This window comes from Ochlerotatus camptorhynchus, unplaced genomic scaffold (genome assembly GCF_037179485.1).
Source record: "Ochlerotatus camptorhynchus isolate MF236.1 unplaced genomic scaffold, CSIRO-AGI_Acam_v1.1 ptg000313l, whole genome shotgun sequence".
In the NCBI taxonomy this organism is placed as follows: domain Eukaryota; kingdom Metazoa; phylum Arthropoda; class Insecta; order Diptera; family Culicidae; genus Ochlerotatus; species Ochlerotatus camptorhynchus.
In genome coordinates, this window is record NW_027040801.1 from 2,527,675 (window position 1) to 2,771,467 (window position 243,793).

The 243,793-nt window shown below is 41.2% G+C and overlaps 2 protein-coding genes across 2 annotated transcripts; both read left to right on the forward strand.

Annotated features, from left to right (window-relative positions):
* The first annotated feature begins 2,942 nt into the window (after window positions 1-2,942).
* LOC135707523 (uncharacterized) lies at window positions 2,943-4,756 on the forward strand. Its single transcript, XM_065229367.1, has 3 exons — window positions 2,943-3,777; window positions 3,835-4,403; window positions 4,451-4,756. The coding sequence occupies exons 1-3, from the start codon at window positions 2,943-2,945 to the stop codon at window positions 4,754-4,756; spliced, it is 1,710 nt and encodes a 569-aa protein (XP_065085439.1).
* Window positions 4,757-102,631: 97,875 nt separating this feature from the next.
* LOC135707468 (mucin-2-like) lies at window positions 102,632-236,898 on the forward strand. Its single transcript, XM_065229288.1, is given in 8 exon segments — window positions 102,632-103,029; window positions 211,092-211,535; window positions 211,538-211,662; window positions 211,732-211,936; window positions 227,173-227,624; window positions 227,688-227,959; window positions 228,021-229,104; window positions 229,168-236,898. Coding segments are annotated over 8 exon segments (8,832 nt in total). The 5' UTR covers window positions 102,632-103,020; the 3' UTR covers window positions 235,409-236,898.
* Window positions 236,899-243,793: the final 6,895 nt, after the last annotated feature.

Genomic DNA, 243,793 nt, shown 5'->3' on the forward strand with positions numbered 1-243,793 from the left:
CAGCTGCTGGGAGAACCAGCCATTGTCCACACTGAAAAAAATTGGGCTGAGCACGTCGTTAGAATGCCGGACGACGTCCCAGTGAGAATGGATAGCAGAGGACATTAAGGCCTTAGTCTGATTTATAAGGTAAGTACAGTATATCCACAGACAAACAGACATAACACTCGCAAGTTTTTCATCGGTCAAGCATTTAACGGTCAATTTAAAAGTATCGTAGTTGGTAGTACAGCCACCTGTGGCGCGCATAGTCAATTCCCTTGCGTTTGACGTTTACACACTATCGCCATCTGTTCAGCGTAGTGCCCACCACAGTGTACTCAACAGATGGCGGTAATGTTTTACCGACGATGTTTTACAGTGAGAAATATTCATGTGTTATGTCTGTTTGTCTGTGGTATATCTTATACATACATACATACAGTGACTTTAACATTGATAGTCAATGCTGAGATCAAAACAAATTCAAATTTGTTAGCTGTGCCTCGGCAATTTTTTTTACTAACTCCCAGAAAAACAAAAAAAAAATAAGTGTGCAACTCATGGGAGCATTCCTCTCCCATCTCCACCAGATGCTAGGATGTAGCCAGGAAACTATCGATTTGAAATTGGCTTACTACTTGAGTAGCCTATTGGTCCCAAGCAAATCGATTAACGTACGCCATTCTAGTCAAAATTCTAGTACTACACAATGTTTGTTTTGATTCGCTATGAAAGTTTGACAGATAAAATGAGGGGTTAGTGGAATTTCCTATGTTTCGAGGGGTGAATCGATTAGCTTGGGACCGAAGATAGTACCAGAGCTGAGCCAAAAAGTAGAGCTCGTTTCTTCGGGACCTACTAGTCTTAGATTTACCTCTATGGCTCTAGTCTGTTGGAGGGAGACTCATCCTGTATCTACGAGGTAGTGATTAACATCAAATTACTACCTAACAGCAACGGATGAAGGTGGCTCTCCTCCTCAACAACATTTTGGAGCTTACATACGACTCCACCTGCTCCTGGTGGTGATCCGTCTCATTCGGCACAAAGTTCTGCCGCAGCAAGTCCGACTGGAACACCCCCAAATTCCAGTTACTACGCAATGAGCCATCACCACTCAATCGAACGACCTTCAACCAGCGGATCGGAGCGGGGGTTTCCTACCCCCGCCCTACCGGTTCCGATGAATCTTATGCTCCAATGGAATATCAGCGGCTACTTTCTCCACTTGGCGGAGTTGGAACTCCTCTGCAGCGGTGCGTCCCCCCTGGTGATTGCCCTGCAAGAGGTCAACAACGTCACGGTGGACCGGATGAATAAGACACTTGGCGGCGATTACTTATGGTCCATTAAACAAGGATCTAACCTTCGGAGATCTGTGGCCATAGGAGTCCGTAAAAATGTCCCCCATCAAATGGTTGATCTCGATACCGACCTCCCTATTGTCGGCATTCGGATCCAAGACCCAACTAGTATCTACATCGCCTGCGCCTATCTGCCCTGCGGAAGACTACCCAATCTAGGAACCGAGATTCGCAGAAAACTTCGGCAGTTACCAGAACCCAAAATGTTCATTGGGGACCTGAACGGCCATCACCCGGCCTGGGGTTGTCCAAGAGCGGACCTACGAGGGGTCACCATCTGCGATATTTTTGAGGAGGAAGATTTAGTCATCCTAAATGACGGGGGCCCGACGTTCTTTAACGGACGGCACACCACCGCCATCGACGTGTCCGCAGTTAGCCGCTCCTTAGCGGGCAAAATGCTATGGGGCATCAACCCGGATCTGCACGGCAGCGACCACTATCCGGTACAGATCCAGTTATCCGCCGCAATGGCACCGGAGAACACCAGAAGACCACGGTGGCGGTATGGAGAAGCCGACTGGGAGGGCTATCAGCTCTCTTACCGAACTCTCGCGCAGACTGAAGAACCTACGGACATCCCAAGTATCACGAGAGTCATCCACAAAGCAGCCAGCACCAACATCCCAAGAACAGGCAGTATTCCCGGGCGGAGGGCACTCCGATGGTGGAATGAAGACACGAAAAGTGCTGTAAAAGCCAGGCGGAAGGCACTCCGTAAGCTCAAGCGAACCTCTGCGAACGACCCTGCGAGAGAGGAAATCCTCGCAAACTACCGCCAGCAGCACAACAAATGCCGACAGGAAATCCGGACGGCGAAGCAAAATAGCTGGTCGGATTTTCTGGAAAGCATCAACGCCGAACAATCGTCAGCAGAACTGCATCAATGCCCTCAGCGGCAAGCGGCGATCATCGCCGCTACAAGTGCAAGCCGACACCGTTACCATCACCGAACCAAACGCCGTAGCAGATGAACTGGGAAAATACTTCGCCAAACTATCAGGAATCGCGGAGTACAGCGAAAGTTTCCAACGACGAGTCGGTCCTTCGCTGTCCTCGGTGCCCACTTTCGGAAGTCCCACAGACAACGACGACCTACCGATCAACCAACCATTCTCCTGGGAAGAATTCTCGTTCGCTCTTAGCCGGAGCAATGGAAACTCGGCCGGACCGGATGAAATCGGATACCCACTGCTGAAGCATCTACCGCTCGAAGGGAAAACACAATTGCTCGAACTCTACAACCAGCTATGGACCAACGAAGAATACCCGGACGAATGGAGGGAAAGTCTCGTGATCCCGATCCCCAAAACAAATATAGGGACCAAGGACGTCACAGGATTTCGCCCCATCGCGCTGACCTGCTGCATGGCCAAAGTCTTGGAGCGGATGGTCAACAGAAGGCTCAAGCAATACCTGGAGTCTAAGGGACTGCTTGACCATCGACAGCACGCCTTCAGGCAAGGGTACGGTACCTCCACCTACTTCGCCACTCTTTGAGAAGTCCTGAAGGAGGCACAGGACCAAGGCCATCATACGGAGATCGTCTCGCTGGACATCTCCAAAGCATTCAACAGAACGTGGACACCAGCAGTAATGAAGAAGTTAGCCGAATGGGGACTAAAAGGACGCATCCTACACTTCGTCCGAAACTTTCTGACCGACCGATCTTTTCGGGTGTCGGTCGGAAACGTCAAATCCAGAAGGTTCAGCGAAGAAACCGGAGTACCACAGGGTTCGGTCATCGCGGTCACCCTCTTCCTGGTGGCCATGAACGGGGTCTTCGACAAGCTACCCAGGAACATATATATTTTCGTCTACGCGGATGACGTCCTCATTGTAATGGTGGGCCCCACCCTGCAGAGGACGAAATTAAGGGCGCAAGCGGCAGTCTCCTCGGTGGTCAGATGGGCTGACTCCGTTGGGTTCCAGCTTTCCGCCGGCAAGAGCGTGCGCTGCCATATATGCACCACCCGGCATCGGAACAACGGACAGCCCATCATGATCAAACAGCAAGCGATACCGACCAAAAACACAATAAGGGTCCTGGGAGTGCTCCTCGATCGGAACCTATCCCTCGAGCCGCACTTCCAACAGGTGAAGAAGGATTGTCGTAGTCGATCCAACCTGATGAAGACCATCTCCCGCCCCCACCGATCCAACAACCGTGAAATCCGCTTCCGAGTAGCCCGAGCCATCATCGACAGTCGCCTATTGTACGGCGTAGAACTAACGTGCCTTGCCGCCGAGAAAGCCATCCAAATCTTGGAACCGGTCTACAACGGATACGTAAGAACAGTCTCCGGTCTCCTGCCCTCCACCCCGGCCGACGCCGCGTGCGTGGAAGCCGGTATTCTGCCTTTTCGGCTCGTCTACACCGCAGCTACCGCTACCAAAGCCGCTGCCTTCCTCGCTAAAACGTCGGGAAACAGCAGGATCTTTCTCCTCGACGAGGCGAACCGACTCCTCCGCACGGTCGCCGACGTAGATCTCCCACCAGTGGCCAGGGTCCACTGGCACGGAGACAAAAGTTGGCAATCACATCAGATCAGAATCGACAGCCGAATAAAGGACCGCTTCAGGGCAGGAGACAACACACTGGCTTTGCGCCGGACAGTCGTCGAAACTCTCGGGGCGCACTATCAAGATCACGAAATCAGGTACACTGATGGCTCGCTCTCCAGCAGCGGAGTGGGAATGGGGGTTTCAGGAGATAGTTTGGTCGTCAGCAATTCACTTCCGGCCCAGTGCTCGGTGTTTTCCGCTGAGGCAGCGGCCGTCTTTCACGCAACCACCCTTCCGGCCAATCGGCCGATCCTCATCGTTACCGACTCACAAAGCGCAATAATGGCCCTAACCGATGAAGCACCAAAGCATCCGTGGATACAAGGGACGGTAACGCATGCGCCGCCCAACACCGTATACATGTGGGTACCCGGGCACTGTGGCATCCAGGGGAACGTGATCGCCGACCACCTCGCCGGCTCAGGCCCCATCGGACCCAGGTTCTCTGACAATGTTCCGTTCCAGGACATCAAAAAATGGATCAAGCGGACGGTTCGGAGAGCGTGGGACAACGAACTCACCAACTACGAAAAATCAAGGCGACCACCGATCCCTGGAAGGATCGACCGAGCCTCAAGGAGCAGCAAGTGGTGTCCAGGCTGCGCACCGGACACAGCAGGGCCTCCCATAATTTCGGAGGAACACCGTTCCGGAGAACCTGCGAAACCTGCGGAGTGCCAGCCTCCGTAGAACACATCCTCATCAACTGTGTGGAGCTCGAGGACCTTCGGGTTGCCTTCGGTCTGGAGGGAACCAGCATACGAAGTCTGCTTGGCGACGAGTCCCCGGCAGCAGACGCCCTCATCGCCTTCCTGAAGGAGGCGAATCTTTTTTACAACATTTGAGTGTTTTCTGTTTGTGCTTTTGAATTCGTTGGCCCTTTTGGTAGTGTTTTACAATATTTTATATAATTAAGCTAAATGCCCACTTGCCAAGATTGGAATCCTCCTTTTGAGGTCCCAATTCTTTTTTGTAATTTTTAAAAGAGATGAACTAGCCTTAGGCTAAAAATCTCTCTAATAAAGAAAAAAAAAAAAATCATTTTGGAGCTAAGCTAAGCATTCCTTGGGTCATTCGTGACTTCTGCGGAGGTGAGATTTGAACTCGTGACTTTGGCGTGAGAGGTATGGATGTCAACCACTGCGCCGGGGTCGCCCCCCAACAAACAACTATTGTCATGGCTAACTTGATAGCAAAAAGGTTTATTAAGGATGACCTGAGCTTATTTTGACACATCTCAGGTTACAATGATTGTAACCTGAGATGTGGCAAAACTAGAGTTGGGACTTCAACTATCCGGATACTTCAGATTTTTTTTAAATACAATTACTTTCAGGCTAATAGAATATCGTTGAATTGATATTCAGTATATAGAATATCATGCTTTCTAGTGCCCAATATTGGAATAAAATAAATTGAGAAAACTTTGAGATGGTTATCAGGCGAATAGTAACTATCGGATAGTGAAATTTCAAATTTATTCTCCTTTTCACAGTTTTCTTTTTTACTGCTCTAAATATTTGTCAAAAAGTTGGGTTTAAGGTACCCATGTGACCTGAAGTGGAATGGTAGATCTGCTAATTGCCAAAATTTAATAAAATTGAAAATTAAAAAAATCCGGATAATCTAGTCAAAATCTAGTCAAAACACGGTCAGAGTAGGTTTGCAGTCACCACCATCAAGTAGAAAATGATGTGTTCCATTCTTTGCTGCACACAGCGTTTTCTTTTATAAAACTCAGGTAATCATCGCATATAGAGACGCATTTATGCGCGTTGTTTTCATAGATCAAAAAGTCATGATTATTCAAGGGGTTGGTCACTCCACCCCGAGACGGGACTTGACAATCGAGCTTCTCACGCTTCTTAATGTTTTTGAAGCCCTTCGGAAAGTTGTGCTTGGTGTTTGACGGAGTTAACCAATGATGCCAGGAATGTATAATATTGTTTATGTTTTTGTTTCTATTTTAATCGGAGTTTCTACCTCAGTTTAGCAGCTTGTACATCATTTTTACTCAACAAAAATAAAAACAACCCCAAACAAACCACAATATCCATCGCTTAAAACACGCAGTGCACTCAATTTTTCAACTTTCCTTTCGCAAATATAAACAATTAACAACGCCATTGAGGTCAACATTGATTCCTCTGTCCTTTTTATTCCACGATTGCTACTGTCAAATCGACCAATCAGAAACTGGCTCGGATTTGACAGCAAAATTGCTTGAAATCGCTACCCGATTGTCAAGTCCCGTCCCAGACTCCACCCAGTGTTTTAAAAATGCAGATACATATTTGCACTTTTATTGGCACCTAAGTAGAGACAACTGACTTCTTACTCTTCAATCTCTATCTCTATCTATCTCAATTTATATCTTACGCACTTCAAATCGACCAATCACGAGCTGGTTCGCGTTTGACAGAAAAGTGGTTCGTTTTCTCCCCCGTATAGTCTACTCTTCTCTTATAGCGAATTCGTTTATTATCGGGGTTGGAACCAGTTCCAACCCAGTGCGAAACCGAACTTTTTGTCAGTGCGAACCTCAACCTGAGCTAGGTTCTAAAAACAAACGAGCAAACTGACGTTTGTCAGCAAACAAGCAGACTCAATCTTGATACCCGATCCAGGTTGGAACTGAATAATAAACGAATTCGCTATTAGATTGGCACCCATGATTGGAAATTTCCATGATATTTAAAGTTACTGGCAAGACTGTACTATATCTGCTCCTGCTCTGTGCATGTGTCAAAATGTTAATCATTTTTGTTGATACAATCCAATTTTTGGGTTCATAAATTCAACCGTGAATTTTCGGTGAAGCTATGCCATGGATTTCTCACAGCGTACATAATTTTCAAAACATTAGCTAATGTGATGAGCGAGATCATCAAGGCGATTGCCAAGTACAACTGTAATCTGGGGGTGATACTGGAATTCTTCCGGATGGTCGCTATCGGAAGACTTCGAGATCGGTGAACCTCCACTCAAGACAATTGAATTGTTCAAGGATCTGGTGCGGACGGTTTTGGTGTTTCAGAACAGTATGATCGAAATTGGGTAGCATCGTTCCGGAAGCTGATTGAAAAGATGACCATGAATCGACTCCCTAATCAAAATAACCATAAAAGAGAGCTTAACGGCGTGTTCGGGTATAGTTTACACATCCGGGATACAGTTCGTTTATGGTATTTGTTTGTTATGGCAGCTACTGGTCATAATGCCGATTCGGAATGTGATTAGTGAGTTGGTTAGTGGGGAGAGCGAGACCCTGAAGGAGGAAGTGAAGGGATCGCTTAAGCTGTTGGTAGATCGATTCGGGGCGGGGAAATTCGTGACGGAGCTGAAATCACAGCCGAAGCAGGTTAAGTGGAATTGTAAGATGTTGATTGGTTAGTTGTTGGGATTGAAGGTGAGCTCCTGAAAGTCAATATCGGTGAGTTGGTTGAAGGATAGGTTTAGCTCTCGGACACGACCCTGGTAGCCCAGCGCTTGAAATAGAATATTTATAGGCTTGGCGGAGAAGAAGTCCCGGCGAAGTGTAAAGTAACCGGTGTTTTCCATGGTGCCCAGCGATTGGAGCAATTCGGTTAGCATTTCAACATCGCGATGTTTGCAATAATCCGAACACAGCTTTTCGAACTCTATGAGGTACGAATTGAGTATGGAATCCGAGCCGCACAGAAGGTTTAATTCGCCTTCGATGATCACTCGGACCATGTTCGGAGGTAGAATCTTTACCGGTGTTTGCTTTCCTACCATCGACAGCGCCCCAGCTTTGTTACTGTTGAGATTACTTAACCTAGATTTTGTAACATATTAATTAAATGTTTTTTTGTTAGAAGGTTAGTAAAGTAAATAATTATAAATGTTAGGAAATGTTAATGCTAAAAATTGATAAATACTTCGGAGTAGCTAATAATAAAGCAGAGATAAAGTTAGAGATAGAGAAGTTGATTTGAAATCACCGTTACCAAATTAGATTTGGAAGTGAAATAAGAATCAGGACCCATTATTAACCGCCTGAATTGTCCAGCAAGTTATCCGCCATTCTGGCGTGCGATTGGACTTCTAGCGCCGACGTCTGAAGGAGTGTGATCCACCAATCCGGCGTACGATCCGTCCCTCTTGGATTCGGCGTAGGCATTACCCCGAGCGTCACGGCAAAGGCGACATTCCAGCATTTTGAACTTGCATCTGGCCACATCGTGAGACACTACCCACATACACACACACAGTAAGTCGAAATAAAAAGCTAATTAACAAGAGAGAAAGTGCTTTCAATTCCTTGATCGAACAATCTGTATATACCTACAGCCAACCCTGAAGGATCCTCTTTCATGCTCGAGCTAAAGCCACCACAAAAGAGGTTGTTGTAGAACCCACCCTCAGTGATCCCTGTTGGCTAGACCAGGGATCGAGGGCTTAGCAAAGTGGTCCGTCTGGCCGCTTTTAACATCTTTTACAGGTTTTCTCTGACCGGCACTGCTTTTCGCCAGAGACATCTTACTTCTCTCCATTTGTCCGATCGTTGGACTGTCTGACCGTGTGGACATATTAAACTCCACCTCCACCAGGGAAGTCTGATTCCGGTTGAAACTCCCACTAGAACGCTGGCGACGCAACTTTGACTGAGTCGCTGGATTTCGGGAGGAACTCCACCCGGAAACGTTCATCAGAATCTGAAGAGCATCTGGACTAGTTTCCTCTGATGATGCGCGCTCGCTTCGTCTACTTACCACCATCACCTGTTATTCACCCGAGTCCTCATCATACTCCAATGCAGTAGAAGTTATTGTCCTGTCGAAAATTGGAAGTGCCTCCCCCGGAGAACGTTCTCGCTCTAAGCTTCGATTCGGTGGCCGAGGCCGTTGCTTATTAGGTTCAGTGTAGTCCTTCTCCGAGATAATTAGGATAGGATTCCACTGCTGGTTGTTTTGTTTCTTCAAAACAAAACATGTGAACTGTCAAATTAACCGGGTTGCCAAACAAACCATTATACAAATAAAAATTCAGTCTGATGACACTCTCGGGACTGCCGGCACAGCTGCGGCACACGTGAGGCACACTGAGAAAAAAGTTGTCGCAAAATAAGTGTGTGAGATTTGTCAATGAAGTAAATATTAACACGTCGTGCTTTGAAGGATTGGATTATCTCAGCAGCTCTCATCTCACGAATGCGATATTTTCAAACTTCTGCCCAGTGTTTTATGTTTGAAAATCATGCGTGTAAAAGCTTGGAAACCGTGGAAAGTATTCAGCAACATCTACAGCCGATAACAGGGTTGTTTTGAAAACGGTAAAATGGTTCACATACGGGTTCAAATTTTAGATTCATTTCATCTCATCAATAGAAGCTCACACACTTTTATTTATTTCCAAAAACTGAATATCTTCCAAAACGAAAAAATCCATCATCTCTGGATCAAAATCAGACAACTTTCATGCCACGAACGTCTTTGGTTTTTGAAATTGCACCCCCAATGTTGCCAGTTTTTAACACATCTAGATAGGGCTGGAATTAGGCGTAACAGCTTTTGTAAACAATGACTTCTCTCGATGCTTTTTAGGAATTCAAGGTACGCCCACGCAAACCAACATTACCGTCAGGTAGGGGAAGTTTTACTCTACCTGATGGTATTACTGATTTGCGTGGGCGAGCATTGACTTTCAAGACATCATCGAAAGAAGTCATTATTTACAAAAGCTGTTACGTCCTAATTCCAGCTCTATCTTGATATGGGTACTGACATCCGATTGATGACCTTGACAAATGTCCAAAAAATACTCTTTCGCAAATTTATGGTGGTCCTGAAAAGGACCGTTTTGTCGTGATGGTTGAGTAATGCTGAGCTAATAGGATGAAGCTGTTGAGCTGTAAGTTGTTTGGAATGAGGGTGATGCACTTGGCATAGATGGCCCACAGGCCACAGCGAATCACGAAGAGTTACTGATTCCGATCAATAGCGGTGCGGCTTCTTCCTCCTTCTATGGATGCTCATGTGGGCTGCAGCTCGCTGATTGCAGGCAGTCTTTCGTTGTGTACTGGAGAACACCACCGGTGACATTATGAAAAAATGAAAATGTCTTAAATTCATCGGATGCGTAGAAATATTTCTGATCGATTGGTGATAAAATTTTTGAAATTGGTCCATTGGCAGCTGAGTTATTAACGTTCAAAATCATTCATAATTGTGTTACATGTTCCACTTTTCACAAAGTGTACCTCCATATAGAAATCACAGACGTAGTCCTACGCCAAAAGATTACAAATGTTTTTTCATAATGTTCGATATCCCCAAATTTGAGTATATTATATACGTCGAATCGAAATCGTAATCTAATTATCATCATGTATTACACAAGTTTTTCAGCCATTTTGAAATCTCTGAGTAATATTCTGAGTTCTTCAGAGATTTGTTTACAAACATTTCTAGGAAGTGAATTAAAAAAAAAAAACATTATGTTGGTTGGATGCAGATTATGATTAACGTAGGCGGACTGACCAGTACACATTCACTCGGTAAGATTGTGAGTAACAAAAACTAGGTAGGCAGCCCGATACGAACAAAAGATGTAAACTGCCGATCAATCTTCGGTTTCTGAAAAAAAAAATGAAAGCCTTGTTTCGAGTGAATGGAGCGATGAAATATTATCATAATCAATCACATAATCAACCACGGGGAACCATCGCAAAGCGACAGAGATTTCAAAACACATTAACCAACCCCCGATTTGAGCTAGCAATCCTCCTCGACGCTATGAATTTGGTCCCCATGATGCCATATGACTGCTGCTGAAACCTCTTTCTCCGCCTAAATCAGTCCTCACGACCTCCCACCATCCCTGTACACTACAGACGGTCGTGATCTACGGAGAAATTTACTCTCTGTCACCATCGTGTACACTGTGAGAAAAATGTCACCTGTTACGGCAGATGGCAGCACTGAGCTCACGATGCATTAACCCTAATCTTAAAAGTTATGGAATTATATGGTTTTAAAGGTGTCTGTCACGACAAATTTATGATAGGTTCAGTTGGTGTTTTACTCCCTGTCCTGTTCGCTATTTTTACTAGTGCCTGACGATGACATTCCTCACGATTTTACCGTGCACCGCCTGTGATGACCATGGTAGAAATGCAAATTACTCTCACTTCGAAAAAAAAAAACATTTCACTGTTCATCGCACGCCACCCTCGTTTCGTTGATGCACAAACACAATATGCTGAGGAGGCAAGCAGGGCCAACAAATTTTGGCCAGGAAAGAAACGGGGAAGGAGATTGGAACTTGGAACAAACCCACACGAAATCCCTTGCCGGCGGACGAATGAGAGAGTTCCGATCGGTTGCGTCAATTACGTAAAGGCCGCGTCAGTCAGTCGATCGAAAGGCACCCCGGTTACATACGCAAAACGGACGAACGGTGAAGGCAAAGGCTCAACATCCCATGATTGTTCATCTCATCATATAGTAGGCGACGACCACACCACAACGACCGTAGTGAAGGAATCGAAAAACAGTTGCGGAACTTTCTTCGTGTGCTGTTTTTTGGGGACACTTTCGTTTGACAACACAGAGCAGGAATGCCAATTTGAATTTTGAAGCACACGGCATTTTCTTGATTTTTCAATACACGAAACCGAGCACTAAACGTTCGCTAACTGACTATGCTAGGGACTATTTGATTTTTGTAAAAAAAACCGAAACTGCCTGTAGCCCTTTTGTGGCTGTCAAAAATAAGTAGCGGGCTGACCAATTTTTGACAGTGGTTATTTCAATAGTCCCTTTCAGTTAGCGAACGTTCAGTGTACAGTTTTTTTTTCTAATGAATTTGTATAATCAACAAGCAAAACAATGACAGCTGTCATTCATTAGCTTGTCAAAATCCTGAGTTTCATGTTAACATTGCAAAAATCTGTCAATTCCGGTCCAGTGACATAAGCTGATCCCCGGAGCAAAAAAAAATCGGAAACCAGTCCCCGATTGCCCCGATGAATCCACCGAAAAATTGCGGTCGGGCACTGCCAGTCCCCCCTGCGGTTGCTCCTGCTATCATTTCCCTTCGTCACTTGTTTTTTTTTTTCGAGGCGCGGTGTGCCAACTAAAACTTGCAATGTGACGATCACGACAACCGGTTTTCACTTTCGATTTCGTTGACGACGACGGCGGCGGCGGCGGCTGCGGCGAAGATGTGTGATAATGTGGCTTAAATGGCCACCACAACGCAGTCCGTTCTCCCGTCTCTGATGCTGCGCAGATCTGAAATTATGTGAGATGGACCTGAACGCACCTCTTTTCTTTTCTCATTTCTCTTCTCGTTATGTTCACTCGCTCGCGACCGATTTCATAATCGCTGCTTCGATCTTACATCAACGGGGGAGAAGGCACAAAAACCGATCTGTTTGTTTATATTTTTAAAATATGTGCCAGCCAGATTGGAGGGTTTGGGAAAATAAAGGGCTGTAGGTCTTGGGAAAGTGCGTATGGGATCCGCCACCGTTGTCTTCTTCCTCGATCGAGAAGAGATGATGCTGAGAGGCAGCTAATTTTAATGAGGAAACGATAATATTATGGCATAGATAAGCCGTTTGTTTATGTTACAATTTTATGACGCACTGGCGTGCAGGCCCAATCGATGCGTGTTGTTACGGCATTCCATCTCGTAGGTTCGTTGGTTGCTGTTATATGAGAACGACCTAAATTTGAGTTTAGCTTACTCATAAATCACATAAAGTGCAGGAACTCACCGATGAGTGAATTTGCCTCATGTTTTTCCAGGTTTTTCTATGGTTTTCCTAGAAGAATTTCCCGAATATGAGAGAAGTAAACATTGGAATCACTCAGTCTAATGGTACTAAAGACTGTACTCGAAAAAAATGCAACAGAAAAAAATGATTACCAAAAATTCATGTTAAGTCGGATATTTTTGAAACTCTCAGGTAATAAATAAACACACATTAGCTATGTTTTTGCAATGTTGATTTATTCAACCTTTTCTCCTAGGCTAAATGACCGCACCTTGGACTTACCCATAAAATCCTGTGCAGCACTTGCGCCATCTTTCTTACACACTTTCTGTTTTACTTTCGTATCAGAGAACAAGGAAACGCAGTCTAGTTAGTTCCATGTCCTTAATTGGACTGTCCGTACTTTTACTCTCTGGGTACAAGCAACCTCTATGGTACAAGGTTGTTATAAACTCGGGGAAAGCAAGATCAATATATACAAGGTGATACAAAAGTAATAATAACTCAACTCAAAGAATCTTCTTGCTTAATAATATAACATCCCTTTTTCATTATAAAAACAAAACAAAACAAATACTATATTTCTCTACAACAAAGTCATCGAATTTCCTCGGTATTTTTCTTTCACGCTTTGGTCGTCAATTTTGTTTTGGAGTCGTCGACTTGTCCATACCGAGGTTCATACGAACCACCTCTGTTGCTGATAAAATCGTTAACTGCTGCTCACCTTGATATGGTTCATCTTGAACCTCACGCATTTCGACCTCAGGATCTTTCGACGAAGCAGGCGAAGACTTCTCTGGCGTGTCTCTCAAACCATTTTGCACTGCTGTTGCAGTTGTCGGTTTGTTGTTGTTTGCTGTTGTTTTGGTTCCAGGATACAAACTTTTGTTCGAAGAAGTTGGGCGAGAAATTGGTTCATTATGCGGCTTGATATGTACCAAATCACGGCGATAGCAGGATCCACCAACATCCACAACGTACGAGCAACCATTTAGCTTCCGATTTACGGTTGCTGGAGTCCAAACTTTACTTGTATCCGGCTGGAGCTGCACATAGACTGGTGAACTTGTTTCCACAGCAGGCAGAGCTCGTGATTTCCGATCGTAGTAGTACTTCATACTCTTTTTATTTTCCAGGATATCCTCCGGCACGTTTTTTACCACATTGGGGCAGTATTTGGGGCCTCCCTTAGCTCAGTCGGTAAAGGCGCAGCTACAAAGCAAGACCATGCTGAAGGTGACTGGATTCGATTCCCGGTCCGGTCTAGGAATTTTTCGGGTTGGAAAATTTCTCGACTTCCCTGGGTATAGAAGTATGATTGGACTTGCCACACAATCATACCAATGCAAAAATGGTAGCATGCATCGAAAGTTCTCAATTAATAACTGTGGAAGTGCATCTAGAACACTAAGTTGAGAGCACGCAATAAGCAATAAGCTTGAAATACGAAGAAGAAGAAGAAGAAGAAGAAGAAGAAGAAGAAGAAGGCAGTATTTTTCTGCTGCAGCTGGGACACCGCATCTGGTGCTCCGAGAGAAAAGTCTGCTTGCCGGACTGCTGCCGATTTTGTTCGGTATATTTCTCCAATGTAGAAGAACATACCAAAAGATTTGACCAGCTTCATCTGCTTTCTGGATCAGATGCTTTACTATCTTCACGGTGGCCTCAGCCTTGCCGTTGGCTTGCTGGTGATTCGGAGCGGTAGTAGAGTGCTGGAAGTTCCATGATTTGGCCATTGCCTTCATTTCCTGATTAACAAAATTGGTTCCGTTGTCTGATATGATTAGCTGGGGAACTCCATGGCTTGCGAAGTTATCCTGACAGGTTTTCACAAGGCAGCGGGCTGACAAGCCCTGCAGTATGTCAACCTCGATGTAGTCGGAATAATGATCAACCGTAACAAGAAAGTTGCTGCGTTTGCCTGCGTACTCCGCGAAAAATACGTCCATCGACACGATCTGGAATGGATACACGGGAACTGCAGTACTCTGCATAGGAGGCTTTGCTTGGCTGCTGGCGAACTTAGCACACACGGCGCATTCTTTAACCACATCCACTATCTGTGAGCTCATACTCGGCCAAAATAAATTCTCCCTTGCTAGTCTCAATGTCGATTCAATCCCGTTGTGACTAGTGTGCACCTTATCTACCATGGATCGATAGAGAGAACTAGGAATAACTATCCTATCGTTCCTGAACTCTAGACCATCTTGGGTTGAAAGCTCGCTCCTGTACTTAAAGTACGTTTTCACAACTGCCGAAACACGTTGGACTGAGTTTGGTCCGAGGGGGGTGACACATCTAAATCTCAAGTTTAAATGCTCAACAAATCTCACACTAGCGAATCAATCTTCGAAAAATCTTCTTTCATTTGTCGCATCTCCTTGCATCGTGCATCATCTTTTTGCAGGAAATCTTCAGAATCGTCATCAATCTTCTTTCTATCTACTCAGCGTGCGTGTAGCTAGCCACAGCAAAACACAATCTTTTTGCATCGTAGATAGAGTTGCCCCCCTCGGTTTGGCCAGCCATTACAAATATAATCGATGACCTTCACAAGAGCAGGGTCTTCAGCAGTCGCTTCGATGATGGTGTTCAAACAGTTCAAGACCCACAATTGAAATGGCCTTAACTCCATTTTGTAAACAAACCTTGTAAGGGCATTTTCTCGCGAACCGAAGTCCGTAAAGGCAAACCAGCATAATGAACAGGTAGGGGAAATTCTCCTCTACCCGATTGTGCCGAATGAAGGTTTCGGTTCGCGAGAAAATGGCCTTACAAGGTTTGTTTACAAAATGGAGTTAGGGCCATTTCAATTGTTGGTCTTGAGTTGTCCGACACTCTCAAATAACTGCTTGGATTCCAATCTTCCAATTCACGGAACACCTTTATATATTCACCTTCCGAAACTCCACCGAGGCGCTTGCATCGTCGTATGGTGCTCGGGAAATAGCATCCGCTACGATGTTCTCCTTGCCAGTGACGAATTGAATTTCCAAACTGTATCGTTGTAAGTTCAACAACATGTGCTGCAGTCTTTTAGGTGCGGTAAGTAGAGGCTTTTTGAAGATGTTAATCAACGGTTTGTGATCCGTTCTGATGATCGTTTTAGGATTTCCGACCACCAGCTGATCGAACCTAGTGCAGGCGAACAAAATTGCCAGGGGCTCTTTTTCAATTTGAGCGTAGTTCCGCTCAGTTTTGGTAAGCGTTCGCGAAGCGTATCCGATTATGCCATCCTGCTGAAACACTGCTACACCTAAACCAAAGGAACTCGCGTCGCATTCGATCATCAACGGCTGACGAACGTCATAGTATCGAAGCGTTTCAATCTTTCAAACTCCTTGTCATGAACGTCACTCCACACCCACGGTTCCTTCTCGGATATCAGCTTCCTCAGATTAGTACAACTTGCGCTCAAATTTGGAATGAACCGACTCAAATAAGTGGTCATGCCAATGAAGCGGTGAAGCTCGGCTCGATTCGAAGGGACAGGATAGTGCTTGATTGAAGCATTTTTTGACTCATCTGCTAGGTGTCCTGATTTGACAGGACATGACCATAAAATTTAACGGAGGTCTCGCAAAGGGTTAGTTTCGAACGATTTAATTGTACATTATTCTCCCTCAATTGAACGAGTAGGCTCTCGAGATTACGGTTGTGATTTTCTAGTGCCTCTCGAAACGTTCTACCTCGACCATAAATCAACAAGTCGTCAGCCAAGCATTCCACACCGTCTAGGCCCTGGATGATCTCCCGCAGCTTGGTTTGAAAAATGTCGGGAGCCGGAGAGATGCCAAAGGGCAATCTCAGCCACCGATACCGCTCGAATGGGGTCCAGTATGACGTCAAATTACTACTGCGTTCGTCCAACACCACGTGCCAAAATCCCTTCCGAGCGTCGACAGTAGAAAATACTTGCGCCTGGTCCAACTCAGGCAAAATTTCGTCCAGCGTCACAAACTGAAGGTTCGGGCGCTTTAAAGCCTTATTCAGTGGAATTGGATCCAAGCAGATTCGAAGAGACTCAGAGCCTTTTGGTCCACGTTTAACAAGTAGTAAATTACTCACCCATTCGGTGTGGTTGTACTCCCTGATTATGATGTTATCTTTCTCGAGGTTATCCAGCTCCACCTTCAAGGGGGCTCGAAGTGCTATAGGCACACGCCGGGGTTGCTGGATTACGGGTGGAACGGTGGTATCGATTTCCAGGCTGACCTTGCCAGGCATTTTCCCGTAGCCGTTGAAAATGTCGCTGTTTCGCTCGACGATCACCTCGGCCCTGATACGGTACACTTTCAGCATGTCTTGTTCGGTTTCCGACTGCGGTGGTTGGGCAGGAACTACAGCAACCGTGTTGCAAAACTTCACCAATCCCAGCGTAGTGCATACCTTCAACGACAAAAGTGATCTGTGATCTACTCCGACTACCAGCAGATACTTTTTCTCCTTGTGCTTGCAGAGTAGTTTCACCTGCCCTAGTACGGGAATGGTACTTCCACCAAAAGCTTGGAGCTTGAAAGGCGATGGAAGAAGCTTGGGGTTGGGGTTGCCTGAAAGCTTGCACAACCAGTCGTAACCAATGAGACTGGTATTAGCTCCTGTATCTAGTTAGCAACTTGATCTTCATCCACTTATCGTCGACCTTCAGCTGAATCTCCGCTAGCACATTTCCGCCTTGCTTGGAGCTGTCGAAATTTTTTTCCAATTTCACCTTCGATCTCCGACTCATCTGACCGCTCACTGCATCCATCGTCCGAAGAACTGTCTTCATCCGTACTCCACTCAGCGTTCTTTACTTCCTTGATCCTTCGTGAGCTTCGCCTCGATGATTTTTCCTTCCCAGCACGGCATACTCGTTCGAAGTGGTTCTTTCCACTGCACTTCATGCATCTCTTGCCGTAAGCTGGACAGGATTCCTTCTTGAAAACGTGCCAGTCACCACAAAATTTACACTTGCGTGACTTGGATACCTTGAGCTTGTTTACTTCCGCTCGTGGCTCCAACGACAGTGCCTGAGAGTGCTTCGCCGTAATTTCCTCCATTCTGCATAAATCCACTGCCTTCGTCGTCGTGATGTCAGTTATCGTAGGCATTTTTATCTTGAGGTCGGCCACTTGTTCGATGTCACGATCTTGAAAGTTAGCATTTCCGTCTTCAACACACCGAACCGGCATGGTTTTGCCAACACCTTCAGGTGAGACACAAAGTCGTCGATGCTCTCCGTCGACAGCTGTGCGGAGGTGAAAAATTCTAATCGATCATCGATAACGTTTCGGGTACACACCACTTTTCTCTTGATGGCTTCGAGAACGGTGTCCGAAGTTCGTTTATCCTCCACAGTGAGTTCAAAGTTGAGTTCCAATGATTGATAATAGGAAACTCACTTTCTTGGGATTGTCGGCGTCGGGCCAGTTGTTCGTCCCAATCGCTGTCGCATAATTTCGCCAGTTGCTTTCGAAAAAACAAAAATTCTATTCCATGTCCCCGTCAATGGCAAGAGGAGGAGGAAGTGGAACGTTGAGTGATAGTGCTACTGCGGCAACTTTCTCACCGGGTTGCACTCGCTTTTCCAACAGCATTTCTATTTGATCCATTTTGCTTGGATAACCTCACTTGAACGGGGGAACCGACAAAAAACAAAATGGCGTCGTGGGGCTTCCGCGTACACTCGTAACGCGCCGCGAGAGGGAAAGTTCTATTCGCTTTAGGTATTCTCCGGTCGGCCTCCACGTAACTCGATTTGTTCCCCGGTCAACTTAAACGATTTCGCGATCCGAAACTGTTTTACGAATTTAATTCGCGAGAACTTCTGACACTATGTTTTACTTTCGTATCAGAGAACAAGGAAACGCACGTCTAGTTAGTTCCATGTGCTTTATTGGACTGTCCGTACTTTTACTCTCTGGGTACAAGGTTTTTATAAACTCGGGGAAAACAAGATCAATATATACAAGGTGATACAAAAGTAATAAGTTTCATTCACTATTTCTTCAAATCCTTGTCATTTTTGAAGACCTTCCCTGTTTTCCGGAGCTTACCCTTCATAATCGCCCAGAATTTTTCAATTGAGCGAAGTTCTGGCGAGTTTGCTGGATGTGCCTCCTTCGTCACAAAAACAACATCGTTGACTTCGTACCACTCCATTTCGCGTAATGACACGATGCCAGATCCGACCAAAATAGAGTGTCACCTTCGTGGTACCGGAGGAAGGACAGTAGGCGCTTATGGAGGCATTCTTCTTTATATATTTGGCAGTTGATGGTGCCGGTCGTTATGTACGGCTTGATGAATTTGCCGCACCCACATATCGCCTGCCACACTAAGTACTTTGTGACTATGGCTTGACCAAACACTCCCGGGTAACTAGCTCAGTAGCATTAGACCCCTGAGCTGTGTCGCAGGGCCGGCATGTTACTGGGTATTCGGTGGGGCTACGCGGACAAAGTATGCAAGCACAGGAATATTCACATTTTCTTAAACCTTAATTGCCCTTTTCTGTGGCGTGTGGGTGTGGATTTCCACATATATGTGACGTGTATGCGATGGTTTAAAACTGGCACTGTGCTCACTGCTGCATCGGGATCTCCTACGGCGTCGCGACACTGGCGTTGGCCCATAACTTGCGGTGCGGGCTGCAAATAGTGTTGTTGCTGTTATGGGAAAATGACGACATCGGCTGACCGTGGCATGGCCACCTTGGTCGAGCCAAGACGGGACCTTCCTTGGCAATTAACGCCACCGGCCTGAGGGAATCGTCCCTGACGGACGATCGAGCATCCTTAGCGATCCGAGCCGAGCCGTGACTAATTTTCCATATCTAAGATGGCTCTCTTGAATCAATTTTGTCAATCCTCTTTTCAGCATACACGATAATTAAACATCATGTTCATGTAAAATGATTTACTGTTGAATTCGTACTACTTACCAAACATAGCAAATCTATGTGCAAATCCCTTGGAAGAGTTCATATCGAAGCACGATGAAATCAATAGCAAATCACTTCATTGTAGATTGTATTGCACATCGTTGTTGATGTGCCGTGATTTGAACTCGAAATGTCAAGTATTCTGATATTGAAAATCCATCACTTTAAATTTAACTAATTTATCCTTGGATTTCATGTTTGCTGAATATGGATTTAAATTATATTGTGCCTTGTTCATACTGCAAGCCTTGTTATATGTTATTCAGAATATGACCGTAGAACATATATCATATTACCAACAATCAATACGAAACTAACGATTTTAAATTGGCTAGCCTACTGGTCCCAAGCAAATCGACTAACGTAGCCCATTCTTGTATAAATTCCAGTACTTCACTATGTTTGTTTTGATTCGCTATGAAAGTTTGACAGATAAAATGAGGGGTTAGTGGATTTTCCTATGTTTCGAGGGGTGAATCGATTAGCTTGGGACCGAAGATGGTACCAGAGCTGAGCCAACAAGTTGAGCTCGTTTCTTCGGGACCTTCTGGTCTTAGAGTTACCTCTATGATATTACTACCCAGATCACATGTGTCCAAGTGATATTGAACAACATTACAAGGCTTGTAGTTGAAGTAATATTGAGCAATCAATTTGATAAGTTTGACAATGTTTTGTTATATCACTTATCGGAATAATACACTATTATTGAATACAGCAACAATTTCGTGGAAATGGAGAATTATCGCTTTCTTGCTCCTTAATTAGTTTGTTGTTGACTAGCCATCCTCGCGAGTAATGTTTGGCATGTGCGTTTTTGACATTTGCTTCCAAAAGCAAAACTAATCAAATTCAATGGATGAAAACAGTGGTGCCAATTCAAATGATAATCATTTTGATTTAAAGGTGTTATACATTACCTATTTTTCAACGACAAATCACTTTGTTTCAAAACGCAAATCACTTGAAAATCAATGATAAATCACTTCGATTCGTCGACTCGTAGACAGACTGAGTCAAGTGCAAGAGTATTTCGATTAGATATGACAACTTTTTACCGTGTAGCTTAAGGCTACTATTTTCCTCACTTCAGTATATTTTAAGTGTTTTGGCAGCGGTGCTAACACGCTTATTCTGGTCAACTCAAAATTGAGTCGGATGTACTCATCTCAGCGGCAAGTATGGCTACTCAAAATTGAGTAGCCTTATGTTGACTCACTTTTGAGTAAACTACGTTCTCACGTAGACTGAGTCAAATCCACTCGCCGGTATTTTCAGTCGCGGGGAGGGTTTTTGTTTTGATTTTTTGAGCAAAAAACGGTTCAACACCGTTTCCCTAAGCAATTCGTACTTACCTGAAGGCATTTCAGCCGGTTTTGAGTAACATTTTCTATGAGGTTTCCTCCGACATGAATGGCATTTTTTTCCAAGTCCAGGATTTTGCTGACTGAGTGGCTTTTACTCAGTTTGACATTTCTCGTTTACTCAATTTTTGACAACTCGATACATCGGACGAAAGTGAGTACGATCGACTCACCTGGTGAGTAAGCAGAAGTTAGCGTGAACCCTCTCGCTGCTGTCGCTGTGTGTTGCCTTCTGTCATTATTATTAAAATACGTGAATTTTCCACCAACAACTCATACAGACGAAAATCCACGGATTGTAACCAACTGGTTACAACTTCTTGGCAAATTTGTCGACCTTCTTCTTCTGGAACTTCTCCGGAATATCCAGGCGGGACTTGCCGACGAAAAACTCCAGGCTGGGGATCTGCTTGGCGTCCGCTTTAATGTACGTCTCGTCGTCCATTACGATGGATTTTGGCTGCACCAACCACTCGCGGTACAGCTGCCTGGCGCGGGATTTAGCCACCGTATTCTGTTTATCGGTTCGATTAGGCACCTTCCTTACCTTGAAGACATGAAGCTTCTTGGCCACGTCGCGGATCGAAAGGTTCGGATTGCGCTTGAAGTAACCGCTCACCATCCTTGCGTTCACGGGGTCGGTCGTCTTCGCTTTTCTTCCGCTGCCAGCTCGCCGCTGGGTCATCTGGGTCTCCTTGAACGATTTTACAACACGAATTGTCGATTCCAAACTGTTTCGCGATCCACCTGTGGAGCTCCCATATTATTTTGTCGAAGCACTTTTTTTTCCTTGATTTGTTTTCCGTCGATCTTGTTTTCCGTGCTGCGCACCAATGCTACCGACGCCAGGGAGGCAGCTCCCACACCTGGACCCTACCTATCGACTCATCAACTCATGAACCGGGGACCACCGGCTTTACTTCCCTTGTAAAGAAAGGCGTGATCAGAGATGTAATGCCTACGAAAATCCCGGCGGCGCCGACTGCGATTGAACCCAGGCCTGCTGGGGTGAGAGGCAATCACGCTTACCACTACACCACCAGCGCCGCTGTCGAAGCACTTTTTGCTTGGAAGCCATCTCGATAACCACTTGACAGATTGCGACGAGATTTTGCACATGTAAACATTACACTCTAAACTAGTTTTACTCAAAATGTCATCAATTTTTACCCATGAAGTAAAAAGTTTACACCAAAGAAAGTGTTAAATTTTTTTCGAGTACATTCTTTAATCCTAGACTGAGTAAAATGTTCGTCAAATTTCCTCATTGTCCAGCAGATTTTTGAAGCTTTCCACAGAAAAACATGAGGCAAATTTACTCATCGCAGCATTCCTGCACTTTTAGCGATTATGAGTGAACTAAACTTAAATTTAGGTCGTTCTAATTCGCCGTGTAGTCTTGATTGTAGAAGTTGTATAGTTGGGTTCATCCTGGGAAGACAATTTAATTTTATTTTATTTGAACACTCTTAAAATAAATCCCATAATCAGTGGAAAATATCCACACTGAGGTTCGGTTCTAGTCTGCTGCATTTTATTATTTTTTGTCAACATTATTTTTGATAAAGCAGATCAGTGAAATTCATACTGATTTCTTATTGATTAAATTAATAAGTGAATCTTATTGAATTCTTATCTCAGTGCATGTGAATATCACATAACTTTCATGTGATCCCATAGTTGGAAAATGCACCACTAAATCACATGAGCTTATGTGAAATCACATGAGCTTATGTGCCCAATGAAGGCTATACGATTATTCAAATAGAATTTATTATGTTACGTGATATTCAGATAAAAATCATTAATTTTGTTATTGGACAAATATTATGTGTGTTCCTAATAGAAAGTAAATGGAAACTTTTTCAAAGAAGCGAGATAGGGAGCTACAGCGTCGAGTTAACCTCACTTTTTTGACTTCTTTCAGTGGTTTGTTTACAATAACTTAGATAATAATTTTGAATTTTTTTTTAAATTTTTTAGACAGGAAGAATTTTTAATGAAACATCTTCGGATCTTATAGTTTTAAAATTTTAAAATTTGAATCCTTTTGAATTGACTAACAGATAAAAGTAAACAAACCACTGCTGTCTGGCAAACCAATGAATGGGAGTTCATGGCATTCATTCGTGAAGTCAGCTGACAGCTCCATATAGGGAGCTGCACCTTCGGGTTAACCCTGGGTACTGCGGACTCACTCAATGTGCTTGTCACTTGGGAGCCAGTCAGAACTGTCAAACGGGAGCCAAACATTCAGAAGCAACAAACTCAGTTACTGTTCTTACCTCTCGTCATGCATTGCAATCTCATAAAAATGATTCATACTTTTTCATAACACATTCCTAATTGTAAGCTCAAAAACAAAAACCAACAGGCTCAATGATGAAAGTATAAAAACCAGCATAGTTTTTATGACTCAGCTGAGTTTTCAGTTGCAGTAAAACATACTTTGACGAAACATGCATGTAAACAAACTTTGATAGAGTCATGGGGGCTCGAGCACTCCTGGCTCAGAGCTTTTGGTGGTAATCAACTGAGAAAGAACAAAACAATTTTAAACTCGAACAAATTTTCAAGCAGTTTTCCATTGGCTTGCAAAATGAAATCGATTTACTCCGCAGTACTCATGGTTAACCTCACTTTTTCGACATCTGGCAGTAGTTTGTTTACATGGACTTAGAAGAAAAAAATTAAAAAAATTAGTGAATGTTTTGTGAAGAGGAATATTTTTCAAACGAACATAGTCTGATATAATATCTTTTAATTCTTTTTATTTAAAACCTCAATTCCACTTGAACCGATTAGTAGTGTTGGCTGATGTGTAGAAAGAGCTTTTGGAGCTAACTATTGTGTCTGAAGTGGAAAGATTTCGTGTGTTTAAGTTTCGATTTCACTATCGTGATTGTGTTTGGTCATGTTTGATAGTTTATTGTAGCTTAGAATCGACCCAAGAAATGCAACGGTGGAAGTGGGACTTGACCGCGTGGATCTATTATTAGGTTTTTGCAAAATGCATTACTTTGTGCACAGAGTGGACAGATATTTAGTTGTGGTTGTTTAGAGATGACTAGAGAAAGATAAGCATCAGGAATGCGCTCCCGGATGTATTGATTTGGTGAGTGTGTTCCAGTTGAAGAATGTTCTTACACATTTCTCGATTGCATTTTCGAGGGGACGTGTCTGCTTTTGTAGGCAGTGCGTTTGATTGTCGGTTTGGTGTGGTTGGTGGCTCGCCCGCGCGTTGTGGCGCCGCCATTAGGTAGGGGAAAGTTTCTCCTATCTGATGGTGGTGTTGGCATGCGTGGGCGGAATGCTGGTTGCGCCGGATTGGCGATGGGATGCATTGTTTGCGGGAGTGGATGCGTCCCTTCGGGGGAGTATTCGAGATTTATGTATGTTCATCGTTCATCGTTTCATTTGTCAGAGTGATGACCACGGTCGCATGATGCATGTTCCTCGGATTTTTACGGTTAGGTGTATACGAATAATTCACTATGATTTTATTTTCATCTTGATATAGTTTGAGTTTGAATACATCCTAGGTCATATTATATTATTATTAAATATTCATTGATAAATATTTATAACAGGGTCAAAACACAACTGGAAGAAGCAACGTAACATCATTTGATTTTCTCTAATGTATGTTTAACGTTCATATGACAGTGAAATGAACCATTTTATTTTTCCTTTCCAGGATAGAAAGTTGCATAACTTATTGATATATTTATTTGTATAATTGTAAATACTTATTTAATCAAATTCTGAATCTGAGTGATGAGGAAGCTTATTGTGTTCGCGAGCCCTCCGTTTAGGCTGGACGCATTGATTTAAATCTTTAAGTTTATTTTCAGATCTTCGAAGTTTTTAGATTAATAAACAAAAAACATTGGAATGCATGATTACAATTGCATGAAAACTGTTAACTGTCCAAATAACCTCGATTTTTCTGACTATTGATTATTTGTATTTTGTAGTACTTGTTTATTTAACATTATTTTATATATTGCATGGCTAGTAAATTAGTTTTATTTCACATATTTAAAATCTTATTATATCACTATATAACTATCATTATATATCTATAATTTTCATTTCTAGAAAATAGTTGTCCTGTAGATCCTGAAGGACCAGAAGGTGTATCAAATAGCTTATCATTGTTATTTACTTTTTATTTTATTATAATATAGTATGAATTTGACCGGTTGCTTTTGGTGCAGCTCCACTTGGTTATTTGGCTGAGATCATTCCTTTTTATTTATTTATACAGTAACCCCTCCCTATCTTTTAAACATCAATTCAGCTTATCGTTTACCAAAACGAACCTTGCTGCAAACCCTACCCTCTTACCCAACATCCCAGTGACTCCTCGTGGAAGTGCAGAGGATTTCTCGGCTTCCATCAAAGCGAGTGTCACGTCAACACATTCCTACCCATTCCTTTCTTGACCTGCGTTCAGGCGCGGCTGGCGCTGGTATTGCCTAATTTGAGATCACCAGTTTTTACACATTGAGGATGATTGCTAGTCCCAAGCAGGGTTCCTTCCATTCATTTTGGCTAAAAAAATGTTTTATAAAATTATGGAATAATAAGATATTATAATAATATTTTGTTTGTGTAAGCAACAAGAAAAGATTGTGGAGTTTGTGTTTGACACATAATACCAGCCAATGTTGCTGCATGAGAGTCGCAATAAGCGATTTTGTCATTTATCTCACCCACTCTTCACTCTTCACTCTTCGCGAAGAGGCGATCAGAAAATCGCTCATTGTGGCTCTGTCAAAGCTAAATTTGCAGGTTTTATGTGTCAAACACAAACTTTAAAAATTTGTCTTGTTCCTTACACATACAAAATACCATCATGATATCGTATTATTCCATAATTTCCTAAAACATTTTTTTAGTCAAAATGAATGGAAGGCACCCTGGTCCCAAGCATCGTCTATTGGTTCTCTGTGTAATTACAGCTGATCTGGCAATAACAGAGTAGCAACCGTGGGCGGTCAATCATGCTCATGCTCATGCTCAAAACCTCAATTCCACTTGAACCGACTAACCCCTGGATGTCAAACTGATGAATGCGGGTTCATCGCGTTCATTCGTGACGTCAGCGTGCAGCATCCTATAGACGACTGCACGGGTGAACTTTTGTTTAACTACTGAAAAAAATGACACAACAGTGGGGCCCTGTTTACTCAAAATGAGCACATGAATAATGCTCGTGTAACATTTGAAATGGGCCTTGTAAACAAATTGCTAGGTTCTTTTCACGAGAACCGAAGCACGCCCAAGTAGATGAACAAAAGTTCTGCCGTGCACACGTCTATGTATAAAAATTCATTTCTTTTGTTGGCAGAACCCACTCAAGTCTTCTGGATATTTTGTCATGACATCAGGTTGATCAGGAATTATTACAAAGAACTTCAGTTAATCATCGATCTCCTAAAAGATCTTTGGATATTTTTTCAGGACTTCTCGTTGATCTGGTACTATTCTGTGGATCTCCAATAGGATAGAATGACGAATAGGAAATATTCCAAAATCTTCAGTGGATCAAAGTTCTCCATATTGTTTTCTGGATCATTTCTTAAGACTGCAAGTTGATAAGGAATTATTCTGAATATCTCCAGTTGTTAAATAGATCAAATAATGTCTCTGAGACATTCAGAAATTATTCCTAAAACCGTCAATTTCAAAAGTAATTTGGATAATTTGTCAAGACTGGTTACTGGTCAATAATTCAAACCATGTTTCTCAGACAATTTCTCAGGATTGCAGGTTCATCAGTAAACTTTTCACATACTTTTAGTTGATCAAAGACCTGCATACATTCCTATGGATATTTTGTGAAGACTTATGGTTGATTATGTTTTATTCTGAAGATCTTGAATTATCCTTAGATAGCATCGCAAGATAGCAGGTTAATCAGAAATTATTTCTAAAACCTTCAATTGTTCAAAGATCTACAAAAACTACAAGAGCGGGGGGGGGGGGGGCAATGGTGACGTAGGACTACGTGGTCTTAAATAATAAATGTTATAAATGTCAACTGCAGCAGGAGCTTGTGTTTTGTGTAGGAATAGGAATTTGAGCGGGGTTCTCTTTGTGTATACTTTTTAGTATGACGTGCTTGACATAGATGGCCCACAGCTACTCACGAAGAGCTACTGATTCCGATCAATAGCGGTACGGCTTCTTCCTCCTTGTAATGATGCTCATGTGGGCTGCAGCTAGCTGCTTGCAGGCAGCCTTTCGTTGTGTACTGGAGAACACCACCACTCATCAGGCGGTGATTGAATAAACACTGTTTGGTGAGACCGGATGGAATTCAACTTTGAAATCTGTGTTAGGGAAATCGCTTTTCGCAGGCAATCGATGATGATTTTAATTATTATAGCAACAGAGGCACATGCGTGCAATTTAAAATACTGACATTTTGAAAAACGATAATGTCTTAAATTTTACAGATGCGTAGAAATCTGATCAATTGGTGATAAAATTATTGAAATTGGTCCATTGACAGCTGAGTTACTAGCGTTCAAAATCTTTCATAATTTTGTTACATGTTCCATTTTCGGTTTTCACAAAGTGTACCCCCATATAGAAATCACAGACGTAGTCCTACGTCAAAAGTTCTTTGGATATTTTGTCATGACATCCGGTTGATCAGGAATTATTCTTAAGATCTCCAACTGTACAGATTCTCAAATCAATTTTTCTGATATTCTTCCAATATGACAGGCTGATTAGGGAGGGGGATTAGGGAAAAAAAATTATCTGATCGAAGATTTCAGTAAAATCCGTAGGGAAACATTTAAATTCTTCATGTTGAACTAGTACTTTTCTGAAGACCTTCAATTGATCAAAATAAAATTAAAGACTTTTGGATATTCTTTCACACTTTGCTTGTTGATTAGGATTTATTCAAAGGTTTGGCAGCTGATCGATGATTTCAGAAAAGACTATTAGATATGTTTTCAACATTTCGTAGAAATTTTTGAAGTTCGTAGAACTTTTTCGATTATCGTAGAACTTTCTCGAAGTCCTCTGAAGTACGAATGATTAGAAGGAACGATATGGAACTTTTCTGAAGTTAACAAAACTTTTCTGAAGTGCTTTGAACTTCCCCGAAAAACGCAGAAGTTCTCTTCTTCCATGTATAATTTAATAAATCACTGATCTGCAAAGCAAAGCACTCACATAACAGGTACCACGCTTTTTCGGCAATGCAAATCATCAAAACATCAGAACGGATACCGCACTTCTTCGGCGGCAAAAACTAACGAAAAACGTCGTAAGTTTGAGTACTCCCATGCAACTAAAACGCGGTGAATTTTCCGCCGCGAATAAATCGCGCCAGTGTGGGGGAGCCTTTACACGGTACGTTTGTAACGATTTCTCGATAACGTTACAATCTATCGACTTGATTCGAATCACATTATCCGTTTGAAGCCATAGGTAATTGAATGACATACTTAAAAAAAAAACTCATTTTTTGGTAGAAGATTGATGACGATTCTGAAGATTTCCTGCAAAAAGATGCAAGTAGATGCGAGAAATGAAAGAAGATTTTTCGAGCATCTAGAATTGATTTTTAGATGTGTCGCCTTCCTCGGTCTGGCCAGTGTTTAAGTGAATGCACGAAACAGTGTGTATTCCAAGCCAAGAATTTATCCACACTGTTGAGTTTACTAAATTGCCAATAAGTCATAAGTAGGGGAAAGCCCACACTTGTAAGTGCGCATATTCATATCTATTACAGCATCATTTTCCCGAGCAATAAAGCTTATCTCTATTGATTTTCCCTAACAACAACACTTCTCTCTCTCTCTGTCTCTGTCTCTTTCTCTATCTGCTGACGAACTCGCCTTTTACACATTATTACATATTATGCCATTGTACCGCGATTGTGACGGAAAAGGCAGTTTCTTTCCGTACCTTTCTTCTCGTGAATGCACCGGGTGCAGGTATGTATTGTTGTTATATGATCTAGCTGGAGTCGATCATGGGGGGCGCCTCCTCTGCCTGCTGCCGGTGGCAAGAATTAAAACCTTTCCACCACATCTTCAATTTGCAGTTTAGGGGCGGCCACCGGTTGTTCAGCGGCATTTGGAAATCGAATGAACTCGCCAGCAATTGGAAGTTGGAAGCGCGTACAAATTGAAGAAGCGTGAGCATTTGCGCATATTTTCGATCACAAACAACGCACGCCCGCGAGCGAGCGAAGAAAGAAAGGAAGCTTCCATCGTTCGTGATTTGCACTTCTGCCTGCATTTGCGTGTGAACGATTTAGGGGAGAAGGGGGTACGGTCGGGATCTTTTCGTTATGAATTAACATTTTAATGAACATGATGACCATCATCATGGTTAGCCGATGAGATCCAACCATCCTAGTATGTCCAATCGATAGCACAGTCATTGACTCTTGAAGCCTTCGGGAATTCACTTTCATGAACTTCTTTCTTATAAATGCATAAAACGATAGAAATAAACACTGAAATACACCGAAACACAATGCCTTTAAAAAATGTTCACCGCAACGTTACCATGGTCGTTTAAACAAACGCATAAACGAAGCTGAAACTCGTAATGATTACATCAGCTGTCAATAACTGACGTATAATCCAACCAAAGCTAAGAAGAGATCTGGCATCTTCTGACAGTGGCATTTGTTTTTTTGTCAGGAAGTGCCCTTTACGAGGAGATGAGGGGATCAGACAATTCTAGGAGCCGATTTAACAGGTCTGTGTTTGTTGCTGTCCGTGAAAATTTTCGTGTGTGGTCCAATCGATATCGCTTAATGTCCTTATTCCGACATTCTTGGGCCTATTCCGATAATTGCCCAATTGGCACAAGAAAATGGCTTATGATCTGGGATCCATGCACAAGAACTTTGTGTACAGTCACCGGGAGATAAAACCAGGGGTAATTCTTGATTAATTCTCTTGCCGTTTCAAAACAATACTCTTCAAACTTTTGAGAATCAATTTCCAATCCCGAAGCCAGAACTTCTAGTATTATTTTGCATCTATATATTCTTCCCGTTTATCGTCAGCTTCAATGGTTGCAAATCCGAGATCTGTTGTTCAATGTAGTCGTTTTCTTTAACCAATACCTCGATTGTTTCAGTTAGGAACTGAATATGAACTGGAAGACAGTAGCGTGTTGAAGACGGTCGAGGGTTCTGAAAAAGGCTTTTCTCGCCGCTTCGAGCAATAATGGGAACAATAGATGTAATGAGCATGTTGGAATCCGATTTAGCTGCATCATCGCAGTCAAATCGTTGCTTATACTCGGCGTGACCGGAACTACCATCATACCCCCATTTAACGGTAAGCACGACGTCGAGCAGTTCAGTTTCTGAAAATTAATCACTTCACTCGAGCAGTTGAAATGACGTTTACTACCACTCGAACTTTGAACTAAAACATTATTTTGAGATTTTTCTTCTAGAACCACGAGAAAAGTAGCCATCATTTGTGCGTTTCATAAAAAAATAGAAATTAGATGGTCCAGTTTTGTGGAATCGCTGGTAGAAAGTCACGCCAAAACTGCTTGACAAAGTGGTCAATTCATCAAGCTTTGAAGTATTCGCTTCGATAATTCTTGCTACAGTATGGTCCAACAATTCTTGAAGTTTCACTTCGACAACGTCTTCGGTAATGGTGATGGCATCGCTATCTGGGTAGCAAGCTTTTTTAGCAGACAATATTTCGTGGTAGTTCGGATACAACTTAGCATTTCTCGTGTTTGCGCCATGTCTCATTTTAAGGTATTGAGATTTTGTCAAATTAGCATCCAAAATCAATGCCAGCCAACGCCTCATTATTTGAGTACGGCATGATCTTGGGCTGGCATGAGCCTTGCAGAGTTGAAAGCATCCGTTTGGCCCGAGTAGGTGTCGTACACGTGGCATTCCGGACAACAGTAGCTTCGTTACTTCTCCCGCACGATCGTAATTTCATCTGAGCTGCGTAGCATAGCTCACTTGCTGCATAATTTTTGCGACGGTCAGCTGTCTTTTGCCTTTTAACGCTATCGGTACAGTCATCAAAAGACAATGGCTTCCGGTAATCGAAACGGTTGTTTAAAGTATTCAACGTTCTGCTCGAAAACATTGCTCAAGGTTCGGTTGTGCTTATCCTCCAGCCTCTTAAAGTATTTGCACAGTTTCTCTGCGATTTCAAATACCTTTGAATGAACCTCTGGCATGAGGTCGGCATCGATGTCGAATTTGCTCAAAATATGTTGAGCCACAGAAAGACACTTAGTTTTAGGTGCTCCATTGGATTTCCATAAGTGAAACAACTCATGTTTGTCGATACATTCTATATAAAATAAATTATCTTGTAGCATCTAATCATGTTCAAGCAGCCATCAATACAAGGCATTAAAAATAAAAATACGAACGTACCTGACGAAGTCAAACGTTTTTCGGACTCCATTTTCAATAAATCGTTTTCCATCAGCGGTCTTGTTATACTGAATTAAATTTGACAAATCTCGAGTAACATTTGAAATGGGCCTATGTCCAAAACGTAAACAAATCGGGTTTTGATACCATTCCTTAGCACTGCTTGATAGCTACTAATCGTGTAGGAAAGTTCCGCATAATCGAGAAAAATCATTAAAAATAACTCGATTTTCGAAACGGCCGATCAACGAAATTTTTCGATTCATCAATAGGCCCGCACGCTAAAACGGCCAACCATTCATTTATTTCATTTCATTGATAAGCCTAGTGACGTAGAAGGGCCGATGATTGAAAAATTTCAAACCAAAGCTAGGCCCTACTGCTTGAGGCAGGGCCGATGATTTGTTTTGAATTTATTTGACGTTGCGAAAAGGCTTAGCAAAGGGCCTACCATTTCTGATGACAAGCACAACGGCTTAACAAAAAGGGCCTATCCATTGAAAGATCACAAAAAAAGGCTTATTAATTTATGAAATTATATTGTTATCGATTTTCATATAATTTTGAAAGCTTTTCGCATATTTTGGATGTTGTATACTGAGATACAGTAACTATTGTTATTGCGAACAATATAAATGCCTAAAATACTTCAATTTTCTTAAATATGAATTGAATAATGGTGGTCAAAATTTAAAATTCATTTTCTGGTTTGTTTACGTTTTGGACATCGGCCCATTTCAAATGTTACTCTAGAAATCTCAACCGAACTGAGCTGCAAGCTGCACTTCACAATTCACTTTCTTCTAAGCACCTCACGTAAAGCCAATTTCATAAGCACATTGTTGTGTTGATGCGCCAGCTAAACGTTTTTGTCATGGCTTGCTAGGATCATGATGTGAAGCCGAAAAAGCTATACAGTGTTGTTTGAATGAGAGATGACGTGTTGTAGAGGTTGGATGTTGTTGGTAGTATGGCAAATGTATTTCTAACATGCCAAGCGTAGAACCTATCAGAACCTAATGAAACCACTTGTATTTTGTAGTTCAAAGGCATACTTTTTGAATGAAGATGGTGTGACAGGTCACTACATTCGTTCACTCAGTCCATAGTCTTCTTACCACAAATGGGGATTTATATATGTGTATAGAGGAAAAATCACAAATAAAACCTTAGCTAGCTAGATAGGGACTTAATTCAAACTATTTTTTATCTAGTTCGTTTATTTGGAAGGCTCAATCGCGTTAGCTTTACGGAGCCGATAATTCATTGTTCACTGTGTGTAACAAAATTCACTTAATTCTATGTCTAGTAGGAGTTGGGCCGATTACTCGCGGCTTACTCGAGGTTAGAAGGGTACATTTTCGAAGGATAGGATCAGGGGAGGAGCTTGGGGTAGGGTTTCGTTGTCTCATCAGAGCGTTGTCGCCAGTATGAACGGTAGTGCTGTTCTAGCTTCGTCCGGAGTTCGACCGGCTATGGTGGGTGACCAGTGGGCGACGATGAGACTCATCGAGACGGGGGGACAAGACAAACAAAAACTAATAAAGAGAGACAAAAGACAAAAGGAATTAAATTCTTATACTAGACATTTGAAGAAAAACATAAACGGACTGCATATAGCAGAGATCACGGGTTGCCAACACGTCTCTGATAGGAACATAGGGTTGTCTTCCTTGGGCCTCGAGGGTATTCAAAAGTCGCTCTCTGGCGGCGTCATTATCCGTACATTGCCAAACTGCGTGTTCGATGTCATCGTAACCGTTTCCACACCGACAGATGTTGCTGTCCACGAGGTTTATTCTATTGAGATGAGCATCTAGCGAGTAGTGGTTGGACATAAGTCTACTCATCACGCGAATGAAGTCACGACTTAAGCCCAAGCCTTTAAACCACGCTCTCGAAGAAACATTAGGAATAATTGAATGTAACCACCGTCCAAGATTTCCAGTGTCCCAATCGGTTTGCCAACTCGAAAGGGTACTCTGACGCACTAAATGGTAAAATTCATCGTGTGAAATTTGCCTGTCATACAATTCGCCTTCCTGCGCGCCCACCTTTGCGAGAGAGTCCGCCTTCTCATTGCCTGGGATTGAGCAATGTGAGGGGACCCATACAAAGGTAATCATATATGATCTTTCGACCAGCACACACATCTGCTCCCTTACCTTTGAAAGGAAATAAGATGAGTGCCTACCTTGTTTCATCGACCGAATAGCCTCAATCGAACTGAGACTATCCGAGAAGATGAAGTAATGGTCTGCGGGCATGTTGGAAATCATCCCCAATGCGAAGTTGATTGCTGCCAGCTCAGCAACAAAAACGGAACAAGGTTCCTGAAGTTTGCGGAAGGCGCTAGAGTTTTCATTGAAGACACCGAAGCCAGTGGATCCATTGAGACGGGACCCGTCTGTAAAATATCTTTTCATGCAATTGACTTGTTGGTACTTTTCAGTAAAAATACGCGGAATAATAATAGGTCGAAGTTGATCGGGAATCCCATGAGTTGCTTGTTTCATGGTCAGATCATATTCAATTGAGGAACTGCGATTGGTGAAGTGAACACGGTCTGGAGTATAACAAGGAAGACACATATCTGATGATATGTAGTGGTGGTAGATTCTCATAAATCGAGATTGTGTGTTCAGCCCAAGAATTTCTTCAAAATTAGCAATTATAAGTGTGTTCGTCACTCCGCATTTGATTAGTATTCTGAGAGAGAGCTCCCAGAAACGGTTCTGGAGGGGTGTTACTCCTGCCAGAACCTCGAGACTCATGTTATGCGTTGAGTGCATACAGCCTAGAGCAATACGCAGACAACGATATTGAATTCGTTCCAATTTTATTAGGTGACATTTTCTTGCCGAGAGAAAGCAGAAAGAGCCGTACTCTAGAACAGAGAGAATAGTTGTTTTATAAAGCGTTATGAGGTCTCCCGGATGAGCACCCCACCATGTGCCGCAAATTGAACGGAGAAAGTTGATCCTCTGCTGACATTTTTGCTTCAAATACGTAATATGGGTATTCCAAGTGCACTTTGAATCAAACCAGACCCCAAGGTACTTGAAAGACAATGATTGAGTAATGTTTCTGCCCAAAAGATTAAGTTGCATTTGGGCTGGGTACCGCTTTCGAGTAAACACTACCAGTTCAGTTTTCTGCGGCGAGAATTCGATCCCTAGATTCCTAGCCCAAGAAGACAAGTTATCTAAGGAACTTTGCAATGGTCCTTGCAAGTCCACGGCATGTGGACCTCTTACGGAAACCACACCGTCATCTGCAAGTTGTCTAAGCGTGCATTGTTCTGCCAAACAGTTGTCGATATCTTTGACATAAAAGTTATAAAGAAGAGGGCTGAGACATGAGCCTTGGGGCAGGCCCATGTAACTAATTCTGGAAGTTGTCAGTTTTCCAAGAGAAAAGTTCATTTGCTTTTCTGACAACAAATTGTACAAGAAATTATTTAAAATTCCAGAAAGTCCACATCTGTGCAGATTGTCTGACAGAATTTCAATGGAAACTGAATCAAAAGCCCCCTTAATGTCCAAGAATACTGAAGCCAATTGCTCCTTGTGCGCAAAGGCCAGTTGAATATCTGTGGAAAGCAGCGCTAGACAATCGTTTGTTCCTTTGCTCTTGCGGAACCCAAACTGTGTATTTGATAGCAAGTTATTTGATTCGACCCAGTGATCGAGTCTCCGAAGGATCATTTTCTCCAACAATTTTCTAATGCACGAAAGCATCGCAATCGGACGGTATGAATTATGGTCAGACGCTGATTTGCCAAGTTTTTTAATGGCTATTACTTTGACCTGTCTCCATTCAGGCGGTACAATGTTGTTTTCTAGCAAGGAATTGAATAAATCTAGCAAGCGTCTTTTAGCGATATCTGGGAGATTTTTCAGAAGATTGAATTTAATCATATCGCTTCCCGGTGAGGAGTTGTTCGATGAAAGAAGAGCCATAGAGAAATCCAGCATTGAGAATGGTCTATCCAGAGAGCCGCCGCTAGGAGACGCTTCTCGAAGAATATTTTGTGCTGGAACTGAGTCCGGACAGACCTTTTTAGCGAAATCGAATATCCATCGGTTGGAGTATTCTTCACTCTCATTGAAAGATGAGCGGTTACGCATGTTGCGAGCCACCCTCCACAAGGTGTTCATGGAGGTTTCTCGTGAGAGTCCCTCGACGAAATTGCGCCAATAACCGCGTTTTTTTGCTTTGATTAATTGTTTCAGCTTTGTCTCAAGCTTTGAATATTCCTCGAAGTAAGTGGAGGTTTTGTGTCTACGAAAAGCTTTGAAAGCATCAGATTTTTCTACATACAATTTTGTGCATTCTTCGTCCCAACCAGGTGTGGCTGGTCTCCTTTTAAAGGGTGCACTTGGAACTTTTCTTTTTTGTGCTTCCAGTGAGCTTTTGTAAATCAAATCGGCTAGGAATCGATATTCTTCCAATGGTGGAAGCGCATCTATTGATTCGACACCGATTGTCACCGCCGTTGCATATTTCTGCCAGTCGATGTTCCTTGTAAGATCAAATGGAACCCGAGATGGTTCTGCAGAGTGAGGGCCACACTTTATTGAAATGATGATTGGCAAATGATCGCTACCATGGGGATCATTGATAACCTTCCACTGACAATCCAATGATAGCGATCTTGAACACAAAGATAGGTCGAGTCGGCTTTCTCGAGCCGGAGGTTTTGCTATACGTGTCGCTTCACCAGTGTTCAAAATAGTCAAATTGAAATCGTCACATAAATCGTAAAAAATAGCCGCTCTATTGTCGTCATATAGATCGCCCCACCCAGTACTATGGGAGTTCATATCACCCAGAATTAATACTGGGGATGGAAGAATCGAAACTAGATTCCAGAGTTGACTACGGCTAATGGAGGTTCTTGGTGGAACGTATACTGAAGCTATGCAAAGATCTTTGTTCTTCACATTTATTTGGCAAGCGACGATTTCGACGCCTGATAGAGCAGGAAGGGAAATTTTGTAGAAAGGGTAGCACTTTTTGATCCCTAAAAGTACTCCTCCATAAGAATCGTCTCTATCCAGGCGAATAATGTTAAAATCGTGGAAGTTGAGTTCTTTATCGGAAGAAAGCCATGTTTCACAGAGAGCAAATATATCACAATCAGAATTGTGAAGTAAAAATTTGAACGAGTCTAGTTTAGGCACTAGACTACGGCAGTTCCACTGTAGCACCGTGATCATATCTTCAACCTCGTTCGACGAATTATCCATCGAAAGATATGATTGATGCAAGGAGGGGCCATGAAACAGTCAATTGCTTAAGATATGATTCTAACGTTGGAAGCAAGGCAGAAACTAAGCTTCTTAGAGGGTCTTGTATGTTGAACATGTTTAATATGAATTCCACAATGTCCGAAAAAGCTAGCAAACCTCGTTCGGACTTGGATTTCTTTTGAGAAGATTGAGGAGCAGCTTTTTTATTTTTTTTTATCTTTGTTGGGCAATGGCGGAAAATTCTTGCTGCATCCAGGGATTGGATCAACAGGAGCCTTCGGTTTTGTTTTTTCATCCCCATTACCCTGGGAATTTGGCAATCGTCTGGAGGTGACTTTAGTTTTCTTACGGCGCACTTTCGGGGAGGGGCATTTTCTTTTTGAGGAACCGTCTATTTTTGAAGGTGCGTGTACCACCGTAGAATCACCTTCATCGGATGAGTCAGAGTCCGATTCTTCAACTGACAAAACCGAAAATTGGTTTGCATCTTGGACGGCTGATGCAGCCTTCAACATTTGAGCATATGTCTGCTTGGAGCGTCCAGAGATTGAACGCTGCACTTTATCGGAGTGCTGTTTGTACATCGGGCACTCCTGCAAGGGGTGAGGATTCTCGCCACAGTAAGCGCATTTTAATTAATTCAAACTAAAATAATAAATATAAAAGCTATATAAATAATAAAATTCATGCAAATAAATAAATTAAACTAAGTATCATACTAAATTAATCTAGGAGGCAAAAGACGGCTAACGACTAAATTAAAAAAAAAACACAACACACTGTGAAGGTTTTGTACGCAGCCTCAACAACACGACACACCCACAATACACCCATAAACGCTGGTATTTTTGGTAGCAGTACTGCCTGATGGGTGGATGCTACCTACAACAACCACAGAAAAAGGCCTATTCGCCCGTTCCTGAGGATTGCAAATATATTGGCTCGGTCACTTGCTTGAGCACCAGAAAAGCACCCACACGTTAGCTCACGAAGAAAAAGTTGGTGAAGAAATTTATTCTCCATAAAGCGGTGGAAAGGTTCTACGAAACCGCCAGAGTCGTCACTGCCATACAAACAACGGTAAGCTGACATAAGTGGACGAAGCGAGACTTGAAACCTGCGAATCCAAGAGAACGAGACCAGTGTGATCCGTACAATCAGCGTAATCGACGCACACGGTGGAATCGGGGCAGTCGGCACGATTGTCACGAACGATCATCACCAGATATCGGGGTGGCCAGATCGGCGCAATCGGGGCAATCGGCACGATTGGCGCGAACGGCAAGGAAGGATACCAAGGATACGACTAGGCACGGAGACATCGTGCAATCCGTTGCGGAACCAACCAGCGAGCGTTCATCGACGGGCCCGACACTGACACCATACACAAACAGAAACTGTGAGTATTTATTGATAGGAAGAGATAGGGCTGTTAGGGACCCTTAGGGCAAAATTTCAATAAATCGCCGTCAGTAGTCAAATTAATTGTCTTGTGGTTTTTCCTCTAATTTCGCAAACCTTGGCGAAAAGAAGCCGACCCAGAGTGTGGTTAGAGTCACTTGTGGGCTGAGCGGGCGTAACAAAAGGGATTGTTACAATGGTTTGGTTTGCCCGTATTTGCCCGTTCTCCAGATATTTTGCGTAGAAAATGACCTATTTTTATGTTAAAATATTGAATAACTTTTGATAGGTTCATTATAACAACCTAATGTTTTCTAGTAAAATGCGTGTTTTGATGATATATACAACTTTTTAGAACAAATCATACTGCTAAAATAAAATTTTGAACATTTTTTCTAACAAAAAATGATTTTTGAGGGAGTTCATCATACATCGAGTATACGATATTGACATCTTCAGCAAAGTTGCTAGTATTTGCATTATCTACAACTTTGCTGAAGATGCCAACCACTTTTGAGCATGTTTACAAAATTTGAATTTTCTATTGCCCTTCTACCCATCCTAATTTTACTTACTTCAAAGCAAAGTATCTAACAATTTCTCTGAAGACACTACCCTTCCAAAATGACGTTTACATACCCAAAATAAAAAACGCACGTTTTCGGTAGGTTTGAACCACTGTGCATCGGAGTGATTGCAGCACGATAAGAAGTATTTATTATTTCTCTAGTCCGTCCAAGTCACGACAATGGCGCAAGAGCTCTCAGAAAAAGATAGAAAGGAAGATAAGAAGCTGAAGCGTTTCTTATTTGTTTAAACTTTATTTAGGAGATTTTTTAGCCACGGGCTAGCTAATCTCCCAACGTTTCTGTTTGAAATTTTTTTAGAAGCTACTAAAATTTTATTATAGTTATCATGGATTCTGATAATTGGAAAGTGTTAAAGCAAAACAAAAATGATGCCTTTTGAAAACCCTAAAGAAGCAACGGGAAATGAATAGCGAGTATTTTTTTTATCCAGTTTGGAACCAATTCTAATCCGTGTGAACCCGAGCTTATTGTCAGTGTGAACCTCAACCCGAGCCACGTTCCAAAAACAAACGTACACACTGACGTGCAGAACCAATCTTGATACCAGAGCAAATTCTACTAGATAGTTGTGTTGAAAAGGTTGAAAAAAGCGGATTGCAAGGACTTTCTGTTTTCTTGTGGTTGTCAAGTAATCGACGTCGAAATTTATGGTGAGCTTTGAGAGCTGGCTTGGAAATGCTCATTACAGCTAAAATGCTACTTTTCGAAATTATGATACTATGAGATATTATAGTAAAAAAAATTATATGTAAGATATGTAAGAAGAGAAGGTAAAGTTTATGTATGACACATGGGTCATTCCAGCTCAAGTGGTTACACCACCTGTGGTCGATGTCACCGATTTGAGCCAAACTTGGCCAAAACGCTTATTTTGGTATTCTGAACAAACGCCTTTTTTGATTTTGCTCTGAAGTGCCTAGATCCCTCTCGGCTACAACCCTGGATTTTCGAGATTTAAAAAAATTTTAAACATTCAGAAGAGATTACTCCACAACCAAATAAGCTATTCGTGATCTTAGAACGTCAATTGAAAGGTTTTTAACGTAGATTCATATAGGTGTACTCACATTTTGTTTTTGTTATAGTAACTACAGTAAACAGACTCATTACCGGCAGGTATCAAAATGGTCAAAAAATGGGCTATTTTCACCATGGGCGGGATTTTTTATTTCTTAATATTTTGGTCTCAAATTTTCACCACACTTTGAAAAACTCTTCTACTTGATGTGTTTCCAAGGGAAAATGATTTGGACAAATAATTTTTGAGATATGACCAGATGAGTGAGTGGTAGTTTTAAGCTTTTCTGGTGGAAAATCAATGCTACTATTTAATATTTTTATATTTTTCTTGAATTCCTTCACTTGTTATGTTTCACTTGTTCTGGGCAGGATTCTCAATATATGAAATCATAACTAGCTCATTTATTTACAGCTGTCCATAATTTAGTTGTGGTTCTAAAAGTTAAAAATACGTTCCAATGGGATACAGCCAAAACGTTGTGCTTTAAAAGTACGAGGAAATCAGATAGATTAGCAGGTACATATATAAAATTTCAGTTGTGGATGACAGCTGCTGCTTGAATAATACCCTTTAATTTATGTTATTAGATACAATCTCACGAGCAAGAATGCTTTTTTTTATTAGTAGTACGCACTTGCATTTAATTGGAAAATACCATTGTTACCGTCGGATTGCACAGGTTTTCCGTTTGGATATCCTTTCCCTTTCGGAGAGCAGCGTTACTGCCATTGTCCGTGTCGGATGTCTAAAGCGTACCTGCGAAACCCCGGAAGAAACAATTGGACAGCTAATCACCTGCTGCCCGTTAGATCGAGCCTTGTATGTATTCAATCCGCCGCCAGCAGTATGGCGGGAGCAAAATGGCAGCGCCCAGTAGATCGTCCCACGTGCTTCGACGGATGCTGGATCCGGGACGGTGTCGACGATCCTGGTCACGGCACCAAATTTATGTAGGCGCTTACCAGGTTTTCCTACGTTGTATTTGATGTTTGTGTTCGTTTTTCCTCTGTGCGGTAGCAGCACAGGTAAGGTGGGAGAAGTTTCTCTTTACTTTCAGGTACAGCGGTCGCACGAGCACCAGAAACCGGGACATTCCAGTGGGACAGGTAAGCGATGAAAAATCACTATAACTTTTATACACTCCACTTTATTTCTTCTTTAACGCACTACTGTACAGAAAAAGGATAACTCCTCACTCAAGACTTTTATTTTGGATCTTAATTATCACACTACAAAAACGAGACTTACTGATCGATGGCGAGTATGGGAAAGTTAACACCTCAATTCGTTGCCTTCGGGTTTATTCGTGCCTGTGTTGCTAGTTTCATCCGGCGAAATTCTAATTATGTCAACCTAACTGCAGTGAGCATCACAAATGAGAAAAGTTGCATGCAAGTGATACTCAAAACTAGTTCATGTTGATGAGTGTTTCAACAATCCAAAATCGCCCAATCCTATTTATTTTGTAAAGTCGCCGGGAAATATTAGCTGGCAATTTGTTTTTTTTTGATAACTTCTTACTTGAAAACAGACAAAAACTCACAAACAGACTGCTTTTTCAATAATCAATGAATTGTCTTCACATTTAGTGGCAGACCATTTATAAATTTAGGTAACATACATAAATTCTATAATCCATATTAAACTTCCTATAAGCGCTGATCGAAACAAACGTTATGACGTCACTGCAAGGGTGATTGAGTGAGCGAAAGAAATGAATGAAACAGAGTTAAAACCAAAGTGCACCAATACATTCAGGCCTACAATGATCAGGTTGCCTTCCAGAGCTATCCAACGATAGTTCTTTATTTTAACAGACATATTGCAGTACGATAAAAAGTGTTTATTATTTCTTGTACTTCAAGTCACGACAACACCCAGTCTCCTCTATTGTACCGAAAACAATACATAATCACATGCCTACTATAGACGGCACACGATTGTGTGCATTTCGAAGCGCTGGGGCAGAGTGAAATGAGTAATGATAGGTAAAAAATCACCAATCAAGTAATAGTAATGGTAAAATTTCTCTAACAAGCCGCGGTCCAGCAGTGTGCGGTGAAGAGCGAAAAAAAAAAATGCTCCATACAAAAACAACAACGGAAAAATTAGGTTATTGTTACAAATGCCACGCACCCCAACGATGGGGGAAACTGCAGGTGGCGCAGTCTGATAGCAAAAATAAATAATCACCATGCGGTAATGATCCCGTCATATTATTTTGAGAATTCTCGTGAGACCATTTATTGTTAACTGTTTTCCTCCTGCGGAGAGTGGCAGAAAACAAGTGTTGAATAATCCAATTTGCACCGTCGCATTGTACGGCAAACAACAAATCCAATTAGCAGCGCTGAATGGTCGACAATGCACCGAAATCGGAAAAGAAAAGTTCGTCGCTTGGTTTGGATTTGATTTGGATAGGTCTTTGTGTCATCATCACCATCATCGATTAGGAGCGCGTCACACAGAGCGAAGCAGTTCGATCTCGCAATAATGTTGGGATCCAAATGTGTCATCGGAATTCCTAAGCGCTTGGCATACCGATGTGATGCATGGTGCTGATTAGGGGTTTATTTTCTACAACCCTGTGCACCATGAAGGCATTGAAGGCGGTTGTCTGGTGCAGGTCGACCGAGGACGACACAGGCTTTCGGAGCCATAGTGGATAGTTAAGTTATGGGTTTTCTCTTGGGCAGTTGGGTCTAACAGACTATGTGTGAGGATGAGAAATGGTCACGAATTATGTAACTACTAAACTACCCATAGTCGCATTACTGTCCTATATGAATGGGAAATCAAGCAAAGATGGGACTGATATGCGATTGTGGGCAGTAAAGGGCTTATGAAAGCAATCGGTTTCTCAGGTGTATAAAATCAAATTAGATAACACGAGCTGACATTAATTCTGATTAGGCTGCATATTATGTTGAGTGTTGTTAAAATTTCAACTCACATTTGATTTCTTCTGCCAGCGGTTTCAAGTGACTAGGACCCAGAGAGAACACATGCTTCCTAGAAAGGGTCTAGGACATAGAAAATAATTATAAAGTAGCGACTTCTGTTAAGGGGTTGTCCATGAAAAACGTTCCATATTTCAATGAGATAAAGAAAAACCTAGTATCTTCAGCAGCCCCGTATCGTGGGTAGATCACCTTTTCGTGGTACGTTACGGGATGTAAGATCTACCACCGATTCCTAGTCTTGAGTACTTCAAACTAGGGGAACAGGATTTTTCAATAATCCAAGCAACACATCTTAGTCCTTGTTACTTTTTATGCCTTGTTGATAGTGACAAGACTCAGCTTTGTCCACCGAGGATGATCTTGAAACAAGGAAAAAAAGAGTTAGTCAGTCTTCATCTATGTGACTCCTAATCTTCTATTTGTTGCTCCCTTGTTTGAGGTGGTTAAGACTAGGGTTCTGATGCATGGCCATTATCGGTGTCTAACCCTTAATTTTTATATGCTTATTGCACATTTATACATTTTCGAATGTCCAAAAATGCCAGTACCTACCGCATTCAATTATCTCACTGAATTGTTCGTAGAGAAGTGCTCTAATAAAATACAGCTGACCCATCAAGCCTAAAGTTTACGCAGGCGCCATTTTTACAACACTCGTGATGCACTTCTTGCGCATGTTAAACGAGCAAATCTTTCCATGAAGTGGTTTCAACTTAATCACCATCACTTACCATCGCCATCATGGTACAAGTCGCTGAGTGGCGATTCGGTGGAACGAATCTGCAATAACTGTGTCACCCGGTCATAATCATTTCTCAGCGCACGTTAGACCAGGTGCGACCAGATCAGATCTTAGCCGATCAAACCAACTAACATCTGCCGCACACACCGGGATCCCACAGAGATGTCTCAATCCTCACTCCAACGGCGCTCGATCCGTAAACAATGGACCACTCTTAAGTCTTAATGGGTTCAAATTTATTTGCAACTGTTTTGCGTCAATTAGATCCAGAGCTCCCTTGTCAACTTCATCGAGCGCAGGTTTTTTTTTCTCTCTATGCATCGCCGTTATTTTATTGGTAATCACATACACACAAACACTTGGCTTGCAGGCGACGTTGGTCGCGTAAATGAATGACGGAAATTGACAGCTGGGCTCGTTGGGAAACGTTCACATTTGCAGCAACAAAATTGCACCTTTCTGCCCGTTTGGGGGGCTTCACAACGGGCCCATCTAATTTTTCACATGTAGTAGATTAGTTAAATGAAAACACGATAAAATACTTTAATCGTTACTTTTCAGTTTTACCAATTTCTGCTGGATTTGGGTGTTTGTTCGCATGCACGCATTTCAAATTCGGTGCAAACACTTCAGCCTAGCACCTACACAGAGGTTTGCATTTAAATAATTAAATCGAATGTGAACCTCGTTGCCATCGATCGTCGTCGTCTCGAGGCTTTACTTACATTCGGAACGAAGAGAAAAAATTGCACACACCAGAGTGAAAGTAGTTTGGCCGGTCCAGCGTGCAGAGAGCACTCCAACCATACACACCTCTCCCCCTAAGTCACCACTACCGCTGTTGTTGTCGTTGAATGCTGATTTTTTTTGGTGTCGTTTCAGGATGCTCTTTAAATAGCCTAATCAGCTGCTAAGTGCGATTGTGGTTTAGCTAGTTCGATTTTTGAAAACATTGGTTATGATCTGTTATGATGATTAGTTATGATCCCATGTGGGTAGTCCGGTAGTACAGTTCCAGCTAGTATTCTTCGGCTCAGTGTATTGAAAAATGCATTATCTATAGTTTTGAGTGGTGAGTGAGATTAAATATGTAACCTTCAAAACCAACATGGAAAATGTTAGTATTTGAAACAAGGGCGATAATGTGGACAAAATAACCGAATACGGAAAAGTAGGCCAAAGTGAGGTAAGACAGCTACCCTAAAGTACAATACAAGCAAATATAAACAAAATTTCAGCTACGTTTTTTCACATTTTTAAACTAGTTTACATAATACCCCTTTGGGGTTCATTTTGGTTGAATTTAAAAGCAGCGTAATGTCAGTTCATGCACTGTATTAATGATAATTTTGTCCTTTTTGGCAAGTAATATTACACCATATTTTCGACACGATTGAAGTGCATCCACTTTGATGTGATATTCAAATTAATTTTTTACTGTGTACCTAACGACGAATAATTTAACCTAATTTGTAAGATCACGTATGATCTCGTGATTTGATCTTAGACAGGCTACTCTGAACCTTTCGAGGGTGAGTGTACTCCGCTCCTCCAGTGATTGAAGACCAACCAGGCGGTGGATCTCAGAATTTGGAGTCCTCGGGGGACTGTGTAAACGGCTGGACAATGCGTACCATTGATACTTCGCGTATCTGCAGGTATAAAATAGACCCCACTTGCGGTCCTTAGCCTCTTGTCGAGTAACTTCTATCCCTACCTCCACGCGGTGCCGGCTGGGGTACGAGTAACCATAGGGTCGATCGGGTAACCAAGGGGGGGGGGACTCCTCTCTCCGGAGAGTGCAGTCTGAGGATCAAAGGCCGTTTCTTTAATGTCAGCATAATCAACGTGCACAGCCCTCACTTAGCAAGTGACGATGACGATAAAGACGCTTTTCACGCGCAGCTGGAACGGTAATACGACAGCTGCCCAAGCTATGACGTCAGTCGGCCAGGAGGAGGAATTCGGACCGGTTATAGGAAAGTTCAGCGCTCATCAGCTAACGAACGCCAACGGCCTTAGACTCATCGATTTCGCCACCTCTTAGAACATGGCCATACGTAGTACCTACTTCCAGCATAGCCTCCCATTTCGGTACACCTGGAGATCACCGCAGCAGACAGAATCGCAAATCGACCACGTTTTGATCGACGGAAGACACTTCTCGGACATTATCGACGTCAGGACCTATCGCGGCGCAAATATCGATTCGGACCACTACCTTCTAATGATCAAGGTGCGCCAAAAACATTCGGTACCGACGCCCGCCACGGTACAATCTGGAGCGACTGAAGCTGCCCGAAGTCGCAGCTGAATACGTGCAATGCCTCGACGCAGCGTTGCCGGATGAGGGAGAGCTCACCGAAGCCCCTTTTTAGGACTGCTGGAGCAACGTGAAAGCAGCCATTAACAGCGCTTCTAAAGGCGTCGTTGGGTTCGTGGAGCGGAATCGACGCAACGATTGGTTCGACGAAGAGCGATGGCGGCGATGCTGCAGCAAGGAACCCCTCATAATGTGGAGCGATATAAACAGAAGCGAAGACAGCAAACCCATCTTTTCCGGGATAAGAAGCGCCGGCTGGAAGAGCTGGAGTGCGAAGAAATGGAGCAGTTGTATCGTTCTCAAGAAACACTCAAGTTCTACAAGAAACTTAACGCATCCCGCCAAGGCTTTGTGCCGCGAGTCGAAATGTGTCGGGATAAGGAAGGGGGTATCTTAACGGATGAACCTGAGGTGATTGAAAGATGGAAGCAGCACTACGATGAACATCTGAACGGTGCAGAGGTGGAAGACCAAGGTGGCAGGAGGAATGGCTTCCTCGGTACAGCGGATGTAGCGGGACATGCCAGCTCCCACGATAGGTGAAGTTAAGGATGCTATCCGACAGCTTAAGAACAACAAAGCAGCTGGGAAAGATGGTATCGGAGCGGAATTATCAAAATGGGCCCGGATAAGTTGGCCACCTGTCTGCACCGACTGATAGTCAGGATCTATCACTATTATGCCCAGTATATAAAAAGGCGACAAACTAGAATGTGAGAACTATCGAGCGATCACTATTCTTAACGCGGCCTACAAAGTGCTTTCCCAGATCATCTTTCACCGTTTATCGCCGCTAGCAAGCAGATTTGTGGGAAGTTATCAAGCCGGGTTTGTGGACGGGCGATCGACAACGGACCAAATCTTTACGTTGCGGCAGGTCCTCCAAAAGTGTCGTGAATATCAAGTCCCTACGCACCACCTATTCATCGATTTCAAGGCCGCTTATGATACTATTGACCGTGAAGAGCTATGGAAGATTATGGACGAGAACGGTTTTCCCGGGAAGCTGACCAGGCTGATCAGGGCTTCGATGGATGGTGTACATTGCTGCGTGAAGATATCGGGTGCATTATCGGACTCGTTTAAAACTCGCAAAGGACTTCGACAGGGCGATGGTCTTTCCTGCCTCGTGTTCAACATTGCGCTAGGAGCTGTTATGAAACGTGCGGGCTTTAACATACGGGGCATGATCTTCAATAAGTCCAGCCAGTTCATTTGCTTCGCTGACGACGTGGACATTGTCGGAAGAACGTTTCAGGCCGTGGCGGAGCAGTACACCAGGCTGAAACGTGAAGCAGAGAAGGTTGGATTAAAGGTGAATACGTCCAAGACAAAGTATCTGTTAGCTGGAGGAACCGAGCGGGATAGGGCTCGTATAGGCAGAAGCGTGACAATTGACGGAGATGAGTTCGAGGTGGTGGATGAATTTGTGTACCTCGGGTCATTGGTAACGTCGGATAACAATTGCAGCAGAGAAATTCGCCGGCGTATTATTGCCGGAAGACCCTGAGGTCGGGTAAACTTTACCTCCGTACCAAATGTACCATCTACAAGACGCTGATAAGACCGGTAGTTCTCTACGGGCACGAGACGTGGACGATGCTCAAGGAGGAACGCTGTATGAAGGCGAAGGATGAACCACGAGCTGGCGCAACTCTATGGCGAACCCTGTATCAAGAAAGTTGCGAAAGCTGGACGGGTACGATAGGCGGGACACGTTTTAAGAATGCCGGACAACAATCCCGCAAAAATGGTGTTTGCCTCGAATCCGGCCGGTACAAGACGAAGAGGAGCACAGCGAGCAAGGTGGATAGACCAAGTGGAGCAGGACCTTGAAAGTGTGAGACGGTCAAGAAATTAGATACAAGCAGCCACGGACCGAGTGAATTGGCGTAACATTGTGATGCAGGTGCAATCCTGAGGGATGTCGGATGAGGATAAGTAAGGGGGACTGTTGAAGATCATCTCGTTCTGGATCCTTTGGAGTTTGAAGTGGATAGGGAGACCTAATCAAGATGTTGTACTTGGTGGATGTTTTTTCCACATGGGAGCGGAATAGCAACTTGCTATCAAGGGTGAGTCAAAGGTAGACGACTTCACTCGACGACTCGGAGTAAATACAAGGTGAACTTTTAAGTTACCAGGCGGGATAAGTCAAGATGAATTGGAATGTGGAAATAGTATGATCTGTGTTTTAGCTGTATAGATACAAATTTTCCAACTTTTGAAGTAGTTGAACAGAACATCCAGGCCTGATTGAAGTTTTCTCGTCAGAGCACGGATCACTCGACCCTTATATGTAGATGATGACAGTGTCATCAGCAAACATTGACAAAATACCACCACCCGGAAGGGGAGGAACATCTGACATGAAGGTTGACGAGGATAGGGCCAAAGAGGCTACCCTGGGGAACCCCAGCGTCAACGTTGAACGCATTAGAAGGTGAATTGTTCAAGAAGACCTGGAATGATCTGCCCGATACGTAGTTTTTGATGATCTTAACAAGGAAGTTGTATCTATGTAGCTTGTACCATAGAGGTATCTCTAAGGCTAGAAGGTCCCGAAGAAACGAACTCAACTTTTTGGCTCAGCTTTAGTACTGGTCCCACGCTAATCGATGCACCCCTCGAAACAAAGGAAAATCCACGAACCCCTCATTTTATTTGTCAAACTTTCATAGCAAATCAAAACAAACATAGTGTAGTACTGAAATTTATACTAGAATGGGGTACTAGAGTGATGCAAAATTTGAAATTTTCGCTCCACAATACTTAAACGATTCCAAATCGGATCCTGACTAACCTCTCAAAATTTGAACCCATTTGGTGAGAAACTGAGATGGCACAAACCATTTGAAGTTTTTTTGGGAATTACTTTGGTAAAACCAAGATTTTTGTTCATGTTTATCTAATAATTCACCATATTGGTCTTTGTCAAAAACTTTCAACTGTATTTGTAGAAAATTTTCCCAGCTACAACTTTGCTGAAGATCACTTCTTGATTAAATGCAAGGATCAAAAGTTATCAATAGTTCAATGCGCTGATGTCTTATGATCATGCTCAATCAACTGCTCAGCAGGCAACATTGGTGTTTCTGTGGCGTTGAATAGGACACAAAAATCATGGCTACTATGTTACACTGCAAAAAAAAGTGTTGCCTACAGAGCAGCTGCTTGATCATGTCATAAGTTTACCAATCTCTTAAATAATTAATAATTTTTTCCTGTCTCATTTTACATAGAAACGATCTTCAGCAAAGTTGTAGCTTAGAAAATTTTCTATAAGAATGGCTATCGAACTATTTCACAGCTCAATATGGAAAAACACTAGAAGACAATGAACAAAAAATTGAGATTTCCCATAGTAATTTACATGTAATCTTCAAATGGCTTGTGCGAAGTCTGTTTCTAACCAAATGAGTTGTAACTTTGGGAGGCTTATCAGGACCCGATTTGAAACCATTTAAGCACTGTGGAGCGAAAAAGTCAAATTTTGCATCAGTCTAATGGGGCACGTTAGTCGATTTCCTTGGGACCAATAGGCTAGTCAAGTGGTGAGCTAATTTAAAATCGTTAGTTTCGTATTGTTTGTAGCTTGCACACTAGGCCATCATGCCAGACGTAGTCGAAAGCCTTCTCAACGCCCAACAATGCCATGGTAGATGTATTGTAAACGAACTTGTTTCGCTTGATGATGTTAGTTAGTTGGTGGATGGTAGAGTATCTTTTCCTAAACCCGAATTGCTCTTTGAAAATGGAGGCGAACCAGCCTAAGGCTGAAAGCCTCCTAAATAAAGCTAAATAATAATAATAATGCTCTTTGAAAAATATGTTATTATCATCTGAAAACACCAGCTGAGACTGAGCATCAACTTTTCGCGTAGCTTCGAGATGGATGACAAGAGGCTGATGGGGCGAAAGCTTTTGGCACTGGTAGGGTCTTTGTGAGGCTTGTGGATTGGAATAACTTTCCAACATGCAGGGAAGTAGCCAAGCATCAAACACTCATTGAAGACCGCTGCAAGGTGCTCGATGAAGTCAACACTCAAGTTTTTCAACTCGAGGTTGACCACTCCATCGACATCAGCGGCCTTTATGTTCTTGGTTGATTTAATGGCTGCTATTACCTCATCAGGCGATATTCTACTTTCGTCCGGGACAACTACTCTAGACCTAGCCTCCGATACTGCAGGCTCGTGGGGACTCACCATGGCTTAGCCAAGGTTATGTGAATTCACAAAGTGTTGACCAAGAGCATTGGCCTTTTCAACTGGGATAATGAGTAAGGAAGAATCCATATTCTGATTAAGAGGGGCAAACGGTGGGATGGGCCTCGGATTATTTTTTTTTTTTCAAAATGGCTTAGCACAATCTGGTAGAGAGCAAATCAGTTTTGCAAAATCTTGGCTTGGAGCTCAGCTTAGGCAGCCCAGTACGCTGGTACTGCCTACGAATTGTGTTACAGAATACGGAATCAAATGAGGTATTTAGTGGGCCTGTCAAGGTTCAGAGTATTGCTCACCTGTCTAGATACTGGCACATGTAGCTCCCTGGCCCAGGAAATCACTTCATCAAAGGAGCGCAGACACCCGTCGATGTCATCGGTCGTTTCCGGCTGGACGTCATAGTCGATACTGGTATCAACGCAGTATTGTATCTGTACCCAATCTACCCGATGGTAGTTGCGCCAACTTCGGCCATCACCGCATAGTGGTCCGAGCTGAGTTCCTGGTAGGTGATAGGTTGAGCGATGTTGTTGCTCATGTTGCTGATGAAGACATCGATGGTTGCGTGAACACCGGACCGACTCAACCGGGTGGGCGTGTCCGGACTCAAGATGTTGTACTATGCTTGCTGCAGGTCGTTGTTCAGGATGGTGCGTCGACTGTTGTCCCAAGCTTGATGGTTGGCGTTCAGGTCGCCAGCGATGATATATTTTTGCCACCGCCAAGTCAGCTTGATGATATCTCGTCGAAGGTCCGCTTACGTCCCATCCCTGTTGTCGACTTGTCTGGGGCAGTAAGCCGCAATGATGGTGATGGGACCAAGCGATGTGCTGACTTCAACCCCGATGGCTTCGATAATTTTGAGTTGGAAGTTCGGCAGCAGGTGGCAGTTGATGTTGCGCCTCACAGCAACGGCTACTCTCCCTTCTCTTGCACTGGTTCTGTCGAGTATCAAGAGTCCAATAGGTAGATGTTTGCTTCCGGCTTTAGATGGGCTTCGGTGATGATGGTAATGTGGATCTCCTTGGCGTTTAGGAAGTCAAGCAGTTCAATATGCTTGTTCTTCAGCGAACAAGCGTTCCAGTTTGCAGTCTTTATAACTTCACGGTCCATACTTAGTGACAAGGGACAGGGCAGCATGAAGCTGTTCAGATCGGGTGCTGCAAGTGCGCAGGATGATGATGACCTCTACAACGAGTGTCACAAGTTCCTGCGAGGTAAACGGGGAATCGACACAGCACTGGCATACGATACACCAGGGGCAGTGAAGGGACCTTGGTTCGGTTGGGCTGGACGGCAGCTGGGGGCCACTTGCTCTGTTGGAGAATGCCCAGCGGGGGTGCTAAGGGCTCGTTGATTATTGAGGGGAAGCGGTGCTAGGTTCGCGACCAGTCGACGGGGCGGAAGTGCCGAGTACAGAGCATCAGTGTTGGCCGGGGGCGTACGATTGTTGCAGTAGCGATCGTTCCGGTTGCCTGTTGTCGCCTTTTTGCGAATATGGCACGGTGGTTTCCACCGCAGTTGGCACACTTTGGCTCGTTGACTTCAGCTTGACCACAGGACGCTGTCGCGTAAGTTCCTCCACACTTGTCACATAGTGGCTTAATATGGCAATTTTTCGTGCCATGGCCGTGTGAGAGGCAGTTAATGCATAGCGTTACATCACGGTGTTGAGGTCTGTACGACTGCCAAAAGATGATGTCCTGAAACAGATCCCAGATGTTGTCCTTCAGCCCGGTAAGTGTGGTGGATCCTCTCGTAAAGTGGACCAGGAATAAATGGGCCCAGTAGGTTGTGTTCGGCAAGGTTCGCCGGTTCATCGGATGCTCTGCCTCTGGTTGTAGACCAAGCCGTTTCAACTCAGCCTTCACAATGGCCGCCTTAAATGACGGCAAGCCTCGCAAAACCACCTTCAGTGGCTGCAGCGACGGCAAATCATGGGTTCTAAACCAAATCATAGAACTATTCCAGAAATGATTTGGATGATACCTGGAACACGTCGTTAAGCAAAATAACCATAACAATTTTATTAGAGTACCCTTCTTTCTCTGTTATAACTGGAATAGGGTATGTGTGCCAGTTTATGATCCTAGTGGGCCTCTAATACGCCCTATGTTTAATTCAAATTTTGTTCTTTCATTACCAAATTGATTTCAATGCACAATTAGAATATAGATTTTTTTTCATGTATCTACGAAAATAAAACCATTAAAAATTATTGTGAATTAGGCACTTGGGTGAAAAACTGGAGTGACACACTTGTCGAAATGCCAAAAAAAAAAAAGAAAAAGCTGTACTAAAATCAAATGCATTTAACTGGGGCCTCCCTTAGCTCAGTTGGTAAAGGCGTAGCTACAAAGCTGGACCAAGCTGGAGGTGGCTGGGTTCGATTCTCGATTCTACTTTTTCAGCTTCTCTAAAAATTTCCGTGAAGTTTTACAAATTTCCCAGAAGTTCTACGAATTTCCCAGAAGATCTACGAATTTCCCTGATGTTCTCAGAAGTTCTAAGAATATCCCTAAAGTGCTACGAATTTCGGAGGACTTCTAAAAAATTTCTTGAAATTCTGTGAATTTTACAGAAGTTCTAAAAAACTCCCAGATGTTCTAAAAATTGCCCAAAAGTACTACGAACTTCCCAGAAGAATTACGAATTTTCAAGAATTCTACGAACTTCCCCGAAAGTTTTACGAATTTTGCAGAAGTTCTTAAAAAAATTCCTGAACCTCTAAGAATTTTCTAGAAGTTCTTAAAACTTCCCTGAAATTCTACGAATTTCACAGAAGTTATAGCAGAATCGATATGGTGATGGCATATTTCCTCTATGCTCATGATTGAATGCATTTTAGAAAAAAATCACGGATCTCAAGGTCTACTTTAAGGAATTGACCATTTCTTCGGTGAATCCAGATATCAGAGGACTGTTTTCTTTCCACGCGGTAGCAGAATCGATATGGTGATGACATATTTCCTCTATTCTCATGATTTTATGAAATTTATAAAAAAATCAAGGATCTCTAGGTCTAAAGGGTGTATTCGATATAAATGGCACATACATATTTACTCACCAAAATTAAACCGATTATCGGATTTTCTTGAAATTTTCGTGGAATCAAAAATTACTAATGAGTTATGATTTGCAAAATTTGTTTTATTCAATTTCGTCTCCCATTCCGAATGCCCGCACCTTCTTTTTCACTCCACCCATCAAATTCCCAGTGTTTTTGTTGTTTTTACACAAATTTTCTTCAACTCCAGCTTTGTTTTAATAGTTTTGGGATGTTTGCAATGTTTCGTCTTCATAATTGCCGAGAATTTTTCAATTTGGTGAAGTTCCGGTGAATTTGGTGGGTTCATATCTTTTGGCACAAAATTGAGCATAGTGATCGGATGCTAGATCAGGCCAAAACAGAGTTGATCTTTTGTGCTTCCTTATGAATGGCAAGAGACGCATCTAAAGGCACTTTTCCGTGTAAATCGCACCGTGGATTGCTGTGGAAGTGATGAAGGGAGCACTTATTCCACCACATCCGCACATCGCCTGCCAGATCAGGAACTTCTTTGCAACAACGAACTTAGCCTTGGCAACGAAATATTCTTGCCCAGGAAGTTGACGGAAGTCGGCCTTGACGTTAGTTTCGTCATCCATCACGATGCAACACGATTTGGTGAGCAACTTGGTGTAAAGTTTCCGAGCGCGGATTTTCGCAGTGATTGGGGCTTTTTGCACCTTGTAAACATTCCAGAACCCAGCACGCTTCTGCACAAAACAAACTGACATCTTGGACTTTCTAGCGACATCTCGAATTGACATGTTTGGACGGATCTTGAACTGTTGCATCACTTTTCTGGCCATTTTACTGTCCATTAGACCACTTTTACGACCACTCCCTTCCTTCCTTCGGGCACTCAGACGCTCCTTGAAGGTTCTTATCACACGAGGCACAGTTGTATTTGCAATTCCAAGCTTTTTAGCGAGCCATCGGCGCCTCTGGATTTTGATTGTAGGTGCACAACATTTGTTCACGGATAATTTCTTGTTTCGACGACATGATTTGGAATAACTATGAAACTTGACAGATGTAAGCAATACACTACGAATATGATTAACTCAAATGTTCAGCTTTTTACTCATACGCTTCAAATGTTACAGAAGATTTTCGGTGTACCATTTTTATCGAATACACCCTTTACTTTCAGGAATTGACCATTTTGCCGGTGAATCTGAATTTCCGCAGAGCATCTTCTCACTTGTTTTTCCGTTCCGACTGGCCAATCACAGTTCCAATAAGTTCCCTGTCTTTTCCATTCGAATGTAGATAGTAATACCTTTCAAATAGTTGCTCAATCTTAAAATTTGGTAACATGAATCGACACGCATTTTGCTCGGGACTTTTCCGGGTTTTTCGTTTTGGCTGGCAACCACAGATATAAACCAAAATTAAAAGAGATAGTCATAGCATTCGAATGGTTGCTGAATCATAACGATTGATCATCGCATTGCCGAGAACCACCCACGCTGTTTGCAGCATTGGGGTTTTGTCTGGTCAAACACTGAGTTAACATCTACCAAGCATTGTTTGTTGCTAGGAAGTATTCTTCCATCTTATATAGTGACCTTTGAGTATTTTAAACCCTAAATGATCCTTGACCCAACCGGGAATGAAATGCTCCCGGTATGATGACGGGTGGTCACATGGTTACTGCTAGCGGTGGAACGGATACGCCAATTTTCTGTGAAAACAACTCGAGAAAAACTAACCCCCATCACTGACGGACTGCATTTCATTCATGCACGCCAATGTTATGTCATCGGACAGGAATTTCCAGATTCCGGTTTTGGATTATTAAATCGGTTGTGTGTTGATTCGCTGAAAAAATGTCCTGCCAAAGAGAAGCGTTTCGATCTCTATTCGACGAAAGCCGCCCCCAGTCTCCAACGGTCCGAAGTACAGCGAAATTCGATCGATTTTTCTAACATCGGTTATTCAAGCGAGAGAGGGAGAGAGTTTGACGGAAAAGTCTGATCTGAGATCTGTTATAGGCTTTTTATCCCGGGGGGTCCGGCAAGAGATCCAAACTTCAGCTTCAGAGTTGCTTGGGAGTTGGATACGCGAGAGAGCGCGAGAATTCGCGAGCCTTTAGCATCTCCCGCTCACCACATTGTCTTCGTGTATAGAAAGTGAAAAAAAAACGCTCAAGAAATGTATCGTTTTGATCGTTTCGTGGAGCGCGCGGGGGCTGTTTGAATTTCTTGGGGCCTACCGAGGTCCACGCGCACCGTCGGTGGTTCAGTTGATCGACGACTTTTATTGGATAAGCAGCGTTTTCCAACGAGCTCTCGCCGTTGACCGTATAGTATAGGAGACGAAGACGAAGCAGGCGAAGAAGAACAATAACTAGAAGCCAGTACACGGACCTTGGAGACAGCGTACGGTCTGATTGAGTTTTGACGGTGCCCGAAGCGGATTTTGGATCAATCAAGTGTGACCAGTGTGTGACTTGTCCTTTTGGGGATTGATATTGGGCAAACAGTGCACAGGAAGAAGACGCGTCGGAGTTTTAGAAGATTCGGTGCGCGATATCTGGTGCGAGCATTTGGGTCTGAACCCTGGAGGAAGGTGTGCCCTCAGGGGGGCTAGCTGGCGCGGCCTCAGAGTCGATAGTGAAGGGTGATAGTGAAATTGTTGGCTCGTTCGCGTAGAAAAGTGAATGTACGAGACCACATAGCAGTGTCGACCTTTTTCCGTTGATAGCGCAGTTGTTGCATATTCCCGACAGTTTCGTAATAATAGCAAGCAGCAAGTGAATGGAACAGTGACAGTGATTACGAAAGGGGTTGAAGAGCATTAACAAACCGACAAGGATATCGATATCAAGTGGCTGCTGAGCTGAGGCAATTTGGTCGGATTAAGAGCATTGAAGAGATTCGCGAAAAGCTGGTGGAAATTGTTCAAATTCTCAAGTACAAAGTAAGTTCCTTAAATTTGATCTTAAAATTTGCTAAAACCAACATAATACTGAATAGAAATCGAAAGTGATCGTCCACCGAACTATGTAGCCAAATATCCGGAAAATGGAGTCGTAATGGATTGCAAATCATCGCAGCTCGGATCAAGTGTTTAAATTGATTATAATCAAATTAGCGTCTTTTACGGGCAAATCTTCGATTGAATGCCTCAGCGAAAAGCACGGAAAAAGTAAAACGATAGCACGGGATCGGATGTGGGAAGGTGCGAGGTGCGAGGCGCTCTCATGAAATCGAGACCGAGAGTGATCGCCAGCTTGTGTCAGCAGGCCATGACTTCAATCTGCTGTTACCTCCTCTCCAGCTCAGCAACGGCAGCTACAGCAGCAGCTGCTGCTGTGGGCTACCTATCTGCCTGTCTACTATGGCCAGAGCAAGATACCCAGCAGCAACGAGTGCAGAGCTATGAAAAGGAGGTCTCAAGAAATTGCGCAACTCTTGGCCTGGCCGCTTATGCTCTTATGCTACTGGCGAGCGATGTGTTTTTGGATGAAATCTTGCCCGCTGGCTCACATACGGAGCTCGGAGCTCCGCATTGTGAGTGAGAGCTGGTATGTGTGTGTAAGAGAAAAAGTGCAACACTGCATAGATTACACTTGTAAGAACGATTCTAGAAATATGGCTAGTTGGCATATTTATAGGCCTAATGGCAAGAAGTGGCAGCATTAGCAGCAGCAGCAGCGTGTGATTGGCCAACACACGCGCGAGCGAGCACTGCTACACGGTCGCATAGCCTAAGATGATCTTTAGATTGGTGCAGTTTAAATGCCAGTGGGAACTTTAAAAGCATTCGATGGCTTTTTAGATATAGATTTTTTTTAAACCTTTTGAATTCAATTTAGAATGCCATTTTTCTAAACATCCACTCTTCCAGAGTGTAAACAATGACACTTTTGGCAAAGGATTTCGTGGATTAACAAAATCATTTTAAAATAGATGGATACATTTTCGAATGAAAATATCTATAATGGGGTTCGTCCTACTTCTCCTACAATCCTAGAATCAAAAATTGCCGGTGCCGGGGTTTATCCCCGTAAGAAAAGGCTATAGCAGGCTTACACACTGGACAAAGTTTGGTCAGTCTTCCGACAGTTTCTGAGTTTAATTGACATAGACTACGTCTTACGGGAAGGTACATAGTATAAATTGAAATTCTAAAATTGCGACCGTCACGAAAAGGTGTTAGGTTTTGAACGCTTATAACATTTTCATTTATAGAAGTAAATAAATTCCAAATACACCAATCGATAGGAAATAGCTATACAAATAATACTGAAATACTTTTTAAATTTACCATTAAAAAACTTCTGAAAAATGTTCAAATAAAAAGTGACAATTTGTATCGTGAAATAAACATTTTTCCTAACCCAGAAGTGATAATCTAGTATCAGATGGTTGTGCACCGGACTAAGATGCGTAACTACGATGCTTACTATCAAAACATTTAATGTATGGAGAACCTGTATACGAGCTGTTGCTCTGATTTTGAAACTGAAAAACTGAATCTCATAATTATCAATTAATGTTGTACTAAGCACCTACTTCGTTTGATTTGAGAAAAGTCTCTTCTATTTCTACTGTATTTTAAATCAATATCAAGAAAAATGCACGAGAGGTTCACTAAGCAGCTTAACGTAGTGTACGTTAACCATGCGTCGTGTACACATGAAATAACAATAGGTACTTGCGACAATCCTTTTCCGTTTAAATTTCTTTTTCTAAACCACTTTTATTTTAACACACATTTAAAATGAGTAAACTAAATATACCAAGGGTTAGGTCACTCCACACACCAATCTTGGGTCATATTTTTTTATCAGTGTGCCGCAAGTGTGCCGATTGTGCCGATCATAGAGCCAGCAGTGATTGTTTGTAAAATACCCATCCCGGCAACCCGGTATTTCTAACCCCTTGAACGTTTTGGTTTGAAATCTTATGGATAAATCGGATTGAGAATGACTCGGGAAGTGCCGGGTGCGTGAAATTTTAATTTTTTGTTTTCATAGGATAATAAAAGTCCTGTGTTTTAGCGGTTTATAATGTCCTCAAAGGCAGACCAGAAACCTAGTCTTTCGTGATGTGAAAAGCAACGGTGTATCAGCGGCCGGAAAGAGTTGGAACCGGTGGGGAACATTGTCGGAGACCGACTATAGAGGATGATGAATGGGACTTCTGTAGCTTGTTTTGTGTGAGTAGCAGCATTATTTGAATAAAGGTTCCTACACGCAGGTAAATGCACATAAGATATTCATTAAAATACCTTTTGAAATTTAGCCACAAGCAATTCTCATGATGTTCAATACGATACATTATGAAATCAAATTTATTGGGCAAATCAATTCGTAGGAATTTCTTAAGGACTTGGTAATGAAATCATCATAATGCATAGCTTAGTTCATAATGACGTATTAAGAATTTTGAAAATTGAAGCATACACTTTCAATTACCTACATTATGAATTGTGACACCAAGCGAATGAAAATTGAAATGCATAATTTCAAAACTTATACATCAGTGAGAGATGCTGAAAAACTGTATTTACAGATTCCATTGCTGAATAAATCATGCATTGGATCCACAGTAGAATTCTCAATTACATGAAAAGACGGCGTCCTCACTAATGAGTCTGTTGACACCTGCCTTATTAATGGTGACTTTTCGAATAATTCCCGCTACAAAAAAACTACATAGCTTCGACTTGTATGCGTCCAGTACCGTCTCCAATAGCCACTTCCATCTTGAGTTTTGGCTCTACATATTATAACGTTCCTTATGATTTTTTTCAAATAAACACTCTTACAACTTTCATAATGCGCATAATGAAATTCAAACATGTGGTGCATGAATGGTTTATGTCCAAATAATGAAAACTGATATGTCTTATATGCAACGCATAAGTGACTTATGAAAGTTTGTTTTGCTTCATTTTTGAGCTTACATAATGTTTGAATTTTGGTTTTCTTATGCTCATTTCTCTGCGTGTAATGGGGTCTGTTTAACTGCTTCTTTCTCTTTAGCCTACTCTAGAAGCAACATTTCGTATTAAGATCTACACGCAGGCAAGAGAACGTAAGAATTCCATAAGAAACACTTATGAATTTTAGCCATAAGAAATTAGTGTGAATTTCATTAATTTGCCTTATGAAAAATAATGTTGACAAAAAAATAATAAATCGGAGCAGACTGAAATGAAATGCGCTTATGAAATTCAAATATGTTGTTCATAAGTCGAGCCTTATGAAATTCTTAGGTCTATTTGCCTCAGTGAAGTGAACCGAAGGCTTAGTTCCTCTGGTATATTCAATAAGAGGGTGTTCCTGAATACACCGTCAAACAGCACGTAATGTTGTGAACAACTTCAATGACAGTTGTCCAGCAGTGCTCCCATTTTATTTGCAACAATCCCTACGAGATTGTGACAAAGGTGTGCCGACAGGGCACTCAATGCGCGCAATTTTTGAAATAAACAAAGTGAGAATCAAGCAAACACAAAATTTGCTTGTTTTTCACCCTGCGCAAGTGTGAAAAGAAGACAGCCACACACCCAGAAATAACAAAAGCTCAATGTCTAGCCATAGCTCCGATGGCTCCGATGCAAAGAGCGTCTCTCTGGGTTGCAAATGGGAAACCCAGCAAAAAGACAAAATTATTCTTCGTTATGCCCTTCTTCATCTCCTATGCTAGCAGTTGTGGTAAGCAAAGTCTGCAAAGAACTCAAAGAAGACATTAACGCTTGTTGAATTATATTCGCTCCCTGCGCCGCAAGGAGTGTACCGCTCATTGTGTGGATTGCTTTCTCACAGATTAGTTTGAAGAGAGTGTGCGAAGTAAATGGGAGAACCACACACTCTTTGTCGAGTGTTGTGAAATGCATGCACAAAGTTGCTTTGCTAACGCTCTGGGGTGCTTTCCAGCCCTGTCAAAAAATAATAACACGATCAGGTAAAGGAATGATTTCTCTATCATTTGGTTTAGTTTGTTAACGAGATTGAGCTTTTCTTCGCCAGAAATCGGCGATTGACGTATTTTTTTTACAAAAGCAATTACGCCCAAATCTCAAATGACTCCGGATATGTTCTAATGTAGTCGATTTTCCATGCGCATTGGCAAGCCAATGGATCAATAGTACTAGTCAGGTTCATCGCTGCGACTTAACGTTGAGGGGAATGATGGGATGAATTATGGGACATCGAGGGCCCCATATTGGTTCTACTTGACTTCGGAACAGCTGGTCAGCGGCAAATAACAGAGACGTAGAACTACATAGAAATAGATGCTCGCTGAGGAACTACAAATTGTATCCTGGGTATGGTTTTGATCCGATCAGCAAATGATTATAGAAAAAAGCACAGCCTACTCTCTAAGATAATTTTCTGTATTCCCGTGGAAATACAATACAAAAATTCACTAATCGTCTTCCAATCCTTTCTCGTCACTGCTTTTCTCCGTCTTCCTCATGAATGCTTTTGTTTCCAATTCTAGTTTTCTTCCTCTATCATTTCATCCCTACAATCAACAGATAAGAGGAATGAATGTAATGTCGGCCTAAATGCCCCTAATTTGGGCCCATACATAAATTCTGCAATCGACTAAATTTTCAATAGCGACCAATAATATCCATTAGCATTGTCCCAATGACGCGTTCATCTAAATGAAATTGATAAATAGCAGATTTTTAGCGATGGGCCCAATCTTAGATCCATAGGCCAACATTAGAGCCATATCAGGCATGGAAAATCATTTGCATTCATTCCATACATTTATTTACATTCATTTGCCTTTAACTTTTTTCATCAACAGCATTCCGTAAAATGATGTACGGAGCTTTTGTAGGTTTTGTTATTAGCTACATAACTCATACATGCTCATAACTCGAATCTGTATCTCTTATCACTAACTAGAGCGGGCAGAACTTGTTACTGTTTTTCAGTGAATGTAAAATACATTCACTGAAAAACAGTAGTGGCTTCTGTTCGCTCTGGTTCGTCATGCATAAGAGATACGAATTTGACTTGTTAACATTACCTACAAAACCTACAAAAGCTCCGTACATCATTTTACGGAATGCTGTTGATGCAAAAAGTTAGAGGCAAATGAATGTAAATGAATGCATGAAATGAATGCAAATGATTTACCATGCCTGTTTGGGATTGCTCCTATTAATAATCGACCAAAATAATTTCATCTACAACCGGTGTAAACTGTCAGCTAAACATATTCATCTTCATTATCTGTCGCTCTTTCTTCTTACTTTTTCAAATCACTATCGACGAAGTGTAAATATCTCCCTCTCAATCTCAGGAAAGTTTTATCCTAACAAAAATAAATATTTTCTTCTGTCTATTGCACTCACTCCTCAATAAGGTTGTTTAGGGGTATTGAGGTAAATACATATTTGTTATCAGCAATAAAAAGTGGAACCGATATCCAAATTTCCATCAGTTTTGGTACACTTGAACTATTTTAAATAAGTACGACTACATTAGCAAAAATCACCATATTACCGCCCCTTGGTGGGACTTTGTATGGGAGCGAGCTGTCAACTAATATATTTAGTGTCAACAATCAAAAATTTAAATCTTGATTTAAAAATCGACATGAATCTACGGGATTAATAAAAGAATCGTTGAGCTCAGAAACGAAGCAACCCAATTGATGAAGATTCGTCTTGCTCCTTATGAAGGGACTCTATTGCTCCTGTGAAGGCACTGCATCTTAAAAATTAAATCCATACATTAGAAAAGCATTTGCTAGTACACCCCAGCAACAAATTCTGAATGTTACTTATGATGTAATCATTGATGCGTGTAAACTTATATTTCATTTCATACAAACCACTGTTCACTCGGCTGTCGACAGAAGCAGGCCACTCTCAATGTGTGTCATGCGATTGTTTGTTTACTTAGCAGCAACCATTGTGTGGTTCTCCTCAGTGTTCTTCATCAACAGTTCTTTCGGTCTACGCGTCGTCTACTTTGGCGATACTGCCAAACCACTGGAAGCGGATCCCGTTCTGATGGAGGAGGCTTATTGAATAGTTGAAGATAGAGTGTTTAGTGTGTTTAGTTTTACGATGCTTTGTATAGTGAACAATGATTCGCGGCTCTGCAAAAAAATGTTGTTTACATGATCAAATATTATAAATTTCTACGATTAGAGTACCATTCTAGTCGAAATTCTAGTACTACACTATGTTTGTTTTGATTTGCTATGAAAGTTTGACTCATAAAATGAGGGGTTTGTGGATTTTTCTATGTTTCGAGGGGTGCATCGATTAGCTTGGGACCGAAGAGAGTACCAGAGCTGAGCCAAAAAGTTGAGCACGTTTCTTCGGGACCTTCTGGTCTTAAAGTTACCTCTATGCTAGTACACTGTAAATTGAACGCTTAGCATTTGACAGCTCAATACAAAGCTATCGAAAACAACTCACAGTTGAGTAAAATTTTACTAAGTATGGTTAAAAATTACATGTTGTAGATTATATTACAATTTCATTCAAACTGGAGGTTATGGAAAAACAGAATAAAATTTGTAATAGAAAAAGAAAAACAAGATTGATCTAATACAAATAATATTTAATCTAAGATGTTTATTTTAAGTTGAGAGCCGGCAAAATGCTCACTACAGAACGAGGAGGGCAACTCTATCTAAGATGCAGGAAATTTTTCGCTGTTCTGTTGTGTGATGTGTGGCGCGCTTAATAGATAGAGAGAAGATTGATGAGGATTTTGATGATTTCCTGCAAAAATATATAGACCAATGTGAGTAGATAAATTTAGATGCAAGAGATGAAAAAAGATTTTTTGTAGATTGATTCGCTAGCGTGAGATTTTTCGACCATCTAAAATTGGGATTTAGATGTGTCGCACCCCTCGCTACAGAAGCATTAAAAGCCTACACGCTATTTGAAACCTACTCAAAATTGGGTAGAGTCTACCCAGTTTGATCAAAACTGAACCTACTCAAAAATGGGCAAACTTGCACTTGCCAAACCTGGGTAAACATACTTTTTAAGGAAACTGGGTAAAGTTGGCTCACATTTTGACGTTTTCTATCTGGGTAAACTATACCCATTTTGATAGACATGAAAAGCCGAGTCCCACTGCAGAAGCTCTATATCAAACATAACCTCATCCGATTGGCTCCTCTAGGCTCTATCAAGACGATTAATTATGAGTGTTTTAAATAGAATTCAACATTGCAATCCCCAATTTGCGATATCGTATCGAATGCTTAACCATACACTCAGGCAAATAAACTTAAGAATTTCATAAGGCTCGACTTATGAACGACACATATGAATCTCATAAGCGTGACTTATGAATGATTTTCATCTAAAACGCTGTCCAGACTGGAGAGTTATAACATGTAATAACGATTGTCAAATAATTGCAACACAGAAACCACCATCAAGATAGCGCTATAACATGTTATAACTCTGTAGTCTGAACGTACAATAACATGTGGTAGCTCTTATACGCCTTCAACCATTGCATTATACCAACAATCAATACGAAACTAACGATTTTAAATTGGCTCACTACTTGACTAGCCTATTGGTCCCAAGCAAATCGATTAACGTATCCCATTCTAGTCTGAATTCTAGTACTACACAATGTTTGTTTTGATTCGCTATGAAAGTTTGACAGATAAAATGGGGGGTTATTGGATTTTCCTATGTTTCGAGGGGTGAATCGATTAGCTTGGGACCGAAGATAGTACCAGAGCTGAGCCAAAAAGTTGAGCACGTTTCTTCGGTACCTACTAGTCTTAGAGTTACCTCTATGATTATACGAAGTAATTAAAGACGAGTGGTCAACACACGGACCCCGTGATCTAACCATTCTTGCTTCGGTTCCATTATTGTCCACATTATTTTTCATAGAGCAGATCAATTAAATTCATACCGATTTCTTGAAGAAAACTAAACTTTGAGTAATTCTGATCAAAAATCCATTGAGTAAAAACTACATAACGATCAATCGAACGCAATAAAGGAACACGAACAAAAGCCATGGAGCATACGAAAATGACAGCATCGGCGTATGACTTTCATCCAAAAATAAGTTAAAAGTACCCAACGGTGAATACATGAAGGTTGAGTATTTTTCACAGAAAATTTAATTCTTTTCTACTTTGAATCGCAACGCGTTTTTGTTGGTTTCCACGCTTTACCCATGTTCGTTACAGCTCTGATAGCAATGGCTATGGTTTCACCAACCGGTGGAAACTAACGATTTTAAATTGGCTCACTACTTGACTAGCCTATTGGTCCCAGGCTAACCGATTAACGTATCGCATTCTAGTAGAATTCTAGTACTACACTATGTTTGTTTTGATTCGCTATGAAAGTTTGACAGATGAAATGAGGGGTTCGTGGAATTTCCTATGTTTCGAGGGGTGCATCGATTAGGAAGGGACCGAAGAGAGTACCAGAGCTGAACCAAAAAGTTGAGCACGTTTTTTCGGGACCTTCTGGTTTAGAGTTACCTCTATGGTTCCACCTCGTTTGTCAGCTCAGATCAGCAAATGACGTTCGATAGAATTATTTACATTATCGTTTTGAATGATTTGCTTTGTGGGGATGAATCAATACCAATGAATTTCAATTTAGGATGACAATCATTTTGCACAGAGCTTTAGGCATTTCAACTGAAGGCCGTATCCCTTCTCATGGCATTGTTCATCCTATTTTCGAGAGGAAAATCGTCTAATTTCACAACAACCGTAATCCAGTTGCAGTTATCATTCGGAAAAGCGATTTCAATGTTTAGATTTGAATGGTCTGAGATTTCATTCGAGGTGGGCGACACATCTAAATCTCAATACTAGATGTTCAACTAATCTCACACTAGCGAATCAATCTTCGACAAATCTTCTTTCATTTCTCGCATCTACTTGCATCGCGCATCGTCTTTTTGCAAGAAATCTTCAGAATTGATATCAATCTTCTTTTTATCTACTCAGCGTGCGTGCAGCTATCCACAGCAAAACAATTTTATTCCTGCATCGTAGATAGAGTAGCCTCTCTCGGTTTCATTCGATTAGAGGATGATATTTGTGTACAGTGTATTACCATAGAGGTAGCTCTAAGACAAGAAAGTCCCGAAGAAACGTGCTCAACTTTTTGGCTCAGCTCTGGTACTATCTTCGGTCCAAAGCTAATCGATGCACCCCTCGAAACCCCACGAATCCCTCATTTTATCTGTCAAACTTTCATAGCGAATCTAAACAAACATTGTGTAGTACTAGAATTTCGATTAGTATGGGGTACGTTAATCGATTTGCTTGGGACCAATAGTCTAGTCAAGTAGTAAGCCAATTTAAAATCGTTAGTTTTTACCGGTTGGTATTACCAACAATCAATACGAAATTAACGATTTTAAATTGGTTCACTACTTGACTAGCCTATTAGTCCCAAGCAAATCGACTAACGTATCCCATTCTAGTATAAATTCCAGTACTACACTATGTTTGTTTTGATTCGCTATGAAAGTTTGACAGATAAAATGAGGGGTTAGTGGATTCTCCTATGTTTCAAGGGGTGAATCGATTAGCTTGGGACCGAATAGAGTACTAGAGCTGAGCCAAAAAGTTGAGTTCGTTTCTTCGAGACCTTCTAGTCTTAGAGTTACCTCTATGGTACAAGCTACATCGATACAACTTCCCGATCTTCCTTGTTAAGATCATCAAAAACTTTAAATAAGGCCCGTGATCTTGCCTACTGTCAAACGTATAGGATTGATATGGGGTTAACAGTCTCCTGATTTTGCACAAGCACCTGGAAAATTCTCAACTCTCTCATCGGGACTGTGCGGTATACAGTCATGAGCTTAGGAAAGTGTGAAATGAGCTGTATTAATTATTCGGTGGAAATGTATACGGAACTAAAGTCGACGTACACTCTATGTCGATTTGATCAAAGTAGGCTATGCTTCGTATATTTGAAAACCCAGAACTCGTGGCCTTTCATTCCCAGGAGCTCCAAGAAGTAAGAAACAATTTAGCTGCAAGCTACAGCGTTGGGGGATTCCCCTTTGAACCAGGTGGAAATTCACATTGTACTTTGATCAAATCGACATAGAGTGTACGTCGACTTTAGTTCCGTATACATTTTTTCCGAATCATGAATACAGCTCATTTCACACTTTCCTAAGCTCATGACTATACCGCACAGGGACATCGGAAAACAACTCGGAATCGCGCAGTCAACGGTGAGTCGTGTGATTAAACGTTACTACGAAACTCTGAGCATCGAACGGAAGGAGAAATGCGGTCAGAACGAATGTTCTATTAGTGATCAGGATCAAAAGCGTGTCGTGAAAGCGTTTAAGCGTGGAATCCCAATGCTTCGGTCAGGTATGTGGCCAAAAAGTTGAATCTGTCCAAGTCTTTCGTTCAGAGAGCCAAGGACCGGGAGGGACTGAATACGTACAAAGTGCAGAAACTGTACATCCAGATGCAGACGATGCCTCATTGTCTCATCATGGATGATGAGACTTACGTCAAGGTGGACTTCCGGCAGCTTCCGGGGCTACTGTTCTTCACCGCCCAGCACAAGTTTGATGTTCCGGAGGAAGTATGGAAGCAGACACTTTCAAAGTTTGCCAAGAAATACATGATGCAAGCGATTGATGGCATGTGGCAAACGGAGAGCGCCGTCCGTGACTACCGGGACTGTAAACGGGGAGATATACCTCAAGGAGTGTCTACAGAAGCGTTTGCTTCCTCTGTTGAAGCAACAAGAGGGCTCTATTCAAATGCTGTCCTTGAGTGGTACGAAGCCAACGGGGTCACTTTCGTACCCAACATGGGTTGCTATAAACATTTGTTTGTCAGAATTATGAAATCATTAGTTGTTGTACAATTTCACTTTCAGTTCGTCATAATCAGCGATGTTACGATCCGTGAGCGCTCAATCTGAGTGAACGCTCACGAATCGTAAAATCGCTGATTGTGACACTCTTAACGTGAAATTGAAAGGGTTTTTGAGTTTAACACATGCTTTACAATCTCTTCTTGTAATCGAAGAACTCATTAAATTCTGTTAAATTTATAAGGTGAATCAAAACAAACACAAACTTTAACAGATTATAGTACGCTGGGTACGCTCATAGATGTACTTGGCCCCAATAGGTTAGTCAAGTAATGAGCCAATTTAAAGCCGTAAGTTTCGCATTGATTGTTGGTTTTACGCTATATGCTGCTTGATAGCAACAGGGGTAGCTGATTCATTTTTGTCCGCAGACCTCTCACGTTCTGGTAGTGTTAAATAGACAAAGAGTTCCTGACTTTCAAAAATGAGAGTTGTCCACACCATGAATCACCGATTTGGCTATTAAGCTGCAGCTAAAAACTGATTCCAAATTGCCCATAGCAATTTTAACATACATTGAGCACGTATAAAGTTACGTCCATTGAACGAAATCGAAAGCTCCACTCCTCGACAACGGATTGTCGCACCCGAATCGGAGGGACGGGACATGTGCGAGTAAATTTACGCGAAGGTGACCATTTGCCCGTTGTTCTTCTCTGCCATTTGTATTGTTCAATGACGCGAGAAATTCAATGAGTAATTGTCTGTCTGTCACGCTTCCAACCTTGAATCGGTAAATAATAGCATAAAGTGGCTGGAAAGTGTACCAAGTGACAGGTTCATCGGCATTCTGATGACTCAAAGTTGAAACCAATCCATCTTGATGTGGACCTTGCTGCGATCGTGGTAGCCGCAAAAAGCTCCAGAACAGGAAACATAATTCCTGCCATAAAAAAGATAGCATCGTTAATTTAGCTTATGAGCCCGGCTGAAATCGATTTCCTGGTCCCATCCGAAACCGCGAGCTGAAACAACTTCATTTAAACAGAAGACTTCAACGGCCTCGAGCAACGAACCCGGAGAATGCAACGTCGCGTGATGAACAATTATTCCCAAAGATTGTGATGCACTCAACCTGCATCTTGGAAATTGCATAGCGAGAGAAAACAGGTCCATTCTTAAAATGTCATATCACCACACGTCTGGATAAGTGCACTGGGTGACCTTGTAGGGCTGCATACCTCCGAGCGATTCTTTAGCTTCGAACCCCTTCGCAATGCAACTTCTAGAACGGAGCGAGTCGGAGAGGTGGCAGCATGCGAATCGATCTGAAAAGAGAAGGTAGCTGAACCGACACCGGTCCACCTTCATCCCGACGACGACGACGGGGTTTGCTCCGCGCTGGCGGTAGACAACAGGCGGATATATATATGTTACAATACATGGCTACTAGCGTAGAGAGTTGATCTGGGCAACAGGTTTTTTTTTTTTCTGCCAGCTCCTACTCGTCGTATCTATGAAAGTGAACACCGCAGAAACTAACCAGCTTATCCACTAGCGGTAACACTCTAAATTGTTCACTAGAGCTGTTCGCTCGTCGGCTCACGAATACCGGCTAACCAGCCTGCCTACCCAACCAACAACGAACGGAGCGATCTCTTCCTGAAAGTCGATCGCCGCACTGAGGCTGACTTCCACGATTTTCCCGCACCTCCTCGTCTGACGAATGAAGCAAGCGAGCGAGCACGGAGAAAGAGTGTCTAATGAAACGGCACTTGTTACATATATCGAGGCTCTGCCACCGCCGCGCACCGCCACCAATTGATGGGTCTAATAATTTCGATTACGAATAAACTGGCCTAGTACTCCGTCGTTTATAATATGTAGAGGCAGTAGCTGCGAGCGCGAGCATGATGCTTTACAGGGAAGGAATCGGTGAAATTTTTTTTTGCACGATGTTGAAAGTTGTTGAAAGTTTGCTGCTGGATCGAGACGAAAGATGCAGGTGGAATCCTTCGGTCGATGTTTAGGCGTGCAACAAAGTGGGTAGTTGTGTTGCGCAGCAATGCTAAATTTATGGTTTTTTATTACCTAAACGAACGAAACGAACGATGCGGCAGGGGGCGCTATATGGTGAACGAGGAATTTGCAAGATGGTAATGAGATTTTAATGATGTATGATTTGTTGCTCAAACGATGCAACAAAATTGCAATGATAATTAGAATAATTCGACATGTGTCATTATTTAGCGAGCTGCGTCAATGGAGCAGCCCAGAAGTACCGAACACATTATATTATAAATACCTACCTTTGAAGGTACCAATCGATTTTGGCATTAGAAAAATCATTTCATATACTTTGTGGGGAGTCGATCAGATGCTTAACGTTTTCTAGAACAATTCATACTCGGTTGCTTATTAGAGCTTGCTGAAAACAGTAGTGGCAACAGAACTGGCGAGAAACTGAAAGAATGCGAAAAACATCCTTTGTCGAGTGCACATCTGCTTGGATGCTTACAAACTGAACGACAAAGAGCTATTATCAGCTAGTGAGTATTTTTTTTTTCAAAAATCTGATTGAGCTATTGCGCATTTTGCACCAAAGTAGACTGCTGCGATGAAAGTACTCCGATCAATGGTTTAAATTTGGCGGAACAGTCAAAAGTAAACAATGCACTGTGATGATAGATGATAGTGGTCTACCACTCATTGTAGAACGGAAACTAGTCCCATAACTGTGGGCTCTCCTTACTGTTGAACTTGATCAAGCTTAATAACCTCTGATTATCATCAACAAATCGCTGTATGAAGGGCCAAAAACGAATAGATGGATTGATAGGCAATTCGCCTATTCATTTCCTTGGGACAGTTAAGAACCTCCTTCCAACAACTTCATCAGCCAATTGGTCATAAAACGAGCCATCCAACAGGAAGATGCTCCAATTAATGGGGAGAAGAGCCCGCCCTTTATCCACGATATCTTAGCAACAGGGAGTTGACATATTCACTCTATCCATCTAAATCGCTTTAATTGGGGGCCCTCATTATCCCGAATGTTCGATATATAGTAATATGTTATATAATATTACATACTGCATTAGTGCAGAACTTTGGGTACATTAAATGGTTTGCTTGCACTAAAAGGGATAAGAGGGGCATAGTGAACAGGTGGGGCATTAGACTCATGAAAAATTTGACTTTTTCGCTCCACAGTGCTTAAATGGTTTCAAATCGGGTCCTGATTAGCCTCCCAAAATTACAACTCATTTGGTTAGAAACAGACTTCGCACAAGCCATTTGAAGTTTGCATGTAAATTACTATTGGAAATCTCAACTTTTTGTTCATTTCCTTTAAGTATTTTTCCATATTGAGCTGCGAAACAGTTCGATAGCCATTCTTATAGAAAATTTTGCTAAAGATCGTTTCTATGTAAAACGAGACAGGAAAAAGTTAATAATTATTTAAGAGACTGGTAAACTTATGACATGATCAAGCAGCTGCTCTGTAGGCAACACTGTATTTTGCAGTGTGACATAGTAGCCATGATTTTTGTGTCCTATTCAACGCCCCAGAAACACCAATGTTGCCTGCTGAGCAATTGATTGGGCATGATCATAATACATCAGTGCATTGAACCATTGATAACTTTCGATCCTTGCATTTAATCAAAAAGTGAACCTCAGCAAAGTTGTAGCTGGGAAAATTTTCCACAAGAACAGTTGAAAGATTTTGAAGCAGACCGATTTGGTGATTAGACATGAACAAAAATCTTGGTTTTACCATAGTAATTCCCATACAAACTTCAAATGGTTTGTGCCATCTCAGTTTCTCACCAAATGGGTTCAAATTTTGAGAGGTTAGTCAGGATCCTATTTGGAATCGTTTAGGTATTGTGGAGCGAAAATTTCAAATTTCGCATCACTCTAGTGGGGCATAGTGAGCATCCCATGCCCCAGCTTGGTCTTCCGGCCGTTCGGAACAAATTTTTTGGTGGTAGGATCAATATCATAATGATATTGAACCTACTACCAGTTGATTTGTTTCATGCAGCTGGAGATCCAGAGCCGAAGTGCGGAATGCTCACTATGCTCCACCTGTTCACTATGCCCCTCCTGCCCCTACTTATAATTTACCCCGAGTTCTGCACTAATCTTTGTGAATTTCACAAACGTCAGAGAAGTCTATTGCAATCCTGACAGACAAAGCAGTCCGGCACATTGTTTGTTACAGGTTGAGATTGTCGCAGACTGTTATTTGTCTTCATTGAGCAACATATTTTTCTTCATCGTTTCGGTTACTGTTTTGTTGTGCTTAGAGCACCCGCACCAATGCATTTCTAAAGCTATTTTAGCAACCTCCACCATAACGCAGTAGCCGCACTGGGGGTTTATATTCAAGTGCGGGAAATAACAATCTGCCTCTCGGTGAACAGCGGGTTGACAAATATAGCAGCACGATAGCAACCGGCCCAAGCGTTGCTAGCTATGAAATGTTTGTTTTGTTTTTCATTTGAAAATTGTGATCTGGCACAAAAATGTGGACCCAAGGGACAGCAAAGCATTCCTCTGGAAGACCCGGAACATCCATAAATGTGGAAAATTAGTAAAAAGGATCTAGATTTTTTTTTAATCAATTTGTTGTTTTGCTGCATGAATGAATTTGGATTTGAAACCAGTATGTGAACTCTGGTGGCCATGGAACGGTCCTTCGAAAGATATGGGGGCCAATTCATAGAAAAGATCCTAGAGCTCCGTATTTTTTTAAATCACTTATTTTGATGCTACATTAATGAATTTGGATCTAGGACCAGCATGCGAACTCTGCTGGCCACAACCTGGTCTTTCGGGAGGTCCGAACCAGGCGTAATATTGATCAATTAATAAAAAAGAGATTCTGAAGCTACATGTATGAATAAGGATCTAGGACTAGCATATGCAAACAGGTAGCGGTGTGGTTCTCTGGAAGATTTTGAACGTCCACAACAAATTGTTTTTGGACTTCTGTGAGGTTTTGAATCTTTCTTGAAGTTCATTAATTTTTCTATTGTTCTGGAAATTTTAATCATATCTAGACTAACTTCTTTGAGGTATTTGGAAGTTTTTTAAAATGTCAATTTTACTCAAGTTATCTCCACATCTCTGAAATTATTTTGACTTCTCTAAAGTTCACTGGATATCCTTGAATTTCTCCACTTTGAAAATCCTGAAGTGTGCCTGAAATTCACAAAAATTTCCAGAAGTTTTCGGAACTTACCTTTTGTTCCCACAGTTTACTTATAAAACTTCCTGAAATTCGGAACTTTTATTACCACAGTTTACCTATAGAACTTCCTGAAATTCTCAGTACTTCTTTTCATTCCTAAGACTCTCCTGAAGATCTCTACCCAAGTAACAATTCAGGTTTTATAAGGGTTCTGTAGACCATGATTTAGACTTGTAGAATGCTATAAAACCGCGATAAAACTTGCAATGTTGCTTGGGTATTGTTTCCTGAAGTTTACGGAACTTTCCTTATGTTCTCCTGATGATGTTCGTGGAATTGTTCAGAATTTAATGGAACTGCCCAGAAGATTTTTAAACTTCGCTTTAAACATGGATCTTCTGTGAAGCTTTCTTAATGTTTTTAAGTTCACTCCTTGAAGTTTTTTTTACTATCCTTAAATTTTCGGAACTTCTTGATCGTTTCCTTTATTTTACTGAAATAAATGGAACTGCCATAAAGTTCTCGAAACGAACCTAAATTTTTAGGAACGTTCCTCAAGTTCTCACAGTTTGCCTGATATTCATGGAACTGCCCTAACATTTTCAGAACTTACCCGAAGTTCACGTAACTTACTCATAGGTCTTTAAGCTTAAATTTTCCTGAATTTAATGAAACTGCCCTGAAGCTCTTGATCTTCGCTGAAGTAAATTTTCCTGAAATCAATTGCCTTGCTTAAAGATCTTTTAACTTTCCCACATTTCTATCAATCAGAACTTCTTAAAGGTTTCAACATTTTTTGATAAATTCACAAGCTAAAATATGTAATCTAGTAATCCAGATGGGCATCCGAAAATGCCTTTATGCTTTTTGGTGCGCAACTTTTATAAGATGCGCATACGAAGATCGATATTTTGATCATTTTTACGAATTGACCAATTTTATGGATGTTCCGGATTTCCCAAAGGACAGTTTCGTGACCACCAGTGTGCGCATGTTGGTCCCAGATTCAAATTTATTCATGTAGCATCCTATCAAGTGATTAATAAAAATCGCTGGGCTATTCGGATCCTCCGGAGGACCGTTTTTTTGAGTACCTGGGTCTGTAGTTGGATCTTAACCTTCAATCTTCAGTCTTCGTGGTTAGGTATATCAATATCGTCGAAAAAAACAATCACGAAACTCTGTGATCAATTTCAGTTAGAAGTTCGACGATAAGTTTAGCAACTATTGGTGCGAAACATATCAAAAGGTCCTATCTGCATTGATCGATTCTCTTCATCTACTTTTTCTTTCGTTAAAAACTCAGCTGCAAAACCTTTCACTGTTGTATTTGACGTTTTGGGCGCTAGATAAGAACCTCCTTTAACAAACTATGTGGTCAAATTAGCGCGATATCTGTTTGCATAGCAGTGGTTATCAAAAGAGAAAGTCGATGAAGAGAATCGATCAAAGCAGATAGGACCATTTCAAATGTTCATCGAGACATACTTGGCGAATGTTTTAATTTAATTTAATGCTTCATGTGGAGTTTGTTCGCAAGAGAACTCTTTCTTATTAATAGCATTATTATAATCCTTCTATTTTAATCACCTAAGTGTTCCGATTGCCGATTGGTAATTAATAGCCGATGGAAATCGAGCGCCACGGAGGAGTCTTTTTGATTTCCAATTAAAATACATACAACCTAAAAGCAATATTTGAAGTATCAAAATGTTTTTTGGAAATTACATATCTTCTTCTTCTTTCCTTTATTTAACGTCGGTCTCGGTTCCGCAATCTAGTGTAAATCACCAACGGACATCGACTGCCATCCGTTGACGACAATTGAATGTACAGGAAGGCAGCTTCCACACCACCTGCGTAGGATATCGCACCCATTCAAACACACATGAGCAGGGACCAACGGTTTTACATCCCTTCCGAAGGAAGACGTGACCAAAGATTTTTATGCCTCAGAAAAATCCCACCGACCTCGGCTGGGATTGAACCCAGACCCATTGGGGTGATAAAGTAGTCACGCTTACCACTACATCACCGGCGCCGGTGGAACTTACATATCGAAAAGCGCTATAATTCATTATTGTTTTTCTTCTGATTTCAATAACAACATTTCAACCCGGACAATGCTTAAGGACCTATCTACATTGATCGATTCTCTTCATCGAATGTCTCTTTCGTTAATAACTTCACTACATTTTTGTAGCCAAGCCATAAATCGATCAGCAGTTAGGAAAAACTCAAATGAGATTAATTTTATGTGTAAAATTATGTCAGACGCAGTTTGAAGTGTTTTAAACCGTTGTTTTTAATTAAATGCATTCCAATTAGTGAAATTCCGCTTCACTTACTGCTAAATAAACATTATTCAGTTAGCGAAATTTGATTGTATAAGTTTGGATCCTAATTTTGAAAGGGATGAGAACTTAATTTTGAGTTTTGTAGTTCAAGGATAGTGAATGTCGCCTATTTGAATAGTTAATTGAATGTTTGTTGATTCTATAATTGTATTTAGAAATAAATAATTTTGTAATTATTATTTAATTGAGCAACAAAGACAGTCTCGTAGTCCTACGTCAATAATGCTGTCATACTTAGGACACAACTTTTAACTTTTGTTAGTCAAAGGAGCAGAGCGACGGGCAAGAATGAGCTTCCAAAATTTAATTCTTTTTAGAATTTTCTTTTAAAATCTTCCTAGGAAACTTCTTTAGAAGCTGCTTTTAGAAACTTCTTTTGAAGCTTTTTCTTAGATTTTTCATTTAGAACTATATTATAGATGCCTGCCTGTCGCTCCGCTCCTTTGACTAGAAAAAAAAAACAAGGGCAGGACAGTAAATCTGAGTAGCTACACAGTAACAGAGCATTTATCCAAGGTTTAAGGAGTGTTGAATCGAATTAATATTGCAAAAACTATTTTCCCGGCTACGATATGTTGTTGAGCATGAGCACGAGGATGCAACTCCGTTATTGCCAGATCAGCTGTAATTACACAGAGAACCAATAGACATTGCTTGGGATTAGCTATCATCCTCAATGTGTAAATACTGGTGATCTACAGCTAGGCAATACCAGCGTCGGGCACGTCCAAATGCTGGTAAAGAAAGGACTGGGTAGGAATATGTTGACGTAATACTCGCTTTAATGAAAGCCGAAAACACCTCTGCACTTTCACGAGAAATCACTGGGATGTTGGCTAAAGGGTGGGGAATGCAGTAGGATTCGTTTTGGTAAGCGATATGCTGGATTGATTTCTTAACGATTCCATACTGCGAAAGAGCTTGGATTTGAACCCACGGTCGTCTGATCCTTAAGCAAAATCGGTGGCCGCTAGACCACCCAGCTCCTTATTTTACAAAACAATTACGATCAAGTTACCGTTCAACTTGTTCTTACTAGGTTTTGATCCATGCGGCGACCTCACCGAGGACTTACAACAACTGCTCTTGAGAACGATTTGATATAAATTTCCGATCAACACGTGATTAGGTCAAAACTAGCAAAATGTAAACAAATGGTGAAAAATCGAGCAAGTGTGCACGTATGAATTTAATTTTTAATTGAAGGTTAAGCAATATTTTTTTTCCAATGGAGTTGAATTTATGATCGTAAAAACGATAAATTTTAATTTGTGTTGAGTGTAAAATCCCCTTTTTATTCATTTTCTCTTGAAAACTCGTAATTTTAATGATTTCGTCCGTAAATGCAGAACGTTAATTAAATCACTCCGAACTTGTATGACAACAACAATTCGCCTAATACTATGCGCCTTGTTTTGATTTCCTTAAAAGTGTCACACTTCTCTTTTCGCCGTGTTTACGTTTTAGCTAAAGAGGAGTCTTTTTACTATTTTCGGTTTTGTTGGTAAACAACATGGATTTTGCCCGTTCATTGATATGTTTTTCTAAAATTGCGCCCTGTACTATCGTAAACAAAGGAAAGAGTGTGATCTATTTGTAAGCTTGTTTAGAAATAAATTTTGTTTCGCCTTTTGCTTTGCACGGATTTTTCGATAGTGGAACATTTAAAAACATGTTTGTGTGTATTTTTCAGTTTGTTTACATTTTGCTTGTTTCGCCTTAATCATAATTTACTCCGGAATTATTTTACGTACCCGTCCCTTCAACCGAATTTAATTTCGCTTTATATTATACTATTAAAGAAAGCCGATTTAAAGTTTAACTCTAAAATGTGAAGGAGCATGGGATTGAACCCATGATTTTCTGCTCAGTCAGCAAAATCGGTCGCCACAAGGCCACCGAGCTTCTCATTTCACAACACAATTACAAACAAGTTCCTGTTCAACTTGCTCTTACTAGATTTTGATCCCGGTGGCAACTTCACCGAAGACGGTAAAAACTACTCTTGAGAAGGATTTGTTATAGATTTCCGATCAACACGTCTTTCCTAAAACTCGAATATTATTTCTTTTAAGTGCTCAACCGAATTTCGCTTTATCTAAGATTAAGAAACAAATCCGATTTTCTGTTAGTACATAATACATAATTAGCGTTAGCGTCAGCGTTGTTACGGTATATCTCGTATATTGGATATTAGTGACACTTACGTCTCTTTTGAAATTCTCAGTCAGACTGCTTTCAGGAATAATGCTAGGATTCCAATTTAAACAAGGATAACAAAAGCATACGATTGATAGGCAGTGCGCCTATTCATTTCCTTGAGACACTTAAAAATCTCTTTCCAACAACATCATCAGCCAATTGGTCAAACAACGAGCCATCCAACAGGAAGATGCTCCAACGAAGGGGGAAAGGGGCCGCCCTTTATCCACGAAATGTTAGCAACAGGGAGTTGACATATTCACTATCCCCATCCTATCCTATATCCTATCATCATTCCGAAAATTGCAATATAATAATCAGATAATCGGAAGCATAACGTCTACAAAAATATGCGAGTCGATTGAAATCTGCCGAAAATCAATGAGGACTAAGTTGATTCTTAACATAGAAGCGTAGGTGCACAGGTGAAGAGAAAGCAGGCTCAAAGGTGCAGAATTAGAAGTCATCGAGATTGAATGCGGTACAAAATTATTTACTCATTCTTCCTCTTCTTCGCATTTCAAGCTTATTGCATATCGCATATTAGCTTATTACGTGCTCTCAACTTAGTGTTCTAGATGCTCTTACACAGTTATTAATTGAGAGCTTTCGATGCCTTTGGGGGTTTAGTGTCTTGGTAGAAGCGTTTATAATTAAATTGGCCTTCTTTTTATAAAAATGATAATTTGGGTGGTCCTCATTTTATCTTAAATCTTTTTAGTTTTAAGCAATAGCCCTTATTCACTGCGATGATAAATCGTAGGGTATTTCCGTTCATTGGGTGTATTTCTGATCTTTCTACCAGCATATACACCTTTCTACAAGAGATTGTGTGTTGAAATTGATAAGAAAAGAATGCAACAACATTACAAAGACAATAGTGTTATGTCTTTCAAATGTATACATACTCACAAACACACGAGGTTCTTCTTTTGGTATTTATTAGTCAACGGTTCGGACATCAAAGAGGCTTACAATAGGGTGCTTAGGGTTTATATACATACTTGACCGGATGTTCATTCTTGTTCTCCTGAGAACTACCAACTGTTTATATAAATTGTGTTCACTTACAATACTTCAATATAATCTACATGAAATGGTATTTTGTCAAGATACAATAGGGTATGTTATATTACAAATAGTACTCATGATTTGAAGGATCGTTTTCCAATTTTAGTATGGCTAGGCTGTTCAGGAAATTCAAGTATATTCATAAAGGCAAGTTTGATCCAACAATTGCAGCTCCGGAAGAACCGATTAGATAACCCCATAAAAAGACAGTTAAAGTTTTGTTATTCAACTGTTTATTTATATGAGCTGTAACATGATTGAACTTGTTTTTGTAGAAGAAGGATGGTATATGATGAAATAAATTGTTCAAACAGAAATTGCTTAAATATGATCAACGTCTTCAGCATCAGTGATTTCCATGCTCAGTGTCCAGCCTTGTTGATTTGTTTGAAAAGCTACTAGACGGTTCCATAGCACTGATCAAGGTTTCACTGAGCTTGTTTCTAATCTCCAAAGCCTCCAAGACGATGCTTCACAATGTTCATCGTTGTGGCGACATTTTCAAAGCTCGATTCCAGTACATGAAAAGCCTTTCGAAGTGACGTGATCTCCTCGTAAAAATTATCGTTCTCACTGTATTCGACGTTCAATTTTCTTGTAATTGCACTGATTCGTGGTCTTTATTTATCACGGAACAATGAGATAAATGTTGGGGAGGATGCTTTTTTATTGCTTTCCTTTAGGTGACCAGGAACGACCAAGCTATTCCATGTCCATCCAAGTGATCACCGTGAGTGGCTATGGGATCATGTGGTAGTTCAAACAGGGGTTGAATAATTTCTGTTCCGGATCTGTCAATCAACAAATCCTTGACCGAATTCCAAACTACGCGACTACTTATGGAGAGCGAGTACATATGCAAATGCAATGAAATTTCTTTGTCCCTCCAGCTTTGCAAAAGACTAGACCGTTCATCACTCACTTTGTCCAGAGTATAGTTTCCCCGACCAGATTGGAAAAGTACGAATTTGTGGACCCAGTCCGCATCTTGCTCTTTTGCCGTGTGGATCTATTTACTTTTTACTGAAGGAAGTGCTACTGCTACCTAGAGCTACAATAAATTTAAACTGCACTTTTCAGTGGTAAATAATACTCGCAAATTATCTACCTTTTTCTATTCTCATTCCTCTTCTATCCTTGTTTGGACCCTACCCGTGGTAAGTCGATTTGGAGAAACTTTCTTCTGCCACCATGGCGTCTAAACTAAAAAAAGGCAATCTCTTGATCCCCCTTCTGCTGAAATTTATTTGAGCAAACGATTCATCCAGGCAAAATTCCATTAAACATTCCCGGCTTAATTCCAAGAAGGAAAAGGTCCCCCCTATTGTGATAACCACTTCCGATTTCCATGCTCTTCGGCGGAACTTTTGAACTTCGATTAATTCAAGTTTTCACTTCAAACTGGCCGTCGGGGTGAATACCGTGCATTGGATGAAACTTTGGATGGATTCAAACGCCTTCTTAAATATCTTACTGAGGAGCAACACACGCCCAGTGGTGATTCCCTGGATCAAAATGAATTGACAAAATTACTTGGAGTTAAGCCAGTCCAAGTAATCAAAATGAAAATTAAATGAAATCCTTCACTTTAAGTCTAGTAAACTAAACAACCTTAAGTCTAAGGAAAAGCAAGCCTTATCATATCCGAGTGAAGTGGGAACACCTCAGGCAGACTGAATGAAATTTCCATATCCTCACCCAGTGCCGACAGTGCCAGGCATGGTGTCACGGAACAAAAAATGGCTACATGACAGCGAAATGCATGAATTGTGGTGATTCCTCTCACGAAAAGGGTGCTGTAAAGGAAGATCATCAGAAATTTAAATTTTCCAATTGTGGTGAAAACTAGAATCGGTGAATAATGAGTCACGCCAAGAGAAAAATATTTGAAATCGCATCACGGTTTTCGAAAGATTCCCTTTATTTTCACTTGGCAACAGAGGACTTCTACATCAACTTCAAATGACTTCTAGCGAGAAAAAAAATAGTAGGTGTAGTAAATCATTATAGGGGAAATGCAGGTAATGTTGGCCTAAGTGTCCCTAATTTGGGCCCATACATAAATTACTTACTTAAGTGTCCTGAGCGCCATCCCTGGCGCAAAGGGCCAACGTGAAAGATCTCCATCCTGGGCGATTGTTTGCTTTCGCCTTGACCTGGGCCCAGGTCAAATTCCGGTCGACTTGCTTAATCTCCTTGTTTAGGCTTCGCCGCCATGAGCCCCTGGGTCTGCCTCTGCTGCGATGTCCGGCTGGATTCCAATCCAGCGCTTGTTTGCAGATTTCATTTCCGCTCTTCCGTAGAGTGTGGCCAACCCACCTCCACTTACGTTCCCGAATTTCTGTCGATATCGGCTTCTGGTGACACCGTCGATGGAGCTCGGCATTCGAAATCCAGTTGTGAGGCCACCAAGCACGAATTATATACCGCAGGCATCGGTTGATGAACACCTGCAGCTTCTGTGTGATCTCCGCTGATACGCACCATGTTTCGCTAGCGTACAGCAGTACAGATTTCACGTTAGAGTTGAAAATTCGGATCTTCGTGCGGAGACTAATCTGATTTGACTTCCAGATGTTTCGTAAACTCGCAAAAGCAGCCCTTGCCTTCTTGATCCGTGCACCTATGTCACTCTTGGTTCCGCCGTCCGACGCTATCTGGCTGCCAAGATATTGGAAACTTTCAACCTTCTCCACTTCCTGACCAGCTACCGTAAAATTGGATGGATTTCCCGTGTTGATATCCAACGATTTAGTCTTGCTGACGTTGATGTTGAGACCTGCCGCTGAGGAGCGTTCGGCGAGATCGTCGAGCTTACTCTGCATGTCAGAACGCCGTTGTGATACTAAAGCAACGTCATCCGCCAAATCTAGGTCGTTTAGATGCTCCATTGTAATAGGCTGCCAGAGCAACCCACGGTTCGGCACACGGTCGATCGCACCAACCATTATCTCGTCGATTACGATGAGGAACAGTAGCGGTGATAGAATACATCCTTGCCTCACTCCAGCGACTACCCGAATAGGGTCAGATAGGGCTCCGTTGTGCAGCACCCTGCACGTGAAAGCCTCATACTGAGCTTCGATGAGGTTGACGATTTTATCCGGAACTCCCTTGCGCCTTAGGGCGCCCCACAGGTTTTCGTGGTTGAGTCGGTCGAAAGCTTTTTCGTAGTCAATGAAAACCAAGTAAAGGGACTCTTGGAATTCGTTGACCTGCTCCAAGATTATGCGGAGCGAGACAATATGGTCCACACAGGATCTTCCAGCACGGAATCCCGCCTGCTGCCGTCGGAGAGTCGCGTCGATCTTCTCCTGTATCCGGTTGAGGATAACTTTGCATAGAACTTTGAGAACACAACACAGTAACATAATGCCACGCTAGTTATCGCATACAGTTGGGTCCCCCTTCTTTGGGACCTTCACTAAGACGCCCTGCATCCAGTCAGCCGGAAAAGTCGCGGTGTCCCAGATATTGCAGAATAGTTGATGCAACATTTGTGCAGATAGCATGGGGTCAGCTTTGAGCATCTCTGCTGATATGCGATCGACCCCGGGAGCCTTGTTGGATTTCATGGTTCGGATAGCAGCTTCGATCTCCGGTAGGGATGGCGCCTCAGAATTGACGCGAGTGATGCGTCGCACTCTTGGCGGTTCATGCCGAGATGTTGATGGCTGGTTGACCGACGAAACTTGTAGAAGCTGTTCGAAGTGTTCAAACCAGCGTTTCAGCTGATCAGTGGGGTCGGTGAGCAACTGACCAGTCGCGTCCTTCACTGGCATCCTAGGATTCATCCTTGCTCCACTCAGGCGTCGTGAGATATCGTAGAGGAGACGGATATCGCCTGTTGCTGCGGCTTTCTCACCTTCATCGGCTAGGGAGTCCACCCACGCTCGCTTATCCCGCCTACACGAGCGCTTCACTTCCTTCTCGAGAGCCGAATACAGTTGGCGGGCCTGGTTCTTCGCTCCTCTGGTTCTCGCCCGCTCTATCGCGGCTTTTGCATTTCTCCGCTCCTCTATCTTCCTCCAGGTGTCATCCATCCAATCATACATAAATTCAGCAATCGACTAAATTTTCAATAGCAACTAAAAATATCCATTAGTAACGTCCCAATAACGCGTTCATCTAGATAAAATTGATAAATAGCAGATTTTTAGCGATGGGCGCAATCTTAGATCCATAGGCCAACATTAGAGACATTTCCCCTATTTTATTGCAATACCTTTCGTGGACCTTTCATAACATCGTAATGTTTGTTTACTTTGCACAATAGGTAGCCGGTTTGCATTGGCGTAGCTACTGGTGGTGGCAAAGAGGTCAGGCCTCAAAACTTTTGGTTTTTTTAATTCACCGGTATTTTGTCAAGCTTATTCGATGTTACTAATCTTTTTTTAAAGTCTTATATTGAAATGTTGACTACTTTTCGTACGTTCTGGACTAGAAGAAGCAATTTTGATAAATTATATCGATATTCAATCGATAGCATAATGAGACTTCTACAGGCTCTACAAATTGTCGATGAGCCCAGGGATTTTATTTAACTTCTGGGAACTTCGTAAAACTTCAAGGTTAGGGAACATCGAAGAAATTGAGGAAACTTATTATAAATTTTGGGAACTTCATAGGTCTACAGAAAAATTCGTAAATCAAGGAACTTGAAAAAGTTCTGAAAACTTCGTAGAAGTGGAAAATTTAATTGAGTTTGAGAAGCTTCGTAGAAGTTAAAGGAACATTATTTTATTTCAGGGAAGCTCATTATTGATCGGGAACCTCTATAGAATTTCAGGGCACTTTTTCGAAGCTTCATGGTCTTGGAATAGTTGTGGAAATTACGTACAAATGCAAGAAATTTCGTTCGTAGACCTTCGCGGAAAATCATCGAGAAACGTAGGAAGTTCAGAAAACTTTGTAGAAGTTTTGCGAATTTCGTAGCATTTTGAGGAGCTGCGTTAAACTTCATAAAGGGGAAAATGGCTCTAATGTTGGCCTATGGTTCTAAGATTGGGCCCATCGCTAAAAATCTGGTATTTATCAATTTTATCTAGATGAACGCGTCATTGGGACGGTACTAATGGATATTTTTTGGTTACTATTGAAAATTTATTTGATTGCTGAATTTATGTATGGGCCCAAATCAGGGGCATTTAGGCCGAAATTTCATTCATTTATGTGAGGAATTTTGAAAAATTTCAGGGAATTTTGTAGAAGATCTAAAGATAGTTCAATAAACTTTTTGGAACTTCAGGGATCCTCGCTTCAGTATAGGGAACTTCGTTGCAGTTTGTCAGAGATCTTAATTCAAAAAAACTCCATGAACTTCTTGCGGGTTTTGAGAGCTTCGTTAAATTTCAAAGAACTTTCCAGGTGTTCAAGAATATTTGTAGATGATAGAATTTCAGAAATCTTCGTAGAATTCAGAGAGATTGACAACATATGGAATTTGGAATAAATTCAGGGAACCTCGTAGAAGTTGAGGAAATTTAGTAAAACTTAAGGGAGTTTTGTAGATGTTCAGGAAACATTGCATAAGTTACAGGATATTCTTTCAGGCATCTTTCCAAGACAGCAGGAAATGTTCAAAAGATCTCCATATAGACAAAGATATTAGTAAAGTTTTCTGGATATTTTTCCAAGACTTCAGGTTGATCAAGATCTGAGGATCTCCAACTGTTTAAAAAATCAATGAGCCTGTTGATGCAGAAATTAAAATTAAAAATATAAATAAAACCGTTTTATATGAAATGAATTGTAATTAGCGAAATGCTGCTACGCTTACTGTAAGATAATCATTATTCAGTTTCCAAAATTTGATTCTACATTAGGGTGGGTCAAGTTTGAATGGTGGACCACAACCCCACTGTTCCCTACTGCTCTTAGGATGTGTGTTAAGGTCCCCAACAATAGTGCCAAATTTGAACGAATTTGGTTATGATCCATCGAAAGGGTTGTTGGAGTTGGAGGGTACGGAACGAATAGGCACTAATCGCTGTTGCTTCGGTCTGTAAACGTAGTATATTATGAGTGTGTAATAAACGTCATTTGCATTCAGTGCTTTTGATTTTTCAGTATGGTGTGAAAGGGCAAACATTTAGCAGTGAGGATTTCGTGAGGGATATGTTGAGAATCTTATTTTCCGCGAAATAAGTGCTTGTATACCGCTTGCAAAAATGAGGATAAATAAGATTTACAACTATTTTAGACAGGATACATTGTGTGTAACATTTATTGCATAGACACCAATGTAGTGCGCTTAAGATAACCATACGTTTTGTCACAAAAGTGTACTTCTATTCGCACTAACGCAGTTGTTTAGTGCGATCTGTGATTTTGACATTTCCCGGAATGTCTTTTCTCGGAATAACCCATTTTCCTGAAAATTATTTTCCCAGAAACATGCAATGTTGACGGCATGAAACTGGGAAAAATATCTATCATTCAAAACCAATGTTGAATAAATGTTATGCTTATGCTATTGTCAGGTTTATGTTGAATTCAGCTAGGAAGTCTGCCATTCACTTGTTGAAAATAGAATCAGATTTCCTACCTCGAGTCGATAGGCCTTATCCAGCGTCCCAATTAGTCGTTGGCAACGCATTGTTTCACTTCGAACATTGACTCCATCCAACGCGGAGTGTAAACACTGAAGCACTTACTGTACCAATTGGAATTTACAGAGAATGCTACAATGAATAAGTACGATGGTGTTTCAATATGATGTCTGTGTTTGGGAAACAATCAAAAAATGAAATTTTGATTGCCTTTCTTTTTGCACACGTCAGTAAGCTACACAGACTCCTCCCATCATGAGTAGTTTGCTATCAAGTAGCGTCACTCTTTTTTTGCGTAATTTTCCAATGTCAATACCTTGAAAGCTAAGGGCAATTAACGAGTTATTATCGAAACAGAAAGTCGATCAAAATCCCTTGCACCCCTGCATCCAAGTTTGGTTACAAGATTACAACTCTGGAGAGCATTTTGTGTGGTCGTTGGGGGCGTGTGGTTCTGAATATGGACAAACAGACACAGATAAATTGTATTCCAATTCAATTTAATGTAATATCCTGAAAAGGGCCGTTTTGTTGCCAAAGTTGGTGATGATTTAACCTCCGAAACCGTATAGAGTGTCGCTTCAAAGCGTTGACGACATCCATGTCCACATACGCTTGGCATGTTCAGAGGAGGTGACAGCATCACGGGTCACATTTTCCAGGAACACCTTCACCTCGTGTTTTCTTGTAGATCAGACCGGAGATACGTTTGACACGGCCACGGCGAGCCAGACGACGGATGGCGGTTATCACGAAGAACTTTGTGATGACGCTTGGCGCCTTCTTACCAAGACCTTTTCCTCCTTTGTCACGACCAGTCATTGTTGCTTTTTAGATCGAAGAGTGAAGCGAAAATGAGTTGAGTTCAGGTTAAACCAGAATGATGTGCAACCAAGTGGTACTTGATTATGACGACTGGGTTTGGGAAGAACGTTTATTTCATGAAAAACAGTGATAAAACTATCCCTTTTTATTTGTACATTGGACAATGCTTGACATTACAAATTTTTCAACAGTTTCTTGTTAGAAAACATCAGTCGGATCAGTAGAAATATTTCTGATCGTTTGGTGATATAATTATTGGTCCAGGGACAGCTGAGTTATTAATGTTCAAAATCTTTCATAATTTTGTTACATGTTCGATTTTCGGTTTTCACAAAGTGTACCCCCAAATAGAAATCACAGACGTTGTCCTCCGTCAAAAAAACAAAACAAATGAAGTGTTAAGTTGTGTTTTGATGTGATGTGATGAAAAGCCACCATCAGTGCAAGACTCGCCGTGACGCGCGGATCTTCCTAATAGATCAATCGGTGATTTCATCAATTCACAGCTGCATGAAGGGCCAAACACGAAGGAGTGCAGACTCTCTTGGGAATCGAGAATCTCTTTCCAATAGAGACATCTCCCAACATCACACAACAGGTTGCATTATCAGGACCTTCAACGATTATTATAAGGGTTATCATATAAGGAAAATAAAAAAAATAATAAAAATTGGAACGAACTCACCAAATCTATCCATGAACGATTTCTCGTTATTGTGCTCTCCATAATCAAGGGTTGGTTGACTAAGAACGATAATAGGTTTACCTTTTATTATATCAGATTCGTTTATTATTCAGTTCAAACCTGGATCGGGTATCAAGATTGGGTCTGCTTGGTTTCTGAAAAACATCAGTTTGATCGTTTTTTTTTTAAACCTAGCTCAGGTTGAGGTTCGCATTGACAAAAAGTTCGGTTTCGCACCGATAATAAACAAATTCACTATTAGCATTTTTATTGATGTGTAGAAATATTTCTGATCGATTGGTGATAAAATTATTGAAATTGGTCTAGGGACAGCTGAGTTATTAATGTTCAAAATCTTTCATAATTTTGTAACATGTTCCATTTTCGGTTTTCACAAAGTGTACCCCCATATAGAAATCACAGACGTAGTCCTACGTAAAACAAAACAAAACAAATAAAGTTTTAAGTTGTGTTTTGATGTAATGTGATGAAAATTCACCATTAGTGCATGATTACGTCCAGTAGTGAATACAAGCAAAACAAAACTTCGGTTGGCCAATCAGCATGCCAGCAGAAATGGCAGTAGCTAATCGGAAGATCTGACCCACTCGTAAGGATCACAAATAGCCGGAACAAACAACCAATACGCCTGGCTGTTAGTGCTAGGTCCCAAGAGGCCGATCGAATCGATCGGTGATGATGATCGGCGGTTGAAGATGTCCCGAGCGGCCAATAGAGCAAACGAAGTCTGGCTGAAGGAACACTAATTAGTACTTCACAAAACACGAAAAAACGGGGCAAAAAATTGACGGTTGACATTTTTCCATCACTTTGAGCACAGCACACTCGATCTTTTCCCGGTTACGATATGTTGTTACTAAGGCTGTGTTCCATTTGGAAAATTTTCACTTATATTTGACACTTCGAAAATAAATTAAGATGTTCGAAAATCCCTCTGTTGTTGATCGGCCGATTTTCGAGAAAGCGTCTGTCAAAATTTATTCCTTGTCTGTCAGAAATAAGTCTGCAGGAATAGCAGGTTTATTTGAAAATTTTCCATCTGTCAAATTTAAGTAAAAATTCACCAAATGGAACACAGCCTAAGGCTATGAACCATTTGGTGGATTATTTTAACTTTTGGTTAAAATTTGACAGATGGAAAGTTATCGATGAATCCTGCTATCCGAGCGTGGTTATTTCTGACAGACAAGAAGTTAAACTTTGACAACCGTGGGTTGAAAACCGGTCGATCGACAGAACGGGGATTTTCGAACAGAGAAAATAACTTTCGAAATGTCACTTTTAGCCACGAGTTAAATTTTACTCGGCAAATGGTTCACAGTCTAAGGCTCTGAACCATTTGGTGGATTTTTTTTTAACTTTTGGTTAAAATTTGACAGATGGAAAGTTATCATTAAAACCTGCTATCCGAGCCTGGTTATTTCTGACAGACAAGAAGTTACATTTTGACAACCGTGACTGAGTTCTTCTCGAAAACCGGTCGATCGACAGCACAGGGATTTTCGAACATAGAGAATAATTTTCGAAATGTCACTTTTAACCACGAATTAAATTTAACTCGGCAAATGATTCACAGCCTAAAAAACAAAATAGCATGAGATTTATGCATTTTAGATTTCAGATGTTGGTCAACATTTTTGTTTGGGTCAAATACGGGGCGTTTAAGAAGTTGTATAATTTCACACAAACAAGACACTTCAAATGAACTTCGTAGTTGAATGAATCGACCTCTATCTCCAATATTCTCCGCTGCAGACTCATTCAATGATTCATCGTCTAGTTAGTCAGACAAAAAAGCACCAAATCAAAATTCTTGTCATCCACTCCAGCGAAATTCCTAGAAACAGCTGCGTGATCATATTGAATATGCCAGCGAAAGACATTTCAGCAGCTGCACGCCGTACGATCGGAAACTTTTTTTTTCCAAAGCTAGACGACAAAACCATGCAGGATTGACTATAAATCACCATCGACCGCCATCTCGATCTACAATCTCCTCTTGTTGTTAGTCGATCGGTTTCAACTCACCCCGCTCCCGCTGCCCTCGATTCCCGTTTGTCCAAGCGACTTATTCAACTCCAAAGCCGGTCCGTTACTACATACCTACATCATCCACCATTGCATCGAGACGTCCTATCCCGTCGGCGGTGGCGAGGTGGGTCGAGAGACCGGATGGAGACACATTTGGATGTACATATACAGTAAAAAGTAGAAAATTTGCGCACAAAGCAGCAATTTCAGCAGGACGTGAGCGGAGTTTTTGAGCAATTGCCCATTCAAAGCCATGTACAAGACGCGTAGAAGAAAGTGACATTCGTTGGTTACCCTCCTTCATGACAAACGGAAGGGTAACAAACCATAATAGTCGTCGTTGTCGTCGTTGTCGTCGTCGCTCCGGCTACTTTAGCTAATCCGCGTGCGTGTGCTTTTTGATTGAACTTTCAATTCGCAATTCGATATAATGCAATGAATGCGGACGAAATTGTTGATTCGCCGAATTCGTCGAATGATCCGCAGCCGGAACTATTTCTGTTGACAGGTCGTCCGCAGTGCGAAGTTGGTAATGAACCGGCTTGAAATGGAGATCACGAGGAGAATGGTTAGCGAGCGATTACGAAATCGCGTCCGGACCAGAAGTGGTTTGAAATAAGAGCGAATAATAAAAAAAAAAAACCGTCCCTACTTTGGTCAAGGTTGTTTGGCTGGAAAACAACACATTCGAATTACTTTCTCCATCTCGCACGAATGGCACACACACACACACTCACGATTATGCCTGCTTGCGGGTTACACAATAAGTGCGCCTTTCCCTATTTGGAGCCAAATATTCGCGCGTCAGCCCAGAAATCAAGTCACTTATGAAACTGATCAATCGGAAAAATTTCGACGGCCGAAACTCGATTTCGTTGGGCAGAACCGAAAGGCTAATCAAGCAATGGGTGTAAAAAAATATCTCGAAATTCAAATGTGCAACGCCTGAGCGTGCATAAAGGCGCTCGGAAGTGCATCAATTTAATTTAGCTAGTGTTGTTCCGGGGCGAGAAAGTTTAGTGACCACCCGCAGCCGCTGCCTGGTGGAGCTGTAAACGATGAGATCGGCAATCGGCAGGGAAAAACGATGGTGCAAATTAGAAACACATTCGAATCGGGAAAATCCAATCTCACGGAATGCATTCAGCGGAGATGATTTCCCGCATGGTTTGCTTAAATTTTGACTATGATGCATCTGTACTGCAGCGAGCTTCAGGCGCATTGGAAAGATGGGAAATGTTTTGCTCAGCAGATTAGAGAAAACAGCGACGCGGTCAATCACACCAGGGTGGAAATGCGCCGACGACGGAAGTTTGCAATGAAATAATTGTTAAATGCCTTCGGTATGGCACTCGGCAAGGTATGGCCATTATGAAATCGTTGTTCAACAATGTCGTTTGAAATTTGAACGTAACAGCACTTTGATAGCCATTATTTATCCATATGAAATTGGACATCTTTTACGAAATTTTGTTTCGCAACATGGAAGAGTAACAATTTCGATCGGAAGGAGCCAGGTAGGAAACAGGTTTCTGACGCCTCCTTTAGATACTACTCTCGGACGGTTGATCAAATGCTGGCTGGGCAGGGGCAAGTAGCGCAGAAACAGGTGGATAATAAGGCAGGGGCACAATGGCTGGAAAATGTGTGGAAAGGAGGGGATGGTCACATCAAACTCTAACATCAGACAAACAAAGGAATTCGTAGATCGCCTGAATGCAGGGAAGATCACGGGTTCCCAATACATATCTTACTTCACGGAAGGGTTGTCTACCTCGGGCCACTAGAGTATCCAATAGTTGTGCTCTGGAGGCGTCATTATCCGGACAATGCCAAACTGCGTGATAGATGTCATCGTAACCGTTTCCACACCGACAGATGTTGCTGTCAACGAGGTATATTCTGCAGAGATGCACGTCTAGCGAGTAGTGGTTGGACGTAAGTCTTGACATCACGCCAATGAATCACCGACTTACATCCAGACCTTTGAACCACGCTCTCGAAGAAACATTTGAAGTAATGGAATGTAACCACCACCCAAGAGAATTACTTGTCCAATCGTTTTGCTAACGTAGAAGAGAACTCTGACGTACTAATGTTTAATTCTTCTATCATAAATCTCGCCTTGTTGTGCGCCCACCTTTGCGAGAGAGTCTGCCTTCTCATTGCCTGGGATTGAGCAATGTGAGGGGACCCATACAAAGGTTATCATATATGATCTTTCGACCAGCAAACTCATCTGTTCCCTTACCTTTGAAAGGAAATAAGATGAGTGCCTACCTTGTTTCATCGACCGAATAGCCTCAATCGAACTGAGATGAAGTAATGGTCTATGGGCATGTCGGAAATCATCCCAAATGCGAAGTTGATTGCTGCTAGCTCAGCAACATAATGGGGTGTTTACATCTGTGCGAATTTGCTAGCGCTAGTGTACTAGTCAATCTAATCTACTCTAATCTAACACCAACAAAGCCAGTTCATGAAAGCATCCTGGAAAATTATAGATATACCTCCATCCTTTTTCTTGTCTATTTAGTATATTTTGTACATCAGAGATGCGCAAAATATATCAAAACGGCCAGGCCTACTGTGCAGCATTTAAGGGGCAAGATGATTTAGAAACATCGGGCCGATGCTTCAGAATCCAGTAAATGGATGAATCGTGGACATCTCGTACCGTACGTTCCGTTGTTATAAATCGTTGGTCGTTGGAAGCATCTAATATAAAAAAGTTAAATGATGCTCCATTTTCCTCGAGTGGTTGGGACATGAGCACTAGCTTTTGTCTTAGCCCTATATGGCTTATGGTTATAGCAACACTACTCGCTTTCTGAAAAAAAAAATGGAATAAAAGGCCGTAGGAAAAAGGAAAAGGAGGAAGGAGCCCTAGTTCTATCTTGCCTTGTGTAAAAACTGAAAAAACGGGTCTCTAATCAATCTACAGGAAAAGTTCGCTAAAACTCATAATGACTCGCGAACTTTTCCTTTTGTGTGCTTCATAAAACCTCGCAAAATTTTCCAACGCTGAACACGGACAGGTGAGAGCTAGATTTCAGTAAAGAGCAATAGAACGAAAATATATTATAAATTTAAAAACGTATAAATGAAAATAAAGGGAACATCTCAGCAAGTTTCATTAATTTTGTAGTCTTACACTACTGGCACTTACAAGACTTTTCCGGGTTATTGCAAAACTAGTTCAAAACATCAAACGTCTAAAACCAGAAAAAAGCACTAGGACGACTCTCTTGCCGAATGAACCAATTGGCAAAACTATGTTGGAACTAGGCCATATCGTTCCCAACCTTTGACAATAGCGCACTCGACATTTGATTTCTCATCAAAATACAGCACGAAAGCGGCTCTTCGAAATGATGTCTAAGACAAAGTTGTAGAAACCAGGGCTTGAAGAGGGAATGCATTCTGCCTGTGACTGCATGAACTTGTACATTTTCCCCATTTTCCGCATTCATCATTCGCAGTGATCGGCATTCACTGAACCTGATGAAAAAACAGTCGCACTGAATGGGATCTAAAAACAGTCAGATTTCCTTTCTACGCTGCATTGTGCTTTGTGCAGTTGCTTTGCAGATGCCGATTTTTAAATTCATTCCTTCTGCTCTGGTCAAGTTGATTGCCAACTGCGGGAGCTGTAAATTCAGACGGATTACTTACCTATCGGCTACCGCACGGAACCATTTCGCACACACATTATTTTCCTTTCCAGTGTGAGATAGCAGCGCTTGGAATATATACGTATGATACGATTTATCTCGATGATATCTTTTTTATATATCGGCAGTCATATTAGCGCGGGTTAAGCGTTGGAAAACAGCGATCCGCGACGCGGATTTCGCGTAAATGAAGGACCCGCACGATTAGGCAAACAAATAAACCTTTTCAATTACCACACAATATGAGTATTTTTGGAACCGGTGTGACATGTAGATGCAGGAAATGGAAGTTTGACGCCATTTTGGAATCCAAGATGGCGACCTATGTTTGCTATAAAACTGTGAAAACTCGTCAAACATTATGCAATATGGGTATTTCCGGAACCGGTGCGGAATGTAGATGCCAGAAATGTATGTTCGACGCCATTTTGGAATCCAAGATGGCGACTTCCGATATTCTAGAATACTATGAATACTGGATGAATACCATACAATATGGATATTTCCGGAACCGGTGCGGAATGTAGATGCAGGAAATGGAAGTTTGACGCCATTTTGGAATCCAAGATGGCGACCTATGTTTGCTATAAAACTGTGAAAACTCGTCAAACATTATGCAATATGGGTATTTCCGGAACCGGTGCGGAATGTAGATGCCAGAAATGTATGTTCGACGCCATTTTGGAATCCAAGATGGCGACTTCCGATATTCTAGAATACTATGAATACTGGATAAATACCATACAATATGGATATTTCCGGAACCGGTGCGGAATGTAGATGCCAGAAATGGGTGTTTGACGCCATTTTGGAATCCAAGATGGCGACTTCAGGTATGCTAGAATACTATAAATACTCGTCAAAAACCTTACAATATGGATATTTCCGGAACCGGTGTGACATGTAGATGCAGGAAATGGAAGTTTGACGCCATTTTGGAATCCAGGATGGCGACCTATGTTTGCTATAAAACTGTGAAAACTCGTCAAACATTATGCAATATGGGTATTTCCGGAACCGGTGCGGAATGTAGATGCCAGAAATGTATGTTCGACGCCATTTTGGAATCCAAGATGGCGACTTCCGATATTCTAGAATACTATGAATACTGGATAAATACCATACAATATGGATATTTCCAGAACCGGTGTGGAATGTAGATGCCAGAAATGGATGTTCGATTCCAAGATGGTGACCTCCGATATGCTAGAACACTATGAATACTCGTCAAATACCATACAATATAGATATTTTCGGAACCGGTACAGAATGTAGATGCCAGAAATGGATCTTCGACGCCATTTTGGAATACAAGATAACGACTTCCGATGTACTAGAACACTATGAATCTGCAAATGCTATACAATATGGATATTTCCGGAAACAGCGTAACTTGTAGAAGTCGGAAATGGATGTTTGATACATTTTAGAACCCAAGAAATCTATGAAAATATTAATATTTGCGGAGCTAACGTGACTAAACTCGTTAAATGTCATACGATGATGATATATAAGAACTCGGCATGACATTAATAAGTCAAAAAATATACAAACATCTACTCTTCTTCTTCTTTGCATTTCAAGCTTATTGCTTATCGCATATTAGCTTATTGCGTGCTCTCAACTTAGTGTTCTAGATGCACTTCCACAGTTATTAATTGAGCGCTTCCGATGCCTGTACCATTTTTGCAGTAGTATAATTGTGTGGCAAGTCCAATCATACTCTATGCCCAGGGAAGTCGAGAAATTTTTCAACCCGAAAAATTCCTAGACCGGACCGGGAATCGAACCCAGCCACCAAACATCTACCCAAAGGGCCCAAACATCTACTCTACTACTTGTTGAACTCAAATAACAGAAGTAATGGAAGGGTGATGATTTAATGAACTTCAAAGCAACGTGCAATCACTTTTTAACAAGCAGAGAAATAAAAACCTAAGCAGAGTAGACTTAGGTTTTTATTTCTCTGCTTGTTAAAAAATGATTGCACGTTGCCTTGAAGCTCATTAAATCATCACCATTCCATTACTTCTATTATTTGAGTTCAACAATATCTTGTCAAGAACTGGTTGGTTTATACGTTTACATTATATATCATGTAAAGTTCCGACACATTTCATGCAATGTAGCAAATATTGTATACAAATGCCCATCTTTGTAAACAACATTGTTTGCAAGTTGCTGGGTTGCGTGAAATTAAATACAAGTCTACGTGATTGAATGTTTACATCACAATTAAAATTCAGAATTTTTATCTGTGTAGGGATAGGAAAGGAAATGTTGATGTAGTACTTACTCATCGAGAGGCCACCGAATTAGTGACACCCTCATAAGTACTACGAAGTTGGAGTATTGGGTACGGTTTTAGGTCAGGATACGCCTCAACCATGCGGTACAACCAAAAGAATATGATTGTTTTTTTAGGAATTTGATAATAAACCCACAATCTTATGCACAGTAAGCAAACGCAGCAGCTGCTAAGCTAGCCGAGTTCCTTAATTTGTTATCTTAGTACTGTATAAGTGAAATTTATATGGAACATAATATTACGAACTAAATAAATAAAAAGGAAGGATCTCACCCGAATAATCCTTGAAGCTCCCGAATACAGTTCAGAAAAGTTTATTTGGTCTTGATTAAGGAAAACCGCTACTGGTTGCCAGCCGTCGGAAAGACATGCATCAAATGCAACAGTCCGGCATCTCTCTGTATCACTATAAGTTTGCTGGATTAACACCATCGTGATCGTCTTGGGATCTTCCTTTTTTCTTTTTCTTTTCACTTATCATCCACCATGGTCTGATCTATTTCGATCCCGTCCATGAGAACAATCGAACAATCGGAAGTTTGTTTAAACATGATTATAATGTTTAAAATCACCAAATGAAAATCAGCAGCATAATAAAAAAACGTGTCAACTTTCCAGCGCGACCTACTTCGATCTTCCTAGCGCTAGTGTACAAGTCAACTAGCGCGAATTTCAGTTGCTCCTGAAATCTCATGCTGGTGGACACTGATGCCCTGTTAAATTATGCTGGTGAGCTTTTTTGCTAGCAGCTGGCTCATTAGCATTAGCTTAATCGGAACAAGGTTCCTGAAGTTTCCGGAAGGCGGTTGAGTATTCATTGAAGACACCGAAGCCAGTGGATCCATCAATGCGTGATCTGATGAACATCTTCAATTGAAATGGACTTGTTGGTACTTTTTAGCAAAACTACGGGTGAGATAGGTCGAAGTTGATCTGGAACTCAATGTGGGGACTGTAGTTAGTAAAGCGTACACGAGGGGGTATAGCCATACCATCGATTCGAGCATTTCTTCGAAGTTTTCAATCACAAGGATGTTACTGACTCTACATTTGATCAATACTCTTAATGAGAGCTCTCAGAAACGGTTCTGCAGGGGTTTTACGCCCGCTAGAACCTCTAGGCTCATACTGTGTTTTGAATGCGTACAGCCAAGGGCAATACGTAAACAACCATATTGAGTACGTTCCAATTTGATAAGGTGGCTTTTTCTTGCCTTGAGGAAGCAAAAAGAGCCATACTCAAGAACTGAAAGAATAGTCGTTTTATCTAGTTTAATAAGACAAAAGCAGGTGGGCACCCCACCATGTCCCAGAAATTGATCGTAGAATGTTGATCCTTTGTTGACACATTTCTTTCAAATACGTAATGTGGGTACCCCAAGTGCATTTTCAATCAAACCAGACTACAAGGTATTTGAAGGTCAACGATTGGGTAATTTCTCTGTCCAAAATATTAAGACGCAGTTGCGCTGGAAACTGCTTCCTTGTAAACACTACCAATTCAGTTTTTTTGCGGTGAAAACTCGATCCCCAAATTTCTGGCCCAGAAGGACAGATTATCTGCAAGCTGTCTAAGCCAGAACCAACTGGCCAACGGATCAATTCAGGTTTGAACGAAGCATCCCGATAAAATGACCCAAATCTTTCCCAAGTCAATATCCTGATCGGTCAAAAGACTAGTAAAATCGAAACCCAATTAAGGCTTCACAGCAGCAGCCACCAATATAATTTCCCTGGAAGTGTCACCTTGCCGAAAAAACTTATCCAACCCCTTCGCAATATTTGCACTTCTGAGAAGTTCTTGGGATTCCTAGAAGAAAAAAAAATGCAGATTGTTGGGAAGCTCTTGGAAACGCTGGGACAATCTAAGAAAATGTGGAAAGTTCTCGCATCTTCTGGGAAGAATTAAAAATTTCTGGGACATTTTTAAAATTATTGTGTAAAGTTTTTTGTACTTCTGAGAAGTTCATGGAATTTTTAGACAAATTCGGGATCTTCTGCCAAATTCTGCGAATTTCTGCAAAGTTCTTTGAACTTCTGAGAAGTTCTTGGAATTTCTGTAAAATTCGCCGATCTTCTGCGAAGTTCTCGGAATTTCTGGAAAAGTTCAAGGATCATCTGAACAGTTCTTGGAAGGAACTTCGCACACTTCCAACTCGCAGAAATTGGGAGTACCCACTTTGAAAAATTCATGTAAATTTAGGTGCTCTGGGAGTGACATATACGAGTGTTGATTTTGACATAAATTTGAGTCACAACAGACGCGTAATATAGCTCAATCAAACGTACTTTTCGTCGAGCGACGAACTTTTCCGTCTCGAAGCACTTAATATGACATGACATGTTTGTTTACGTCTCATCTTTTATGTCAAAGATGGATTCCGTCACGTGTAAAATTAGTTATTTCTAAGTGTGTACACACTTAGAAAAATTCATGTACATTTAGGTGCTCTGAGACTGACATATACGAGCGTCAATTTTGACATAAAATTGAGTAATAATAGACGCGAAATTCAGCTCAATCGAACGTACTTTTCGTCGAGTAACAAACTTTTCAGTCTCGGAGCACTTAATTTTACATGACATGTTTGTTTACGTATCATCCTTTATGTCAAAGATGGATTCCGTCACTTGTAAAATTAGGTATTTCTAAGCGTGTAGTTTTCGGATGTTCTTCGAAGTGTAATAATTTGTCGGATATTCTGGTAGGTTGTAGATAAGTTTTGCTAATCTTCGTTTGCCAGAATTATCAAAAAATAATAGTAGAAGAAGATCTCAGGCTCTAAAGCTGTTTGTTAGTTAGGTAAATTTCATTTTAGATGCCAATAACCAACTATGTGTAGAAGCATTAGATTTTTTTCTTTTAAATTGATCCCTCGTGTAAAATTTGTAAGTTGTTGATGGTCTAAACATCAAATAAATGTGTTTATAAAAAAAATTGGCGGAAATTCGGAGTACACACTACGAAAAAGACATGTAAATTTCAGTGCCCTGAGACCGACACATGCAAGCGGCCCTTTTGACATAAGAATCATTTGTAAAGGACGAGAAAATCAATTCAATCAAACGCATTTTTCGTCGAGTTGCATATGTTTCAGTTTCAGGACACTTAATTTTACATGTCATGTTTGTTTACGTTCCATAATTTACGTCAAAGCTGAATTACGTCTCGTGTAAAAATAGTAATTTCTAAGTGTGTAGTTCTCGGAACCTTTGAAAAGTCCTCAGAGTTTCTAGTAAGTTCTCGGATCTTCTGGGCAGTTCGCAAATCTTCTAAGAGGTTCTCGGAATTTCTGGCAAGCTTTCTAAAATTATTGAAAGCTCTCAGAACTGATGAGAGATTTTCGAAATTTTTGGGAAGTTCTCACATTTTCTGGAGCAGTTGTTGGAAACTCTGGGAATGTTCTGGTAATTTTTACGAAATTCTAGAATCTCCTGGAAAGTTTATAGAACTTCTAGAAAGCTCCTGGAATTTTTGGGATGTTTTCGAAATTTGTTGTAAATGCACGAATTTTATCGAAAGTTCTTAGAAATGCTCGGAACTTATGAAACGCTCTGAAAGATTCGAGAAAGCTCTAAGGATTTCTGAAAAGTACGAAGATGACCTCAGGCTCTAAAGCTGCTTATTAGTTACGTAAATTTAATTTTACATGCCAATAAGCAACTATGTGTAGAAGCATTAGATTTTGTTTTAAACTGTTCACTCGTGTGTAAGTTGTTGCTGCTCTAAACTTCAAATAAGTGTGTTTATAAAAAAGAGTTGTTGGAAATTCTGGGTAGCTCCCAGAATTTTCTTCAGAATTACTAGTAATTTCTCGGATCTTCTGTGCAATTCGCAAATCCTTTCAGAGGTTCTCGGAATTTCCGGCAAGCTTTCGGAATTTCTGGAAAGCTCTTGGAACCGATAAGAAGTTTTCGAATTTTTTTAAGGTCTCCCATCTTCTGGGCCAGTTCTCAGAAACACTGGGATGTTCTCGGAATTTATGCGAAGTTCTTGAATCTTCTGGATAGATTATGGAACTTCTGGAAAACTGTTGGAATTTATGGGAAGATTTTAAAATCTGATGTAAATGCTCGGATTTTTTAGGAAGTTCTCAGATCTTCTTAGAAATTCTCGGAACTTATGGGAAGCTCTCTAAAATTCTGAAAAGCTCTCAGAATTTCTGGGAAGTACTCGGATCTTCTAAGATTTTTTTTTAGAATTTCTGAGATCTTCTGGGAAATTCTCGGATTATTTGGGAAGTTCTCGGATCTACCCGGTAGTTAGAGGGTCTTCTAAGATTATCTTAGCAGTTATCAATATCTTTGAAATAGAAATTATAAAGTAAGGGACTTCAACATGAACCTTGGGGTAAGCCCATGTAGCTTATTCTAGAAGTTGTCAGTAGACCTTGAATGAAGGTCATTTGTTTTTCTGACAGCAAATTATACAAGAAATTATGTAAAATACCGGGTAATCCACTACTGTGCAGACTGTCTGACAGTATGTCTATGGCAACGGAATCAAATGCGCCCTTAATATCCAAAAAGAATTGAATATCCGATGTAAGCAACGCTAGACAATCGTTTGTTTCTTTACTTTTTCGGAAACCAAATTGCGTATTTGAAAGAAAGCAGGTTGTTTGATTCAACCCAATTGTCAAGTCTTGATAGGATCCTTTTTTTTCTAATTTCCTCAGACATGATAACATAGAGATCGGACAGTAAGAATTGTGATCAGACGCTGGTTTCCCAGGCTTTTGAATAGCTATTACTTTAACCTGTCTCCATGCTGGTGGAACTATATTGAGTTCCATAGAGGAATTATACAGGTTAAGTAATCTACTTTTAGCGCTATTGGGGAGGTTTTTTAGAAGGTCGAATTTGATCATATCGCTTCCCGGAGCAGAGTTATTCGATGAAAGAAGCGCCATTGAAAATACCAGCATTGTGAATGGTTCGTCAAGAGAACCGTTACTTCGGGCTGTATCCTGTACAGTCGGTTGTGCTGGGACAGAGTCTGGCTTGGAGAACTCAATATGACCCGTAGGGTGCTTCATTTTCAGAAAAAAGAGCTGAATTTCTGATAGGCCACCCTCCAATTCGATTCATAACCCTAAAATATGAACCTGTGCAAACATTGGGGAAGATTGGTGAAGGTTTAGAGGTCGCGCGAATGATTTGAACTTTGAGTGATAAGAATGTCTTCTAAATGAACTAAGCGCTCACTCAAAGTTCAAATCATTCGCGCGACCTCTAAAACTTCACCAATCTTCCCCAATGTTTGCACAGGTTCATATTTTAGGGTTATGAATCGAATTGGAGGGTGGCCTATCAGAAATTCAGCTCTCTTTTTTCTCAAAATTAAGCTCCCTACGGGTCATATTGAGTTCCCCAAGCCAGACTCTGTCCCAGCACAACCGACTGTACAGGATACAGCCCGAAGTAACGGTTCTCTTGACGAACCATTCACAATGCTGGAATTTTCAATGGCGCTCAGAAAAGTTCGGAATCACTTAGGAAACATTGAATCACTTCAGAATAATTCTAAATAACTTCAGAAAGTGCTGAATTACTTTTGAAAAATTCAGAATCCCTTCGGACAGCACTGAATTATTTCAGAAATGTTGGAAAACACTTCAGAAATGTTCGGAATCATTTCGAAAAGTACTGATTTACTTTCAGAAAAGTTAGGAATCACTTCGGAAAGTACTGAATCACTGCAATAATGTTTGGAATCACATCAAAAAGTACGCAATCATTTCAGAAATGTTCTAAATTACTTCGGAGATTGCTGAATTGCTTTGAAACAAAATTCGGATTCACTTCCTATGCTAATGAATCACTTCCGAAAAGTTTGGAATCAATCAGAAATGTTCATAATCACTTTGGAAAGTACCAAATTACTTCAGTAATGTTTGGAGTTACTTATGATAGTACAGATTCACTTCAGGAAATTTCTAAATCGCTTCGAAAAGTACTGAATCTCTTCAAACTAATTCTGAATCACTTCGTAGAAAAAAATGATTCATTTCAGAAAATTTCTAAATCACTTCGGAAAGTACTGAATCACGTTGTAAACGTTCGGAATCACTTCTAAAAGAACTAAATCCCTTCAGAAGCTTTCGGTATCTATTCGAAAAGTACTGAATCATTTCTGAATAGTTCTAATTCACTTCCGAAAGTATTGAATCCCTTTTGAAAAATTCGGAAACACTTTGATAAGTACTGAATCCCTTCAGAAATGTTCATAATCATTTCGAAAACTACTGATTCATTTTTGAAAAGTTTGGAATCGCTTCGGAACGAATTGAATCATTTCAGAAATGTTCGAAGTTACTAAAGATAGTACTGATTCACATCAGGACATTTCTAAATCACTTCGAAAAGTACTGAATCCCATTGGAAACGTTTGGAATCGAATCTATTTTGTTTTTTCTTGAATTTTTTTCCGTCGATCTTGTTTTCCGTACTGAGTACCAATGCTACCGACGCCAGGGAGGCAGCTCCCACACCTGGACCCTACCTATCGACCTAATAACTCATGGACCGGGGACCAACAGCTTTACTTCCCTTCCGAAGGAAGGCGTGATCAGATATTTTATGCCTCCGAAAATTCCAGCGGCGCCGACTGGGACTGAACCCAGGCCTTTTGGGCGCCACTATTCGAATCTATTTGGAAAGTACTGAATCTTTTTTTTAATTCAGAAACAGTTTGAAAAGTACTTAATCACTTCAGAAATGTTCCGAATGACTTCGGAATAAGCTGAATCACTTCAGAAATGTTCGGAATGACTTCGAAAAGTACTGATTCATTTTCGGAAAGTTTGGAATCGCTTCGGAAGGAACTTAATCATTTCAGAAATGTTCATAATACCTTCGGAAAGTACTGAATCAATTCATAAATATTCAGAATTACTTAAGATAGTACTGATTTACTTCAGGAAATTTCTAAATCGCTTCGAAAGGTACTGAATCAAATTGGAAACGTTCGGAATCACATTTAATAGAACTAAATCCTATCGGAAGGGCTCGGAATCTTTTATAAAAGTACTGAATCACTTTTGAATAGTTCTAATTCACTTTGGAAAGTACTGAATCTCTTTTGAAAGATTCGGAATAAGTTTTGAAAAGATTGATGATTAATTTTTTTTTATTATTGAGACTTTCAGCCGTTGGATGGTTCATCTCTGAGTTTGAAAAGTACTAAATCACTAAAGAAATGTTTTCAGAATGACTTCGGAAAAAACTGAATCATTTCAGAAATGTTTGGAATCAGCTCTAAAAGTACTGACTCACTTTAGAAGAGTTTGGAATCGCTTCAGAAATTATCGGAAAAATTTTGAATCACTTCAGATAAATTTGAACTCGTTTTGAAAAACGTTGAATCAGCTCAGCAAGGCATGGGCTTGTATGAACTCAATTCGAAAAGCATTGGATAACTTCAGAGAATTCAGTTAAAAAATATATGAATCATTCAAGAAACCCAAATAGCACCCTGTAACATCTTTTTAAAAGGGAGAATGAGAAACATGTTACACAATGATCACATAAAAGTAACTAATATATGCAGTTTCATATCAAGTCAACATCAAGTTAGGCCATGACCTTCTTACTAAGAGGACACATCAATGTCCATTTGTTAACTTCCATGCTACAATTTTTTGAAATTTTTTAAGGACGCCGAATTATAGCGAAAATGTGCTCATAACAAACAATAATGCAATGTTTCATGCAATTCGGAGGAGGTCGATTTTTTCCGATTCGTCATTTGGTGTAGAACTGCCTTATATTTTTTCCTTGATTTGTTTTCCGTCGATCTTGATTTCCGTGCTGAGTACCAATGCTACCGACGCCAGGGAGGCAGCTCCCACACCTGGACCCTAACTATCGACCCATCAACTCATGAACCGGGGACCAACGGCTTTACTTCCATTCCGAAAATCCCGACGGCATCGACTGGGATTGAACCCAAGCCCTTTGGAGTGAGAGGCAGTCACGCTTACCACTCTTCAATGCCAATTCCCATAGCAAATTTACGAAACAACCTTCGATCAAGGAATGCCGAATGCTAATCCTTAGGCTAGGGAAATTCCGAAGGATAGACGTTATAGCGAATGCGTTTTTGATTCAGTTCTAACCTGAATCCGGTATCAAGATTGGGTCTGCTTGTTTGCTGACAAACGTCAGATTGCTCGTTTGTTTTTAAAACCTAGCTCAGGTTGAGGTTCGCACTGACAAAAAGTTCGGCTTCGCACTGGGTTAGAACTGGTTCCAACTCCGATAATAGACGAATTCGCTATTAGATGGATACAATTTTTTAGCGATGCCTGACGATGGAAGCTGATTCCAGCAAAACTATCCACTGAACCGCTATCAACAACGATTGTGCAGCCACCGACCGAGAAGAGTGAAGTGAGCGGGGTCTTTGCAGGATAGCGTGAAATTGGACTAGTAAATTGTGGGTTTCTTGATGGCAATACATGAAACATTGTCAAACTCGTCTGCGTCACGTTCTGATTGGTGTCGACTTATTCGAACAAATAAACTACTAATTGACAATACTTCCATAGCGTATTAAACCCCGTAGCCTCAAACCCGTTCGACTAAATTAACATCAAATCGGTAGCATGCAAAGGTCAACAACTCCATTTCCACGCCTGGTCACCATTGAATAGCATTTGTTTTTTTTAAAGTAGAGGTCTACCGGTTCACCAGCTAATTTTTGTTATTTGTGGCTCAAACGAGCAACCTGACATAACCTCAACCGGCGCAATATGAGTGCATGCCCTGCCAAACTGCGTAGCCCCCCATTTATGGTTTCGTTCGCCGTATTTGACTTCCTGAAAACCGTACACCGACTGGCACAGACTACTATGTGTTCAACTAAACGTTCAACTCAACAACAACAACAACAACTACACAATTTTCTATTAATAATCAATATTTTACCTTCTCCATTTCCGTTGCAGTCAATCACCGTCGTCGTCGTCGTCGTCGTTGCGACTGGACCGGACCGTCGAAAGGCGTGATTAGAATTTCAAGTGCCACCCACCACCAGCCTGGTTGTGATTGACAGAAGAATATACTAGAGTTCTTTTGGCCGAAGGGAATGCACATCCGGCCCTTTTGATGATCGAACAGTCGTAAAAGGTCCGCGCCCAAAACCCAAGACAGCAAGAGGAGTGTGTGCCAGTTATTTGTGCAGTGTTTAGCCAAGTGGTAACGACGAAAAACTGTTTATCCAATAGAAAGAAGTGCGACGACGCGGAAGGTAGCGGAGGAGTAGAAGTAGCAGGAGGAGGAGGAGTAGCAGCAGCAGGAGCGGCCAGTCATAGGCAGGCAGCAAAATTACACCAAGCAGCAATTAGAAAGACGCAACAATGTTTCCGGTAAGTGGCGAGCTGCGGCGAGCGATTTTTAATTTTTTGTTTGGGGTGGGGTCGTCATAACAGTTTCGGGGGTTGTTTACTTTTTGTGGTTCGAACGTGGGTCTGTAGTGAAGTTGTGATCTAGATTGGCGTTGTTCAGACTGAGAGTGTGAGATAAACAAGAGCCATTGTGGAGCGTTGATGGGAGGGTACACGACTACTTGTGTGCTGGTGGTCAATTGTTGGTTGTTGGTGGTTGGCTCTCTGGGTTATTAAAGACTTGTTTTATGTAAGACGTCTCACTTTTGCGAGGAATGTGGGTTAGTGCAATTTTGGCGAGAATCGGTGTTTTCTTCTTTTGGTAATTTTGATGTGCGAGTTGGGTATTTATCCTAGCTATGTACAGAAGGAGACAATTATTGGTCTTTACTTTTCTGCCACCAACTTATTACTGCATAGATATTGAGCGGTGGGATTCAAGATTTCTGCTTTCAATCTGGATAATTTGAAGCGTTGCGTTTTAAGCCAGCGATTCGAGAAAGATGTTTGTCTTGTTAGCTTATAAACTCACAGTGCTTTTCACAGGTTCCAAAATAGAAATATGATAAGCAACGTTTATAGGTTAAGTTCAACTATCTTGAGGTTCAACCTAATTGACCTTACGCGTTAGCTTCATATTTTTCGTTTTATTGGTTTGAGAGACTGAATTCATTCGATACGAAAACAGAGGTTTTCTACTCTCCGGCGTTTCGGCGCAATGTATTTTGTCTTCTTCTTTGAATTATAATAGAGTTCTGTCATTTGCTTCGTGCTCAACTCTCGATTTTATTTTTTTTTAACATCAGTTCTTTAAAAAGGATATCTTTTCAGATAAGATAGAGTACCGTCAACCAGGGTCCTGCATTTTCGAAACAATGTAAAGAAAATGAGCTCTTCGCAGAACCGCTTCATTTTGAGCAATATCATTTTAGTGTAAATCATTCTTATTGAGTCACGATGAACATTCTTCCTGTCAAGCATGACTTGACTATCGCTTGTTTAGTACGTCAAGTGCATCAGTTCATTTAATTTGAAGCAAAGACTTGTTTCAATTGCCGCAATGAATGACTCGAAAACTGGTTCCTTAATTGTTTCCACTTTCACTTCAATTCGGGGCTCATTATATATAGTATCCGGATATTAACTGCACAATATCGATTGCCGATAGGGATAGCATCCGGATTATATGTAGTAATAAATGTTATTTTATATTGAACGAAAATAAATTTACAAGGCCATTCTGGAACCCATGATAGTGGCCATCGGGGTAAGGAAAAGTATCAAATACCCTACAATGTGAGTATTTTCGGAACGAGGACGACGCGTGGATGCCGAAAATCGACATTCGACGCCATTTGTAGGGTATTTGACACTTTTTCTAAAATCTAAAGCTACCATTTTGAATTTCTGGCCTTTAGATGTCACTCCGATTCCAAAAATACCCACGTTGATCGGTATTGGACAGTATTTCACACTATTTTTGAACAAAAGTCGCGATCTTAGATTTTAAAATGGCGTCAAACATCGGTTTCTGGCCTCTAGACGTTGCTGGGATTTCGAAAATGCCCACATTGATGGGTATTTAATAGTATTTATAACTTTTTATGAAACCAGAAGTTGCCATCTTGGATTTAAATATGGCATCTGACATCGGTTTTCGGCATCTACGCGTCATCCCCGGTCTGAAAATTCCCATATGTTAGGGCATTTGACAATTTTTCTCAAATCGGAGGCCGCCGTCTTTGATTTCACAAAAAACGTATGTATGGATATATGATAGAATTTCCCATTGTTTTATAAATTTCAATAATTTCAAAATGGTGGTGGACCCTTGTTGTAGGATATTTGACAGCATTTCCCAATTTTTCCTAAACTGTGAGCCACCATCTTGGATTTCAAAATGGCGTCGCATATCTTTTTTCCAATCTCTAGTCACTCCGATTAAAAAAACCCATATTGATAAGTATTTGACAGTATTTCTTACTTTTTTCTGAAATCGGAAGCCACCATCTTAGATTTCAGATGACGTCAGACATCGATTTCCGGCCTCTAGACGTCATCCCGATTCCAAGAATACCTATATTAATGGGTATTTGACAGTATTTCCTACTTTCCCTTAAATCGGAAGCCGCCATCATGGTTTTCAAAATGGCGTCAGACGTCGATTTTCGGCCTCTACATGGCATGTCAATTGTCACGTGATTACAGATGGCTATCTGGTCGTTTTGTCTTCCAAAGGTCTTCAATAAAGCTGATTCAACCTGCTGCAACAAACCATCAGGCAGAACTTTACAACCGGTAAAGTATCTGCAGACATTGGTAATCCTTGCACTGATGGTGGGTTCCATTCACATCACATCACTACATGACATGTCAATTCCAAAAAATACCAATATTGATGAGTATTTGACAGTATTTTCCACTTTTTTATTTCATCGGAAGCCGCCATCTTGGATTTCAAAATGGCGTCCGATATCGATTTTCAGCTTCTAGATTTCATACCGATTCCAAAACTACCCATATTGATCAGTATTTGACAGCATTTCCCTCATTTTCTTGAACCGGAAGCCACCTACATGGATTTCAAAATGGCGTCGCATATCTATTTACAATCTCTAGAGGTCACCCCGATTCCAAAAATACCCATATTGATGGGTCGGCATAAGTATTTCCCACTTTTTCTGATATCGGAATCTGCCATCTTGGGTCTCAAAATGCCGTTGGATATCGATTTCCGGCCTCTAAACGTCACCTCGATTAAAAAATATCCATATTGATGGGCATTTGACAGTATTTCCCTCTTTTTCTGAAATCGGAAGCCACCAGCTTGGATTTCAAAATGGCGTCGGTCATTGTTTTCAGACCTCTAGACGTCATCCGGATTCCAAAAATACCCATATTGATGGGTATTTGACAGCATTTCTCCTTTTTTTTCTGAAATTGGAAACCGCCATCTTAGATTTCAAAATGGCTTCTGTCATTGATTTCCGGTATCTTGACGTCATCCCGATTTGAAAGGTATTAACCTATATTAACGGGTATTTGACAGTATTTCCCTCTTTTTTAGACTGAAAGTCGTCATCTTGGATTTTAAAATGGCGTCGCATATAAATTTTTGATCTTCAGACGTCATCCCGATTTCAAAAATACCCATTTTGATGTCAGTATTTCCTGATTTATCTGAAATTGGATTCCGCCATCTTGGATTTAAAGATGGCGTCGGTCATTGATTTCTGGCCTGCGATTCCAAAAATATCCATATTTATGGGTAAACAAACCACCCGACAATAATAAATTTGAAATCCATGTGCACAGACAAGGGCATAGCTAGGTTTCGAGCTAGGGAGGGGCGAAAAAAAAATAGTTTGGAAAATTTGGCCACATGCAATCCCCGAAAGCCTTTGTGTTGCTGAGTTTAGGGGGGCGAGTTGCCCCTCTGCCCCCCTCTGGCTACGCCTATGCGCATGTGCTTGAATGAGCTTAGTGAACAATCAACAAAAGTTAGAAAAACTGCGCAAATTTGGATCGAACAGCTGCCCTTCAATGCGAAAAAAAGTTCATTTGACAACGGAAGACGAAATGAACACGAATCAAGCCAAAACAAACATCATGAAAACTGATCCAAAGTGGTTCCTGTTGATGTTGAAAAGGATCTACTCGAAAAGAAAACAGAATGGCTTTCAATTGAAAGTGATGGTTGACAGCTTCGTCGTCGCTTGACAATTTTCGATTGAAAGGGGCTTTGTTGGGCCCTGCCGTCAACCGATTTATGGAAAAGGATGATCTAATGACATCTGGTAGCTAACTGAAAGTTTCCTGGAGTTAATAAAACAGCTCTTTCAATGTTATCAAACCTTCCCTGATATTCACGGAGCTTCCCTTAAAATCATTGTAGTTCCCTGAAGTTCTCTGGACTTCCCTAAAGTTCTCTAAATTTTCTTGCTAATCATGGATCTTTTCCACAGTCCACGAAATTGTTCTGGAACTCTAGGAAGTTCCTGATACTTTAACAATTTACAAAAAGTTCTCGAAACTTCTTCAATTTTGTTGTAATTTCTTTGAAGTCAATAGAACTTCCCCGGGGGATCTGATCTTCCTTGAAGTGCTCGGAACTTCTCTCAAATTCTTCAAATTCTCCTGAAACTCTTGGTATTGTCCTGAATTTTATAGAAAAATTTAATAGAAAAATAATTGAAAATTCCTGAACTTCTGTCAGGTTCTCAAAATATTTCTGAACTTTTCTAAGCCTGTCCGAAGTTCTCTTGAGTTTTTAGAAAATTTCTAACCTCTCAGAATTTTCCGCAATTTTCCTTGAATTAATAGCAGTGTAATGATCTTCCCTGTGGTTCCACCAAATCATGAAATTTCCCTGACAGTTCTACTTAAAATACTCATGTATTTTTCTAATATTCATTAAACTTTCCAGAAGTTCTTGGAGTTTCCCTGAAGTTCTTGGATATTTCCTAACGTTTTCTGAACTTCTACGAAGTTTTTGGAGCTTTCTTGGAGTTTTCTGGTCTTCTGGGAAGTTCTCAAGATCTTTTGTTTTACCTGATTTTTTCTGGACTTCCCTGAAGTTGTTGGCACTTCTTTGAAGTTGCCTATATTTTCTAATATTCTAGAATTTTTTCTGATATTCATTAAACTCCCCTGAAAACTCTACAATGTTTCTGAAGTTTTCGAAATATCTCATATCAGGCATAACATTTGATAACGGCCCAAAAGCATTTGTAAACAAACTTTCTAAGGCCCTTTACACGCGAACCAAAGTACGCCCACGCAAACCAAGAATATCATCGGATAGGAGCAACTATCACCTTTCCGAAAGTGGTATTGGTTTGCGTGGGCGTACTTTGGTTCGCGTGTAAAGGGCCTTAAAAAGTTTGTTTACAAATGTTTTTGTGCCGTTATCAAATGTTATGCCTGATATTGTCTCGGAACCCCTTGAAACTTCCTGCCATCTTTCTGAAGGTAATGGGACTCCTCTGAGGTTCTCTGTGTATCCTCGAAGTACACAAAACTTCCTTGAATATAATGAAACTACCATTAAATCTCATATCAAGCGCCACATGTGAAAAGGGCATACAAGCTTTTTGTAAACAAACCTTTGTAGGCCCTTTTCTCGCCAACCGAGGGTCACACAAGCAAACCAACAACATCATCGGGAAGGAGAAAGCTTCCAATTACTGGTGATGTTGATGATTTGCGCTGGTGACGTATGAGTGGCGAGAAAAGGGCATAAGAAGATTTGTTTACAAAAAGCTTGTGTACCCTTTTCACATGTTGTTCTTTGTTATGTTAAGTTTAAACTTTCTTGAAAATTTAGGAACCTCTTAAAAGATATCGCAATTTTCTTGAAATCAGTGGAGCTGCCTTGAAGTTCTTCACTCAAGATCCCGTAATTCTTTGAAGTTCTCGAAATAGCCATGAAAATCACGGTTACATCCCTTAAAATGATCTCATATAAATCCTGATGTACTGGTAACTTCCTAAACATTTTCGGATCAACTTCAAAGTTCCAACAATGTCCTTGAAATTAATGGGCAGTTCCAGGTAGTAGATGTCCTGGTGTTCTCAGAGCTTGTGTGATAGTAGGGGGAGGATTAATTTTACCAGACGTTCAGGGAATTCAAAGAAAATTTGTAGGAGTTAAGACAACATCATATCATGTAAAAACTCGAGAAACTCGTAAAAGTTCAAGAAACGTTGTAGAACTTCAAGGAATTTCGAAGAACTTCTAGACTTTCTAGAAGTGCAGCAAGCTTTGTAGAAGTTCAGTGAATTTTGTAGAAATTCTGCGAATTTCGTTTAAATTTAGTGAGCTTCTTGAAAATACAGAAAATTAAATAGAAGTTCTGTGAGTTTTGCTGAAATTTAGCAAACTTTAAATATATATAGCAAATTTCGTAAAAATTTGGGAAAATCCGTTGAAGTTAAGAGATTTTTCTTAATCTTTGGAGAAATTCGTTAAACTTCAGGGACTTTGTAGATATTTGGGGAACATCGTAGAAATACAGAAAACATTAACAGGGAACTCTTAGAGTTTCAAAAATTTTCGTAGAAATTGATTTTTTTTTAAATTTTCGGAAACTTGTTAAAACCGGGACCTTTGTAAAAGTTTGGGGAACTTCATTGAAATTAAAGGAACTTTGTTTAGTTTCAGAGAACTTCATAAAATTTCGGGGATCTTCTTTAAGCTTCGTGTTCCATCGTTAAAGTTTAATAGACTTGAAATAGGTCAGGTAAATGCGTAGAAATACAGAAACCTTTGTAGAGCTTCAGGGATCTTTGCAGAAAATTAACGAAATTCTTAAAAGTACAGCGAACTTCATACAACTGCAGTGGACTTAATAGTAGTTCTGGAAACTTTGTAGACGTTTAGCGAATTCTCTAGTAGGAGCTTAACATAAGAAGTCATAACCTTCATTTCTATAGCAAAAACCTTTACAAGAAAACCTTTGCGAATCTTAATACCTTCTACACCCTCGTCACGCACTTTTCGTATACCTGATACATTGCGTTTAACGCATTTCAATACTATCCTCTGCCTCCTCTTGCGTTACGTAATATTTGAATAGGCTCTAAAATATATTAAAATCTCTTCACAAAACATAATGTCTCACAGAATTTCGAATCAAGACATGTCTTCAAATCTGGCATCGCAGTGAAATGTGTGAACATCTGGCATCGAGTGAAATGAACAAATGAGTCCATTCTTCATCGACGGACACGCTTTTGTTGAGGTTCATCAACGTTTGAGTTTCCAACGCAAAGTTGTCACAATCGGAAGTAATAGTACGTTCAGACTACATAGTTAAAACATGTTATAGCGCTATCTTGATGGTGGTTTCTGTGTTGCAATTATTTGACAACCGTTATAACATGTTATAACTCTTCAGTCTGTACAGCGTTTAATCCTCGAAAGCAAAAAAAAAAATCCATTACATTTCGGGCAACATGATTTGTTTGAATATTGCCGATCCTAAAGCTTAAAACTTTTATTATGATGCATAATGCAATAATTTCTGATTCAATCTGATTGTGGAAAACAACACAAAACGTTCTGCAATGTTACATTTGAGTAAAATGAAAATAATCTTTTGTATCATCCCCACCAAGCTGAGAATGAATATTAATATTGACAACAACACAGGCACAGCTTAACTCATTGTTCATCGGATGAACTTTTTGATAGTTCTCTGATACTGTTTGCTGGCAACCTAAAAGAAAGAGGAGACAACTGGCTTCCTTTTGTCTGTGACGTGTTCTTCTTCTTCCGTGCAAAAACTATTACATTATGAGCGATGCAGTCGACTGATACAAGAAAATAGGAATCTGTTGTAGAAATTCTCGGCTATACATTTATGACCCAGTTAAGAGGGTGCTGTCATACTTGTCAAATCCCATAGTGATAAAATTTGCTGTCATCCGATTGAGGTTAACTTAGACGGTGCAAATCCTTATGAGCATCCATCCACTAATGAATAAAACCAAACGTTGCGTTCGAAACTCAACGGTTGCCTTGATAAAGAGAATAAGGTTTTGCACCGCCGGGGTTAACCTCAATCGGATGACAGTTCAGTGGTACTATTTACGTTGACTTAGTGCTCCCGCACCGATGCGTTGCTACTATGGCTGCTAATTTGACAACTTTAGCCGTTGCTATCTTAGTTAACATATACCTTACATGAAGATTGAAGGCTGAGATCCAATCATAGACCCAGGGGCTCAAGAAACGGTCGTTCGAAAGATCCGAAACATCCGTAAAGGTTGTCAATTCATAAATAGATCCCATATAGCCCACCTTTTTTTGTTTTTTTTAAATGATTTGTGATGCTACATGAATATTTGCATTTGGGATCAGCATGCGCACACTGATGGTCACGGAACGGTCCTATGAGAGATCCGGGACATCCGTATAATGGTCAATACGTAAAAATGGTTGTAGAGCTCTGCGATTTTGTTTTAAATCATACTGCTTCGGTACTTCGTAGATTATAATAGATTATTCTTAAGGAAAATTGCAGGAACTTTCAAGGAGTTCCAGGCAATAATGGAATATTCCGTCCGGTTTCAAACGGGATCAAAAAGCATATATTGATGCGATTTGGTGTCAATTAAGTGTAACACAAAACCTCCCACTGTTTACAAATAATACTACAAAGATGGATCCGAGAAAAACATAATTGAGGTATTCAAACGCAGAGTCACAAGGAAATGCCAAAGGATAATCGAGTAATAATTCTAGCAATGCTGTCGATGGAAGAGAAAAGAAATCCAATTCCAGAACTTTCTCGGAGGGCAGCTCCGACAAAATCGGTCAACACCAACAGAGCAGCTGACTGAGAGGAGCGAAGTGAATGCGGTTTACGAAGCACTGGAAGCCGTCACATTAGACGCTTAACATTTATGGAAATACACAGCATATTGTCAATGGCAGCCTTCTCCAGTAATAACGTGCCAAACTGGGACTGCGGAAAACTGCTGACAGGAAACTCATCCGGAAGAAGGAAAACTTTTCGGGAACGATTGAGCTTCCACCTGTTCCAAGTTACGTAGACTGCTTCCAATAGATGAATTGCCCTTATCAAGGATGCCCCGCAAATTGTTGATCCAACGCTGGAGTAGAACATCGTTGCAATGATCGCACGACAAAACTATCGAAAGATAAACAAACTTTGACGTTTAACTTTTTCCAGGCAACTTTGCCACCATTAATGCCGTCATAAAACTTAACGGAATGGGATCAAGCAAAATGGCTTCAGTTAAAATCAATTCAGTCTGCACACAGCTTTTTCACAAATGGCTTATGGAAAATTAATATTTATGCTATCGCCATATTGTTATTATTCCATTTGCTTTTTTCAATCTTCGTTTTTCAAGATGTTTTTTTTTTTTTTAAATAACTTTATTCCCATCAATTCATCAATGAGCCGTAATAGAAATTACGAAAATCATCAAATTGTCTCGGCTGTGAGCAATGATTAACATAACATATAACTATATTTTGTTTCCAAAATTAAAAATAATTAGTCAAATCAACATTTTCCGAAGGCGGACTTATTATTTTCGATTTTCCGAAGCACATTTCACATTAGATTTAATCTGTCACCTAAAAATAGGCCACAATATGAGTTTCGATAATTTTAGTATTTATTTTTAACTTCAATGATGAGGAAATTTATGAGGATTTTTGACAGATTCATTTTTGAACAATGAATTTGGCAAGATCGGACGATATTTATGTATTCCTTTTTATTTTGATTGACGCTTTATTTTTAGTGCGCTTAGCAAGCGTCAATGGCAGATGGCGCAAGTATTGGTGCTAAATGGCTTTTATTGTACTTTTAATAAGGATTTCAAATGGTTCTCAATGCATTCGTCATATAACCTTTTTGCAGCAAGTCATTCTTGAAATGTCTCGATAATGCACTCTTTAGAACCTTCTTCAGGGTGGGCCAACTAGACAGATTCTAGTTGTAATGAGGATTTGGTGGATGCAATAAAGGCAAAGCTATCTTGACCAGGGTTTTATGAATGTTGTTTTATAGAAGCCTTGTAGTACTTCATAAAACTTTAAATGTTACTTGGGTTATGGCGTACGCCTCAGTACTTTCTCGCTAAACCATAATTACGGAATGCGGCACCTGGATCCATCGGTGAAGACGGTTGATCGGTGAAAGCGGGTCGACAGAAGTTGTTGCACTACTGGGCGGACTTTTTGACGTCCCACAGGATTGATGGTTTTCGTGTGTGCCACGCACGATCAGTATGCCGCACATGTTGATCGACAGCGGGGAGCGCTGAACTTGTCAAGTCATTCCGATGCTCGTCAAATAAAAGGCTGTTGTTGTTCCGATTCTTCGATACTATCCGAATTGCAATTCGCGCTATGGATTGTGCTGCTAGCAGTTCGAACGGTTCCCGCTTCAGCCATGATTGTATTGTAGGCTGGGGTGAGGTTCTGCAGGGTTACCGGTCATCCTCGGCTATCTACTCCAATTCCGTACAACAATTTCGTGGTCACTAGAGCCGAGCCCACCTGCAGTAGAAGTTTGGCACCGATCATCTGCACGGTTCGTCAACGAGGTTTCCACGATTTCTTCACTATTTGTCAGTGAGGTTTGAAGCTCAGGGTTCGGTCGAGGATTATACCCAAGACACTCAAACGCCTGTCGCCTGAGAGATATTTGATCAATTTCAAGATTTTTTTCGAAAATTAGCTGATTCTATGTCATGGATTAAAGACATTTTTAGTAAATGGAATTGACGATGGCCATTACAAAATAGAGCCAATGTATAAGTTACAGTGGGAACGAAGTAGCATCCTTTGCTCGGCACAGAATCGCCTACCCAAGTAGTATCGATTTGAAATAGCCAACAATGCCCCAAGCAAGGAATAGTGATCATCAACGTATCCGGTAAATTGATCTATTTCTCACGTTGTACGATGTGTGTGTGCAGCCTCTCATCAAGATCTCCCAGTATTTCATGTCCAATCGAAAGGCCAAACAAGCAAATCAACATCTATCTTCGTTAATATGCCGATCAGCGAAAATCTACTAGTCATTCCTCCCGTCTACCTATAAACTCTAGGCATCCATTATTACCAGAGCTGACCTTGAGCTACAGACGAACAAAATAAAGGAGATCCGCGTGCACTCGTCTCGGGACCACCCGGCATGACAAGTGACAATCCCGCGGCCGGACAGCGGACGATCGATTCAAATCAACAAAGTTGTCTCCCTCGGGCAAGGTTGACCACAGCCGGACTGCAAATTGATCTGATTCCGTTTCGTTCATCAGGCAATGATGATTGTCCGATTGCTATTCGCCATTACAATACCCTCGAGCGGCTCGTATTGATCGAAGTCCATCCAGGCTGTTACCTTAATACCTTAACTGTGGTGGAAGAGGCCACGGAAGGAAAGGTGGCGATGGAATGCGCGAATGATTTTCCGATTTTTTTTTTCTTCTTCAATGCTGATGCATAATTGGCATGTCTCATTATCAATTGCAACGTGAATGGATGGAGTCATCGATCGAGTGCAAATAGCGAGTGAGAGAGCGGCGTGGCTCTGTCCGTGGCCAACGAACCCTCCCGGGCGAATTAGCAGCAGTTTATTGAGAAGCGCTGCAGTTTGCTGGTTGGGATGGGTACGGGTTAGGCATTCATTATAGGTGAAAATTGAGCCGCGATTTGGTGGCAATTTGGGGGAATTACCGCAAGTGGCTGCATGCAAATCAACATCTATTTATTTGAATAGTGTTATTTTATGAGGTAGATTGGGCACGGACGGGATCTACCTAGTTCGTGGGTTGCCGAGGAATATGTCGCGACCGACATTTAACTAGGGGATCTGATATTTAATTCTGCACGATTCCAAATCAACCGAGTTTGAGAACTTCGATAGCTTGCTGTATCATTTCGCAAAATACCCTTGACTTGTTGGGTGTTTGTGTTGTTATTCGATATTTGATCGAACATAGATTGCAAATGATGACGCACTAGAATGATATGAAATGTGTTGTTTGAGTTATATCAATCTGACATGACGTTTTTGTGTGATTCCACACGGTTCCAGAAGGGAACGTGCCTAGATCCCTGGCTGCTGGTCCAAGCCTGTCGGCAACCGCTGGGGTTTGAACAAACGACCTCTTTTACTTCTGCGTCCCAGGGCGTTTTTAGTATTTGGGATGTAAGCAATATTCTGCACAACTAACTCACGCTTTATATCATATTCAAAACCGTTCACAATGGACTAATACGACGCGAATTGATCTATTCCTACACAATTGTGACACATTCCAAAACCTAACATGACCTTTCACGGCTGCCTATCGTTCCAAATCGTTTTCTTCCTCGTTTACACAGCCCACAACCATTTGTTGGCGCCGTAAATCACTAACAAAAAAAAACAGGCCATCAAACGATCATACCCACCATTCTACTGCTATAATTATGTTCTCCGATCACTGTAAACATATTTATTTTGGCTACGGTACCGCAACTAACTAAAACAGCATTCCAACACAGCACTGCCTTTTCGAAAGAGGTGACTAAATCAACCACCCCCCGAAAAAAAAAGCTTGCTTCGTGAACAACTCGGTCTCCACGGCATTGTTTCAAGCTGTCAATCAAAGTGCAGTTACTTTTCCGCCCTCATCACTCGCGAACTTTTTTCTTTTTTTTTTTTTTGTGTTGCTAAAGAGGCAATGACTTGACTGAAATCTGCTGAAATATCCGCGGACCCGATGGGGGAGTTCGGAATGCACGTTTGCGTCAAGAATTGAGGCGAGGGGGTGATTCACGACGGTGGTTTTCGGGAAGATGCCGTGGCCTAAATTCTCCGAACTTGGAATGTTCTGTTGGATGGAAGGTCAATTTTTAGGTCGTTGAAAAGTCATGAAATAGGGTGAAGACATCACATTCAATCAAACGCTAATGTAATTGTGTTTTGAACAGTGTTTTGTTACTTCATACGTGAAGTTTACGATGATCAGAGTTGGGAGGTAATGCTCTACCAATATCAACGTGAAACTTTAGGGCGATAATTTATTAGCTAGAGAAAGTTCTGAACAGGGTAGATTGATAGTTCCGTTAGAGTACTGTAGTGTTAAAATTGAACAGAAGTTGAAATTGACCGAAGGGCCATTAATGCGACAATACCAATCAAATGCGCACTCTTTTACCTAGCTCACACTTGATGGGTTAGGGCATTTGAGGTATTTCCTCACACTTTGTTTTCGCCTAAGCAAGTGTAACTAATTGCATAATAGTTGTTGTATGGGTCAGTAAATTCCTACATTCCAATCACACGCTTCCATCACCTTTAAGGTACTCTTCGCTACGGAGCACACGCACCCCGCTTTCCGTACAGTCCACCCCAACAACTGAGGCAGGATTCATCTGAATTCAGTTGCACAATCCTTTGGTTAAATCGTTGTGAACGGATTTGTGCATGTTTTCCTACATGCAATGGTCATTGCTGACACAGCCAAGCAGGTTGTTGCAGTACACATTCGGACCTCAGTGAGCGTACAAGTAGTGTGTGACTGTAATTGGGCAATTACAGATCTGTTATTGCGATCTCGTGCCGTTCACGGTGTTCGGCCGCCGCCGGTCTATGATTGTCTTCTATGGGCTTAAGACGCGACGGGGCGGCTCATCTCTTGAAGCTTCTCTCGGCGCCTAATATGGCATCTGAATGCGCTGTCCGGGCGCGCGTGCGATGATGTTGCGAGTTATTATAATTAAAATTAGCCTTTGATGTGCCTTTTTTATGCCATATAGTAAAGAAAGGTGCCAATACGGGACTTTGCGCAAAAAAGTAAGTGTTGCGAGATTTATATTACATATGGAAAGGCATGTCATTGCGCTCAAAGAGTGCGTTATTCATAAACATCATGACCCAATAGCACTTGAGAAACTGGACTTTGACGTAATATAGCATACTTATTAGATTGCTCATTCTGGAGCCAAATTAATTGATGTAGCAACACTACAAGTGCTTTCAAAAGAAATCGCAACACTACAAGTGCTTTCAAAAGAAAATCGTGGAATCAATTTCACGAATTGACCACTACCACAGATGTTCCGGATCTGCCACCCTGTGGCCTCCAAAGTGTACATTTTGGTTCAAGATCCTAATTAATTTTTTGAACCATCACTACAAGTGGTACAAATTTATCGCCAAGCCCTGGGTCGGTTACTAATGACCTGCTGTTCGCCGAGATTCAGATTTGTATTTCCCGCACCCGTACAAGGTGTCTTTGTCAGGTGTTACCATTCGAAAGAGAGAACTCTCCCGTCATTTTGGGGTGGACACTTCAGATGCAAAGTTCAGAGAACTTCCGATGCAAAGTTCACAAAACTTCCGACGAATGTACACAGAACTTCCAACAAAAAGTTCCCAGAATATCCGGCGAAAAAATCACAGAACTTCATTCAATTTCACTAAAATTCATAGAACATCATTGAAGTTCACTGAAGTTAGAAAGTACGGTAAACTTCCGCCGAGAAGTTTAGAGAACTTCCAACAAGAAGTTCAAAGAACTTCCGACAAGAAGTTAACAGAATTTCTTAGAAGTCCCATCGAAAAGTTTAGGTAACTTTCGGCGACAGATTCAGATTACTTCCGACGACAAGTTCAGAGATCTTCTAAAAAGAAGTTCCGAGAAGTTCACTGAACTTATTGTAAATTCCCCGAAGTTCCGACTGGTGGTTCACAGAACTTCCAATAGGAAGTAAACAGAACTTTTGACGATTTCACAGAACTTCATTGAAATTCCCTGAAGTTCCAACGAAAAGTTCACAGTACTGCCATTGAGAAGTTCACAAAAGTTCTGCCGACAAGAGGTTCTGAGAACTTCCGACGATAAGTTCAGGGATCTTCCGATGAGGAAATCCAAGATTTTCGGACAACATGTTCTGAGAACTTCTGACGAGGAATTCAGAGAATTTCCGACAAGAAGCTATTAGTACTTCTGACGAGATGTTCATTAGAGTGATGCAAAATTTGAAATTTTCGCTCCACAATACTTAAACGATTCCAAATCGGATCCTGACTAACCTCTCAAAATTTGAACCCATTTGGTGAGAAACTGAGATGGCACAAACCATTTGAAGTTTGTATGGGAATTACTATGGTAAAACCAAGATTTTTGTTCATGTCTATCTAATAATTCACCATATCGGTCTGCTTCAAAAATTTTCAACTCTACTTGTAGGAAATTTTTCCAGCTACAACTTTGCGCAAGACCACTTTTTGATTAAATGCAAGGATCGAAAGTTATCAATGGTTCAATGCGCTGATGTCTTATGATCATGCTCAATCAACTGCTCAGCAGGCAACATTGGTGTTTCTGGGGCGTTGAATAGGACACAAATATCATGGCTACTATGTCACACTGCAAACTACAGTGTTGCCGACAGAGCAGCTGCTTGATCATGTCATAAGTTTACCAATCTCTTAAATAATTAATAACTTTTTGCTGTCTCGTTTTACATAGAAACGATCTTCAGCAAAGTTGTAGCTGAGAAAATTTTCTATAATAATGGCTATCGAACTGTTTCGCAGCTCAATATGGAAAAATACTAGAAGGCAATGAACAAAAAGTTGAGATTTCCCATAGTAATTTACATGTAAACTTCAAATGGCTTGTGCGAAATCTGTTTATAACCAAATGAATTGTAACTTTGGGAGGCTAATCAGGACCCGATTTGAAACCATTTAAGCACTGTGGAGCGAAAAAGTCAAGTTTTGCATCAGTCTATTGTTCATAGTACGATCAGAGAACTTCTGAGCAGAAGTACTCAAAACTTCCGAAGAGAAGTTCACAGAACTTCCAACAAGATGTGCAGTGAACTTCCGAGGAGAACTTCAGCGAACATCCTAGGAGAAGTTCAGAGAAGTACTGAGAACATGCGACGAAAAATTTAGAAAACTTCCGATGCGAACCTCACAAAATTTCCGACGAGAAGTTCAGAGAACTTCCGAGAAGAAATTCTGAGTGCGGCGCCGGTGGTGTAGTGGTAAGCATGATTACCTCTCACCCCAGCAGGTCTTGGTTCAATCCCAGCCGGCACCACCGGGATGTTCTGAGGCATAAAATCTCTCACCACGTCTGCCTTCGGAAGGGAAGTAAAGCTGTAAGGTCGATTTTTCATGTTCAATTTGATTACACGATGTCGTAATCAAACTGTCGAGCCAGATCGTGCCGAGTTCTATCGATTGGGAATGTTTTATACAGGTGAGATAGCTTGTGTGGATGGCTATCGGTCAGACGTGTGGAAATCAACGCCGCACGGTAGAAGTATCTCGTTTTGAGACGGCGTTGTTGTGGAAGTTTGACGATCTTGACTTCCCTGACAGTTATCCGATGGCGGTCCGCCGTCTAGAGTCGTTAGAACGTAAATCCATGTTTGACGGAGCAAGTACGCAACCAGATAGCTGACTACGAGCGCAAAGGCTATGCGCACAAGGCCTCTCTTACGGAGCTGACGTCTATACCGGCAAACCGGGTCTGGTACCTACCTCTAGGAGTCGTAACCAGTCCGAAGAAACCTTACAAGATCTGATTAATCTGGGATGCAGCAGCTAAAATAGGTGAAGCTTCGTTCAACTCCAAACTTCTGAAAGGGCCGGATCTGTTAACGCCACTTCCGAAGGTTCTATGCCAATTCCGGCAGTTTCCAGTGGCAGTGTCTGGAGACCTGATGGAGATGCTCCACCAATTAGGAATCCGGTATCCGGACTGCTTATCTCAGCGATTTGTGTTCCGCGGTTGACCTTCCGACTACCCGCAAGTCTATATCATGGACGTGGCCAAGTTTGGATCGACTTGTTCTCCAGCGTCGGCCCAATATGTGAAGAATCTGAATGTCCAAGAATTCTCCAACAAATTTCCCCGTGCTGCTGAAGCCATAATCAATAAGCACTACGTCGACGATAGCTAGCTTTCGAACAGTCCAAGAAGCGATAGATGTAGCGAATGAGATGAAGGTGGTGCATTCGATGGGAGGATTCACGCTATGACACTTCATATCCAATGAAGTGGATGCTCTGCGTGGGATCGGCGAAGTTGCAGCAGACGAAAGCAAGAATTAGTTACTGGGGAGAGGAGGATATGTCGAATCAGTGCTTGCAGGGATGCAATGGTTGCCAGAAGACAGTGTTTTCACCTATGGAAGACAGACATGTCCCTACGAAGCGCGAAGTAGTTAACGTGGTGATGACCTTGTTCGATCCACTAGGACTTATTTCGTTTTTCCTCGTTCATGCCAAAATCCTGATTCAGGAAATTTGGGCCAGAGGTACATATTGGGTCGTTACCATTTCCAAAGACCTGTACAAACGCTGGCGTACCTGGACGAGCCTTTTTCCGACGCTGGATCTACTTCGTATTCCGAGATGTTATTTCCGGTCAGCGCTTCCGGGAAATGTTGATGGCCTGGAGATTCTGCGATGCCAGCGAAGCAGCGTTCTCATGTGCCGCTTGTGTTTATCGGTTCCAAAACAAAGGTCGCTCCACTCAAAACCCTATCCATTCCTCGGCTTGAACTAAACGCCGCCGTGCTTGGGACCCGTCTGTTGGAGACTCTTCAGAACCATCATAGCATACCGGTGTCTCGCAGGTTTCTCTGGAGCGATTCGAGTACCGTATTGTCATGGATTCGTTCCGACCGGTACCATAAATTCGTAGCCTTCCGTATCGGAGAAATCTTGATGTCTACAAATCCTTCGGAGTGGAGATGGGTTCGCACCAAACTTAACGTTGCCGACCAAGCAACGAAATGGAACAACGGACCATTGCTTTCCTTTTCGAACCAGAAAAATCATGGCCGGAACAGCATCCTTCAACGCCGACGAAAGAAGAACTTCGCCCTGCTACCACGCTCTTGAGTCACCTCACACCGAAGCGTCAGCGAACCGTGGCCTTTGTTTTGCGCTACGTGGACAACTGTTGCCGTAAGAAACACCAAGAATGTCTGCGGCTAGATGTCCTCACCCAAGAGGAGCTAAAACGGGCCGAAGAACTTCTGTGGAAGATCGCTCAGAAGGAAACGTTTGCGGAAGAATTATCTATCCTCGCCGAGTCACAGGGTCCACCCGAGAAACGACATCGTATTGTGCACAAATCCAGCCCAATTTACAAGACATAACCCTTTATGGATGATCATGGGATCCTGAGGATGCGTGGCAGAATCGGTGCCGCTCCTTGTGTCCCAACCGAAGCTAAGTTTCCAACGATTTTGCCAAGAAACCACCCAATAACATGCCTAATCGTAGATTGGTTCTATCGCCGCTTCAACCATGCCAATCAAGAGACCATCGTCAACGAGATCCGCCAACGATTCGAGATTTCTAAGCTTAGATCGCTGGTGGAGAAAGTCTCAAAAAATTGCGTCTGGTGTCGTGTTTCCAAAGCTGCTCCAAGACCTCCAGCAATGGCCCCACTACCAAAGATACGCCTCACTTCCTTCGTTCGACCCTTTTCATTCGTCGGACTTGACTACTTTGGGCCAATCTACGTTAGAGTCGGTCGAAGTCTCGCTAAACGGTGGATTGCCCTGTTCACTTGCCTGACAGTAAGAGCAGTGCACATGGAGGTGGTACATTCTCTGAACACGGAATCCTGCATCATGGCAGTGCGTCGCTTCGTGTCTCGCCGGGGTCCACCCTGAGAGTTCTATTCTGACAATGGGACGTGCTTCCAAGGTGCAAGTCGGGAGCTCAAAGCAGAAATCGAGAATCCCTAGCGCTTACTTTCACGAGCGCGGAAATCAGCTGGAAATTCATCCCACCTGCTGCGCCCCATATGGGAGGCGTATGGGAACGACTAGTTCGGTCGGTTAAGGTGGCAACTTGGGCAGTTTTGGATGCCGTGATCCTAGAAGCCGAGGCGATGATCAATAGTAGGCCGCTCACTTTCGTACCATTGGAATCAGCTGATTAGGAGGCTTTGACTGCCAATCATTTCTTGTTGGGCAGTTCTACTGGGGTCAACATTAATCCCACGGCTCCCGTGGATAACTCAAGAGCCACATGTGAAAAGGGCATACAAGCTTTTTGTAAACAAACCTTTGTAGGCCCTTTTCTCGCCAACCAAGGGTCGCCTAGGCAAACCAGCAATTTCATCGGGAAGTGGAAAGTTTCCCCTACCCGGTGATGTTAAAGGTTTGCGTTGGTGTCATATGGGTGGCGAAAAAAGGGTTTGTTTACAAAAAGCTTGTATGCCCTTTTCACATGTTGTGCTTGAACTATACTATGGCGGCGATGGGTGAAAGAATACCTGCCCGTTATCACTTGCAGGTGCAAATGGTTTGAGGAAGAGAAGGATCTTGAAGTCGGTGACTTAGTGGACGCTGAGAGGACGCATCGAGCAGGTGTTTCCTGGCAAGGACGGGAGAGTACGTCAAGTGCTCGTACGCACTGCAACGGGATTTCTTCGACGACCAGCTGTGAAACTAGCTGTTTTGGACGTCATGGACAGTGGTAAACCTGGTTCAACAGCTCCTGGAACTCCAGAAGATCACCAAGGTTTACGGGCGGGGGAATGTAACGACGGACCCCATTCATCAAAAACATACAGAAGAGTGAGGAGCAGGATTGTCAAGTCCCGTCCCGGTTCAAAAACCGCCTGACTATATCATCCGATTTCATCCACTGTTCTTTGATAATCTTGGATGAGTTAGAATTATCTATCTCTTTACTCTAATATGTTTTAGTGTGTTTATGTTTACTGTCACTTTCATGATCGCGCGGTTTTCGTATTCGGTCAGTCTCGAAAAAAACGCAAATCGAGTGGCAAATTCTTATAGGCCAATATACTCTTCCCAGGAGTAACAACAAAACCACCCTTACCTGCCGATATTCCGTTCAGCAGTTGATGCAGTCTTGGACCCCAAACAGTGGCAGGCGATCGGACGCTGGAAACATGACCGGAAAAGGATCCAGCAGATGCACTTCTCAGTTCTCTAACTTGACTTCCAACGTCTGAAAGAACTCATCGAGGGCAGGACTAGCATCCACCCCGGGGTCAAATTAGCCAATCTGCACTCTGTCTCTGGTCCATGACCGCCGTCCCATTCTCTGATCCATAGATTCCGATCGCGCTAATATACCTAAATATCAACGACCGCCTCGCAAATCCCCTAACCACTCCCCGGTTCGCAACCCATCAGCAGCAGAAGAAGAAGAAGCTTAACTCCGTCACTCCACCTATACCGCTCCCAACCAACAACCAACCTCGCAAGATCGAGACAACCCCTCACCGAGTACTCCCGAAATCCAGCCGTCAACCAAAACTCGTTTGGTCTTACTGACTCAGAGGATGCTCAATTATTTCATAATTCTCAGCCATGCAAGTATCCAAGCAAATCTGGTGCTGCTCGGTCAGACGTCGGTTGCACCTATTTGGATAGAACCCGTTATCCAAGTTGCGAATCGTGAACTCGAAGCACCCACATTCCTCATCGAACTCTGACGAAAACCACCTCAACATCTCGACACTGACAAGGGACAATGTTGTAAACGTAAACAATGGCTTCCTTCTTAAATTCCCCTAATTCAAAGTTTTTGCATGAAAGTCCTCTAATTCTATCGGATAGGAGGACTCTCCCTCTACACAATCATTGTGATATTTTACTTGAGCGAGTTTTCATCTTCGAGAAATTCGCGGAAGATGTTTACGTTTTCGGCATAGGCCCTTATGAAAAAAAAAAACAGAAGAGAGTCGTTAGTTGTAATGATAAATAATCTGTCATGTGATAGATAGAGATGTGACCCGATATATTAGAGATGTGATCGATAAAAAGACGATATTATTCATTTTAAAGATTTGAACGCGATTATTTCGGATAAAATAAATTTGCATGGATTTAAATCAATTCATTTTTTTTAATGCGTTTATTTTTCCAGGCTCATTTGTCGTAGCTTTGCGGAGCCATACTCATCGTTTGGGTTACAAAATTACTTATAACTAACGTTAGTAGAGCGGGGGCCGATTACTATCTCGAGGTTAGGGGTAACAAATTGTAACAAATGGATGGCAGGGTAGGGATTGAGAACACAAGGTTTGAAGAGCAATGTGCTCTTGATCGCAAACTAATAAATAAATTCATCAAACTAAAAGATATTTTTGGAAAAAAAAATTGAATAAATCTGGGACTTTCGTCCTCCTCGGAACACTTTTTCACTTTTCTGATAAATGATTATTCATCCGACATGCTCCAAAACTTGATCTACATTTGAAAAATTTAATTCTGTATCGTTTTTGCAAGGATCCTGCTGGTGTTCTGGAATATTTTTGTCAGTGTTGAGAAAATATCAAAAAATCAAATCTCATTAATGCCCGAGATCACGCTTGATTTTCGTAGACAAAAATCAACAAGCAAACAACTGCGGTTGATATTGCAAACGTGATATCGCAGCTCGAAATATCAAACTAACAAAACTCACCAGCTGTGACAAAACAAGACAAAACTGTGGTGAGATTGAGTTTCATGATTTTTGCTGTACACCCGAACGCAACTGAAACATCCATAACGGCTGGCAGCAGTCGCTTCGTGTCTGCCATCGGTGAGGAGAAAAAAGAGATAGCATTATTATACCTTCCTTTTCAAAGAAAACGAGGTGCAACTGATTCATTTTAGCGTCGATTCAACCCTCAGCTTATAATTTAGCTAATGATTATGCCATCACTGATTTTTGTTGAGAAAAATGGAAAATTAGAATAGTACCTTAGTTATGATCTTTCAGATTTCTTGTGTGTGAATAGTTTAGGTGCAAATCAGTTTAGGTCTTTGGAAAATCGTACAATAAGATAATTACCGATGGAAATTGGAAATATTTTCAATGAAAAATGCTTTAATTTGCTTTGTGAAAAATCCTTATTTTGATTTAAACAAACGGTTTGGTTAATGTTTCCTCTGGAACTCGCGTGGCGCACTCTACGTTAGTTGTGCATTTTAAAGTCCTATAGGGCAATTGAACATGTACTAGACGCTTTGCACAAACACCCATGTTTAATCTTCCATGAACTGTTCAGCTTAAGTAACAGTCCCGATTTTCATACCATCCGTGTATGATTTAGCCCATTTATGGATAAGATGAATCATGTCTCCGGTTTTGTTGGTTGCATAAATTACACCAACCGGCCAAACAAGTCTTCCTCAGCTGCCCATAATAAAAATTGAACTCACAGCGCGCCTTGGATCACCACCACCGAGCCAAACGTGCCAAAGCCGCCGAAAAACCGATACCACTTTTGCTTTTATTGTCTGACACCTCTAGTTGACCTTGACATTTTTACCTCTTTCTTCGAGTTGTTTTTCTTCTTCGTGCTTTTCATTTGATATCGACGATCTCAAGCGAAAATAACCAAACAGGGAAAATCTGCATAGATTTAAATAAATAATCAACTTCGGCACAGGTGGCTACAGTCAAGCGCGGTGGATGCTCGTTATTTGGCACGAGTGTCGCCAACGTCCAAGCTGTGTGGCGATTCTTGAGTGTTTGCGGAACTTTAAGAAATATGGCTACTTCGAGAGGTTGCTTAAATAAGCTAAGCTGTAAGTGCTTTTCATCAGAATTATGCACACAGTACAGGCAGCAATGCAACAAAAGTGAAACCTCCATCTGGAAGGAGACAATTTATGTGTGCCTACCCGGTTTGGATCGAAAAACAAGAAACCAGTCGCATGAGTCGCATGCAGTCGAGACGTGCGTCAGTTCCAGTCTCAGCCTCTATGCCATCATGTTGATCTCGCTTGGCACAATCTCTGCACCAAGCGAGATTAGCATGCCAGAAATGTAGGTTCAAGTTTCTCAAGATATTTATGTACCTACTCGCCACCAAGGAGTACTAGATTGCCGATCTTATACAAATAAAAAAGGGTAAAGCGAGTGTGCATTTCGAGGGAGAGGGCAAGAATTTTTGCATTTTGCTGCCAGACGCATAAAAATGTGGATTGTTCACTTTTGTGAGCCGTTGTGCTATTGTTGTCATGCCTTTTCCAATAAAATCAGACCTCCCATAAGTATCTCCGCTGGAGAGATCAAGCCCATGTCATGCTGGCATCTAGAAACGAGTTTTTTCCCACTTTGCCAACCGAAGGGAGCACTAGATTTTGCTCTAGTTCACCGGGTGTCATGACAACAGCGCAGTTCATTGTATTCTGTGTGTTGACTTTCGAAATCAACGTTCGAAGAAGTGGTTTGATTGTCTTTAGCCGAGCGCCCCGGGAATGAAAGGGAAATCTTCTGTTGGTAGAGGTGAGTGGAATGAACTGGATTCGACGTATCGTCGGATGTACTGAAGCAAGAACCAGGCAACGTAAAAATCTATGGAAACGTGTTTTTCCGGTAGAAGCACATGGGCTCCCGAGTTTACAGACAACGTTGACATGACGCTGATCAATAGCTAGAAGCTAGTTCCAAGAATATTAGAAACAATAATAATTATTTTCAGGATAAATAACTTAACTTTTCAATAGACGCTTATACGCTAATACGCTTAAGAATAACTCAGTTGAATTAGTTGTCAGAATTACGCTCCATTAGCTTCGAACCACTTCTTGATTTATTTAAATCAACAACCAAACAGTCAGTGTGGCCATTATTATTGTCGCCTTCAGTATCTGTCAGTCACCGCGTCAATCAAAACCAACCGATACCGAAATCGTCTTCCTCATTCGTCTCCACATATTTACTCTACCACGACTGCCGCCATCACAAATAGTGCCACAAACTAAGTGCAAAGCTCTGTATTTTGTCTCGTTTCCTTCTTTTTTTCCGATGTTAATCATAATAATTATAATAACAATAACAATTACCAATTCAAGGTTATGTGAAGCTGCAGCAACACTGATGCTTCAATTGCCGACTCTGCCATTGCTTCTTTTGCGGGGGTGAATTTCGAACCGAAAAGGAAAAACCAAACTCAAAGGAGTAGGCTCAGCTGGGTAGGAGGAAGCAATTGCTGCTCATCCAAAGCTCCAATGGCGGTTGTTTGTGCATGACACACTCGCAACATTCACACTGCTGAGTAATGGTAATCCAAATTTGAGCAGCACCGCGAACTCCACCATCGCCAAAACAATGATTGTAAACAGATTTTATAATCTCGATTATGAAATACCTACGCCAACTGAGACCGGCAGATGATGTTGCCAAGTAGGCGGGAAAAGTGGGAAAGATACACACTCACAGAAACAATGCATCATTTGGGTGGTTTTTAGTGATGGTGGAGATTATGACGAACGGCAGTAGGCGCACTAATCAAGTGCGAATCTTTGGGCACTGGCGTTGGTTGGTCTCATCGTTCCTTTAAGCTCCGGATTAGGATTTAGGTGCGGAGTGACGTGTGAGAATACAAATTCGCTTCGAGTGGTCGTCATCATCTGCGGATCTTTGCGATGCTGAGGAGGAAGTCGTTCGAAGGTTTTTCCCGTCTTTGTGAATGTACTGGCCTATCCGTGGATGTCGAATTTCGTATGGGTCAGAAAATTTTCCACATGTGATGGCGATGGGATGATATAAGAGCTGGCTTAAATTGGAGGCCATGGGATTCTTGTCGAAAAGAGCTTTAAGTTTAGGGCAGGCATGAAGTTTCAGTTGAATCATAGAGCCAAGAAGATGCGAAATAATCACGTGAATCGTTTGGAACCCAGTGCCGGATTGTGTAGACCTGGGAGCAGCGTTGTAAGTTTATTTTAAAGCTTAGAGGTATCAAAGGTTTTATAATATCGGTATTTATCGGTATTCACAGTTTTAATTAAAATTTTAATATAAGCATTAGAGCTAAGAACAGAAAATTTACTTCCAATCGGAAGAAATTTACGTGGAATGTAAGAACTAGCTTATGAAGAAAGTTCTATGAAAAGTCGGAAGAACATCCGGGGAACTTTCAAGAAATATATTGAAGAACGACTGTAGAAAATTTAACCAAACTTTCGGAAAAACATTGGTTGACACACAGCCAGAAAGGATTCGGAAATCGGAAGAATTTTCTAGGAGTAGCCATTTTCAGGGGAATCTTGAAGAAACTAGGAAAGACCTTCCAGTAGAAGCCGGAACTAACCTACTTGCTCATGTTATAGAAACATCATTGAGAAAATCATGTATTTATTGTTTTCAAATATCATATGAAATATCGGCCTAAATGCCTATAATTTGGGCCCATACATAAATTCTGAAATCGACAAAATTTTCAATAACGACAAAAAATATCCATTAGTACCGTTCCAATGACGCGTTCATCTAGATAAAATTGATAAATAGCAGATTTTTAGCGATGATAGATCCGTAGGCCAACATTAGAGCCATTTCCCTTGCATATTTTTCAGTACTATAAAAACGATAGCCATGATCAGGCAAAGATTGGATTGATCAGTACCAATCGTGGAAAAATTATAAAACTATTCTTTTGAACAATTGTTCAAAATATAATACTAATTACAGAAATTTCAGGCTAATTTTATAAAACTTCGTAGGGGAAATGGCTCTAATATTGGCCTAAGGATCTAAGATTGGGCCCATCGCTAGAAATCTACTATTTATGAATTTTATTTAGATGAACGTGTCATTGGGACGGTACTGATGTATATTTTGACGTAGGGCTACGTCTTTGATTTCTATATGGGGGTACACTTTGTGAGAATCGAAAATGGAACATGTAACAAAATTATGAAAGATTTTGAACGTTAATAACTCAGCTGCCCCTGGACCAATTTCAATAATTTTATCACCAATCGATCAGAAAAATTATCACCGATTGCCTGCAATTTCCCTAACACAGATTTCAAAGTTTAAGTGCATCTGGTCTCACCAAACGGTTGCACGACGTTAGGCATACGGTCGTTAGGCATAGGTCGTTAGGCATACGTACGTTAGGCATACGTACGTTAGGCATACGTACGTTAGGCATACGGACGTTAGGCATAATGTACGATAGGCATAATGGACGTTGGGCATAAAGGACGTTAGGCATAATGGACGTTAGGCATAATCTACCCGGTGAATTCCAGAAGGATGATAATGGAGACCGTCTATTGATTGCTGACTTCGGTGACAATAATGAAAGAGCCTTAATTTTTGGAACTCATTTACGACGTCTTGGACAGGCAAAGTATTGGGTTACAGATGGTACGTTTACCACAGTTCCTTGTTTGTTTCGGCAACTCGTCACTGTTCATGGAAGTATCGCTCCCTCACATCAGCAGACGGTTCCGCTAGTTTTCATTCTGATGACAACAAAATCAGAATCGTTGTATCGAAAAGTATGGCAGGAAATCCTGGAAGCAGCAGGTATGTTTTTTTGTTATTGAATGAAAAACCACAGAATTAACCATTCTTGATTTCATGAGCTGTTCTTTGGCATCATATTTTTCTCAACCTTGGCTGTTTTTTTGTTATTGAATGAAAAATCACAGAATTCACCATTCTTTATTTCATGAGCTGTTCTTTGAGGAAAACCTTTTCTTCTTTGACTTTTGCAATATGTGTGTAAGAATATATTACAACAAATGTGTGATTTTTTTATTTCTAGATGCGATTGATTTCAAGATATAGTTCAAAACTAAGCTGAGTTTCATTGTAAGATTACTTAACCACTATCGCTACTAATCATGGATCTAAGTAAATATGTAGATACGTCACTTATGATATGATAAATAATGGATTCCAAACTGTGCTTATTAAATAAACAATGTTTGTTTAACTTGTATCATTTTTTATTCAACGCTGAGCCTAATTTAAGCATTGTTTACAGGTTTACAGGTTAAGCAGGTTTCTAGAGTTGCACAGCAGCAAGGTATTTTATGCCTAACGTCCATTATGCCTAATGACTTTATGCCTAACGTCCATTATGCCTAACGTCCGTATGCCTAACGTCCGTATGCCTAACGTATTTATGCCTAATGGGGTACACTCTCACCAAACGGTGTTTATTCAATCACTGCGTGGTGAGTCGTGGTGTTCTCCAGTACACAACGAAAGGCTCTCCGCAAGCTGCTAGCGATCAAGACTGACCTCAACCGCTGATCGGATTCAGTTCCAATTATCGTGTGTGGTGATGTCCGGTCGTCGGCATCAGCAGCAGCAGCAGTGCTTTCGGCACGTGGCGTTGAACCTTGTTCTCCAGTACACAACGAAAAGCTGCCTGCAAGCAGCGAGCTGCAGCCAACATGAGCATCCATAGAAGAAAGAAGAAGCTGCACCGCTATTGATAAGAATCAATAGCTCTTCGTGAGTTTCTATGGGCCATCTATGTCAAGCGCGTCATACTAAAGAGTATAAATAGAGATAACCCCGTTCAAATTCCTATTCGTACACAAAACACAAGCTCCTGCTGCAGTTAATAAAAGGTTTTTTTTATATAAGACAACGTAGTCCTACGCCGGCATTGCGAACAACCCCATAAGGGTCCCTTGTAGTTTTTTTGGTCGTTATTGAAAATTTAGTCGATTGCTGAATTTATGTATGGGTCCAAATTAAGAACATTTAGGCCGACATTACATCGATTTCCCTTATATCGCAGTTGTTTGAAGATGTATAGCATTTATGACTTTGGTCTATTCAGTATAGAGGTCAAACCTCTATCTTGCGAAAAAAAAGTTTGTATCGCTGCGTCATCTTTGCGGCCAAAACTTGAACTATTTTTAACCTCCAAATTGTAGGCCTAATTAATCCAAGAAACTTCACCAAGACGTCTACTCAATTGGATGCAATCCTACTATTATTCCTACTAAATTTAATTCCTGACCAACTGTGCAATGTGGACACTCAATATGATCATCATTGATCTTGTTTTCGAATCTTCATGTGTTTTGATGTGTCGCATGTGTCAGGTCATTGCTAGTCTTAAGGCCCGTATTCAGCAAAACATTTTCCGGCTATATCTAAATAATAATCAAATGCGTTATATAGGACTATGATATTTTCCATTTTTGTGGTTGTCCAGAAGTAAATAGACATCATGCCATGGACCATCAGGTAGGTCTGACCACATTCGGATAGCTGGAACCGGTTCCGAAAGAGCCCAAAAACGAAACTTCCTAATTCTCATGTACTGGTACCGTCCGATGGCTCAAAATTTATGATTTTTCATCCAGAAGTTGATAGACGTCATGCCATAGACCGACAGGAGGATCTGGCCACACCTAGATACCCAGAACTGGTTACGGCAGAATCACAAAAAGGACACTTCCAAAACCTCATGTACTGATAATATTTCTTTCAGAAGTAAATAGACATCATACCATGGAACAAAAGGTGGATCTGGCTACATCCGGATTCCCGGAACCGGTTCGGGTTAGGCTCTTAAAAGACACTTCCAAAACCTCATAATATACTGGTACCGTTCAACGGCTCAAAAGTTATTATTTTTCATCCTGAAGCAACAGTTTCTGGTTTTTGATGATCTGGAACAGGCGTTGGAAATGGCCAATTTCTTTTTGCGTTAGAAACCTATCATGTGACAAATAAAACATTTCATAATTTTGTTTGTATAATAGAGCCCTTACTATTAAGTTGTTTGGCCAAAATGACACATGGCCTTTGATAATCGTTGCCATAAAATATGTAGTCGCAATCATCAAAAAGTCATCAATCGATATTTTTGAACTTTTTTGAAACTGGTTCTGTGTATCCGGCTGTGGCCAGATCCACCTGTTGGTCCATGGCATGATGTTTATTTACTTCTGTATGCGAAATCAAAAATTTTGAGCCGTCGGACGATACCAGTACATGAGGTTTAGGAAGTATCCTTTTTGGGGCCCTGCCATAAACGGTTCAGGGTATCCGGATGTGACCATTTCCACCTGTGTGTTCGTGGCATGATGTCTATTTACTTCCGGATGAAAAATCATAAATTTGGAGCCGTCGGCCGGTACCAGTACATGTGAGAGTACATGAGGTTTTGGAAGTGTTCTATTTGAGGCCCTGACGGAACCAGTTCCGGGTATCCAGATGTGATAAGATCAACCTTTTGGTCCATGGCATGATCTCTATTTACTTCCGGCTGAAAAATCATAACTTTTGATCCATAGACGGTATCAGTAGATGAGGTTTTGGAAGTGTCCTTTTGAGTCCTATCGGAATCGGTACCAGGTAGCCTAAATGGTCAAAATAGAAAAACAAATCCTGGGCGGGGTGCATTCTAAATTTTTGGGAGCGAGCTTTAGGCTTCGTCTTTTCAGACCCTAATGCACAATGTTTCACTTTTTTGAAGTGTGCCACTCTTAGAGGTCGTTGAAAGCTTTTTTGACAGCAAAATCTTCGTTTCTGAAAGTTAGGAAAAGTGATGAAATTTTCAGGTCTCTATCATATTTCGTCAAAAAGTTACAGGTTTTTTTTTTAGTAACGCCGGATAGATCGTGGGTAGATCACCTTTTCGTGGTACGTTACGGGATGTAAGATCTACCACCGATTCCTAGTCCTGACTACTTCAAACTAGGGGAACAGGATTTTTCAGTAATCAAAGCAACACATCTTAGGCCTTGTTACTTTTTATGCCTTGTTGATAGTGACAAGACTCAGCTTTGTCCACCGAGGAAGATCTTGAAACAAGGAAAAAATGAGTTAGTCAGTCTTCATCTATATGACTCCTAATCTTCTATTCGTTGTTCCCTAGTTTGAAGTGATTAGGACTAGGGTTCTAATGCATAGTCATTATCGGTGTCATTCCTAAATTGTGTTGCTAAGGAATCCAATTTTGACTGACAAAGGGACGCGCCTTTGGAGGGTGTTTCAACACTCCGAAGGGTATAAATAGCGGGACCTTTCAATTAGAGTCGGATCCTTGCGACAACTGTAAAAAAAACGAATACTTCATCATTTCTCAATAGTGATGGAGTAATACGACATGCACTAAATTAAGGACACGGGATATACTACAATAGATCAAATTACTGGTCGCAGTGGTGTTAGGTCCCGAACAGAGAAAAAATAAATGTTTTACCAGAACTTTGGAACATAAAATATGTTATAAATTTTCCCATTAAATTTTTTTGAACAAATCAAGGAATGATTTTTTTTTAAATTATTCCGTTTTTATAAGATTGTGATGTATGCGCTATTTGTTTTTGAATTGACCTCGTGAATAACTAAAAAAATAAGCACGTCATATTTTTCAAAACAATAAAGTCGACCGCAACACTGCTTGCAAGATCTTTTGGCAGTGTGGTGCAGTTTCAAACACACTTCGTGCAATAAGAACAAACCACTACTATAAAATGAGCAGGATGAGTGCCCTATACAAAAACCCTTAGTGACATGATATGTATTGTCTTGACAATCATAGTGAGGTAACTAGCAACATGCTTTGATCGTCAATACAAAATGACAGACTGTTTATCAGCAGTGAATGAAGCACTAGTGATACAATTTTTGTTTTGTCGCACATCGTTTGATGACGATGTTGCAATGGTCTTTATAAGGACTGTTCATTAATGAAAGTAGACACCTGTTTCCCAAAAAAAAAAAAAAAAATATTTATGTTCGAACATATTCATATGTTTATATATATATATATGAAAATCGACATACATATAACCGATTTCACGTGAGTTTGAATGTTTACTTCTCATTTCTGAAGAACGCCCATTAGATTCTGCACAACTTTCTTCTTAACTTTTCGTTGTGCTGCAGACTAAATTTTCTTGAAGCAGTCAACAGAACTTGCTTTTCTTCCATCTTTCTTAAGATGCCGTTTAATTACTGTCCAGTATTTTTCGATACACTCAAAAAATTCTACACGTCATCATCATGTGTCTCACATTTAATTCTGTGCTTATTGTGAAACACATTCATTTTATGTGTGAATCTTATGCTATGAACCATGCCTGAACACTATGGATTTGAATTGTGACACACTTGGATTCTATGTGCCTCATATGGTGATATCAATAGCTTTGCACATCATAGTTCAATATTCTACTTTATCGACATCTACTTTACCGTTTCTAAAAATTAATCGTTGGGGTGTGCTGCTGCCGGAGTCTTCGTTCGATCCCACTGTGCCACGGCTGTTCTCATTTATGAGGCGGGTTGATAGGATAAAGTCACAACTCTTGTTTTCGATGTTTACCTTGTCACATCGTATTGAAATGCAAAACACTTTAAATCCATCTGTTTTGAACAGTAGTGTGATTCAATGTGCAATACACTTGAATAGATAGTGAAATATTTTCAACATTTCAAAATTTGAAACACCAGAAATTAACGTATATAACACATTGAACCAAGGTGAAATACACTTTGTTTATTTGTTTATTTGTTATGGTTGCATCAACAGACTAGAAATCTCGAGTAACATTTGAAATGGGCCTATGTCCAAAACGTAAACAAATCGGGTTTTGATACCATTCCTTAGCACTGCTTGATAGCTACTAATCGTGTAGGAAAGTTCCGCATAATCGAGAAAAATCATTAAAAATAACTCGATTTTCGAAACGGCCGATCAACGAAATTTTTCGATTCATTAATAGGCCCGCACGCTAAAACGGCCAACCATTCATTTATTTCATTTCATTGATAAGCCTAGTGACGTAGAAGGGCCGATGATTGAAAAATTTCAAACCAAAGCTAGGCCCTACTGCTTGAGGCAGGGCCGATGATTTGTTTTGAATTTATTTGACGTTGCGAAAAGGCTTAGCAAAGGGCCTACCATTTCTGATGACAAGCACAACGGCTTAACAAAAAGGGCCTATCCATTGAAAGATCACAAAAAAAGGCTTATTAATTTATGAAATTATATTGTTATCGATTTTCATATAATTTTGAAAGCTTTTCGCATATTTTGGATGTTGTATACTGAGATACAGTAACTATTGTTATTGCGAACAATATAAATGCCTAAAATACTTCAATTTTCTTAAATATGAATTGAATAATGGTGGTCAAAATTTAAAATTCATTTTCTGGTTTGTTTACGTTTTGGACATCGGCCCATTTCAAATGTTACTCTAGAAATAGTCCCAATGATGTGTTGTAAAAAAAAGTACAGATTATACAGACGACATACATATACTACAGTTACTACAGTTACAAACGAAAATAACTAGGAAAGCATTGTCAAGTTACTAAAAATTTATAAGTCTTAAATTTTACCCTTAGCTGTTGGGCATCAAGCGCCTTCGGTCAGCAAAAAAGGCAGAGAATCTTCGGCGAAGCATATTCCGTGTCAAGTGGAAATCGAACATCGACGCTACTCGGTTGAACACTAGCTGCAAGCCGTAAATAGCGCTCCCTATGCTATAATTAGTTCGAAGAAGTGGAAGTCTCAGCATAAGACTGTTGCGTAGTGATCGAGGTTGAACATTAATGTTCACTTGTTGCAGAATTGCTTCGCAGTCGATTCTTCCTTGCAGAGTATCGGTGACGGTTAAGGCTCTGAAAACATCTCTTCGGATACGTAAGGGCTCGATATTGATCAATTGGCAGCGATTCTCGTAGCTTGGAAGACGAGTGTGTATCTCCAAGGCAGCTTACGGAGCGCGAAGCGAAGAAAACGTCGTTGAACAGATTCAATTCGCTCGGCCCCATTATTGTAAATAGTTCGGGCTCAAGATAGCAGAGCAGTATTCCAACGTAGATCGTACGAGAGAGCAATAGAGCGATTTCAAGCAGTAAATGTCCGTGAAGTTCTTAGTAATCTTGAAGACAAAGCCAAGCGTTCTGGACGCTTTGTCGACGACATACGATATATGGTGTGAGTATGTCAGCTTTGAGTCTAGAAAAACGCCTAAGTCTTTCACGCAGTGCACCCGTTCGATAGTCGTGCCTAGTAGCTTGTAGTTGAAAATAATCGGTTGTTTCTTGCGTGAGAAAGTAATAACTGTACACTTAGCTGGGTTGACCACCAGTCGGTTTAGACTACACCAGTCAGCAAAAATGTCAATCTGATTTTGGAGAGAACGGCAGTCGGCGAGTGGGCGGATGCGCAGAAAAACTTTCAGATCGTCTGCAAACGATAATCGTGGCTCTGTGATAACATGGCGAACGTCGTCGAAGTAGAGGAGAAATACCAATGGTCCCAGATGGCTACCCTGAGGTATACCGGACTTTGCGCAGAAGCTTGCTGAGCGACAAGTACCCAAAGTTACTGTCAATTGGCGCTCCGTAAGGTATGAACGAAACCATCTCAAAAGATTTCCACCGATCCCTAGCCTATCAAGCTTAGCGATCGCAATTTCGTGGTTCAGCTTATCGAAGGCTGCCGTAAGATCTGTGTAGATAACGTCCGTTTGGGTCCGAGCAATCAAACTGTCTGTGATGTAAGACGTTAGGCACAGCAGGTTCGTAGTTGTGGAATGCCCAGTTATGAATCCGTGTTGATATGTACTTAGATATTGCTTGCAATACGCATTTAGGGACTCTATGACAACCAATTCAAAAAGTTTTGATACAGCACTCAGCGACGTGATTCCCCGGTAGTTGTTTACGTCGCGTTTGCTTCCCTTTTTATGAACAGGAAACATATCCGCAGTCTTCCAGCAAGACGGAAAGATGCCGCTGGAAAGAGAGAGCTGGAATATGCGGCGCAGTGGATCTAAAAGACAAGTGATGTTCTTTTTAAGAATAATCGACGGAACACCATCGGGTCCAGCCTTAGTTGAAGTCTTAAGTTTAGATGCTGCTCTAAAAATCGTATCTGTAGTGGCTTCGACCATGCTGAGCGTTTGGTTGATCAAAGCAACATTACTGGCCGCGGAAGTAATGATATTAGCGGAGAGTTGCTCGGCTTCAAACACAGTAGCAAATTTGGCTGAGAACAGGTTGCAAATGTCTTGTTGATTTCCAGCAGTTTCACCATTCAAAATCATGGAAGAGGGTAAGCCGACTTCCCTGCGTTGCTCATTTACGAAGTTCCAGAAGGATTTCGGGTGTGATTTTAGCCGCCGTTGAATCCTCCTTTGATAGCGTTGAAAACAGAGACGACTTAACCGCTTATACTCGTGGTTGAGTCTGACATAGTAGCATTTCAGTGGCAGTGTGCGGAGTTTAGTAAATCTTCTGAGAGCAGCCTTCTTAGTTCTTTTCAACGAGCGAAGATCTTTCGTCATCCACGGGAAGCGAGAGTCGATATGGATGATCTTTTTGGAAACGTGTCTGTCAATGACATATGCCAAGACGTGAGAAAAGGTTTGTGCAGCAATGTTGACGTCTACAGGATCTAGAATATGCTCCCAATCTAGGTTAGACAGCACATGGACGATACTGCAATGGTCAGCTCTACGGAAGTCATATGACACAGCGAGTACTGGTGAAATCATGGGCAATATTATTTTCGATCACGATAACTAAAGCAGGGTGATGATGCACTACCTTGACTAAAGGTTCGGGTGCCGTGGAGAGGAAAGGAGCTGTATCACGAGCACTCACAAAGCAGAGATCCAGGGTGCGGTTGTTTTCATTCAACAGGCCATTGATTTGTGACAGAATTGCGGTACTATAACTGTCCAGGAGCTGGATGGTTCCTACGTGGAAAGATGAACGCTCGTGATCAGGACAAAAGAAACCACTATGGGTTGGAGTCCATGCAATGTACACTTAAAGTAAATGTGATTGTGCATTTAAAAAATCAAGTGTTTAAACACTTCGATCAAACGTGTGGAATTTTTTGAGTGTAGGACGCAATTCAGGGCAGTTTGATGAATTTTGGAATTTTTCGACAAAATCGACTTTTTTCTTCTTGAGCATCTCCAACGTAGTAGAAGCATAGTGAGCAGATGCCAGATCCGGCCGAAACAATGGAGGATCCGTATGCTTTCGGTAGATGGGTAGATGCCGTTTTTTGATACATTCTTTTCGGAAATTTTCACCATTGATTGTGCCCGTAGTGATATACGAAGAACTCTTCAAGTCACAGGAGCAAATGGCTTGCCACACCCAAACCTTTTTTTTCTTAAAATTTTTCAGTTCGGATGTATCGCACATCATCAGGCACATCTGTCCTCTGCTCAGCGATGAAAATGTGTACTGGTACTGGTATCCAATTTGACGTAAGTTTCGTCGTCCATCAAAATGCACCGGTTCGGCTTTTGAAGGAGAACGTCATACAAGTTCCGGGACCGTATTTTCGAAGAAGCTTTCTGGGAATCCGTCCTTTTGGGTGCTTTTTGCTTCTTGTAGGTTCTGATTTTGTTACGTTTTTTTTTTATATTCTGCACAGTTCCGACGCTAATGTCCATTTTTTGGCAATTTCACGAACGAAACACGGTTTATGCGATTTCTAAAGGCGTACTGCTGCCAGCTCTTTTTTTCTGGTCCGATGCCCCCTTTTTGCGCCCAGATTTCGGTAAATCTTCAAGAGAACACGTTTCTCCAAACTTCCTAACAATCTTAAACACTGTAGATTTACTGCACTTCGCGCTTTTTGCCCATTCTCGAAAGTACAAATTTTCGGAAAACCATTTGCGCAGAATTAATCTGCAAGTTGATAAGCTGACCCATCGTTCGAAATTTCTCACTTTTTTTTATTTTACAGATGTGTTGCCAAAATAAACAATGTTTTTACACACTGAGCGAAAATTCACCTTACGTTTTAACACCAAACAGGTGTCCATTTTCTTAAATGAACAGTCCTTAGTAGCCCAGATTTATGCAGTGACGGTGACAACTTTCAGCACTGCACAGTGGTCCAGAATGCAGATTTAGGTGGAATGATATGTTTTGAGCCTGAAATTGAAACTTTAGACTAAAAGTCTCTTCTGCAAAGTTGTTCCTTATAGTTAGGCCCTCATTTTTATTGCAATGAATTCTAGGGTGGTTCCTATTATCATTAAAATCAAAAATCTATCTTTTTTGTTGGAATAAATTAAGGTATACATTCTTCGGCAAAGTTATAGCTGAGCTAATTTCAAGCAACTTTGTTCACATTAACTTTTTTGTATCTCTTAAATTGGTCGATTTAGAGCTATTTTCTTGAATTGAGTTAGGGTGGCTCTTAAAAAAACAGTTGTTTTGCTCTAGTTTTCTTATTTCGAATTTCTCAGCAAAGGTGTCTTCAAATAACTTTTAGATCTTAAGAGGGGCAAATTTTTGCTGGACAAAGCTGCACGTTTTTATACTAAAAACATGCACTTTTCAAATGTTAAGATCTCTGGTTGGGGCAAACAAAAAAAAAAGTTTTTTTACGGCATTTGAAAGGCCGTATGTTATTCTCAATAATATGAAAAAAATTGGAGGTATATTATTTTTTAAACTCGTATAAAATCAATTTGAAATTATTCATATTTTTTACTATTTTTGGTTATATCTTTTTTATTAGAAGAGATATAGGCAACAAATTGAAAAAAAAAAACCCTGGTAATTAGAGTGATCATATGAAATCCATCTTTTGTCAATAACTTTTTTATTTAAAATTTATCATAAAAGTCATCTTCTAGAGACTTTTAAAACTCTTTAAGACAAATGTTTTATAACTGAATTTGTTGCCTCAGCAAAAATTTGCCCCTCTTAAGATCTAAAAGTTATTTGAAGACACCTTTGCTGAGAAATTCAAAATAAGAAAACTAGAGCAAAACAACTGTTTTTTTTAGAGCCACCCTAACTCAATTCAAGAAAATAGCTCTAAATCGGCCAATTTAAGAGAAACAAAAAAGTTACTTCAACAAAGTTGCTTGAAATTAGCTCAGCTCTAACTTTGCCCAAGAATGTATACCTTAATTTATTCAAACAAAAAAGTTAGATTTTTGATTTTAATGATAATAGGAACCACCCTAGAATTCATTGCAATAAAAATGAGGGCCTAACTATAAGGAATAACTTTGTAGAAGAGACTTTAAGTCTAAAGTTTCAATTTCAGGCTCAAAACATATCATTCCACCTAAATCTACATTCTGGACCACTGTGCACTGGTTCGCGCACGGCGAATGAGAACGACCCTGATTTGAGTTTAGTTCACACATAATCACCAAAAGTGCAGGAACTCAGCGATGAGTAAAATTTGTCTCATGGTTTCCTGTGGAAAACCTAAAAAATATGCCGGAAAATGAGGAAATTGACGAAAATTTTATTCAGTCTCGGAGTAGTACCAATAGACTGAGTGAATCCAATCTTTACTTTTCTCAAATCCGGGAATATTTCCCTGGAAAATCCTGGAAAAACCTGGGAAAACATGAGGCAAATTTACTCATCGCTGAGTTCCTGCACTTTTGGCGATTATGAGTGAACTAAACTCAAATTTGGGTGCGGTTGTGACAGGGCCGATGATTTGTTTTTTTTTTCATTTCTGATGACAAGCACAACGGCTCAACAATAAGAACCTAACCATCGACCGATTCACAAAAAGGCATATTCATTTGGGGAATTAAATTGCTATCGATTTTCATGAATTTTCAATAACTTTTCGCATACTTTGAATGTTATGTACTGAAATACAGGTGCTATTGTTATTCTGAACAATATAAATGGCCTAAAATTAATAAATTTTATAAATGCCAAATATTTGAATTTCCTTACATATGAATTCAAACAGTGGCAAAACAATTTACAATTCATTTTATGGTTTGTTTACATATTGGACATAGGCTTTTTTTCAAATATTACGCGTTGTCCTTTAAAAACAATTTCAGATTCCTACTGAAATTTCTAGGGTCTCACCAAAGTCTCTAAACTCGTTCTTAAAATCCTATAGACCCTCTGTCGAATTCCTGTAGATTAATCATGAAAATTCACTGAATCTGCATTGAAGGTCCTCTGAACCAGCATCAAACCATACGATATGCTGTCTGCAACACCGCCGCGACCGTTCAGGTGCCAGTTGGAAAAGGATATCGAACGACCTTGTTGGAATTTTTGTAATATCTTTTTTTTTGTTGTGCTCCACTGCACCTGCTCTTATTGAACAGGTAAATACATTGGAAACGACCGACTTACGTCAGATCGTTTCGATTGCCGAGGAATCTGGTGAAGAAACCGGATTCCAGTTAACGAGCAATTGAGATTGCCTTTTTCGTTTTTCGTCCAATTCTCGAAGGTAGTGATTATGCGGAGCTGTTCAAGGATCGCACCACCGTGGAAATTACCCACTCGAAACGGTGTCGACGGAGTTGTGGCATCGTCGCAGGGCGTGACAATGACATTTTTATCTTCTAGACAACAACATCGACGGTGGCGCATCGAAAAATAAAATTTGATTTAGTTGGAAGCCACGCATGGTTTCGGTGGATTATTCTTCATGGCTGTGCGACCAAAACTTCCGCAATCCGATCACGTTGGTCAAGATCTGCCGCCTGAATGGATTTTTTTCCTCTCTGTGCTCGGACGAAGCATTATGTATTTTGGAGGCGTCCTCTCGCAGCTCCGAGAAGACATTGCACCATCCGGTTCGTTGACATTTTGTCCATTTATAACGAGGTAATAGGGCCTGCGATGAGATGACACATGAGTTGAATTGAAGGTCAGTGACCCGCTGCGGCTGGCTAGTGGAGACTGACCTTCTACTCATAGTCCACGGGCGCGCGGGTCAACTTTCTTCCAAAACCATCCATTCACGCGGGACAGGTGGGGTAATGAATGAATGTATGAATGGGATGCACTTCACCCTCCACGCGACCGTGTGCGTTGATGCCATCGAGAGTTATTCTCATCACGTGCCGGACGCTTCTTCGTCGAGAGTGTTCACCTCCTCGGAATGTTAAAACGCAACTCTACGAGGAGGTACAATGGATCTCCTAGTCACGGCAGTCGTTCGTCATCGTGGTGACGATCGAGGATTGCATCTCAATTATCGAGCAGATGTGAAAAAAAGGCATCCACATATATTGCTCAATGTTCGATAATTGGTGTTTCGACACTTTTGATTTAACATACCTTGGCGACGTAGACTCGAAGTCGTAATCTTTGATTAGATGCAGCCCATTAAACGAAAGTTGGCATTGGAATGTGAAATGGCGATTGGATTCCACTGAAGTTAGGACGAACATGTTAATCCGTTAATGCTATTCGTCTCGAACAATTTCGATCAAACCTGATATCGCCGTGTCGTCCCACTCCTGGCAGGACGCAAACCGCAGCATCGGCCGATCGATTGCGCAGAATTGTGTAACCCTGATCCGAAGTGGTTGGTCAAACACGCACCCCACAACCGCGCTTTCACTTTTTTATGCGAGTGCAAAATTTCAATAATCGGTGTTCAAGTTGCTCAATTTTTCCTGCATGGCCCAGTAGTGGCAGCGAGAACTCGATGATTAATGGATGCTGCTGCTGCCCGAGCGAGCCTGTCTGTGGTCGTCAAGAATGCTGATATGATGAAATCTGCGTGACAAAGTTGTATGTACGTCTTGGGCCGCCCCCTAAGGGGGTGCTTCCAAACATCCAATTTCGAGCTGATTGGATCATGTGGATTCGTCTACGTGCACGCGTGCTTGTATCGTTCGTTGATGGTTGTTTTGGTGGAATTACCGCGAACTCGTTTGACAACTATTGCACCAAGAGTCGCAGTTTAATTACATATTTATCTCCGCTGCTGTTCTCCATGTTCGTGCAGAGCAGCTCTGCGTATCAAATGGTGGTGGCAGTGGTGGTTTCTGGGTCAGCACTGCCAACTGCTGAATACCACCGCAGACCACATACCGCCTTTGGTTTGGTGATAGAGCAGCAGCAGCAGCGCCGAGAAATGAAATATTTGACTCGTTTCGCATAGATGACCAACATATGGAGAAATAAATACATATATAGAAAAAAAAATCATCTTAAAACCAACACGCAGCTGATGATGACGACGGCCACCGATGGCGCAAGTGTGTATTCTCCATAAGGATTGAAAGCGAATACTTTGGACGTCGTTCACGTGATTCTTTCTGAGCTGTTGTTTGAAAGTAAAAACTTAAGAATGCGGATTTGAAATACGATCGCATTTGATGCGGTAACCGCAAAGGCAAGGGCCTCCAAGGGTTGCCAGGGTTGCTCAAGTCAAGACATTTGATATGAATATTCATAAGCCTGATAGGCGTCAGATTTACTCGCATGAGCAAGTTTTGACGGTTTTCTTCTTTGCCGTATTTGGCCGGATTTATATTAGATCTAGTAATTATTCGTCATTAAAACGATATCACAATGCAAACAAGAATCAACTTTCCGGACGCTCTAGTCTGCATACGTGGTCCTTCGGACCGAACAAATGTTTGTCATACAGCCATTGAAGGTAAAGTATACTAGCGTGGCATGTTTTCAAATATTTTAGAACACAACCAAACGAGGTCAAATGCTACATCTGGATTGCTCCGAAGCATAAACTATCATAGGAACCACCATTCAAATTAGCGGCGCCGGCGGTGTAGTGGTAAGCGTGATTGCCTGTCACCCCGAAAGGCCTGGGTTCAATCCCAGTCGGTGCCGGTGGGATTTTTTGAGGCATAAATATACAATCTTGGTCCCCAGTTTATGAGCGATGGGTCGATATGTAGGGTCCAGGTGTGGGAGCTGCCTCCCACTGGCGTCGGTAGCATTGGAACAATCAAAAAATTCACACGTCATCAACATGTGTCTCACATTTCAATTTGCACTTATTGTGAAACACATCCATGGCATATGTGAATCTTATGCTATCTGAACACTATTGATTCGCATTGTCTAAAAAATGTTTTATGAAATAGTGGAATAATAAGATATTATGACCAGAGCTGGTAAATATCACGGCCGTCATTTGACAATGAGAAAACAGGTCCTCTCACTATCACGAGACGAAACTACATATTATTATAGCTTTCCCTGATTGTCACACCTTACATTCTATGTGCCTCACATGGTGTTATCAATAGATTTGCACATCACACTTCAATGTTCTACAATATTCTACTTTACCGACTTCTACTTTACCTTAGAGTCGGTATGAATGAAATGAATCGACAAATATATAAACAAAAATAGCTGCCGATAGTTGTACAAAATTGGATGGGTGGAATGAAAAGGAAAAGTGCGGGCATTTGAGATGGGAGACGAAATTGAATAAAACAAATTTTGTAAATCATAACTCATTAGTAGTTTTTAATTCCCTGAAATTTTCAAGAAAATCCGATAATCGGTTTAATTTTGGTGAGTAAATATGTGTGAGCCATTTTTATCGAATACACCTTTTATATACATGACATATACAAGAAATCAAAAATATCTCCAAATGGACAAAATGACAAGCAATCAACGAGCCGAACGGTAAAGTTATGTCAGAAGTGGAAAGCAATAATGGTATATTCTTCTTCCTTTTTCTTCATGACAAACAATTTATGCAACACAGCTCACTTGGCTCGGTAGAAGGAAACGACCAAATTGGGTTGTTTAATTTTGAAAAATATATCGTTTTTTATATATGATCTGAAAGAGTTTCGTTTTCTGAGCACAGCGATATTTTTTTCGAACCCACACACTTTTATCTCGATTTTTAAATCAAGATTTAAAGCAAAATAATAACTTCACTGTTCGACACTCAACTGACAAACTGACAGCTCGCTCCCATACAAAGTGGCACTGAGGGGTGCTAATAAGGTGATTTTTGCAAATGTAATCCTTCTTATTTAAAATAGTTCCAGTGTACCAAAATTGTTGAAATTTTGGGTTTGGGTTTCATTTTTAATGCAGATTACGAATATGCATTTACCTCAATACCTTTAAGCTAGTAAAAGTCGAAGTAAAGCAGAAGATGATACACGTGTGGGATTTTTTGTTATGTCTTTTCTCGATTCCGATCAAGCTATGTTCTCGACCATGTCTATTCTTCGATGCAATCGGACATGACAGCAGTAGGTCTCTTTTCTTCATTCAAATTTTTTTCAATAATCAAACGTCATGATTACCTGGGTTTTGTCAAATAAGGTACATATTTACATTGCTTGCACCATAGAATTGCAACAAAGCAGGCAAGCAATATCAATGACATTTATATAAGGTCCGGGCCAACAGGCAGCTTGCTGGTGTTAGAAGCAAAAATATAGTAAACATTGCGGAGCACTCGAGTGACGACGTCTTTCTACCACATCATTCCATACTGTGAACAGTGAGATTTACGTCAATGCCAACAGCTGTTTCGTGTAAAAAGATAAGCATTGCAATAAAATACAAACACCACTAAACATTAACACATATCACTAACACCAATAAGCCTGTTGGCCCGGACCTTACATAAAGGACATTGAAGCAATATATCATTATCCTTCTACCACTCCGATCGAGCTGTGTTGCAGTGAGAGTTTGTCGTGGCAGTGGTAGCAACAATCAATACGAAACTAACGATTTTAAATTGGCTCACTACTTGACTAGCCTATTGGTCCCAAGCAAACGATTAACGTACCCCATTCTAGTCGAAATTCTACTACTACACTATGTTTGTTTTGATTCGCTATGAAAGTTTGACAGATAAAATGAGGGGTTAGTGGATTTTCCTATGTTTCGAGGGGTGAATCGATTAGCTTGGGACCGAAGAAAGTACCAAAGCTGAGCCAAAAAGTTGAGCACGTTATTCCGGGACCTTCTGGTCTTAGTTACCTCTATGGTGGTAGCAAGCGTTTTGCATGTATCGTTGGTTGATTTACGTGTTTGGATTCGGTGGACTGCTGGACATATATGATTTTGACCAGAGTCGATGTTATAATAAGAGTACCGCCAAGAGAAAATGTTGCGAACAAGCAGCACTGTTTGTGATTTATTTTTTGTCAGAGTAAACGGCAACCAGATTTTTTGCGTTAGCATCGGATGACTTTTATTCAAAAGTGAAAAATGTCATGTCGATAACGGAGCTTCTGGGAGACAAAGACAAATTTTCAAATAAGTGCTTAGTATAACTTAGTATAACGACTCTACACACACTAATCTGTGCCACGAGATTTATCTGAGCCAAAAACTGTGCCGAACGTGCCAAAGTAGGCCGAGGTGTCAATCCCTCCGAACCAGTCGTGCTGCTTGAAGATCCATTCATCCGAAGTCGTCCCGGCCCTGGTTTCGGAATCGGTGAAGAGGTCTTCCAGCCTGTACTAACAGGCAAGTACCGCTTTGTATCAAACTTTTCTCTTCCTGAGCCGGCCTCCATTTCCAGTAACAATTACTTAACGCGTTGCGTGGACGTAACAAGTTCAACGCCTTCTAGACTCCTGACGTACCATGCTAGCCAACCAGGACGCATTGTAGAAAGTTTATTGGAAGCCCCCAGTTCCTCTAACACACGTCCCTGCCTGCGTTCATCACAGTCGTCCTGGACCTGAGTTTAGATGTGGGCTGGAGGTCTTCCAACCTCCTTTGACAGGCAAGTACACACTCAACCATTCAAATTCTCAGGTATCGAACTTTCAGCACTTTGAATGCCGCTGTGCCAACTCCATCTCGAAACTTGGAACGCATCGTAGAAAGCCTCATGGAAGTCCCCAATCCCTCCGCCTCAGTCCTGCCACTTGCTGTCTCCGCGCATCATCGTCGTTCCGGGCCTGTGGTCGGATGTGGAGAGGGGATCTTCCACCCAACTTATTTTGGCGAGTATTCTTCCGATCTTGACATTGGTCAGCTACTTCCTGTCGTTCCTGTGATTTCCAGGAAGAACCAAAGCCCGCTGACATGCCGTTTGCAGAGCACCGAGACCCTCAATCACAACGACCAATTCTCCGTTTCAAGCCGAACATCAGCCGCCATTTCATCTAGCCTGGGACGCACGTCACAAAGCAGTATGGAAGCCCTGGACCCACCTAGCTCAGCTGCGCCCACTACTGGTTCCAGTCCTGGTCAGTTCACACGCCCCCACCATCTAAGTCGTCCCGGCCCTGAGTCTAGTGCTGGGGACAGGGCTTTCCAAGCTGCCATCCACGGCAAGTACCCTTATTCTTTCGACGTTGCTCTGCCTGATGCTGCCTCCACTTCCAGATTGCAGCCCGCTGTTCCATGCGTCCCTGCATCTCAAATTCTGCTATACTACCAGAACGTCGGTGGCATGAACAGCTCACTCGCCGAATACCAGCTAGCATGCAGCGACGCATGCTACGACATATACGCCTTCTCGGAAACTTGGCTGAATAACAACACTCTGTCAAAGCAGTTGTTTAACGATACATATTCCGTCTACCGTCAAGATCGATCAACCCTCAACAGCAACAAGACCTCCGGTGGTGGAGTCCTTCTGGCCATTCGCTCCTGCTTCGTATCTCGCTTACTGAAACCTCCTGAAGATTCGACGGTTGAGCATCTGTGGGTTGCATTTTCAACTCTAAGTGGTACAATCTATATCTGCGTGATATACGTTCCTCCCGACCGCGTTAACGACCACAGCCTGATTGAGAAGCATGCACTTTCGCTGGATTGGATTGTCTCTCAAATGGATGCCAGGGACAGCATCGTCATCTTGGGCGATTTCAACCTTGGCACTGTATCGTGGCTTAGCGATGCTCACGGCTTCTTCTTTCCTGACAATTCCCGTTCATCGTTCAGACCGGCTTCTCTCTCCTTGCTTGACGCGTATTCAACCGCAAGGCTCCAGCAAGTGAATGGCGTTCTGAATGCAAACAACCGTTTGCTCGATCTGTGCTTTGTCGGGGAGGATTTGGGACAAAGCTGCTCTGTTACCCATGCTCCGGCACCGCTCGTCAAAAACTGCAGACATCATTCACCTCTACTGTTGACGCTTGCAATCGATCCTGAGAAACGCTTCCAAGATCACGCCGAAACCGTCTTCTACAACTTTCACAAAGGAGACTTCGAGCGAATGAATAACTTTCTCGCTAATGTGGATTGGAATGCGACACTAGACTCCGGGGATGCGAATCTGGCTGCCTCGACCATGTGTGGTATCATATTCTACGCTATCGATCAGTTTGTGCCTAAAAAACTACGGTGTAAACCTGCCAAACCCGCCTGGTCGAACTCTGATCTTAAGCATCTGAAAAAGGTGAAAAGGGCTGCACTGAGGAAACACAGTAAATATCACACAGATTCTATGAAGGCTAATTACGTCCGCGCCAACAACGAGTACAGAGATCTCAATGCAAGCTTGTACAACGCACATCAGTCTCACTTGCAGAGTCGTCTCAAAGCTAATCCTAAGGAATTCTGGCGATATGTGAACGAGCAACGGAAAGAAACGGGATTGCCGTCCAATATGACTGATGGCGTTACTGATGCCAACTCCGTCGCAGATATCGCCAATATGTTTCGCACACAATTCAGCAGCGTTTTTTCAGACGAAGTTCTTGATGCTCAGGAAATTGCTGCTGCCACGAGTAATGTCCCTCGTACGTCGGTGTTTGGTTCTCCATTCACCATCCACAGCGACATGGTGATTTCAGCCGGGAAACAGATGAAAACATCAACAGGATCTGGTCCAGATGGCATTCCCTCATTAGTTCTGAAACGTTGCTTATACACTCTTTCAGAGCCCTTAGCTAAGGTCTTCAACTTGTCAATGACCTCCGGAGTTTTTCCAGAATGTTGGAAGGATTCGTTTGTTTTCCCTGTTCACAAAAAAGGATGCAAGCAGACTGTCGCCAATTACCGCGGAATAGCTGCATTGAGTGCTATCTCCAAACTATTCGAGCTAATTGTCCTGGAAAAGTTGGTTCAAGACTGCTCGTACAGTATTTCTCAGGATCAACACGGCTTCATGCCTAAGCGCTCGACGACGACTAATCTAACTGTTTTTACATCGTTCATTATTCGTGAGATTGAACGTGGCCATCAAGTTGACGCCATATACACCGACCTCTCTGCAGCTTTCGATAGAGTGAACCATGAAATTACCATCTCTAAATATGACAAAATGGGTGTTCATGGGAGTCTACTTACCTGGCTTCGCTCCTATCTGACTGGCAGATCTATGTCTGTTAAGATCGGTGACTACGCTTCTCCACCCTTCATTGTTACATCTGGTGTTCCTCAAGGCAGCCACCTGGGGCCATTGCTTTTTCTGTTGTATATGAACGACGTGATCTTGATCCTCAAATGCCTTAAACTCTCGTACGCCGACGACATGAAGCTCTACTACGTAATAAAAGGGCCTCAAGACGCTCATTTCCTCCGCCAAGAACTTGAAGTCTTTGATGATTGGTGCCGGATAAACAGGATGTCTTTAAATGCATTTCCACGATTACACCTTAAGAGGAATAAGCTTGAAACGCGAATCGACTGTCAAGGACTTGGAAGTCATGCTCGATTGCAAATTAACGTTCAAGGATCACATTGCTTATGTTGTATCTAAAGCTTCATCGCAGCTAGGATTTTTATTCCGTTTCGCCAAAAGCTTCAAGGACGTGTATTGCCTGAAGGCTTTATACTGTTCCCTGGTTCGACCTATACTGGAATACTCTGCCGTTGTTTGGTCGCCATTCTATCAGAATGCCATCCATAGAATTGAAGCTGTTCAGCGAAAATTTATTCGCTTTGCGTTGCGACACCTTCGTTGGCGCGACCCGCGTAACTTGCCGAGCTATGAAAGTCGCTGTAACCTCATCGACCTGGAGCTCTTGGAAGGAAGGCGTAATGTGGCGAAGGCTTGTTTCGTTGCGGATCTTCTGCAAGGGAACGTCGACTGCTCCACACTTCTCAGTCTTCTTGACATCAACACTCAACGACGGGACCTCCGGCTGCATGCGTTCTTCAACAACCGGCGTTCGAGGACCAACTATGGCGTACACGAACCAATGTTGAGTATGTGCCGCGTTTTCAATAGTTGTTATTATGTGTTCGATTTTAATGTGTCCCGCGAGAAAAATAAGCGTAGCTTTAAGAGATGTTTGCGTTAATTTTGTGTTTGAAGCAGTTTTGATGTTTAGATATAGAAAATTGTCATTAGGGTAACTATTTTATCTGTTGACAAGTAGAAATAAATAAATATCCCATGAGTTTGGAAGCCCTGAAATTATCATTACTTTTGCGATTGTGTTTTCATTTTCAATTTATTTTATGATTTCTGGAAAACATTACGCTTCATACTCTTTTGAACGCGAGCGGAGCGGGCAGTGGAAGAGAAGCTCGATGCCATGCCATGTCCAAAAGAAACGTGTGCAGAAACGAAGGTGTAACCTGATTGTTGCCGGACGAAGTTTCCTCCAGCTGCCTGTTAAATGCTCCCCGACAAAATCAAAACCAGAATTGGAACGGGCGAAAGTTCAATCTCACCCTAGAAACAACTTCCTCGAACCAGGTCATCTAATCGACTCAGAAGTACGTGACCTCGAAGACATCATGCAAGCCTATCGTATCGCTGATTATGATGTCTTCCGCAATGTACTACCAATGAAAACTAATGGCCTATGTACCACCGATGAAAACCATCAAATAACCCCCCACTCCAGACCAGTCATACTTCGAAAACAGTTTGTGATCCAGAAAGCTTCGCAACTGCAGTTCTACTGTGGTTGATGTTGCCCATAGGTTCTGGTCGAACAGCAAGTTGCTTAGTGTCGTCATGCGGGAGCCGGTGACCCCACCGAAACCCCCGCTACCACGAATCAATCATCAAAACTTTAGAGATTGAGCAAGGCCTTACTGAACTTACTAGAATTGATCGGTAGGCCACCCATCGCATCGGGGCCTCTTAAGACAAATTAGTTCTACAGAAGGATGATGACAGAGATGCATCGGCAAATTGACCGGATCATTGATGATGGGTATGTGCTTGATGTCGGAATCAAGGAATGAAATGTAAATGCATTCCCGAGCAAAGTAGAATAACAACTCTATATCATGTAGATAACAAGTCTTGTTATCCCAGATATCATTTTGTTTTCAGTTGTTATCGCATAACTTATTTAGTTATCAGTCTTGATCAATTTTCTTATCTGTTGTTATCATGGAAAATTCACTATATATTTATTAACGATGCAAGGTTAGTTCAAAACTTTAAATAGTATTCGCATTGAAACAATAAAAATAGTGCTAAATCCCTAATCATATTTCAGTTATCAGCGTAAGGCTTTGATATCAAAATGATAACATGATTTGAAATTTATGGAATAAATTAGTATGGCATACAGAATTTGTTATCAAGATATTATCAATGATAACAAAATAAGTTATTTTTTTGATATCTAACGAGCAATTTTTTGTTATCATTTTTGTTATTTGGCTGTTAATTCAACCATAATGATAACATATTCAGTTATCAAAAAGTGATAACCGGGTAATAGAACTTGTTATCAATTTGATATTTTACTTTGCTCGGGTTGATCTGCTCCTTAAATATTAAATATCTGCTGCTTAAAGGATGCTTGATCTGCTCCTTAAAGGATTAAATACTATTGCGCTAAGGCAACTGTACATAGGTCCACATCTGATGGAAAATTTGAGGTTAATATTGACATCCCCCAGTAGTACAGGGACTTCTATAGACATCCATATAAAGTATTGTGGATTTCCCATCGATGGCCATACCCAATTCAAACCAATGACTGGCAAGAATATCTGAGGAAAAACGCAGGTGATAGCCAGAACATTTCCATCCCGGAAGTCCCTTGGCAAGACTGGAATATGAACCTAAACGACATCTCCCCTCAACCCCCTATGATGAGCATTTTTTTCTTTATTTTTTATTCTGCATGACAAACTTGGAAAAACAATCCTTAGCCGGCACAATTTCGTCGTAATTCAGAGGATTTTCGTCCATACAGTTCGCATTCCATACCGTTCCGTTGTATTGGACGACCACATCTTCCACTAATTTGACCAACCGTCACTGGAGGTAACCCATTTCGGCCATCTTGACTGCCGTATCGACAAGAGCGTTTCTACCGACAATAATGTTGGTATGAGGCCCGAGTAGAAGCTGTTCTGGACGGAATCAGCGGCGAGTTTCGCTATGAATCGCATGAGATTTGTTAGTTTTGACAGGAATCATGGTGCATTAAATGCTAAAATAGTCAACCTTAGCAACGATTGGCAAAACGTCAGCACTCGACAGTGATGTCGTTTTATTTTATAATGTTTGTGTCCTACTTGTCAACGTGTGCCCTAGCGTGCCGAACAGTGTGCCATGCTGTGTTTCGGCACAGTGTGCAGAGCGAGGGGGACGACTCTATCTACGATGCAGAAAAGATTGTGTTTTGCTGTGGCTAGCTGCACGCACGCTGAGTAGATAGAAGGAAGATTTATGTCGATTTTGAAGATTTCCTGCAAAAAGATGAAGAACCATGCAAGTAGATGCGAGAAATGAAAGATGATTTTTCGAAGATTGATTCGCTAGTGTGAGATTATTTGAGCATCTAGAATTGAGATTTAGATGTGTCGCCCCCCTCGGTGCAGAGTTGGTTACCCCTTGTAAATACCACAGTGTACTAAATAAAGCGAAGAAATGTTTTTCATCTAAAATTACTTAAATATTGTCAGTAATGAATGCAATACTTGTAGTTCACTGGCTGTGGGAACAATAATGTTTATTTACTTTGCTTGTTTGGTACCCCGCTTGACAGTTCGATTGGTACTTCTGGCTTAACTCTTGGGACTCTTATTTTTTTTCCTCTGTTCGGGACATAACACCACTGCGACCAGTAATTTGATCTATTGTAGTATCCTTAGGTTAGCATGTCGTATTACTTCATCACTATTGAGAAATGATGAAGTATTCGGTTTTGATACAGTTTTCATTCTTGACTTCATCGCAAGGAATCGATTCTAATTGAAGGTCCCACTATTTATACCCTTCGGAGTGTTGAAACACCCTCAAAAGGCGCGCCCCTTTGTCAGTCAAAATTGGATTCCTTAGTAACAAAAATAAGCAATGACACTGATAATGACCATGCATCAGAACCCTAGTCTTAACTACTTCAAACTATGGAACAACGAATAGAATATTAGGAATCACATAGATGAAGACTAACTAACTCATTTTTTCCTTGTTTCAAGACATCCTCGGTGGACAAAGCCGAGTCTTGTCCCTATCAACAAGGCATAACAAGTAACAAGGACTAAGATGTGTTCCTTTGATTACTGAAAAATCCTATTCCCCTAGTTTGAAGTAGTAGAGACTAGGAATCGGTGGTAGATCTTACATCCCGTAACGTACCACGAAAAGGAGATCTACCCACGTTACTCTCTTCTGGTTTTGACTTTCGCACCGGTATTTGCTAAACCTATCAAACTTAGAACTGATACTGATCGCAGAGCTTCTTGGTTATTTATTTTTTCGATAATATTGATATACCCTAGGTCTGGGGAAGACGTCGAGAACTGTCAAAATTAAACCAGCTTTTACTGTTATTTTAAGAATGAAAATGATAGGAGGTATTGCAATTTAAGTGAAAAGTCAACCGTTCTTATCAATTATCTAATCGTTTCAAACCATGATTGAATTGGCGTTGACGGCGACTCTGTAGCTCTTTACTCTTATGAGAAAATCCATAAGCAAACGTCAGACTGTGCGTGAAACATGGCGGACTTTGTACTATCCTTTCACTCCACCGAAAATTCTCATAAGAAACTGTCTATAGGGTAAACGCTCCTATAGTTGCGGTACGTTAGAGGCGTTAGGTTCCTATAGTTGTGTATTGAGTCTCCATGCGCTGCAGGAACCTAACGCTTCTAACGTATCGCAATTATAGGAGCGTTTCCCCTATTTGCTGCAAGAGCAACTTTTCGACGGTGCCGTCAACGCCAATTGAGTTGTGATAGCTGGTTTGATAATGAATCTTTGAAGGGAGCTGTTGGAAATGCTACTGTAGTAATGTGAAAATGATCAAAGTTGAGTTTTACCAGTCCAGTGTCCAATACATGTCCAAATTAGCTTCTTACCCTACTTGTAAAACAAATAACAGAACATTTAAGCATACTAATGTTATCTTTCTTCTTTGTCTTTTCTAGGTAAGTTCGTCAGAAGAACTCGCTGTTGAACAAAGGCAAACAACAGGTATTCGATCAATCAGTGGCAATAATCCATTGAAACGAGCTGGATTCTATTCTCAGCAGCGTCATTCCAAAGTACGTTCCCATGTAGGTACAAACTTACCCGTAGATCGTTTCCACTTTACATGTTTCCATAGAATCCAGTTTCAATAATGCCCTAGTCTCGAAAGGTTAACAACAAGAACCGAACCACAGACACAGATGTGAATATTGTCGTTCGAATGGAAAAGCCACAATCTTCTCACCTCACTGCAAGTGGATAATGTTTGTTTTTTTCTGCCTGCAGACCAGCCATTCCCATGCATGATATAATTCCGGTGACTTTGTCTGGTAGGCTGGTGGCTGGTGGCAACCCATTACAAAACCGCGAACCAAAGTCGTCACGGACATGGCTGACATTTCAGCTTCCAGCTTTCAAGGTGTGGTCTCTTCCATCTAGCGGTGAATGTGGCTTACCGAACATGTAACCGATGCCGTCGATGTCGGCATACACTGTCAAATAGCGAATTCGTTTATTATCGGGGTTAACACCAGTTCCAACCCAGTGCGAAACCGAACTTTTTGTCAGTGTGAACCTCAACCTGAGCTAGGTTTTAAAAACAAACGAGCAAACTGACGTTTGTCAGAAAACAAGCAGACCCAATCTTGATACCCGATCCAGGTTGGAACTGAATAATAAACGAATTCGCTAAAAGAAAGCACGAATACATGACATGACCGGAAGACGGCCCCGCAGCGCTGACGACTTACACTAATCGGCTGGTAATCTGACTGACCGCAGCAAAAGAGCAGACCCTTTTGATTGCACCGCTTTTTTTTATACCTCCTTCAAAGTAGGCACTGTCCGTTTAAAATTGACTTTCAACGTGCGCAAAAACACGCTTCAACAAGGGACTGACCTTTTGTGGAACTCTACCACCGACCGCTCGCCACCCCCAACTCTTCGTCCCACAGGACAATTTTGACATTCATGAAGCTCGCCGTCGTCATCGTCGTCGATTAGCTCGTGGGGACTTTTTCTTCATTTTTCGCAACAACTGCAGGTTCCCAAACCGGGCGGAAGACATGGGTCATTAGTAAATTGCCAGTTGTTTCTGGTGGTTATTGCTTGTACGCCTTTCTTCTGCAGCTCTGCAGTTCGTTTCAGGTCGACGTGATCCGTGAAGAAAGTTGACTGTCAACTGACTTATGGTGGCGCGGCTTGACGGAATCGATCAGTTGCCAATATGTCGGTGTGACAATCGTCGGCGAAGACTGGGACTGTTTTATGGGAGTGGGACCACAACTGAACTGACTTCTGCGCAGCTGAGTGCGAAGAAAATGGCGGAACAATCAACTAACTGCTAAGGTGTTTCCGTGACACAGGATATGATTACTATATACATATGTGTAGCCAACAGAGATGACGTGATTCGGGCTTGTGCAGTTTGGAGGTGAAAAAAAAAGAAACTCATTGGGAGGGCTATTTGCTGTAGGTGGCTGCCGTGACGATCATTGATGTAACCGACGTGAGGAGGTTTTAAATTAGTGATTTGTAGGTAACCACCAACGTACTGAGCTGCATCAGTCATAAACAGAGCTGCCAGGTGGTTTTATAAAAAATCTGTATCCACTCTATTAAAAAATCTGTATTTTCTGTATTGACGATTTTTTTCTTAATTAATCATGTTTTGTTGTTTTACAAATACAGTGCATACAAAATAGCCATAAAAAGTGCTTAACCACCTATTCGGGCTATCGTACTAACCATACGGGATATAATTGCGCCATTTGTGATATCGTCCGTACTTATTTATAAGAGTGATATGAAGCCGTTTGAAAATGTATGGAGAGTTTAGTTTCTATTCATTATCTTCCTGATAAGCAGTTTTAAATGCAAAAAAGTGCACGAGTTCATTACTATTTGATATTTTTAATATAGATGAATACAATTAAATTACATCATTTGTGTGGTAGTTACACCGAAAAGTCGAGAGATGTCGCCCCGCCAGTGCTTGTAAAATCATTTTTGCAGTATGGAGAATATCAGAAAATCCGCAATTTCTTACGAAATACATTTTCAATGCAAGTAAAGTGTTTACGAGTACTTGTATTTGTACCATTTTAATGTGCTCGGGCACTTTTCTTGTATTTAACATACATGCTTATATTGGAAATATTCAATTAATACTGTAAATCCCCATACAATCAAAAAAGTTATTTTGTTTTTATAAATTTTGAATTTTTTTTTCTCAAGCATTTTATAAAAATCTGTATAAATCTGTATTGTAATTTAAAAATCTGTGATAAATCTGTATTCTGTATCAGGTCTGTATTAAGATTAAAAAATCTGTATAATACAGATAAATCTGTATAAATGGCAGCGCTGGTCATAAATCTATATTAGACGTGTTTAGTATCTGGGAGGGAGAAGCAAATACTACACACAAAATCTAATAAATCAATCACAATATTGCGCAAGAAAATTCTTGGCAAATAAAAATTATCAAGTAATTTGTTCCCATAATGAGGGGTTTCGGTTTTTCGTGTCTCTGTTGTTTACGTGTTACCGTCGGATGACTTAATGCTTGTGGAAAGTTGGAGTTGAAAAATCACATGTAGAGACTCGTAGTGAATCAGCCAAAATGAAGTGTCAGGTGAAATACTGCGACCGGAACAGCAGGAATTATCCTGGATTGGGTTTTTTGTCGCTTTCTTACTGATTATATCACAAGATCCCAATGGATTAAGTTCTGTCGGATGGATTCCGGAACCGGCGAAATTAAACCAAGCTCGCGAGTCTGTAGCGTAAGTGTTGACGGTACAAGTGTTTTGCGTTTTATCAATGTTGCTATGATCTTTTTTAATTATTTGCAGGCCCATTTCTTAGAGGACTGCTTCCGCGTCGATAAACATGGGAAGAAAACGAAAAAAAAAGATGCCGTTCCGTCGATTGAAGCTTTCTTGCTACCTCCTGAAGACGAACCGGAAGAGAGCGATCGGTTGTTGAACTTTTATAAATCCCATCCCCAGGAAAGGTTGGAGGAAAAGTTCGAACCACAAAGTGAACCGGTGATGGCCACGAAAGCTATTCTAAGGATGCAGAGTAGATTTCTGTTCGATTCCGGATATTCGATTCTTTACACTTCACGATTTAGCCAGGACTGTGTCGAGAATCTTTTCTCAGTTGTTCGGTCAAAGCAACGTAGACCTACACCTCTACAGTTCAAAAGCCATCTGCGAACAATCACATTGTCCCAGTATATGCAAGACGTCAAAAACTCTTCTTACAACATGGACGACAGAGAATATTTGTCAGGATTTATGGATCACTTGAACAACGCAGAGCAACCTTCTTCAACGCTATCTACAGCGATCCTGGAAGAAACTCTTGATTTTTCAAAAGCTGAAATATCAACTATGGCGAAACCTATCCTTCTAAATTTGAATAATGCCGAAACTACCGCCTTATTTCACATTGCGGGATATCTAATGGGAAGCATAAGAAAGAACAGCACTTCATGCTTCTACTGTATACAAGATTGTATAACTGCGATTCCGTTTGATAAAAGTTATGGCAAATTCTCATGTTTCGTAGCACAAGCGAGAGGAACGCCTCATGCCTATGTTTCGAAAGAAATATTTTATTTCTTTACGTGTATGGACTCAATTTTCAAAGAAAATTTCACTGACAAGGCATCAACTAACAGAAGTGTAATCCATCAGGCACAAAAGACATTGATGTCGCTGCCGCTGCAAATTCAGAATTGCCATAATATCAAATTCAAGCTTGTTAAAAGATTTTTGCTCTTCAAAATGAAAACTATCAGAGTTCGTAAAATGAGGAAAAGAAAATTTGATAGCCGAAGTATCTTGAGTTGATTTGAGCTGAAATTTTGTTGTTACCAACTGTTATGAAATGATGAATAAATGTGTGAATATTTTAAGCATTTCCTTTATTTACCAATAGCAATACATCACATTAACAAACAATCCCATAAAGATGGTCAGATATAGACATTTGAATACCCGAACCAAACCAATTCATAAAAAAATCAAGAACCCGAACCCGAGCTGACCCCTGTAATTAATGGAATTAATTTAATTACCGCTACTTCCTGTGCCGGAGTTGAAATTTTTGCGTGCCCCTCGATGCTACCCGCACCCAAATACTCGCCCAAATATACCCCTTACCCAATCTGAACTCAAAAATATTTTCTTCGTATACTCGTACCCGACACCAACCCGAAAATTTAGAGTAACCGTACCTGAATATCTCTACAACCCCCTCCATTATGAGAAAACTATCAAATTTACGATATAACATGCTTGATACACTACAATTTAGCTACATTACATACCGATTCCTGAACTGAAGAAACGAAAATTTTGCAATGCAAATTGTTTTCAAGCAAGAAAATATTTTGTATTCGATATCAATACTTCCCATTGATTGATGTTTTGTACTGCTGGCTCCCACTGACAGTTTGTGACAGCTCGTTTCTGGCTTCACTTGACATTCACATTTTCCGAGTCTGTTTCTCCCTCCCAGTTTAGTATGTACTGGAAAACTGGGAGTTTTATCATTTCTCTGTTGCAATCGAACTTGTATTTTGTACGTGACTTTTGCAGTTGTATTTTTGTTAAGAACGTTATTCTGGATTTACAAGACAATGCTTTCGGCTCTGGCAGGAAAGTTGCAAAAAATGGTTTTTATTTTCCATCCACGTGAATTTCACAAAAATTGGCAACACTGGTTTAGGTTTAGTTGGAGTTTATATGGAAACTAATATGAAGAAAGCAATAGTTTATGTTAAAAAATCATTACTAAAACCAAGTCATTTGACAGGGAGCTCAATGGAATGATCCTTATTTTTCTTTGCTCATGACAGGAAACCTGGTCATCAAAGAAAATTGATGTTTTCCCGCTCTCAATCACGTGATATTGAAGATTGAAGAAACATTTCATGTCGAACATTGATTTTACAAGCTCCTTTCACGGAGATGAAAAAGTACCCAAAATTAAGTACTTTTCCCTCAATTCCGGGGTTCAGCCCTATAACCCAAATTTGAGTAAATCGCATAAAGTAGTTTCAATTTAACACCAGCAAAAAGAAATACCTACTGTTATGTATATTCTACCCAAATTAAGTTTAATTCACGTAAATTTGAGAATATGTAAATTACTCAAAAGTAGCTTATTGGGCTGAACTATATCGTTGGGTCTAATATCTCGCTTCATTTTTGACAACAATAAAGAGTGCAAGTGAGAGGCTCACTCAATATTAAGTAAAAAGAACTCAATTTTCGGGTAGTATTTTTTCACCGTGTTGATATTGCAAGACTATTCACAACGTGTAAAGTTTAAGCTGAGAATTGAATCGACGCAGCAATGATTCCGTTACACCTTGATTTCTTAGAAAGAGACGATATAATAATGCTATCTCGTTTTGCTCTTCACCTATCGTAGTCACGAAGCGCCTGCTGCCTGCTGTTCAGCGTTGCCAGGTCATTTTCAGAAAAATCTGGACCAGTTGAAATATAAAAGCTCCAAAAAATCCTGTTTTTAACATAATGCTATTGAAATCAAAGTGATGTGCCAATCTCCCGTAAAAATCGGTCAGTATGATCATCTGGCATTTATTCAAAGTACCAAAATTACATGTTTAAATATATTATATAAAACAAATAACTTGCTAGCATTGCTTAAATCATCCAAAAGTTAAGAAAAGTATTGACACAGTGTGCCAAGAAAGTTAAAATATCCATTACACAGCATTTCAAAAATTGAGTTAAATCGTTGGTAAAATACTGCAGAAAATATTTTTAGAATTGCTTTTTAAACTGTAACTTTTTTTTAAAAAAGAATGAGAAGCAAAGAATCAAGCAACTTTGATGGGATGGATTTTTTAAAACTAATAGTCGATGTTGTCCTTACTTTGTCTTAAAAAATTTAATAGTTCTACATATTTCTAATATTACCCTGAGGTTGATCAGACTTTCAATGTAATTCTTGACATCATAGTAGGCAGTAGGCAATTTTATTTTAAAGTAAAATTCACCAGGCTGAAGTGGGAATCAAAGCGTAACATCGTGGTACTCACACACAGTTTACCTAAACTGAAAGCGGAATTCATATATCTCATATCATGAAAGTGTTTGTTAGTCTGAATTTACTTGAAACTCTTTACAGGATATCTTCGTTCTTTTTTCAGAGTTCCATTTGAATCATCCTAGAATTACATCATACTTTTTCTGGATTCCCATAAAATAATCTTGATAATTTTCAAACTTTTTCAGTAACACTCAAAGAGTTCCCTTGTAATCTCTTATAAATCACCCTCCGATTCCACAATTCCCTCAAACTAGCAGTAATTTCCAAGAATTGGTATAATTTTGTTTTCATCTTTCTCTATGAAATTCCCTTAGAATATTTTTAATAATTTCCTTGGCACACTCTTCAGAATGACAGCCACACTATTTTCAGACTTATCCAATAATTCCCTTTAAGTTGATTTGTAGGTAAGGTCAGAATTGTTTTGAAATCCTATTCAGTATTTGATAAGTACTCAAATACTTTGCCAAAATGGCATTGAAAGTCTCCCAAAAATTGCCAGATGTTCTTTTGGCATAATTCCGATTAAATTTCTTAAAATTTAATAAAAATGAATCTTCATAGAAACATTTGTATACTCCTTGAGTTTCATCTTAAGAATTTTCTTTTATTTCTCTTCCAAATCCTATTTCCATTCTTCACAAAATCTCCATGCAATTGTCATCAGAGTTTTTGAAAGACAACTGACACTGTCTCCAACCAGAGGTTGCACAGACTGAAAACTTTACACTAGAAAACTGGCAACACACCACACCCAGTAGACCAGTAGGGAAATTTTCAGGTTGCGAAAAGTTCCACTGGCTGGAGCGGGAGTCGAAGCTCCACTTTGTGGCACTCACAATACGCCTGAAAGACGGGTGAAACCGTACGACCACGAAGCTTACAAAGATGGATGGAACTCTACTCATAATTAACTTGAAATTAACTTGGTTTCGCAAAGAATTCACCTCACACTTCACTGTAAACTATTTTCAAAATTACCTTAAAATTCTGATATTCTAGAGCAATTTAGAATGCTGAAGAAATTCAGACTGCTGCAACTCAATATTCACAGGAACTTAAAAAATGCTAAAAATTATCGGATGCCATTCAAATTTTCCTTATGAATAATCCTCAAAAATCTCACAAACATACTTCAAAGTCCTAGGTGGTTGTATAGATTCAAAAGCCAAATTTTCCAAGACTCAATTTATTGTTTTCAGTTATGAACAGTTTTCGATTTCTCTAAATTAAAATATTATGAAAATCCCTCCATATTGAAATATTGATTTTTTTTTTAATACAGAAAAAATCTAAATAAAAATTTCAACTAAACAAACATTCAGGCCCAATATTTTTAAAGTTTGAAGATTTTTTAGAGCAAATAATCCTTAGAAAATGTCTCCATTTTCATGATTTGGTTGCATTAACATGAAAACATGTTGTGACAATTCCATGTACGATGCTGCAATAATTTCCAACGTTGATGGCCTTTAATAATTTAAGAAGCAGTTTTTATTTTTTTCTTAGAGTGTAAATCAATTGCAAAGATAGTTTTAAAGCAACATGTTTGGTAAATCTGGGAAAATCAGTAACATTTTTTAAAAATCTGGATCTGTCTGTGTATCTGGCTGGATGCCCGAAAATGTGGAAAATCCTGATAAATCTGAAATACTGGCAACGCTTGTCGTTTTAGAAGTTTCGGTTCCGTTCGGGTGAAAAGCAGAAATCATGGAACTCAATTTTACCACAGTTTGGTGAGATTTGCAGCTAGTGAGTTTTATTAGCTTGATATTCCGAACTGCCATATCACAGCTTGCTTTGATGAGATTTGATTTTTTGATATTTTACTTACACTGCAAACCACAAACCCCTCATTTTATCTGTCAAACTTTCATGGCAAATCAAAACAAACATTGTGTAGTACTAGAATGTCGACTAGAACGGGGTACGTTAATTGATTTGCTTAGGACCAATAGGCTAGTCAAGTAGTGAGCCAATTTGAAATCGATAGTTTCGTAATGATTGTTAGTTGTGGTCTTTGGGTACCACAACCAAGTTGTTCTCATCGTACCACTCGATTGCCTTTTTCCCATAGTGGCAGCTCGCTAAGTCCGGCCAGAACAGCACTGGTCTATTATGTTGCTTTAGGAATGGTAGCAGCCGCTTTTCCAGGCACTCCTGAACGTAGATCTCTTGATTGATGGTTCCCGGAAATGAAAATGCCGCTTTTTAGACCTCACGCATATGGCCTGCCAGACGAAATATTTTTTCAGGAACTTCGATAGTTTGATGGTTTTGAAAATTTCAGTCACCTTTCCTGATGCGGTATAAAACTCCTGTCCCGGAAGCTGCTTGAAATCCGCCTTCACATAAGTTTCATCGTCCATGACGACACAGTCGAACCAACAATCAAAACGAAACTATCGATATAAACGATTAACGTACCCCATTCTAGTCAAAATTCTAGTACTACACAATGTTTGTTTTGATTCGCTATGAAAGTTTGACAGATGAAATGAGGGGTTCGTGGATTTTCCTATGTTTCGAGGGGTGCATCGATTAGCTTGGGACCGAAGAAAGGACCAGAGCTGAGCCAAAAAGTTGAGCACGTTCCTTCGGGACCTTCTGGTCTTAGAGTTACCTCTATTGTCGAACCACAAACGAAGTGACAGACGGAGCGGCTCGAAAACTTTGGTGACGAACCTGTTATTGCAATTTCTCAGTGTACCACATGGCAACACTACTACTGGATTGTACTAGCATTTTCACCAACTGCACTAGAATGTTTTGGCTCTATCTCTTTCACTCTACTCAAAACTGAAATGCAAAAACATGACAAAATGATACCCTCTTTACACACTGTCAAAGATCGTTGCACACAAAATCAACTTTGTTCAAATCAAAACAAAAATACTAGCCTATCTGGTGGCTGATGGCCCAAGCTTCTAAGAAAATTCTATTACAGCGAACCACATTATTTTAATTGATTTCTTCGCCAGTTAGTCGTCTGTCACTTCGTTTGTGGTCGAACTTTGTGAGCAGATTCGTATACAGCTTTCGGGACCGCTGCTCTGCCGACGTGTTTTGTTTGTAATCTCGGTAAGCCACCTTAACCTTCTTAAACGTGGACAACCCGGCTCGTATCTTGGCCCGTTGCACAGTAGTATGGGAGACATTGAGCTTGCCCGCGTCGTCCCGGATGGAGAGGTTAGGATTCCGCTTATATTTCACCGCCACCTTCTTCGTCGTCGCTGCCACGTCCGAATTACGATTGCCGCCGCTTTCAGGCTTCCTGGCGGTCGACAGACGATCCTCGAACACTTTTAAAACGTTTGTCACGGTCGATTTGGCCACATCCAGCAATTTTGCCAACTTGACGTGTGAGAACGTCGGATTCTCTTGCTGCGCGAGCAAAATTTCGACACGCTGCTCCTCTTGCTTGGATGTCATTTTGAAAACTGGAGAGCACACGGTGAAAACTCATCAAAGCAACCATTGTATATACACTCAACTTCCAAACGCAGCATTTCAGGTTTTTTTTAATGCATTTTTAATGGAAAAACAACAATTTGAAGTTGATCAATTTTTGCGCGTTCTAGAATTTAGTGAGGAAAAAAAATCCAAATTAAAAATAAAATCGCTGAGATTAGGGATCTGATTGAAAATTCCTAGAGTGTGAAGAAAGTTATAAGCCAATAGCAAAGGAAATCCCATGATGGATTTGGAGGAAATTCTGAGATGATTCTAAAGAAATTCATGAAAAAATCCAATGAAATGCTGAGAAGAGTACCCAAGGACAAAAGGTCACAAGACTAAAGACCGAAGGGACGAAAGGTTGAATGAAATTGAGGAGACAAAAGGTCGAAATGGCCACAAGGTTGAATCACTTTTGTTGGATCAAAAAATCAAAAGAATAAAAGGACAGAAAGGTAATATACAGAGTAAATCAAGTAAATCTAATTTAGATTGTGAGTAATGTAAGCAAAATACTTGAAATGTATTTCTTAGTCTTTAAGTTGTCTCCTTATTTATAACATGAGCAATTCTTTGATAGATAAAAGCTATTTGACAATGGACATGCTCGAATGTTATTTCTCATTGTTACAGTTAACTTCTTTATATCAGATAACATCCATTGAACATTCCATTCGACTTTTTTGTCTACTTCGATTTCTCATTTGTCTTAGGTCTCTTAAAATGTAATTCAACCTTTTTTCACTTTCAATTTAATCTAAACTTTCATCCATTCGACCTCTTGTCCATTCTACCTTTTCCGGAGATGACCCAGCCTCTCGCTGAAAGCCTCCCTAATATTATTATTTAGCTTTATTTAGGAGGCCTCCCTAATAAAGAAAACCAACCAAACATCAATTCAACCTTTAGTCCATTTGACCTTTAGTTCATTCGACTTTTAGTCCATTTGACCTATTCATTAGACTTCAAGAGCAAATTTTCATTATGTCGTAAGTAACATTCGCACCAATCCGAGAAAAATAAAGTTTTGTTTTGATGACCGAAAAGTTATTCCTATTTCCAAGTAAACACATGTAATCTCATAGTGATAGCAATGTTTAACATATTTAGCAGGGTTTTAATCATACAAATGCAAATCGCTAGCTTTCATGCTAAAAAATACTGGTTTTTGAGTCAAAAGTTATTATACGTCGTTTGGTGGCCCCTATTGTTACTTAAGTCAAAGTGTATTTACCAGGATATTCGGGAGAATTATCAATTACGTCTCCTTACGTGCAACCCATTCATCATTTTAGGACTACCGAAATCATCTTAGCAACAAACAGTTCGATTTATTCACTTTAATAATGAGAAAGCGAAACGACGAACGTACACTTTTCACGGGTTTCTCAGTGCTGTTACTTAAGGCAAACGGCATCTCCATAGAAATTGGGTGACTTAAGTAACATCGAAAACTATTTTGATCGGAAGGTGATTACGTCAAAAAGCAATTTGACTGGTAAATAAATTTAAAAATGGGATTTGATCCTATATTCGGACAGTATATAGTGTAATAGCAGGAGAATCGATTGACACTGATAGCTCGACTTTGTTTACCTTTGTTACATTCGACGTAATGAAAATTTGCTCTTGACTTGTTGTCCGTCGAATTTTTGTCTGTCGGCCTGTTGTCATAGATTCTATGGACCAACAGAATGTCAGTAAATGTGAGTCGGGTCAGCTCTTAAGGCCTTGTCTTATGAATATGTATGAGTCAACTTAAGATATTTCTTGAATCATTTCCAAGGCTACCTATAGGTTTAATTGTTGTAGGACAAAAGGTCGAAGGACAGAAGGTCAAAATGGACAAAAGGTCGAATTGAAAATGGAAAAAGGTTTAAATGGACAAAAGGTCGAATGGAAAACTTCAATATCTCATGGATATTTTTTTTAATAACAGAACGTGACAGTGTTGTGGAGCTACTAGCTTATTTATTGATATTATTGTTCCTTTTACCGTAAAATATATGTTCACCATACCGATTTCATACTGTTGCTTGCCTAAATTCATTCAAATCAGTTAGACATTTTGATATAAAAGCCGTATGAGAATTGTTCTCACGAGCAGGGCCCCACAAAGTCACTTTCAATCGAAAATCTTCAAGTGACGATGAAGCTCTCAACCATCACTTTCAATTGGAAGTCTTCTCTTCGAGCAGATCTCCGTCAACATCAACAGAACCACTTTCGATCGGTTTTCATGCTGTTTGTTTTGGCTTGACTCGTGTTCATTTCTTCTTTCATTGTCAAATGAACTTACTTTTGCATTGAAGCGAAACTATTTGATCCAAATTCACGCAGTTTTTATGACTTTTGTTGATTGTTCACTCGGTTCATTTAAGCGTGTGCGCATTGATCTGTACAAGTGGTTGTAAAATTTATCATTGTTGGGTGGTTTGTTTACCCATCAATACGGGTACTTTTTGAATCGGGGTGACGTCTAGAGATCGAAAATTGATATGCGACGCCATTTTTAAATCCAAGATGGCGGCTTCCTGTTTAAGAAAAAAGTTAGAAATGCTGTCAAATACTTATCAATAAAGGTATTTTAGGAATCGGGATAATGTCTAGAGGATGAAAACCGATATCCGACGCCATTTTGAAATCGAAGATGGCGGCTTCCGATTTACGAAAAAGTGGAAATACAGTCAAATACTCATCAATATTGGTATTTTTGTAATCGGTATGAAGTCTACAGATCGAAAATTGATACGCGACGCCAATTCGAGATCCAAGATGGCAGCTTCCGATTCCAGAACAAGTGGGAAATATTGTCAAATACCCATCAATATAGGAATTTTTTGGAATCGCGATGTCTAGAGGCCGGAAATGGACATCCGACGCCATTTTGAAATCCAAAATGACGGCTTCCTATTTCAGAAAAAAAATGGGAAATGCTGATGCCGTCCCATCAATATGGGTATTTTTGAAATCAGGGTGACGTCTGGAGATTGGAAATCAATATCCGACGCCATTTTGTAATCTATAAAATACCCATACAAATGTTTTTTTTTAAGAATCCGGGTAACGTCTAGAAGCCGGGAATCGATATCCGACGCCATTTTGTAATCGAAACGGCGGCTTCCGATTTGCGGAAAAGTGTCAAATACCCTAAAATGTGGGTATTTTCAGGATGGGGATGAGACATAGATGCCGAAAATTGATGTCACGCCGTCTTTTTTGGAATCGGGCTGACATCTAGAAGCCAGAAATCGATGTGCGACGCCATCTTGAAATTCAACTTAAGAAGAAGTATCAAATAGCCTACAAATGGCATCGAATATCGATTTTCAGCATCTACGCGTGGTCCCCGTTCCGAATGTATGTACATGTACACGTTGTCATCATTCCGAAAATACCCATATGGTAGGGTATTTGACACTTTCTGAACCCTGATGGCCGCCATATTGGATTCCAAAGTGGTATCTGATATCGATTTTTGGCATCTACGCGTTGTCCCTGTTCTGAAACTAACCATATTGTAGGGTATTTGACACGTTTTCTGAAACCCTATGGACGCCATATTGGAGTCCAACATAGCATCGGATATCGATTTTCGGCAGCCACGCGTTGTCTCCGTTCCGAAAATACCCAGATCTTAGGGTATTTGACACGTCTTAGGAAACTTGATGGCCGCCATTTTGGATTCCAGAATAACGTCGAATATCGATTTTCCGCACCCCATGTCGTCTTCGTTCCGAAAATACCCATATTGTGGCTTTCCCTGACCCTGATGGCCGCCATCTTGGAGTCCAGAATGGCCTCGTTAATTTAATTTTCGTTCAATATAAAATAATATATTGTTACTACACCTAATCTGGATGCCTTCCCTATCGGCAACCTATATTGTGCGGATACTATTCGGAGACTATATTTTGAGGCCTGCGTCGTGACAAGTCGAATGAGCCCCGAATTGAAGTGAAAGTGGAAAAAAACGAAGGAAGCAGTTTTCGAGTCATTCATTGCGTCAATTGAAACAAGTCTTTGCTTCAAATGAAATGAACTGAAGCACTCGACGAACGAAACAAGTGATAGTCCTGTCATGTTTGAAAAGAGGAATGTTCATCGTGACTCGATAACAAGAAACACGATGACTTACACGAAAATGATATTGCTCGAAATGAAGCGATTTTGCGGAGAGTTCATTTTCTTTTCTTTGTTTCGAAATGCAGAACCCTGCTCACGAGTGCTGGATCATTGGAAAATTACAAGAAAGCTCTTGATAGATAGATTCGTCTCGTGATAGTGAGATGACCTGTTTTCTCATGGTCGCATGACGAGGGTGATGTTCACCAGCTGGAAGCTTTTCGCAAAATTCAGTTTGACAGCTATGTACAAAACGATTGTTTCTGCGCGGCCATCGTTGATGAATAAGCTTCCGCATCATCCTTGTGATAACTTTAGAAGCACATAATACTAATAAACCGTCGTAAATCTTGGAAAAGTTAGTCCCATCTTCATTTCCTAGCGCTCTTGGTAATGAATTTGTGAGTTCCACGACATGAATCCATAATCAACTAGTCCCCTCTTTTACCTAAACCGCCACAAGCGCCAGTGCTGATTCATTCCAACAAAACCTACGTGACTGAGTGATCCGACGAGATTTGAATTAACCGACGAGACGCCCACATTCGGCTGCTGTCCCATCAGGAACGGAAGAATGGTTGTCACTCTTTCGCGTTCTGAACCCAACTTCGCGCTGCCGAAATGTGTAAATAATTTCGTTTAATTCGTCTCGGACATTGTTTGTAATAAAATAGAAACTCCTCGTTCAAAAAATACCTACAAATCAAAGGCGTGAACCATAACCGTATTGAGCCCCACTTCCTGCTGTCAAATCTATTACATAAATACCTACTTCGACCTTGACAACGAAAACAGACCACCCGCCCGTGTCGGTGTCAAGTTCAAGGCGCACGTGTGAACAACACAATCATCGCTAACCTAATGGAAAATTCATTTTCCGCCACCAGAGCCAGCGCGCCATCGTCACTGGGTGTGAAAATCGTCTTCAATTAATGCGTATCCCCCTTCCGCCGTCCTTCCTCTATCGTTAATCGCGGTGTATTTTTCGCTTTCTCACTTTCTGCCACGACCGAGCGCCTACTGAGCTAATTTTCCCCTCTAAGTACGTTTTCCATCATTCTGTTGTGTTTAATTTTGTACTCTTCTGAGCAAAACGAAACAACTTTCCTCGCTGAATGCAGCCGGTAAATCACCAAACCGGAAAGAATGTTGCCATTTTTCCTCCGGCAGTCGGATTTCCCCCGATCATCACATTAGTAAGAGAAAGAGCCCGGCAGCAGGAAAAAGCTTACTGCCTCTGCGTGATGATAATAACTTGTTGCACTTATGATTGCTTTTGCTTGCTATTTCCCCAGTCACCACCAGCATGTGATTAGAAAGAGGAAAACAAATTGCAGCAACGTTTTCCTAAAGCCGGTGTGTGTGTGTGTGTGTGTGTGTATGTGTGTCGATTTATGATCCGCTGTCCGAATGGTTTGTCGTAAAGGAAATCTCTTAAGCACTTAAACACATAGCGTTAGATATATTTCTCAACATGAGCCGAGAAGAGTTCCACGTTTGGATTAGCAGTAATTACACGCATTTTCTTCTGATGAAAAGAAGCGAGTATTGGTTTAACACCTAATGACGATTGAAGTCATTAGACAAAGCGTGTGAGTGTGTGTGCGTGTTTGTAAGGCATTTGAGGGGAAAAAGGGAAATTACGATGTTCATGGACGTAAACATCAACATTGATGGAAATTAATGCTTATTTGTTGCGAACTCAACTGGTTGGGAAGTTTCTGTGATTAGAGGAATTAGAAGTGAAGATTAATAAATATAAATTAAATAAGGCTAGATTGCTGATCAAATTAGACCAGAGTCACTATAGTAAACTGATATCCCTCTCTGGTCTATAATTCCTAGCGTTTATTGATTTGTCTCCAGCTAGAAATTATTTGAAGAAACAAAATTATTCCATCATGGACATATATTTCCGCTGATCTCAGAACTTCCGTTATTACGACTAAAGGTTACTGAACACTAGGGTACATCATTTTGAATAAAAAGTACCCAGCCTAACTTAAAAATATGAGCCTGTACAAAACATAGTAAGGATTGATGATGACTTAAAGGTCGGGTAGTTGCAACTATTGTTTGCTTGAAAAAGCTATTCTGCAGCTTAAATTGTTTGGGAAGAGTCTTCAGAATAAGGAAAGGCACATATCTCCGAGGGGGGCGACTATATTTACGATGCAAGAAAAATTGTGTTTCGATGAGGTTAGCTACGCACACGCTGAGTAGATAGAAAGAATATTGATGACGATTCTGAAGATCTCCTGCAACAGATGATGCATGATGCAAGTAGATGCGAGAAATGAAAGAAGATTATTAGAAGATTGATTTGCTAGTGTGTAATTTTTTGAGCATCTAGAATTGAGATTTAGTAAAATTTCCCATATTTTAGGGAACGGGCTACCTGAGCCAATGTTCTGAAGAGAGATGTAACTTCAACTTCCGAAGAAGCCGGGATATACTTCCGACACTTCGGAAGTGGTTAAAACTAGAGAGGGGCTAGTATAAGAGAGGAGCGGACTGGCTGGTTTTGAGCTAAATGAACTGTCAAAGCCAGAGCCAATCGAGCAGCACCTATATTGCAAGGTGACTACATATAGGTGTTCTAATGTGTCAAATTCATGATTCAGCCATGTTGGATTTTTGTATGGGACAGCGACCGATTTTGTTTACAATTTGCTCTAAAACCGCACTTTTCCCCCCCGCGACCTCCTCGCCTATATAGTGACAAAGCTGTATCACCATTTGTATACCCACCATGCTATATTGATTGCATTGGCAGTGCTGCTAGAAAGCACATATGCATAGGTTGCCAAGGTAGTTTGTTTTGAATCCGCTCCTCTCTTATACTACACCCTCTCTAGTAAAAACTAGACAAAACTTCCGGGAAAAGTTGGAAGGAACTTCCGATGCGAGTTGGAAGAAGCTTTCGTGCGAAGTCAAAGATTCTTCCAGGTGAAGCCAGCAGAAACTTTCAAGGCAGGTGATGGAAGCTTCATGGTAAAGTAAAAGAAATGTCCGCAAGCTGTTGGATGATACTTCCAGGAATATCCGGGGCAGCTTCCCGTGGATGTCTGAAAACACTTTCAAAGAAGGTCAAAACAATTTCTAGTGAAGTTTTAAAGAAGAAAAATTGAGAAAAGTTTTCCAGGGCATGTCAGAAACAACTCCCGTGTGCAATGTGAGACAAATGCCACTTCCAAAGGTAGTGTTTGTTAAGGTTTGAAGAAACTTCCGGGAAGGTTTGGTGATACTTCCGGGGAGCATTGGATGACATTTTCGGAGAAAGCTGGACGAGCATAAGTTCAGAGGATCATCCGGGAGATTAGTTTAGTTTAGCTATATTATAGAGTCTTTCAGCACCTGGCTGGTTCGTCTCTTTAGAAAAAGAGGGTTGGAGCTCCTGAAGGAAGCTCTCTAGTTACAGAGTTTTGAAGTGTGGAGGTTCCAGTAGGGAGTCCCTCTAGTTTCAGATTTGGGGGTTCCTGAAGGGTAACCCCTCTACTTACAGATTTTTTGTTTTACAAAGTAAAGTACGGAGTTGTATCTAGGGTGCAGTCTTGGTTCGTTGCAGTGGTTCAGTAAACGGGTATTCTGTAGTTGATTGAATTGTAAGAGCAGGATGCCGGATCGTGGTCAGTGCGAATTGCAGGTGTCAGAATAAGATGTTTTTGGGTGCACGGTTAAGGTGACTAGATTAAGATTGTCCGTAGCGTCGTACCTAGTTGGTCAAGGTTAGTTTCTGAAGCAAATTAATGCCGCTTCCATTGACTGTTCGGGATTGCATATAAGTCCCGGATGCCTTGAAGACAGGGTCAGTTGACAATGATGTGTTCTGCTGTCATCGTCGTACTGCAGGGTTCGCATATCTTCCTGAAAGATGATATTGTTGGAGGAGCGTGTATGTCCGCATCGGAGGCGGGACAAGATACGCGCCAGTTTGGGATGTCGACCCGTTTATCAATCACACCTTTCACTTTTCGCATGAATGGTTCTCTTCTGTTGGCCCAATCCTGGGACCAGGCAGTACGGAGGACAGATATGGCGAAATTTTTTGCATCTTGACCGGGAACATTATTTGAGGCCAAGTGACCAAATCGACCACTGGCTGCAAGTTGGTCAACTTCGATATTGCCTTGGATGCCGCAGCGACCCAGGATCCAGACAAAGACAGTATCTTGGGGAGCCCACCTTTGAATGCCTTGTATCCACGGATGTTAGGGTATTGGAGATTTCAATGCGACAAGGGCGCTTGCAGAATCGTATAGTATGCACAGTGGTTATCGGCGGGTGTGATGGCAGCGGATTTCCGTCGAAAAAACCGAGCATTGGTCAGGAAGCCGGGAAAAGGAACAGCAAGTGCGATAAGCAATCCCAAAGCCAACCCTACTCGGATCCGTCAGTGTAGCGGTGGTGGAAATCGCGATATTCGTTTCCAAGCATTTCCGCGACGTGGGCGTGCATAGCACGAGAGTTGTCACCTGCCTGGAATCTTCTACTAATCGAGCAGTCGATGTTGAGGATTGGCGCGTCCCATCCCCTAGCTCCATTCCAGTGAACCTTTGACACCGGGGGAGCTCCAGATGAGTGAGGGACGTGAGGACTCTGCTCCCCTCATTGAGGAGAAAGACCTCAGAATATCCAGAAGTCTTCCCCAGGTAGCTGATAACCCTACAGCACAGCGTTTCCGCAACTTGATATTGGAAGGGTAGGGTACCGAGTTCGATGCACGCTGGTTCGGCGGGGGTGGATGGTAGAGTTCAGCAACGATCTGAGTTGCCATGTTGTATGATGGACGGTTCTCAGTGTCTTTAGTCAGCCGGATGAGAATGTCTCTGTTGCTGCGCCTGGCTTGGAGACTGTTCTGAGGATGTTCAAGCAACCGGTGGAAACTAACGATATCAATTTGGCTCACTACTTGACTAGCCTGTTGGTTTCAAGTAAATCTATAAGCCTACCCCATTCTAGTCTAAATTCTAGTACTACAATATGTTTATTTTGATTCGCTATGAAATTTTGACAGATTAAATGAGGGCTTCGCGGATTTTCCTAGGTTTCGAGGGGTGCATCGATTAGCTTGGGACCGAAGAGAGTACCAGAGCTGAGCCAAAAAGTTGAGCACGTCTCTTCAGGACCTTCTGGTCTTAGAGTTACCTCTAAGGTTCAAACGTGTACTGCATTTCGTCTTGATATCATTAATCACCGATCCAAACGTACTCCGAGGATCTGGATGGTCTTTTTGAATGGGATAAGGTCCCCGTTCGACGTAGCGGCCTTTGGTAGAGGAGATCTTTGCCGATAATGCGAAACCGACCCGGGTGGCCCATCTAGTGACAGCTGAAACTACGGCTTGGGTTTTCCTATGCAATTTCTTCTGAGTGCGGCTGATTGCCAGCAGTAAAATATCGTCCACAGCGGTGATGGCATACTTCTAGATAGAGCTGGAATTAGGGTGTAAACAATGACTTCTTTCGATGATTTCTAGAAATTCAAGGCACGTCCACGCATACCAACCTAACCATCGGATAGGGGAAGTCTTTCCTTACCAGATGAGGATGTTGGTTTGCGTGGGCGAGCCTTGAATTTCTAGAAATCATCAAGAGAAGTCATTGTTTACAAAAGCTGTTAGGCCCTAATTCCAGCTCTATCTAGACTTATTAGCAAATTGATATTTTTTCACGCTCATTCACTCTCAATATCACGCGTGATATTGGAGCAAAACATCATGCCTTATATTGATTTTACAAGCTCCTTTGATATTGCGAGATTATTCACAACGTGTAGATTTAAAGCTGAGAGTTGAATCGACGCAAAAATGATCCCGCTGCACTTCGTTTTCTTAGAACGAGACTGTAGGCATAATGCTATCTCTTTCTTCGCTTAACCGATGGCAGACACGAAGTGACTGTTACCAGGCGTTATTGATTAGATTTGTTAGCTTGATATTTCGAGCTGGGATATCACAGCTTGTAATATCAACCACAGTTGTTTACTTGTTGATTTTTGTCTACGAAAATCAAGGGTGATCTTATTCTTTGATGGAATTTGATTTTTTGATATTTTCTCAACACTAGTCCGTAAATACAAATACGTAAACATCCTTGACTACGGCCTCGTAGATACCATTTATGGCAATCAGAAAGTGACTGCTAAGACGGATCCTTGGGGAACACCTCTCTCTTCCGTCCGGGTTGATGAGCAGTCATTACCGATGATTACTTGAAAGGTTCTTTTGCGGAGAAATTTTTTACCGAGATGCAGTAGATGGCCACTCAGACCACAGTCAGTCAGTTGTTGGATGTGGGATCCAGGCACGGTTGTAGGCTTTTGTCTGTTCGACGGACACGATGTTCTCATGCAGATCTTTGTTCATTGCATCCTGTAACACCTCCCCAAGACCAGCAAAGTAGACCATTCGCTCCAATATTTTGCTAGCGCAACAAGTCAGCGAGATGGGGTGAAAGTTATTTGGAATCGAGGCTGCCTGTCCAGGGCAGGGCTGCCCAAACCGTGGGCAAGGTATTTCCCATCCAGTGATCGTTCAGAATGTCCAGAAAAGCTAACTTGATGCTAGGTGGAAGATTTTGAAACATAGTATAACCAGATAGGGAAGCTAAGTGATCAGCAAGAGCATTCAAGGCGTTGATTCGGCTCCATATCTCTGATGCCGTTTGGTTGGCGTTGATACCTTCTAAAAACCCTTCCCAGCTGCTAGATTTGGCTGATCTAATGATCTGGCGGCATTCATTTCGCTTGTCGCGATAGCATTCCATGGCACGTTCTTTGTTCGGGTGGCTTGTGAGAAGTCGTTTAGCAGCCCGGAGACCCGTTACTCTGGGTCTCCGATCGGGATTTGGACTGGATTTCGGTATAGCCGCATTGGCCGCTTGGAGGATGGACTCCTCCAGATACTCCATGTTTGCTCATCCGGGATATGTTGAAAGCGTTGAAAGACACTTTAGTGCAAGATCAGACGAAGTGCTAATTCTTTTGAATAACTTTGGCAAAATTTATATCTGGTCGCCGGATCAAGGTATTTCCCGATTTCCAATAATTTCCGGGAAAATCCGAAAATGGTGGGGAATTGATTTTAGTCGAGGGGAGTGACTCTATCTAAGATGCAGGAAAAATTTTACATTGCTGTTGTGAGATGCACGCACACTTATTAGATAGAAAGAAGATTAATGAAGAATTTGAAGATTTCATGCGAAAAGGTGGAGAGCTATACGAGTAGATGCAAGAGATGAAACAAGATTTATCGTAGATTGATTCGCTGTCGTGAGATTTTTTGACGATCTCAAATTGAGATGTGACGCACCCAACGATTTTAGTTGTCAATGTGATGTCAAAATTGAATATATATGATTGCTAAATATATGAATATTTATTCAGCCTATTAAAGGCCACTTATTCGAATCCCAGTAGAATCTATTTTCTTCATTTGTACTCATTGCAATCACTACATAGTTGCTAAGTTGCTACCATACTAACTGCTTGTTGTTCATTATCATATTCAATTTGGATAGTACAGTCAACTCTTCCTAATCCGATGGAAATCCTGGCTACTTGGATTAAATTTCCAATAACAGTTTCCAAAATCCCCTCCAATGCATTGCAATGGTACGTTCAGACTACAGCTTATATCCTACGCAGGTGTGGAAGACGCCTTCCTGCACATTCGATTGCCGTCAATGGATGGCAATCGATGTCCTTCGGTATTGGTACTAGATTGCGGAACAGAGACCGACATTAAATAAAGGAAAGAAGGATATAAATCAAACACCAATAATTGCAACCATTGTATTTTAAAGATCTCAGTAGTGATATTTGAAAACCTAACTTGAACTATCCTCAAAAACTTTGGACCAGCTGTCCTTAAGATGAATCTCTAGGGCAATCATTTTTTGAAACTTCAAGAACACACATGTCAGCTCCTACCAAAGCCGTACTCAGGAAATTTATTTTGGGGGCGAACTCTCAGTTTTACGCCCTCTGCTCGTTCATTTTTACGATGCCCTGATCACATTCAATAAGAGTAGTGTAAAAGAGAAAGATATGTCGCAACAATTTCTCACTACCATATCATATCACTATCATATATGCTTAGAACTTCTTTAAAGTTACCCGAACGTCTCTGAATTTGGATTTTTTTTTCTGAAATTCGCAGATATTTCTTAAAGTTTCCTAATAAAAATAGCCATAAAAAGAGCTTAACGACATGTTCGGGGTATTCTAAACTATTGGTGGGATAGTTCTACGATCCGGGCTATTGTTTGTTTATGGTATTTGTTTATTAGGGTCACTGCGGTTCGAAGAACGTCCTTAAAGTTTGCAGAACTTTCCTGACGTTTGAAGAAATTTGCTTGTTTTTGTAATAAAATCCTATAGTTTCCAAAGCTGCATTGAAATTCGTATACTTTTGCAAGAGTTCACAGCACTCTCTTGAAGTTCGTAAAACATACCAAGAGGACATTGACCTTCCCAGAGGCTGGGTTAAAAACGCTATCTGGAACTCATGGTCAACCTTATGGTCCCAATCGAGGAACCTATTCATTAGAAAAATTAAAGGGGACACTCGTAAGTGAGAGGATCGTTTGGACCGCTGAATGCAGGTAATCATGTCGAGCCTCACACCAGAATTTCGCACACTTCTCCGAGAACAGGCATTTCCGGAAATTGTGTGAACTCTGTCGAACGCCTCACTCGGTGGAACACATTATCTGCACTGCCCAAAATATGAGGGTCCCAGCGAATGTTTCGACACTTCAGACAGCATCAGAGATGCACTCAGCGACGACCCGGCTAGGACTGCGGCACTGATGTGCTTCCTTCGTGAGGCTGGCCTCTTTAACCAAATCTAATCTCCTCACCTTCAAACCTGACCACCACAACGCCAATGGATTCACTCTATTCATCTAAATTAATTACGATCGACATAACATCACAATGATACCCGCCACCCACACAACAACTCGACAGTGAGCATGCATAAGGGCGTAAACGCGATGATCGATTCTCTTCGTCGATTTTCTCTTTTGTTATTAGCTCGCTTGGATTAACGTTTCTCAGTGCGTTTGCTGGTGCTTTTGATAGCCAATACAACCTGTTACAGCACTGCACTGAACAATTTCTAGAAAATTGTTTCACTTAGCTGTAGCAATGCAAAGAGAAAACCGATGAAGAGAATCGATCATCGCGTATACGCCCTTATGCATGCTCACTGTCGAACTCTCGAATATCTCGAAGAAGCATGCGATTAAGTAAAACTACTAGGCAACAAGATGACTGCAAGTTTGACAGCAAACAAACTTTTCAAACTCTGTACAATAACCACTCTGTTTCTGAGGCCCCACTTGTTTCTGGAATCCCCTACATCAAACTCTGTAATTCCCAGCATTTCTAACTAGGGAAACCTCTTTCTGGAGGGTTTCAGAGACGAACCAGCCCATGGCTGAATGTCTTTTTAATTAACAAATCTAATCTAATTTTCCCTGAAGCTCGCATTATGGCCCTGAAGTTTGCTGAATATTCCTGAAGTTTGTTGTAGAACTTCTTTGAAGATCGAAGAATTTTCCTGAAGTACTTTTCTTAAAGTTCAAATAACTTCGAAGCATGTGTTAAAAGGTTGCAAAATTTTCCTGAAATTTAACGAACTTTCTTGAAGTTCAATGAACTTCTCTGAATGATGTTGAGCTTCTCTGTTTCTCTGGAGTTGCCATAAATTTTCTGGGGTTTGCAGAACTATTTTGAAGTTCATCAAATTGTCTATGAGGTCGGAGAGCTTCATTGAAGTTCATAGAACTTACATGTATTCGCAAAAGTTCTCTCAAGTTCGCAAAAATATCCTGAAGTCTAGTTTTGCAAAACTTTACTGATATTTAGAATTTCGTTTGAGTTCAAAGAACTGCAGAACTTCGAAATCATTTTAAGCAGTTCCCTAAAATTCTCAGAATCGCTTTGAAGCTCGCAGAACTTTACTGGAGTTTCCATAACTTCCGTGGTGCTCGTAGAGTTTTCCTGAAGGTCACAGAACATTCCGGTTGTTTGCAAAATGTCATAACTTCCAGGGAGCTCGGAGATTTATCGTTAAGTTCGCGATACTTTCCTTAAGTTCGAAAACCCTCACTGAAGTTCGCACGTGCTGAGTACGGTGCTGGCTCCTACAAAACATTTTTTGGTGAAACTGCAACGCTAAAAGGTCATATGAATCATGGTGAATGTGGGTGTATTCGTGGAATACCTGTATAAAGAAAAAGAGAATTGTTTATTCTATTTGCTTATCGTTGACAGATACGCGTATTTTGTCTACAGTGTGCAGACTTCTTCAAGACACTGTACTAATACTCGACTGAAGAAATCATCGCAACTTACCGAATATATATTAACCTAGGTACATTTTCACTTGGATGCTAGGTAAACTAAAATCTAATCTCCTATAGAAGCAAGTACTCCGCTGATTACTCGTTGATGTGTCATAGGTAGTAACTTGAAAAGCCATGTGTGCCCGTTTCCTTGATCCCTGTTGAGTAAAGTTGAATCCCGTTGTTTGTTGATCTCGAGACTTTCTACAACTTTAGAGATGAACTAGCCTAAGGCTTAAAATCTCTTTAATAAAGAATTTAAAAAAAAAAACTTTCTGCAACATCCAACTTCCATTGTATAGATATGGTTCGTAAAATCGTGATCTCCTCCGTCGATAGTTGGTGGTCCTCGGTGAAGATGTGTTCTGCAACCTTTGATTTGAAATCATATGTTAGGCCATTTTCCTCTTGATTTTTGCCTTATTGAACTCCGCTATATGTTCTTTAAATCTAGTTGCTACAGTTCTCTTCGGTTGTCCTACATATGTCCTTTATATGATTTGTTTACAAAAGCAGATAGGTTTTCTTTGACGATTTAGGAACAATTGACATGGTATCCTATTATGACGATGTTTCTCCTAACTCGATTTAAATCCAGGCTACTTCGATAGATCTTTCCATAAAAATAATCGATCTTCATCTCCGCAACTTGATATGCTCGCTTATTTGAATCGAATTTGTCCAGTTAGTGAAAGTTGAATCTTCTTCAGGTACAATTTATTAAAAGATTCTACTTTTCGTTATAATTTCTTGAACACATAGGGGAATTTACGTATTCTCGGCAACCTAAGCAGCGACCTTCTTTCTATAGCCTTTTTCTCTGAGGAACGCACACATATGCAGTATTTGTTTGTTTACAATCTTTTGCTGCCAGCTGCTCTAACAATTTCAGTCGAAAGAATTGTCAAAAACTGTTTTGAAACGCTTTTACAAAGCTCCAATCTTCTCTAGTGAGAGCGAGTATTGTCGGCAACCAGTTTTTCTTCGGCAACCGTTCCATTTGAACTGCATGTAAATCTGCTGTTCTATTGTCGGCAACTCTAAATCAGCTACAATTTGTAATGCGTGTGTTTCATTTCAAGAAAACCTTGCTAGATTGCTTTTTCTCAGTGGTAAAAATATAGTCAAATTGAAGCTGAAAGCATAAAGAATCGTTTGCATGCATTCCGCGAAGTGTTTTCGTAAGAAAATCCATTGAAAAAAGTGTTTCAATTTGGGTTGCCGAAAATAGTCTGGCATGCCGAAGGCGTCATTTCCCCTACTTGAACTTCAAAAGATTCGAGCACAGAAATACCCCTTATGACAAATCGCTTAATGTTACTCCCCTGTACCAATTTGTGCGAATCAACATCTCTCATACCAATGCCTAATCACTGTCTCCTCCCACATGCCATGGATAAATATAAGCGTCGGATTCCGCCCACGTACCGACTCGTATAGTTATGCCATACGTTCTACAAATGAGCCGGAGTCAAAATTCGCATTTTTCATGATGACTTATTCTTAATGACCCCTATTCGTCGGCGTCGGCGTCGTCACTGCTCAGAAATGGTAACATGGCGGGTACTTCAAGCAAACCGTAACGTCCGACCCGCTAAAAATGCGTTCATTTGATCTTGGCTGTGGTTTTAAAGCTTTTCCGAAAGCCGGCCGAGCTGATCCTTGAATGAGCGGCAGCAGTGCATGTGGTCCAATTTACAAATTCTCCATCAAAATCTATATACCAGTATCAATGAACCGCTACGGTGGATGCGGCCGGAAAGTGAAAGCCATCATGGTAAACTCAATTCAAACAACGGTGTTTTTTTTACTGTTGAATTTTATGCCCTATAAAAGGGGCACGGCAGTAACTCCCGCTGCTGCAGCCGTCAACACAGCCGGATGGATGACATAAAGGTTGTAAAATGAAGAAGGGTGTGCCTTTTATGTAGTTGGCTGTGTGTGCGTTTTTTTTTTTTACGAGGGAGAGCCCAGAGCGCAGAATGCCATGCCTGTACCACTGTACCAGACAGACTGGGGATTTGACAAATAACGAGATAACAACTGTGTTTGATGGAAGAAAAAAAAATGGCTTCCCCGTGTGGTTAATTGTCGTTGCAATCCGGTTAAAGTGCTGGTAAATTGGCAGCAGGCACATGAATGGTGCACATAAACTTGTAGTTGGATAACTACCTTTATCTAAAACTAGATCTAAAACATTTTTTGTAAAGTTTTTATGACAAACAGGATGTTTCCGTTTGGAAATTATGCTTCTACAACGGTGGTCTCGAAACGTTTTCTGCTTCGAGGGCCACATTGCGACCAAGGCAATTGTGAAAGTCTTTTCAGATGATTGTGAGAAGGAGAGTTCTCAGTCTAACTCTGAGTTGAACTTTCAGGTGCTTCTGATGAGATTCCATGACGATTGTGAGGAAGACTCCTGGTTTAATTCAGAAATGCTGAGAAGAATTCCAAGATAGTTCTAATGGCGGTTCCATGAAAATCATGAGAAGAACTTTGAGGCTACTTAGTTCCGGAGCAAATTTCAAGAAAATTTCGAGGATAATATAAAGAGAATTCCTGTGCAATTCCAAGAAGAATACCAAGGGAATCAAATTTTTAGGGTTCTGTTTCCAAGGACTTATGAGAAGAGTTTCAAGGGAATTCCGAGGTTAATACCAAGGGCCTGCGGAGAAATATTTCAAGAGTAAATTTTCAGAAGAATCCTGAGGAGAACTCTAGTTGAATTTCAAAGCATTTCAGAGGGAATTGCATAAGAATTCTAACGATAATTCAAGCGAGTTTTTCATACAATAAGGAAATCAAGCTTCAGTGAATTCCAGGGTGAACCATTAACAATTAGAAGAGTATCTGTGGGGGTGAACTCCTAGAGTTTTTTTTTGAGTGGTGCATAGAATATTGGAACTGTTCTACAATAATTACAAGATCTAAAATTTTAGGGTGGTTCTGAAATTTGCATTAATCATCACGAAAATTTGAGAATAATAATGGCATCTTTTTCTGGGCCATTGTACTGGTCATGCTGATATCTTTAAAAAATATTTTAGAGACGTGACTTGAATTGTTAAACTATTGAAGATCTTCAAAATAATATCTGATTGACTTGAAGCCTTGATGTACCTATAGTATGATTTTTGATCAACTGAAAATCTTTGGTGAAAATTCTTGGTCAACCTGATATCTTTCAAAAATACATCTGAGAGACACGGCGTAAATTTCTGAACTGTTGTAAATCTTCAGAACAATATCTGGCCAACCTGAAATCTATTAAAAATGGCGATGGCGATCTCTAATCAACTGAAGGTCTTTGGAATAATTCTTGGTCAACCTGATATCTTTCAAAAATACATCTGAGAGACATGGCGTAAATTTTTGAACTGTTGTAGATCTTCAGAACAATATATGGCCAACCTGAAGTCTTGAAAAAATAACCAAAGGGCTTTATGGCGATCTCTAATCAACTGAAGGTCTTTGGAATAATTCTTTGTCAACTTGATATCTTTAAAAATATTAGAGAGATGTAACTTGAATAGAATTTTTTTGAACTGTTGGAGATTTTCAGAACAATATATAACATTTCTCAAGTATTGAAAGAATAACCAAAGCAGATTTTGGTGATCTTTAATCTACTGAAGGTCTTTGGAATAATTCCTGGTCAACCTGATATCTTTTAAAAATATCTGAAAGACGAGGCTTGAATTGTTGAACTGTTGAAGATCTTCTAAAACTCCAGCAGGTTAACAGAACTTCCGGCTAGTTTACGGAATGTCCTACAAGTTCATAGAACTCCAATACTATTAATAATCACTCTTTTAAGCAGTTTTCTATTTATTGCGTTTCAGCATCCCCTTTAGCAGTTCATAAACCTTTCGTGCATTTCACAGGACTTTATAAAAATCATAAAATTTTCTAGATGTTCATCGAACTCCAGAGGTGTTTATAGATCTTCCGAGTAGTTCACTGAACTTCCGAAATGTTCATAGATCTGGATTGTTCGTAAACCTTCCGAGTACTTAATAGATCTTCCAAGCAGTTTATAGGACTTCCAAGATGTGCATGGACTTCAAAAACTCTCATAGAACTTCCGACATGTTCAACCAACTTCCGAGCAGTTCGTAGGACTTTTGAGATGTTGATAACACTTCTAAGATGTATTATTATTATTCTCTTTATTAAAGACACGTAGAAATTTTGAAATGTCCCTAGACAGGGTGTCGACTCAATGAAGAAAACAAAATTTCCTGATATTCCCTGATTTTCCAGTAATTTTCAAAAACAAATCCAGGTGCAGTGCCTACCCGGTTTTGGAAACATGACCTCAATAGCTATATAGCTAGGGGAAAAGTTGGCTTCGGCAATACCTTAACCTATTATCGTCAGGGGGGTAAACAACGTCCTTGAGAGCTCAATTTTGGCATGTGGATACATTGTGTTTCAGAGCAACTATTGGCCAAATTTGAGCGCTCTAGGACTTTGTTTACCCTCCTGACGATAATAGGTAAAGGTATTGCCGAAGCCGACATTTCCCCTATTACTTTCTTCAGATATGTACTAGTGCTTTCTGGGTATATGGAAGGCACACATTTTAAACATGGTAAGTGCCAGGTAGTCTGTGGGATGTGCCGTGTGAAGGAAACTGTGAAAATTCTAAAGCTTGCCTAACCGCTAAATGTTTTCAGAAAGTTCGTGATCCGTTTTTTAACTTGATCAATGTAGTAAGATCCTAGGCATGGACATTTTCTCTCGCTTAGAAGTTTTTGTCTAACTGTTTTCGAACTCAACGCTAGAGGCAGAAATTCACCGAGTTCTATATGTACATCTTACATATAAAACACTTGTCTTTAATCCCATTATATGTTTCTCCCTTGAGCACATTTTGAGACCCAGCTTTGCAGGAAAATTATTCAGGATAATTCGCTTAACCAAACGCTAATTCGTGGTTGGATTTCACCGACGGGGAATTGTTAGAACAGCACTTTCACCTCCAAAATTATGTACGTTAATGCCATCTCTATTGTAATAGCAGCAACCTCACAATACTAAAACTTCATTGAGAAGCTAATATTACGAGTTAATCAGGTTTACAATGAAGGCCTTACTAAAGCCACTTTATACTATCAAGGCAATGCTTGTCTACGTATCTTTGAATTATTATTCAATCATAAAAGAGCTTCTCCAAGCAATCAAAGTTAAACTCCATCCAAGCAAGACCATTCTCATTTAGGTGTTTCTCTGAGCTGAGTTGAGAGCACAATGAGGAACAAGAACTACAAGTATTCAGAAACAAATCATGCTCTTCTTTTAACTCTTTACCTTTCTTGTTTTTAATAAAAGATGCTCCAAAGCATTCATAGGATTGATTTTTTTTTTGATCGAGCGGACGCACCAATCTACTTGAAGGTTAAATTTTGTCTGACGTAATTAGGTGTAACATCTATTAAGAGTCGCACATACCCATTTGGAGTTTATATTTTACAAAATTAACGACGTCTAGTGTCTACGGGAATGGATTTTTATCATCCCACAGGATCTCAATTCAACTCAGGAATATGCCAACAACCAGTGAGAGCTGAATTTACATTGAGCTTACTTGATTCTCCAGGTCCAAAATGATATTCCATGATTTTTCAGGTAGTCGCTGCTAGAACTTCCACCCAGTTCATAGAATTTCCTTGCAGTTCACAGGACTTTGGAAAAATTCTATAAATTTTCGAGGTTTGAAGATCTCCCGAGATATTCACAGAACTTTCGATCAGGTCATGGAACTTCAGAGATTCTTTTAGAACTTCTGAGATGTCCAAAGAACTTCCGAGATGATCATAGAATCTCCGAGCAGTTCATAGATCTTCCGAGAAGATTAAAGAACTTCAAAAACCCTCATAGAATTTCGAGCTTCTGAGATGATCCTAGCACTTTCGAGCAGTTCATAGAACTTGCGAGAATTTATTAGAACTTCCGAGCAGTACATAGAACTTCCGAAATGTTCATAGAACTTCCATCAAGTTCACCAAACTCCAAAGTAATTCGAAATATTACCTTTTTTCCGTTTCCGTTTTATTTGTTTCCCCCACACGGCAAACGAATCTGACTCATACTTGAGTACCGGTCGCTCAAATACGCAAAAACGTAGGTCACTCGGATTTCCTACAGAAATCTCTGAAACTTTGAATGGTAGCTGTGCCCCGTAACTCCAGCGTCTAAAGACGAGCCAGGCGATGGACCTCAAAGTTCCTCATTCGTGGGAGACTGTTGAGGATCATCCTCAAAAATTTGTTTTGGCGCTACTCTCCCAGATTGGCACCCCGTATTCAATTACAGGAAGAATTATTTGCTTACATATAGTTTTCCGGGGACAGAGTGGATCTCCTGTTGATGAGTGGATAGAAGGATCTCATAAGGATGTTACATTTGGTTTTTGTTTTGTCAATGTGTTCCCTGAAAAGCAGCTTGCTGTCGAGTGTAAGGCCGAGGTACACTACCTCTTTTGACCATTCCATCACTGTACCGTTCAAGTTGATGTTATTATTCTCAGACGGAACAAGTCTGGGAGATTTGGAATGATGAAAGATGATGACCTGGGTCTTTGCCGCGTTGATACGGATCTTCCAGCTGTTGAAATATGCTGACAGGCCATTTAGGCCGATGGCTCTACCCTGTGTCATCTGCGAACAGAGACAGCGATCCACCATCAGGGAGAGCCGGCAGATCGGAGGTGAACAGGTTGAATAAGACACCCGCACCGATGTGGACAACCTCCGATGTGATACCATTGAGAAAGACTTTGAATGCCCTACCCGAGAGGTAATTTTTAATTACCTTCACTAGGAAGATTTGAAGACCGTATCGCTACAATTTTTAGACCAGGCCATCATGCCAAACATCGCCGAACGCTTTCAATGCCATGGCAGATGTTCTAGATACAGACTTGTTCCATCTGAGAATGTTTGTTACTCAAGTCAGCTGGTGAACAGTTGAGCGACCTTTACTGAAGCCAAGCTGCAAAAAGTTGTTTTCCTCGGCAAATGCCAGGAGTCGATGGTAGACTGCTCTTTTGAACAGCTTGGAATACCCCGAGAGAAGGCTGATGGGTTGGTAGCTTGAAGGAGAGGATGGATCTTTCCCAGGCTTCCGGATGGGGATGACTTTAGCTGACTTCCAGCACGAGGGGAAGTAGCCAAGTCTGAGTTCAAGGTTCAGGATTTGGTCAAAAACTGGGGCCTTTATATTTTTAGATGATTTGGTTTAGGCCAACAGTTCGTCAGCCGGTAATCTCAGATTCCACAGGAAAGTTGTTGTGAATTCCATAGAGGTTGGTTGCATTTACCGCAACTGCAGTATCGAATGGACTAGGCATGTTCAGCCCGATATTATGCGAGCTGATGAAGTGTTGACCTATAGCATCAGCCTTCTCTTCAGGGGTTATCACAGAGGCTACTGAATCATTGCACAGTGAGCAAAAAATGACAAAACCGCGACTAAATTGAATATCTCGGCTGCCAAACGGTTTCAGTCAACATGTTATACATATTCTCAAAGGAAAAACTCTCCTGAATCGATTGGTGGTGGTCTCATTGGCCGGAGACTTTTGCGTACGGAGATAGAGGGCTGGGAGCAACCCGGTTTCCCGGTAATGTAAGAAATGCCACTATCTATCGACATAATTTTAGACTTTACTTAACGTATATTACTGGAAATTGATGGTACTAAGTATATATGGTGTAAAGACACCATATACGCCCTCAGGAAAACTCTACTGGCCTAAAGGAGGATCCGGAACGACCGATAAAGTGGCCACATTATAAAAAATGTCCTAGAACCTTGCGATTTTTTCTATGTTGTTCAGAATCAAGAAATCAAAGCATATTTAACTTGGAATACATATTTTGGAATATGGTGGCCATATCCTGGTTCACCGGATAATATGGATTGACCGATAAAGTGGCCACATTATAAAAATTGTGCTAGAACCTTGCGATTTTTTCTATGTTGTTCAGAATCAAGAGATCAAAGCATATTTAACTTGGAATACATATTTTGGAATATAGTGGCCATATTCTGGTTCCTCGGATAATCTGGATTGACCGATAAAGTGGCCGCATTATAAAAATGATCCAAGAACCTTGCGATTTTTTCTATGTTTGTTCAGAATCATGAGATCAAAGCGAATTTAATAAAGAATTTAAATTTTGGGGTAAAGTGGCCATATCCTCCGGAAAATCCACTTTATCGGTCAATCCAGATTATCCGGTGAACCAGAATATGGCCACTACACCCCAAAATATAGTTTCCATATTAAATACGCTTTGATCTCTTGATTCTGAACAACACAGAAAAAATCGCAAGGTTCTAGGACATTTTTTTTATAATGTGGCCACTTTATCGGTCGTTCCGGATTCTCCTTTAGGCCAGTAGAGTTTTCTTGAGGGCGTATATGGTGTCTTTACACCGTATATTCTTAGTACTATCAATTTTCAGTAATATACGTTAAGTAAAGTCTAAAATAATGTCGATAGATAGTGGCACTTCCTACATTACCGGGAACTTGGGTTGATCCCGGCCCTCTGTCTCGGTACGCAAAAGTCTCCGGCCAATGAGACCACCACCAATCGATTCAGGAGAGTTTTTCCTTTGAGAATATGTATAGCATGTTGACTGAAACCGTTTGGCAGCCGAGATATTCAATTTAGTCGCGGTTTTGTCATTTCAATTTCATGATTCAACGGCACAAGTGGTGGAATGGGTCTTGGCTTATTTTTAAGGATTTTTGTTAGCTTCCAGAAGGGCTTAGCTGAAATCCATCATCCTGGCTTGAATAATTTTTGTTAGACGGTTGCAAGGCAGGCAGTCCAGTGCGTTGGTACTGCCTACGCATGGTGTTACGGAGTCTGATAAAGTTTTTAGTGGAACTGTCAAGGTTCAGAGTATTGCTCACCTGTCTGGATACTGGCACGTGTTGTTCCCTGGTTCGGGATATCGCCTCCTCTAAGGAACGCAGGCATCGGTCAACGTCTTCGGGGGCGTCCAAATGAATGACACAGTGCTGGAACCGATTCCATTCAACACGATGGTAGTTTCGCCGGGATGCTTGAAATCTGTTAGCCGAGAAGCCTACTTCGGTCACCACCGGCTAGTAGGTGGCCGAGTTCAGCTCCTGGAACGCCACAGCTTGCGAGCTGTTGTGTCTCATGTTGCTGACGAAGATGTCGATGGTCGCATGGACCCCAGAACGACTCGATCCGGGTGGGAGTGTTCGGGCCAAGATGGTATAGTGGTCTTCATTCAGGATGGTGCCGTTTCGATTGCTCCAACCGTTGCCCAAGCTTGGTGTTATGCGTTCAGGTTGCCAGTGATGATGAAGTTCCCGCACCTCCGGGTGAGTTTGATGATGTCTTTCCGGAGGATCACTGATTGGGCCAAGTGATGTACTCACCTCCACTCCGATGGCCACTGCGATGCAGCGATGGCCACTCCCCCATCCCAGGAGCAGGTGTGCTCAACTCTGACGAGCCAAAAGTTGGCAAGGAAGTGCGTCTCGGTGATGATAGCAATGCCAACCTCCTTGGTGTTGAGAAAATCGAGTAGCTCTTTATGCTTGTTCGTTAGCCAGCAAGCGTTCCAATTAGCATTTTTTATAGCTTCACCACAGGCAAACAGACATAACACTAACAATCACATTCTTCGTAAATAAGATTTTAGTTGGGAATGTGCTTGCATTTGTCATGGTGGCGCCACTGAAGCGTTTAGCATGCCATTACATTTAGAACTTATCAGTGATACCAGTTCTTTTTCAGGTCAATTTAGTAGATGTCAACTCTCAAGGGGTGAGACAGCTTTACTCTGAGTTGCTTTTTTGCAGCGAGTAACTAGCGAGTAACTCAATGTATATTCGATAGTGGTGACTTGCGAAATTGAACAGTCGTTTGCAGTATGGTACAGTACTTTCGGAGGACGGCTGAGCGTTGATGCTTTAGCAATCGTAGGTGTGGGTTCGACCACGGAGGCTTTTGCGGTGGTCGTCGTACTGTGGGACAATGCGGAAAATAGCATCTTCCAGCACAGTACTGAAAAATCCACAGCATCTTTGACACTAGTGGTCAGTTCGATAAATTGCCAATCAATATCCGCAAGTACATTGTTCAATGCAGCGTAATTGGTCCGGCGAAAGTCAGATGGCGGCGTATAAACAATCAAAGTTGGTAGCCTGCATGACACGACGAGAGCGGGATGGTCAGCATCTAGACCGATCAGTGGCTCGACTGGCAAAGAAGTAGAAATACCCGGTAGTGCGGGATCATTTACCAGGACAAGATCTAGCAAACGTCCGTTTCGGTTCGGAAAACTGTTTACCTGAGTAAACCCGTGTAAGTTAAATCCGTCCAAAAGAGCACAGCAAGCCAATGACATTTGCGATAGCAGTGGGTCAATTAATGGTGTGCGGCTGTCGGTGAAGCGTCACTGTAAATCAGCTTGGTTGTAGTCGCCAAATAGAAGAGCGGGACTCAATCGAGATGAAATCGAGCCTAACGATTCCACATGCTCACGGATGATCGTACAGTTGTTTTTTTTTCGGTCGGGATGCAGGTAGACAACGCCTATACTGAGAATTTTTTGTGGAAAATCCACGACAATTCAGATCTGTTCCAGTAGACTAGAATTGGGTGAGATATTTAGGTAGCTGGTTAGTCTCGTTGAGACAGCAATCAGAACGCCTCCAACGCGCGCAATTCTTGACTGTTCAGGGAAAATCGGTAAGTTCTGAAGACAGGATAAGTTGCAATGAATAGACCTGGTTATCCAGTCACGTTTCCGTCAGTAAGATCAAATCATATTCAGCATCCGCAACAATCAAGAAAAACGATCCAATTTTTTCTCAGCCGACGCTCGTTTTAATAATATATAAATCCGGAGGCCATTCGAGGAACGATCCCGGGAGCTGGAAACCGAAGGAAATTTAGGTATAGAAAGTTCAGAATCGCAACCCCCGATTTGTGTTGTTGTTTTGCTTGATAGCAGCTCCATATGTTGCTGTGATGCGAAAAGTGAGAAAGTAAATGATAGTGATCTTGCTCACTGAGCAATGTGAGCTACTCGAGGTGCCTCAAAAGGAACTCTGAAATAGCTCATGATTAGGAGCTGTCTTGCCCCTTGTCAACTTTTGAGAATGATAAGGGGACCAAGTCATCCCACTGGAGACATATACAGTAATGTCCCGATTTTGTCAGCCCTCTTTCTTTTTAATCTTTTCTAATGTTCTACGAAACCTATCCGCTTTTTCAGTAGTCTTATTGCACCAAAGTATACCTTAAATACCCATCTTGAAGATGCATAAGAATAATTTGGAATTAAGATTTTAATAAATTATTCAATGATAAATGTTTAATGCGCGGAGGGGCCGACAAAATCGGGCCATTACTGTACCACATACTAATCTGACGAATACTGAAAAAAATGTTGTTGAATATTATTGATTGGTCATTTCGCTTGTTGTGACAGACAGACAGACAGACAGACAGGACAGACAGGACAGGCAGGACAGACAGGACAGACAGGACAGACAGGACAGACAGGACAGACAGGACAGACAGGACAGACAGGACAGACAGGACAGACAGGACAGACAGGACAGACAGGACAGACAGGACAGACAGGACAGACAGGACAGACAGAAAGACAGACATACTTACCAATACTTACTATACCAAGAGACTTCTGTAGAATTTTAAAATAATATTTTAAAAATGATAACTGAGTGAACTTGTGTGAAATTTTGAGTGCATATTTAATTTGAAACAAATATCTGGTATATATATCAAATCAATATTATTGTCTTAATCTAGAAATATTTCTTTTTTTTTAAATTGCTGCAACTTTTCCATGAGCTTTTGAAACTTTCTAGACAAAGATCATCTCTTCACACGTAAAATCACTGTTTTCGCGGTGTTCTTAGATTTTAGAATAAAAGTTATTGACCGTAATTTTTTTAGGATTGTAATGGAACTGTTTGCTATCGGCAATGATCTACATTTTTGCTGAAATTCAGCCATTTCGAAAAATTGTAGCGTCCAAAGGGCATTTCTGATCGAAATGATGTCTGAGACGAAATTGCAGTTCCTTTCTGGGAAAAATATCCAACAAATACCAGAAAAAAACGATCTAGTGACGGCTTCTGTCGACCTTTCATTACATTTTGTATGACTTCAAAAGTAATCACCAAAATCGATTACCACTTATCGTGTTCTTTCTTCAAAAGATGGAATCTCAATTGACCAAGCAAAGGTCCTCCAACGCCCGAAAAACGCTTGAGCGAATTATGAGCTACCGCTTTCCGGAACAGCCCACGGCCATCGAATTTCCCTAGGACAGAGCCTCTTCAGCCAAGCCTACCCTTTGCTCGTTCGTTGTGTACTCTCACCACACGTGCACCAAACACCGCACTCGGAAGCCCTCATCTCTCAATCATCCGCATACTCGACGATGCTGCTGCCGCATACCTGAATGTAAATACGTCGGCAATAATTTTCGGCACTTGCTCATTACGACGCCACTTAAGCACAATCCCAACAGCAAAGGCACATTTTCACGGTCAGTAACCAATAGGTGCGCATCTTTTCTCGTCGTTGCACAGTACCTGGTCCTTTGTCTGTATCGGTTGACTTCGAACGAGGTCTCTGCCACTATTTAGACAAATTAATCGATGGATCGTTAATTGATCTTTCCTTCCTTCTCCCCTCATTATTAAATCTTCAGTGCGACCGTCGTCGTTGTCGGTTCTTTAAATTTCCATTCATCCGACTTTTGAACGATGGTCGATCGATCGAAGTTCCCCACCAGCAGGGCAGTAGGTAGTTGTTCCGAACAATGAGCCTTCCGAGCCACACGGTGTTGAAATTCTTCTGCCGCCCTCTTCGATTCTAGAGATGCGTGCAGCCATCGCGACGCGATTGATGGTCAATTACGAAACGATTACTCGCCAAGTGACTGCGATCTTAAGATCGCGAAGAGTAGGTAGTCGGTACCTCTAGATAAAGATCATAAAATTCACACGTCGCCATCATCATCAGGTTGTCGTGCCATGCTCGCATGCACTTTCGGACAAGAGGAGGCGGTTCGTCGCTTCGATTGGCGTTGAAGTCTCTTAGCGCTCAGCAGTCATGAAGCGTGAATTTATGACAAGGTCAAATAGCTTCGGTTCGGAGCCGGCTGGACGGCATCGAGGTGAGGAAGGGGGTACCAACATGTTTAAACTGAAAGGCTAATGGTCGTCGCTGTTTCAGTTTTTCACAGTTTCAGTTATTGATTCTATGCTAAAATAAGTTAATGACAGCACCGAGACGCCATGGTGCGATAGTTTGTAACCGATTGAATGGAATCGCACATGTTATTTGTGCGCTGTGAGAATCGGTTTGGGTTGCATTTGTTGAGGTCGTACGAAGGGGGTATTTATGAAACTGGTTCGCCGACGAAGATTGTAGTAATTGGTGATCATGTGAACCAGATGTATGTGGCCTAGAGGCGTGAGACAAAAATCGATTAGACGGTCATTTGTTTCGAGTGGCGAGTTGACTTGGTGACACTTTGTGTATAAATGGCATTTTGTCTAAGATGCTGTCCATGTCCACTACGTATACAGTTTTCGAGATATTTTAAACCAATAACCACCACCTCACTCTGCATTGACAGTTGTTCATGCATTTCTTTATACTTCCAAAACCTCTGTGTCGGCGTTCTGGGCAGTCACTTAATTGTTTCTTTTCTTCTTGGAGTCAATTTTGCAGAGAATTCTGAATTTAACTTATCATCAATCAAAGTATTTTTTTTTTTTTTTTCTTTATTTTTGTGATTTTTAGCCGTAGGCTAGTTCATCACATATCAAAGTATTTAATAGTAATGAGATTGTTATACTTATGACTATTATTTATGAAAACTCCCCTTAATGATAAAATAATTAGAATTATTGAATCAATTTTTTCTTGACGATACATAAATATGTATCAACTTTCAAAGCAGAAAATTGTCAGAGAATTGTACAGCCGTTCCATAGAAAAACGATAGAGTGGTTCTCAAAGCAGAAAATTGTCAGAGAATTGTACAGCCGTTCCATAGAAAAACGATAGAGTGGTTCTCTATTCCATGGTCCAAAAAATGACCGTTATAAAAAATTACTTTTTTTTTTAAAAATCATAACTTTTGAACCACTAATTAAAAATGATTTGTAGGAAAAATATAATGATGTTTAAAAACTGAGATTTTGATTTTCATGGTTTGGGCGCAATATGTTTTTATATTTTTCCTTTAAAACTCAGGCTTTTTTACACAACACATAAAAAAACCGACGATATATTTTTTTTTTTTCGTTTTTGAGTTATATATTTTTGAAATCATCAAGTTTTGGGTTTTCGCTCAATACTCCTATGTGACTAGACTAGAACAACACAGAACAAATATTTGAATATCCATACATATTGACTATGTTCAGGTGGCTGTAAATGTAATGTTTTTTTAAGACCGTGTGCGTGGTAGTTGCTACTCCGTTTCTGATCAGAATCAATGAACTTGCACAGGCAACCACATAGATGGAGCTTGGGATTAGATTTCCAGCTCCAATGTACAATTTCTCTGATTCGTTGCATTTATAGATCCGTACCGACGCCGGCCACGTCCTCACGGTCTTTGGGAAGGGAAAGTATGATTTGTTCGACTACCGTTGTTACACTAGAGACCGAATACACCTCTACATCTCCACGGCTTTCACTGGAAGGATTGTTATGCTAGTGAGGTGGGATTATTTTAAGATCAGAATTCTCAGTGGTAAGTGATGCGGATCAGTGAAAGCAGCAGACTGTTATTACCTAAATCTAGTGGGGATAGAATAAGGCATAGTGAAAAGTTTTAAGGAGGGGGACGGGCCTAAGATTGAACTCCCGACCTTCTTCCCAGCAAGCAGTAACGGTAACCACTAAGCTACCGAGCCTCGTCACGCCATTCAAAGCTACCATCAGACTAGACAGTTTCTCTGTCGCAGTTTGTTTGACACAGACTTTTCAATATTTGATTGTTGAAAATTTGTCTGGCAACGTGATCACACTACCTATAGTATAAGTGCCTGTCACAGTCAAAATTGACTGTCAGCAGAAAACAGTTTTGCAGTTATTTTCTTTGACTATATGATGATTATACTGTAAAGACAGAGAAAACTCAGCAGGCCATGATCACATTGGAAGGCAATCTGCGAGTTTGACAGCTTGACGTTGACAGTGAACGGAAGTGCGATTAAAGCTTAAAGAATTTGTTTCCAATTTGAGTAATAGAATGCCGGTTATTTAATGTAAGGATTTTTCATTCGACCACTTATGGGTCATCGTTTGACGATTACGTTTGGCGGTTATTGGCTCACTGCTTAAAATTTCACCGCAATCGTCCACTTGTGATCACACAACCATTTTTTTTCTGATCCAAACCAACCAAACCATACACAGGAAATAAAAACGTAAACAAATTGCCGAATGTCAAACTATCTGCGACAGCTAAAGGCCTGCAAACAGTTGCAGAAACACACAAATTTTGTCTGTACAGGCTGCAAGACATTTTCAACAGAGTTAAAGTTAAAAAAATCCATTAATGGTTGCTTTACAGTACTTTCATTAAAACTTCAAAGTTACAGCATTAGATGGTTACATTTCTCCAGTTTGAACGAAATCTCGAACCTTCCTCTTGATGGAGCCCATCAGCGCCCGCACAGTGGAAACGGACACGGAATCAGTGCATTTCTTCCATTTTGCCCGCATTTGCTGGATGTCCTTGACTGCCCCGCCGCTTCGTCGAAGTTGCTGCTTTGAAATTGCCCAGTATTTTTCGATTGGTCAAAATTCCGGGCAATTCGGAGGATTCATTAGCTTGGGAACAAAATTGATCTTGCTGGCAGCATACCACCCCAGGACCACCTTGGAGTAGTGGCAACTGGTCAAATCGGGCCAAAAGATGACTTTGCCCCTATGCTTGCGGATGAACAGTAATACACGCTTTATCAGGCATTCTTCGATGTAAACTTGGGATGTCATCGTCAAGGATGTGACGAATGGTTCCGTTTTCAGGCCACAACTGCAAATCGCTAGCCAAATCATGGCCTTCTTCGCGAACTTGTCGGCAAACACGAACTTGAATTTTCCCGGCACATCCCCACGTCCAGTCGCAATGTATAACTTTTGACCGGGAAGCTGCTTAAAATCGAGTTTGAAATATGTTTCGTCATCGATCGAAGTGCAGCCCTTGTGTTCCGTCAAAACACGGTTGTACAAGAGCCTTGCACGCTTTTTGGCCACGGAATTCTGCTTCATGAACCGGTTCGTATGTTTACTGGCTTTGTACGACTTGTATCCTTCCCTGGTAAGGATACTCCGCACCGTTTGGAAGTTGGCGTTGTACCTTCTGGCCACATCTTGGATCGAAAGACCGGGGTTAGCTTTAACGCACCTCAACACCTTGCTGCGCAGCTGACGATCCCTGGTTCCAGTTTTTTGTAGGTCCGCTGATTCGTTTACACACTCAGGGTTGCCTTGTAGGTTTTGAGGACTCGACAAAATGTTGTTTTCGGCACCTTAAGCACTTTAGCCAGCTTGGAACCGGACCGAGTTCCATTTGACGTTATTTGTGAACGCGGTCGACTACTTTGATCAAACTTGCATTCTATATTGAAGTGTAAACAAACTACTGTCAAAGATTTTCGATTCCCAACACTAGAGGCGTGCTAGCGGCACGCGAGGGGCGTACTAATTTACAAACCAAAAATCTTGGATGTAAATTGAACTATTGGTTGAAGGAAAACTTGTTCATGAACACGACATTCCGCTGGCGCAACTAATGAACTGGAGCAATAATCATAGTAACACCGTGATGGTCCAAAAAGTGGAAGAACGATATGCTTGTTAAACTCATACAGGTGGATATATTTTGAAACTTGTGATGGATGATCAGCAGGCGATAAATGAAGAGCCAGAACAGTCAGAAAATCCGGTCTCATCTCTCCGAATTCGTACCAGTAAATCCAAGAGCAACCAGCAAAATAGAAGCAGTAAGAATGTTCCATAGAATTTGCTTGGGCTGAAGCATCGTGAGATCCGCCGCCATGGTCCGTGGGCATTGGTCAATTGTCAGAGAGTTCTCGCTGGCATGTTAAGGTCCGTTTAGACTGTCTGATTTCTCGGTCTGATTTTGACCGCCGCCATAATGAAAAATCTGCTCGATTTTACTTTCGACACGCTTGCTGATGTTCATCCTGTTAGCACATGTCAAAAGAACTGTCAAATCAGATTTCAAATCAAAACTGTATCAGGAATCAAAAGTAAATACTTCCATCATGAATTGCCGGAAAATTGCTCTAGCTTCGGCAGGCGTAATTGCTTTTATTATTTTAAATAAAATGAGAAGGAGAAGGTGAACTTTGTGGAGTAGGAAATAGTTGCTCAGGAGGAACACCGGCCGGGATCTGGTGCATCTTTTCCGTCAAGAACTGCGATATGAAGACGAAAAGGATTTCAAAAATTGGTCTGGATGTCAATACCAAGTTTCAACAAGCAGGTGTGAAAAGTTCTCTATAGACCTACATGATTCCTTGAGTTCTGAAAATTTCTGTTTAGAACTCAATTCTGCATATTTCTCTGAAGACCTTCGGGCGTCCCTGAATCTTTTTCTGTTCTCTGGTAAAATATCTTTGAAGATCAACAAATTTTCCTGAAGATCTGCAAATTTCTCGATTGCTCTGCAAATTTCTTCAAAGTTCTGTGTGTTCTTCAGAAGTTCTGCAAATTTCTTTAAACATCTACAAAGTTCCTGAATCTTTGCAGATTTAACATCCTTAAAGATCAACAATTATCTCTGATGTTCACTAAATTTCTAACAATCTTCGAACTTTTTGAAAGTTCTATAATTTTCTCTGTAGATTTTCGTGATTCAATGAATATCTGCAAATATCTCTGAACATTTACACAATTCCCTAAAGTATTAAACATTTATTTAGAAATTTTTGAGCTTCCCGGAAGTTTTAGGAAGTTATCTGAAAATCTACTGACTTTTCTGAAGTTGCGAAAATATCTCTCAAGATCAGCGAACTTCCCTGATTTTCTGCAAATTTCTCTTAAAATCCAAGAACCTCAATAAAATTCTGAAAATTTATTTAAGCATCTGCAGATTTTTCAGTAGATTGAAGATCTACCCTCTGAACTTTTGTGAAATTCCTAAAATTTCTTAAAAATTCTGTAAAGTTTTCTGAAGTACTGTATTTCTGCTCTGAAGATCAACGAATTGCCCTAAAGTTCACTAAATTTCTCAGTAGATCTCTGAACTTCTCTAAAGTTCTGTAAATTTCTTTGTGGATTCTTGAAAAGTTCTGCAGATTTATCAAAAATTCTTTGATACTCTCCAAAGCTTTACACATTATCTTAAAATAATTAAACTTCAGTGAAGTTTTAAAAATTTCTCTGAAGATTTATGAATTTCTCTGAAGTTGTGTAAATCCTTCTAAAGATCGGTGAACTCTCCCAAAGTTCTGTGAATTTTGCTGAAGTTTTACAAATTTTTCTAAAAAATTTTCGAACTTCCTGAAGTTCTACAGACTTCTTTTAAGGTATATGGACGTCTCTGAAATTCTTCAGATCAGTCTTTTTCTAACTTCCATCGAGTTCCGCCAAATCTTGGACTTTAGTACTTCACTGAGATTTGTTTTTGGAACTGAAGTACTTTTCTGAAATTTTTCGAATTTTTCTGTAGATCTCACATTTTTTTTTTTTGAAACTGTGAAGCTTTCTGAAACACTGAATGTCTCTGAAGATCTGTAAAATTCCTTGAAGTTCTGCGGATTTATCTTAATATCTCCTCTTCTGAAGTTCTGTAAATACCTTTAAAGTTCTGTAAAGTTGTCTGGAGCTCCGTAGTTCTATATTCAAGATCTAGGAATTACCTTGAGGCTCAATATTTTTTTCCCTTTATTTACAAGGCTTTCAGCCATTGGCTGGTTCGCCTTGGGAATGAGGCTCAATACATTTCTCAGTAGATCTGCAAACTTTTGTAAATTGCTCTGTGGGCTACACTGAAGATCTGAATATTTCCCTTGAAGATCCTCTAAATTATTTACCTTAAGTTCTCAAAATGTATCTGAAAATATTTGAACTTGCTTGAAGATTTAAATGTTTCTCTCAAGATCTACAAATTTCCCTGTGGGGTTGTACGCAATGGTGACGTAGGACTACGTGAGCTTATATTGTAAATCTAATTTGTTAACTACAGCAGCAGCTTGTGTTTTGTGTAGGAATAGGAATTTGAGCGGGGATGTCTCTGTTTATACTCTTTAGTATGACTCGCTTGACATAGATGGCCCACAGCGACTCACGAAGAGCTGCTGACTCTGATCAATAGCGGTGCGGCTTCTTCCTCCTTCTATGGATGCTCATGTGGGCTGCAGCTCACTGCTTGTAGGTAGCCTTTCGTTGTGTACTGGAAAACAATGTTCAACGCCACGCGCCGAAAGCACTGCTGCTGCTGATGCCGACGACCGGATATCACCACGCACGATGATTGGAACTGAATCCGATCAGCGGTTGTGGGCAGTCTTGATAGCTAGCTGCTTGCGGGGAGCCTTTTGTTTTGTACTGGAGAACACCACCACTCATCACGCGGTGATTGAATAAACACCGTTTGGTAGAGGCCGGATTGAATTCAACTTTGAAATCTGTGCTAGGGAAATCGATTTTGGCAGGCCATCGGTGATAATTTTAATTATCATAGAAACAGTTGCATATTCGTGCAATTTTCATTAGTGACATTTTGAAAAACGATAAAGTCTTAAATTTAACAGATGCGTAGAAATATTTCTGATCGATTAGTGATAAAATTATTGAAATTGTTCTATGGGCAGCTGAGTAATTGACGTTCAAAATCTTTCATAGTTTCGTTACATGTTCCATTTTAGGTTTTCACCCCCATATAGAAATCACAAACGTAGTCCTCCTTAAAAATTGCTGAACTTCCCTGAAGTTCTGCAAATTTCACTGTAAATCCATAAAAATTTCTGAGATTCTAAGAATGCATCAGAAAATCTGCTCACTTCCATTAAGATCTTTAAATTTATCAGAAAATCTATGAGCATTCTTGTGATTTTTTCAGAAAAACTGTATTTTTTTTAAAGTTCTGTAGCTTTGTTCTGAAGATCTATGAACTTTTATGATGTTCAATCGTTTTTCAGTAGATCTCCAAACTTCTGTGAAATTCTTTACATTTCACTGTAGATTCTTGAACTTGTTTGAAATTCTGCGAATTTCCTTGAAGATTTGCAAACTTTCCCTTATAGTTTTACAAATTGATCTGAAAATATTTTAGCTTACTTGAAGTTTTGTAAATTTCTTAGAAACATTCATCTGAAGATCTACGATCTCTATTGTAATTTTTTTCTGAATTTCTGCAAATTTCTGATTGAGTCGAATGAAAACTAAACACAAACCTATTTCGTTCGACAAATCAAACGTCAGCTCTAATCATCATGTCGAAAAAGTGTGAACGCATCCGAACATTACATCCGACAAAATTATCGAGCAGTCCGCTCGAATCAGACCAACAAATCAGATAGTCTAAACGTACCTTTATATGGCCTGAAAAAATGAAGATTTTGCCGTTTTCATTCAAACACCCACGCTCACAAGCTTCTGGTTGGGTTGTCTACACCTTGTCCAACCACCATCCATAAATAACCTGCTCAATCCAACGCAAGTTAAATTGCATTTGTGTTCGTAGCACTGTTCGCTCTTTCACACAGGTGGGCACCTCTTCCACCAAACAAAAACTCTAATTGCATAATTGCTTCGTTGTTATCTGATCAGCGACGACGAAAGCGTGCCCGATTAGCTTCCACTTCTCACCTCCTCCGCGGCTGCCTGACTGCGTCCGAACCTCTGCCAGAGGGCCGAAGAAATAACAACCCGTCAAATTAGCAACCCTCGTCGGCCATTAGCATAATAATGACCAGGGGGCTTCCCATCTTTATCGCGATCGCCGCGTACTCCGATCTTGGCGGTGCACTATCTGTACCTACTGTGACACACTTTCCCGTTTCTATTTTTTCCACACCGCATAATTTAATAAATCCGAGTCCAAGGGTTTGCCGCAGCCGATAAATTCGAGCAAATTTAGTTGACATCTCAATGCAAAAGCCATCGATTTTTTTTAGCGGCCCAATCCCTGCGTACAAATTGGCAAAATTAATGCAACTGCCTTGATTAATGCATCCATTCGTGGATTTTCGATTGCGACATTGGTGCGCATATCCAGCCGAGGTGGCAGCAGTGGGAACTTTTCTCAGGACGTCAGAAAACGTGCGACATTGCAACCGTTGTTGTTGTTGTTATTAGCAGAAGTGGCAAAACAAAAAGACACTAAGTATGCCATGCTGTTGTGCATACATGCAAGCGTCGCCGCCGTCGTTGATCTAGATTCTGTGTCGGCTTTCCGACCGACGACAGCGTCGGCTTGAAATTCAAGTTGCGCTTTATTTTCGTAAGATCCACACTTTTGTTTCGGACTTGGAACTGTGAGAAAATTAATAATTATGATGAAATGGTGCACGTTTTGTTCTCACTGATGCCGCTGGTGGTTCTTGGTTGGGACATACCGCACCGCATGCTGGACGGATTTAGCTGTTTACCGTAAGTGCATAAAATGTTGCACCGGGCAATGCGTAGGCCATTTGGAAGCTTTGGAGCGATCTGCTAGAACGAGTCACGAGTTTTGCTGTGGCAATACGGCGGTGTGTTGATGGTTGAGAACATTCGATTCAGAAGTACTGCAAGTTGAAACAGGTCAACCGATCAACATGTGAGCTAAGAAATTGTCCTTCATGTTCGAATTTCGTCGGTTTCTAAATGATTCATCAATTTTCACAAAAAGCATTCGTTTTCCTACCCCTCGTAGTATGTTTTTTTAAACCTTTGAGGCAAGCTAACTTCTGATGGAACACGGTACAATTGTTATGTAACAAGCTTCTATGTATGACTCACGGAGGCCTGATTCAAAGAAACTAGCTCGACCTCATTCCACTGACACTTAGTCAGCATCATTGCAAGCTGCTATTACTTTTACTTGCATACCTCCTACATCTCAAGAGATAATTTCTACCGTAGGATCCGTATCGGGTGCTATAGGCACCGTTTGACATTTACCCCATTCCTCGGTGCATAATAACGAGCAAACCCGCTGTGTACCGTTAGCTTTCCTTGTCACATTGCAATCCGCGGCCTTCGTGTCGTGCGTCGCACAATCGAAACAATTATCATATTCAAATTTAATATATTAATAAACGGCAGCCATTAGCTAATCGGCATCACCTCATCGCCGCGTGCCCACCGTTAACTATGTAGTAACCGCATTCAAAACATTACTTCATCTGTTTAGTGCCACTAGAGCTCTCTGTGTTTGTGAGGAAAGTGAGGTAGGAAGGGACACTCTATCCAAAAAGACGCCTCGTCGTCGTCGTCGCCGTCGTCGTCGCTGTCGGACTCTATTATGAGAAATGGTCCGACAGTTGATGGAAAGCCAAAAGTTGCCTTATCATTGTCCAGTGGAGTGCTACCGTTTGGGGCGCTCGTTATTGTATTTCATCGCGCGTTGCCGCTGCTTCCCAACCTGGTCTTGCGGTTAATGGCCTCCACCCCATCCGTCCGTTCGTCCGCCCATCCGTCCGGCAATGCGGACTGCCAGGCCCTCTAAGGAAAAGTATGCGATGGGGACGACCAACGGTGTTAACACAGTTGACCGACTGACCGACAGACCCAGAGATAATGAAAACGTTGTGTGTTTTGTAATGATTGTGTGCTGTTTAGTTGGAATGTCAAATGGGAGATAACAATAGTGTTTTTTACTGAACCGCTAAATGCTGCTGTAAACTGGATTTGTTTTTGTATTTAGGACGAATTGAGGTAACATAATGAAAACAACGGCTTATTCAGATAAAAGACGATGTGATTATACCTGTGCTATTTAACATTGAATCGCGGTTGGTTTTGGTTTTTGAATCGCTGCTCGTCGCAAGATTGCAACTTCTTGTATGCTTTTTGACCCAAAGTAAAAAGGTGATTACACTCCATAGCCTCATTTCCGGAGTGATTTGAGATTTGGGCGTAATTGCATTTGTAAACAAACACGTCAATCGCTTATTTCTTGCGAATAAAAGCTCCATCTCAAAAACTAATAGCACTATGAGGTAGAGGAATGATTCCTCTATCATTTGGTATAGTTTGTTCACGATGTTGAGCTTTTATTCACGAGAAATCAGCGATAGGCATGTTTGTTTACAAAACCAACTACGCTCAAATCTCAAATCACTCCGAAATTTCATGAGTTTTTCTTCGTTGTCGAAATCATCTTCTCCTTCCTGACTTTTACGTTCTTGCTTGTAACTTAATGTTCTTTGAAGCACTTCCACACTTATTAATTGGGACCTTTCTTTCCAACCAATGCATGAGTTTGTAAATTGAGTGGCAAGCAGCACTGATAAAAAAAATTTCTTGTACACTCAACTTAGCTGAAAATGAAGACAACCTTAACAGATAGACCAACTACCTGCATGAATTTGAATTTTGACATAAACACCAGCGTTGCCAGATTGTTTTAAAGATTATCGGTATCGAAGGTATTAAAAAATCGGTATTTATCGGTTATTACTATTTATTTAAATTTATATTTTTGCCGTTTTTGAGAGCGAAAATTTTAACGATGGTGACGACTGGGCCTTGAGGGGAATTGCTTTATTTAATGGCTTTCTCAGTCTTAAAACACTATTTAATTTATTTTTTTAAACATCGTTGTCCTCAAGTGGTGATCAAAATTGTGACCAAGTAGTTTTTTTTTCAATTAAATATCTTTAAATGAAACCAAAATATGGAAAATCAGCCACAACAACGACTATACGGCAAACGGCAAACGGCCAGTAACGGCAAACAATATTTTCCCTTGAAAAAGACCACAAACCATGGCCGAAATGTCGGGCAGATTACATCGTAGTCGTTGCAGTGTTTTAAGACTGAGAAAGTCGTTAATCAAAGCAAAATTTTAGCTTTTGAACTATGATCGGAAAATTCCAGAAGAAAACTCCGGGGAATGTTTGAATTAGCTTCTGAATGAAGCTGAAAAATCCAGGGAAAGACGAAAGAAGCTCTCCTGGATGAAGTTAGATGAAAGTTCTAAGAAAAGTTGCAAAAACATCCGGGAAACTTCCAAGACACAAATTGAGAAACTTATTGAAAATTTAAATAATCTATACACAGCAAAAAAATAATTTTGATATCACGTCAAAGTGGATGCACTACAATCATGTCGAAAATATGGTGTAATATTACTTGCTAAAAAGGACAAAATTATCATTAATACAATGCATGAACTGACATTACGCTGCTTTTACTGCATTTGTTTATTTATGTGGTCATAAAAATTACATGAAATTTTCGACATGATTGTAGTGCATCCACTTTGATGTGATATCAAAATTATTTTTTTGCTGTGTAGGAACAAAAACTCGGATGTCACATCCAAAGGAAGCCAAAGAAATTCGGAAATCGAAAGTAAATTTCCAGAAGTAGCCATTTCTAGGGAAATCCAGAAGAAGCTCGGAAAAACCTTCCAATAGAAGTCGAACAAAGAAACCTTTGGCTTATGCTCAAACTTCCAGACGAAGACGAAAGAAATTTCTGGGAGAATTAATTGAACTTCCTGGAGAAGACGAAAGAAACTTCCTGGAGGCGCTGGTTGAAACTTCCTTAGGTAGATTGGAAGAAACATCTGAAGAAAGTCGGAAGCCAGACCGCTTACGGAACAGTCGAAAGAAACAAGGACTTAATTTCGGAAGAAAGAGATTCCTGGGGGATGTTCTAAAGATGCAGAAAATTTTCCTGATATTCATAAAACATCCCTGAGGACTCCGCAATTTGCCTGAAGTTTTCGGAACATTCCTGAAATTCACTTAGAAATATTCCATAATTACTCGAAATTCCTTAAAAGTTCTTGTCATTTTCCTGAAATTAGGGGCTGTTTTGGAGTACTCTGGTCATCCTTGAATTGCTCGGAACTTCTCTGATTATAATAAGACTACCGGAATATCTCTAATCATCTTTGAAGGTCTCTGGATTTTCTTGAAGATTACGAAATCTCTTAAGTGCTCTCACAATTTTCTTGAATTTTTTGTAACATCAGCATTGAAGTTCGCTGATCTTCCCGATATTTTTTTTAATTTTTAAAAGTTATCGACACTGCCAATAGAAAGCATAGAACTTCCCATAAAATGTTCTCACAATGTTCTAATGTTCATGTAATTTCCCTTACGTTTTCTCAATTTGCATGTGCCCCTCAGGACATTGCTGAAGTTTTCGGAAATTGCCTGAGTTTCTCGGGACTCCTTTATAATTTCAGCAATTTCATTGAAATTAATTGATCGGTCCTGATGTTCACTAAGCTTCACGTAAGTTCCCGAAAACCATTAAATTACCCTGAAGTTCTTTGGATTTGTGAAGTTTCCAAAATATTTATGATGTTTCCTTAAGTTCACTAGAGTTCGCTGGACTTTTCTGAAATTCCCGGGGTTTTGAATTTTAACAGAAGTTAATGAAGCTGTCTTTAAATTATCGAAACTTACACAAAATTCTGGACTTTTCTGAAGTTTCAGAACTTCTTAAATGTTCCTACAGCTAGTGTGGATCCGCAATTAAAATTTGATAGCATCCTTGAAGTTCCTGGAAAGTTGAAAAAAAAAAACTGGCGGGAGAAGATTAAAGAATCATTCGAGCGAAGGCTGAAGAAGCTTCCAAGGTAAGGTGGAAGAAAATTCCAGAGAAAGTTGGATGAAACTTCGGGAAGTTTAAAAACGAATAAAAACTTCCGGAAGTTAAATAATGTTTACAAAATATTCCTCGATTCCCTAGGAATTACCGGAAAGAGCCATCGACTATTTCTCGATTGATGGGTAGCCAATCAACAGGAGAAAACGCAAACATTAGTCATAAAAGTATCAAGCATAAGACATCTTTAGAGATGATTTTTTAGAATTTTCAAGGCTCAAAAATATGAGGTATTCAAAAAGATACAAGTACCTCACAAAAATTTTCTCCAAAAATCGAACACGGGCAGGCAGTAATAATTTTGATTATTAAAAAAAAATCGGTATAAATAGGTATAACATTTTAAAAATTGGTATTCTGAGGAACCTTATCTGTATATCGGTATCTAGTTCGGAAATCAGTATAAAAACCGATAAGTCGGTATATCTGACAACGCTGAATAAACACATTCTCTTGATCAAGGCAACCTCTGAGTATCGAAGTCAACATTTGTTTTTGTTCATTCGTGGTTGGATGTTCATTATCGGCTGTGTTCTTGTCAATATCAATATTCATCTTCATCTTGGTGGGGATGATTTTGAAGATCAAATGGAAAATGATTATTTTCATATTACACAAATATAGCGCTGTAGAACGTGTACACAAATTGATGGAAAACTATGGCCTCATGCTGATTTGATGATAATATCGAGGTTTTAGGCTCTGGAGTCGACAATATTCAAAATAATCATTTTGTCCAAAATGAATTTGATTATTGTGCTTTTGAGGATCGCTTCTGATTTTGACAATTTTGAGTTGGATAATCAAGCAGTGTTGAATAGCAACAAGCGCCTATTAATTAATGTATAATGAACTCATTTGTTCGTTTCGCTCGTACTTCACAGCGAAGATATTCAAAACGAACGCAATTCATCTACACTGGGTTGTAGCGCTACTCCTTGCGTGTGATGGTAAATGATAAAAACAGACACTGGTGGCAAGTCCCATGATACGCTACACTCGGGGAAGTCGAGAAAATTCCTCAAATCGCTCCGGGAATCGAACCCGGTGCCTCCGGCTTGGTAATAGCGAGCCTTAACTGACTTGACTTCCTGAGGCACCAACGAAATTGTATCGATTATGTTTAAAAATGCTAGATGCACACACCTATTTGAGCGGTTTTCCTTTGTTCGCTAAACACATCAGCTGATCGAGAAACCAGGGTTTTTTTTCCAGGGCTGTCTCAAAGTATTCGTTTAAATTGGACACATGTTTTTTCGGAGGGTACCCTGCACAACTGGGTGTTGATTGCAACCAGCAAATTTAATAACTACAAGTTTATTGGTTGCCCATCGGAGCATTCCAACAGCTATACTATATAATCGATAATAACTGTTATGATGTCCATATTAGTATTATGTGTGCTAAGACAATCGATTACACATTTATGCGGTTGTTGAATCATGGTGATTGGTCTGTTGTTTGTCTGTCCTGTCTGGTCAGACCATGTCGGAAAGGTTGAAGCAATGAAAAAACATAAGCGCCTAGCGTCGCCTACTTTTGTGTTCAATATAAGGAAATGAGTGCTTGAATGTTGTAAAAGTAATCTTCACTCCGTCTGAAATAGACAGACCTGGTTGTGAACACAACAGTGTGCCTAATAAGGTGCAATGATAGTCCACTAAACTCGAATGCTTATATTTTGTCGTAATATAAAACAAGATTACATTGATCCTATAGAATATCACGATCTGAGCTGCGGGACATAGATATTTTGGTAGCACAACTAGGGTGGAGAACGGCTTTGGACTCCCCGAACATGGGATAAACAATATCTTTCACCGCTCATTTTCTGTAGTCAATATATGATTAACCATTCTTCCATACAATTTCCACTATATCAAGGCCGGCACTTCCATCACCAATCCCAATCACACACTCCGATCAACCTATGGTCAATCCAGGGCTGTTACAACAGGCGCAGATTTTCTGTAGGGATCTGAGTTGAACATTGATGTCAATTTGCTCAAGGAGAACAGGCTAATCGGTGCGTCCCTGCAGATGGATCAGTTGCAAACGACTTTCGTAGCTAGGCAATCGAAAGGGATCCGTCCACGGCAGTTTACGTAGCGCATATATCATGAACCGTCGCTGAACATACTCAACTCTTTTGACACCGTTGTTGTCGTTGTGAGGAGTCCAGACAACCGAGCAGTATTCTAATATGGAGCGAGACAAGGAGCAGTACAACGATTTAAGGCAGTAGATATCCGTGAAGTCTTTGGCAATCCTGAAGATAAACCCTAGCATTCTGGAAGCGTTGTTGACGGCATACGAGATGTGCTGCTTGAAAGAGAGTTGTGTATCCAGAATCACACCTAGGTCCTTAATTTAGATAACGCGCTCAATTTCAGGGCATAACAAAACATACTTGAATATAATAGTCTCTTTCTTGCACGAAAAATAGATAACCGAGCATTTGGACGGGTTACCCTCCATATGATTCAGAATACACCAATGACCAAAAGCATTCAACTAACGTTGAAGGAAGCAACAGTCATCAATTGAGTGATTTCGTGGTCCCTCAATTACTAGATTCACGTCGTTGAAGTAAATCAGTAAAATCAGCGGTCCCAGGTGACTACCCTGGGGTATGCAGGACGTGGCAACGAACGTACGGGACTGGTGATCACCAATGACAACAGTAAGATAGCGATCGGTGAGGTACGACTGAAACCATAGCAAAAGGAAGCCGTGGATACCAAGCCTGCCCAGTTTTGCGATAGATATGTGGCGATTTCATTTATCGAAGGCTGCAGATAAGTCAATATAAATGACATCCGTCTGAGCACGATCCGACATACTGTTAGAGATGTAGGAAGTAAGGCACAGCAAGTTAGTGGAAGTGGAGCGACCAGCTATGAAACCATGCTGGTCGATACTAATATATGGCTTACAGAGAGCGAGTAACGGACCGTTAAAAACATGCAGCAGTGGCGACAAGAAACTGTCCCAGTGCGGTTTGAGGAACGCCGATGGAATTCCGTCAGGGCCCAGATTGTACGACGACTTGCGTTTCGAGGAAGCCCTGGAAAACATCTCGGGATTGATATCAATTCTGCTCATGGTTTGGCCAGAGAGTGGCACGTAACTGGCAGCCAGTCGGGCATGGTCGTCACTCAGTCTCTTATCCGTGAAGACACTAGCAAATTTTTCAGAAAACAGCTGACAAATACCTTGCGTAGATGAGGCCACGTTACCATTATGTACCTTTGACAACGGCAGACCAGCTTCATGACGTTGTTCGTTGACAAACTTCCAAAAATGCTTGGGACGTGACTTAAGCTTTCTCTGCAATCCACGTCGATACTGAAGAAAGCACCGTTTTGCAACTCGTTTGTATTCGTGATTGATCCTGACATAGTGACGTTGAAGGGATAGTGTGCGGTGCTTGGTGAATTTCCTAAGAGCGGCTCTCTTTCTGGATTTCAGTCGACGAAATCCGCTCGTATGCCATGGTGGATGATGATGAATCTTTTTCGGAAGGTGTCTGTCAATGACATATGCCAAGACCGAGATGGGAAATGACAGGTGGGCAGGAACTCACGGTCTCCCAGTGTTGGTGAGTTCTTTGCCGTTAATGTTCACGAAAAGTTCATTATTTTGCCATACAGAAATTCAAAACAAAAATTTTTATCTGCGGATTTTGACAGTTTTTGACCTGTTTCATACGACCGGAAGGTGTATGCTGGTCACAAATGCTGTGCCAAACTGATTTCCTACGCAATTAATCAATCTTTGATGTGAATTTCGCTAATAAACACGAGCAGCATTTCTTATACCAAAACTTGCCATAACAAAATGGGCGGTTCATTTTAGTAAACAAACTAACACTTCTTCCGACTGTGTCACCTCTCTTACTCGCCTAGGATCCAGTCTTACCAGAGGAGTGGGTGCCTCGCGTAATACCCCGTTCACATTACAGCGTATATCACGTGATATACGCTGTCTTGCAATGAGCACTCATAAATCTAGTTTTCACTGGAAATCCTATGTATGAGTGCTCATTGGAAGACAGCCTATATTACGTGATATAGGCTGTAATGTGAACGGGGTATAAGAAAGGAGCTATGTCCTGGGTGGTTACAAAACAAAGATCCAAAATGCGGTTGTTCTGGTTAAAAACATGATTGATTTGAGAAAGAGTGGCAAACCTGTAATGGTTGCTTTAGCGGTATCCAGAACAGAGGCAATACACGCTTTTTCAGGCATTCTTCGATGTAAACTTGGGATGTCATCGTCGAGGATGTGACGAATGGTTCCGTTTTCAGGCCACAACTGCAAATCGCTTTCCAAATCATGGCCTTCTTCGCGAACTTGTCGGCAAACACGAACTTGAATCTTCCCGGCACATCCCCACGTCCAGTCGCGATGTAAAACTGTTGACCGGTAAGCTGCTTAAAATCCAGTTGGACGTGTGTTTCGTCATCGATCAAAGTGCAGCCCTTGTGTTTCGTCAAAACACGGTCGTACAAGAGACTTGCACACTTTTTGGCCATGGAATTCTGCTTCATGTGCCGGTTCGGATGTTTACTGGCTATGTACGACTTGTATCCTTTCCTGGCAAGGATGCTCCGCACCGTTTGAAAGTTTGCATTGTACCTTCTGGCCACATCTTGGATCGAAAGCCCGGGGTTGGCTTTAACTTGCTGCGCAGCTGACGATCCCTGGTTCCAGTTTGTTCGTAGGTGCGCTGATTCCTTTCCACACTCAGGGTTTCCTTGTAGGTTTTGAGCACTCGACAAACTGTTGTTTTCGGCATCTTCAGCACTTTAGCCAGGAACCGGACCGAGTTCCATTTGACGTTATTTGTGAACGCGATCGACTACTTTGATCAAACTTGCATTCTATATTGAAGTGTATACAAACCACTGTCAAAGATTTTCGATTCCCAACACTAGAGGCGTGCTAGCAGCGCGCCAGGGGCGTACCAATTTACTTTTAGTCAGCCGTGGTTCGATTTCTCAATGAAGCCCTGTGGGCTTCTAGGAGAAGGGTAAAGAATTTCTTGACGAAGTGCATAGAACTTCTTGAAGAATTCCATGGGAATTCTAGAGAAGCTCATAGGACTTCTTGGGGTATTCATAAAATTTCTAATATAATCTAACACCAACACAGCCAGTTCTTGAAAGAATCCTGGAAAATTATGACACTGAAGATGCGTCACACATACCAAAACGGCCAGACCTACTGTGCAGCGTTTAAGGGGCAAGATGATTCAGAAAACATCGGACCTGGTTAAAGCGAAGATGTAAACGTGATATTTCAGAATCCAATAAATGAATGAAACGTGGACATCTCGTACCGTTCGTTCCGTTTTAGATAATTGGTTTGTCGTTGGAAGCATCTAGGCTAGAAAGGTTAAATGATGCTCCATTTTCCGCTGACGTTTGGATCATGAGCACTAACTCTTATCGTAGACTTTTATGGCGTATGGTTATAGCGCCATTGTTTGTTTTCTGAAAAAAATAAGCAGGAAAGGACAAAGAGAACGCCAAAAGAAAAAAAAATATATCGACAGTGAGAATGCATAAGGGCGTAAACGAGATGATCGATTCTCTTCGTCGATTTTCTCTGTAAATTGCTACAGCTAAGGGAAGCAATTTTCTTTAATTTGTCCAATCCAGTGCCGTAACAGGTTTTATTGGCCATCAAAAGCAACAACAAACGCACAGAGAAATGTTAATCCTAGCGAGTTATTAACAAAAGAACATAACTCTGTGAACATAAACAATATTTTTGATTTGGAATATACAATATCAAAATTCATAACGAGGGTGGTCACTTTACCCGAGTCTTGTCCCTATTAACAAGGCATGAAAATTAACATGGACTAAAACTGTTCCTTTGATTACTTAAAAATCCTGTTCCACTAGTTTGTAGTTGTCAGGACTAGACGGTGGTAGATCTTATGCCAGTAACGCACCACGAAAAGGTGATCTGCCAATTGAACCTAAAGGCAGCATTACACGTAGATGATGTAGAAGTCCAAATTGTAGACGGTCCGCTTGACGTAGACCAACATGAACTAGCCCGGTTTCCGCTAGAGCTTGCACGGAATGTCTTCCCTCGACTTGAGATAAAAGATGTTTGGATGTAGTCGATTTTGTATGTGCATTGGCAAGCCTTTCCGTGGCCATCAGTCAGGTTCAGCGCTGCGACGCAACGATTTAATGAATGATGGGATGTCTAGGCAGGGTCCCATGGCGGATTTACTTGGCTTCGGAACAGCTTGTCAATGGCAAATCACAGGAACGTAAAACTTGATAGAATGAGCTGCAGCTTTCGCAGGACTTCCTCTGTGCTAGTGAACTCGCTGAGGAAATGGATATCGTACCCTGGGCCTGATTTTGACCAGATTAGAAAATTAGTGCAAAGGATTTATTGGGGAAGTCCAAAGAATTTTTCTATAAAGTTCATAGATCTTCTTACGAATGTTTGAATTATTGAACATATACATAGGATTTGTTGGGAAAGTTCTCAAGATAGTCCAATTCTTGATAAGGTTCATAATACTTCTCGATGACGTCCATAGCACATCCTGAGAATGCCTAAAACACTTCTCGGGGAAATCTTTAGAACACTTAGTGAAAGCTAACTGGACTTCACAGGAATTCTTGTGGAACTTTTAGAATATCTGGGAAATGTATACAGGGTTTCTGGGTGCAATCAACAGATTTATGAGAAAATTTATCAAGATGTGTGTGAGGAGGTTCACATGACTTCTAGGAGAAGTCCATAAGACTTCTGTGGGAAGTCTACATTACATCTTGGGGAGGTCCACATAAATCCCTGGATAATTCTATAGGACTGGGATGTTCATAGGAGAGACCATATCGAAACAGTCCTGTTAACTTCCCCTAAAAGTGCTGTGGATGACTCCCAAAAGATATCTGAACATCCCAACAAACAATTTTAGCTGCAAATTAGCTTATACAGCCAAAATTTGCCTTATGCAGCTAATTTTTGCCTGTATAAGCTAAACTGCAGCTAAAATTGTTTGTTGGGATCCCCCACAAGTACTGTGGACTCCTACCAATCCTATGAAATTCACCGAGATTTCCATAAAACTTGTGGAAGAAGTCATAGGTCTACTGGACAGACGGGGCTCGCTTAAACAATTTCGAAACTATACATACAAAGATTAAATGATACGGCTGTGTTAAGAGACTCTACTTGTGATGTGTGATGTTCTTCTTCATGGAACTCAAGTAACAAGTGGAATTTATTTCCTACTCACAACTTAGCGTTCTATTAGAGTATCCAAAGCTATAAATCTTCAACTTCTACAACCAATTGACAAAAGAAAGCAATGCTCCACACATTGAACACACACACAGTAAATCGAAACCCACATAACACCAAATTACTTACCTAATTTCCGGAGTTACAAATTTCACGGCTTTTAATTATACACCTCCTTTCCATAAGCCCGAACCGCAAGGCAGCCCAAACAAAAGAATCAATCTCACACGCCATTGCATGATTTCCTTTTCCCTACACACGGACCGACCTAATACACCGTGGGAGAAATCTCCACCACCACCTGGTGAGCTTTCAATTTAGTAAAAGTTTGATCTCCAAGCACCGGCACATGGATCTCATAAATTATGCTCTCTGGTAATCACATTTCTGCATGCCATCTCGAATCTCGAATCTCGCTCACAGTGCACTTCCGCGGGGTAGAAACACATCACCCCCCCTCATCGAAAGGGCTCTAATTAGTGTACATTAGTCCGTCGATGGAGTGGCACCGATAGTAGTTCACTGTACTAATCCAAGTTATTTCCTTTCGTTACAGCTTCAACGAGGAGCGGCAACATGGTTATTTCTCGTGTTAACGACACTCACACTGGCATGGACGACGGTGTCGGCGGCGGAGAACAACCAACGAGTGGTATGCTACTACACCAACTGGTCGGTCTACCGGCCCGGAACGGCCAAGTTTAACCCGCAGAACATCAATCCGTACCTGTGTACTCACTTGATCTACTCATTCGGAGGCTTCACTAAAGAGAATGCCCTTAAGCCGTACGACAAGTACCAGGACATTGAGAAGGGCGGCTTCGCCAAGTTCACCGGCCTCAAGACCTACAACAAGAACCTCAAGACGATGCTGGCCATCGGCGGTTGGAACGAGGGTTCGTCGCGGTTTTCGCCCCTGGTAGCCGATTCGAAACGGCGGGAACAGTTTGTGAAGAATACGATCAAATTCCTGCGGCAGAATCAGTTCGACGGGTTGGATCTCTGGATTGGGAGTACCCGGCCTTCCGGGATGGATCGAAACCAAAGGATCGGGAAAACTACGCCCAGCTGGTGCAGGAACTGCGCGAGGAATTCGACCGGGAATCGTCCAAGACCGGACGGCCGAGGTGAGTTTTGTTGTTGTTGGTGAAATGACGGGTTGTTTTCGATATTAATTTTAATGGTTTGCTCCGTAGGCTACTGCTGACGATGGCCGTGCCAGCCGGTATCGAGTACATCGAGAAGGGCTACGACGTGGTCAAGCTGAACAAGTATCTGGATTGGTTCAATCTGCTGACGTACGATTACCACAGTGCGTACGAACCAGCCGTCAACCACCATTCGCCGCTGTATTCGCTGGAGGAGGCATCCGAGTACAACTTCGATTCCGAGTTGAACATTGTAAGTGCGCTGGGGTTGATCCGAACCCGGATCTTTTAAACCATTACTGATTGGGATTGGAATGTTTTGAAACAATTTTGCGGCAAGTTACGAGGATGTGGAATCTTATTTCAATCCACTGAAAATAGCTAAGAGGCGAAGAGACGAAGACGAAGAGATCTTCAATTTCTGATTATTTATGTTGCACATAAATTGGGCGTCATACCTGACATAGTTTCATATCATGAATCATGATTGATCAAACAACGTTAATTTTGGTTGCCAAAAACTGATATTTTCAGAGAAATTTTAACTGCAAAATTCTAGAAATTTTGTTTTAAATTTGCTTTACAATGCAAATTAAGTGATTTTACAACATTGCTGTTTTCAGAAAAGTTGTGTATTTTGATGATATCAAAAACTTGGTAGAGCATGTGGAATCGATTAGTAAAGATTTGTGATGCAAAAAAGTAAAAAAAAAATATTTTAATGTAGTCCCGACAAAAATCCATTTATAGCTCGCTAGACTTATGGCGTAGAAACTTAGTGTCTTTAGCAAAGTTTCATTATTTTTATAGTTCTACAACTTTGCACAACACACAAACAAATTATCTCGTGATTTAAAATAAAAAGTTTTTCTTCGTGTAATACTACCTTAATAAAAATGTATATGGATTTTGTAATTATAAAAACTTGGGCATCATTCAGAATTCTCCCGCTAGGTGGCACCAGTGTTCTTATAAATTTAGTGTAAATCCTGGGTCGATATCTCGAGATCCTTGCTAGATACAAAGATGCTGCTTTCTTCAATGTTGTTCAGGAGCTCAAGGCCTTTTGAATTGTTGACAGTTCGGTTTGGAATCCTCTCGCCAGGTGGCACAGGTGTTCTTATAAATTTCGTGTAAATGCTGGGTCGGCATCTCGTGATCCTTGCTAGATGCAAAGTTTCGGTTTTCTGTATTGTTGTTCAGGAAGCTAAAACCTTTTAAACTGTAAACACTTTAGTTCGGAGTTCTCTCACTAGATGACACAAGCGTTCTCATGAATTTCGTGTAAATGCTGGATGTATGTTTCGAGATTTTAACTAGATACAAATTTGCTGTTTTCTGCAATGATGTTCAGGAGGACAAGGCCTTTTGATTTGTGGACAGTTTAGGCCGTTGTTATAAATTTTAAGATTGTTAACAATATCGTTTAAAAAAAAGTCTCAATAATTTGTGACTCTTTATCAAATCGAACGGTACGTATGGAAAATGAAATAAATTAAGAAGTCACCTATAGCAGGATCAATCAATTTATTCGTTCAAAAAATAGGTGTAACGTGCGGATTGTGTTTACTTTGTAGGACGGAAATAAGATCATAATTCATTATTGTTTTGAAACCATAAGCTGAAAATAAATTCAAATGCCGTGTTACGTGGTGATGAAGACATTGAGATGCTTTACCTGTTTTTGGAACGCCATTTTGACGTATCGTTTGTGACTCATTCGTTGAGTAAGATTCGATTTCAGTGCCTGCTTTTCGCTTCAGTTTTCAATGCCCAGCGTATTCTTCGATGCAATCGGTGTAAATATTTACATTATTTGACAAATCGCAGGTAATCATGACAGCAGTAGGTCTCTATTCTTCATTCAAATTGTTTTCAATATTCAAACGTCATGATTACCTGGGTTTTGGCCAATAAGGTAAATATTTCCATTGCTTGCACCAAAGAATTACCGTCGTCATTCATTTGTTTTGGGTTATTTTTCTCTCTATCTGCGTGGGTTGTATGTGTATGTAGACATGACACACAAATGAATACATGAATATTTGTTATTTTATTAACACTCTCAATACTGATCTGATTCCACCTTTATTCAGTATATATTTATTCAGTATATGATTTTTTTTTCCAATAGGGGCTGTTCATAAACTAAGTACAATGTGCCAAAACTAGATTTGGCACAGCTAAGGTACATTTATCGGCACATTTCCGGCACATTTTCATAGCTATCAGATTATAATTCAAATAAAATGGGAGCACTGCCTAGTGTACTATCGACAATTGCCATTTACGTGTACATAAACAAACGTGTATCGAGATTTTTAGTTATAAATATTTATGTTTGCAAGGTTCTGTGGATATAAAACCCTGGGAAATCTTCGCCAGAACAAACTCCATTACTGGTTCGGTGCAAGCCATAGCCATTCGTTTACGGATATGCCGTCACAACTTGTTCCTTCGGCAATCTGTTGACCTTCGCCAATGCCAATGCAATGAAAAGTGATTTATGATTTTATTTTCCTAATCATCAGCTTAATTCTTTCTATTTGGAGAATAGCATACATCCAAATATACATCCTATGTGAACGCATAAATTATATGATTAACTATGTACAACCATAGAGGTACCTCTAAGACTAGAAAGTCCCGAAGAAACGTGTTCAACTTTTTGGCTCAGCTCTGGTACTCTCTTCGGTCCCAAGCTAAACGATTCACCCCTCGAAACATAGGAAAATCCACGAGCCCCTCATTTTATCTGTCAAACTTTCATAGCGAATCAAAACAAACATTGCGTAGTACTAGATCTTCGACTAGAATGGGGTACGTTAATCGTTTGCTTGGGACCAATAGGCTAGTCAAGTAGAGAGCCAATTTTAAATCGACCGGTTGGTACAACCGCCGTCGAACCGGTCACCTGTTCCTTCAGCGATTCTTCGATCACCAAATCACCACAGCCTCGTCAATATCCAAAAAGCCATCTAGCTGAGCCGTCATCAAGTCGTCCCTGTTCACCGGCCGTTTCGTCCCAAACTTGTGCAACTTTGCGCCGGCATACTGGAGATGTTGGTTGTCCCGCCGGGTGCTGGCTGTAGAAGCAGAAATATGCTGACTCGCACTGAGTGAGCTGCCATTGCTCGTGTGTTCAAGTGTGGCACCACCGTGGTCATCGTACACGGCAAAGAATACCGTTCGAAGACCATCCGGTAGCGAGAGAATGTGTCCTTCATGTAGAAGCGCTACCCGAGCAAAGTCGGTTAACAAAATGAAAGCAAATCGATATTAAAGTGTGCAGTTCCTATCATAATGAAAACTCATTTTGATTTCAAATGTTGCGACATAAGTCTGATATCATATTGTGCTTTCATTATGTAGTCAAGACGTTTTAAATGAAAGCAACTTAACTTGAAGTTCTACTGTTTACGTCTTGTTTAAAATTTAATTGAAGTTCATCTGTCGTTGAACTAATGATTATTGTTTATTTGTTTTGTTTAACACATTTTAGGTCATTTGTGACTTGCCCGGGGTGAGATTGGAGCCGAAGTCTTTCAGCTTGAGAAACATGAATGGTAACCATTTACTCCAAGCCCGTATTCAGTTAAACATTATGAATGCAAAATCAGTAATCAAATTGATTTCATTGAAAGCAGGATTAGTTTTCCGTTTGCTTCAACAGTGTAAAATTTTGCTCTCATTTTTGCTGTGTTAAGTTAAGTCAACCAAAATGAGATCAACTGGAGTATTCAAAATAAGTTACATCATAACAGCAAATTTTGATTTCAATTTGATCTTCAGCTTTGCTCGGGTAACCTTGTATATAGCTCGATCCCACCTAGTAGTAGTCAATCAGGCAACTCCTTCGAGGTTTCCGGCTCTGACAGAGTTTGACCCATGACTTGGTGCAGGGTTGATCGATCCATCGATTAGATAAGCTGCACCTCATATACTTGCTGTTATTCAATTTGAAGCTAATCTTCACCATTTTTCGTTTCGATATGGAGAGATGATTTTCCTGCAACAGTTTTCAATTGGAAAATTTGCTCCGGTGAAGGCTCCAGTGCAGGTTCCGAATATTGAATCAGGAATATGGGAACTAATTTTTGTGCTGCAGATAACCGAAGAAATTCGTTGGTAAATCCAGTGATTGTAAAAAAACTAATTCGACAGTGAGCATTCATAAGGGCGAATACGCGATGATCGATTCTCTTCATCGATTTTCTCTTTGCATTGCTACAGCTAGGCGAAACAATTTTCTAGAATTTGTTCAATGCAGAGTAGTAACAGGTTGTATTGGCTATCAAAAGCAACAGCAAACGCATCGAGAAATGTTAAATCTAGCGAGTTATTAACAAAAGAGAAAATCGACGAAGAGAATCGATCATCGCGTATAGGCCCTTATGCATGCTCACTGTCGAATTTTATGTTTCCTGGGCGCAACGAGTTTGTAAATAAACAGCTGTCACCCTGAATCATCCTCACACTGTTGCCAGATATACCAAATCCATTTGTATTTTACCACTCATACACTTCAAATACATAAGGCACAAAACAGGGCACAAATATACTCGGTCGGCACAGTACCGGCACAATACGGCACACTGTAAACAGCGTTAATACAAAAGCAGCTGTGCTGAGTGACTGACCCCTTGAAGTAGACCATTTTTGAGATGATGTAGACCCCCTCCCGCTCGTGCGTAGACAATCGTCAATACTTTTTTGACGTAGGACTACGTCTGTGATTTCTATATGGGGGTACACTTTGTGAAAACCGTAATTGAAACATGTAACAAAATTATGAAAGATTTTGAACGTTAATAACTCAGCTGTCCCTGGACTAATTCCAGTAATTTCATCACCAATCGATCAAAAATATGTCTACGAATCTGTTAAATTTAAGACTTTATCATTTTTCAAAATGTCACTATTGAAAATTGCACGAATGTGCAACTGTTTCTATGAAAATTAAAATGATCACCAATTGCTTGCGAAAAGCGATTTCCCTAACACAGATTTAAAAGTTGAATTCCATCCGGTCTCACTAAACGGTGTTTATTCAATCATCACGTGGTGAGTGATGGTTTTCTCCAGTACACAACGAAAGCTGCCTGCAAGCAGCTGGCTGCAGTCCACATGACCATCTATAGAAGGAGGAAGAAGCCGCAGTGCTATTGATCGAAATCAGTAGCTCTTCGTGAGTCGCTGCGTGGGCCATATTTGTCAAGCCCGTCATACTAAAGAGTATAAATAGAGAGAACCCCGCTCTAATTCCTATTCCTACACAAAACACAAGCTCCTACTGCAGTTAACAAATGAGATTTATTATATAAGACCACGTAGTCCTACGTTACCATTGCGTACAACCCCATAGGGCTGTCCCTTGTAGTTTTTTTTTTGAAATGTGTTTGGACCGTGTTCCTCGAAATTCCCCCTCCTAAATGTTACAATTTATGCCAATTTATGACCTTGAAATGCATGGAAGCACACTTAACAATTTCGTTTTTATGGCTTTCTCAGTCTAGGGTAATTCAAACAGTTAGTTTTGCATTGCCCGACGTTTCGGCTGTTTATTGTGGCCTTTTTCAAGGGTAAAACAGTCTACCGTTTGTCGTCAAATTTTTTTGTTTGTTGCCACGATAAGCGTGTTTAGCTTGGAGGAGCTTCCTGTATGGTGCATTGAGTTTAATATAAATTAACATAGGACACTATATGACACTACACTATACATACGCTTATCGTGGCAACAAACAAAAAAATTTGACGACAAACGGTAGACTGTTTTACCCTTGAAAAAGGCCACAATAAACGGCCGAAACGTCGGGCAATGCAAAACTAACTGTTTGAATTACCCTAGACTGAGAAAGCCATAAAAACGAAATCTCCATAAAACCAGTCGAACAACCAAACCAAACACTTAACAATTTAATTACTGTAAACAAATTGTATGACTACTTTTTTTTAATATTTTATTAGGTGTATATGACACATATCGTGTTTAATAAAAAAAAATATTACCATAGACTATAATTTAATTGTCGTTAAAACAATTCTTATAAGAAAAGACTATATCAAAGTGATCCAGAAAAGTCACGTGTTTATGATGGATGTGAAATAATTCGGACGTTAATTCGTTAAAGGGCTCATAAAAACTGCAAACTTCTGTGGAATTCTCAAGTTGGACTCTTAAAAATTAAGAAAAATTTACAAAATTAACAAATAATTATGCAAAAAAAGACCAACATTTTACCAAAAGTTGGTGTTCTATGCTTTTTGTTAGTATTTTAGGCCGTTCGCAATGCTGTTTTATTTTATAAGGACTGTTTCAATTTGAAACTAGAACATAAACGCACCTCTCGCAATGCTGGGTTGCAGTTTCATTATTCGAGCACTATTTTGCACCAGATTTGCAACTGCTCGACTATTCTGTTTTTATTTCTGAGCGAGTTTGAAACACGAATGGAACTCTGTTTCAAATTTCTTTGGATGTATTTAAAGATGTTTCGAAGAGCGTCACAAAAAAAAAGCTCTATGAACTTCATAGAGAACAGTAAAGTTTATGGAACTTGATGATTACAAACATCTTTTAGAACTGTGCGTTGCACTGATCGTGTTGCAGTTTTATTTTTGTCAGTTTCAAATTATAGAATTTTCGAGTCATTTAAAACAATTTTGAAACTCAGCATTGCGAACGGCCTTAGTGTTCAACTTGATTAAATCACAGATTTGGGCATTTATCAAATTAATAAAAAATGTTCAAACAAATGTTGGAGAGGGTATTTTTTTAAATAAAAGGTTGAATCACTTTAATAAAATTTAATTTGTATGTCAAATTAGCTAAGACATGAAATATTTCAACTGTGTGAATAAAATCAGGCTATTCCAGTGTCGAAGTTACAACTTTGCCATATTTACTGTTTTCAGGATACGATTTTGCCCAGTCTTCACGAAACATAGACGGCGTTGAGCTTGAGTTTCAATTTCTTCAGTGCAAGTTCATTGAACGCGCGTGTTACCTTTCGAGCACAGGTGTACTCTGCACATTGAACGTGATACTTCGTACCTGCACGCAAGTGAGAACATTGAGGCTTGCTATGTTGCAACAGAAAGAACAGACGAAATCGATGAACGCTTCATATTCGCCTCTAGCCTACACATCTTTCAGAGTAATAACAGACGAGAGGTGAACATGCCAGCCTGATACTCTCAAAGTTCATGGTTCGAGCTTGAACTATTCCATTTTATGATTCCTTTCAATATCATTCATTCTTTCCAATGCCAACGCCTGTTTGCTGCACTTGAATACGAACTATGTTTTTTAAACCCTGAAGCAAACGATGTGCGGACATAAACGTTGTTGAGGTGTGTGTATGAGGGAATGCTTATGCAATGCACATCAGTGAAGTTGGTGAAGTGGTTGAGACTAAGGTACTGATGCATGGTCAATATCGGTGTCATTTGTTTACTTAAGAATCCGATTTTGACTGACAAACGGGCGTTCCTTAGAGGGTGCTCTAACTCTTCGAAGGGACATTTCAATTAAAATCGGTTCCGTGCTATGAAAAGAAGAATGACCGTACCAAAACCGAATGTTTCTTCATTTCTCAATAGTAATGGAGTAAAACAATATGCAGAGGGAACAAAAAGTGGGGAGAGGCCTTAAATGATAAGTATGGAACGATGCGTGACATAAGAGGGGGGTTAAAAATTTTGTGCACGACATATTTGAAACGTCCTCTATACTAAACGTCAAAGTTCATCCACTACTTTTTTCAAAGTTTAGTAGAAAATTATTTATTGTTTTATTTAATGAACCTAATTACCAAATTCAGATAATTGTGAAACACAACAACAAATAACCAGTAGGAGAATTATTTAGGGAATTTGTTGAAATTTACATTTAGCTGATAGCACATGATAGCTTCACAATAACAGCCGCTTCCAGGGTACTTACCAGCAATAACATCCTTCCAATAATAGATTTTTGGATAAAAAATTAGTTTTCCACCACGCTGAAAATATATCGCGTTTGCCAGTCCCACAATGACAACGGAAAGCAAAGCTGAGCTGCGCTTGAGTAAATACGATAATACGAACGATGTTTTTCAAACGCTGAAGCAAGCGATGTTCGAACGTAAACATTGCACTCATGCTGGGGTGCATGTTCATTTGTCTGAGTGCATGCGTGAACATAGAATGAATGCTCAGGTAAGTGCACAAGCCTGCTTGCACATCAGTGTTATGCTGAACCTTGAAGACTGATTTTGCCATAAAAGCTCAATCTTATAGTGAGTTGTGTTATATTGCACATTAGGGTGACCCAAAATAACAGATTGTCTGGAAACCTGGAGGCTTAATCTCCAAATGATAGCTAAGGATGTTACAAAAAACATTTTGTATGGGGGCTACTCTGAAAAACGTGATTATAAGGTATCCCCAAATGAAATACTCCGACCACCACCACAGATATACGGATAGGTCTAAGACCTTGGAAGGAGTCGGCCTTGGAATTGCAGATCCCGCTGCCAGTTTTTTCTTCCGACCCCTGGACCAGTGCTCTGTGTTCACTGCGGAAGGTGCGGCAATCTTTCACGCCATTAAAGGGTGATACGGTCAAAATTTGGTCAAGGGAAAACGCGTGTAAATCGGTGAAATCGTTTATTTAAAAAATCAAATTAAATTTCTTTTTCAAGTTCAATTAGTATAAAATTCAGGAAAAATATTCAGTTAGGCTTCCGCTTTTCCAAATCCGAATTGCCGTGCCTTACGCTTGACCCCTGCCATCAGATTTTGTACAGCCACCTTGTCCACCTTCTTCGCCGCAGAAAGCCAGTTTGCCTTGAACTGCTGCTCGCCCTTAGCAGTTTTTTTGGTCTTCTTTAGGTTCCGCTTGACAATAGCCCAGTATTTCTCAATTGGGCGGAGCTCTGGCGTGTTGGGAGGGTTCTTGTCCTTGGGAACCACCTGCACGTTGTTGGCGGCGTACCACTCCATGGCCTTTTTACCATAATGGCAAGATGCCAAATCCGGCCAAAACAGTACGGAACAACCGTGTTTCTTCAGGAAAGGCAGCAGACGTTTATTCAAACACTCTTTCACGTAAATTTCTTGGTTGACAGTCCCGGAAGCTATGAAAATGCTGCTTTTCAAGCCACAGGTACAGATGGCTTGCCAAACCAGATATTTCTTTGCGAACTTTGACAGTTTCATGTGCTTGAAAACATCTGCTACCTTTCCCCTTCCTTTTGCCGTATAAAACTCCTGTCCCGGAAGCTGCTTGTAGTCGGCTTTGACGTAGGTTTCGTCGTCCATTACCACGCAGTCAAACTTCGTCAGCATCGTCGTGTACAGCCTCTGGGATCGCGCTTTGGCCGTCGTATTTTGTTTATCATCGCGATTTGGAGTCACTACCTTCTTGTAAGTCGATAGTCCGGCTCGTTTTTTGGCTCGATGCACGGTTGTAGACGATACACCCAGCTTATTTGCGGCATCTCGGAGAGAGAGGTTAGGGTTTCGCTTGAAACTACCGGCAACTCTCTTTGTCGTCTCAGCGGCTTCCGGTTTTCGATTTCCCCCCGATCCAGACTTCCTGGCTGTCGACAAACGTTCCCCAAACACTTTAATTACATTTATAACGGTTGATTTGGCAACTTTTAGCGATTTTGCCAACTTTGCGTGCGAGTAGCTCGGATTTTCGCGATGCGCGAGCAAAATTTTGATACGCTGCTCTTCTTGCTTGGACGGCATTTTGACAACTGAAGAGTGAATTCCAAAATCAAAATAGGAGCAACATTCTACACACACACACCTTCAAAATGAGGGGTGTTCAGGTTTTTTAAATGCAAAATTGAAAGAAATACGTCAAGTTGATATTGACCAAATTTTGACCGTATCACCCTTTACCATGCACGCCAGCAAACCGCTCTGTATCCTTTCGGACTCTGCAAGTGTTCTAACAGCTTTGGAATCCCAGATATCCAGACATCCTTGGATCCAAGGGATCCAACTGGAAGCTCCATCAAACACTACCTTCCTAGCAGACCATCTTGCGGCTACGGGCCGATCTGGAAGGCTCGCTACTAAAACCGTTCCAGGACCTGATATCAAGACTTGGATGAAGTTCAAACTTCGGAATGCTTGGGCCCAGGAGTGGGCCAGCAAAAAGGAACCGTTCCACCGTAAAATCAAAGGGGAACCACCAAGTGGCAAGATTCCCCAAACCGTCATGACCAACTGATTCTTTCTCGTCTCAGCTCAGGACATACTCGGACGACCCACATGGGAAGTGTGACTTCGTTCCGAAAACACTGTGATATTTGCAACACAACGATGACGGAAGAGCACCTCTTAGTGAATTGCCCAGGTTTCCAGGGAATTAGGGATCTTTATGGGATCCCGACGAACATTAGAAACGCCTTGGCCAATGACCCTTCAACCGAAGCAGCTGTTATATGTTTCTTCAAGGACGCCAAGATGTATAAGAATATCTGACCTAATTCACTGACAAGAACCAACCATTACCGACCCACTGCATCGAACCAGGACCAACCCCTATAACTTACTCTGAATACACCACCATAACAATTAGCCGACCAAATGCACAAAACCAGGAACATCTACTAACTACGACAGCACCTTGACAGCCAACTCTGATAAACAAATACTCTGTTACTAGGGAGGTCTCTTCTGGACTGTCCACTCCTCTTAATTAGTGGTTCCCTTCTGGACCTCATTAACTCTATAGCTAGGGGGTCCCTTCTGGCTCCCCACCGCTATTTCAAATTCTGTCACAAGGGGGGGACCCCTTCTGGATTCCCCAATATTCGTCAAGAGATGAACCAGCTTCTGCCTGAAAGTCTCGCTAATAAAGATAACCTAACCTAACCTTGAAAAAATAGGTTTTCATAGTCATAGCTAAACAAATATTTCTAGTGCATAAAAATTCTTTAATACCCTTTAATACACACAGTTCGAAAAAGTAGTGTAAATTTCTATTCAATATGATGCACATAAATGGAGCGTTACATATCATATACGTTTACATTATATATCATGTAAATTTCTGACACATTTCATGCAATGTAGCAAATATTGTATTCAAAAGCCCATTTTTGTGAACAACATTGTTTGTAAGTTGCTCGGTTGCGTAAAATGAAATACAAGTGTACGTGAATGAACGTTTACATCACAATTAAAATTCAGAATTTTTATCTGTGTAAAGTTGATTCAATACAGCTCAAATATATGAAATTTTATGGCAAACAACTTTGAAATTAATCTATTCTTGATTATTTTAAGAAAGAACTTTTGCATACTTTCAATCATTTTTTTCATTTATTTGCAATGTCATGCAAAAAGCGCTAAATACATAAAATTTATTTAACTACTAAATGGCGCCGGTAGTGTAGTAGTAAGCGTGATTACCTCTCACCCTAGCAGGCCTGGGTTCAATCCCAGTGGGCGCCGCTAGAGATGTTCTGAGGCATATCATCTCTGATCACGCCATCCTTCGGAAGGGAAGTAAAGTCATTGGTTCATGAGTTGATGGGTCGATAGATAGGGTCCAGGTGTGAGAGCTGCTCAGCACGGAAAACAAAATCGACGAAAAACAGATCATGGAAAAAAATACTCATCACTGAAAATTTCAAGTAATTGGTAACGTGGTTAAGAAGTTACAGCTGTCTATGTGTGCGGTATTAATTCCGTGTTCACCCTTTATCTACTTCTCCAAATGCATTAAGAATTTTTTGGATGCCAATTTTCACTACCCGTTCTTGAAGTGAAGAACTATAGCTCCGCCCCTTGCGATAAATCAAACGCTTGAAAAATGTATCGCCGATTGAGTTGGTCGGATTTCATGTATTTTTCTAGGTGGAACATATCAGACAACTTCAGGGCAGTTCTATTCATATTAGGAAAATTACAGGAGCATTATGGAAGTTCTGAAAAATTCGGGGAAGTCTAAAAAAATCAGGTTAGTTCAGAACTCTGTACAGCAATTTCGAAAACTTCAGAAATGTTCTAAGAACATTAGGAAATATTTGAAACCTTCAGAGAAGTTTAATTTCTGGCCAGTTTCATTATTTCAAAAAAAAATCGTTAACTTAAATGGAAAATGAAAATCGGAGGATTACACGACAGTTATATTAACTTCATTGCGGCAACTTTAATGAAGTTCCGAGAAATTCAGGAATATTTTGAAAACATTAAATCTCGATGACCATTACAAAATTCCCTATCTGCTTTGATCAATTCTCTTCATCGACTATCTATTTTAATAACCACGCCTACGGAAACACATTTCGTGCTATTTTTGCCACATAGTTTGATAGCAGAAGTTATTGTCTTGCGCTTAGAACGTTGACCATAGCAGGGAATGCTTTTGAAGTTGAGTTATTAACGAAAGAGAAAGTCGATGAAGAGAACCGATCAATGCAGATAGCACCTTTTGAATTGTTCATCTAGATATTAGTTCCATTCATTAGAAAAATTATGGGACCTTTCTAAAAATTCTGAGAATTTCAATGCAGTTCCGAAAACTTCAGAGTAGTTCCGAGAACGTAAAGAATCTTCAATAAACATTGAATGCCAAATAAGAGCTTGTTCAGGTAAAAATATGCTCCTTCAACTAAATTTGGCTCTCAATCAGATCAAATTGTTTGTTGTTTGGTTGCGATAGCTTCAGGGCAGTTACAGAGAAGATCAAAGAGCTTCAAGACAGTCCCACTAACTTCAGGCACTTTACAGAGATTGCCAAAACTTCAAAACTTTTATAGTTTTTAAGGGAACACAGCAAAAAAATAATTTTGATATCACGTCAAAGTGGATGCACTACAATCATGTCGAAAATATGGTGTAATATTACTTGCTAAAAAGGACAAAATTATTATTAATAAAATGCATGAGCTGACATTACGCTGCTTTTACTGCATTTGTTTATTTATGTGGTCATAAAAATTACATGAAATTTTCGACATGATTGTAGTGCATCCACTTTGATGTGATATCAAAATTATTTTTTTGCTGTGAAGCTACGCGATCGTCGGGGTTATTCAGAGTTCCATAAATATCGATTGCTTCAAGAAAGTTCCGAGAACTTCTAGATTTTTTTTTAATCTAATCTCAGTACGAGAAAGCATCCTGGAAAATCATTAGGTTAGATAAGACCTAATCATTTTTCTTGTCAACATTGATGTTTGCAGCATTCTGAGATATGACACAAACATCAAAACGGCCAGGCCTACTGCGTTGCATTTGCCGCAAAGATGATTCTGTGAAAGGATTCGAGTTCAAATAAACCGTGGAGGCACCATATTTGAAGCAGTTCCTAAATCGACGCAATCAATAACGTTCGACTGTTTTGAATAATTATTTTTGAAATGTTACTTCTGCAAATATTAGTTTTATTAGTGCTCTAGGGATGATGGTGTTACAAGGTTTTTAAAAAACATCTTGTCAAAATAGGCATGGTATATCTAAACAGCGATGCATTTCGTGAATCTTCAGGGGTGGAAGGATGCGTGGACATACCGTACCAAACGCTCCGAGCTAGGTTATGAGTGAATGTAACAGTAATATACAATGTAATGAATGGTATATAAAATACAGTGTAATGGAAGGATCTCACCAAATGCCTCCAATGTTAACCAAATTCCCGATTTCCATTTGACGTTTGTCAGCTGTACGCTTCTCTCTGGCACTTGAAAGTCCTACCTCGACAACATGATCGCACTGAACGATGGGACGTTGGGGGTTTGGTGGCTTGACAGCGGTTCCAGGAACAAGCTGGGGGATATTGTAGGTCCTGCAGACCGCCGATGTACGTGCACTCGTGGTGTTCCGAATGGAAGATCTTCCGTTGCTGATGATTGGCCATTTGCGCCAGGAATTGAGCTGCTCGTGAAAATAACATCTTGAACCGGGCAATCGAATCCAGGTCCATCTATGGTAGTTGTTGACCAGATCAGCACCCAAGTATAAATATAACACAGGTCATCACTGGATTTTCGAACCGCAGAAAATGCTGCAAGCTATCACACATAAAACGCGGCAAAGAAAACAAACGTCACGGCCGTACGGACGCACAGCCTACTTCCAAATTTTTCCTAGAAAATTTTCGAGAACTTAGGTCAGAAATTAAACTCAGAAAAATCACAAGAACCACCCACATTAGACCCGGATCAGATGCGTTGCGGCAAACAGACAGCCAAATTTATTCTCTAACTGTCAAATTTACGCCAAAGCAACGCAAACGGATCTAATGTGGACGACCCTTGAGAGATCTTTAGAGTGCTCTGCTTAATGGACTTCAGGATCCACAAAAAATGTGGGAAGTTCCGACGAATTAAATGAAATGAAATTCCGAGCAATTTTGTAAAATCTCGGGCACTTCAGGGAAGCTTCGATAAATTCACGGTGGTTCCATTAGCTTCAGGTAAACTGACAAAGAGCTTCAAGAGAATTGAGAGAACTTTAAGATAGCTTCAAGAACATTAGGGGTGATCGTAGAACTTCAAGGCAACTGCAGGACCTTTACAGAAGTTCTGAGAAACTTAAGGAATTTCCAAAAAAAATTGCAAAATTTCGAGATAATCAACAAAGTCCAAAGAACTTTAGAGAAGTTTCGTGATTTTTAAGCAGTTTCATTATTTTCAGGGAACTTAGGAGTACATCGAGGAATATCAGAGAACTTCAGAGCAGTTCCATTTAGCAATTGCAGGAACATGCAAAAAGCTCATTTCAGGAAAATTTTGAGGTCCTCAGGAAAGATCCACGAACTTCAAGAAAACTGCAGGGACGTTTGAAAAGTTGAGAGAACTTCTGAAATATTTAGAGAACTTTAAGAAGAAACGAAAATTTCAGGTATGGGCAAGGAATGTTTTGCAAAGTTTCATGAGCTTCATTGAAGTTTCTATCCAACTAACAATTTTAGTTTACACAGGCAAAATTTGCCTTATGCAGGTTATGTTTTGTCTGTACAAGCTAGTCTGCAGCTAAAATTGTTTGTTGGGTAAAACTTCAGGGAAACTACAGAAATTCCAGGATGTATCAAAGAAGTTCAAGGCAGTTCTATTGACTTTAAGGAAAGTGAGGAAACTTCGAGGGAAGTGAGGGAATTTTGAAAGTAATTACAAGGAAATTTTGAGAAGAATTTCGAGACTTTTCTTAGGTGAATTCATGAAAATTCGATGAAGATTTCAAGCGGAGTTTAAATATTTAGAGTCATGAAAAATGCTTCAATGAATTCATGGAAGAATCATTATATATTAGAAGTTAATCGTAGGATGAATTCCATGATTTTTGTAAGAAGTGTTCTACATATAATTTCTGAACTGTTATAAACACAATTTCATGGGAGGTAATGATTAACATAGACATTATGAATATGGTTTATCATGTGTCGTTACTTAGGACATTTTAATAATTTCAATATCATTCCCCCTTAACCGCCATGCACATTCCGATACCCAAACTAACGATGCACTTATCCACCCCAAGGACTACAGCATCAAGTTCTACCTGAACGCCGGTGCCGACCGGGACAAGCTTGTTTTGGGCATTCCAACCTACGGTAGATCGTACACGCTGTACAACCCGGACGCCACCGAAATCGGATCGCCTGCGGACGGCCCTGGTGATCAGGGTGATGCCACTCGGGAGAAGGGATATCTGTCCTACTACGAAATCTGTACCGCAGTGAAGGAAGACCCCGAGTGGACTGTGGTTCAACCGAACCCAAGTGCTATGGGCCCGTACGCCTACAAGGGAAACCAGTGGGTTAGTTATGACGATGAAGCCATAGCCAGGAAGAAGGCCAAGTACGTAGCCGAGCAAGGACTGGGAGGTGTCATGTTCTGGTCGATCGATAACGATGACTTCCGAGGAACGTGCCATGGAAAACCATACCCGATCATCGAAGCCGCCAAGGAGACGCTGCTTGCCAGTACGGAGTGAGTATCCTTTGCATATTTGTAGTAAGGACTGAAGTTAATGGTCTGATTTTGATTTAATAGTGTTGGTGTCAACGACATTGCTGCTCCAAGCTCCCGGAAGAAGCCATCAAGATCGCGTAGCCGACCAGCAACCAGTACCCGTAATCGATTGACGACCGACAACAACATTGAGATCAAGTCTTCGTTCAAGAGCTCCCAGAGCAGGAAGAACAGCCGGCCAGCACCACGCGCAACAACTACAACCACTACGTCTACCACGACTGAAGGCTCGCTGTACATTGGAGGTCGTACGACCACTCCGCAGCCACCAACCACTCCGGATCCGGGAGCAGGTTCAAATCTCCTAGAAATCGTTTTTACCTCAGATCTGAATAACCATTGTTTTCATTGCAGACTTCAAGTGTACCGACGAGGGATTTTTCCAACATCCACGCGATTGCAAGAAGTACTTCTGGTGTCTGGACGCGCCCGGTCTCGGTCTCGTTGCCCATCAGTTTACGTGCCCCTCTGGATTGGTGTTCAACAAGCTTGCCGATTCTTGTGACTACGCTCGCAATGTGGCCTGTTCGAAGTCCGCCCCATCTACGACTACCACGACAACCACAACGTCAACGTCAACGACCACGACTACAACGCCAGCACCACGAAGCCGCGTTACGGTTGCCACGAGTCGGAACAATTTCTTCAACCGGGCTCTAACCACTACGACCACCACGGAACCTCCGATCGAAATCGATTACTCTGACGAGGAAGAGGACGAGGTTCAGTCGGAGGAAGATCCGCAGGTAATCAAAGAGTTGATTGCGTTGATCAAGAAGGTTGGAGGCATTGAAGAACTTGAACGCCAACTGCAAGCCCAGGAAGATGGCTCGATTGTGCTAAAGAGTGAAAAGGCGGATCAGATTTCGACGACTCAGTCCACGATTAGCAAGAGTTTGTACGAGCGGGTTCTGAGCAGGGCCGGTAATGGTCTGCAGAAGTTCCGACCGGCACTGACGTTTACGCAGACGGACAAAAGCGGTTCGACGGAGAACAAATACTCATCGGTGGTGAGGAACACGAATTCGAACTCTTACACGAACAGTCGGGTAACCGCCCAAAACGAAGGAATCGAGCAGTTGCCGGAGTTTGAGGGAGTGTTCAAGGAACGGCCAAAGTACGTGACGCTGAACCGGGCGAGACCGACCAAGGCTAGCATTGAGGAGGATGCGGACGATCAGTCTGATGAAGATGCAATCGATGTGGAGGAGAATCAGCCTTCAACCTATTCTACCCGGAGGCCGACGTCCAGCCCGAAGTATGTGAGCATTCGCAGACAGAGACCGACCACAGTTGCCGATGCGGATGTCGAAGAGGAAGAGGAACAGGAGCATGAGCAGCAACCGCAGCAGCAGCAGTACAGTAGTGTGAACCGGAACCGGTTCCGGCAGACGACTACGGAAGAAACCGTAGAGGAGGTTGAACGGGTGCCAAGCCGGTGAGTTGTTTGCTGTGGGGGTCTTGTAATTTCGGAACCATGTTTATGATTTTCACGTTTTAGGTACAACACGATCGAACGTCGTCGAGCTACCGCGCAGTACAACCGTCTGCAGGAAGGTGACAAAGATGATGTAGGCACTGATTCGTCTCTCTTGGTACCTTCTACCGATTACGAAACCATTTACACTACATCGTCCACTACCGATGCACCAGAACAGTTTATCACGTACAATACACGACAGTACGCCAGCTTAGAACGTAGCAGCACGACCGAGGCTACACCACAGACCGGTGGCCCAAGCGCTACGGATCTAACGCAGTCCATTCCAACCACCACCACCACCACTACAACATCAAACGTATACAATGTACAGTACAACTTCAATACAGACTTACAGACGGATCTTCCCGAGCGGGACGGTTCGTTACACACTGTTTCCGATCTAGATTTAAGTAGAACGGCCGACTCGGACAGCCTGACGACGGACGACGCGGTGACCGTAGATTATAGCAAGAACGAACCGACCTACGAGGTAACCACTTTACTAAACCTAGGTGAGAGTGTTACTGGTAGTAGTGTTAGTGAGTTGGAAGCGAGTGTTTTTAGTAGTAGTGTTGGTACTAGTGGTGAAAGCGTTAATCCTAGGATTCCGGATAGCGAGGATCAGCTAAGGTTGCTGACGTCTTCGCAGCCAGCCGGGACGACCACCTACGACAGTGAGGTTCCGACCACCCCCGTCAGTCCCCCAACAACAACAAGCGTTAGCACAACTAGCGAAAAGCTGACCAGTACTAACGATGAACAGTCTAACTCGATTTACAAATTTTCACCAAGAACTAGGAAAACCACCACCACCTCTAGTCCCCTAGAAGTTGTCACTAATAAGCAAGAGTTCGAATTAACCCAAACGCAGGCTGCCCCACGGCCGTTTGGCGGGGTGGCCCGGCGTACTCGTCCAACTCGTCGTCAATCGAGCAGTGCAACCACGACAGCTACAGCTCCCGAAGAATCTACCACTCTACGCTCGGTCAAGGTGAGTTATGCCAACAGCCAGAGATTTGACCTTTCAGCTAGACGTAGAAGTAGCGTGGCCGGATCGACAACTGGTGCCGTGAATCCTAGCAATAACGAGGTAGGTAACGCTAGTAATTCCTTCACCAGCGAACCGAGTCCACGCCCGAGTCGTACTCGGGGCTTCCGAGGCCGAGTACGGTTCGGACCTTCTACCGAACCAATTTCCGTTTCGACTGAATCTGCTACTGTTGTAGCAGCCGAGCCCACTCGACGCCGGCAACAGTCGGACTCTTTTGCACGTAATCGTTTCTCTTTGAATCGGGCTTCCAGCCGCGTGTCGGCGGAAGCACCAAGTACTACTACCGAACGAATCACCACCGCGGAGCAGCCAGTTGAGCAATCAACTGCTAGGGCTTCACTCAGGAGGTTGAACTTTAATCAATACAGCGGTAGATCAAGTACCGAACCGACCACAACAACCACGGTTGAACCGGAAATTGAAACGGATTCGCCGGTCATCAATTTGCAGGTCAAATCCCACTCTGGAATCGACGAGGATCTGTTCAAGACTCAAGAGCGTATTCTGCTTACGCTGGGAACTGCTTTACAGTACGGATTCAGTAATCGTAATGAGCTGAACGCACGAAAGGTTCAGGATACCGAACCTCGACTCGTCAAAGGAACCGTAAACGATTCACCGATCACGAATGTAGCTCGCGAACGCGAACGCTCCACGGTAAAATCTAGTTCGCAAGACACTATCGATAACCGTCTCGCAGAAGACATCAACGAGATGGCTACGGATCCAGCTGCCGGACCAACTTCCGAGCGTGCTTCTTCTGCGGTCGACACCACCATCGGTGATCAGGAACGCACCAATGACTACACTACCGTGTTCAGTGTGAACGCGGCTGAAGTGGAAACAACCACACCAGGGTTGCGAAGGTTTTTAACCACTCTTCGCGGTCGATCACAATCAACGACCACGGAATCCAGTGACACCACGCTGAAGGTCGTAATATCGGAAGTCAACACCAACAAGACATTCATCCCGGGACGACCTCGTCCAACGCGGCCAAGTCGATTCCGCACGTCCACCACGGTTAGCTCTTCGGAAGCGGTAGCCAATGAAGCATCGACTCTCAGATCAAAGTTCCCAACGCGGAAAACTTTTGTAACTCCAAACACGAATGCCATCGCCAATGAAGACGTGGAGAAACCTTCCCGAAGACCATCGCCTTTCATCCGGCGTCAAAGGCCAACACTCTACACCACCACAGCTGCCACCCCCACCGCAGAGTCTTCTCCAGATAGCGATAATAACGAAATAACAGAGAAGACACCAGGAATCTCGACAACCGTAAGTAGACGTCGTTTGGGTCGTCGAAAACTCACTACAACGGCAAGCACAAGCGAAAAACCCGTTGAAGAAGTTCGACGAGAACGCCCTGCTGGATTCACCAGACGCCAACGACTACCGTTTGGACGTTCCACCACCGCCAGCACCACGGGTGCTGAAGTCCAGACAAGCAGGTTTCGTTCGGCTGGAACCACTACCGCAGAACCGTTCACCGCTGAACCAACCTATCCGGACAGTGCCGTAGGAAACTCCGACTTTACGACCGTTATTTCAGACGTATCCAACGAAATCGAATCCACCTTCATTACCAACGAAGTTCTCACGAGCGATAATCTTATGCGACGGCAGTTACCCGATTCCCGTGAAGAGAACAATTCGGAAGAATCCACTGAACTGCTGTCCACCATCGTCACCGGTGAACCTTCTACCGAAACAACTCCAACTCGTCTTCCGTCCAGACGACCGGTGTTGCAACGCTTCAACGACAATCAACAGATTGAATCGGAAGTGGTTCCCAGTCGCAGTCCCAACCGTAACTTTGGAACTACTCGACGCAAGTTTGGTGCCTTGAGTACCACAACAACGGAATCTCCGGAAGTATCCACTATAAAGAAATTCATTCCCTCACGTTCAAACCGTCCATCTTTCTCGTTGTCAAGAGCTCGGGCTTCCGTCAGCACAACTGAGAGCCCAACCGAGCAGGATCAGCCGGATCAACCGACAAGCTCGACGAGTCGTTCCTTTACGCCATCTCGCCGGCGAACTCCAGTGAATTTTGGCACCCGAACATCCAGCACCACTGCAACGAGCGCCGGAGATGATACGGAAGCGTCCTCCAGCCGACCACTGACTCCAACCCGTCGGCGACCAACTTTCAATACTAGCCGAACGCCACGACCGCAGTCGTTTGAGGATTCGTTCGACAAAGGTTCAGTGGCACCAGCAGCTGTGAAGCCTAGCACGAGCAGGGTAAGCCGACCATCGTCGGCGTTGCTTCCGCGAAGACCAAACATATTCGCTCGTACAACGACGACCACCACGGAAGCGTACACGGACTTTGAAACGGACGAGAAAACCACACTGGAGGAGGAAACCAGTGGCGAGCGGTATGGACCGAGTACGCGCAGGTACAGCGAGACCAGACGTCCGTCGTCATCGGAAGAAAGGGATGGAGTGACGGGACGCTTCAGCGGAGAGGTTGAGGACAGCGAGAACGAAGTTCAACGGCAGGGTAAGAGATTGTTTGGACAGTTAGGAAGTGGAATCAATAATTTAGATGATGAGGGTGGACGATCGCGGGAACGAGGTTCAGCGGAGGTTGTAGGATTCAGGAGACCTGGACCGAGGATTATAGGATCGGGAAGTCGAGTGCAGGCACCGCGAAACAATACAAGGTTCATTTTCTCGAACAAGGATCAGGAAGGATCATCGACTACAGCCAGGACAATCACGACGAGAGCTAGGAGGGTATTTGGAAATGTTGGAGGATACAAACCAAGTAATGGAACAAACGCTAGCGCTCCGTCTGGTGGCAGTTTTACTACGGCTAAACCTCGACTGACTACTAGCATTAGGTCAAGGCCGATCTTCGGTAGGTCACGGTCTACAACCGCATCGGGAGCTTCCGGAGAAGATAAGGTTGCAGCACAACGGGTGAACGAATCACAAGGAGTCTTGACTACGAGACGTTACCAACCGAAGAAGCCTACGCGGAAGACGAACTTTACGACCGCTTCGTTACCTGTGGGCGGAAGTCGAACCCGAGCAAATCTTTTCAATCGTTCCCCGTCAGTAGTACTAACAACAACCGAGCAAAGCTCGGACCTAATCCAACCAGAGACGACACTCCGGAATGTAGAATCACAGACTCCGGCGATACTGTCGGTGCTGCCAATTGGGCAGAAATCACCGTCACAGCCAACCACCACACCCACCACACTCGATAGCGAGAACGAAATCGAGAACACCACGTCATACGAAGATACAATCAACACAGTCAGAACTACAACCGAATACTACACAGCATCCGATGAAACTCTGTACACGACACTCAATACGGCCGACACAATTTACACCATTAATGATAATATCGATATTGATGATGTCAATGTATTGCAGGAACGTAGTAGAACATCCACCACCACGGTCCGACCAACGACGCTCTACCACATATTCTCGATCGACAAGGAGAGCGAATCGATGCCGTCGTCGACGGAGATTTACCGCACGGAAGAGCAGGAGATCGAACTGCCATCGACGAACAAGACGGCGGACAAACTGGTCGAGATCCATCGAGTGGTGGAGATCTACACGAAGAACACCAGCAATCCGGACGAGATCCCAGTCATGCAGAAGCTGGGTGAAATCAATCGCAAGATCATTATCAGGCTGGTTGAACCGAAGAACAAGACGGCCGAAACCGCCGAAGAGAAGGAGAAGAAGAGTCGAACGCTAGTGTTCGCCGATAATATCTTCAATGTGGAAACGTCCACGATTCCGCTGGAGGGTTTGTTTGATGCCGATAAGGATGGAAGAACCGGTCGCACGGAATTTCAAACGACCGAGTTCAACATGGAGGAAGATTTGACGACCGTTGCACCACGAGTGGAGATCGAACGTATCTCTAGTGTGGACTTTGGATCGACGGAGCATGACCAGGAAGAACTGGTCACGATAACGCCTCTGATTGCCGAAACGGAACGCTACACTCAGGTAACTACTTCTCCGCTTAAGCCGGATACGGAACGATGCGAAGATTTTGAAGACAGTACGGTGAACGAGGAGGAAGAGGCTACGGATGACTACATCGAAGAGTTGCCAACGACAATGCCGGTTCAGTCTTCGACGGTGACTACCACGACATCGACTACGACGACGACGACGACAACGACTACGGAGGACCCAACGACTCTACCTCCAACCGAGGTCCCAGTTTCGTCTTCTACGCCGATTGTTCACAAGTACACGATTCCGGCGGAGTTTGCTTTCGTAGAACCATCCGAAGAACCGACAACAACTACGGCAGCTCCAACAACCATGCCACCGACCACCACGACTACGACCGCTGCCCCAACCACCACGACAACGACGACAACAACAACAACAACTCCAGAGCCATCAACGGCAGCTCCTGAAACTCCAGCTCCGGAGCGTGTACGCCCACTGGTTATTCCCAGTGCGGAGACAAAGAAGAAATACACGAAGCGTCCCAGGACTACTACTGTCTACCGACCACAACTAGACTTTATTTACACTAACGAAAACTCAAGTGAAGATGAACCGGCTGTCGCAGTCGAACAGGTAACTGAACCACTTCACAGCACCTCCACCCAAAAAGTACAAAGCACCAGTAGAAAGTACGTTCCCTCGATAGCACTGCGATCCCAAGGTGACGGTTTGTCCTTCAGAAAGTCCAAGGATATTCAGGTAGCTCAACTGCCAAAGGCAGCCGCCTCCAAGGCAACTACCGTCAAGTCAACGAGGCTAACGACCACGACGACTCCGGCAACTACCACAACGCCAACGACCACCACAACCGAAGCACCTGTGACCAAGGTGGACTTCAACATCAAGTACGTTCTACCGGTGTTCAAACCGGATCTGGCTACCGAGCTCAAGATCGAAAGCAAGAACGACAAGTACAGTGTTCCACTGTCTTCCCTCTACCATCCGGACTTTATCACGAAATCCGTCTCGGGCGAACAGCGGCAGGAACGCCAGTACTCGCCCGTCTACCGACCGGAGTTGGACAACGATGAGCTTACCCGGGCCCTGACCAGCGATCCGGATCCGGTTGCACTGGAGGCTGCCAGCTTGGATCGGGAGATTCTCGGTGATCGCAGCACCAACGAAAGCGAGAGCGAAGAGCGCCTCGAGCCACGCAGCATACCGTCGTACTTCTTCCGGCGAACCGGGGAGGTCAGTTAAACCCCTAACCCCCGCCCTCCGATCAACCAACCAAACAAACAAACAATCAAACAAACACACCCCTCTCACCTTTATCATGAATGTAGCGTGTTATTATGGGAGAACAGCTCGCACGCGAATGCATTTCCGTTCTGGCAACCTGTCTGTCCAGTTATAACTGTTTATTTTTTTTTTCAAAATATGTTTTTTATCTCTAATCCTCCGAAACAACGAGATGCCATAGATTTTAACTAATTTATTGTTGTTTCTTCTAACCTTGTTTATTTGAAAATATGACCCTGGTTTTACTCTAATCTGCTTGTTGTATGTGTCCCACCCCTGGTATACCTATAATCTGCCGATATTGTTGACCATGGTGACGAGCGTTTGTGTATTTGTGTGTGAACGGTATTTATTCTAACCTCAAAGGGAGTAACGCCCTACCCGTATTTCCGTAATTGTTTGTTTAATACTCTTCTCCCCCCGCCCCTCCTTCTAGAACGTAAGCGTGTAAAGCGTGCAATGGTGATTCAACTTCACTCACAAACACACTCACACACACACACAGCGTGATTGACTGCTCTGCTCCCTTGTTCTGAGATTTTGTGGCTGATGTTGTTGTTGTTGTTGATGATGCACTTTGAATCTTTCCTCTAATCTGTGTATGTTCGTATGTGCGAGTGGTTGCGATAACATAACCTCACCTTTTTTTTCCTCCTATTATTCTTCGAAGCACCCTAGCACTACCAGAATGAACTGCACCCGTTTGTTGTATTTCTTTTTCTTTTCTTTGCACCGTTTATATCTTAACCAACTTCTTTCAGCTATTGATTTTTGAAGCAGGATGTAAACAAAAACACTCTTTTAAACAAGTTAGTTTTTTAGCTAAACAACGCTAGTCTTTAAGTAAAACGGAACAAGCGCTGACGAACGCTATTTATTGCAAGTGACAGGAAGGTGTAACAGAGAGAAATACTCCTCAAAAACAAAATCAAAGTGTGCTGTCCCAAAGACTTGCTTAAAAGAAAGGAAATCTGAATCGGACAGTCGGCATCGATTTTGTCTTGTTTTTTTTTTTCGTCAGTGCAGAAGTAGCTTTTATTGTAGGTATAAAGAGAAATACCATAGATCGTACTGGTTAGATTAGGATCGTGTTTTCACTCTAGAATTGCGGAGGACATTCCGCGTAATACTGCTCTTACACCGACAGTTACAGTTTAGTGTAAATAACATTTATTATCACACTTTCTCTACCCGCTAGCACATCTATTCTGCGAAACGAGCAAAACAGACAAACAAACAAAAATCGTATTAGAACAAAACAAAACAATGTGTATATAGTTGAATAGTTTATAGTCATATTTAATACATAAAACATAAACAGAGAAGGGTCACGAGACCGTACTCATTCTCTCACAGTATAAACAAACATACAAACAAACCAAGCTGTTAGCACTGTTTTTGTATACATAAAAACACTGGAACAAGCGTTCGAAAATGTTCAAAACAAACACACGTTTTTATTTTCTTTAGCTCTAAGTACGAAACCGTTCAACAGAAACAATTGCATTTTTAACACTTAACTTTAGTCCATTAAGCGTACCATCATCTACTGACCGATAACATCGCCATCATCATCATCATCATCGTCATCACCCTCGTCATCGTGGCAGTGAGTGTTTTGAAGATCCGAAAAATGAACCTGTCAACGTTGTCCGGGAATGCTCGGGAGATTCTCAGCGGAGCCCCATTGATGGCACAACTGTCAAATGGGATCGATCTCGTAAGACCATCCGACAACTGTAAGTAGGCTTTGAATTATTTTTTACTTTTCAATTGCATTCCCTTCTTTTTTTCTACTGAGCGAGAGCGAATGAGGTTATGTCATCGATGGAGGACGTATCAGTGTTATGAACAACTTTTTGGTGGATTTTCAAATCTCTTTTTTTTTATTATTATTTTACAAGCTGATCAATCAACATAGAGAGAGAGAGAGAGAGGATATGCTTGAAGATCGGAACGTGGTATTTTTGACAGTTGTCTTAACTGACGATATGAAGACGGCACTTTTACTATGTCTGTGGAAGAAACATTAGAAACAATGATGAAAACACACTTTCCATGTTCAATTATCAACATAAATGAAGACCAAAATACACGTGCAGCACAAACTGGGTCTGAAAAAATCAGGACGGAAAATCAGACACCAATGAATGCATCGACTGGGTTAGAGATCGCCAGGAAAGACGATCGCCAGGAAAGACGCTCGTAATCTGGCCAATAGAAATTTTACAGAAAAACGAGTCGAATGGGCGATTGGTTTTTTTGCACCTTTCAAATCACCAGGTAGGGACGGAATTTTTCCAGTAATACTTCAGAAAGAAATAGGAACTTTGACACCCATTCTAACAGGCTTGTTAAGAGCAAGCTTAAGATTAAGTTATATTCCGATAACTTGGCGTCAAGTAAAGGTTACATTTATTCCGAAGGCTAATAAAAAGGATAAAACTTCTTCTAAATCCTTCAGGACGATCAATTTATCATCATCAAAAAAATAGAGAAAATAACAGATCAGCATATAAAATCAACGTACTTGATTACAATTCCTTTGAGTAAATATCAGTTTGCATATCAAGCTGGTAAATCAACAGTAACAGCTCTTCACACGCTTGTTATAAAACTAGAAAAATCTTTTGAATCAAAAGAAATGTCACTAGCAGCGTTCATTGATATTGAAGGAGCATTTGATAATGCATCTTATAACTCCATGAAAAACAATATGTTGAAGAGTGGATTCGACAAAAGCATCGTTAGGTGGATTAATGAGATGCTTTCTAAATTCACAAATCTCAGCGAATCTTGGAAGCTCATCCATAACAGTTAGAGCTGTAAAAGGGTGTCCTCAATGAGGTGTTCTTTCTCCTCTTTTATGGTCTTTAATTATCGACAAACGTCTCAAAAACTTATTTTTTTATTTTTATTTATTTCGTCAACCAACGTAGGCTAGTACATATTAGAAGCAAAGGGCTTCGAGATAATTGGCTTTGCTGATGACATAGTCATAATAGTACGAAGAAAATTTGATAATATCATTTCAAATATAATGCAAACTGCTTTAAATTTTATTTCGTCGTGGTGCACTAAAGAAGGGTTGAATATAAACCATTCTAGGATCACGTTCACACGGAAAAGGATATTTTCTATAGATAACTTAACATTGAAAGAAACTTCTTTAGAACTTTCACGAACAGTCAAGTATCTGGGAGTCATTATTGACAGTAAACTTAAGTGGAATTCACATATAGAGCAGGTTGTTAATAAGGCAATAAATGCTCTTTGGATAAGTAAGAAAACTTTTGGTAGGAAATGGGCCCTAAAACCACAAATGATCCACTACATTTATTTGACGATTGTAAGACCCAGATTATCCCAGAATAATCAATGATGCGGTTTGGTGAAATGAAAAATCGGCTCAGAAGAAGCTGGGGAGACTGCAAGGACTTACTACTTTCTCAATAACTGGTGCAATGAACAGCACACCGAGTATGTCACTAGATGCTCTACTTTATCTGCTTCTGTTCCATCAAATTATCCAATAAGAAGCTGAAAGAAGTGCTTTAAGGGTTCAACGAACAAAGTACTTCCTTGAAGGTGATCTTACAGGACACCTTAGTATTTTAAAAATGTTTGATATTGAATCTCTTGTATTCAAAATGAAGACTGGATGGAGAAAAATATAATTTCGATCGTTTATACAATGAAGCAGATTTTGATCACTGTTTTTTATACAGAAGGTTCAAGATCGAACAATCGTGTGGCAGCAGGGGTAACTGGTCCAGGGATAGATATCTCAATATCTATGGGCTACTGGCCAACCGTGTTCCAAGCAGAAATTCAAGCAATTCTTGAATGCTCTGTAATTATGTAATTATGTAATTATGTCTGATAGTCAAGCAGCATTAAATGCTTTAAAATCAGCAACATGCAATTCAAAACTCGTATGGGTATGTGCAATGTCACTTCATAAATTGGCCTGTCTAAACCAAGTAAACCTATATTGAGTTCCTGGCCATTGAAGGAAATGAAAAAGCCGACACGTTAGCCAGGCTAGGATCACCTCAGCAATTCATAGGACCAGAACCATTCTGTGGAGTTTCTGCTTGTTCTCTTAAAATGGAGATCAAGAAATGGATAAAATGAAAGTGGAGACCAACTTCACTTCCATTGCTAGGCAGTCGAATCGGTTCATAATTCCGAACATTTCAATGATTAGCCAAATTTTTGAATTATCACAGAAAGATCTCAGTGTCTATACTGGATTGAAAACAGGACATTGTCCATGTAAATATCATTTGAAGTTATTAGGAAAACTTCAAGAGGATATGTGTCGATTCTGTGGCATAGAAAAAGGAAGACTCTGAACATCTGCTATGCTCTTGTCCAGCAATCTTTAATAAAAGGCGTATTTTTCTGGAAAAAGGGCTGGCAGAACCCTTTGATATTTGGAATGCAGGTCCCAGTCAAGTAGTACATTTCATTCGAAATGTAATACCTGGCTGGGAAAATGCTTCTGGTCAGTCTATGTGAGTCGCATACCAAAATAGTGATACGACATAACTGATAAAGCAATATAAAAACGGGGAATATCACAATAGATCAAAGTAATGGTCGCAGTGATGAATATACCCAAACGGAAAAAAAAACTGACGATAAGGTGTATCTATTATCGATGTCAATTCAATTCACACATATTTTCTGTCTAACTACTAACTGTTCTTAACGGGAGCGGGACATTTCGCCAAAGGCCATTTCACAGAAAAAAAAAATCAGGATGAGTCATTTCGCCGTAATATATTTTGCCACAAATAATCTTCTTGTACATTTTTTCAAATCCAGGATTTAAAAGTTTCATGAGATTAATTTGCCTTCTTTTAAAAGCTGAACTACTTTCTTATATATGTAATTATTTAATATAAATTAAAATGCTTTTGGAAGTTTTATCGACTTTGAAATGAGGGCAATTCTTCCTAAATTTGTTGTTCTTCTAATTAATGTTGAGATTCAGCATATGTCAGAAATGATTATTTATTATAAATAGAAATAATGAATACGATAAAATTTAGCATTCCCATGCGAAACCCGCCATTGCGCAAAATTACCAATTGCGTGATAGTCCTGCATGCGGATCGCGTTTAGATGGATGCAACTTACCAGATTTCGGAGGAGCATTTTAAATAAAGTTCAAGTCAGCAGAATCGATTGGGCGTGCATTAACGTTTAACAAGGTTAAATTGTGGAAGGCAAACCAACATCAGTATCGGATAAGCAATGTTCTCCCCTACCAATAGATGACATTGGTGTGGGTGAATCCGCATAAATTTAAGCTTATCGACTATATTTTCTGTTCGTAAAGGGCAAATAATCATGACCGACACGTCGGGTAGTGCAACACAGATCGAAAAGATTGAGGAATGACGGTACGATGAGGAAGAGGACGAGAGACAATCGTTGCGTGCTCTCGTAGTCTGCCGTCACATCTGCTGAGGAGTGCGCAGGGTTATGTTCGTAGTAAGCAGTGAGCGGCTAGCATCTCTATGCGGGGGGTATTCAATACCACTGATAACAATATTTTGGCGGTGTTCTAGACACGCCATTGCATGTCGATTTCCGATGGATTTCGAGACACATCCATCTTTAAGTAAAACTGCACAGACTGCACATTCTTCAGTGGTCTTCCGGACACACAATGTGTCATGCCAGTCTACGAAACGTTTTGGATCAATTCTCCGGGGGTCTTGGAGACACTGTTTACATCGTTCTTGGCTATTAACTAGAAAAAGCTCCGGTGGCCCTACAGACACACCTTGCAGCATTCCTAGCCACAAAAAATGCACAATGCTTTATAACAAATACACGAGGTTTCCAGTCAAAGCTCCGGTGGTCTTCCAGACACACCTTGTGACGTTTTGTAACCACATAATACGCAATTCTTTCAATCAAAGCTCCGGTGGTCTTCCAGACACACCTTGTGGCGTTCCACAAGCCAAATTTCACGACCCAGGAATGACCTGGCAGGATCGCCAATGTGAAGTTCCATCATTTACTGAGGAATCCGGTTGCAGGTTTTGTACTTACCCAAGCGTCCACTCGCAATGATGAGGAAGAGGGCGAGAGACGATCGCTGCGTGCTCTCGTAGCCTGCCGTCACATCTGCTGAGGAGTGCGCAGTAGAGTGATGCAAAATTTGAAATTTTCGCTCCACAATACTTAAACGATTTCAAATCGGATCCTGACTAATTTGAACTGAAAATTTGAACCCATTTAGTGAGAAACTGAGATGGCACAAACCATTTGAAGTTTGTCCGAATTACTATGGTAAAACCAAGATTTTTGTTCATGTCTATCTAATAATTCACCATATCGGTCTGCTTCAAAAGTTGTCAACTGTTCTTGTTGAAAATTTTCCCAGCTACAACTTTGCTCAAGACTACTTTTTGATTAAATACAAGGATTGAAAGTTATCAATGCTCAGCAGGCAACATTGGTGTTTCTGAGGCGTTGAATAGGACACAACAATCATTGCTACTATGTTACACTGCAAAATACAGTGTTGCCTACAGAGCAGCTGCTTGATCATGTCATAAATTTACCAATCTCTTAAATGACTAATAATTTTCCTGTCTTGTTTTACAAAGAAACGATCTTGAGCAAAGTTGTAGCTATAAGAATGGCTATTGAACTGTTTCGCAGCTTAATATGGAAAAAGACTAGAAGGCAATGAACAAAAAGTTGAGATTTCCCATAGTAATTTATATATAAACTTCAAATGGCTTGTGCGAAGTCTGTTTCTAACCAAATGAGTTGAAACTTTGGGAGGCTAATAAGTCCGATTTGAAACCTGTGGAGCGAAAAAGGCAAATTGTGCATCAGTCTAGTGCGCAGGGTTATGTTCGTAGTAAGTAGTGAGCGACTAGCATCTCTATGCCCCCCGCATTCAATACCGCACAGAAGTCAATTGACATGGATCATGAAACATATAGCTCAATCTATAAAGAATTAATGAAGGATTATTAGTTTCCAAAACGCCTTGTATTAATAAGTGCTGTCATAGTAAATTTCGAGCTAGTTACTCGCTGATATTTTAGAAGTGCGTGCTCTACCCACCTCAAAACCATGTGCTCCCTACCAATGTATAACTGCATTTACACACAATTTAGTTCCCCATAAGTTACACTGGGTTATGGAAATCTTAAAAATACTAGCAGGGAAGGGCGCTATTCGTAAAATGACATCAATTCCTTTAGTTAATATAGTTAATATAGTTTCGCCATTTAGAGTTCACGCAGACCCTAGCCTTAATAAGCCGAATCTCAAATCACTCCCTAGCATCAAAATGACCGCTAATCGAAATCATATTTTGACATCAACATCATACAGAAATCAACGACGTTAAATAAAAGAAAAGAAGTGAAGATCAATGATCTTCGGGGCAGTTCTATTAACTTCAAGAAAATTGATCCCCCAGATACCAAAACTTCAGTTGAGTTTAAAGCTCTATGTGACGTAATTTCGTTCAGTTCTGAGAACTCAGTGCAGGTTGATGATCAGGAAAATTCCGGGAGCCTCAGGGAAGTTCCGAAAAGTCCAGGTAAATTCCGAGAACCTTCAAGAAGTTCAAAACATTAGAGATGGTCATGAGAACATCAGGGAAGTTTGGAGAGCTTAAGAAAAATGTCCGAAAGACCACAGTAGTTCCGATAAATTCAAGAAACTGCAGAAAACGATGAAGTTTAGAGCTCTTACAGGAAGTTTTATTAATTTCAGGGCAACTGTTCTAGGAAAAATGTTAAAACTTTAAGCTCTTTATCCTCTTTAGGAAGTTCCAGGAATTTCAGGGAAGTCCTGAGGTCTACCGAATTTTTTGAAAACTATTTAGGCATATTTTGGGAACTTTACAGATGTCCAGAGCTTTTCAGGGAAGTTTAAATATGTTGAAGACATTTCCATTCATTTCAGGGCAGAACTTCCGGTGAATTAGGGTTGATGCATATATCACGTCTAAGATTTTGTGACAGCAATGCATTAGGTAAAGGAAAAACATAACGATAAGGGGGAGGGGGTAAATTTCCTTCGATTTAGCGTGACATGATTAATGCATGGGCCCTTATGAGAACTTCAGGGTAGCTTCAAGGACATCAGGGAAGATTGAGAACCTCAGGGCAGTTTATTTAACTTCATCGAAATTGCTGGAACTTTACAGAACTCAGGGACCTTCAGCAAAGTTCTGAGATTTTCAAAGAAGTCCACAGAACTTCAGAGAAGATTTTAAAGCAGTTGCATTATTCACAGGGATGATCCGCGTATCTCGAGGTAGCTCATAGCCTCCATTAGTTAAATGCATTTTTT

Coding starts and splice junctions, on each gene's coding strand:
- LOC135707523 (XM_065229367.1), top strand. CDS start 2,943: ATGAAGAAGTTAGCCGAATGGGGACTAAAAGGACGCATCCTACACTTC. Junction 3,778..3,834: donor CGCTAAAACGTCGGGAAACA/GCAGGATCTTTC, acceptor TCGCCGACGTAG/ATCTCCCACCAGTGGCCAGG. Junction 4,404..4,450: donor AAAAATGGATCAAGCGGACG/GTTCGGAGAGCG, acceptor CGAAAAATCAAG/GCGACCACCGATCCCTGGAA.